Source organism: Haemaphysalis longicornis, unplaced genomic scaffold (genome assembly GCF_048455015.1).
Source record: "Haemaphysalis longicornis isolate Haplotype H1 unplaced genomic scaffold, Haemaphysalis longicornis Haplotype H1 scaffold_5, whole genome shotgun sequence".
NCBI lineage: Eukaryota > Metazoa > Arthropoda > Arachnida > Ixodida > Ixodidae > Haemaphysalis > Haemaphysalis longicornis.
The window spans coordinates 192,530,723-192,766,180 of record NW_027526385.1 but is presented as its reverse complement, the minus strand read 5'-3'; the positions used below and the strand labels follow the sequence as shown (position 1 = coordinate 192,766,180).

At 46.6% G+C, this 235,458-nt stretch overlaps 1 protein-coding gene across 1 annotated transcript; it reads left to right on the top strand.

Moving 5' to 3' along the window:
- The first annotated feature begins 63,545 nt into the window (after nt 1-63,545).
- Nucleotides 63,546-216,844, top strand: LOC144139576 (uncharacterized). Its single transcript, XM_077671886.1, has 17 exons — nt 63,546-63,654; nt 93,010-93,120; nt 94,390-94,547; nt 117,697-117,883; nt 139,225-139,382; nt 178,592-178,778; nt 182,028-182,156; nt 189,341-189,646; nt 193,415-193,750; nt 194,364-194,449; nt 199,720-199,794; nt 202,033-202,243; nt 203,315-203,608; nt 205,208-205,308; nt 208,318-208,528; nt 210,480-210,656; nt 216,490-216,844. Exons 1-17 carry the CDS (start codon nt 63,612-63,614, stop codon nt 216,606-216,608), a joined length of 2,889 nt encoding a protein of 962 aa, XP_077528012.1. The 5' UTR covers nt 63,546-63,611; the 3' UTR covers nt 216,609-216,844.
- Nucleotides 216,845-235,458: the final 18,614 nt, after the last annotated feature.

Here is a 235,458-nt window from a genome sequence, read left to right as displayed (position 1 = left end):
GAAAAACTCTAAAACTCCCTAATGCCTTGAAAACAAAACATTTGTCTTATTTTTCGACAATGCCTCCATAGGGTATTTTAGGTGTAAAATTTTCACAGAATGAGCGTGACGAAGAGAACGGCCGTTTTGAGATCGTCGGTTTTAACACAAAATCAATATATAAGAACAGTACCAAAAATAATAATATTAAGGCATCAGTGAGTGACCATGTTTCGTAACGGTTTAGTATTAAGGCAACGTAAGTACTACACAGCGGCAAGCGCAATAAAAATATCACGTCAATATGATATTTATCAAAGACCAGATCAATTACGGTGTTGAGACGGAGAAATTGAGATGAAGTTCTATTTTTTAATAATAATAATAATAATCTTTATTACAAGAAAAGTACACACTATACATTTCAGCCCACTTAAGCAATGACGCTTGTGAGCGGGCTGGGCAGCCAACTTTGTGCACGGGGCACATGCCTATGCCCTTTAAAAATATACAAAGGGAAATGAGAAGAGGGAATTTCCTCCGGTCGGACAACAATTCCAACAGGAAACACATTTTTGGAAAAAAAAATACCAGTATCAGCTTGCAAACATTATAGTAATGATAAACTGCAGAAGCCTGCGGAAGAAACAAGAATTTGAATCTTTTTTTTGACCTCTCGCCACAAGGCGTAATACTTCATAAATTATAGATGTCATCACGGATAGTACATACCCGTTTATTCCCATCCGGTGGCGTTACTTTTTGACGGCGTAAGTCACACGAAGGGTGTACAATTTTGGTGTTAGACGAAATCCCTGCGACGACCAAGTCTGCCATAAATTGTATACAAGCTCTTTGGTATAACATTATGATTCGCACGTTTGTAGTTTTCTTCATACCTACTGAAAGGTACAAAAAAAAATATTCGGTTCCGAGCGCTGACGCAATATAAGCAACATTGCCATCAGGATATTGATAAATTACACTCCCCTAGGAACACTACTTAAAGTAAATGAATTATCAGCATGCCATAGTGCATGTGCACGCGAATCGTTGGGCTCATAGGCGCTGTCGCGTTCAGCTTATTATATGGCCCCAATTAACAGAAGTTAACACGCCCACACGCGTTTACTCAGTGCTCCAGCAATAAAAAAAACCTCAGCTCTTGACGCTTCAGTATTCCATATTGCACAACGTCTTAAGAAACAGCCAACGTATTCACAAGAAACGACACCACATGCTCTTTATTGCTATGCACCCCGGCGTACCTTTGAAGAAAAATTGTCGGATTTAAGCGATTACAAACCGCGGTAACTCCGCTGAGTATGATTTTTTAAAGTAATCTTCTCGTATTCTTTCGGTTATATGTTTTACTTCTGTGTTGCTAACTGTTACGTTATACATGCCTTTCTCTGAATCCGTTCACTACGCTCTTTCAAAAAGTATTCTAAAAAAATAGTGTAGTGTAACAGGCTTTCAGAAAATTGTTCTCTAAGGTGGTAGTACACATGGGCACCCGTCTTTCGGTGAAAGGCAAGAACGGAGCGGTGGTTGGGTGCCGAGAGCCACCGCTGGAGGAGGGATTCTTCTGGGATGGAGTCCTCAGCGTCTAAGGTATCTTCGTCTCGCTGTGTACAATGCAGGACTAAGGCTGACTGAGTGGATGCCACCTCGTTGGGCACTTTTGTAACCAAAAACAGTAGCTGTTTACACTCTACTTGTGCTACTGCTCCCGTTTGGCCACAAGGTATCACGTTGTAGTTACCATGGTTACAATTCTCATTGCCCTTAATATTTCAGTATTAATGGATGACGGTGGGTAATGCCAAATTAGGCGTCCACGGCATTTTAAGGGCAAGTTTGTGCATAAATATTTATTGATGCATAAAAGGTTTAGTGAGTAGTACAATAAGATTTTACTGAAAAAAACGCCCTATAGGAAATTTATGCCGACGGGCCGGGAATGATTTATTCCTATTTCCTATTTTTGTTTTAGTATCTTGTGTTCCAAACTGCAGCATTCCCAAAGAGTTGGTTCCCATGTAGACTATTGTAGAAAGAAGAAAATACCTTTACTTAAGTAAAGAAACACATGTAACAAAATTTAGCCTCCTACCGGGCAACCTTCAACCTGTTCGCGGCCCAGCCCCCCCCCCCCCCCCCCCCATTTAACATTTGGGAATGTACTGCCTTAATATTAGTGATTGGTATCGCTTAGAAGGTCTGTCTATGGGGAGAGTTTGCACTGGATAATTCTACAAAGCAGCGCCAAGACGACGGACATTTGTCGGTCGTGTTGTCTGACCTTTTCTAAATCCGTCGTCTTTGACCTGTTTATTATCAGGGTATCCCTTAGGTCGCCTAAGTTCGAGGTTCAGCCTCTAAATGACTACTTGACGTTCTGCATCGTGCGCCGTGAGATCATGCCTGTGCAGGGAAGCGTTTAAAAAATGCTCTCCGTGCGCCAGCAACGCACCTCATAATATTAGAATACAATAATGTGTGTCACCTTGGTCGCAGGAGCGATAATCCTTCCAATTTTAAGCATGCTTAACGACACACGTGAAACCCCCATAAAAATGAATTTTTTCTTCGTGTTTAATTTGTAACTCCTGCATGTTGAATGTGTGGCCTTTCTATTGACTTTTCATTTGAGTTACCTCTAGGACATCAGCAGGCTGTGTACTTTTTATAGACTGCCGGACAAACAGCCATGATGTTTTACCTTTATATGCACTACGGTAAAAATGAGGTTTAAATTCATATACCAAGATTTTATCTCGGACGAGAAGTATAAAACTTTAAAACTGACTTGCTTTCTTCTCTTTCTGAGTTCGCAATGCTATTACCCATGTGTGTACTCAAGGCAAAATGAAGTCACAAGACTTTTGGCTATTTCCCCTGTGTTGCCTCTTCGACGTTGGGTGCAAGATGGAACTTGAATTTGATGTCTTAATTCTTTTTCTGTGTGTCGTAATGCTGTTGCTTATGTATGTAATGAAGGCAAAATGAAGTCAAAAGACCTACTTATGTCCTTTGTGTTGCCTCAAGGACATTGGGTGGAAGATATAACAATTTGTTGCCTTACATTCTTTTTCTGAAGTGCCTAAACTAAACAATCCTGCTGTGCTTCCTGAAGTAAACATAAAGTCGGGCATGTAAGCCTTAATTATACTCAAAAGGTTAAGTTTATTGGCTTCGCTAGAGATGGTAACAAACAATGCCGATGGTCGGTGGAAAATATGCAGCACTGTATACGTTATTTCGTGCTAGTGAGGTCTGATAAATTCGTAGAAATTATATTACGAACTGGTACGTTTGTATGAAAACAGTGGCGTAAGAAGGATACATATTGAACGAGGCTATTCGAAGTGCCTCCTTTCTCCCCTTACGAAAAAAAAATGGCAGGGAGAAGCGTGTAAAGACAAGAAAAAGTAAAAAAAACAAAAGCCCAATAGAAAACACAGCAATGAAAACAAAAAAAACCAAAAAAGTGGCTTCCGATTGTCCTAGTCTGTGTTTTCCTTCAGGGTTGTTGTAAAATGGCTTATCCTTGCAAATAAATGCTGAAGCCGTGGACTGTTTATTGGGGTAGAGCTTGCGGTAGAAAGATATTGCGACAGAAACAAAAGGGACACAGCCAGAGGAGAGCAACAAGAGCAACAACGGCGTCAAAATATAACCTAAGGCAAGAAAACTTCATTTAAAACACACAGTTCAAAAAAGGTACCGGCCTGGTTTCGAACCTCCGTCCTTTGGGTTAATAAGCGAGTACTTCACCTCCAAGCTACTGAAGCTTTTTTTTCTTTATTGCCTGGATTCTTCAATTCACAACACACCACAGATCAACAGCATGAATGATATGCAACAACAACGTGGTGAGGCGGCCCGACTTAGGGCTAGTGATGCCCCTTAAAATTCTTTTAATGACGTAAGCTGCTCAATCTTTGGCAGCCACACAGGCGAGACCTCATGAGATTTAATTACCCCCCCCATGACGACCTACAGTTTATCTGAAGTACTGCTTTGCGGAATGGGCATTACGTCGTTGTACAGTATTGCTGTCCGTGAGCGCCATATGCTGTGGAGGCCCAGCGCCATGACTAAGTCATAAGCATTCCACCCTCTGTGTCTACGGAGAGATACCGTATGCCTTGAGGGTTTAGCGGTAAGCCTTTGCAAAGTGTCTTTTGTAAAACATCCCGAAAATATACGCCATTCAAACAATGCAAAAAAAAACATGGTCTATCGTCTGCGGCGATTCGCAGCTAATGCAATCTGTCCCCAATGGCACAAAAGGCCCCCTTCCATAAACGTCCGGAGTAATAATGTTCCCGTGTGTAGCCTAAAGAAAAAAGACGTTCCTCCAGGCTGTACTTGCATTCTTTTAACCTATTTGAGCACATTCTGGCCAGGTCCTCCACAGTACACAGCTCTGTACAAGGGCACAGGGAAGACAACATTCACAATATCATTGTACTAGGGTTTTCCGCTTCACTGTGCTTAAATAATCTTTAAAGAAACGTGCACTCAAAAAGTTAACACTCCCAACTACTTCTTTCAAAAATCCAAAAATACCCCCCGACAGGTACTCGGTGGTGATGACATAGTCAGGATGTACCCGGCCCAGCCTTATTTGACATACTGTTCGAAGCAAAGGGTCTCTTCCATCCCTTAAAATAATAAACCTGTTGATCAGTTGGCGCACAAATAAATGCGCCAGCCCCAGTCCCCCAACTTTCACTCTCCTGAACAGGTTGGTGCGGCTGCAACTGTCACAGTCTGAGTCCCACACAAAAACCGCAAACACCCGATGAAGCTTTTGCACAATCGCATGAGAGCTATGCAGTATCTGCATTACATACCACAATTTACAAATAAAAAACAAGTTACACACCGTTGCCCTAGCAAATGTTGACAAAAAAGCCCCCTTCCACTTATCCGCCTTTGCGGGAACCTCCTGGGTTTGTTCACGCCAATACGGCTCCCTGTTCCTATAGAACTGCAAAGGGGCACCGAGGTACTTCACTGGGGTCGTTACCCAGCTGACGTTGGCAAAAGTGCCGGGGGTTGACTGCCATTCGCCGTGCCAAAACCCTATAGCTCTTTCCCCAATTAACCGAGCTCCCCCTAACTGCACTTAATAGCTTTGTTATGTTCACTACTCTCGTAATACTGAACTTGTCTTAGCAGGAAGGACGACGACGACGACGAAGATCCGATCGCTTGGTCTGCCTGAACCGTCTCAGAATTTTATCTCTCCGCACATGCTGCATCAAACCTACGGCCACGACTGCGTGTTCCGTCATAGTTAGAAGCACCTGGTCACCACCTGCACAAGTGTCAACACTCGGAGAGCCCGTGTTTCTTCACCATGAAGGTGGGTCACAGTGCTTGCCGGCGCTAGGCCTAACACTGCCTCTGCACCGGCTTTGCCCGCTCGCCGCCGATCCTCCGATGACAATGCCTACCCCAGATGATACCGAGCGCTGGAGAACGGTGTATCGATCTCGTCGACGCAGCGCAGAACTACAGACTGTTGTGTTCAGACCATCCAATCTATCTCTGAAAGCATGCAAACCAATCGCAATAAGCCAGGCCATCGCAGCGGCCGCCCACCTGACACCTAGCGAGCTTCAAGATACCCTTCTGCAACCACAACCGGACAAAAACATCATATCTGTCTCCACATTTAGAATGTCAGCGCTCACCAAGCTTCGTGGACTCCAATCCCTACGCATTCAAGACACCGACATTCCCCTCCGCCCGTACCTTGCTGCTCCCACAGACTCTTGCCGCGGAGTGATCCATGGCGTGCAAGCTAACACCCCGCCTGAAGAACTCGCAGCCAACCTCATCAGCACGGGCGCTTCCATCATCTCAGCACGCATGATGGGCCGCACTGAAACTGCCCTAATTACATTCGCGGGCTCCACCATCCCACGATACGTGATTTACCATCACACTGAATTCAGGTGCTACCCCCAAAAACCAAAAGCCCAGTTCTGCTCCCGCTGCCACAACATCGGCCACCGAGTGGACGTCTGTCCCTTGCCTCCATCAACCGTGCTGTGCCCAACCTGCTCCCGGGATATCACCGGCCTGGCAGCGGATCAGGAACACGACTGCGTTCCAAAGTGCCACCTCTGCCAGGGAGCTCACGCCAGCACTTCGCCCAAGTGTCCTACACGCATGGATGCCGACGCACAATCGGCACGTCGCGCCTACCAACGTCGCTTGGCTAACCGCCGCTCCCAGAGACCTGCCCTCGACATGACCAGCTCAGATCCTCAAGACCGGCGTCACCGATCTTCGTCCCGAAGACGACAACGCTCCCAATCCCGACATCGACAACGGCCCCAGTCTCAGCAGCGACACGCCTTCCGGTTCCACCGCCAAAACCGGTCTCCATCATCTCATCGCCGCGTCACCACATCCCAACATGTTCGACTTCGCCTGCCAAGCCATACTCAAGTACAACAGGGGGAGGTGAGCCAGCAGCCTTCCGTCGGGGCACTTACCGACCCTGCACATCCTCCTGCCACGCCAATAACGTCATCCCTCACCTATCGTAACGCTCTCGCCCCGCCTGGTCCTTCCACCTCTCCTACCCTACCGCTCCCACCCACCGCTCCCCAGACAATCCCTGAGCTTTATGCCCTCATGGTCAATCTTTTCTCGCATTTCGATCGCCGCCTCGCCACCATCGAGGAGGCCCTTGACCAACGGCCCCGTCGAAAACGCGCCCCACCCAGCAAGAACAGCCCCCCTCCACCATGCTCCCGAGACGTTAGCTTCACCTCGGACACCGAAGATCAATTATAATGCTGTCTCATCCACCAATTATATGGCAATGGAACTGTCGAGGTCTCCGTCGCAAACTCTCCTCTCTCAAAACTCTCCTTTCATCACAAACGCCTCAGCCGGACTTGATTCTTCTTCAAGAAGCTTTCTGCCTCCCCCAAATTCCTGGCTACGATACCTATCACACAGGTGTTGCTGACAATCCCACCACCCTCAATCTCATCACCCTTATTACAAAAAGCCTCATCTACACCCCCGTAGACCTCACTTCCTACACTACCCCACATTTCCATGCCCATGGCATCCTCATTAAACCAGATCCAAATTCGGCTCTTACCATCAAAATAATCAACGTCTATCATCGCCCAAACAAACCGCTACCCTCTCTTTCACCCTATTTTGCCCGCTCCCCTCACAAGGATCAGGTTACGCTGGTGTTGGGGGACTTCAATTGCCCACACCCCCTTTGGGGGTACACTAAGGCCAGCCCGACGGGCCGAACTTTGGCCACTGCAATCAGTCAGGGCCGTTTTTGTCTCCTGAACGATCCCGCCTTCCCAACCCGCCTCGGCAACTCAGTCGAACGCGACACCTCCCCAGACTTGTCGTTCTTCCAGGGCACAGGCAGCCCTTCGTGGTCACACCTACACGAAAGCCTCGGAAGCGACCATTCCATTATTGAAATCTGTTTACCGTTTATGCGGACCCAACCTCGTCCGGGATCACGCGTGGCTCTCACCGACTGGCATCGTTTCCGCCTGTCGGATCTCCCCACCATTGACCCATCTAATCCCGACGCTTGGCTTTGTGCTCTCATGCGCAATCATGATCGGCACACGAAATATGTTGCCCCGACAGCCGATGCCCCTTTTATAGACCCACATCTCGTGCACCTTTGGGACGCGCGCCGCTCACTCATTCGCCGCTGGCGCCGGAACAAAGCCAACCGTCGCCTGCACCGTCGAATTAACATCCTCACACAAGAAGCCCACACCTACGCGGATCAATTAGCTCGCTCGAACTGGTGGAATTTCTGTGACTCTCTCAATCCAGCAATGAACACCAAACGGGCTTGGTCCCTCCTCCGCTCGCTCATTCAACCTTCCTCACCGGTCCACCCTGTTCCCCGCATCCTCCTCTCGACAAAGCAACATCCTAACACACTAGCAGAGGACCTTCGCTTACTCATGTACCCTACTAGTACACACATTCCTGCTTCTGCGCTTCCACGCCGAGACTTCCCGCCGTCCCCCCTTGACCAGCCTTTTACAGTAACAGAACTGCACCGGGCGCTCAACACCCTTCGTCGCAACACGACGCCGGGGGAAGATCGAATAACTTATAAACTACTCCGCAACCTCCCCGACAGCGCACTTTCAGAACTCCTGTCTCTCTTTAACCACATCTGGCTCAGTGGCGAACTGCCGGCGTCTTGGAAACATTCCAAAATTATTTTGATCCCGAAACCAGGCAAACCACACACTCTTCCAAATCTTCGCCCTATCTCGCTTACGTCGTGTGTTGGTAAATTGCTTGAGCGTATGGCATTGACGCGCCTTGAATGGCACCTTTCTCACAACTCTGCCCTCCCTTTCACCCAAACTGGATTCCGCCACTACATATCCACTCAGGATACCCTCCTCCGTATTTCCCATGACGTCTACGGCTTTCGTAGCTCCTCTCAGCTCCGTGGCATCCTTGCTCTCGACATTCATAAGGCCTTCGATAATGTGCAGCACACTGCCATTCTCGCTAACTTAGCCAAAACTAACTGCGGATCTCGCATGTATACCTACATCCGTTCGTTCCTCTCTAACCGTACCGCTTCTTTCTCTATCCCGGGCTCTACCTCCCCCCCGTTCTATCTATCAGCTGGTACCCCCCAAGGCTCCATCCTGTCACCCACCCTTTTTAACATGCTTTAGCTTCGCTTCCTCCACTATTAGATGCCATCCCCCTTCTCTCCTACTCTATATACGCGGATGACATCACGCTCTGGTCAACCAAGGGCAGTCCCGGCCAACTGGAGGACACTCTTCAGCAAGCGTGTGACGTCATCCAAAGCTATGTCACGTCTGTCGGCCTCTCTATTTCGCCTTCAAAATCCGCTCTACTTGTAGTCAGTAACAAGCGTGGAGTAGCCCCGGACCGCTTTCTTCCTCAGGTACAAATTTTTGGCAGCCTTATACCGCATGTTGACACCCTTCGGATCCTCGGTCTCACCTTACATTATGCTGGAAGCTCTGTACCGACTCTGCGCACACTTCACAATCAGATCACTCAGCTATCCCATCTCCTCCGCCGGGTCGCCAACCGAAGAGCTGGACTGCACGAGCATCACCTGCTCCGCATCATCGATGCTTTTGTTATGTCCCGTATACTATATACAATTCCGTATTTGCAACCCTCGCCATCTCAGCTCTCGTCCCTCGAGGCCTCCCTCCGCACACTTTACCGTATCGCTGTGGGAGTACCCCCCTACGCCCCCAGCGCCACCCTTCTGGAACTAGGGATATATAATACTCTTGAAGAACGCATTGCGTGCCATCGCCAGGCCCAACTCGAACGCCTGCAGACTTCTGCCCAAGGTCGTGCTATTCTCAATACACTTAACTACCCCACTTCGCAACTACCCCCCATACCACCGGAGCACCCTCCTTGGGCGACTTTCACTAATTTACGGGTTGAGCCTTTGCCCCGCAACATGAATCCTGATCGACACCCTGCTCGTCGTGCACTGCGCGTTCAGGCCCTCTCCAGACGAATTAATTTTCTACTCTCCCATGGTTCCATCGTTTACTTTACTGACGCCAGCGACATCCCCTCAAACTCAACGGGCACGGCTTCATTTCTCCAACTCCCTTCTTTAGACACTGCCACGCTTTCCTTTCTTTCCCCACCGGGTTCGACCTCTCTCGAAGAATACGCCATTGCCCTTGCAATAGAGCACGCTACTCTCACTGTTCCTACCAGCACGCCAGTATATATCTTCTCCGACTGTCAGTCAGCCCTTCGCAATTTCGCTCACCATGAGACTCACCCACACACTACTGAATTCGTCACTCCGATACTTGCATCGAATCCTCGGCCCCGCTTCACACTGGTTTGGGTTCCTGGCCACGCTGGCATGTGCGGAAACGCCTTAGCAAACGCGCTCACCCGAGTACCTTTCCCGGGTCCGCCCATGTCCTGGCCAACCTTGTACCACCCGCCGACTGTTCGTATTCAACACCGCGCTTCCCGCCGTTACCACTTACACGCCCAACGCCTATCACGTACCCTGTACCCAGCCCCCAGTTCCCGTCTAACTCGTGAGGCTGCGTGCCTCATTCGGCAAGCTCAAACCTCTTCACTCCCCTCCCATCACATTCTTCACCGCATCTATCGGCGCCCTGGTCATCCTTCCTGTCCCTCCTGTTCTTCCTACCCATCCATCCCTCATTCTTATTGGGACTGCACCCCGCCATCACTTGACCCATCCCTCGCCTCCATCACCTCCTGGGAGCTCTGGTTGTCTCCCCCGCCGACAGTAAACATCCAGGCTGCCCAGGAAGCTCTTTACAAACACGTGCACCGGATCCGCACGGACATTCTGGAGTACTACGTGGATCCGGTGATTTGAACTTTGAAATTAGGACCTGGACTTAGGTCCTGCGGAAATAAAGTTTGTTCTCTCTCTCTCTCTCTTAGCAGAAAACAGCAATGTCGTCTGCATACGCCAGAAGCTTGATTTCTCACTCGTGAAGCCGGAACCCCCGTATATCCACATCTTTTAAAACACGCAAACATAACGTCCCAATGTAAATGCAGAACAATAGTGGACTGAGCGGGCAGCCCTGGCGCACAGAGCGTTGCACGTTAATGGGCACTCCCAATGTCTTGTTCACAATCAACCGCGTACTACAATTCCGGTACGCGAGCGCCACCGCCTCCTTGATAACAGAACCAACATTAATATGATCCAGAAAACTGACCAATAATTCATGTGACACGCAGTCAAATCCCTTTTTAAAGTCGTGCTGAAGCATAGCGACAGGCACTCGCGTGGCGTCGCTACACTCTAAACTTTTTTTCCACCCATATACTCCCTAGAGGTTCTTTTTCGCCTGTCCTCTAGTGATCCTCCTTGTAGGAGTTTTTTTACTACATGGAACAGGGAGGTTTTGTTTACCTCCTCAAAACAGGGTGTTTTTAGGTGATAGAAAAGAGGTAGTTAGGGAGTGTTAAGAAATGTTAGGGAGAATTTAAGGAGATCAAAATGGAGTATTCTTTACTTCCTCAAGGCGTTTTTAAGTGATGTTTATGGACGTTTTAGGCGGTTGAATAGGAGCTTATTATGGCTCCCTTGGGAAGTACTTATGTTATTTTAGGGGCGTTTTGAGGAGGTTCAAGGGAAGCATTTACTTCTTTTGCATGGAGTTTTACGTTTTGTAGGCCTCGCGAGGGGAGTTTTTAGGAGGTTCAAGGGAAGCATATATTTCTTTTGAATGGAGTTTTGCAAAGCTGGGGCGGTTTTGTAGGCCTTCCGAAAGGAGTTTTTTCAAGGCCACAAGGGAGAGTTTCTAGTTCCCTGCGGGAGTACTGATTTTACACGGTTTTGCTCGGTTTCAGGTTTATTTCAAACGAACTTTCGCATACAAGTTTACATGGTATATGGTGTACACAAGGAGGCTCCGAAATAAAAACTTAGGGCGACCTCCTATAAGAAAGCAAAAATGCTAAATTGCTAAAAACACGCCAGTTAGGAATGGAAGACAGCAATAGAATGCTAGTTGAACAAACCGTAGAATTAATATTACTACAAGAACTGGAAATACGCGAAAAACAAAGATAGGCGCAAACACAACCACATGGTAAGTGAAATCATTATATAATAATAGCGGATCAAGAACGCGTCAGTACTTATCAGAACTTATCAGAACGCATCAGCACTCAGTACACAAAGTGACAAAAATGGTTGCAGTGGTTTACAACAACAAAAAAATTTCAGTTGGTGAAATGAGCGATCTGTGTGCTAGTTGAACAAACTGTAGAAACAATATTACTACAAGAACTGGAAATACGCGAAAAACATATAGGCACAAACACAACGGCATGGCAAGTGACATCATTATATAATACTAGAGGATTGAGAACGCGTGAGTACTTATCAGTACGCATCAGTACTCAGTACACAAAGTGAAAAAAATGATTGCAGTGGTTTACAACAACAAAATTTTTTTTCAATTGGTGGTGAAATGTGCGAGAGCTGTGTAACGATTTGATATTGAAAGGTAACGAGCATTTTGTAGATGGTAAAGGCACAAGGGATAAATGATGTAGGAGACAGACAGCAATGAGATGGCTATGGATAAATGAGTAATATAAAGAACGAGAAATATGCTGCGGAAAATACCAGTGCGTTTTGATAAAGACACAAATGCGCCAAGAAAAGTGACCCAGTCTGAGGGGTTAATTGCAAGGATATAGAACAGAATGGGTGGTATCGCGACAGCTTCTTCAGAGTGAGAAGAAAAAGCCATGTAATTCGTGTTTTTCCGATAATTTTGAGTTGATTCATTTGACACCAGTTGCCAACATTATTTAGATAATTGTTTCAAGTTATATTAGTTGGTTAATATTATTGCTTCACTAAAAGATAGCTGTATTATCAGCATACAGAAGGGCCCATCAAATATCCCCTGTTCAGTAAAAAAAAAGAAGAAAACGTCAGAAACATAATACGAAATTCTTTAAACTACTATCCAATGATTACAGGATTGACAACAAATAAAATATTGGTGAGGGATATTGATGCGATAAAAGTTAATTAGTTCTAAATCCTTCACACGTGGTTTGGTGCTGGCAAGGTCCAAAAAGGCATGTTCCACAAACGTTAGAGCTCTGTGTGCCTTCTTGGGATATTGAATGTTGAAAACCCAGAACGATGCAAACAGACTACACAGTCCTCCCAGTAAAGATGATGCAGTCAAGACACTCTGGCCATCGATGCGGAGGCTAATTTCCCCTTTCGCGGAATGCAGGCAGGGAGTCAAAGGAACATCTACCTGAAAAAGCAAAAAAGAAAAAAAAATGCCCCACATGTAAAATTCAAAACAGACACTATGGTTAAACGAACTTAATAATTCGGCACAGTAATAAAATTGTTATGCCAGGTTCCCTGCGAATTTCAGTACTTAAATTAGGAATGCAAAGGCTTCATAAAACCAAGTGCCAGTACATTAACCATCGTGGCTTTTGCAGCAATAAAAAGATATTACTTCCGCACAATATACTCGAGCACAACTTTAAATGACAGTGAAGTTAAAATGCAAGTCTCTCTAGGTTGATAGATTAGCTCACGGGGAACACTATTATACCCCTCTTACACCTGGCATTTTTTTTTTAAATAAGGTTGAAACTAGCAAAAACACGTTTTCACCGGAAGGGCTTAAGTGGCCTGACGCGCACAACTTCTTTCTTGGCTGCCGCTGGATGGTGCTACTCGTCCATACTTGGGGTGGCAGTACCGCTTTCCAAGGGAGCATGCGAGCTACGCATGAGAAAATCGTTCGACGCCAAAACTTGCGAGGCCTCAAAAGGCCAATGTTCTTCAGTGAAGCGTAAATACTGATCACAGGTCCAATGGAGAAACATTTTGCTTAGTGGTCTCGAACGGCAAATGACAGGGGAGTTTGGGGAAGCATGAGCGATTTGACCGGAACTGACCAAACTGCTTGGTACGTGGTAATGTTGTATTCAGTTGCTTGTATACTGTTTGCGTCACGCTTGATGAGCAGTTGAACAGCGATTTCTCAGCACTTAAGGCATCTTGGCACTAAATCAATGCTGAAATGGCTATGCGGAGGTCCGACTTCCGTTTGAAATCAACTTGCTGGTTGTCTTCAATGACCCTTTAACAACAAGTTACCCTTATGCCTCATCACTGCAACCGATTGTTCCTCCGTGTGGTGCAAAGTGTGTTAGTGTGTAACGTGAAACGAACCGTTTCTGTGATTTGTAAGACTGATTCTGCTATTAATTACTGCAGTGACAACAAGCTATGAAAGAAAATCCCGCCATCTCCACGAAGTGAATGATGATGAGAGGGGCGAATCTAAAATGCTAATCAGCAGACAATGTGACGCATTAAGTGCAAGCTGCTTTCATAGTGTGTGCATTGACATTAGGATACGGCCCCCTGGCAGAATGATGCGCTGCGCGAGATTTTGCCGTACCTAAAAGGACAGGCAACTCATTTTTACGGAGTATAGGATCTGTAAAAGGGTTGCGAGTTGGTAATTATGCATTGCGAAAAATAAACTGCGCGCAAATTAACGAGGACAAGAACACATGAAGACGGCACAAGCGCACACTCGCAACTAGTTTATTATTGCACAATTCAAAGCTTTATATGCCCAAGCGCCCAATTGCCGCGCCCCCAATGCGTCACAGTTCTCGGCGCACTCAGCCGAAAATACTAAAAAACCGTAACAACAAAACCACAAAACGAACTTTGAGGCGCACGAAAGGCGAAAAATCAGCAAAGCTAACCGCGTCATACATGGATTAAGACCCCCCTCCCACCCCCAACACGCATTCCCAGAAGCACCGAAATAGCGCTCAATGTGCGTCTAAATATGCGACTTCTCGATTAAGCAGGGCGATAGAGGGATGACTGACACATTCGGAACCAGCTTTTCTGATGTGGCTGGCTTCTACAATTTCTCGCGTTTACTGGTTCTTATGTCGCAAAAGGATGGCTGTGCGCTCAAACACAGGGACACAATCAGGTCTGCATGCGCGGCAATAAGAAGATAAGTGGCTCAGGTCACGTTGAAAAATGCAAAAAAAAAAAATATACGGTACTTTTAGACGTCGTACGCTCGAGTTTGTGACAACGTACCCGTGTGCGGCTCTGTCCTGAAGTTCGGAGAAATGCAGGCGGGTTGTGTTATATTTCTCGTCTTGCATTACGCTTTCTTTTATATATTAGCGCCCTCTTTCACGACCTCTCTACCTTCCTTACCGCTTCCGTCTGACTGCGCTGATTTTCGCCAGCACGAAGTAACCGTTATGTTGCTTTGAAACGACGCCGCGCGCGACAAACGATTTTACCTCGAATGCCCTGTTACAAACCAGCCTACAAAAGAATGCGAACGCATACCCCAAAACCCACAAACAAGTAAAATAATACGAGTGTGCGCTTTTTTCTTTGCCCGTGCGCGTACGAGCGGTGAGCGGCACGGGTACCCGGGTACTTCGCTGTTAACCCTATCCAAACGTTTGACAAACGCATCGACTGATGAAAGACCACTTACCAGCGAGCTGTCCACACCTGTCGCCGTATCCAAATGCTGTTTGCGGCCGTTCCTCGTGTGACAGGGGCACATGAAAATCTTTCCACCAAATGGCACTACTAGTCCTTCACAAATAAGAAAAAACGACGGCCCAAGGCGAGGCTTGAAGCTCCGGCCGCGCCGAGTCACCGGCCGTGCTGCGTCGTTGTATACATCCGGGCAGCCAGTCGTGCCGCCAGGGCAAGTTGAGTCGCTGCAGTCGGGTGCGTTGGCGCGCTGGCACGGGAATTTAAATCGTCTATGTATGCGCAAGCAAGCGAAGCAGATGAACGTTGCAATTGTTTGCAACGGCGAGAACTGCCTCTTCGTTAGCAGCAGAGTTTGACACCACCTATCGCCAAAATAAACAGATTGAGACAACACGGCCGCGCTCTCTGCCTGTGATCGCGCTGGTTGAAGCATCTATACGGGTATACGTACGGTATTGGTTTTGTAGCTGCGTGCAACCGTTGCGTCCTGCTTACTCGTTCTAATTAGAATTAGGCCACGGTTGAAGTGCTGGTGCACGGAGACAACAGAAGACTAACATGGCGACCGCCCGCTTGAGATGATTACCTCAGATAGGGCGTTTATTGTGGACGTGGTAGTATACAAGGAACCGAACGCCATCTCACAAGTGGTGTTAAGTCGTTCTAAATCCTCCCTTTTGCTACCCGGATGGGCAAAGGTACTACCGTGGAGGTTCGTCCACTTGTTTAGATCACGCCTAGGGAGTACATTTTTTGCTATAGGTACTTTTCAGGGCACATTACTTGATTAAAACTCCATTTCCGGCTAGTTTGCGTTTACAGTGTACACTCAAGCACGCACCTAGCCTTATGCATGTTAGCGCATATGGACCGTCCTGTTATGCCGCATGTTTGATGAGGGCCTACAATTTCATGTATCACACCTTGAAGCCTATTTGCGAGAATTTTAATAGATACTTTATATTCGACATTGGTAAGCGAGATAGGGCTATATGCTGTGACTTTCTGAGGTTTTCCTATATCTTCTGTTTTTGGAATTAAAACTGAGCTGATCCACAGGACATTGGCAGAGTTCAAATCGTCAGCCTCGTTGAAAACCGCCCCTAAAAACGGCGCTATTTCACTTTTAAGGCCTTTTAAAATGCCGCACTTAAACCATCCTGGCCGGGAGACTTCCCTGGGTTTAGTCTGTCGATTGCACCTTCTACTTCGTTTTGATGTTACTGACTGCTCCAATGGTTCCTTCGTCTCATTGTCGAGCCTTGGCATGTTGTCTAGAAATTCTAAAGGTTTCCATGTTGACAGGCCGAAAAGAAAAGAGCGTTTGATAATACTCGAAAAAAGCACGTTCGATGTGCTTTTTATGTCCAGATGTTATGCCGTTCCGTTTTATTTCGGCAATATTATTTCGCCTACCATGAGCTTTTCGAGTCCCAAGGCCCTCTTAGTAGGCCGTTCATTGACTTTCGTTTGTTCAACTCTTGCACGCACGAGCGCTCCTTGATAGCGTTCCTCATCAATAACCTCCAGTTTTTGTTTAATTTGCCTAATGTCGCCTTTGAACCCACCTGGTGCTGAGCTTTCTTGCTCCGTCCGCTTGTTCAATGTTGCTCGTAACGTCGTTTCTTTCATGTTTTGCTCATACTTTATGCAACTGGCCCGCTCAATAGCTTTAATTTTAATTGCTTGCTTACCGAGCTCACATATTTCTGAAAACGTATTGTGGCTCCCTTTTTATATTTTGCTAATCTGGTCCTTCATTCCTTCGCTGAAATTTTCGTCATAAATAAATGCCGCGTTTAGCTTCGACAACCCCCATGTAAAAGTGTTACGCCGTTTTTTGACACTATTCTAGATGCTACAAGACAATGATCAGTAAAGGACAGTGGCAAAACCATGTAGTTTAGGCATTTTGGCACCATGCATAACGATAAGTATATTCTGTCCAGTGGGGCATGGCTTGTGCATTGAAAATGAGTGTATTGCACACTTCTTCCACCATCCATGCATTCCTCTGCATCCTCTAACCCGAATTCTGCGATCTGCCTACGCAACAACTCAGTGCTCGCATCCTTAAAACGCCTGCTGCTTACCTTGTCGCGTGCGTCTAATACGCAATTAAAGTCTCCTAGTAATACTATCTGCCTATCATTACAAATGTGCTGTCGTACATAGGCGAAAAAGTTGACCCGCTCGTCTTTTGAAGTCGTTGCGTAAATGCACACACTTCGCCACTGGTGGCCACCAAAGGAAAAGTCGCAAACCACCAGTCTTCCTGACACACACGACGTTACGGTTTGAATGATCAAACCCGGCACCTTTCGCACAATAAGCACGCACCCCGCCGAAGTACCGACTGCATGGCTAACACACGTGTAATACCTCGACGTGAAATGCCGCACCATGCTCTCAGTCTCTTCCTCCCCGTGAACTTTAGTTTCCTGAACTGTCATCAACGTCACGCTCCGTTAGCAATCTGTGCACTTGTCTTTGATTCCTTTTATCCCGACTAACCTATAAAGTTGAGTGTAGCTACGTTCAGTGTGGGATCCTCAGGCATTTTAAATCACATAGAGGACGAGAGCGTGGCGCTTACATTTTGCGTCTATCGCCCCGCTAGGCGCTCCCACCCGCCACTGCGCTGTCCCCTGCGTTAAGCGTCTTGGGTGGCGTTTCCGACTGGCGCCAGTCAGGGGGTATGTTAGGCCGGGTCCTCGGCGTCGACCGCCACGTCTGCGTTGCTTTCACAGGTGGCTCTCCGATGTTGGCGTCTCAAGCTGCGTTGTTTTTTCCTTCTTCTGAATCCACGTGTGATCGTTTGGCGGACCCCGTCGCAGTCACAGTTCAGTTGGTTTCCATTGCTTGTGTTGGTCTTTCCAACGATGCTCCCCCCGCCTCGTCTTCAGAGTGATTTTCGGCGCTTTTTCGAAGGTCTCTGTCGTGGTTACCGCGTCTGCTGGAGCGACCTCGTCCTTTTCCCCCTCCTGGCTGAGGCCTACTTCCTTTGGTGTGATAGGGGTAGCTTCCACGGCATCGCTAACACCAGCTCCTTGAGCTGCTCCCTCGGCTTCTGTTACGTCCATGAGCTGCTCGGACGCTCCTTCAGTGTCCGCGGGCACCGTAACCGACGCGTATGAAGGGACGCACTGCGCCTCGACATGCCCAAAACGACGGCTTTTGCCACACCGAGGCACTTTACACTCACGCCGCACATGGCCTTGGCCGTTGCAGCGAAGGCACTGTATGGGCCGGCCAGGTGCCACCACAAGGGCGAGCTCCCCAGCCACCCTTATCTGGTGCGGGAGCTCCTCCTACTTGCCGCCCTTTTTCAGTTTCGACAGCACTGACCAAGTCGTGGACACTTTGTCAGCGACGCCATGGACGCGCAAGCGTTCCCTATTCACCTCAGTCACTTTGCCATACGGCGCGAACACTGCTCGGATGTCTTCGTCGGCGACGCCGTGCAACAGCCAGTGCAGCTTGTGTGTGACCTGTTGGTCTTGCGGGTCGATTACAGAGGCACCCCCGGCTCTTGACGGGAAATTTGTTGACAGCCAACATCTTCTTCGTCGCCTCGGCAATGTTGAAAGTTATCGCCCACACATGGTTGATCTGGAAGGCCCCAAGGCGACAATTTCGGAGAGTAAACGAGTTGGTGTGAGAGCGTCCCTCAAATCCTCGACCTTGAACAGCCTAGCCTTCACGTCGCCGTGCAAAAACAACGTATTCAGAACGATGCGTCCGGTGGGCAGTTGTGGCAGTGTTACCTGATAATCTTCGCTGTCGCATCCGATAGGCCTGTTTCTGCGGTTCGACAGAGCAGCCATTACCGCTCCGATGGAGCTCATGATTCTTACGTCCGAACGCTTGCGTGACCGGAAGTAGAATGAAGCAACTGAAGCGGAATGCCAGCGACTTCTAAACGTAGGTGTAAATATTTGAGCTTGCCCAGCCTTGCTAAGCCTTTATTTCAGTGAATTATTTGCCTGCGTGAATTACTTGACGCACGGTGCTTCTGTGTGCGTGCGCGCGCGTGTGCGTGTGCGTGTGTGTGTGTGTGTGTGTGTGTGTGTGTGCGCATGCGTGTGTGCCTGTGTGTGTGTGTGTGCGCGCGCATGCGTGTGTGCCTGTGTGTGTGTGTGTGCGCGCGCATGCCTGTGTGCCTGTGTGAGTGTGTGTGCGCGTGCGTGTGTGTGTGTATGTCTGCGGGAAATAATTTTATTATCCGCCCGTTCTGTTTGTGGAAAGTAAACAGGTGTTTGCTTGGACGCTGAACAAAACACAATACAGTCAACCATGATGTGGATTACGATGATAATAACTTAGATTGTTATTCCATTTTTATTTGCTTTTGAGTAGCAACAACTTACGACAACAAAAGACGTTGCTTGCATAAAAAACATTTACTGCCATTATATATATGTTTGCTATTATCAACTTGAACAAAATACTCCAACGGCGTCGCATTGTTTGCTTCAGGGGTGTTCATGAAATAACTGCTATATAGCCAACTGTAGTAATAAGTCTGTCTAGGCTAGCATATATGCAGTCACTGTCATACTCACAGGTGCGGTTTGCCATAAAAACGTTGCTGGTTCGTTGTTCGTTGTGCGTGGTTCTGGTGGTTTGATTTCGATTTGCTGGTGTGACGTGAATTACTGCGAGCTCCTCCTGCCGTAATATTACCTGTTGGTGCTCTTGTGTCACCTGAAACGTCGTGAGTGCGGGAAAAGCGCCTTCGTCGCCGTACTGCGCTGCTGTAGTAAATGCACATCGAGGTCGCCATTTGACAAAACACCTGACAAGTTGTGCGTGCCTACATGAATCAAGCGTCTCTACTGCAAGTTCCACGCTGTCGCCGCAAAGTGGGAAAAATGGTCGTGTTCTCTCGTGATTGTTTATCGTGGTGCATGTTAAAATTTTCGTCCGCGTTGCCGCAGCGCCATTTTGTTAAACGTATTTAATATTTTCCTTGGTGGTCTGCTCGCCGCGCTTCTTTTATCGTAAAAACCCGCCGCGTCGGCGCGGTCACTTGAATGGGCTCCCAGGTGCGGCGGCTAGTATGCTGTGTGAGTGATCGACCCCCTTGCCATTGTCGGCAACGAAAATGTTGTCATGCTGATGGCCCAGCTGGCCCAGCGGCAGCCGCTTGGCTTGCGGGAATTTTACCGCTAAAGCTTGTTGCATGAAAAAAAGAAAACTGCGCTAGTGATTGCGAAACAAGGCGCCCACTCCCCGATTTTCTTTTGAGGAAGCAGTTGACCTACATTATATTTTTTACAGGACATAGGCAGCTTGGCATTGTTCTAACAGGTAGTTATCGTTTAGGGGCACAGAAATGCAAGGAGGTTGCATTACATTTGTAGTTATAAAACGTAAGAGTTGCATATACGTTAAATTTTCAACATTTAGGCATTACTAGCAACTTTATAAATAGTACACATTGTCATGCGAAGAAATCACATGACCACAGGAAACATTACTCCAAGACGAAAACACTTTAAACTCAGCAAGTAGATGCCAAAGAAGACGACGTAAGGCACGCGGCGCCAAGGTCATTGCCTGGGCTACGGCGATGAGCGCTCGAGATTAGAGCACGAGCTTGCGCCGGACGCAGGCCAATCGGAAGCGGCCAACGAGGGCGGCGGGCGGCAGAGGAGAGCCAGAGAAGAGCTCCGAAGTGTGGAGATTGACTGGGGCCTTGGCGGTCGGGCGACCGGACCCGTGCTGTGCCCCGAATGGTCCCCCACAAACGCATTCCCAAGACAAATCCGCGCACAAGTCGTCACGCCGGGCCTCAGTGAAAGAACGCGACGCCCCAAGGCAGCTGCGTCGGCCACTACGCCACTGGAGCTGGGAGCCCACTTGACTACCGCCGCCACGACATCACCTGGACGTTTCAAAACCGCAACAGCACTACTGGGACGTGAGGTAGGAGAACCCCGTTCACGCAGCGAACACATATTTTGGACATTTCATTCCGGTACTTAGTCCTCGCCCTTGACTTCCGGACTTTGACTATTCCCCGTTTGCTTGAACTCTTTACCGTGTTTCATACCGCTTTTTCACCGTTATTCAGTATTTATTAGTTCCCGCTGTTCTTTAGTTTATCTCTGTTCGCTGTGTGTATTTGTTTGGGTTTCGGGTTACATAAACAGAAAGTCTCGTTTCCACAGTTTATTATATTTTTATTATTTCCCCGAACCTGACAATAATTGGCGTCCGCGACAGGACGAGGCTAGTTCATTTGGTATTCCCCTAAAAAACCGAACCCGACATGGACACACGGGAGCTCATTGCCATGGGCGAACGCTTGGGCTTGAGGGGCGAAGAACTGAGGCAGTGGATCCAGGCAGAGCAGAAGCGCTTACGCGACGAAAGAGCGTTAGAGCGGGAGCACGAGCGGGTGAAATCAGAGCAGGAGCGGGCTCGTGCAGAAGTCAAAGAGCGCAATTTGCAGCTGCGGATTCGCTTGGTGGAACTCAATTCAGTGCGAGGAGAGGGGGCCCAAATAGATGGCGAGGGAGAAACCACTGGTCAGGCTCAGCCTGCCACCCCGCAAAGCTTCAGCGCACGCAAATTCCTGCCGCCTTTTGAGGATGCTAGAGATGATCTCGACGCATACCTTAAACGGTTTGAATGCGTAGCCCAAAGTCAAAGTTGGCCTAAGTCGAAATGGGTTATCGCCATCAGCACGTGTCTTACCGGAGAGGCACTGAAAGTCTACGGCCGCCTTTCCCCAGAAGAGTCGCTAGAATACGACCAGGTCAAGCTTGCATTACTGCAGCGCTTTCGATTCACCGCAGAAGGCTATAGGGAGCACTTCCGTCACTCGAAGCCGGAGAAGGACGAAACCGCTAAACAATACGCCGCTCGACTGAAAGGTTATTTTGAGCGGTGGGTAGAACTCTGTAGCATTGACAACACCTTCGACAATCTCGCTGATTTGGTAATCACTGAGCAACTTCTCTCTAACTGCCACATAAAACTCGCGATGTTCGTACGGGAGAGGGAGTGAAAAACACTCTCTGAGACCGCGACCGCTGCTGACCGTTTTATGGATGGCCAAAAGCAGAACCACTTGTTAATTTTTGATGATAATAACGGGGAACAACAACGAAACCTGGAGACAAGTGAACGTAACGTTGAACAGCAGGATAGTCCCGGCCCGGGTGGTGTAAGGAAAGGAAAATGGAGGGTGGCTAATGCCGTCTTAGACGTCGTGCAGGAATGGATAATATGCCTGTTTCGAAAGGCAGAGTCGAAGACAAGCCGGCCATCATTTTAAGAGACACGGGAACTAACACAGTAATCGTTCGCGAGTCTCTCGTTCCAAGAGCGGCACTTACCGGAACCTCCTGCATGTTACAGTTAGCAAATGGAAAATGTGTCACTGCACCAGAAGCGAAAGTGTTCATCGAGTCACCGTTTTTTACTGGAATGGCGTTGGTAAGCTGTTTGAAATCTCCACTGTACGATGTGGTCATTGGCAATGCTCGAGGGGCGCAAGATGTTGAGGGTCTAGCCCGGAGTCCAAACCGACTGAGCCCAGAAACAGGATCACCCGGTAACTGTACCACATCGAAACTTCGGAGAATACACGTAGCCCGAGAGCAGGTGAATACCGGTTACGATGACGATCCGGGCGGCTGTCAATCAAGCCAATGGTTCCCTGTGTATCCGAGCAGAGTATTTTACTCGAAATGCCGAAAGCCACCAAGTTCATTGTAACACGCTCAACAGCAGTGCTATGTTGTTTTCTTGGCTTGGCGCTCATTTGGTATACGTTCAGTTTCAGGAAGTTAGACTACAGTTGGTCAGTATGTGGGTTAAGTTGTGCTCGAGTGCCGTTGGTTAGTATGATAATGCTGTTAAACACTGGGAAGTTAGTTGGCGTGCTATATTATGAGTGTTCCGCCTACAGTTTCGTGAAGTTTTGTTGAACTGTGCGTTGTAGGAGTGCGGACACTTTTGTGAAGTGATATTGAACTGTGCGTGGGGTGTGAACATTTTCAATGAAAATTGCTTGAGTGGGGGGACGTGTCATGCGAAGAAATCACATGACCACAGGAAACATTACTCCAAGACGAAAACACTTTAAACTCAGCAAGAAAATGCCAAAGAAGACGACGTAAGGCACGCGGCGCCAAGGTCATTGCCTGGGCTACGGCGATGAGCGCTCGAGATTAGAGCACGAGCTTGCGCCGGACGCAGGCCAATCGGAAGCGGCCAACGAGGGCGGCGGGCGGCAGAGGAGAGCCAGAGAAGAACTCCGAAGTGTGGAGAGGGACTGGGGCCTTGGCGGTCGGGCGACCGGACCCGTGCTGTGCCCCGAAAGGTCCCCCACAAACGCATTCCCAAGACACCTCCGCGCACAAGTCGTCACGCCGGGCCTCAGTGAAAGAACGCGACACCCCAAAGCAGCTGCGTCGGCCACTACGCCACGGGAGCTGGGAGCGCGCTTGACTACCGCCTCCACGACATCACCTGGACGTTTAAAAACCGCAACACCACTACTGGGACGTGAGGTAGGAGAACCCCGTTCCCGCAGCGAACACATATTTTGGACATTTCATTCCGGTACTTAGTCCTCGCCCTTGACTTCCGGACTTTGACTATTCCCCGTTTGCTTGAACGTTTTACCGTGTTCCATACCGCTTTTTCACCGTTATTCAGTATTTATTAGTTCCCTCTGTTCTTTAGTTTATCTCTGTTCGCTGTGTGTATTTGTTTGAGTTTCGGGTTACATAAACAGAAAGACTCGTTTCCACAGTTTATTATATTTTTGTTATTGTCCCGAACCTGACAACATGCACAAGTTCTTTAGGAAGTGAACATTTGACCAGATGCTTGATTAGACATCGCAGCTTGAAAACAAGCTGTTCCAGCCTGCATTGCTGGTGCAGTCACAGGGCAGCTTTCACTGTTCAAATGCAAGAAATTTTTCCACCTTCCTAAGCTTATCCAGCATCGTCACGATCAGACAGAAATGCTTGTGTGGTGTGACGTTATTTAACTGGCTTGCATAAACTGTGTTGACCATAACGTGTAGAGATGGGTTCAACGTGTTGATTCTTACAAATATGTGTGTGATGGGGGTACAATCACAATGCGGAAAAGATTAAACATGGTGTGCGCTTTCCACCGTGCTCCTTCGCCATCCCATATTTTCGTTTCTTCAGCATTCCAACTTGCCAACCCCTTGGTGGTATTCGCACGCTGAGACGTTTACCATGTTTCTCTGACAGAATTTTAATGAAGCCATGAAGACAAAATACAAGTTTGTGTTATTCGAAAGATTTCGTGTCTTATGGTGCCCCCAGCACTTGCTCGAATGCAAACGATGATTTATTCACTGAGAAGTTAATTATTTAAAATTCAAGTTTTGATTTTCCTGCTAAAGCTTGCATTTTCGTGGTCTGCAATAACACCACAGAAACCGACCGCTCTGCAGCCGATTGGGAAGCCTTCTTTACCGTTAGTGAACCTACATGGTGCCACCATACCGTGACAAGCCGCTTGCTGCTTTTGGTTTGTTTTTGACCGTATTTAAAACTGGCTTGTTTTTGTTCAGGCAGAAAATAATCGTTTCCTGATACATAGTGCTTGCTCTACAAATATGGTAACGTAAGATACTGTTGCTTGGGTCAATCGGCCAGTGTTGTTCGAGACAATCCCAAACCCCGCAGTCCTGTGCAGCTAAACCAAGCATAGTGCGCGCTGTACCAACAGCAGTACGCATCGGTACTTTTATGTTTACGTGGGTTTTACTAACCTCTACTGTTTGTCCCACCGTTCTTACTGCTATAAAAAATGTGCCCTAAATTTAAGCGCAAATAGCTCGTTCGGCAAGCTTATAGGCTCTGCCTAATTCGCGTTTGCTTTTGCCGCCCTTCGCCAACTGCAGAGCTGGCTGGTATGACATAGGTTCTGTTGGGAGAAATGACCGAGTGGGTCGCATGGCCATTCAATTTGTTCCCCATGTGTTGCTTATTTGAGTGGAAATTAAATTAAAAATGGTGTTAGTATGATTTGAGCAACGCAAATATTTGAATGAACCAAACTTGTGTTTTCTCTTTATGGCTCCTTTCAAAGCCTTAACGTTTCGCACCCTCTGGACCAGAGAATATGCTTGCACAGTTGAAATCTGAGGCAATAGATTTCTACTACCTAGGGATATTTAATAGGTTTAGTTTAACATTATTTCAGTGTAAGGTAGCTTCTGTTCTTTTAAAGTATGGCTGAAAGCCTTGTAAGGATTGTGATGCAAGTACTTATTTTTTAGCCTGAAAGAACTGAAGGTGCCTTTCTTGCACCTACAAAAACGAAATTCTGTCATGTCCTGTCAGAACAAGTATTTCACGGCGGTATACCGCATTTCGGCAGCTTGTTTACTACTTGAAATTCCATTTTTTACACGGCCAGGTGTTTTACATGGGGGGGTACGTTGTTATCTATTAGAAGAATTGGCTGCCTCCTGTTTTGATCGGGAACCGGCCCACTCGTCGCAGCCAACTCGTCCTAGGAAAACTGGTCATAGGCAAACTGGTCAAAGAGGGCATCTCGTTCTAGGTGATCCCGTACTAGGAAAAGTGGTAGCATTGACCTTCTCGTGCTAGGAAAAGTCGTCTTGCGGTTCCATTTTTGGCCGATGACGAGGAAATGGGGAGAGCAAGTAAGTTAGTGGCTTCTAATCTTATATATACTACCAGGTTAACATCTTCAGAGTTCGGGAGGTCCTCTCTTTGTGTTAGTTTTTCTATTTTTTAACACATGTTCCCCTGTCCCCTTCTTATTTCCCTTCTTGCTGCCAAAAAAAAAATCACAGTATTTTACTGGGTGAGGGGTTTCTTTTCAGGTGCATTTTTTTCTTCTCCTTCCAAAAAATATTCGTCACTTTTTCTGTGAGGGGGGGTCGACTTTTTCTTTCTTTTGCGTTTTCTTTTCTTTCTTTTGTTTTTTTCATTTTGCGTTATCTCTTGAAGCTTTTTGCCTGCTTGTGTATATATCTATAAAAAGGGCAAAATGTTGGCCTCTTGTTTGCTTGCAGGTGGTGGTTGAAATTGGCTTTTCGGTTTCAGCACAACTTCCGGTTTCTTTTTTTGCTTTTTGTCTCCTTCTAAAAAATATTCTTCACACTAATTTCTGTGAGTGCGTGTGTGTGTGGGGGGGTCAACTTTTACGTCCAGTCTTGACTTTCGCTCACATATATAGGTGATAGGAAGACTAACAAAACGAAAGTTACACAGCTTGACAATCATCGTTTGTCAGCAGGCATGAAAACAAAAGATCAAAATACTAAAAAGCGAAAACACAGAACTAAATCGCAATCCCAATACAGCGCCGTCACTTAATTACCAAAAATTTAAAAATAATGTATTAGAAAAAACAGAACGGGCAAACTAAATCTAATATAAAAGGCTCACGCAATTAGCTGCAGAAAGAAAAAAAAATAAGATACGCTGTCTGGCTGGCACGTTCCTCGAAGGCGCCAAAGGAAAGGGTGGTGAATTGGAGGAGTGTAAGAATGTTTACGCATAAGATGAGAATTATACAAGATTTTGTACCCTTTCATTTGAACATGATAGACGAAAAGCGTAAATTGTGACGAGTTGGCCGAGTGTCCAGTTGCCCTAGGTTACGAGTTTCCCTAGTGCGAGATGGCCTATGACGACTTGCCCTATGTGATGAATTCACCTATGGCGAGTTGGCTGCGACGAGTTCACTTTTGACGAGTTCTCCTAGATCCGGCTGGACCACGAAACAACCTGAACCCCCTTTGCCAGTCTAAGAATCCCCCTCTCAAAACAACCGCGCTATTTGCACTCGTGTTCACAATCCCTCCTCTCAAATACACACGTGAGCATTTGCCCTCGTCCGTGTAACCTCGACTGCGCCCTCTCCGCAGCGAAAACGAGGGGGGGTTCGGCTTTTGTTGTACCCAAGAGCAACAAAGGGGCAGTGCCATCCCTGCGCGGGACTATCAATGGCCTCCCTCTTCCACCTCCCCCCCTCCCGACACAACAGCAACAAACGGGTATTACTGGGCGTGCGCGGGGACGTACAATGCGTGCACGTGCTTTCAAAAAGGTCTGTTCTTCCTCCCCGACAATATCACAGGCTTGTTTGGAGAAAAAACTTGGGGCAACAGTGTTTGAAAATTCAGTTTATCCTGACAAGGCAGTTTAGGTAAAACTTTTCATCAGATTTTCTGCATTTTTGGGGGCAAATGAATGTTTGTAAAGCTGCTTTCCTTGTAAAGGTAGAGTGCCTTTTATTTTCAGCAAATATCATTAAGAATGCATTATACCGTAGTCAACTCCGCCCAAATGCCTAAACTGATTTGCTTGCCGTAAAAACTCATGGTCCCTATATGAAACTTATGGTCCCGGATCTTATGGCCCTGGAACAAATGGTCCCGGGCACCTCATCGGGCAAAATGATTCCACAAAACCTTACGTTGGCTCTTTGTTTAAATTTGTTGCATCTTGCTGAAGTGGTGTATCGCCTTCTGTAAGAAAAACTCGCTTCTGTAAGAAAAAGTAAGCCATCACTTCATTTTAGTATGCATTTTTGCGCAAATGCAAATGCATGGCGTAACACAGTTTGCCTATTTCTTGTTATTTTTTTATTTGTGTTTCCGCCGTTATTTTCCGGGTTTTCATTTTATTCTTTGTTGTAGGTGTTTGAAAATACATTTTTATTTCCTTAGTTGTTTGTAATATTTTTTACTTTTGTATATTCTTTCGTATTATTTATTTATTTATTATTTATTTTGTATTTATAGAAATTCCGCACTACAATTTTTTTCTATTTATACTATCATAACTATTAATCCGTTACATCCGCTAATTATATATTTTCGCTAGTTCTTCCCACCCCTATCCGAGGTTTTCCTTGTCACCGCAACTACACGAACAGCAACTAAGTACAGGCACGGCCACACTCCACGCTTCTTTCTCACTCAGGAAGGCAGTTTTTGAGTCCGGCCGTGTTCTAGGAAGGCGCACCTGTCGCGAGGAACCGCCGCGAGTAAGAGGTTGGGGTCAGGCAGAGTTGCAAGACATCTGCACGCCTGATAACGACTAAATCACGCACCATCGGCTGGGCAGCTGGTCCAACGTGGCTATCACGACATTCAGCACCATGACAAATTTCTTCTAAAGAGGGCAATGAGGGCCAGCTCAAGCAAAGGAAATATTCTACCGAAGCGAACCACCTACACTCCCCCCCGCCCGCTCCTTCCTAGCAAGTCCGCCGGCGTGGTGCATCAACTTTCATCGATCGTTGGCGTTTCATTGAAGCATGACAAGTGACTGTCTTTGGTTCTCGCAATTTCTGGGAAGTAAAGCCATCATAAAGACGAGCGAAAACATGTTTTCTTAGTTGCGCAAATAAAGTGCATATATTTGTACTCAAATGCAATTCCGAACAATAAAGTTTGTTGTTGATGGTGGGTGACCAGTTTCGATGAGCTCACCTGCTGACCTTAGCAAATGTTACGCTCCCGCAACACGCCGGCAAAATTAACAAATCATGTTAGCAGCAGTCTTCTAAACCTTGCAGCACGCAACGATGCGTATTAATAGCTACATTGCATATTTTTAGAGAAAAACAAAAGTATTTAAGCTTCAAGCTGCCAAATTATCACGGTCGAAAATATTTATTAGCGCCGCTTCGCTTGATACGAACTGCAGATATCCAAGCCTTACAGGTGAAGAGAGCCGTAATTTTGAGGTGATGAACGCCGTAACGCAGCTTAGCTAACGAAATATACCATTCATCGTGTAAAATTCTTTTTTGAAATAGCGATAAATCGGCGAGCGTACAGCTCTATGTTGTCTGATATTTAGCTGTACCGGCCCACTCACATTTTCGATACTTCACATAACCTAGATAATACTGCCACTATTAATAGGCTCCCCGCACAGGCCCAAGTGGTATTCGCTTCACAAGCTTTAATAAACACAAGAACAAAGCAAAGGAAGCACAGGTAAACATACACGTACGACGACAAATTTGTATGCAGCATTTAACTCAAGCAAATTCAGCCTTAGCAAATATACTATACTGGGTGATCAAAGTTAAGTCGACAGGTTTCTTTTAAATTAGGCGTTTAATTTTACGTGAATACCACCTCTACATTGAGGTTATGCGTTCAGGGGGACACAGAATGAGGTGCTAAATTTTAATGTCGGTGGCTTAATTAACTTAAATTGAATAATTACTTTTTTGTGGCTGCAGTAAGCAGGCATGTTTGTATTGAGAAGTTCCATGTAGTTTCATTTGGCGGAATTCTTCTAGAGCATCCGTACTCCGAGATATCGAACGGCGAAGTTTAATGACCGTTCGCATAATTACGCATGCCAGACAGTGACGACCGGCGCAAAGCTCCTCCGCTTTGTTCTGTTTCGGTTGCGGTTCTGAGTACTGCAGTGTGCGATAACGCCAGCCAAGACTGAAAGGGTGCCAGTTTTCATTTTATCCTGTGCCTCCTCCTCATTGTCGAACTAAACACCGTACACAGCAGGCGCGTCACAAAAGGGAGGAGCTTTGCGCTGCTCTTCGCTGTCTTGCATGCGTAATCATGCGAACGGCAATTAAACTTCACGGTTCGACATCTCAGAGTACGAATGCGCTAAAAGAATTCTTTCAAATGGAACTTCGTGGAAACACGATTGCCTCTAAATTATCAATACAAAGATGTCTGCTTACTGCGGCCGCTAAAGAGTTAATTAACAATATAAAGTAATTAAGCCACGGACATCTATATTTACCACCTCACTGTGTGTCCCCCTTGGTGCATAACCTCAATGTAGCGGTGGTCTTCACGCATATCTAAGCATCTAATTTTAAAAATAAATGTCGACTTAACTTTGATCACCCTGTATACGGACAGATGCAAAATACATTGTGCACAAATACAGACATATAACTATAAATACACTGACCCCCTCTCTCCTTCTCTCATAGAGGCGCTCATGCATAGGTGCAATAGTGGTAGGACCATTTTTCCTACTTTGAAGTTTGGACCATTTGTTCCTCGACTATTTGTTCCCGGACCATGAGTTCTGGGACATTTGTTCCGGGGCCATTTGTTCCGGGACCATTTTTTCCGCGACCGGCCTATGGTGCGAGAAAATCAACACGGCCGCTGTTTGAGCCAGCGCGCGTGCCCTTGTCATACCCGTGAATTCAAGAGTTGAAAAAAAAACAAATTGAGCGAACGCATGCCTCAAACGACCTCGTAATTCGCGGGTCGAGTGGGAGAGGGCAGCAATCGTTGGGTGACAGAGACTAGAGCAGTGCGGGGGCCGGAATTTCTAGGCCCGGCCCGACCCCGCCTGATAGAGACACGGCCAGGGCCAGGCCCGAGACCGACAAAACATTAAGATAAAATCCCGAGCCCGGCCCGAGCCCGACAGCATTTATTAAAAGAAACCCGAGCCCGCGCACTGTCTTTTGAGCTCAGCCCGAGTCCGTCAGACTCCAAACATGAGCCCTCAAATTTTGGTGTTTTTAGCATAAAATAGGCTTAGAAGTGGTATATTGAATTTACACTTCTTCAATACTTAGACCTATATCTGTACAATATAAATATCTTGACTTAAAAAATGTATCTTTACGGAAAATATTGGTAAAACAGGCGCTGCATTTGCGACAGTCTCCGAACGTAAAGCACAATGAGAATCGCTTAAATGATGCCGATAAAAGTGGATATTTTTATTTATGCATTTCTTGGACAGATATGCCACGTTTCGTTATTTCATTCAATTCGTTTCCCAAAGAATTTTTTTCCGCCAGCACAGTCTGCCGAGAGCTAGTTTAACTAGTACTTCTCTCAATTTAATTTGACAAGGTTCGTTGTCGGTTTGCACCAGGTGTCTATCACACCTAAGTTCCTCCCATGCTCACAACGTTTTCTACTCAAAAAGTCGCTTGATGGGTAAAAAGGTATTTGTATAAAAAGCTTTAAGAAAGACACAAGGGTACGTTAGCTAATCTTTGGTGTTATGGTCTGCACAAAGTGCAATGCCCAGGTCACATTTCTTCTTTTTTTAGTTTGAAAAACAGAGGAAAGAGACGACCATGTACTCTACTACCAGAGTGCTCTCGTTTTCTGACGCGTTCTCTCCCACTATGCTGATGAAGCCCACACGTTTGCTTTTGTTGGCTTGAAGGCTTTCTGAGTGCAATACGTCATTTTGTAATATTTTTAGCATCGCCACGGTGACAGACTGACAGCACTTCGCTTTTTTTTGTTTTCATTTCACCCAAATGACCAATGAACCAAATTTTTTGTTGTCAACATTCTCAATTTGCGGCCCACGACTGCCGGTATTCAGGGTTTGCCCGGGCCGGCTCGGCCCAAAAAGTGTTTTTGTTCAAGCCCAAGCCTCGCCCGGGCCCGAGACAATGCGCGCTGCCCTGCCCGAGCACGGCCCGTGGGCCGGGCTGGGCACGTTTTTTTGAATCGTCCCGGGCCCGAGCTGTCCCGGGCCCGAACACGGCCCGTGGGCCGAGCTAGAGAACTACCCGGGCCGCAATTTGTAGGCCCGGCCCGAACCTGCCCGATAGAGACACGGCCCTGGCCCGGAAAACTTCTAAAATGTGGGCCCGACCCAGACCCGAGCCCGGCAGAATTTGATAAATTAAGCCCGAGCCCGCCAGCCTTGCTGAATGCCCTCCCTAGTCCGACAGGCTATAAACATGAACTCGAAGAAGTTTGCTGTTAACTTAAAAAGCGCAAGCACAAAGCGAATACGACTAATGTGGATTTAAATTCCCATTACACTTGTACCGAACTTTGTACAACTTCAATATCCTCACTTAGAAACTGTTCTTTTAGTAGTCATGAACTCCAATTGCCACTTCGTTTGCGAGTCTTCGAAATAAAGAGACACCGAAGATATTTTAAATGATTCAGAGCAAGTGGATAATTTTTTGCAATATTGAAATTCCTCAGCAGATTCTGCAGCTTTCGCTGTTCCTTTACTTGCTGAAATTTGAGCTGACGATGCGTCCGGTTTCACCACTTCATTTTAGTATTTTCCTCTAGTTACGTTGGCAGTAATATTTTATTGGCACTTCTGTTCTGTTTTGCCTCTTTTCATGGGTTTGAAGAAATTCTTCCCGGAAGAAATCATGGTCTCTCGTTCAAAAATTGGTCCTTCAAACTCTGCACATAGTCCAAAGTCCAGGTCACCTTTGTTCTGTTTGTGTTTGTTTGAAAAGAAAAGAGAAAAGACAATCGTGTTGTACTGTGTGGCTAGAGTGCCATCGTTTTCTGGCCCACTCTCTCCATCTATGCTGATGGGCCCCAGATATTTTTTTATTGATGTAAAGGCTTTCTAAGCGGAATCGTCTTTTATCATGTCTTTTAACAGCGCCGTAATGAATTTACGCTTTGCTTCTTTTTGCTCTCACTTAACCTGAAACATCAACAAAAATATTTTTGTTGTCAAGAATTTATAATTTGCCGCACAGGATTGCCGGGCCTGAGGGATGGCCAGGGCGGCTCGGGCTGGCACGGCCCGAAATTTTAGTTCAAGACCGAGCCCGGCCCGGGCCCGAGAAAATGAGTGCTACCCGGTCCGAGCCTGCCCCGCCAGTGCACTACGTCGGACTACCGAGCTACGCCACCGCACCCAACTGTTTCAGGGCTGTGCCCTTGCAGCTTGCTGTTTTGTCGTGTGCTGTTTTTTCGCCGTGCTATTTTGTCGTGTGCGCTTTTGTCGCTGGGCTATTTTGTCGCTGTGGTTTTCTGTCGTGTGCGCTTTTGACGCTGTGCCCTTGTGACGCTGTGCTGTTCTGTCACGTGCTGTTTTGTCGCGTGCTCTTTTGACGCCGTGCTGTTATGGCGGTGCTCTTCTGTCGCGTGCCCTTTCGTCGCGTGCTGTTCTGTCGGTATACCCTAAACGCGCATGACTCCACCTTCAAAATGAGTAAAATGTACCGCTCCTGTGCCATCCAAGGCATACCCCACATCCTCTAAACCGAACTCTGCTGCGATTTAGCTCAGTGCAATTATGCTACCATCACGAAACGGAGTACAACTGGATTTATCTCGAGCAGAGCACACACAATTAAAATCCCCTAGAAATACAATAACCCGCTCTGTACCAAACCACGGCCTTAAGTCTTCAAAGAAGACTTTCCTTTCATCCGCTTTAGTCGGCGCATGCACACATATAATTTGCCACTCTCGCGACGATAAAAAAATCACATACAAAAAACCGGCCAGACACACTGGACGTTACACTTTGGATAACAACTCCGCAACTCTGACGTAATAAAACTGCGCATCCTGCCGATAAGCCCACCGCGTGGCTTACACAGACGTGACATCGTGAACTGAACACATTCACCATTCTTTCTGTGCTCTGCTCGCTCTCCATTTTCGTTCCTTGTAAGGCTACCACGTCTAAATCTTTCTCGTTGATAAGCCTGTAAAATTGGTTCTGACACTTGCGCTCAGACAATCCGCGTACATTCAAGGTGGCACAACGCAAATTATGAGGTGAACTGAACGCTAATGAAAGATGAAAGGACGCCCTAAGCTATATAACCACTAATCCCCGAACACAACACACCCTCCTGCCTCGATAATGTAGGGCACACCAACCCAGTAGAAGGGCATGCACAGAACCTTGAACCTTTTCGGAGTACCAGTCCAGCCCTAGGTTGGCTTTCCAGGGGGCGTAGGCCGGTAGGGGGGAACGCTTGGTTTGGACTTGTAGCCCACACGTCGCTCCAAAACGGTCTTTGCTGGCGGCTCGCCGCTGCTTGACTCATCGGCGCCCTGGCCGGTGACGTTGTCCTCACGCTGACGCTTTGCGGCGGCAACGCTGGCACCGTCACCACCGAGTTCAATCCCTTCGTCGTCCACTGCGGGAGCCGGCGGTGTCTCCTGGCGCACCACCTTGGTGCCACTACCCTTGCTCAACGAGGCGTTAGGGGGGGGGGGCGTCTTCAGCTCACCAGGCTGCACCTTTTCACGAGTGCTCCGACCAGCCTTGGCCTCAACCCTTCCCGCCGGGTCCTGCTCCGTCGCCGCCTCACCGGTGGTTCCGGCTGCAGTCTCCTGCGCTTCCGCCTCATCCATGAGCTTTTCGCGAAGGTCTGCCTCCCTCGTCGGCTCGGTGATGCTGGCATACGTCTCGACGCACGCACTTGCCTCATGCCCGTAGCGATGGCAGGAGTAACAGCGCGGCATTTTGCAGTCGCGCAGGATATAGCCCTTGGTGTTACAGCGCAAACACTGGGGGGCTCTACCGACGACAACGACGACAGCCTTATCCCCCCGACTTGGAGTGCACGCGGCAAGTCGTCCATGGTCACTCCCGCTTTCAACTTGAGAGCCACCGACCGCAGAGTTGAGCCCTTATCCCGTATGCCGTCGACACGCCAATGCTCCTTGCGCACTTCGACGACACGCCCGTAGGTAGCGAGCGCAGCGCAAACATCTTCGTCCGGCACATTGTAGAGACGCCAGTGAACCTTCAGCCGAACTTCCTGGTTTGAAGGGTCTGTCACAATGCACCGTCGGTCCTTCACCTTTACGTCACTCTGGGCTAACATTTGTTTGACTCCTTCCGCTGACTTGAGAGTAACGGCCCAAACGTGACTCATTTGTTACGTCCCCAATGCCACCACGTCGGCGGCAAAGCGAGGCGCGTCAAAGTATCTTGAAAATCCTCGACACGATACGGGGGTGCACGCATGTCGGCATGCAGAAACACAGTATTCAAAACACACTGACCGGTGGGCAACTTGGCAACAGCCAAATGTAAACGTCTAAGCCCGGTGTATATGTTCATACTTGTGAACTTCGTTGAACCAGAACAAGACATTACGCAATTATAAGACAGGAAATTGGTACACAAGGAATATTTTTAGTGTTCCTTTATTAAAAAAACTATGGACGCTTGATTTTGCGTTAGCAAATTATATTCTACATCTACTGCAGAAAACCGCTGCCCCCTGGCGGCATATGAAAAATCACGCGGCAACAGCAACGACAGGTTCAACTAGCTAGGTTCCATGTTCTGCTTGGAACGCACTTGGAACATGGTCACGCGATTCTATAATTGCGGGCCGACACCTTCCCATCGGGGACAAGGGTGTCCCCCCCCCCCCCCCCCCCCCGCCTTCCACCCCGCAGTGAGTAGTGAAAGTGATGCTTACTAGAATGCCACCAGGATCGACGGGTGGCTACGTCCGGCCGTAGTGGAGATATTACGTCCGTTGCCGGCGATCAATAAAGTCTCCTTTACTTCACTTCACTGGATTCCACGTGCCAAAATAACTGCAGAATGTTCTGAGTAGCAAACATTGGAATACTCCAAATGGAAGTAGATCATGTAGCGTTCCCAAGTACAAGAACGTTCAACCAACTTCACTGGACGTTGAGCGTGGTTTTTCCCGCACTATTGTCGACTGAAAGAGGGTACAACTTTAGACAGCAAATCATTGAGATTCGTGTGGCTTTTCATGGCTTTCAATCTTGTCTTTTGGTGTTGAATCACCGTGAATTTCATGTAAAACTTTAAAATAATAGCTCTTCTGCTGCTTATTTTACCCAAGAAAACAAAATTACTTTCCCGCAGCACATTATGTGTCCGCGGTTTCACTGCAAGTCAGAGATTGGTGCTAAAATATGCTCCTGAAGCAAAAAGGAATTGAGCCTATATATGCGCAAACGGGAGTATGTGGTGCCTATATATACCTACATCGCACATCTCAGTGGCTATTTTGGCGCCTACAACATGAATTTTTCATTTCTAAAGTTCCGGTCTCTAGAGATAAGCAATAATGTCGCCACCCTGCGGATTACGTAATAAAATGTTGCAATATCAAGCTGCCGATAGTTTAATAGTGGACAAGTATGTAAGCAGTGTAGAAAATGAAAAGGTACACGATTGCGCCCCTACCTTTTTCGAACACGGTTTTGTAAAGGATTCTTCTTACTATTACCACATCTTTGACCGGAGTGGAGAGTTTAATGAACGATTTGTATTGAAGTCACTGTGGAATACGCTTCATCAACAAGGGGTCTTCTCGGAATTCCCAAAACAAGGCCTGTGGGGGTTATTTTGTTTAAATAGAGGGGGAAACCAGCCAGGGGCGCTATTCCAGAAGGCAGGAGATAGCTCACTCCCGAATTTCCAGCTGCTCGAGTTCAAAAAGTATTGATAATGGAGCATCTGATAAACCTCCAGTGACAATGGCGCAATCGCGCGGAGCAGGCTTAGCATTATCAGCGCACTCAGTTTAGGCCGCTCACGTTGAAAAAGCACGGCTTGTGCGAACATTCACGTGCAGCGCCGTCTAGAATGAAGTTGCAATATGCACCCAGTTGTGTAAAGAAGATAGCCCAGCTAATTACATTTAAACTCTTGGCTAGCCTGAGCCATCTTTCAAAGCTCCGACCTCTAAAAGTGACGTGGCGCGGCTCCTACTTTCTCGGTGTTCTGTCTTTCCACTGAATTATGTTTGCTACGTGGTTTGAGGCTAGCTCCAGTGCATCTCAGCACAATAATAAACTAAGTAATCGAAGGAGTTCACTTTAGCGAAAGGAACGGGCCCTTCTCCCGACTGTGTCAAACGTGACCGGCCTTGTTTAAGTGTGGGCAGCGGGTGTAGTATCAGATGTGGTTCCATTTTAGCCCGTCATGAGCGTGTTTTAACATGAACGAGTGCGTTGTAGACATTAAATTCGTGTCATCTGCCGTCGATTGTACTTTTAGGACGTATGAACACGACTGTCGTTGGAAAATAGTGTCGTCTTGGCCGCCCCCATCGTTAGGACAAAACACACCCGCGACTGTCGCAGCACTTGACAGACGGTAGCCTGGGGACTTCATCCGTTCTTGCTGCTAAGCTTTGTTATTGCAGCATCAAATGCAAGTGACTTCTTAGCTGCGACATTACCCCAGCGGTGAAGTGGACGCCATGGATCGGTGGGGCTTAGGTCGCTACGCCGCTACCATTGATGGGCAGCGTGAGTTTCATTGGGAAGAGAAATCGGAGGAAACTCGGAATTGACACGGCGCGGACGAGTTAAACGTTTTGCGCTGGTTGCGGCAGTGCTGCGGCGTGGTTTATTGTTCACAGTCAGCGCAGCAGGCAGATCCCGGCAGATGTTGTTCTTTAGTGCAGGAGGAATTTCGAGCTCGTTTTTGTTTCTCAAAAGTGCTAGGCACTGGCTGTGCAGTCATCTGGCACTTGACCCCCTTTGCGACGACTCTGAGGCAGCTTTCGCTCCATGACTGCCGAGAAGCGAATGTTTTTCTGCTGCGGTTTTGCGCGACTGCACCGTTTATGGAAGCATCGGTAGTGACCGCGCCAGCGACCCGGTATTTTATCAACAAGATTATTGGATAAATGATTTTTGCCTTTGTTTTAGGTGGTGGTGGCTCGCCGGACATGGCTTCCACGGGTAATACCATGCGTTTATCCGTCGGCAGCCGGAGCGTATGCTTGAATCAGGCACCTCGATGAAAATGCTTCCATGGAGTGGCCGTGGTTCAGTTATTGTCTGCTAGCACAACTTTCGAACGTGCCGTTGCATGACCGTTCGTTTTATTTATCGTCAGCGAGCAGACAATTCAGCTTGAGGCGTTGCGTGTGACACCGTTTTAACGTAAACGTTCCTCGCAGGATAGTACAGGCCTGTAGCACGGCACAGAGGCTGCTGTGAGCGCAGCACTTCTGCTACTAAAGTCTGCAGAGCACTCGAGGGCATCGATAAAGCAGAGGCGATTTCTTGAGCAGTTATCATCCACTGCCTGCAGCATGCCGTGCCAACGATCTACGGGGTTGGCCCTAACACGCGGTGTAAAGGAAGCGGCCGTGATGAATGCATCGGGTCCTCCCTGACATTTGCATTATCTGCAATGTGAATGGCCGGCTGCAATAGCAGCGACTGACGTATTTTCGTCAGTGCCACTTGAGCTGTTTGTACTTCTCGGCCTTGTGTTTATGACATAACCATGGATGCCTTCATGGTGTGGGCGCCCGTGCTTGACTAGTGATAATTCCGGGTGTTGATGTCTGAGACAGAGCGCCGACACCTACGTAATATGAATGCTACTAACCGAGCTCGTGATATGCACGGCATCTTTCCTTCAAGAAACGAACCCAGAACCACCAGGATATAGAAAGCGGCGCTGCTGCTTGCGAGGCAAACATAAGCGCAACGTGCCTATATAACCAACGACGCGATTTATTAGACAGTTTTAGCTGACCGTTTCCGACTGTGCGCGCGGCTCCGATAGCAAGCGCTACGCCATTGCGCACGCGTGTCGCGCTAGGGGGCTAGCGGCGATACGAGAGTTGGACGGCGCACCGCCAGCCGGGGATTCTTAGTGGACCATCGTGGCATCTCAGGCTATGTTCAGACAACGCCGCCTGTATAAACATTGCCTAACGCGTGAGCAAAAAATGGCCAAACAGCCACTCTCCTGTTGCTCTCTCCTACCCTTCCCCGCTCCGTAGCCTTCCAGCGTGCTTTCGTGTCCGCCAGCCAGCGCCGCTTCTCGGAAACTATGCAAAATAGTGGAGCCACATCATGAAGCCATAGAAGCCATAGAACCCATATCATGATCTATGGATATAAACGAACGACCTGTCACGCAGTCAGGTTGGCTGAGGCATGAAATGACATCGTTTTTGTAAGTATTAGGACAGTTGCGGCATTAGTCTGAACCCAGCCTCACGCTGTCACGTGAACGGGTGGTGGGGTGGTCTTTACCAGCTTTGAGCAATGGACACCGGGAAGCCGTTGATGTGTTTAACAACATACATTTATTGCACACACAAAAACCCTCAGGCAAATCACTCAATATTTAAACTACACACAAACGATAAACACTCAAACCTCTACAATCCCAAAATACAACTCACATACAAACCCTGAACTCAACAGCTCAATATACAATTCATATCAAACCCCAAAAGTATCTACAATAAAGTCCTACACTCAGTACCCTCTAAATACACTCATGCATTTCTAGTTAATTTCTCTCGAACCACAACTCCCTAGTTGTGTCCTTGACAACTGCGTCCCTACTGGACTGGCCTACCCCGGTCGTCGGCGCTGACGTGTCGCACCCTTCCGTGGCCGGGACTCGGTGGTAGCCGTCGTCTCGCTTCGTCGGTGCCGGCGTTCGATGCGCGCGGTCACTCGTTGGACGGCGTGGGCTCCGCGCGTCCCGACTTCTTTCCTCTGTGGCTACCCCTCTGGTAGCCGCTCTCGCTGGAGGTCCTTGATGCCGGCGTTCGACGCGCGTGGTCATCCCTTCGACGGCGTGCTTCCTCGGTGGCTACCCCCTGGTAGCCGCTGCCGCTGGAGGCCTCAGGCAGGTTTGGCACGAACGTCGCCTTTCGGGGCCGTCGAGACGAACGTCGACGGAGCGTGGACGCTGGCCGCTGGTGCCCGACCGATGCCGCTGGGGCAACGAAGGCACAGGTTCGTGGTGCACCTAGGATGACGGGGCCGATGCGAAGTCGGCCCGCTCCCGCCCAGGCTCGGATGGCGTGGTCGATGGCCTGGCCGCGTCCCCCTGGCTCGTTCGTTGAAGCGCACGTGCTTCGGCCGCCTCCTGGTTGTCTTCGGATTCTTGCCTCCTCCTTTTATTTGTGCGCCCCGCTTTTATACCCTCTGGGCTCTCCCGTGGCGCACTCCCATTGGCTTCTTGCTTCCTCCCTGTCCTTATATGGCCATCTCGCCACTTGTCACCTCCGTGGCCTTCCCCGATTGGCCGACCAGTGTGCTGCCACCTTTTCCCAGGATTCCTTGGTGCGTCGGTGCTGGCGCTTATTGATTGGCGCGCTCCTGGCGCGCACTTCAAAATTCTCGTTCCTTTGTTCTTTTCTTCCATTTTTCGGGGGGTTTCATGCATCCCCTCTCAGGGGGTGCCCTGACACATGACAATTACCCCCCGCTTTAAGAGTTTTTTCTCAAAAAACTGCTTCCTCTTGACCACCGATGTCCTCTTCTTCCACAACCCTTGGTCACTTCTCCTGAGTCCACTGTTCACCACCACAGCTGACTTCTTTCGACGCACTTTTCATTTCACACTTCACCACTTTTTTCACCTTTGTAGTTCACTTGTGTCCCGAACACACACACTTGGTTTACACAACATTCCCGTTTTATCAACAATACATCCCTTTCTTAAATCACACTCTACTCAAACACTCCCCTCAAACACATCACCAAAAAAATTTTTTTTCACAATTATCCTATTTACATGTACATTTCATGCACCTACACCAACCTACTCATACAATCTGCGCCCACGTTTTCCCTGCCTTTAATATACTCTATATGGAAAGAATACTCTTGCAGGGCCAAACTCCATCTCATGACTCTATCATTGGTTAGTTTGGCTTTCTTCAGGTATTCTAGCGGTGGGTGATCCGTCTGGACAATAAAATTGTTGCCATATAGATACATGTGAAATTTCTTTACTCCCCATACCAGCGCCAAACATTCTTTTTCAACCGTAGAGTAGTTTTTCTCCGCATTGTTCAACTTTTTGCTAGCAAAAGCCACAGTGTGTAACACCCCCTCTTTCTCTTGCATGAGCACCACCCCTAACGCTTTCTCTGAGGCATCCGTCCTCAGCGTAAATTCCTCCCGTATATTGGGTGCCGGTAACACTGGTGGGCATGCCAATCGTGCTTTAAGCGTCTCGAATGCGAGTTCATGCTCCTGCGTTCATTTTACTAGATTACTGGTACCCTTTTTGGTAAGATCTATCAAGGGGCTTGCTATATCTGCATAATTCGGTATATACTCCCTATAGAAGCCAGTGAGTCCCAGGAAAGACTGCACCTCTTTCTTTGTCTTGGGTTGTCGCACCGCTTGGATTCTATCTATTATATCTTCCTTGGTTGCTATTTTACCCATGCCTAACTTGTGCCCAAGGAACGTGACTGTTTCAAACCCTAGTTCACATTACGTGGGCTTCACTGTAAGATTTGCTTCTTGTAGTCTCTCGAAGAGTCTCTCCAACGCTTCCATATGCTCTTCCCAGGTATCTGTCGTCAATGTAGTGCTCGACATGGGGTAGCCCATGCAGCACCTGCCGCATCAACTTCGTGAACGTTGCCGCAGCGGTTTTTAACCCAAAAGGCATATATCTAAACTGGAAAAGGCCAGAAGAGCAGGAAAACGCTGTTTTCTCCTTTGACTCTTCACTCAAGGGAATCTGCCAGTAACCTTTTGTTAGGTCCAACTTTGAGTAATACCTCTTTCTAGCTACTTTAGCAAAAACCACATTCACGCTTGGTATCGGTTCTGCATCCGACACCAACACGTCATTCAACCTTCTAAAATCAACACACACTCTGGTGGAACCGTCCGCCTTTTTTACCGCCACCAAGGGCGCATTTTATGATGACTTTGACCGCTCAATCACGCCCTGCTCTAACATTGCATCCACCTCTTTTTCGATAGACTCTTGGACAGCCAATGGTAGCGGATATCGTTTCACATGTATGGGCGTTTGCGAAGTCAACTCTAGTTTGCATTCTATGACATCTGTCCTCCCCGGCAAATCGGAAAACACCGCCTCATATTTTCTAAGCAGACCCCGCAGCTCTTCCACTTCCCTTCTGTGCAACACCTGGCTAATAACCACACTCTCCACTCCCACGCTTCTCTTAATAGAGTAGGTCGGCACATTAATGTCCTCTGCTTCTTCAGCCACTACCATGCACGCTACTTCTGGGGGTCGGGTTACTTCTCTTTCCTCATACTTCTTGAGCATGTTCACCTGAAATACCCTTCCCCGCCCGTTGATTAATACTTCGTAGTCAACCTCATTCTTTTTAAGCGTAACAACAAATATTCCTTTCCATTGCATGAGGAGCTTGTTGCGATCACATGGCAGGAGTATCAACACCTTGTCTCCAACCTTTAACTTGCGCTCTACAGCCTTACGGTCATAGGCATTCTTATATTTCTCCTCTGCCTTATCCAAGCTTTCGTGCCCTAATCGGCAAGTTTCTTCAAGCCTCTCCCTTAGCTGTAGGATGTAGGTATACGTAGTTTTCACTTCCTCGTCCAGTGCCGAACTTGACCATAATTCCTTAAGAATTGTCAACGGCCCTCGGACCGTCCTTCCATACAACAATTCAAAAGGAGAGAACGCCAAACTAGCTTGGGGCACCTCCCGATACGCGAACAGTAGGGCCGGTAAGTATCTGTCCCAGTCTTTCGGTCTCTCGTGGCACATTTTCCGTATCATGTTTTTTATCGTGCCATTAAATCGTTCTACCAAGCCATTTGCCTTTGGATGGTATGGTGTAGTAAGGAGCTGCTTGATGGACACCAACCGGTTGAGCTCTTTCATCAGTTCTGACGTGAAGTTTGCTCCTCGATCACTTAATATTTCCTTGGGTACCCCATATCGAGAAAACATCTCCAATAGAGCCTCAGCCACATGAACTGTATCAATGGACTTTAAAACGACTGCATCAGGATATCTGGTGGCCATATCGACTAGCGTCAGCACGTACCGGTTGCCTTCCCCTGATGCCGGCTTTATCGGTCCAACTATGTCAATTGCTACTCGTTGAAACGGTAGGTCGATGGTAGGCATGTTAGCTAGCGGAACACGCCCTACCCGTCCTTTGGGAAAAGTTCTTTGGCATATGTCACAAGACCGCACGTACCTCTTGACATTACTCTGAACCCCCGGCCAAAAGAACTCTCCTGTTATTTTAGCCATAGTTCGCTGCACTCCATGGTGCCCTGCCATTATGCTGTCGTGTCCGAGGCTAAGCACAGAATCTCGTAGATTCTTAGGTACTACGACTTGCCTCACTTCCCTGCCCGAACTGAAAACACATCTGCGAAACAAGACTCCTTCCACCAGCTGAAACTCATGCACTGTGCGGCTTCGGTTTCGTCTGACTTCCTCTCCTATTTTTTGGAAGCATTGTTTTAGAGACGGATCCTTTTTCTGCTGGTCCGCTAATTCAACTGGTGTAACTGCTAACACCTGCGATACTGGCGTCTTGAGAGCTATCACCCTTTTGTCCACTTTACATTTGGCTCTTGTTTGTACTACGGATATCATTCCCATCTTTTCCTCACCTTCATCCACGGGATGCCCGTCATTCTGCCTCATTCGTTCCCATTCTCCCTTCCTCGCTTGGATCTTCCAACTGTGATCCGGGTCATCTACATTCCTTACCCCTGCGATATTTCCCAGTATAAGATCATACAATGGATCTTCCATACATTTGGCTCTCACCTTTCCCGAGTAATAAGGGGTAGAGACTTCAATCACCGCCTCAGGAAGCCATTTCTCTGTACGGTCCACCAGGATGATAACGGAGTTTTTCCCCGTAAGTTCCTCATCTCTAACCAAGCTTCTCCGGACAAGTACCATATCCGAACCGCTATCTCGTAGCACCGACACCTCTTGTCCCCTTATTTGTCCACGTACCACCGGCATTCTGGGCCCCATATCCCCGGCCAACCGTTCCCTAACCTCTGCCCGCTCTACCTGAACCTCTTTTTCCTGCTTAGGAACCATTGGGAGACCGGCTCGTGGGCATACCATGCACGCCACTTTGTCTTGGGTACTCACCCAGCAGTCCTCTGTGCGGTGTCCTTTCTTATTGCACGTTTGACATACAGTCGGCGGGGCGCCCCTACGGGATCCCACCCTGCACTCCGCGGCCTTATGCCCTACCCGACCACACAGAAAACATTTCTGGGGTGCCCAGGACACTACCCCACGAGTTTTTTGTCTCTGATCATCTAACTTGACTGGTTCTTGCTTCAGTTTGGCTAAGTTCTTTAGGCCCTGAGCCTCCATGAACCTGTCCGCAAGCTCCACGGTTTCCGCCAGCCCTCTCTGTTTTCTTTCTTTCAGGAACACCGTCAGCTCCGGGCTGCAGCGCTCGTAGAATTGCTCAGCAATCATAAGCTCTCTAAGTCCCTCGAACGATTTGGCCGTTCTAGCCAGCTCTATCCATCGGTCAAAATAGTTCGAGACGCGCGCGAGAAAGTGCTTGGCTGTCTCAGCGTCTTCCGGTTTGGAAGCACCAAACTTTTCGCGGAAGCCCTCCGTGGTAAGGCGGAAACTCTGCAGCAACGCTACTTTCACCTTATCATAGTCCATTGACTCCTCCGCGGGCATCCTACCAAACACACTCAATGCTTCGCCAACCAAGCACATGCTCAGGGCTGCGGCCCACTACTCCGTTTCCACCCCTGCCCTAAGGCGATTCTTTCAAAGCGGTGCAAATAAGCGTCCAAATCGTCACGCTTTTCATCAAACGGGGCAATCAGTTTCCTGGGGCATATGCTCCCTGAACGCGGCGTCGCCTCCCCTGTCAAGGTAGTATCCAGTTCTACTCGAGAACTCTGTTCACTTGTCTCTGCCAAGCGCAACTTCATTTCCAGCACCTCCTTCTCCTTATCGAGCCCCACGTTTTCCTCACGCTTCAATTCGTTCTCCTTATCCAGCCTCTAGTTTGCTTCACGCGAATATTTGTCCAACAGAGCCATCGCCTCTTCCTTACTCAAGTCTAATGAGCTGCACAACGACACCAACTTTCCCAGATCCATTCTCGCAGCTGGTAAGACACGTGACAGGGCCCGATTGAAATATCCTTGGTGAGGATAAGTCTATCCTGGCAGGCTCGCCATTTATTTGTCACGTGACCAGATGGTGGGGTGGTCTTTACCAGCTTGGAGCAATAGACACCGGGAAGCCGCTGATGTGTTTAACAACATACATTTAATGCACACACAAAACCCCTCAGGCAAAGTACTCAATATTTAAACTACACACAAACGATAAACACTCAAACCTCTACAATCCCAAAATACAACTCACATACAAACCCCTAACTCAACAGCTCAATATACAATTCATATCAAACCCCAAAACTATCTACAATAAAGTCCTACACTCAGTACCCTCTAAATAAACTCATGCAGTTCTAGTTAATTTCTCTCGAACCACAACTCCCTAGTTGTGTCCTTGACAACTGCGTCCCCACTGGACTGGCCTACCCCGGTCGTCGGCGCTGACGTGTCGCACCCTTGCGTGGCCGGGACTCGGTGGTAGCCGTCCTCTCGCTTCGTCGGGGCCGGCGTTCGATGCGCGCGGTCACTCGTTGGACGGCGTGGGCTCCGCGCGTCCCCACTTCTTTCCTCTGTGGCTACCCCCTGGTAGCCGCTCTCGCTTGAGGTCCTTGATGCCGGCGTTCGACGCGCGGTCATCCCTTCGGCGGCGTGCTTCCTCGGTGGCTACCCCCTGGTAGCCGCTGCCGCTGGAGGTCTCAGGTAGGCTTGGCACGAACGTCGCCTTTCGGGGCCGTCGAGACGAACGTCGACGGAGCGTGGACGCTGGCCGCTGGTGCCCGACCGATGCCGCTGGGGCCACGAAGACACCGGTTCGTGGTGCACCTAGGATGACGGGGCCGATGCGAAGTCGGCCCGCTCCCGCCCAGGCTCGGAAGGCGTGGTCGATGGCCTGGCCGCGTCCCCCTGGCTCGTTCGTTGAAGCGCACGTGCTTCGGCCGCCTCCTGGTTGTCTTCGGATTCTTGCCTCCCCCTTCTATTTGTGCGCCCCGCTTTTATACCCTCTGGGCTCTCCCGTGGCGCACTCCCATTGGCTTCTTGCTTCCTCCCTGTCCTTATATTGCCATCTCGCCACTTGTCACCTGCGTGGCCTTCCCCGATTGGCCGACCAGTGTGCTGCCACCTTTTCCCAGGATTCCTTGGTGTGTCGGCGCTGGCGCTTGCTGATTGGCGCGCTCCTGGCGCGCACTTCAAAATTCTCGTTCCTTTGTTCTTTTCTTCCATTTTTCGGGGGGTTTCATGCATACCCTCTCGGGGGGTGCCCTGACACATGACACACGCTGCCGAGCAGAATTTTACGATGAATGCCCCCTGTGAGGCGAGCGCGCAACGGCGAACTCTGTTTCTTCAGTTGAAACATGAGCGACAAACGCGCGAAAGCGCTTCCGAATAGGAGAATGGGCCACACATCTCAGCGACGTTTAGAACGAAAAGTAGAAATATACTACTTCTCGCAGTAAAAAGTTGCAATGAGAAAATAGACACGGCACTTTGCTTTGAGTGCTGCAAATACAAGTTGTTATATTTCTTTTGGGTGGCGTTTCGGTTTGCATGCGCACAGGGAACGAGTAGTGACGCGAATGATTCGCCGCTAAGGAAGATGCGGTTATGGCTGAGCTAAAAGTGCTTGTGCTGCTGACGATCCGGTCGCGATGAGCGGGCCGCTGGCAGCGGAGCGGACCACCGAGAGTAAAAGCATGACGCCAGACGGAGGTTGATGTAATATATGAGAGGGATGGGATTGGCATTTATAAAAACAGCAACTGTAGAGAGCTTTGCCGAAAAAGAGCTGTGAAGAGCAAAGCGATATAAAGGTAAAAAATGTGAAAATCTGTTGTTGTTGCTATTCCTTTCTTCGTATGGACATGGCCACTTGGGTGAATTGCCCGCAATTGAGAGATTTGATGACCTAATAGGCTCGGTTTCTTGACATTCAGAAAACTGTGATTTTGGAAAGTAAACTTTGTATAATAGTGCGTTCCGCGTGAGACGTGAGCGTGATGGCACATGAGGAGGACAGGTGCACACGAGCCACGCAGAACACCGATTCCAGGGAGGCTGTGGCGTGGGCCACCCTTCTTGCTGACGAGTTGGCTACGAAATAAACGAGAGGAAACTGACGCAGAGCAGAAAACGAGCCGGTCGAAGTAACGGCCAACATGATGCCGAGAGAGAGAGAGATAAAAACCTTTATTGACGCCACTGGCCTAAGGGGCCGCCACCACGGCTTGTGCTCGGGTGACAAGTGGGCGCTGGGAGTCTTCGTCCGAGCGGCCCAGGGCCTCCGTCCAGTGGTCAGGGGAAGTTATGGTGGGGTGGGGGTCAGAGGGGCAGGCCCACATGTGGTGTTGCACTGTAGATTTAGCGCCACAATGTGGGCAGAAGGGAGAGGGGTAGGCGGATCGATAAATGTGATGAAGGAAGGCTTGGTTGGGGAGAGGCAAATAAATGAAAGCGAGGGAACATACGTAAGGGCAATATATTAGTTGTTAATAAGTACCGCAAGAAGGATGTATATGTTTTAATATGTATCACCAAGCTTTTCGCTGACAAACCTCTAAGGCGACTTAAACACCCTTAGAAAATTTTGTATCGAAAAGTGGGCGGAGAGTTTCGACAACCCCGAGAAACAATTACTTTGCATGTGGCAAGTTTAAATCACCCGCTTGGTTTTTTGCCAGTCGGCCTTGGTAACATAATTGCATTGTCTGACACCGACGGGAGGAAGGGGCTGAAACTGCTTCTTATGACACCAAATTTTAAACAACAAGCTCATATGAGTGCCTAAAATAGAAAATAAATGAACTCTGATGTGAAATACACATAAAAAAATAAAAGCGCGATAAAGTAAAGTAGTTGCATTTGCTCATCCCAGTAGCCCCCAGTGGAGCAGTGGAGCGAGAGAACGCACTGAAAAATCCGCCACCCACTAGTCGTGCCACTCAAATGATCTGCAAATAGCATGAATACCATGTTTAAAATGCTTGCACTCCGTCTGAAAATGTTATCGTCACGTTACGTGGGCCTCCCTAAAGCTCGTGTCTCCCGAGTTCCGCTTAATCTCGGGCCTCCTGGAATAGCACCCAGAAAAAACTGAGTAGGAAGTGCTTTTCTTTAAAACAGCGTTTTAAAGCTTTAAGAAAGAATGGTGGTAAAGTACGCAGAATTTAGTGCTAGTGGCGGGCTGAACCGGGTGCAATGCGATTAATACCGGCGTTGGTGCTGCTAGGGAAGCAACACTTGCTCTCTGTCAATTGGGCGACAGCTGCTGCATTCAATCTCGCCAGAACGCTTCAGGTGAGCGATCAAGGTCTTAGCCTTTTGGACATGCTACAAGTCAGGTCACTTTTCCAAACCACGCAATTCATTGGCTAGCCAATACTAGTTTGTCGTAGAGTAAGGTAAGGGAAGCACTAGGCGCAGCGTGTAGGAAGAATTTCTGTTGAGTGGTTTGCGTTATTTGCCTTCATACATGTTGCCTTGTGTATTTTTGCGGGGCCGACACTTACTGAGGGTTTGTTTGCCACAAAATATGGCAGACGGCCTCTTAAAAAATATTGATCGCAATCCACTCCGTTCCCAATGGAAAAAAATCTGCTCCAACTACATCGGGAGGACAGCATAATTGTACGGTCAATAGCTCACTATTTATTGTACTTGGGTAATTTCTGTTTGGCGTATATTTGTGTGGTTATTGTAAGAAATAACTCGCCGTTTAGTAATGCGTCAGTAGCCAAACGGCTATAACAAAACTTAAAACATCATGCCCCGGCGCCGTTCCTGTATAAAATTGTCAATTAAAATCCAGAAACTAGTTATACTATGACGTGTAGATAACAGTATAGGAAGCGTTGTTATCATTGCGGGAAGCTCAGCCGTTCGTTTGTGTGAAGGGGTGGGCCACGTTAGGTTTCTTTCAAAGGTTTTGAGGCAGGGTGTGGGGCGTAGGTACACGCACGGTATTGTATTAGGAAGCCAAACGAACGGACCCGTCCGCGGACCCGTTGTCGCCTTCGTCGGCAAACCCAAATGAAGGGTCGCACCCGCACTGGACGCAGAGCGGGATGCTGAGCCTGTTGTGCTGCGTCCGGAACTCGTCGTTTTGCCCTGCACTGGCGTGTTCCCTGCCGGGACCGTTTACCGCGACAGACGTCCCACCGCACACCTTCCTCCAGATCCACACACCCGACTTCTTTCTCGCTTACGTACACCCTGGCACACATCCCGTTGGGGATTGCCCAGGGGTCTTGCTGCTTGGGGGTGGCAATTCTTCGCCTTTCGGCCACTCCTCACACTATTGTTCGTTCGTCATTAGGATCCTTGTTTTCTCACGGCGGTCGACAGGAACAATATAAGTAGAAAAAGCATGGACACTATTGTTTGCTCCCGCATCGTAGTCGACCGCCAGTACGAAACCACTTAATGAACGACCACTCGTATTGTTCGTGGTTATCACGTCCTTATCTGCCCACCGCTTCGGACAGGGACAAAGGAAGTACAAACAATAGAGGTGGTCTCATTCTTCATTCTAATCTCGGTGTCGTGGCTGCTCTTGTAGACAGACAAAAGCAGAAAACGTAATTGTCTTGGGATACTCAAATGTCAAGGACTTATTTCGAGTGGTCGAATTATGTGTTCTTTTCACACCCGTTTGTTTGTGCTCGGAGCTTTATTCGTTGAAACCGATAAACCACCCATTAAAACAATTTGTGCGGTTACTGTAAGAACCGTGACAGTCACGACGTCCCCTTCAACATGGGCATTAGTGCATTTGAATCCCAGTATTGCGTTGAGGTTACGAATTCCTGTCAAGGCATTTCGAGATAAACCCGAGTAAAATTTAAAAAAATGGTTGTGAAACTTTATTGCATTTTATGCGAATATAACTACGCCTCCCCTAACATGACAGCACTTACCCATACACATTAGGTGAGACCCGATAGACTTACATCACTTTAACCTACGCACAATGAGCAATGAGGGCCGTTTTTGTTTCTCCGTACTTTTCTTTCAGTCAAACGTTTGCGTCGCTTTTTCTGATAGCTGTTTTCTTGTGTCTGTGTTTCTTCACAAAAGCGTTCCCAAATGTGTATATGATTATATTTTAACGTATTTGATGGCACAATAAATAGGTCAATTTTCTGTTAATTTTGCTTTGAACAAAATGCACCGAACATATATCTTTCAAGCTATTTCTGGGGTAAAAAAATCTGTATATAGCGAAGTACATTAGCTGTACGGTTGATTGATTGTAGGGTTGAGCGCCCCGACGCAACGCAGGGGATGAGGCACGCCGTAGTGAAGGGCTCCGGAATAATTTGGACACCATGGGATCTTCAACGTGCGCCGAAATCTCGTAGGAAGGTAAGGTAAGCATAGGTAAGCACGACCGTGGCCTCCACGATTTGCTGCCGGCGGCGCGCCGTTGCTCCGGAACTTCCAATTGCCCGGAGACAGCGTAATTCCGAAGAGGCTGTTTCGCCGTTTTCCGCCGCACCGCGGCGCGCGTAGCCTAAGGTCGTTTTCCCTGGCGTGGACGGGAGCAGAGGACGAAAACTCGGCCTTCGCAGCCTGTGTGTGACGTTTAATAAAAAGTTACCGCACACCAATGCAAATGAAAGAAGTAGTTACTGGTGCCATTAGGGTAGTTACTGGTGCTTTGAATTTTTCACGTAGACTATGCCCGGTGTGATGCATAAGTGAATTCATTGCACAGCAGTATTCTTTTTTGCAGTCATGCATGGTTCCAAAACACAACACGTTTTCCGGTTTTATTTCTGAAAATCTCGTACATGTTGTTTGGAACGCACGGAACGCATTTTCCGTGCGTTCCGAGCAAGAACCAAATTATGGGAACTCAACCGACCGAAATCCAACCATTACTAAACACGCCAATCCCCGCTATGACGTCTCCTTTTTTCTCCTTTAAATGCGCGGTCTTTGACAGATAAAGCCGATGACATGGCAACACTAGTTGAAACGTTTGGCGTACTTTTACCGCGATACTATTAACGGAGACGTCGTATACTTCAGCTTCTGAAGTGTATACTGTCCAAATGGCTATCGGTATTTCTTCCGCAATAGCAGGGTATAGGTGCTGGTGCCGTTTATTGGCATGCATGCTTGCATAGATAAACGTACAGAGAGACTTCCAGTCTACCATAAATGGACGTGGTTTAAGTAATGTAATAAAAATCTTTACCTGAGTTACGACTGGTATAGTTCTCCACTTGATGTGTTTATTCACTAATATCCCCAACTACTTACTTAAAGCCGGTGTTGCGCATAGAGATAGTAGTGATCAGTTGAACTGCTCACCAGAAAAAATAATGCCCCTAATATGTCATGACAACGAATTAGCAAATCTAGAAATTCAGAAACAGTCTTTCGAAAAAATACATATGTAGAGTCGATAGCAATATGAAAGGCATCGCGGAATATCATGACTTTTTCACTCACTGCAAACAATTTGGTAGCGTGATTGCAGTAGGTACTTGAAACCCCTAAGCATATTAAATAAAACGCAAAAACAGGATTGATTCGTACCCGTGGAAGCCTAACAGATTATTTGACTATCGTGTCGCCTGCCTATAAACAATACACGCGAGCTTACCGGTATTACACTGTTTTCGCGCACGCACGCACGCACGCACGCACACACGCACACACACACGCACGCACGCGCACACGCGCACGCACGCACGCACGCAACGGATGCCCAGAGAGTTCGAAACAACTTAATAGGCAGAAAAAGCATATTTTCGCGCAGCGGTATCGCGCGAAAATGATGTAACAGCGAAAAAAGAATTCCGCACGCTGGCATTCACTCTGCCCGAGATGAGAGAACCCCTCTCGGCATTCGCCTTTCAAGCAAACCCACTAAAGCATGCGTGCAAAGGCAATCGTGGGTGTTAAACAACGCACTTTAAACAACTTTGTACTTGTAGGATCGAGTCAAAATGCATAGACCATATATTCAAGTTTTGTATCCCGAAGACGCGACAACGAAGGCTGATTTACAACTCATAGCGCAGGCAGCGTCGGCCAGACGAGCGTCGCTTCAACCTTAGGCTAACGGCGCCGCCTCGCGACGTTTGTCGGAGTTAGCAAAATTACACCGCTCCCCTTGCTTCCGCGCCGAATGGGACGGCCGGAGCAACGGCGCTCCGCCGGCAGCAAATCGCGGAGGCCACGGCACGACCATCGTCAACTCGACTTAGCACACATACGGAATATGGCTGAGGCAAGTGCAGGGTGCCATCATTGTGACCGAAATCAAAATAAATCCAAATTTAACTATGAACATCAGGAGTGCGATCATTACGCGAGTGCTATCATAATGCGAGTAAATACGGTATAAAGCAGGTCGATATAAGTCGTTGATCCACGACCAATTACCGCACTGATAGTGAAAGAAATGCTGAACGAGTGGCTATAAAAACTACTCTTACCTATAAAGATAACTCTGACGGCTCGGTTCAGAACAGAGCAAAGGCATATTTCCTGGTGGGTAGAAGGCGGAGCGATGTGCTTTCAACAATTAGGTAAGTCCTGGTTCGTAGCATCCGACGGAGTTGTGTTTATCAGCAGGAACGCAATGTCTGTAAGAACAAGGCACTTAGCTTGACGAACGTGGCCTCGAGGCACGCGTGCACGAGCTCTGTTTACTGAATTAGCTACTAAAATACAAGCAAGCACAAGTCTCTCAGGAACCACTTTTTCAACCACTTTTTCCTTTTCAAATTGTAATTTATCTCCGCGGTGTGCACATATCGTTGGAGAAAAAGAAACCCGGAATAATGGGGCGAACGAAGCACTCAGAAAATGCCCGGGGGGTGTTCTGACACTAAAAACACCTCATATAGCTATGTCCCTGATATGGTGACTACAAAAGCAGGAGACCAACTCGTCCATGTTACTTTCGCTGCGTTAGTGCAAAAGTTTCAAATTAGCAGCTAATAACCAAAGCCGGAATATGGCTCCTGCCACGGCGATGCGGCTGCTAGGCGGACATTGGCTGTGACGCTTTGCTTAGCTTGTACTTTAACCAAGCCTGGCCGTACTCTTAACTGAGCCTTCTGGCGTGCTTTAAATGTGAAAGTCTAGCAATTACGAAAAGTTTTTAGACTGCTGCATTGTGTCTCCACCTCTTAGTTGTTGTTGTTGGTAAACTTTATTGACACACAAAAAACAAAGAAAAAGACCCCCAAAGTCCGGGGTTCTGAAAGGAGCAAAATTATCTATACAGACGGGAGAACCTGACGAACGTGAGCCACCAAAGCTCGCCACCAGGCCACTCGGTCTGTTCCCTCCGGTGGCGCGAGCCAGTCTTGGGGAGAAGAGGGAGGAGGTGTAAGGGATTTAAGATGAATTGCGAGTGATGGTTGCGAAGCAGAACAGTCCCAAAGAACATGCGGCGTATTGGGGTCGGTCGCGTCGGTCGTGTCTGTACGACCGAGATGAGGTTTGTGGTACTAATGTTCATCTGATTATGAAGCAATTGGAACAGGAACTTTAAACGCGCTAATTTCGCCCTATTTTGCATGGTCAGCAACTCAGCTTTTTTTAATAACTCGGAAGGTGACTCTGCTATTTTGTATTTGTTGAATATAAACCTGACCGCTTTCCGTTGTATTGCTTCGACTTTGTTAATATGCACTCTTTCGGAAGGGAACCAGACGATGTTTGCGTACTCTAAGATTGTTCTGACGAATGTGTTGTACGCAAGCAGCTTTGTCTCAGGTGGCGCGAGATGCAGGCAGCGCCTGAGAAAAAATAGCCGTTTCAGAGCGGATGATGTAATGTTGTTGATATGGGATCGCCACCTAAGATCATGCGTTATGGTGAGCCCTAAGTATTTATACTCTGTCACCCTGGTAAGGGGCGTGTCGTTTATCGTGTACGAAAATTCATAAATACATTTTTTCCTCGTTACGATCAAGAAAGCGGATTTGAGTACGTTTATTTTCATCTGCCAATCATCACACCACCTGGAAATGGATTTTAACGTTTCATTTAGAATTATGTGATCATCAGGTGAATTAATCTCTCGGTAAATAATGCAGTCATCTGCGAAGAGCCTGATTTTGGTTCTGGATTGGGCAGGTAGGTCGTTTATGTAAATGAGGAAGAGAATTGGAGCCAGGACACTACCCTGTGGAACGCCAGACGTGACCGGGACAATTTCGGACGCTTCTTTTTGGACTACAACAAACTGCTGCCGATCCGTCAAGTAGTCAATGAGCCAGTTAACAATGACCCCATCGCCTAACGTGGATTCAAGTTTCTTAATTAGTTTATTATGTGGTACACGATCAAACGCTTTGGATAGGTCCAAAAAAATTAAATCTATTTGCTTCTGACCGTCAATGCTTAGTGATAAATCATGGGTGAGCTCTAACAGTTGAGTGGTCGTCGAGAGACCCTTCCGAAAACCATGTTGGCAAGGGGACAAGAAGTGCTCACGTTCAAGATGTGTTATTATGTGTTTAAGGATTACGTGTTCAAGAATCTTAGACACTGTACAAGTTAAAGAAATAGGCCTGAAATTAGACACATCTGTTTTGTTTCCCGATTTATGTACCGGAATTATTTTGGCAAGCTTCCATTCTTTCGGCAGTCTACCCACAGTTAATGACTTATTAAAAAGAACGCATAGATATTTTGATACCCATTCAGAGTATCTTTTAAGAAAAATATTTGGTACGTTATCAGGTCCGGTGGATTTCTTTGTATCTAAGGCTAATAAAAGGTTTAATACTCCGGCTTCGGTTACCGTGAGAGGTCCCATAGTACCGTGATTAAACGGTCCTATGGGTGGTAAGTTACCATCATCGACTGTAAACACAGACTGGAAGTAGGTATTAAGTAAGTTTGCTGTTTTTACGTTGTCTTCAGGTGATGTGGGTTGATCATTACGTTTCTTGGGGTTTAAGTAATTCCAAAATTTTGTAGGAGCGCTCTTCATAAAACTAGGCAGGGTCTTAGTGAAGTAATTAGACTTTGCATGCTTTATTTTAGATTTAAGAGTGGTAATTGCCGTGGCAAGTAGGTTTACGCTTGATTGTTGAGAATTTGCTTTTCGTGCCTTTCTAAGCCGTTTTACTTTTCGTTTGGCGTGGATGATATCTCGCGTAATCCATGGGTTTCCTTTATTAGGCCTCTTGCGTTTGGTTGGCACGTAATTATTAATACAAAAGAAGATTATATCTTTAAACTTGTGCCATAGTCTGTCTATGTCTGCTGAATTTTCTGTCGCAAGCTTTTCGAAGTCGTCGTATTCGTAAATCAAATGGTCGAGTATGCTTACATCGTCAGCATTCATAAAATCGTGAAACGTTGTCGGTGGTGGCAAGGAAACCAGTCGGCCTTCTTCCAGTATAGAGCAATACGTCAGCTGGTGGTCTGATATGCCTTCAAATATATATATTTTACTGTTTTCAGGTGAGTAGTGATCGCTTATAAATATTAGGTCCAGAACATTAGACGTTGTTCCTTGCGTGCGCGTGGGTTCCTTGATTAGTTGGTGCAGGTTAAAATCTAGCATGATATCGCAGACGATATCGGAGTTCGGAGAATGAAACGTCATGGCTTGCCAATCGATATCAGGGACGTTAAAACCGCCAAGCAAGATCAGTCTGGTGCCTTTTAGGTGTGTAGCTATATAGTGATACAAGGAGCGTAGAACTTCAGGATCGCTCGAGGGACTACGATAAACGCACCCAACAGCGACACTCTGACAGCCAATTTTTAGTTTGCAAAAGATTGCTTCCACGTTTTCCACATCTGGGAGAACAGTGAAAGGAATAGTGTTTTTTATTAATATGGCCACGCCCCCGCCACGAGTGGGTCTATCTTTTCTTGCGACAGAGTAAGTGGGCGTTGATATCTCGTCATCCGTGATATCAGCTGTTAGCCATGTCTCTGTTATGGCTACAAAGTCAGGTTTGAGGCCCAACAGTAATGATTCCATGTGTTCTGATTTATTAAGGATGCTGCGGGCATTTACGTTAATGAAGCTTATTTCGGAAGCTGGTTCGCTCGTCGGGGTCGTAATGTTAGCGGCAGGGGGGTAGCACTGGGGTCGTCTTCTCGCTTGTTTTTTGATTGCGCCGCATTGTTCGGTACAGCTTTTAAAGGGATGACTTTGTTGCTCACATCATCCCAATAAAAGGCCTCATCGTTTATCCAAAGTTTGTCATAAGCCAGCGCCACTTTATCTTCAGCTTCTTTTTTTTGGTTTTCCGTAATTCCAGAGCTTCTTTCTTATATCCCGAACTCTGGCTGAGAAATCTTCGCTAATCGAGGCCGAACCGATGACAGCGACTGCATACGACCGATTTGGGTTCGTAGAGCGTGACTCGAGAAATACGGCCGTAATAAATCACAGATCTAGGTGGGCGTCGCCCCTCAAACGTCAACAGGCATGCTCCACTGCTGCCCATTGGGCGTGCGTCAAGTATTCTCTGACGGTTGCACGACAACGCCGCCTTAAGTTCAGCCTTGCTTTCTTTGCAGTCGATGTTATAGATCACTCCACGGCACATATCTCTTCCGGGAGCCTGGTAGACTTGCACAGCAACCTGTTTACCCCGAATTTCGAAGTTCGTCAGTTTGAGTAGGGCATCGGCTTGTTTTTTGTCATGGACCAGCACCGTGATTGTGTTCGACGCAGGATGAACTCTGTACGTCATAGGTTTTGTAACATTCTCTGCGGGTGCTGCGGAGATGAGTGCGAAGTGGAGGTCCTTAGTTGGTAAAGTGCCGAGATTCTCGTGGGCGCGCGGGCGTATGACTAGGACATACGTTTCCACGGGAGGTTCAGAATAAGGATTTAGTTGCTTACGTTTACGCCGTTATTGAACCTGGTAGGCTCCTCCGGTGTCAACACCGTCACCGTCGCACACGTTAAAATCGGTTGCAGGCCGGTCCGCCTGTGATGCAGTGGTGAGCACGGAGTTCTTGAGATGTGCACCGGTGACTTCCATTGTTGGGTCAGGCACTGTAACATCATGGCCGCATTCCTCGGCGCGCTCTTTCGCCACGTATGTTTCCATGCCGTCTTCGTCACTTGAGATGGCCGATTCATTTTCTTGAGCCGAATGCGTCAGGAGGCCGCGGCGCGTTCTTTTTCCCGTTGTACTGCTGTCTGAGGCGCTCGAAGAGCCCCTCCTGTCGTGGCAGTTGCGGCGAGCGCTGCGGCTCCTCCCATAGCGTTGCTTGTCTTTCCTCGAGTAGTAGTAGTGAAGTCCTTTTTTGGGATGGGACGGCCGGTTGCCCAGAGGGGGGAAATGGGAATAGCAGGGAGGGAGGTCTTTCCTCGAGCGTTCGCGCCGATGCTGGTGTGGCCCTTCGCGGCAAGCCTCAGAGCTCGCGCCAGGAGTTGCTTCGAGATCGGCACGTGCTTGCCGTTCTTGTTGCTGTGGTAACCGCGGCGGCATTTCTGCTTGAATCGGCGTCGCCTGTTGTTGTCTGTAGTCATCAGATGGCGGTGGTGTCGGCGCAACTTGGCCGGCGGTCGTCCCCGGCGGTTCCATGGTGTAGGCTTAGCGAAGCCGTCGCCGGCGGCGAAAGGGTGGCCGTAAAACGGCCTTGAAACACGGTACCGTGTCGAGTGTCACCTCGATGGGCTCCTGGTGCGATGGCGAAAAGGATGACCCGTAGCACTCGAAGCACAGACGTGAAGAGAGCTGTTGACTGGCGATGAAATGCAGAGCGTCGGGACATACGTCCATTCACACTGGGCACAGCAGCGCCCTCCTCTTAGCCTTTGTTTATTTTCGGACGCGATGTACTCCTACAGCCCGACGGCCTGCATTTCATTCAGCAACTTATCAGTCTAAGCAATCCTGCACGCGCGCCCTTATAGGCACGTGCAACCATGTGCACCTGTCACGGCGCACGTATAAGGTAGTTTGATGCTTTCTTTTGTTGGGGTGTTGCGTAACAATCTCGTTTACCTCACCTGTCTGTTTCTCTTGGTACCCTGGGTCGAACACAAGGCGAGCCCAATTCATTTTATGTTTACAACGGTCGCCATTTTGGTACTGCTTGTGTTCACGCAAACGAGTACAACCACAACGGCAACTACTAGGTTTGCTTTTCTGGTTTGATGGTTCAGCATAAAAATAACATGTTATACCGCTCGGCAATGCATGCAAACAGGAAGAAACAAAAAAACTGGAGAGATAAGTGGCTCCTGTACTTCAACTACGTCAATGCAAGTACACCACAGATGATGCAGTGCGCGAATAAAATCAGTCTAATGATTAAAAACTGAACCCTAATCAATCAATTATTCAATCAATCAATCAATCAATCAATCTACAAATCAATCAACCAATCAATCAATCAATCCGTCAGTCAGTCAATCAATCAATCAGTCAATCAGGCAATCTATCAATCAATCAACCAATCAATATTTATTTGACATTCATAGGTACAAATTCCAGGAGCAACGACAAAAAGCCATTCAGATAGGGTTGACGGGTTATGTGCTGCCTAATTTGAGAGTACCTCTCAGAAAGTAAAAACAATTTTGTGAGCTACAAAATGAAACTCAAGGTACACGATAAAGAATGTACAAAACGTTTAACAGCAGCATCCAACATGATTATGTTTTCGCACGTAACAATGCAATATAGTAATCACAGTCACGCAGGGAAAGTACGTTTTGTATTTCAAGCAACCTAAATAAATGAGGCAGTCTAAACAGTCCGTAAATGCACATTTAACTCACTTTTATAGGGATATACAAACACTGACAACAAAGAAGTTCAGTCATACGATAGCCTGTTTACTAATGATGGCAATGAGTATTGGAGCGATTGTTTTCCGTAGTTCGGTCGCAGGACAGGAATTTGCCTTTTTTTCAGAATGGCATTTTGGGTAGCTAGGGCAATTCAGAGTTAACTTTGATAGCAGAGCAATGAATTTGTTCTTTTGTTTCGTTCCCATCTGATCTCGCTTAAGTAACGTGTCGTTGTTTGGTGCGGTATGTGCGTCACACGGAACATTTGAATTCGCACACACGGCTTTGATCTGTAATCGTTGAAGCCTTGTAATGTATTAAATTATTCTTGGTGTGTCCCCAAACTAAGAAGCCGTAGCTAATGTGCGAAAGAAATATAAAGACTTGTAGATGGGTAGTTTAATGGTGGTGGGCAAGTCGAATCTTAAACTGAAATGAATTCCTACAACCCCCGCATCCCTGCTTGTAACTAAGCCACTATGTTTTGTCCAATTAAGGTTCTCTTCAAATATAATTCCCCGGCATTTTACATAAACCACGATGTCTATTTTCGATGTACTAAAAAGACCGTAACTGTCCATACTGCAGTTATGATGTTTGGCCCTAAACATAACTTTATTTGTCTTTTGGCTGTGGATAATTAAGGAATTAAGCATGCTCCAATCGTTAAGGGTGGCAAGAACATTGTTGGCATAGGTAGTAGTTCTGTAGCTTTAAGAGAAATAAAAACAAAGTAATGTCGTCAGCGTAAACTTTGTGGAGCTGTCAACATTTACTATATCATTTAAATATATTATAAATAATTACGGCGCCAGAATGTTGGCTTGCGCTACACCCGACCCGATTAGTTTTATTTCGAACCAGCCTAATCGATAACAACCTTCTGGCCGCAAAATTAAAGTAAACTTCTTAATATATTTAAGTATACGCCTCTATAAATCCATAGTGTTCCAGCTTTTTTAACAGTGTTAAGTGGTTTATGCAGTCGAACACCTTCGAAAAATCAGTAAAAGTACCAATGTTAAGCATTTCTCTTCTATTGAATGAAAACTTTTTCCTTTTTGCTTAGCAGTGCCGATTCGCTTGATAAACCGTTGCGAAAACCAAACTTTGAAGGTGTTATTATGCTGCTCTTTTTCCAGAACAAGGTAATTTTTTTCTTTATTACTCTCGCTCTAATCCTTTTGGTAAAATTGGGAGAAATTATATTTGTCTATAATTGAATAACTTGTTTTTGTCTCCCGCCTTGAAGGGACCAGCCACTTGTGCTATTTGCATGCTTGCGGGAAAGATACCATGTGAAAAGGCAAGGTTGTAAACGGGCTCTGCGGGGCTGATGATATGTATAGTGTACTTTGCAGGGCCAAACTTTATGTCGCCAGCGTCCCGTGCTTTACTATTTTGAAAAGAAAGATAGGTACGGGTGATTTCGTCACAGTCTGTTGGTGATAAAAACGCGTTGTTACTGTTTGGCGGTGGCATATATTTCCCATGTTGCGCATTGTATGCGCTTTCATCAAGGGAGACAAAAAAGATATTTAAAGCGTTAGCCAGTGCGGTCCCAGAGTGTGGCGTTTCATTAAGTTCAAGTTCTTTGATTTCAGCTTGCTCCCGTTCCCGCCCGAGAACACTGTTGATTCTTTTCCACAAAATATCGCTTCGTTCAATAATTTCCGCACTAAATAAGTAACATTACTTATATACCTGCACTTAGCCTGTCTCAAGCCAGCATTAGTTTTGTTGCGAAATATTTTAAATGCGCGCAGGTCGCCTGGGTCTCTAGTTCGTAGGAATCGCCAGTAGATATTGTCTCTTTCTTTAATTAGGTTTAATGAGTGACCGGTTAACCATGGTTTACGACTTTTTTTGGGGAACAATATTTTGGTATGGAAATTCTTATTGTATATTCCAAGGAAAATTCGCATGAAGACGACATACGGCGCGTCAGGCTCGGTTTTATTGTAAACTTCTTCCAAGTTTACCAGCCACCGCTCGTTGAGGAAAAGTTGTAATGTTATCGGGTTTTTATCTTGATAGCTAATACTGCGGGTTTGTTTAGGCGTTAATATTGGATAAGTGATCACTCACTTCAGCTCCTATAACGCCGGTCTGAAACATTTCTGCGTCCGTATTGGTAAAGCAAACATCAATTAAAGTAACGGATGTTTCAGTTATACGAGTTGGGGAAGTAACAGCGTTAATGCTGGCATTTGCATCCAGCCAAGGTAGCACTGTGATGACGTTTCGTTAAGCATGTTTACGTCACCACCCAACACAAGTTTGAAGGGATTATCGTGTGCCCATCCCAGAAAGTTATTCAAGAAAGCTGGGAATTTAAAAATACTACCGAAAGGTGGACAATATAACAGAGAGCAGACGTATTGTGTGAAAACAACGGTTAATATTTCAAAGGTATCTATATTTTGGAAGAATTCTTCAACTACGTCACGTTTTACATTGTTAAGGAAAGCTGGGAATTTAAAAATACTACCGCAAGGTGGACAATATAACACACAGGAGACGTATTGTGTGAAAACAACGGTTAATATTTCAAAGTTATCTATATTTTGGATGAATTCTTCAACTACGTCACGTTTTAAATTGTTTGTAGCCATCAGCAGAAGCCCGCGTCCTTTTCAAGTGGTGCGGTTGAGGTAATCAGTTGTGTAACCAGGTTGTTTCTACGTACGAAACAAAAGAGACGAGTCAATGACCTTCAGTTTGACAATAAAGCTTTCACGTTCCTTACTGACAAATGCTTAGACATCCTCAGATGTTTTATTCGTGCTGTAGTGCGTGTTTATTCAACTGTAAGCAAATTGCTAAGACCAGTGTGTATGGCAAACATGTATGCCAGAATTTTAGCTTACAAAGTAGGACTCCAACTGAAAGCTGGCCTATGTATTTTAAGTGTTCATGTTACTCAAAACAATGCTTGCCATATTGCTAATGATTTTTCGCGCACAATACTAAACATAAAAATAAAGCGCGTATCACTACCATACCAGAATGATGCCTGTCTAAAAAAGGCCAAGACGCCAAAGCGGGTAGTCATTAGAGTTTGTTAAACGCCACCACCTGTAAGATCGTTCGACCTGGGGCCGAATTCTACTTGGTGCCGGACGGCATCAGGGAGGGCGCCGTAAAATATCCGGCGGGACTGATTTCCATCCGGGTCTACGTGACGTCACAGAAATATATCCAAAATGTATTCGCGTGACGCAGGCTGGGCGGCATTTTCGCTGTGCGCCAATCGCGAGAGACCCCGCGGGAAATCAACCCCTCCGGATATCTTCCGGCGCCCTTCCGGATGCCTTCCGGCACCCAGAAAAATTCGGCCTGTTGTCTTCTACCATTACGCTTTCATCTGTAATACCTGCACTGATAAAGGTAGAATTTCTATGTAACTTTAAAGGCAGTAACTTGGCAAAATCATCCTGGAATAAAAGCAACAATAGTTTTAGAAGCCACTCTGCGACGCGAATGCTGTGACACCCTTGGTGCTATGTGCGGACACTGCTTGCCAGCCAATACCTCGCTTTAAAATATAATTAAAACTCTACAGATAAAGTAGGAGACACGTACGTGTTGAGAAACCCTTTGTTTTGAGTACATACTTGAAAAATAGGCGACTCTACCTGACCCGCATTATACTAACCAATCCAATAGATACACGTTTAGTAATCAATCAACGTTTTACGGTATAATACAAAAGCATATTACAGGCGCTTTTCTCGTCATTTAAGCACCAGATGCGCTGTTCAAGCAAAAATTATTGCCTTACATTTTATGAAGAAGGATTAACTGCGAAGCTCGACGCCGTGGAGGGAGCGAACGAAACATTTTGCGATTGGGCATACGTCCTAGCCATCTTCCTAGCTGAATAAAACTTGGAACGACTCGATCTTTACTGTAGCGAACAAAGATTGGTCTGTATATTTCCCTCCCTTGTCGTAGGCGACTTTCTGTCTGTGTAACACACAACCAAATACGCTCGACCAGTGAAGACACCATACAGGTCGCATTCTGCTTATTTGACAATCACGTGCAAACCTGCACCCGTACAATGGACATGTCTACAGCGAGGGCATGAAACCTATAGCTTCGCGTGCACGCCCCGCTTCCGCTTCAAAACAAGAAAAGTAAGCAAAACTTCATGCTCTGCTTCTTGAGAAATACGCAAGATTAGTGGCGCGAACGTAAAACCACGTGTTAGGAAACTGTGTGTAGAAGGGCAATCGCTTTTGGCTGCCAGCTCCGAGCTGCTAATGAAGAATTTACCCGGCATCCTCGCTATCTATTTGCGGATAACTACGGCGCCATGGACAGAGAATTTGCCACCTTTCTTACATCACTTGTGGCAATTATTTTGTCTGAATCTGTACGAATTTACTGCCGCAAATGCTTGTCGGAATGGTACTGCCTCATTTCATGCGATGAATCTCCAGGGAATACAAATATCCCCGGTACGTTTGACACGATATGCACAGGGTCTCTGAAAATTTGTGCAGATAGCCGTTTATCATACTGTCAGAATGTTTGGACGAACAAGTGGTGAGTGCGGAATTGGTGCGGTTGATTGTGGCTGAGTGGTGCAATCTCGTTTCCGTCATGTGTCAAAGATACGGGCAATCGCTCCACCGGCAGTGTGTAATCTTCGAGGGAGGAATCAGTTTCTTGTATTGTGAAAGGGCGATAGCTAAAAACAATGGCCTCCTCGCTCCCAATCCACTGTCTTTGAACAAGTCTACCATATTTTCTGAAACTATACGGATAAGTACGCATTCATGAGAAATCGCAATACTTGGGCGAAGATGTGAAACGTCGACAGGAGATTGCAACACTTACTGACTGCACACAAATGCTTCCTGGTAATTATCTATTGCGTCGACATGCTCATTCAGATCACCTTGGAGTGGCCTTACACTGAAGGTTACGCCTTTTGTCACGATACGTTTCAACAGTCCCAGCATGAGTGCCAATAAGATTAGAAGCATTGTTCAGCATATCAGCGGCACTGGCGACACGAAAAAAAGTGTAATAGGTACAACTAATGGGAACTCTTTATATAGGGGCCTTCTCTCGAAACATACAGCCTTTCTTTGAGCAACGAACACCTGCAACTGAACTGGGTTCGCCTGACATTTGCGTCAATGAAGTCACTGTGGGTTCTCACTACTCTTCTGTTTTTAACAGGTACTGTTTCCTAAAGCTTCACTCTAAATATATAGCCCGTTTACTTTAAGACAAAACTGTCATAATTTCCTGGAATTTTATTTTTTAAAACACATAAAACTTCATTTTTGCTGTGACAAAAAAAGAAAGCGTACATAGGCATTCTTTTTTTTGCGCCAGTAAAGTTTGACTGTCCCTTTTTACCGATTGATATATAGGCCTTATGCAACGTATTCATTATAACGAATTTTTCAAGATACCTCATCGACTATGTGCAAACTACATTTGTGAGCTTCATATTAACCTCTGTGCGCGGCCGGGAGAGTTTTTTGAACGACGTTATTTTCACAGACGTTTTATCGAAGCGGTTTTATCAAAATTGATGTCCCAGCCTTTGTATTAAAAAATCTTTGCAGTAAGTTTTTACTTCTTACGTGCTATGTCATTACAAAGGTTGTCTCTTAAGCGGATCGTTATTATTTTTCAAAGTATGTATTATTTGCAACAGTTTTTTATACCTCCGTGCTTTTTAATTTGGGATGAGCAGCTTGTCTCCAGAAATTTTTCTTCTGGTCATTCTGCGCAAACACGTATCGTTTTTCTCTCAACCTCCTTTTGACGCAAAGCTGATTACGGCATTTTAGTGCGTACGCTAGAATGCCGCGACATGCATCGTCCTTTTTTGGCTACTCTTGTGTCAATTTCCTAGGCTTATTATTTTGCCGCGTAGGTTATACATACGTAAGAACTCCTTGGCGCTTGTTAGTCTAACGATAAAAATTAAACTATTAATCTAGCAGATGTGTCCTGCAATTTCTGCATTCCAGATTCTTAACGAGCACAGAGTTCAGTAAATAGAGGGTGACCAAGCTTTGTTCAATGATTCTTACCGCCTCGCTTAGATATAAACAGAAACGGTCAGTTTCAAAGTTATACGTAATTATGCATGTTGGTTTGTTTCCACCTTTTTTTCTCCTTGCCCTTCAACATGTCAACAGTTTGGAGCAAAAAATGATTTAACTTTTTCAACAAGGGGGGGGGGGGGCAATGCCAACCTGCTTTTGCAGCGACGTCTCTCTTCGTGGTTCGGTGGCTGCTCGCACGCCTGCACCCTACATTCCCTTCCAGAGAGAGTTTAAAAGGGTAATTTCAAGGTTGAATATAGTTATAGCCATCTCCAGTTCTTGTGACCTTCTTTCCTTCAGATTGCTCTTGGTTACTTCTTACGCTACTTTTTAACACGTTTTTGTGCTGGAGGAGGGAAATAAGGTGGTTCCAGATGCAACGCACGAAAATGCCGGCTGGATAAAAAGTTCTTCCAAGGGGCTAGCTTTGGTCACGCAGTATAATGCTATTCCGGGAGGAGCGTACGAATGCTACAATACACACTCACTTCTTGTGGCTTCGCCACTTATATTTAGCCCTCAGTTTCACCATCGGGAATTCTTTTTTCATTCATATAGCACTCCCCTTTTTAATGTTATTGGCCCGATCTATTTTTCAAAAATGCAAGCAATGCTTGGTTAAGGGGTTCGTATTGGGTTTAATGCGTCGAACCTGCACAGGTTAAGAACCTTTACAGGCCTTAGTGGAGGGCTCCGGCTTAGTTTTGACCACCTGGGAAACTTTAACGTTGGCCAAAATTTTGAACATACGTGCCTTTTTGTTTTTCACATCCATAAAAAAAGCTGCCACCGTGGCGGGTAATCTATCCCGCTTTCTTTTGCTCAACAGCTCAAGCAATGCGACCACATAGCGAGAGTAGAAAGAGTGCGCTAATTGGATTATTAAAAACATTGAGAATACCACAATTATAACCACGAGATTATGTAGGAGGCGCAAGGTATATATTTTCAAAAACAACCTAGTGCACTAATACTCTCCCAGAAAATATTTTGACGCGACTAGGGTTGTAATATAAGTTTAAACTTTCTTATACAAAATTGGAAACTTGCATGCTTGAGAGCTATCTATGAAAGCACAAGAAATAAAGAAAATACGTCAAAGAAACCAAAAGTAGTCTTAACAACAAAAATTGGTTACATACGCACTAACATCTATCGGCAGATTCTAGCATGCAATGCACGGTAGAGACAATATCCCATGCACCGAAGGCTGATTAGGTTAGCCCAATGGCCAGGTAGAACAAAATAAACCGTGAACAAGACTATAAACGCCGCAAAACTAGGCTTTCAACAAAGCGTACGCCGGGGGTGGATAAAAAGGCGTTTAATTAAACTATATTCAATAAACGCCCATCGCTTCGAGTGAAACGGCGTTTTATAAACTATCTCGAAACCAATCTGTGCATTTGTAACCATCCACTTTTATTTAAAAAATTTATTGACTCATATGAACTGTTTCTTTATTCTCCCTCTTAGTGATATTTCTTTATGCATTTATTAGTATGGATTAGTCAGACATTAAAAAATTACCGCCAGGTTTCGGAACGCCGTTGATATAGAGCACACATTGAATAGTGAGATCAGACTACAGTTTCATTTTTCATTAAAGCTGGGAACCATGTATTTTATCCTGACGAACACGAAAGGTAAAGTCTGACCTATTTTTGCAGCGTTTTAGAGCATCTATAGCTGCTGTTTAAATGTATCTGTCAAGGGCGAGTTCCATATTTTACAATATTGTTACGTGGCGGCAGATGACACGGACCATGTAGCGATGAAGCGATGTATTTACATAATGGTTAAAGAACTATTTACATAATGCCAGAACGGAGCCCGGCCTGGCAGCGCGACGCACACAGCTCTTCTTTGTCGTCACCATTATTGGAGGTGGGCCATGGCGCTACGGGGATTGTCCGCCACGTCCCGTGACATCACCCCGCCGGTCGAAGACGACCGTCCCGGTCGACGCTGACGCCAATTGGCGAATGAGTGCGGATGAGTGTGCGATGAGAAATGCAGACGAATCGCTTGCCGCCACGAATGACGATGATGGTGTTGATTGATGCCTGGCCCAGCAACAGCAATGGCTTCAGCCGCGACGAAGCGCCAAAGGTCCTAAGGCCACGTCGGACGGAAGGGCGGGGGAATCCATCTTCGGCTTGTATGGGCACGGCTCATCTCGGCTTGTCGTCACTTGGGTGTTTCGGGCTGGGTTCACGAGGCGGGGGACATCGTCGTGTGGTGGTCTCTGCTGGGCTGGGGCTGCCCGGCGCGGCTTCGATATCCCTGGCGGCAACGTCCATACCGATGCGATGCGATGCTGGGACCAGGATGGGGATGACGAACCCGCACGCTCCACCAAATGTTACGTGGCGGCAGATGACACGGACCATGTAGCGATGAAGCGATGTATTTACATAATGGTTAAAGAACTATTTACATAATGCCAGAACGGAGCCCGGCCTGGTGGTGGTGGTGGTGGCCCATAAAGTGGCACATACCCACTCAGGGGGATTGGCCAAGAAGAGTGTATTTTTTAAACTAAAAAACCGGATAGGCAAAAAGGTGCAGTCGAAGAAAGAATTTAGAATATAGGTTGAAGACAGAAATAGAAGAAGAAAGAGGAGCGAGAGAGCCTGATCAAAATCATTTTAACAAGGCAGACGAGCTGTCTCTGAAATGAAGGAATGAATGGCTTGACAGCCCGGCCTGGCAGCGCTACGCACACAGCTCTTCTTCGTCGTCACCATTATTGGAGGTGGGCCATGGCGCCACGGGGATTGTCCGCCACGTCCCGTGACAATATATTCGTACGTTTCTTAATGGGTGCGTAAATGTCACCACTTGCTATGTATATATCCGCTCAGAAAGAAATTAGGATTAACTGAGTAAGAAGTATTGAATTTTGCCCGACGAATTTGCACAGCTTTGAAATCGTTCGCTTCATTTGTCGCTCAATGCGTTCGCTCAAGCGCGAATGGTGATCAGCGCGAAAATGTCACGCTATGTGGTGATCATCCGCGCGCATTGCCGGCAAAAGTTCAACATCCCCCCCCCCCCCCCGCCAGTACGCTTTCACACTACTATGCTATTATATAAGGAAACTTTAACTGTCACTCCACCACCGTTATATAGCAGTTGGAATGCGCTCTCTGCGTCAAATACTACGTAGGCAAGACTGAAAAACCCTTCTGTTTTAAGTTAAATAATAACCGTTAACATAAAAATGTCTGCCCCTTTAAGCCTCCATCAAGACATGTGAACAGTTCTGCTCCTTCTTTTGTAAAGCTTAAAGGCCAACTGAACTCATATTTTGGACAACGTAAAAATAATGTCACCTAATAGTACACATAAAAAGGGTGCGAAATGCAAAATACTGCGTTTCAAACGTCAACGCGAGCGACGCAAACGGTTCGCGAAATTGGCGTTTTCGGAACCGAAACTGAATAGAAAAGGCGGCCATTACCGGCGGCCGGACGTGACATGCGTGAGGGAACGGAAGCGGCCGCGCTAGCACCGGCGGCCGCACAGAGCCGCCTTCAAATGCGCGTGGTAGCGTCGCGTTTCGCACTTTTATTTCCACAGAAGAGCTTCCAGCAACGTTTGCCTATGATAATGGAGTTATGCCCAATTCCGGCATCGCGTTGCTATCATTAGAGATGAAGTAGACCGTCCGACAGTAATTTTTTTCCATCAGAATAACTGCCGGAGTGGCGATTCTTGGCATTGAGAGTTAAAAAGCGTACCCTGATTTACAACGCTACTTGCTCCTACGATATCGAAAAGTAGCTTTCGTTACCCAGCGCCTCGGAACTCACATCGCTCAGTTTGAAGGGAACAAACTGCAAGCGGGTGGAGATCACTCACTTTTTCTACAATACATTAGGTACAAACAGCTTCGTGAATATCGGCCCAGTATTTTCACCTTGCTGCACATCGAGAATCGAATTAAAAAAGTGGTCTGAAACTATAAGCCGGCTTCCAGAGCTAAATGATGCAATAAAACACGAAAAAGTTTCCTATATGTAACGCTGTTTTCTACTTTCACCAGAGGCATGTGATGTTGAAAACACTTTACTTTCAAGTAACTAAATCTACCGCTTTACCGCTAGTAAAGACTTCAATTGAGAATTGAACAAAAAATCTAGTTTATTGTTTAGGAGAGGAGCAGTTTTGTTAGCTTTCGCCCTTCGCGAAGACGACGGCCGATATTTTTGCGGATGTATTTGTTACAACGAGAAAGGCTGATTTTGGTTTACTTGGCGAGTGAGGCAAAAGACGCACAAATATTTATACCTGCGTGTGCAGCACCTCTAGTTAGGTCGTGACACTTTTGGAAAGGTCTAAATGATGGAGGTGACGTTGGGCCATCCCAAATATGGCCAATACTGGACGCGGAAGTACAAGTGGTCAAGAATTTATAAAATATCTTTCTGTGGCAGGTGCAATAGAAGTGACAAATGTAGGGTAAGTGCTCGTTTCGCGCTATTTTTTTCCTTGAGTAAACATATTTTCAAGTAAAAAAAGTTTTGCTAACACCGAAACGTTCGCAAGCGCGTGAATAGTTTGTAGGCTTCTAATCTCTTTTTTGCATTGAAAAAAAATGGCAGATATTGCTACCTATGCGGTTAGGTTTAAACATGTGATGATGATGGCGGTACACCGCGCTGGTGTAGCAGAGAGATTCCGGCCGAACGCATCTCTGCAGCCGGTGCAGCGCCATGCAAGTCGCCGGAGAAGCGCGAGCTTCACGGGACAGGTTCCCCAACCTCCGTCACAGGCCGCTCGGAACTGGTTTCTGCGAGTCTCCGCCAGGTGCATACGTCGTCTGCTCGGGGGTGTATTGAACGAAGGTACCTGGCGTGCTCTGTGATAGCGAAGCTAAGGATTTCGCCATGCTGATTTTAAGAGCATAGACTACTCATTTGGATCAAATTTGGACAAACAAAAATTTGAGTTCAGTTGGCCTTTAATGCCACAATTCTCGAATCTGGTTTTAACACCCACCACGACCGTAAAATCCGAGTCTTATCATAATGCTTAAGTGGGCGTCATTTGCCATCAATAAAAGTTCTGGGAGACTGACGTCTTTTTCCTCAAGGTAAACCTTCGGCCCTCCCATTCTTCTCCACCTCTCTCCCACTGATTGATTTACTGAAATTCTCAATCAATCAGGATACGGTTATGCCCGTTTATTTCATTCCCTTCATCATCATATCTGATCATTTCGCGACAGCCAGGTGCTAGTTTTACTCTGCGTGCTAGCTCTTTGTCCCTAAACACAGCGGCTTCACCAGCCAGATATGACCAGTCAGTCTAGGCATTATGTTTACAGCAGTAGCCTTGTTAGCTTTGTAGTTTTCAACTTGAAACCCATATAAGCTGGTGAGCTTGTGTGATTGCTTCCCCTACTACTTCCTTTCTTCTCCTCCTTTTTTCTAAAATTCAGTGCTAACCGCCTACGTCTTTCCTGAGGACGCCTTGTGCCGACCAGATGTATACCCCCATGTGCGCGTTCTGTGCTAGCTCCACCTATCTTTAGTTGTCGTCTTTCTCTTCTTCATCTGCATTTGCCTGCGACGCTTGACAGTAGCGCTAACTAACTTTTTGAGTTGAATATTATTTTTTTTCGTGCCGCCTTCAATATATACTTATACGCTCATTCCCTCTGAAAATCCCACTGTGACTGCCTTTGTGAAGTCGAGACAGTGACGGAATCCCGTCTGGCCGGGAGAATACATTTCAAACACATGAGACGCCGACCAGTCAAAAAGTCGTTCTTGACGTTTCGGCTTCCAGCACAAAAGCCTTGCTGACACACAAAAAAAAAACTTCAAGCAACGTCAAGAACGATTTTTTGACTGGTCGGCGTCTCGTGTGTTTGAAATGACTGCCTTTGTGTGAACCTAACTTTCCTCCCGCCACCGGAACCCAAATATAGTAGGCTCTCATGCTTGAAAATCACGTGATTCTGAACCCGTGGGAACTGAAGTGTACGGCCAGATGTACGCCTTACGCATGGAAAGACCGCTTTTATAAGTGCAGAGCACTATAGGGACTCGCGTTGTCGTGGTAGCACGCTCGCTGGATCTAAGCGGAGCCACACACCGGTCCGTCGCCTCGGCGTTACCCAGAGGGTTCGATGGCCAAACGGTTTATGTAGTCATAAGCGTTCGAAAATCGTCAGCCGATGGCGCCTGTCGTACATGTCCCCGTTTTTTAACGCGAAGTAAACTGTAGGTACATTCGAGGCAAACTAAATGTACTTAATCGGTGGCACCCGTGTTCATTTAGTTAGGAATGCTCGTTGGGTAGGTTTTACGATTAGTGGGCGAGAAAGAGTGGGACCGCAACGCCGGCACAGGCTGGAGGAAAAGCAAGTGTAAAAAGAACAAGACAAAAAACGCTCATTCCATTCCATACGCTCATTCCAGTGTCCGCTGCCTGCTAAACTGGGTGTGTCAAACTTAGACGACGTTACAATATCTCTTGTGTTTCTTGCTCGTCAGTACACGACGCAAGGAGACTCAGGGAAAACACTTAGCTACCTTTCGCGTTGAAGTAAAATGTTTTGGTGCTTTCAGAGTATGTAGTTTACGCTGGAAGACGATGCAGAATATGTTAGAATAAGGTTGGAGTCGTATTCAAAGACTCGCCTTTTGAGTTAGTTATCAGGTGGCGGCGGTCCTGTTTTTCAGACTTCCTAATCGCATCATTGATGATAGGCGGGGGGCGTTGTGGTCGTATTAGGTCATTAGTTCTGACAGCTAGAGGCAAAATCAGCTGTGTCAGAGCATATCCTTCAAAAGCGCCGAGACAGACTCCATGGTATGCCGAAATTACAGTGTTTACATGGTTGCTTTTAAATTCAAGTATTGATGTCGGTCCGTTGGTTTTCTTTACACTGAGGTCGCCAGATTACTGTCGGATAGTCTCACTGAAACGTCGAGAAAGTAATGGCGGATTCGGAATATGAATAGGCAAATAAATGTTCTCGTGGGCGTTGTTGAAAGCGGTGAAAAATTTTAGAAGTTCCTCTTCCCCGTGGCACCAAATGGGAAACATGTCGTCAATGAATATTCGATAAAAAAGAGGGTGAACCTTTGCGCTGCCTAGAAGTTCAGACTACGAAATGCGAATAAAATTACTGGCATGGTTGGGTGCTAATTTTGCTCCCATAGAGGTACTGTTAATTTGCACGCAGTGCTTATCGTAGAACTCAAAGTTGTTTAGCTACACGACAACCTTTAAAATCCCAACCAAACTTTCGCAATCAATTGTATTGTTTTGGAAGGCATTATCTTACCCTTGCATGACAGATCTGGTGCCGTCCGAGAGTTAAATATTTGTATTAAGCGAGGTGACGCCGAGAGTGACTAGCAGGCTATCTTCCCGTATAAGTAGATCCGAAATCGTAGCCATAAATTGGTTTGTATCTTTTACATACAAGGGTAGTACAAGCGAAATTTCCTTGATTAAGCTGTCGATTACACAACAGATCGTTTCCGTTCCAGTTCCTGTAGTGGAGCTGGCGGGTTTGCTTGGATACCCTGCTTTATTTATTTTACGTAAGATATAAAATCGTCCAGTAAGTGGCCCTAGAACTTCAAGTGAAGCTGCAGTTTTTTCCTTAACTTTTGTCGTTGACGAGCGCCATCAGTGTCTGGCTTGCATGTTTCTTAAAATGGGGTGTCTGATCGGCGTGGCTTGCTGTTTTTTTGCATCACTGATATAGTCCTGCATATTCATAATGACAATTGCACAACCTTTGTCGGTGGGTTGGTTTGTTATGTCGGGAGCACCCGCTTAAATCTTTTAATGCCTTTCTGTTTCGGCCACAGAAAGAGAAAGTCACGTTGCACAGCCTTGATGTAGATGTCTAAGCATTTGTCCCTTTGTGGGTGAGAGGGGAGAGGCCGGAGAAGAGCCAATTGAGTAGAAATGTCAGCCTAGTGTCCATAATAATGTCCTGTAAATAGCCATAGTATTAATCGCTTAGCCTAAGCGTCTGGAAAAAAAAATTCCCCCGCATTTCCCCGAGGGGGAGAATGTGAAAGTGCGAATGCACGGTTGTCGGCCCGCTTGCGGCGCTTGCGCTCGGCCCCCGCAGCCCACCCCCTCGCCGCCTTCTCTTCCATCTCTTCCATCGGGTTTGTAGTATCACGTGTACACCACGCAGTTATCAAGCCGCTATAACGCCGCTGAGTCGCCAACGCACGCCGCTGACGACGTAGTTTGAATGCGTTAAAGATATAAGGCGCGTCTAACACTGATATCACCGTCGCGTCTGTGGCTTGGTCGGTAGCGCGTCGCGCTGCGGCCCGCAAAGTCCTCGGATCGAAACCTCGCGCCGGATGCTGTTTTTTTCTTTAAACAGCACTGCGGACGCCAACGCCGCCTACGCCGCCGCCGCCGCCGCCGCCGGCGGTGGATGGTTTGGGGTCGCTTATAAAGAGCATTCGCTCTTAAAAGTTGTGTAGATACTTACAGAGTTTGAATGCGTCTTGACTGCTGATTGCAGGGCGAAAATTCAAGCTTCTTGATGGCACACGTTTTCCGTCGTCAGTCAGTGGGGTGTTGGAAAGATTTACTACATTGCACTCTTGGAGCTGCGAATCGCTGAGGTGAATAGCTGTATATATATATATATAGCTATATATATATATATATATATATATATATATATATATATATATATATATATATATATATATATATATATATATATATATATATATATATATATTTCTTCATCTCTTTCTATGACCCACCACCACCTCCCGTTTGCTTTCCGTGGTTTTCTTGACTGCCAATCCTTATTTTCTGTCTTATTTTCACGGAGCCCCGCATTTCCCATTTTCTGATTCGCTAATATATATATATATATATATATATATAAGACAGAAATAAGGGTTGGCAGTCAAGAAAACCTCGGAAAGCAAAGGGGAGGATGTGGTAGCTCATGGAAACAGATAAACAACTTCGAAAAAAGAAAGTGGAGAAAAAATGCCCGCCAGGTGGAATCCGTACCCAGGACCTCCAGAATACCGGTCTGGTGCGATAACCACTACACTACCGGCGGGGCGATTTTCCCCTCAACTTTCTGGGGTGTTTATGTTATAGTATTTTGGTTTCCTGTGCTTGGGGGTGGTAGCTAGCGCAACTCTGACGACTCGGGGTGAAGGGGACCTTCTTTTTAACCCCCGGGCCGTGACTCGAGTGTCTACATGTCAAGAGTGGTCAACCAGCATTGAAACCTCTTAAGCTTCCTATGGCACCAAGATTGCCAGAACAGAGGCCCTCGCTATGCATGTAGCGAATAAGAATGGGAAATGAGGGGCTCGTTGAAAATAAGACAAAAATAAGTGTTGTTAGTCAAGAAAACCCCGGAAAGCAAGGGGGAGGATGTGGTAGGTCATTGAAACAGATAAAGAATTTGGAAAGAAAGAAAGAAAGTGATGAAAAAATTTACGCCGGGTGGGATCCAAACCCACGACATCCAGAAGACCGGTCGGGTGCGATGACCACTACGCTATCGGCGGGGCTGCTTCTCCGCCACTTTCTCCGGTATTTATGTTAAGGTATTTTTTGTTTGCTGCACTTTGGCGTGGTAGCCAGCGCCACTCGGACTACTCGGGGTGAAGAGGACCTTCTTTTTATCCCCCGGACCGTGACTCGAGTGTCTACGACATGTCGAGAGTGGTGGACCAGCGTTGAACCTTCTTAAGCTACCTTTGGCAACAAGAATGCCAGAACACAGGCCCTCGCTATGCATGTATCGAATCAGAAATGGGAAATGAGGGGCTCGGTGATGTAAGATGGAATAATGGTTGGCAGTGAAGAAACCATAGAAACAGACGAAGAATTTTTTGAGTCAGAAAGTGACCTGGTGCAATGACCATTACACCCCACCGGTAGCATAGTGGTCATCGCACCAAACCGGTATTCTGGAGGTCGTGGGTTCGGATTCCACCCGGCTGGTATTTTTTCATCACTTTCGGAAAGTGATTCCCCTTTGCATTCCGAGGTTTTCTTGACTGTCAACCTTTATTCCATCTTAATTCACCGAGCCCCTCATTTCCCATTTCTGATTCGGTCCAAAAGTTTCCACAAGGTAATTGACGGGCAAAGTTGGCTCAATGACTCTGTACGTGCCATGGTACTTATTGGTCAGTTTCGTGAAGAGAGCGGGCGTTGAGCAGGGCATCCAAGGCCACACAAGGGAGCGGGATCTAAACTGCGATCTCTGGCTTATTCGTCGTGATGATGCTTCTGGCGCGTCTTATCGGTCGATTTAAACTAACGGGCCAGTCGACGGCATTCCTCGGCGCGACGAGCAATGTCCGAAATCGGCATAAATTCGGTTGCATCGGGCTTGTAGGGGAGTATTGTGTCGATTGGCAGGACGGCTCTCGCCCATACAGCAAGAAAAACGGTGAGATTCCCGTGGTCGTCTGCGTTGCTGTATTTCAAGCAATTGTTACAAACCGGAGTTGGAGGTCCAACTTCGATTCATTGGCAGGCACGTACATGGATAGCATGTCCACAAGGGTGGGATTGAAGACTTCCGTGATCGCGTTTGTTTGTGGGTAGTTTGATGTGGTAGTCCGATGAAGGACGCGGCACTGAGAGAGCAGAGCTTCAATAACTTCAGACAAAAAAAAAAAAACCCCGCCCTCTGTCGCTTAGAAGCTCCTGAGGTGCCCTTTGTCGAAAAACAAAGCCGCGAAGCACAAAGGAGGCTATGTCGGCAGCCGTGGCGGCCTGAAGAGCATCGGTTTCGGCGTGCGGAGTAAGGTGATCCACGGCAACAATATTCCATCGGTTTCCGGGAGAAGTACAAGGAAGTGGAACATACAGGTCGATGCCCACACGTTCGAAAGCCTTTGCTGGGCAAGTTAGTGGCTACAAAGGCCCGGCAAGGTGGGGAAGCGGCGATTTTCGGCGTTGGAATTCAGGGCAAGAGCGCATGCACTTGCGTACGACGACATACATGCGCGCCAGTAGTATCGTAGACGAGGGTGCCCATAGATCTCTAGTATATACGTATGACCGCAGGTTCGATCAGCCTGAAAGGAGGTGCATATGTCGCTGCGGTAATGACGGGGTATGACTAGTAGCCACTGTAGGCCGTCGGAGCAGTAGTTGGAGTGGTAGAGTATCTCGTCACAGAGTGCAAAGAGAAACCTGCCGGCGTAGTGTCCGAGATCCCGGGCAGGCGATGCAGCGGAGAGCACCCCAATAAGAGAATCTATCCACGGGTCCTTGCGTTGCTCAGCTGACTTGTTGCTGGCTGCAAGAGGCGACAAACGTGACTATCACGTGACTAGGTCGGAAATTTCAACAGGCACTGGTGAGCGTGAAAGGGCATCAGCGTCAGAGTGCTTGCGGCCTGAAGGGTAAATGACCGGGATGTCGCATTCTTGCAGTCGGAGAACCTACCGCCCAAGACGACCTGATGGATCCTTGAGGGAGGAGAGCCAACAGAATGCATGATGATCGGTGACGACATCGAATGGGCGACCATATTAGTACGGCTGGAACTTTCCCTGTTCCCAAATTATTGCCAAGCACTCCTTCTCTGTTAGAGTAGTTCGACCCGGGTTTCATCAGCGTGCGGCTCGCGTATGCTGCGAAGTACTCATCAAAACCGGACTTTACTTGCGCCAGCACAGCACTGAGACCAATCTTACTAGCATCAGTGAGGACCTTGGTTGGGGCGGACGGGTAGAAGTTCCGCAGTATCGGAGGGGAAGTAAGAAGACGCCGTAGCGTCAGAAATGCTTCGTCGCAGCAGAGGGACCAGGCAGATATGTCACTGGCACTGCCCCGGGGCTGAGTACCCAGTCGCCTCGGATCCGCCGATGATGTCGCAGACGCCTGACCGCTCTACTACGTTCACCAACCGCCGCTTCCCTTCTCCACGTCGTCGCTCGCGGTAGCCTATGCGGCGCGGAGGGGAAAACTAACAGCCGAAGTTCCCGAGGCAAGACCTGCGTCGCCCTCGAAAGCTTTAAGTCCTCACATCACGGCCGAAACTATCACTTATGTGTTTGTTGAACGTATCCCTACTATGCCCTAATCCATACTCCAGCTTTTGTTTCTGTGGTTCAAGTTGAAGTATGCTGTTCAATACAAAAAGTTCTGAAGCTACTTTTCGGGCTATCCTTGCGCACCGCCACTGCACAAGAGAATAAGCCCATAGCATCCTGCACGGTCCATATCATTATTCAGAATATTCTGTACACTGTTCAACTTGTCGGATTGGTGTCTTGCTCTCTTGATGGAATCTTGGGTTGGGCTGTTCTGCCGTGCTATCATGCCATCATAGGGTGTGCACCTGCCGAAGTCGAATTTTTGCATCTCTTGGAAGATTCTTTCGCTGTTCCCAGTGGCATGGTTGTCATCGCCGAAGACACGGTCGTCCAACCCCGTTATTTCGCTCTCGTTCCTCTTTGGTGACCATTTATTCTTGAGGCCACAGTGCTTTTTACGCCATCCGACATTTTCTTCCGCCGCAGATGTGTTCCGCTACACCTCGCCCTTTCGGCAATTCGCAATGGCGCTTCGGCATCTACTATTCTGTGCCGCGTTAACTGTTCTTGTTACAATATATATGTATATATATATATATATATATATATATATATATATATATATATATATGTATATATATATATATATATATATATGTATATATATATATATATATATATATATATATATATATATATATATATATATATATATATATATATATATATATATATATATATATATATATATATATATATATATATATATATATATATATACAGAAAGATAGGTCAGCAGTCTACAACGCCAAAGGAGGCATAGGGGTGTGGTTAGGCTCTTTTCTTTTTCTCTACGCTTAATGAACTAAACATTTTTTTTTTAATATACAAAAGAAAGAAAGAAAGAAAAACACGCCCTGGGCGCGTGTTTTTCTTTCTTTCTTCTGTATATTAAAAAAAAATGTTTAGTTCATTAAGCGTAGTGAAAAAGAAAAGAGCCTAACCACACCCCTATGCCTCCTTTGGCGTTGTAGACTGCTGACATATCTTTCTGTATTTCCTCAACGAGCCCCTCATTTCCTTACTATATATATATATATATATATATATATATATATATATATATTTATATATATAATTAAGAGAAAACGTTCCTGGCTATGAGGTTAGCTGTACAATAGAGAAGTCAAACTAAAAAACATAACATTTACTTTATGTTTTGGTCGCGGACCGGTCTTTTACAAACACAAGAAAACCTTGGACCGGAAACCGGTCTTTGAAAAACACCGGTCCCGGTCGCAACGCCAGAATGAATGTTGTTATGTTTATATATATATATATATATATATATATATATATATATATATATATATATATATATATATATACCGTAGAGCGACTAGACGAACGGGTAACAGTATCGGAAGGGAAGTAAGATGCCGTAGCGTCAGAAATGCTTCGTCGCCAGGAGGGTGACCGCGCAGATATGTCGCTGGCACTTCCGAGGAGCTGTGTTAAAGGCGAAATTATGCTGGCGAATTTGCGTACGAAGCGTCTAAAATAGGAGGAAAGACCGATAAAGCTCAGAAGCGCCTTCATAGTGGACGGCTTCGCTAATTCGGCTACGGCTCTCAGCTTCATATCATCTGGGAGAGTCCCGTCCGTAGAAACGACGTGGCCCATGATCGTCAGTTTGCGCGAAGCAAAAAGACACTTTTTCAGATTCAGCTGCAGCCCAGCACTTGCAAGGCAGGTCAAAACTTGTGAAGGCGGGCGAGTAGCGTTTTGAAGTCCGAAGAAAAAAAAACAACGACGTCATCCAGATAGCAAAGACACGTCTTCCACTTTAGTCCGCTGGGAAGATTGCAGGGAGATTCTTGCTGCCGTGCGAGGAGGGAACAGCAGAGTGGATAGGACCACAGAAATAACACTGCACGGTACTTGCGGCTCATACAGGGAACAACGCGAATATATTTGCAATTAGAGGAAAAATGTCGAAAACCCAACTAGAAAAATATTTACAGCAACGCCCCGCTGGGTAGCAAGAATTACAATGCCATCTGTTCACGCTCTTAACGCGCAGCTCTCGATGCATACACTTACATAAACCAGTTCATAGTCCACAGAATGCCGCAGAAAGAAAAGAAAACGTTCTCACGGGTGTTTGGGGTGTAGTGACTGTCGAATGTTTACGGAACGACGCAAGAACAGGCTTTGGTGATGTATAAGCGTACCAGACAGGCAGGAGAGTTGCGTTGCTTCCCTCAAAGTGACTGCACTTGAACTCATGATGGTTCTTCGTTGGGCGGTCCGGACCCGCACGCAGTGGCGCGCCCAGGCGCCATTGAGGTGCTTGCAGTGTGATGTGACTGGGCCTCGCCCTGCAACAGCGGGCCTTCCACTTGTGACGCTGCCTGATGGTTCCACGGAGGGCTTAATCCGCACGCGATGGTGAGTCCAGGTATCCTCCCTGCCCAGGGCCGCGGGGTCCGCACTGGTCGTAGGCATCGCCCGGTGACGACGGGTTTTCCATATACGCCAGCGAGACGCACCCCGGCTTCAGCGACCGTTTCCACCTCCTCATCTTCCTCCAGTTTCGTTACCCACTTGGCAAATCTCCCAGCCACCATCGTCTTCTTCCGCCTTCTGGCTTAAGGCCAATCACCACATCCGCTCAAAATACTGTCCATCGTACGTTCGAATGTGGCAGGAGCGTTGAAAAGGCCAAACGGCAATACATTAAATTCATAAAGACCGTCAGGGGTAACAAAAGCAGTTTTCTCTCGATCAGCTTCCGCCATAGGGACCTGTCAGTACCCGGTTTGAAGGTATAGAGACGAGAAGTATTGTCCTCCCTGCAAACAGTCGAGGGAGTCGTCGATCCGGGGGAGGGGATACACGTCCTTGTTGGTTATGGTGTTCAGACGGCGGTAGTCGGTGCAAAACTGAATGCACCCATCCTTATTTTCCACAAGAAACACGGGTGACGCTTTGTGACTCTTGGAGGGACGATTATAGACGACCCGCCTGCTCCAACCCTTATTTCTGTGTTGTTTCTACGAGCCCGTCATTTCCTATTCTGATTCCCTCCATGCATAGCGAGGGCCTCTGTTCTGGCAGTCTTGGTGCCATAGGGAGCTTAAGAGGGTTTAACGCTGGTTGACCACTCTCGACATGTCGTAGACACTCAAGTCATTGCGCGGGGAATAAAAAGAAGGTTCCCTTCACCCAGAGAAGTCAGAGTGGCGCTGGCTACCACCCCCAAGCACAGGAAAAAAATACATTTACATAAATACCCCAGAAAGAGGGGGGGGGGGAATCGCCCCGCCGGTAGCGTAGTGGTTATCGCACCATACCGGTATTCTGGAGGTCGTAGGTTCGGATCCCACCTGGCGGGCATTTTTTCTCCGCTTTCTTTCCTTCTTTCCAAATTCTTTATCAGTTTCAATGACCTACCACAACCTCATCTTTGCTTTCCGAGGTTTTCTTGGGTGCCAACCCTTATTTCTGTGTTATTTCTACGAGCGCCTCATTTCCTATTCTGATTCGCTACATGCATAGCGAGGGCCTCTGTTCTGGCAGTCTTGGTGCCATAGGGATCTTAAGAGGTTTTAACGCTGGTTGACCACTCTCGACATGTCGTAGACACTCGAGTCACGGCGCGGGGATTAAAAGAAGGTCCCCTTCACCCCGAGAAGTCAGAGTGGCGCTGGCTAGCACCCCCAAGCACAGGAAAAAAATTACATTGACATAAATACCCCAGAAAGCGGGGGGGGGGGGAATCGGCCCGCCGGTAGCGTAGTGGTTATCGCACCAGACCACTATTCTGAAGGTCTTGGGTTCGGATCCCACCTGGCGGGCATTTTTTCTGCGCTTTCTTTCCTTCTTTCCAAATTCTCTATCTGTTTCAATGACCTACCACAACCTCCCCGTTGCTTTCCGAGTTTTTGAGGTTTTCTTGGCTGCAAACCCTTATATATATATATATATATATATATATGTATATATATATATATATATATATATGTAGCGAATCAGAATAGGAAATGAGGGACTCGTAGAAATAACACAGAAATAAGGATTGGCAGTCAAGAACACCTCGGAAAGCAAAGGGGAGGTTGTGGTAGTTTCCAAATTCTTGATCTGTTTCAATGGCCTACCACAACCTCCCCTTTGCTTTCCGAGGTGTTCTTGACTGCCAATCCTTATTTCTGTATATATATATATATATATATATATATATATATATATATATATATATATATATATATATATATATATATATATATTATATATATATATATATATATATATATATATTAAATTAGAGTCACCACGAAAAAAATAACAATATTTAATACGACGTTTCGGCTGGGAACCGGCCTTTTTCACTTGAAAAAGGCTGGTTCCAAGCCGAAACGTCGTATTAAATATTGTGATGTTTTCGTGGTGACTCTAATTTAATAAATTATTCAGCTGCCAAGCCCAAGCCCTGCACTGTTGTATGTAAATTTATATATATATATTTATATATATATATATATATATATATATATATATATATATATATATATATATATATATATATATATATATGTATGTATATATGGGCCTCTGAGGGCCACTATCAGGCAGCCTGCATGCCCGCCCCACCCCCTTCCCCGCCCCACCGGCTTAATGCAATGGCATCCGTCCTGTCTGTAAGGCTTTTTCAAGTGATCGGCCTGTCTGGCATTGTTGCGGAATCCACGGGCACGTTTTTCGTTTCTGTCGACGACGACAGCAGGATAAAAAGCAAGGACATGCACCTTTTGAAAGTGAAATCCGCTTTGCCTAGCCCTCCGTGAAAGCAGTACGTCTCCTCACAGCGACGGTATTCGCCACCAGCGGCCCCAGTTGATGAGCCACACAACGGGCGTTCGTTACGACGCCGCCGATCACCATTTCCATATCGACGCTCTGCCTCGCTGATATGACCCGCGTCCAACCCTGCTGACTACCGATCTGAATACTAGTGCCTTCAGTTTTTGGAGGGGAAACTGCGCTGAAGGTTGCGAAAGTTGAAAGTTGAAGGTTGTGATGTTATGCCCTCGTTGACACTGGAGCGAGCATATCTGTCATTAGCGAAACTTTGTGTTGACGGCTCCGAAAAGTAAGAAGCCCGTACACTGGCCCATCATTGTGTGTGTGATGGACTCGTTTCGCCTTGTGGGTGTACGACGCGTAAGAACGGTACTCGAGACGGTAAGAGAAAAGAAAGTATATTAACAGCGCCACAAGAAAACGAGTCAGCGGAAAAGCGGTACAATCGCGAAGCCCAACAGCAACAAGACATTAGTCCGACACCCCTAACCAGCGTTCAACAGAGGGGGAAAAACGTTCTCACAGACGCCTCGACGGTCGATGTTCAGCGAAGTCGATGGCGGGTCACAACCAGTCCGAGTCACGGTCGAGCACTGGCCGTCTGTCGCCAGCTCTGCCCGAGCGAGACGGAAGAAGATGCACCACGTCCTACGTGGCGGGTGCAGCGCTGGTTCCGCCCTGGGCCGTGATCCCGAGCCTCGGCCAGTCACACGATCGCGCCCCGGGCGTCTGCGGGTCCCACACGGGTCGGCGGGCCCCGACTCACACGCCTCGTACTACTCGAACGGGATTACAGGAACTGCGGGTCCGCCCCCTGTCCTTGCCCGCTCGTCAGCTCCGAGTCTCCGCTGCTACCGGAACCGCGTTCCACCTCCAGCCCTCTTCTTTCTCCTTCACGTCTTTGTGCGCCAGCGCGTGGTCCCCTTTTTCCAGCAATGATGGCCAATCCTCACAATCACCCCCCACTTCAAGAGGTTGTTGCGCTCAAACAACCTGCTCAGGCTTTTCGGAGGTTGTCCGTGGGCCTTGATGCGGAGCGTTCAATGTCTTTGACAGCGCGCACACACACAAGCGCGAGGATAGTTCAAATTAAGGGGTATAAAAAAAACACACACACCCGTTGATAAAGCGAAGGCAGAGATAAATTTTAAACAACCACACATCACTAGCCAAAACAAGTGAAAAATTTATTGCAGCGGTGGGGAAAAAAACAAGGAAAGGTAAATGAATACAGTTAGGGTGCGGACAGTCGACTCATATAATCGGCTCCAATGTTCTCCCTACCCTTGATGTATTCCACCACAAAATGGTATTCCATAAGAGCCAGGCTCCACCGTAACACACGAGTGTTGATGTGCTTTGCCGAGTTTATATAAGCTAGGGGCTGGTGGTCACTTTGCAGTATGAAAGGTTTCCCAAATAAATAGACGTGAAACTTTTTGACGGCCCATATGAGGGCAAGTCCTTCTCTTTCTATCGTGGAGTAGGCAGCCTCACGAGGTAGGAGACGTCGGCTGGCATACGCAACAGGATGCGCAATTCCGTCATGCTTCTGCAGGAGTACGGCGCCAATGCTGGTCGAGGAAGCGTCGGTCCGAAGGATGAATGGTTCGGAAAAATCAGGAGCTTTGAGAATGGGCTCCTTGGAAAGCATTTGCTTCAGGGTGTTGAATGCCGCTTCCTCGGCGTCACTCCAAGCGATTTGACTCGGTGCTCTCTTTTTTGTAAGCTCCGTCAATGGATGACACCCTTCGGCATATCGAGGTACAAAATCTCTGTAGTACCCAGTCAGGCCTAGAAAAGAGCGCACCTGTTTCTTCGTCTTGGGGCGTTGGGCAGCCTGAATTTTTTCGAGCGTCTCTACCTGGGGCCGTAGGAGACCATGACCAACCATGTGACCCAGGAACTTGACCGAAGAGTACCCGATCTCGCTTTTTTTCGGTCGAATGGTCAGGCCGGCTTGTCCGACACGTCGCAAGAATGCCTGAAGAATGTCTAGATGCTCCAGCCACGTTTCTGTCGCGATGAGCACGTCATCAAAGTAATGGTAGACGTTTGGGAGGCCGTCGACTAGTTTTCGCATTAGCCGTGTGAATACTGCAGGTGCTGTCTTAATGCCGAATGGCATAAATCGAAATTGGTACAGGCCAGAGGCGCAAGAAAACGCTGTCATTGGTTTTGACTCCTCGTCCATAGGCACCTGCCAATAACCTTTCGTAAAATCAAATTTAGAAAAGTATCTGCATTTGCCTAGTTTTGCGAACATCATGTCAACTCTTGGGATGGGCTCATTGTCATTGACGAGGATCGAATTGAGCTGACGGAAGTCGACACAAAGCCTTCTGGTGCCATCCCTTTTTTTCACCGCCAAGATGGGGGACTGATAAGGGGACTCCGAAGGCTCGTGACACCTAGCTGTAGCATCTGCTGCACCTCTTTGTTCACCGGTTTCTGAATGGCGAAAGGGATTCGGTACTGGCGCACCTGGATCGGTGTGTCCGACATGAGACGCAACTTGCACTGGACCAGATCGGTCCTGCCTGGGACATCAGAGAAAATCATTTTGTGCGTCTCTAGGAGGCCAGTAACTTGTTCTCCTTGTTCTTTGCTTAAGTCCGGAGAAACCGCAACGTCGTGAAACGTTTCTTGCTGGTCTACAGGCAGACACGGCGGTTCTTCCGCGTCCTCAGCCTCGAGTACGACAGAAGCCTGTTGGCGTGTTTGTGCAGCTGCAATCCGGGGTTCATACTTCTTCAACATGTTTATGTGAAACAAGCTGGTTCGCGTTCCCAAGTCGATGACGCAGTCGACATCATTTTTTCTTTCAAGCACAGTGAAGGGCCCCTTCTATGTCAGGATGAGCTTGTTCGTGTCGGACGGGAGAAGAAGCAATACTTGGTCTCCAGGGCTGAGTTGGCGCCTTTTCGCCCTTCTGTCGTAGTAGCGTTTCTGCACTACCTTGGCTTTGCTAAGCTGTTCGTGGGCAATGCGACAGGTGTCTTCCAGGCGTCGTCTCAGATCGACAACGTAACCGTACGATGTCTTTGTGTCCTGATCCATCCCTTCTCCTGTCCATAACTCCTTCAAGATGGCCATAGGACCCCGGACGTAGCGGCCGTAGATCAAGTCAAAGGGTTAGAAACCCAGGCTGGCTTGAGGCACTTCGCGGTAAGCGAAGAGTAGCGGCGCCAGGTACCTATCCCAGTTTTTAGGGCTCTCCTGGCACATGCGCCGAACCATTTGCTTCAGCGTGCCGTTGAACCGCTCGACAAGCCCGTTGGCCATGGGATGATATGGTGTCGTGGGCAACTGTGCAAACGAGAGGAGCCTGCTCAGCTCCTTCATCAGGCCTGATGTAAATGACTTTCCTCGGTCGATAACAATTTCTCGTGGAAAACCAACGCGGAAAAACATTTCCAGTGTGGTACTAATCAATTTCTGCTAGAGCCGTCTGGATTCGGAACAATGCGCGTTTTGATACAGGTACTTGACACCACATACAGCGCCCGGTCTTATCTTGCTGCTCCCGCGAAGTCATTCCAAGGTGGGATTTTCTTTCATCGGCATCTAGTGTCATCTCCTGCCAGAACCCGGCGATTGAGATCACCCCTACTGAGCATACCGACATCCTCCCCGACTTTCCACAGTGTGGCCTGGTGGCGTGTGCAGATTTTGTTCTTAGGTCTTGCGGTTAGACAAGGATTTCCCTTTGTGGTAGCCATTTCTGCGATGGAGACAAGCTCCTAATTCCCAGCGCTCGCTTTCTACCAAGAGGAATCGTTGTCGGAACTTGTCTTGTACATTTATCGCATGGGTTTGCGTTGCTGGTTGACACGAACACTACACCTGAAACGATCATCCCACGTCAAGGAACCACTATTGCTACCTCTGCAGACTCTGAAGCTGTCTCTGTCCTTCCGCATTGCTCTCTTTCCTCCGCTTCCAAATCCCGCACCAAGTCTCGCCACCGTCAACTTGCCACCGGTGTCAACTCTGACCTCTCCCCACCGCAAACCGACTGTTTACTGAATCTTCTGCACAGGCACAAAGCTTTATTTGACTCTCAATGCCCAACACTTGGCCAGACATATGTGGCAACATATCGCATTGAAGCAAACGGATACCGTATTATTCTCCGCCGCCCACACCGGGTATCCTCATCTGAGCGGAAGATCATCAGCGACAACGTTGGCGTCATGCTACCGCGTAAAATTATACGTCCATCTAAGTGTACTTGGTCACCCTCTGTGTTCTTTGTAGGGAAAAAAGACGGGTCTGTTCGATATTGTATCCAATACCGCGCACTCAATAAAATCACTCGGAAGGATTTATATCCAATGCCTTGTATTGATGATACCTTTGACTGTCAGCAAGGAGTGGAATATTGCTCCATCCTCGGTATCCGCTCTGGCTATTTGCAGACCCTAATGCACGAGGACGATATAGAAAAGAGAGCCTTCAACACCCCTGATGGACTCTACGAGTTCAACGAAATGCCTTTTGGACTTTGTAACGCTCGTATCACTTTTGAGCGTATGATAGACACTGTACTCACAGGCGTTAAATGGAAAACTTGTAAATGTTACCTGGACATTATTGTTATTTTTAATTCAAGCTTTTCTGAGCGCTTAAGGCGGCTCGGTGAGGTCCTCACTGCCTCGCCAATGCGGGCTTTCAGGTGAATACTAAGCAATGCCATTTCCCTACCCAAAGCACCAAAGATTTAGACCACATCGTGATCAACGAAGGTATCTGTCCTGACTCAGACAAGGTGGCTGCTTACGTCTAGTTCCCGCGCCCTCAGCAACTAAAGTCCCTGCGTAGCTTTCTTTGTCAGGCGTCTTACTTGTCCGTTTTGTACGCACTTTCACAAGAGTTGTTTTACCCCTCAACAAACTCCTTCCCTCCGAAACTTCCTTTGAGTGGTCGGACGACTGCGAAGAGGCTTTTCAGAAGCTGAAGGCCGCGCTAATACCTTTGCATGAATCGAGGCCTGTCATTCTTCATACTGACGCTAGTGGCCATGGGATCGGTGTGGTGCTCTTGCAGTCTGATTAACAGCGTCGTGAGCGGGTTATTTGGTACGACAGTCACTCCGTCAGTTTCTGGAGAACTATGATATCACCCAGCAGGAGTGTCTCGCCATGGTTTGGCCCGTCCAGAAGTTTCGACCCTCTCTCTACAGCAGGTACTTCACTGTTGTGACGAATGTGCATACCATATGCTGGTTGCAGACGCAGAAGAATTTAGCAGGATGCCTCGGACGCTGGATACTTCTGCTTCAGGAATATGACTCCACTGTAATATACCAAACCTGGAAGAAGCGCCCCGATGCCGATGCGTTTTCACATTGCCCACTGAAGTCGTCTGACACTAGTGCAACATCAGTGCCACCAGACGAGGTGCTCCCTCCCGCACATTTTAACTGCACGTCGTTTGACCGGTCACACCTCCCAGAACTTCAAAGACAATACCAGTAATGCCGTACTATAATCGACCGGCTTACCGGCTCAACGCACCCTCCTAACAGTCCGTGCGGTCGTCAACTTCACAGCTTCCGACTTTTAATTGATGTGCTGCATCGTATCAACCATCACGTATCTGGCTACGAATGGGTTCCCGCTTCGCCGCGCGCCATCCTGTCGCATATTTTGGAAACTCTTCACGACGATGCCACAGCGGGTCACCTAGGATTCAACAAAACATATGATCCCGTCCGCGGTCGCTTCTTTTCGTCTGACATACGTCCCTTCATGCACTTTGTGTCAGCAGCGCAAAGGGTTAACATCACCGCCTGCCGGACTGTAGGAGCCACTGCTTTGTCCTCATATCCCATTAGAATCCATTGGCATAGACCTTTACGGACGTTGGCCCTGCACCGCTACTGGCTATCGCTGGATTGAGACCGGCGTTGACCATTTGACACGTTATGCGGAGGCTGCACACATTCGCTGTGCATGTGCTTCAGAGATCGCAGATTTCTTCTTGTGTTCGAAACTACTGCGTCCCGGTGCCCCTTGTGTCCTCCTAAGCGATCAGGGTAGGGCATTTTTATTGATAATTTTTCAAGAAGTTATGGGTATGTCGAACACTATTTATAAAACTACATCCGCCCTATCATCCCCACATGAACGGGCTGACTGAACGATTTCATTGGACTCTCTCTGATATGATTTCAATGCATATACAGTCTAAGAAGTCCGCTGTTTGACTTAGCAGTCTAAGGCTAAGCCTACCGATGGGACGCAATTCTCCCGTTCGTTACATTTGCATATAACACTGCAGTCCAAAGAAAGACCGGCTATTCTCCATTTTTCCTCGTCTACGGCCGCGAACGTTGGCTGCGAGGGTAAGGTAGAGGAAGCATTTCAGGAAGTGCTAGATCGCACTTAGGCTTTCCTCGCTGTGACGGGGCTTCGCCTCTCCTCGAGCAAGTCGGAGCTCCTATTTTACAGACCTAGTAGGAGAGGGGTTAATCCCAAGGGCTGGGTCCCACTGCTAGAGGTGAACCTTGCACTCCGAACGAGCGAGGCACACCCCATTCCCAGAGATGAGGGAATCCGGGTTCTCGGTATGCTCATCGAGTCGAACGATTGTAACAGGCACCCCATCGCCAAAATCACCGTAAGACTGACAGTATGATATGGTTAATTACTCTGGTCTCAAACAGTTGAGGAGGTATCAAGGAGGGCAATCTCTTGAAGCTCTCCCATGCATTCTTGATGAGCCACGTGACGTACGTGGCGGCCATGCACTGCTGGCAGAATCACGATAACGCTAAGCTCAATTTACGAATTCGTAAAAGCATCAAGCACGTGCTGGGTATCCTGATGATGGCCAGCACAGAGAGGCTCATGCAGCTCGGGGTGCACAACACTTTAGAGGGAACAATCGAAGCGCAGCACACGGCTCAGACTGCCAGGTTGTCGTCGTCGCCCGCTGGCAGGGCGATTATGGCGGTTTTGGGCTGTAATCCATCACTAGAGGAGGAGCGCAAGGTTGGCTTTACTAAGGAGCAGGGAGCTGCTATAACTATCTTCCGGTTTCCCCGCAACGTACACCCGCAGCACAATGCAGGCTGGCGAAGGGCTAGAGGCGAGGCCCTACTAAAACAAGTTCGTGACGACCGGCACTCCGCGTGCTTTGTGGACGCCACGCAGTACGGCCGATCGGCAAACTTCTCGGCAGTTATGGTGGATTGTAGTGGCACAGTTCTCACTTCTGCGTCTTTCAGGAACACCACCCCGGCTAGAGCCGAGCAGGCCGCGGTGGCTCTTGCTTTACTTGACGACAGCCGGCATCGAATTTACACCGACTTCCGCGCTACCGTTGCGGCCTTTGCAACAGGTTCCGTTCTGGCCTAGGTAGCTCGCATCCTAGGACCTAAAGTCATTTCCTCACACACCATCACCTGGTTTCCCGCTCACCTAGGGTCGCACTTGTCCTGTTTAACCTCAACAAGGTTGCCCACAACCGCACGCGCGAGATAACCCACCGTTCCTGGTCGGACGGAGACGATTCCTCGGGATTGGTTGGGATGTCTTCAGAGACACTTCATTCACGTTCAACGAGATTATTCAGCACTATAAGCTGTGCAGGCGAACGTTTCCTCTCCGGGACGAGAAATTTTCGAGGCCGCAGGCAGCCACTATCAGAATGTTTCAGACCAGGCCTTATCCTAGTCTACCCGATCTCAGCTTCTACACGGACGCTTTTCAACCGAACTGCCCGGATTGTGGCTAACGTTGCAATTTAGATCATATGCTCTGGCGGTGTCCCTCACTTCGGGGCCCTCAACGCATAACCGAGGAAAAGTGGCGCTCCGACTTGGAGAGCCCCGATCTACTACACCAGTTGAGGGCAGTCCTGAGGGCCCACGATTAGGCGGAGAGGCTCGGCCTCCCCGTCCCGACGTGGGAGCGGCCCGCAGCGCTGCCGCCCTGAATGGCGGCGCTGATCCTCAGGACCTTCAATAAAGTTCATTGTATGTCTGTCTGTCTACGGCCACGACCCACCATTCATGCTCAGCGCTTCCTTTTTATCGGCTCCTGTATCCGCTTCAAGCCCGCTCTCAGAGGAGTTCGTCTCCCTCCTCAAGCACTGCCATTTAGTTGCCCGTCTGAATACAGAAACCAACCAACATGATCGAAAGGATCGCTGCGACGCCAATAAGCGGGCTGTTTTCTTTACCCTGGCGACGAAGTGCTACTTTAAACTCCCAAGAGGCCAGGCCAGGATTATGCGAGAAATGTTTGCACCTCTGCACGGGTCCCTATACAGCGCTTGAAGAAACCTCTTTTGTAAAATATGCTGTCGCCCCTACTTGCCCCCTATAGGACCGCCGCTACCGTGGCACGGAAGTCGTGCACGTCTAACGCCTCAAACCCTTTGTGCGCCGCGCTTGCCCAACACTTGCGGCCGGGCGGCCGCCTCGTCTGGAGGGGGAAATTGGTGTGAGCAGTTAGTCGTGCACTACCCCTTTGGGACATTGACTGCTATTACAGTTAAGCAGTGGTCACTATCCTCTACCTCCTCTTCCTCTGATATTCATCATCATCATCTATTAAAGAAACGAGGTGAGACCACGGGGCGTGGGTGAATCATTAATGGTGGATGGAACCGTGCAGTGATTGTGATATTAGGAGGCAGCGGCCAAGCTACCTCTTCTTCCTCTAATATTTTTAGCATCCTCCCGGCCACGCAATAAATGCAGGAAGATGGTTAACATAAGGCGAAGTGTTCACTTGTCAGCAGTCATCCATTGCTTCTGCCCTTTGAGTGGACGACACCAAAGCATTTTATTCGAAGGTCGCGTGAGCGGTTCATTATGATCCCGATCGATGTCATGCCCATATTAGCCGCATCAGAGTATTCTATACTTATACTTCCAACGATGCTTTGAACGTCGGTGGAACCACCGCATTGATGAATCCGACCAGGATAAGTGGCTCGTCTGGACCGTCTTCCGCCATGGATAACGACTTTGTAGTGCCCCTCTAAACTTCGTGGGGTAGTGGCATCCGCTGGTGGTCCTTGGTCAGCGGTCACAGTTCAGTCTCATCGCAGCCGTGCACTTACGTCATTGTTGATGGCGGTACGTACACTCCGCTCTTCAATTGTGTCGATCTTGCCATCCTGGCCATGGCACCATTTTATTAAAAAACCAAGGCGAGGACCGCGGGATGTGGGTGAATCTTGAATGGTGGATGAAATAGTGCAGTGATGGTGATAGTACGAAGCAGCTGCCAAGCTACCTCTTCTTCCTCTAATAGTTTAAATGCACAGCATTTCTTTAACTCACGATGTCACCCGGCGTTGTCGGCGTGCCTCGGCGTCCGCAACAGCCGTTCCAGGTGCGCCCTCTCCCCCACTCCTCCTCTCCCGCATCACGCTACCCTCCTCGCTCTACACAACAGGTCCGCACCCCTCCCCCTACACTATATAAAAAAATAATACTTACAGGCGCCTGGTTTCGATCCCAAGACCCTGCGGGCGGAACGCAAGATACATGGTGCTCTACCCACTGCGCCACAAAGCCGACACAGAATGGAAGGCTACGAACGCGCCTTCTATCCTTGACTCGTTCAAACTACGTCAAGAAGCTGCTGATACAACGCATTCACTACCTGCGGGCAGAACGCGAGGTACATGGTGCTCTTCCAACTGCGCCACAAAACCGACACAGAATGAAAGGCTACGAACGCGCCTTATATCCTTGACTTATTCAAACTATGTCAAGAAGCTGCTGATACAACGCATTCACTACCACCAACTCCCCAAACACTAAACGTTAACGCAATACACCCACCCCCTATGCGACGCATTTATTTGAGTCCCCCTCGCGGGGAGATGGGCCCTTTCTTTTTATCATCATCTTTCATCTTTTCGGCTCGTGGTCCTTCTCCTCAACTTCGGCTGAGTGTGTGTTGATACGCTTAATGAACGTTCTGCAGCACCTGTCTTCCAAGGTACTTACAATATATATATATATATGTGTGTGTGTGTGTGTGTGTGTGTGTGTGTGTGTGTGTGTGTGTGTGTGTGTGTGTGTGTGTGTTTGCGTGTGTGTGCGCGCGTGCTTGCGTGCGGGTGTGTGTGTGTGTGTTTGTGCGTGCGGGCGGGCGCGTAGCGATTGAGAATGGGAAATGAGGGGCTCCCTGAAAAAAGGCAGAAATAAGGCTTGGCAGTCAAGGAAGCCACGGAAACTAACGGGGAAATATGGTACGGTATTATATTCTTTGTGCAACAGCTATATTTTTGAAAGTCAGAAAGAAAGTGGAGAAAAAAATGCCCGGCGGGTGCTATCGAATCCACGACCTCCAGAATTCGCGTCTGGTGCGATGACCGCTACACTACCGGAGGGGCTGTGCCCCCCTCCACTCCTTTCAGTATTTATATCAAGGTAATTATTTCCTGTGTGTGGGGCTGCTAGCCAGCGATTCGTCGGAGTGGCGCTGGCTACCACGTATAAGCAGTCGCCGCGGGACAAAGACGACCTCTATCTTACTCTTCACATTTTTCTTCGCTTAATCCTTTGAGCTTAACGGCGACGATTACCAGCTAGTCAGTGTTACGTCAATACGTCAATGGGAACTATATTATGGCCTAAATACGCCAATATCTTTATTGGGGAGACCGGCGAGCTCATTTCTGGCCGTTACGCAACAGGACGACGCGTACTAAGCAGTTTGGTCGCAGAAGATTGGCCATGATAGGCGAGTTTGTCACGGAGAAAAGTCCATCACAGTAGCGCGGAAATATAGTTGGCGGTGTCTCTGTGAAGGGTATGAGCGGTGGTGAGGCATCAAGCACTATTCCTTTCATATAAGATCTAAGGAAGTTTGTGCATACAACTGATATACACCCTCCCTAAATAAATATTTACATCGAACAATTGCAATATTTCACTAATGAATGTCAACGAAATGGCCAGTAATTGCATGCAATCACGCTCCACATAAAAGGCTTTTGATTGTTCAGCACCGTGTGCTCACAGTGGCGAGTGCATTGCGTTTCTGAGCCTAGTAAACTTGCACGCTTGAACTTACCTGTAAGTGTTATAAATTTGTGTAATAACAATAATAAAATTGACATTGTACCATGTCATCGGCATCTCCAGTATACACTTAGTTATGTGCACATAATTAGGGATGTCCACATGGTGGTGTGATATGTAAAAAACTCACTGATATTTACGGCCAGTTATTCAGATGGTAAATTGCCGTATTGTTTTCCCAAAGCAATAATTGTGGTCTCTTACTTTACAACTTTGAAACAACTTGCAATGTCAGTGAGTGAGTGGGTGAGTGTGAGAGGGAAAGAGGTTCCCAGCCTGCACCGCTCATGTATCGAAGGGAAAGAAAAGGAAGCGGAGGGGGTAGAAATATGGGTTGAGACAGTCATAGAAAGAGTGGTGTGGGCAGAAAAAGGATGGCGTAATGGGGAAGAGAAGATAGATCGACGAGCAATGTTTGGAAAAATATTAGTCATACGTTTACTTTATTGGTATTATTAAACATTGGAGAATTCATTACGTTTATTTTTCTTGTTTCCCCGCACCTTATCTGTTTTAGTTGTTGCGCGAGACCACGAAGGAAAGCAAGAAATACCTAATTTGGACGAAGACAAAACTTCTCGCACGGAGGCCGCCAATGGGCTACACCCACTCGCCAGAGTAAAGCGAGGCAAGTTGTCACTATTTATGTAATTTCACTTTTGGTAAGTTGTCAGCCTGATATTGGAAGAATGTCTTGGTTGAGCTCAATGAGATATCGTAGCCACTTTCACTCTATGAAAGTTGGTTGCGGGAAGGCAAGCACACGATATAGAGCTTACAAAGAATTATGGTAAACTCTGCCGTGGATAAGTGCGGGTAAACCACAGTTCATAAGCGAAATCCCGGTTCTTGCTGCGAAAGCGAGCAGTGAATGCGGACAAATCTGTACCACAGAGCAAAAATATTGCTCGCGCATGGGGCGCCGTTATCATTTATTCGCAGTGCATTTCGATGGAACCAACGTCAACTTCTATCCATTTCCTCCTATCCCTTCTTCTTATCTCCAAAATTGGATTCAGCGAGCTGTAAATCGATTCCATTTGCCCAACCCTTGGAGGCTAATGCTTCACATATCTGACCCTGAGGGTCAGAATGACGATACATAGAAACCAGCAGTTTTCTGGATGGTAACTGCAGTTATAAGCATCACCTAAAATACAATGTCGCGCAATCTAAACATGGTCGCTGTTTACAATACACTTACCTTGGCCAATGAAGTTTTCACGGCCAATCCATAAACGTGGGAGGGCACATTGCAAAGAAAACTAACCGTATTTCTATGAAAAAAAGAGAAACATTTTCTAATAAAGCAAAACTGAAGGATACCGCTTGATGGCGCTATTGCGGTGCTGATTCACAGTTTTTGTTAATGGTTAAAATAATCTCGGCCTCATGAATATTACTGATACAATGGTACGGTTTATTTTTCCCGTTTGGAAGATTTCCGTCTTCACTCGAGATCTCTAGCTGCGAACTAAATTCCACTGAAGCACACAACTAATAGAGGTGTATTTTGACGTGTTCCACTTCAGTCAGGGCTGACGTTTGCTTCACTGAGTACGCTTACGTGGACGTCGTAACTGAAACACATTTCACTGTAGGGCATAATACGTGCAATCCTGTAGCACTGTGCAATTGTATTTTTATTATTTGTACAAAACTTGCTTTGTAAATAAAGTATTTTTGTCAATGATATTTTGATATAATAAGCAACCACAGGTGCGCCCCAAACATTTTAAGTCGCTCAGCGCTTCTATCTCGTACTCGTCGACGTCGAGTACCGTTGCGCATTCTTCCGAGATGTGACATTGTAGTTGGGTTTCCGGAAAGGTTTTTATTATGTTAGCATCGTTTCTGTATTCCAATGCAGTTTTTGTATATTTTGTTCTTTTTGCAGCCGCTTGTGGAGGTAATCTGGACTCATCAACTGGGCTGATAACAAGTCCATCGTATCCAGAGCCCTACAGTGCCAATACCTTCTGCCGATGGAATATATCTGTTGCACCAACAGAGCAAATTGAACTGTCCTTCCAGAGCCTCGACATCGAAGAATGTGTACGTACAGATAGTAACTATAATTGTTTCCCTCCTGTGAATGGCTTCCAGAGGTTTTTACCTCACCCTAAGAACATGCCCGATTGCCGTCTCATAAATTTAATTTATGGAACAGGCCCGATTGCCATTCCATAAATACATTTATGGGATCATCTTAGTCTTGGAATTACAAATAGCGCGCTAAAACAGTTGAGAAAGCGAAATGCTTTAAAAATATTTCTTGATCTTTGGCCTTTCTAGACATCACTGTTGGCCCACGTGTGCGTACAGAACCAAAATGTTATTTACCTAAATACTGCAAACTCGTGCTGCTTTTCGCAAATGGGTAGTACATCTGCTACTGCAATAAAAACACCGTAAAGCTGTGGTCATTGTTGACGGCTGCTTGTTGTCATCATCGATCACCTGGTTGACCTTCCCCCAGTTATATGGTACTTTCGCGGACACTCGGCGACGTTTCGGAAGTACCGTTTCATTTCATTTCATTTATTGGTACCCTCAGGAGCGGGAGTTATTACAGAGCGCAATGGTAATTCACGTATAAAATTGCAAAACTGCTGCATTTGATATGCTGTTATTACAGTGATGCGGATCGAACTCACACAGTCTTAGCTAATTGCGTTTAAATCCATTCATGTTCTTGAGTGGTTTCGGTTGATGTGAGAGAGTTATTCCATTCAATGTATCTGCGTGGTAGACATGACGTACAGCAACCATTTGTTCTGCATAGTGGCACTCCGACCTTATGAGATCATCATCGTCGTCGTCGTCGATGAGCCTGGCTTGATTTACACTCGGCGAAGAACGCATTAAAATCGCGGAAAATTCCTGATATCCCCGAAAAAAATTGCACCATCTTCCCGTACGGGAACCCTGAGTAGTATGCGAAGCCAGCATGGGGTCGATTCAAGTGCCCATTAGTTTTCAGTTCGTCGTTTCTGTGAGGTTGAGGTACGTAGCAACCGTTATATTTACCGTTTGGTTTCCATGGTAACTACCACACTTTCACTTACCGGAACTACGAAATGGGAAATTGCGTTGACCCTTGGCTGTTTCCCATACTACTCAGGGTTCCCCTACGGGAGGATGGTGTAATTTTATTGGAGGGGGGGTGTTAGAGTGGAAAGGCATTCAATAGAGAGAGAGAGATGTTGTACGTGGTATGAGTTTGTCTTTATTTAAGCATTATCATCATCATGTATTTATTTAGGCATTATCATCATCGTGTTCAACGTAGGTGACGTCGAGCTGTGGTTTGCGTTCCGCTTTGATTATGACCGCCTGATGGTCTGTGAAATGTAAAGTAAAGGGCTGTTGTAGTGTATGATCCCTAAAGTTGCTGAAGATAAGGTCGATGCACGTTCCCCGGATGGTTGTGGGCTGCTTGTAATCACGGCCGTCCGAGACTCGCCGACGCACGCCGCTGCCGACGACGATGAAACGTAGAAGGAGCGTGAAGCGTGCTCGTCTCGTGCCGAACCAGGAAGACACCGGCACACTGTCATTTCAGGAGCCCTTAAAGGGAGAGAGAGAGAAAGCTCTTTTTATTAGAGAAGAAAGCCGAGAGTATTGCCCGAATTGTAACATCGACACGCTAGTCGGCGGGGAAATGGGTAGGGGAGAGTATAAAAGGCCTTATAGATAACAGGGCAGAAGAAAGGGGAGAGAAGAAGTAAAAAAAGCGGGCATCATGTAGTTTGTGGAAAGAGTTCGACGAACGTCATGTTCTCAGTAGTTTAAATCAGTTCAGTGACGCCGATCTCGCCCAGGTATTCAAACAATGCCATTAGTGCTTTGCGTTCTGCTGAAGGGTTGTGCCAGGGGCTAAGGAGCACTTTTAGGCAGATTGGTCCTGGTCGTAGGTGTTCGACCTTCTGCCCCAAACGGCACCTTGCGAGCATGTGAGCGGGGCGCTCTAACAGTACGTGTTCCACTGTTTCTGGTGATCCGCTGTTATCACAGCAGGAATTCCTCCCCTTCTTCCTCTCCTCCTTGTTGGGTAGCAACTGAGCGCGTTGAACGTTATGACCTCTTCAGCCAATCTTTGGTTGGCCAATCCCTAGGGGGATCCTGCCACAATCATCATCAATGTGCCTTGTACAGTTTGCCGTGTAGGGCCGGGACAGGGCCCGAGCAAGAGGATCTTCGCCCCTAAAAAGAAGAAGTCAACAACAGACCAACACTATAGAAGACATAGGAGCATGGACAGAAGAATTATGCAACGACATTATGCACCACAGTAAGAAAATGAAATGTCTGATCAAACACCGGCGGTAGACAATCACTTGCTTCGTCTCTGGGAAGCCCGGCGCAGCTTACTGGGGAGATGGAGGAAGCAAAGATATAACAGGAAGATCCGCTTAAGAATAGCCAAACTCAACAAGGAAGCGGCCCAGTACGCGGCGGACCTCAGCCGCAATAATTGGTTTAACATGTGTGACAGCTTCAACGGAAGACTCGCCACTTCCAAGACATCAGATTCTCCGATACCTTATAGACACCACAAAGCGCAGGGGAGGAACTAACAAGACCATGCGGATTTTCATACACCGATACGCAGGCTCTGAAAAAAACCTCATGTGCACCCTGCAGAACAAATATTTTTCGGCCGCCCCTAAAAATCCTGCAACGACATGCACTAGATCTCCGAACTCCACTCTTGATCAGCCAATCACAACGGCTGAGGTCCGAGGATCCGGCGGAACGCATCACCGGGTATGGACAAAATGACAAACAATGCCCTCGCAAACTTAAACGACGCTTTCATCGCTGTTCTATCCTACCACATGAATTATTGCTGGACGGGCAGCATCCTCCCTACTGCATGGAAGAAGGCAGAGGTCAGATTTCTACGAAAACCGGGAAAGATGCCGTGCGTCGACAACCTCTGCCCGATCTCCCTCACCAACTGGGTCGGGAGGATTACGGAGCACGTTGTTCCAGACAGGCTGCAAATATATGCAGAAAGAACTGCACAAATGCCGCATACAATGTTCGGGTTTCGTCCGCGCCTTTCACCACAAGACATCTTACTGCAACTGAAAACCGACATCTTCGAATCGGCCAGTAAGACCTGGACCAAGGCTATCCTCACGTTAGACCTCAAGGGGGCTTTCGACAAAGTGGCGCCGGCCGCCATCCTAACGAACCCCAGTCGCCGCGGCTGCGGCGAAAAAATGTTCGCGACTTCCTTACAGATCGGCAAGCTGTCATCAAGGTTGGCGACCTGCGATCCGACCCCTTGACCAGCGGAAGTAGGGGTATCCCGCAAGGCGCTGTCTTCTCTGACTTACGTTTAAATAGAGCCCTGATAAACCTTCCAAAAATTGAACGAAATCCCGGACATTAGGCCCGGCATTTACGCCGACGATATCACTATCTGGGTAAGCAGAGGGTTGACAGGAACCATAGAGGAGCGCCTTCAACAGGCTGCAGATGTGGTGAATGCCTACTCCAAATGGTGTGGTCTCATCGGCGCGCCAGAGAAATTGGAGCTTGTTATGGTGCAAAAACGCCGTCGAGATACATCCACAGACATCTATATTACGTTGGATAGGACTAAGATCCACCCGACCCCAACCATCAAAATACTCGGCATGATATATCAGGCAGATTGCAAAACACCCAGCTAATAAAAAAATGGTCTCGTCAACCACCCAAATCATCAGGGCGCTTCGCCGCATTGCCAGCCGAAATCATGGCATGCAGGAATAGGACAGGCTGCTCCTGGTCCACCCTCCTGGCAACAGAACTCCGGAAGATTGACACCATCATACGCAAGGGCTACAAGCAAGCCCTGGCCCTTCCGACCAGCACTTCTACCGCTCCCCTGATGGCGCTGGAAGTATATAGCCCCCTAGAGAAACTATGGAGACGCACCCGAACGCCCAAAAAACGCGACTAAGTACTACGCCCACAGGACGCCAAGTACTTGTGAACGTGGGGTTTGTGTCTCCAACGGAAACAGATACTACGGTAGATAGACCATGGGATATAAGATAAAAGCTAAACGTTCAACCACTGCCAAGAAACATGAGCCTCCATCGTAGCGAAGGCAGAAAAACGGCCAGAGCGCTAGCCCTTGAAATTTTGCACTGTGACTCGAGTACGACAGTCTTCAGGAACTCGGCTGACTACACGCGCACAAACACCAAAACAGCGGTCATCACCACCCCCGGTGCTGTTATTACAAGTGTCACCCTTCGCAAGTCCACCATCCTCGAAGCAGAAAGAAGTGAAGCTCACACTAGCCATAACGCAGACCAAAGCCCCGACCATCATTACGGCCTCACAAGCGGCGTGTCTAACGTACACAGTTGGAAGAGTTTTCAAGGTAGCCCCACGAATTATAAACCAAAACCGCCCTAGAGAACTGCCAAGATAATCAGGACACCTGCTCACTCATCTCTTCGCGGCAATAAAGCGGCGCACGCTTTCACCCTAAACTTGCTCGCCGGGCACCGCAAGAGGATGATGAGAGGACCAGTGACTCACTCCTGACATACGACATCACCCAACACTACGTGCTCACACGACCCACCTTCCCGCCACCGGCGGAACAGCTAACAAAAGAACAAAAAGTAACCCTTCGACGGCTTCAAACTAACGCATTTCCGCTCCCCACGCGGCTGCACACCATCCACACCACATTATACTACCCCTTATGCAAACACTGCTTCAGCACAGCTACGCTCTAACATATGGTTTCGGCATGCCCTTCAAACCCAGACATTGATGCAATCCCTAATGCAACTCACGAGCGGTGGGAGAGTGAACTGCGAGCTCAGACCTGAGTAAGCAGCTTTGGCTCGCCAAAAGGGCGAAGATGGCAGGCCGCCAAACGGAGTCCTGGACTGCGGACCCCGCCGACGATCCCGCTCGACTTCATTGCTAATAAAGTTTTGCTCCTCCTCCTCTTCCGACGTTGTTACGATTATCTGTACGAGTTAAAATATATTCAGTGGACATATACGTCCACTATGTAAATGAGATGGCGATATATTTTTCGAAAAAGACACAGTCGAATATTTTAAGAGCGAGATACTTATGGGTTGATTTTATTGCTGTTATGCTGGCGCTGTGGTAATTGCAAAAAAAAAAATAAAGCGGAGAGATTGAGTTTGTCTATATCAGGTGAGGGTATTAAATAGGCATGTTTAGTACCCCAAAAAGAGGCGGATTATTCTAATATAGTGGGGATCAGGGTTTTGTAGAGTGTGAGTTTTAAGTAACCAGAAGCTTTAGAAAAGTTGCAACGTAGGTATCTAAACATTCAGTCTGCTGTAGCGATTGTATATTCAGTGCAGATTGCCCAATGGGAAAGCTAAATATATCCAAGCCTAGATATTTATAGCAAGAAATGCTATCCAATCCGTAATTATTCAGATATAAGGTTGGGTGGATTTGTGATTATACACACTCTCATAACTGTTCACTTGTTGACGTAGAATTGCAATAACCATTTTAATACCAAGTTGATGCAGTAGTAAGGTCACTTTGAAGAGCCGTTACATCGGAAACTTAGTTAAGTTCACGGAAGATTGCATAGTCCCCGTCAAATAAGTGCACATGAGATGAAAGGCAGGCAGGGAAGTTATTAACATCAATGAGAAAACGAAGGCGACCAAGCACTGACTCCTGCGCTTGCACGGATGGAACGCTGGTTTTGTCGGCTATTTCCACTGCTGGCGGCGACATTGCTGAGAGAAATTGTTAAGAAAGAATTCTACCCAAATGAATAATTGCTTGTCAAGATGTAGCGGGTGTAACTTGTGCATAATAAGCTGTGCGAAACTTAGTCGAACGCTTTGAAAATATAAAAAAATGTGCACTCGGCCTTGAAACAGCGACTTACGTGTGAAACATACCACATGGGTCTCGCAGGAGTAAGTTTTTCGGGAGCAATGTGGTGCTTTCTTCAAGTGACATAGATTCAAGGAAGTCCGCAAGTTGGGAAAATAACATGTGTTCTAAAATAGTGCACGTTATACCGGTGAGTGACTTAGCTCGGCTGTTAAGCGGAGAATGACGGTTACCATCTTTGTGAGATGAAATCACCTTCCCGCTCTGCCACTCAGCGGGCAAGTAACCTTGGTCGAGTGAATAGTCAAGGGCATTAATAGTGAAGGGCATTAAGGACAGATAACCACGCTTATGCTTTAAGACATTTGGGGTATTTTGATCACAACAAGACAGGAAGAGAAATTTGAGAAACTAATTATTGCTTTAACACCACTTGAATAAATAAATATTGGAGACTTAAAGGGATGGTGAAAGTCTTCGAAGTTAGCAACATCATTTACATCAACAAAAAGTGAGGTAAAAAAACATCCTTTAAAATGTCCACACATAAGTCACAAGAATTTGGTTTTCACCAGCATCATCTAGAGTGAACTCATCGTCGGGTTTAGGGACTATTTTTCGCCAAACTGTCAATTGTAAGTATGGACGCTTATATTTTGTGTGTGTAATCACTTTTCGCCCGTTTTAATGCTGCTACCTAATTTTTAGCCGCGAGTCAATAGGCAATCGAGCGAACCTCATTCCCAGATTTTTGGCAGACCCGAATAACTGGTTTCTGGTTTGATAGGCGCTTTCGGTGTGCGTAAAACCACGGGGATTCTTGGGTCGTTGTTATTGCGCGAAGCGAATATTATTTGTTTGGCAAGTTGGCAAAGGCAGCCGAGGACACCTCCCAATTTTCTTCCACAATAGGTTCGTGAAAATTGTCCAAAACGTTACCAAGAAATGAAGATAGTGCGCTGTTATTGTCTTCAAAGTTTCCTTTTGAATTGTTTTTCAACCATTTGTATGTTTTTTGCCTTCGTGGCTCGCGGAATATTTAGCTGCAATGATAACAAAAAATTATTACTTAAACCAGGTGAGTGTAACATCCCAGACAAGTCCTAGCCTCGAAGTCACTCCGAGATCTAGAGTGTTCGAAGCCAGTTCAATTGGTCGTATTGACTCCCTAAAAAGTGGGGAGAGGGGGGAAGATAGTGCATCAAATCAGGAACCGTTGGCACAGAGTCCAGTAAGGCTGCGTAGCCGGTGGTTGTGAAGTCCATGATATGTGCGGCGTGTTAAAGTCGTTAAGCAAAACCACAGGTAAATAAAGGTTTCTTCATGAGACTGATCGATTACGTCGTGTAGTTTATTTACGAAGTTTCAGGATTTATTTAGTTGCCGGTAACAAACGCCGACAATTATTAAAAAAACATTCGACTTGTGTCCATATAATCTTTAACTGCTATAATAAGAATTCGCTGGTGAGGAAAATGTTTAATTATGGCCCAAAGAAGCCGCCACGGTCGCTGTGTGGCTAAGGCGTTGTGCTGCTGCGTTTAAAAACATGGGTTCGATTCCCAGCTGTGGCGGCCGCTTTTCTGATAGAGTCAAAAAGCAAAAAACGCACGCATGTTCGAGATATCGGCTCACATTGAAGGTCTGCATGTGGTCAAAATTAATCTGGAGCCCTCCACTACGACGCGGCTCCTCACCTGTGCAGCGTCAGCGCGTTAAAGTCTATATTCAATAAACTTTGGCCCGAAAGACGCCACCACCGTTACGAGCAGCACTGTCTCCTCGGAAATAAAAAATATGATCCGCGGCCAAAACAGGTTTGTGGTCTTACTTTTGAGTGCGTTGCCACGTTTCGGTCGTAACAAGAATGTCAGCGTTTCAAGTCTTTATAGGAGAAGGGATTTGGTCTCGTTTGTTGATAACGCTTCGAATGTTAGTAATCAGAACTGTGACGTAGATTGCGGATGACCACTTCCCCCGGCGCCTGCATGTAGCTGCATGTGACGTTACCGTGGCCTGATTGTTAACAGTGGTCTGATGTGGCGCATGCTCCTTGACACTATCTGTCGCAGAGTCGTAACCGAATTGATTTTCTTGATCGTAAGATTGTTGCAGCCCAGTTTATAAGCAGGGGCGTTCGTTTAGTTTTTGTCAATTTCTCTTGTCATTTGCGAGCATGTCACGTAGCTGGGAAAAATCTTCGCTTATTGTGATGTCCTTTCCATTTAGGATTTTGCAGACTGCTACTACTGTGTATTTCAGCTTGCAACTTGAAAACGTTACAATGTTAGGGTGGTACTTATTTGGGTGGTAGGCTCCCAATCGATGTGATGTCAATAGCATTTTGCGGATGGGGTCACCCCTGCCCCACAGCCTCTACTATGATGGGCTCAGATTGCTTCCAAATATCTTCTGTCTGGAACGCAATAAAAAATAAGTTTCCACGCCACCGCCTATTTATTATCCCGTCAATGCGCGATTACAGACTCTCCCACTGTATGGTTAGAAATTTCACGGATTCCTGCACGCTGGACATGATTTTCCAGTGTAAACCAAGGGCTTTGGTTTTTTTTCGTCTATCTCGTCAAGTCGTTTCTGGATGTAGCCAATTTTGGCCCGGATGTATTCTTGGCCTGCCTTATTTCTTTTTATATATGCGGCTAATTTAGTGTGGCATCCGTTCAATTGGAAATTACGAGACTGAAGTTCTTTAGTAGATAAAAAAGGTCGCTCTTTTGCTCTGGCAATTCTTCTGGTAATGCGGCTATTCCTAGTACGGTTGTGGAGCAAGTTATTGGCCTGGGTGTAACTCTACAGTAGCCTAGCAGAAAAAAAAAACTCCATCGGGAAACATTCGTGAGCAGTTTCACAGATCAGTTGTGTGCACAGGAACAGGAGCAGACAGCGAATACTGCCCTTTTACCGAGAAAAGGACGGTACCCACCTCGGAATCGCAAAATAACTGCATGTTAGCCTTGTTGCAGCAGCTGCTCCCGTATCCGCTGAATGCGTTCTCCAGATGATGGCTGTATATGTGGACGCAGAGGTCCCATGAGGCCGGAAAAAAGGGTGACGAGGGCGTACAGGAAAATGCGGACTGCACGCTGGGCATCTCGATGAAAACAGGGTTCGAAGCTTCATGCTTCATGACACGAAGCTTCATGACACTTACGCCATTACAAAGCTTGCCTTAACGCTGTGAATGCTATCTCACGCGGACGTGGCAAAAAACATTTCCCTTGCGCATAGTGTGCTTGGAAGACACAGGGGTAATTGTCATGACCACAACAACTTACGCCCTCGGAAGAAACAGGCGGGCCACAAGAACAGAAAGAAATCTTTTTTTGCTGCTCGGCATGACTGACAGACAGCAGGATGATTCTCACAGAGGCCACTATTTGTCAGCAAAAATTATAAAAAGACCCGACAGGAAGCCCCGCGCTGCGGAAGTACGTCGGCTATAAGCAACTACACTCCCCTACGCGACTACCCTGTTTTTTTTTTCGTCAGAAGGGGAAAGTTAAGAAAGCTTAACTTTCCCCAAGACAAAGACGAGCCTGCAGTCAGTGGTTTAAGGAGACGGTGAGGAACGATAGCTGCAAACGGACAAGTTTTCTGTCTAAATTAGCATTGTACAGTTCTATTTTTAAACAAAGGCACTGCAAGTGCAACAATCTTAACATCGTAATGAACAATGCGCAAGCGTGTGCGTCCTTTTTAGTACCCTTTTTACGGTGCCTGTCTTACAGGAGCAAATTCGTCCTTCGCGAGTGTTGACGACTGCATTATTGTGCTCAAGAAGTTTAAGCCTACTAACACGCTTTTATAATACCGCGAAAAGACGACGACCGTGCCAATGAAATCGAAATTCCAATGTGTGCCCTAGCAGTAGAATTCACGACAATGGTCGTCAGATAACCCCCGGCTTTTCAATGCAGTCGACCCCAAACGGAGTATTCCCTTTTCTAGCTCTCACCATGTTCCCAATCGACTTTTGATTAGTCCGCCCAGTGGCTTCTAAACGTATTTGTTCAAGCCAATAGAGAGAAATAAAAGTTCTCCAGTTGCCCTTGCGTTGTTGTCGAAGTTCCCAACGGACGTTTTCTCGGATTCTTTGGTGGGAGGCCTTCGGTGCTTCGACTGTTAGCAACCTTGCTTTGCCAGGATGCCCCCTCGAGTTTCTTTGTTGCAGGGTTTAAGACCGTCGGGTACGTAGGGCGACGGCTGAGTTAAGCCTAATTATTAAGCGCAAAAGTGCTAGGTTAATTAAAAAAGGAGCGATCCCTAAGGTCGATGATCGAAGCGATGATCCGAGAAGATGATCGCTGACACGATGACTCGGTGGCTCGTTGGCCGGCGGCATATAGCCGACGACGGTCTACTACAAGCGAACTTAAAGTGCACAATATGCACACTTTATTTACACTACGTATGTACAACTTTCAAGGCTCATGATGGCATACAATAGGTCGGGCAAGGCCCGCATCAAACATGACCCGCCGCTCTCCTGCCTTCTCTCCATCCCCTGAAAACATCCAACTTTTCGGTTTTACCCCTAACACCCCGCCTATAGCAAAGAGAAACCCGGAGGTATTCTGCGAAGCACAAATATAACACATGAAAATCGGCCAACTAAAATCAAGCATAGCGCCGGACATCGGTTGTCGGGCGGCTTCTAATAAAGTATTGTCCTTCCTATGGCGCCTATCATTGTACCCAACGCCACCTAAATTCCTTTCCTTTGTTAACACGTGGAGTGCCTAACAAAGCATGGTCGCCTACCCATCGACGCATCCTAGCCGCCCAGTCACCAGGTTTAGACGTGCGACAAACAGAATCTTCGCCCAGTAACTTTCAGCAGTGCAACTGTCGCATACAGAACGTCTGGTGCCCTGAATGCGATGTTTACCCAAGGTTTGACCCCTTGACTTACCTTCAGCTCCCGTACGCTTCGGGCTTTCTCATGGAGGTAGTGGCGGTCGCTAAAATGTCGACGGTCCCCCTCAGTAGATTTTCGAAACAAACGCAAGGAAATCCTCCTTCGAAAGCTAACATCGCTTTCAGCTGTTATGGGGTGACCGACGCGTTTGAATGCGTCGCCTCCTGGCCCGCTCGTCGGGTGAACACAAAAGCGCGATTAATAACAAAGATGCCTCCGCGGTTTACCCTCACGCTCCTCATGCCCAAGTCAGCTCAGCAGGCGTGAAAACAAACACCACACAGGTAAACAAGCTTAACCCCAGCGAAAGATATCTACTTGCTACGTGGTTTTAATTAATAAGTGAGGTACCCCAACTTAACAGTGCTGAATAACACAAAAGAAGATCGCTATTGGCGGATTGGCGCAGTGGCTCGTAGATTAGTGAGAGGGGGGAAAATAGCGGCAGCCTTTCTAAGGTTGAAGACCAATGGTTGTGGGCGAGACCCAAGGCGCTCCCATTTACGATTGTGGCACTGAATGAGCATCTGGCGTTGTTCACTACAGTGCTAGCAGAGAAGGCGTTGGTCGGAAATACTCCCGACGTAGACGTTGTGGACTTTTCGATAAAATTTCTGTTTTGGACAGAAAGACCTACGTCAGAACTTGGTGACAAAACTCATTCTGTATAAAAAAGGAGTACTCATTGGAGCAACAGCAACCTTCGTGCGACCGAGGGGTCCCACAATTCGGCGGAGCAGGTCAGATTTGTATGACGCTGCATGGACCGTGAAAGGCTTGGCGAAAGATTGGGGCCATGGCGGAAAGGGCGAGGCAAGATATTCCTCTCGTTACGCCGTTGAACTAGGCATACGCAGCCTTAGACGGGATGAGAACGAACTTCGAGAGCTCTTATTTTCAGACCATGGGGACAAAATCACGCAGGCGGTTATCATCTGTGCCGGATGGGGCACTGATGGTGTGGTAAGAAGGTGGGGTTGTATTTCCAAGCATATTTTTCACTTTTATGAAGAATCTAGCGACCTTGCAGATGAAGTGTATTCGTAACAAATCTGCTCCAGCTGCATATGCAAATAGGCACACGTATGTGTATTAGGTCCAAAGCATTTTTGAATGTCATTTTCGAGTTGAGTCTTTGGCGTCGGATGTTATCTAATCGAGCATATGCCAGGACGTTTCTTATAAACGGTGCTAAATTCACCGCCTTATCTGGCACACACTACATCATCCATTGCTTTATACATTCACGAGTCACATATCTCTGCCGCGAGCAGTTATATGCGTCTGATTTGGCGATATGCATTCACCGTTGTTGCTGGTTCGTCACGAAAGAAGTTCGGTGACTGTTTTTATGGACTTCTATCCGCTAGCAACAGGGAATGGCATTCCGCATGCTTGGCGGGCTCCGCCGCCAGCTGACTTACAGGAACGGGACCCCGCTTTCCTGGCGAAGCTCTCTGAGAGGACGGTCACGGCAGCTTGCGCTCCCGTCCGGGACCTGAAACGGCTGCTTTTGTGAGGACAGCGCTGCAGAAAACTCGGGTTTTTCAGTGGCAACATCGGACACGAAACCGCGAAGGCGCGTATGAATAGGCAAAGATATCACACACCTCTACGGTGTTTAGAACACCGGCGAAAAAGGGCGCCCGAAGCGTAAGCCTAAATTTATGCGTCATTCGGAAAGTCAGGCTTGTCTAGGCTGTTCGAGAAGTCAACATATTTTTATCATTATCATTTATTTACCCTTAAAGGCACCTCTCTTGTATTACATAAGGCGGGAGAATCAAAGTAGAAACGGCTATAAAAATGCAAGTCATTATCATTTAAACAATTACCAAAACATAACATTGGCATCGAACTACAAAAGGAACAGAGAACATGTGAAACAAATATATTAAGCGTCAAGTCGATATCCAAAACATAAAGGCGGCAGCAACCAAACAACGAAAAAAGCAATAAGTAGCCTAGGGTGGCTTATAATAAATCCCCAATTTTAAGGGAAACCTGTTCACCTAAATACGCATCCGTCAGTCTGTTCCACTCTTCAATGGCCGTACGCAGGAAAGCTTTGCTAAAGCTTTAGTAATGCTGAACAGACGCTCAATTCTTATGGAAATAAATCACCAACAAGGTTGGCGGAAGGGCGGAAGTAAAAGTTAGCCACTTGGGTAAGGAAACTAGAGCTATATTTTGTAGAAGAGACAAACACGTGCAATTTTGCGTCGAGATGACAGAACAAAAAGCTCGAGGAAGAACTTTACCTGACCTATACTAGCCCTTTTCTCCTAATTTCAGGAGACGAACCTTGTGGCACGATTTTAAACGCTGTTAGGAATGAGCCAGGGCTCGCAATGGCAGACAGACGAATACAGGTACATACACGGAGGACTATATTTAAAAAGGCGGGAGATGACAGGCGTAAAACGAGAAGATGACAATAAACAAAGGGATAAAAGGTGTTGTTTGCGTAGAAAGACGCATTTTGTCAATCCAAGGGGTCATTGAAAGGTCCACTGAAAACAGTTCAGAAGCCGGAGAATGGCTCGCGGAATGTCCCTATAACCATACGCTCTACCCTTTCATTCAGATGCGCGTCTAGTGGACCGGACAGTGGACAAACCGCGCAGAATCTTGAAGCAGGCGTAAGCCTTGAACACAGTCATGCGAGACCAGGGATAGCAGCACCCAAAAATAGATATAGAGCCCCAGCCGTCGGAGCACCAGCGCCTCGATGACGGTGCCGAAATACGTTGTTGAGCCTTGGCGGCGGGTAGTGACGGTTTTGTTTCAACGTTGCCGGTGGACCACGTGTCACACGTGGTAGTTTCCACGACCCCGTAGCCTATACCGACGCTTGGCTCCTGCCGTCCTTGTTGGTTGGTTGGTTGGAACCAGAACAAGAAAGGCGCGTACCCACTCTGGGGGATTGGCCAAGTGTGATTGTGCTTTCATTATCAAATATTATGAATTAATTTTAAAAAAGAATAATAAAGGTGAAAAATAGGGGTAGAGTGACGCTAACAATTCCGCACTTCGCTGATTGCTTCATGTGGTGCACCCCCCCTTCGTCATTTCTGTGGCTCGCTTGCGCGACCAATCTCTCGCGTGGCCATTCGTCACATCACCGCCACCTTGAGAACGTTGTTAGAGGAACAGCTGTTTTACCTCGCACTTGTTATTATTGGGAAATAGTGACGCGTCACATAGCACTCCAGCACACACTGCGGTCGGTTAAACTAAGCTCCGTTGAACAACGTTTTGTCGCTATTGGGTTACAGCCCCATGCGCACTACAAGAAACCGCTGCACGCATGTTCGATTTTCAAGGCTCTTCTACAATCGGATACTGGGATTGGTGCATGGAGTATGCCAGCGGAAACAGTGTTATCCAGGCGCGGAACTTCGGCTATTTTATTGTGCATCCTAACATCACATCCTTGGGCATAGGGAAGTTCATTTGGCGTGTCTCTTGGGATACTGGTCTGCTAGAAGCATGCCGGGTAGACGTAGCGTTGAGCAGAAATGCGGCGGCAACTTTCGCTTCAGGCGTTTCCCGGTTGCAAAAAGTGCATGATAGCAAAAAATGCTTCACATCTCTACGAAAATCAGGCTGGTAGATGTTCTATAAAATTCAATAAGTCGTCTTCCGGATGCCCACATGATGAGGCATGATGCTCCCATGTGCGGCTCGAAGGACTGAGTTCCTCATGGTCTTTGGCTTTACTATCTGCTTGAACTTATTTCCCGTTGGAATGCGACATACATGTAAATAGCACAAGTACAGGCTCGCACAGGCACAGGCTCATAAATGCCACTTTGTCTCGGCTTTCCGATCCCCTTCAACAGTACACATCATGGTGACTGGGTCTTCCAGACGAAGAGAAAGTGGTGTTTGTAAATTAGGAATATATTATGAAGGGTCTAAATTGCACATGCGTGGTTCTTTTTAGTGCGAACAAAAGTTTCAAATGCTGCCAAAATCAAACCCCCGTGTGTACGTGACTTCGGCGCTAGTTGAAGATACCCAGGTGGTCAAAATTATTCCGGAGCTCTCCACTACGGAGCGCATCATCGCCTGCATTGCGTCAGCGCGTTAAACCCTATAATCAATCAATCAAGTTTTAAAGGCCCTTTTCCAAGGACTGCAAGTGATAACCATGATGACCTTCTGAGACAGAAAAAAAGCTTTTGGGCAATCTGCAGCTAGTTCTGTAAATTGCTCGGCACGGTTTAGACTGCTTGTAAATAAAACACCAAGGTGTCGGTATCTGCTTGCGCTATCTTCAGTGATTCTAACGGGTGAGGATAGATGCCGTTAGCGTGGTTTCCAGATTCTGGGAGGAACATGCACTTGGAAATATTCGGCCTGATCATCCTTTGGGTGCACGAGCAAATATTTGTCTATAAATCTTCCTGTATATTAGTTGATCTTTGGTTGTTTTATACAATGGTAGATGACGCAACTATCCGCGAAAAGACGAAGCGTTGAGGGAATGACCGAAGGAAGGTCATTCCTGCAGTATCAAAAGAGAAGCTGACCCAGAACGAACCCCTGAGCGACATAAGAGATTACTGAAGTTGTATCGGAATGGGCACAATCGGAAACGTCGTATTTATCCCGGCGAGTTAAGAAGCACTTAATCCATGTTAAGGTGACCGGATCGAGGAAGAGCAAGAAACCTTGGTGATAAGTTGTTTGTGAGTCTAAATAACCAGTCAAGGCTGAGATAAAGATCAGTCGTGATATCACAAAGTTTTGTTTCACATAAACCCCCTGAACAAAAAATATGGTGCCTATGAAAAAACGAGTGATTATAGAGGTGGCGTGCGAATGCTGAATTTATTATATGTTCCCGAAGATTGGAAGCGACGCCTGATAGTGATATGGGCCGATAAGTATAAGGGTCAGATTAACTGCCTGACTTAACCAAAACAACCTTCACATGTTTCCAGGGCTCTGGCATTTACACTCAGAGAAAGACTTGATAAAAGTTCTCAGCAAAAATTGACTTGATACGCCATTGGTAGCCCACACGACTTTGGTAGAGATGTTGTCAGGTCCCGGGGTGCTGGATATTTTAATGTATTTATCAAACTGGGGATGTCTTTGGAGCTAGTGTCAATAGTCGGCATCGGCAAAAAATTTGGTTTGGTCTTGATAATACTGGAATAATTTGAAGTGAGCCGTAAGTAAAATCTGCAGTAAAGCGAGTATTCATATCCTATGCCGGCCGCGGGAGAGGAACGTGTTAACCATCGGAGTTTGTTAAGCATATTCTGTGCGAGCTATGTTTTTGGTTGAGAAGCTTCTAAAAGTTCTTGGGATCTGCATGGTAAATGTTAAGCAAGTCATCCAAGAAGCAATCCTTTTTGGAGCGCCTCAACTGGTGAATGTAATGAGGAAGGCATGCGAAACATGTGTTCGGATTGCAAGTTGACGCCAGAATTTGAGCAGCTCGGTAAAGCCGTTTTTCAAGGCGAAGCACCTTAGGGGCTCGGAGTTTCGGCGTCTGATGTAGTCAAGGTAAATCAAGTCGTCAAATTATGGTCATAAGAGAAGTCTGTAATGAATAAAACGTGTTCAAAAATAAATTAACATGATGTAAAAAACTGGAACGCTTCCTGTCCGCTTCAGCCAATGTCAAGCACAAGCAGAAGCTGTTTGTAGACGGGTTATAATTTTTGTAACACTAAAATACACACCGTTTTTCGACGGTAGGCCTGATCGGGTAGGGCGGTTGCTGGAAGCAATAAAAGGCATCCTTACCTGGTGCCGGGGCCTCGTTGATCATCGAGGATGAGCCCCACGAACGAGACGTGGGCAATGCACTGCACTCGCGTTGACCCCTGCCAATACCTCAAACTGGGCAGGTGGCCCATGAATATTTCTTAATTCGGTTCAGCGCAAGAGAGGGCTCCACCGCCACAGCAAGAACGGCATTGCTTCTCCTACCGGCGCTTCTATGGCGCCGCCCAATCACTGCGCCCCGTGAGGCAAGAGAGAGTCTTAAAATTTTTGAATACACTTATACAGGGCATGCTTCACCCCTTCCCAGGTTTCACGTCAGTGGAGATGGCCGGTTTAAAAGCAAAGCTTTGTGCTTTTACCAGCCAACTGTTCTTTTTTTATGACATTCGGGACAACAAACTCCCACGGCGGTGGAGGCGGCAGCGGAGGGGAGAGGACGGAGGTTTTCACTTACGAAGCCCAGCATAGATGGCGCGGCGAATTTACTCAGCGTTTCCGCGCCGAAGTGCTTGCTCACCAGCGGTGGCGGCGGCGGCGGTGGCAGCGGCGGTACAGCTTTATCGTCTGCCTTAGGGACGGTTGTTTTGGGCCTGTTTTTGTGCAGCTTTGCGTCCATTGCGTGCTGACATTGCCGGGCTTGGTTAACTTGTTCGGGAGCACCTCCAGGGTAACCGCACCCGACGGAATTGATTGGTCGTACTGCCAACATACGTTAAGGATTGGTTTGCATTCCGGGGATCGAAAAAAATTGAAAAACCACGTGCAGGCATCTGGCCGCTAGAGAAACGCTACCTTTGGCGCAATGCTTGCGGCGAATTGGGCTCCGTTTTCTAAATTGTTGAATACCAATTTGGTTGTGTTTAAACAGGTATTGCGAAAAAGGCGAAAGCAGCAAGTGGTTCTTATAAATAGTGATTATAAAGGTTCCCTCAGCTTTGTCGGAATTCTCAATCTTACTAAACTAGTTTAAATCGGTATAAATTGTAATCAGTGCGCTCACATACCGAATGGTTTCGGTGTCGGCGCTTGTGTCGCGCGGTGGTGTGCCCCCAGGTTCCGCTGTCTCACCCTTTGAAAGAAATCTCCTCTCCGTTTTCTTTCTCTCGACTCACGGCCGGGCTTCAGAGGCGGCGTCCGCCACTCAAGCCCGGCCGTGGCCGATGCTGCTGCTGCGATCGGGACGACGTCCCCGCGAATTCCAGGTAATGGTTGGCAGAATCTCTGGTTTCACGCTTTGTAGAGCCACGTGTGTGAATTTAAGCGACGTTGCGTGGGAAATTGTTCGGAGTTTCATTTAGAGCTTTGCTTTCCAACCACCTTCACAGAGTGGATTGGAGCCATTTGTTTATTTTGGAATAGTTTGCCTAGGTGTTTAAAGTACTAGGGCCTCTGAGCGCCTCCTTGAACGCGAATACGGGGGACGTGGTTATCAATGTTAGTATATATATATTTCACTTGAACCACAACCAGTTTTAGTCCACTTTTCGAGTTGGGGAAGGCAAGGTGAGGAGCCAACAAGTTAAATTATTTTGGAGTTAATCATCAAAAAGTGGGCATTTTCAAAGTCTCGTAATAATATTTTGGAAGGCCTCACGAAGGTACGGTAAATGTCAGTGAGAACGATACGACATTATGGCACCTCTGTGCGGGAAAGCTGACTTAGAACAAAATTGCATTGGTCGAGGTTGCAAACAAGAACAAGTTAAAAGAGTTTGTGGCACTAGTTGGTATTCTTACTCTTTTGGTGGATTAAAAAAGAGACATAGTTAAAAAAACCTTCAGATTGTCCTAAAGTAGCACATATGTCATCCCAGTCAATGTTAGTGAACTTGGAGCGCACGCAAATCAACAAATGTGCGCAAGAAAGGCTGGATGTCAAATTAGAAAGAACCAATAGAAGGTGAGCCATGAAGAAATGGTCGATGTTTGGTGCGTGGTAAAAGGCTATGAAAATATTTTTGCTCGTTGGAAGGATTACTTCAAAACAAAGAACTTTAAACTTTGTACTCACTGCAATAGCATGGGAGGATAGGCTGTCTTTTACCAAATCTAGAAAACCACTGCCTCTGCACCTCTTCTTACCCTGTCTGTTATTGTTGAAGTGGCTGTCATTGCGATGTAATTTATTATGATGATTTTCAGGGGTTAGCCATGACTCAGTCAAGATTGTGACATCAGTGCTGTGGTCCTCGAGGAGTGTTCCTCCAGCTTCGTTTTTCGGCATGTAACTACCGATATTCCTGAGCAGGAGTGACGTGGTTCGGTAATCGCAGGAGTTATTCTAGTGGGTATGGACTGGATATGACTGGAGGGTAGAACACTGGAAGCACACAATGGAGGCTATGCCTACAGCTGAAGATGATTGCTTGAGTCGGCGTCGTAAACAAAATATATTTTGCAATGACAAGCTTATCGAAAGAGAATTTGCTCATTTCTTTCCCGCGTATAGACGAAAAGAGTTCCCTTCCTAAATTCACACGCGCTGAATAATCCCCGCGTACCAAAAAATAACAAGTCTTTTGGTTTCGGGTGTGCGGAAAGTCTCCTTACCTCAAGTTTAAATCTAGACAGAGAAACTATGATCTGGCGATTTTTATTGGCTTGAAAGCGCCCTTACATGTGGGCTCTTTCGACATCTGCGGAAGTAATTTGCACCACGTTTTCTGGAGCGGAACCACATTATGCGTCCTTCTGATTCGCCAAAGTATCGTTACTGACATCGGAAATTTGCAAGTATATATTTATAACAATTAAGAAAATGTTGACCATGGCAACGTTCAGCGAGTACAGTATATATAAATGTTTAATGGAAACCAAAATAGCAACTGCTGTAATTCCTATTAATTGACGTTTGGTTTGCGCACCTAGAGCGCAGGACCAGCGGCGCGAATGCTTATCTCTCGAGGCTGCTAGGATTGTCAGTTAGCTAAAAGTGTTTCTGCAGCTAAGACTTCGGGCCATGCGGAGCTGGCCGCTTGGAGCGGATCGGGTTGTCGAAATGGGTCAGCAAGAGCTCTATGCCTTGCATCTATAGGGAAGAGTTTCGCTCTCCGCAAATTGCGATTTGCGTTCGCTTTGGCAAAAAAGTTTTGTCTTTTTAAGTTGACGTTACACATTCCGACTTTCGGCGCGCTAATGGATGTCATACAGCCCCGGATCATAGTCTTATTCGCTATTTTTTTGGCAGTTCCTGTATGATTACTCTGTATTTTGTCGGAGTTTCTTGGATATATGCGTAGAGTGCGTTGTTATTTTGATTGTTTGCTTTATTATGTATTTCACAGCCAATAAATGCTGTTTTACTTTGCCGTGACATTTCAACCAACTATGTATTGTGTTGCCCACACCCCTCTACAATGACTTGGCCTTTGAGGGCATCTGAAATAAATACGTATATATATATATATATATATATATATATATATATATATATATATATATATATATATATATATATATATATATATATATATATATATATATATATATATATATATATATATATATATAGTACAGATGCTTGCGCTATTCAACAGTTCATAGATACTAACTCTTTGGTTCTTAAAGAGGTAATGCAAACTGCAAACTATGGCCCATGCAGCCCAACTGAGGGTACGAATGGCGTGTTTATGGTTGATTTTGCAGGGGCCCTGAAGAGAGAGAGAGAGAGAGAGAGAGAGAGAGAGAGAGAGAGAGAGAGAGAGAGAGAGAGAGAGAGAGAGAGAGAGAGAGCACTTAAGCAGGTGAAAGCAGAGAGGTTTGCCGGCATGTTCACGCCTACATGCTACTCTGCGGGGATCGGGAGAAGGGAGTAAAGGCCCTAAAAGGCGCCCTGAAACACAGTCGGTGCTCCGTTTATCTCCGAAATATTGGTCTATACTTAGGTGTAGTTTAGTAAAGGCTTTGAGGAACGTGGACTCGAAGCTTGCAAGTCAATTTTCCACTGAAAGTTAATTATTTATCCAGACATTCTAGATTTGCTTGTTTAAAAATTTTAAAAGCGAGGGTTACACCTTGTTTGTTGGCATGTATATCCTGCGTACGCGGAGCAGCCTGTTCAGCTGAATAGAGCATACAGAGAAACGAGACTGAGGAACACAAATATCTTTAACCCCTTCGCCCATGGTGTCTTTTTTAAAGCACATTACAAGAAATTACCCTAGCATACTGAGAACAAAACGAAAACAGGCAGTTTTCTGGGAAATCACTCTTAAACGATGCCTCTTTGTGGTAGATATCACGATTATTCTTTTTTTCTAGAGCTGAGGCCTAGAAAAAAAAGGGCGCTGCAGTGAAGACCAGGCCAACAGCAGGTGACCCAATGACAGAAGCTCTACTTTGATGAAGTGGCTGTAAATCTAAACATACATGAAGTACCAGCCTAATAGTTTAATGCGCACCCCCAGCTTTCTAAATTGCGAAAAAACAAGACACGCTATTTTGTTTGCAAAACTTCACTTTCTTATTTGATGACGTAATTCGATGTGACGCCTTTAAATGGCTAATTACTTGCATCACAAGCTCGCTTTTTTTATTTTAGGCTAGAGCGTCTGACAGGTTTAGAAAACACACACAACGGTTTTGTTCAAAATACAACATCCAGGGCGGAAAGAATCAACATCTTTGACAACTTTATCACTAGCTGCGCTGCTAGCTCGAAGCTCTCACAAAAGATGTTACAGCGAAATGGGCCAACACACTGTAGACGTTTACCAGTACTTGTGTACAATTTGGATATTGCGTCAACAAACTTCAAGTTTCTTGAGCAGTATTTACATTAGCACAAGACAGTGTATCAGCAGCACCTTTCGAAATAGGAATTTATATTCGTGAATCAGCCCTGAGTTCATGCTGAAATATTTGTGTTTGCAATTGCGACTACCTGCTTTTAGAAGACAAATTTCATCTAGAAGATCAGAATTCATCAAAGACTGTAGCTGAGGGACGGCTTCGTATTGTTAAGGTTTAGTGGAAAAATCCGAGTTGGAGTATGTTTCTGCGAAGAAAAGTTTAACATCTAACTGAAATGCAGCCACACGGCTACACTGAAAAGCTATACAGATTTCTCAGTCTCAGGACTTCACAGATAAATACATAGTCATGCTGGTCCAGGATTCAAACTCGGGAGAACCACCTATCTAGGCCAGTCACTCTAACAACTCCGCTAACGAGGAAGCTAGCCGTTTCTAGTTTGAGAGTTCGCTCATCAACAACTCGACGTGAGGGACGGACGAGAATCAACCAGATTAGAGGAAATCGCCATGGTAGAGTAAGTTTCCACCGATAAAAATAGTGCCACTGCCGGAATTACACGGTAACCCAATTTCCAACCCTGGACAAGGACAAATGCTTCTTTTTCTGCTAAGTTTCCGTGACTGAGAAAGCTGTCTAGCGTTCTCTTCTATCCGCACGGCTGCATTTCTGGTGGATGTCAACTATTTCTTCGAAAGAACTTATTCCACCTTTGCGATTTTCCTTAAAGTTGGTCGATTAACACCTGTCCCTCAGTTCCAGCTGTTGATCAGGTCGTTCTCGTGGTACAAACGGATAGCCTCCCGTGTAGCTCAGTTGGTAGAGTGACAGCCCGAGATAGGCAGTGGTCCTTCACTCTTAATAAAAATTATGAGTGGCTCAGCTCGGCTATACCAGGATATAGGTAGCGTGAGCTAGGGTTCAGCTGGTTATTCTTAGGTTTGCTGGTTGTCCAGGAGTAGCTTGATTATCACGCTTATTGCTGATTCAATGACACGCACACTGGCTACGCATTACGTGACACATGTATATTTATCCAGCGGCTCCGTCGCAGCGTCACCAATCACCCTGAGGTAAGCTGGTTACACGCGCGCACGCCGGTGTTGCTGCGACGCGCGAGCCATTAGTTCCACACTCGGCCACCCTTCGCAAGATCATCAAGTGGACCGCGAAGCAACGTGCGGGACGGAAGTCGGCGAAGACGCTTGGCGCGTGGGGTGTGTGAGAGACGCCGGGCAGTAAGCAATGTTTTGTGCGCTGTGTGACATCACTGCTCCTCGCGCATGCGCAGAACGGGTCTCCAGGAGCTACGTGAAACTGCTCAACCTCGGCGAGTGTTGCTGACGCTACTAAAAAGGTCACAAAAAAGTAGTAACAGCCATAATAAGTATCTGCTTTAGAACTTCATTACCCCGCGGTACGGCACGTAGGCTCTGCCACTAGCAACTCCATCGTTCGAAAATTAATTGCGTGTAGGAAGTCGTATACACTAGATTAAGGTTGTGCTAATGACTAGGTTATTCATGGCCAGTTAGTGAATGCATGTAGTTCAGAAGGATGTCATCGCTAAGATTTTACTAGTGAAACTAGTTGTCCTTACTTCCTGCTTCAAACAGTAACCATGACTAGTGCTGCATTTAATACCTCGAGTAACTAACTACCTTGTGTATACTGGGACAATTAAGTTTTTAGTGTTGCGTTAGTGAATGTCAGAAGCTTTTTTTAAGAGTGTCAGAATCCTCAAACAGGATACTTTTTTTTTCAACAGGGAAGTTTCTCACGACGCTGTATATTTTCCTGCAGCCGTACGCCTGTGTTTCAGGCGGATGTAAATTTTTTCTTCAGAAAAATTTTGTCTTTTGCGTCGGGAGAGTTTAACGTTGTAACACTCGTTTTTTTTTGTTCCAGACAAACTGCACTTGTGATTACGTGAAGACATACTCTAGATGCAACGACAAGCTGATATGGGGTGGCACTCCTTATTGTGGTACAAAGCTGCCACGGAACATCACTTCCTATGAAAACCACCGAGTGATCGATTTTAAAACAGACCACTCCGTACAGAAGCGTGGTTTCTCAGTCAAGTACACAAAGAGTGAGTATAACTATTTTTGTGTTCTTGCTTTCAGACGCCCATGTTGTTGAACCGCCGTATAAACGGGCAAAAGATGAAAGCATGAGCTAGCTTTATATCCAGCCCACGGCGATGGTGATTGCCGGCCGGGGCAAAACAAAACGTTCAAATGTAATTACACCCAACGGGAAGTATCTGCGGGGGCATTCTGCCTCCTCATTGAAGGCGTAAACACGGCTGAGTAGTAGCCCCATTATCTAACATTCTGGGTTCCGCTAAACTCGCTGAAATCGTATAACTGGACATTAAATAGCTAGAGGACCAAATACATTAGTAGAAAGAGGAGCGCCTGCGCGCGCTTCTGCCTCTTCGGTCACACGTTGCGGTTCCGTGCGAACACCGGATCGGCCGCACACCGCGCCCCCCGCATGTATCCCACCTGTTACGGCCCAACCTATGGCAGCGTACTTTCCGCGTTTGCAAGTGTCGACGTTGTCGCGCGTAGACGTGCGTCAGCGCTCGTCGCCAAAAATGAATGGCGATGCGAGCTGACGCGCGAACAACGCCGATGTCTATGCTCGCCAAATGTCGGCCTCGACGCATCGTTAGAAAGCATCGGAAAGGGGGTGGCAGCCTCCGGTTTTCCTGTCCGTCTAGTGGTTTGGAGCCATTCCTTTGTGCAGAAAACAATCAAATTCTTTTAATCCTGCGGTAACAGGCTGCTTGAGATAAATTGCAATCTATTTCTGTTCTAAAGCGCTGCTTCATTCCTGGATTGTTGGGCTTTCATCGAGGAGATTGTGGATTTGGGATAGCTTTTCATGAATTAAGGCCTAACCACATTGACGCGGAATCAAGCGTCGGCGAAAGTGGCGTCGTTCGGCGGCGCCGTGCCGATACGCAGTAGAGGGCGAGTAACCGCATGAGACCCTCGATGTCACCTGTCAGCCGCTGCATCGACGTTCGTTGGTAGACACGTTTGTATGAACTCTGCCACGATTTCAAAGTTATTTTTGACTTTTTCTCACCAGCTGTTTTCCATTGCTTAAATGCAGTATTCAAGACCCTACATTTGCCATAAAACTTACACTTAGCCTGATAGTTATTTCTACGAATATTTGCGTGCCAATTTTGAAATTCTGCAAAATGTACTTCAATTTGTTACCGTCAAATCTGAACATTATAAGGAAGCTTGATGAACAAAAATGCACTTCGAACAATTTATTTCCTCTGCAACCTGATACCGTGCGTTGATGTTATGTACGGACTGCTTCATAAGTGTTAGCAAAACAAATTCCAGCGCTGCCTTGCTACTGAGTTTAGAGTCGAACGAGACTTGTAGATTAAAAGTCAAGGTACTCTGGCACCCTTTGTTTACCCTTTAAAAAAAGCCGATCACACCATCACCGCAAACAAAAAGCTGAGGTTTCACCAATATTAGAACGACACCCTTTCAAAACGGAAGCCCAACTCTCAATTTCTCGACTACGCAAGGAAACGTGGCGGGTGCCACCAATTCGGTGTACTAAGCTGGGCTGCCAACAAATATTGTTGGGCGTGTTTTGTTTTGGTCGTATTTAAAAAATCTAGGCAGTAATAACGCTTCTTTCTTAAGTACCGATCTCGGAGGCGGGTCCAATTATACTAGTATTACAAGCGATGTAATGAACGCTCTCTTATTTGGGACAAGTAAAGCTGTCGCACAACCCTGGTCTCCCCTGCGCAAGGTACAGTAGCAGCGAATGGAATGGAAGATGTCGCTATATATCTGTAGTTGATGACGCTTGCTTCATAGCGCCTTCATACTTATAATACAGGTGATGTAGCCAGGGATACTTTATTTTACTCATAAAATGCTACCGGAAATCCCCGATCTCCCCGATGTAAGGCAAACAAGCACGAATGAAGGAGCGCTTTAGAACAGAAATAGATTGCAATTTGTCTGAAGGCAGCCGATTACCGCCGTCTAAAAAGATATTGATTGTTTCCTGCTGAAACGAATCACCCCAAGGCACAAGACGGACAGGAAAGCTACACGCTGCCGCCCGCTTTCCGATGCTTTCTAGCGCTGCGGAAGTCAGCGCCGATATGTGGCGAAAATAGAGATCGGCGTTGCTTACGCGTAAGCTCAAATCGCCATGCATATTCGGAGACGCGCACTGACGTGCTTCGACGCGGAATGCCGTCGACGCGTGAGGACGCGGAAAGTACTCTGCATGTGGTTGGTCCTCTCAATAAGAGATCTTTGGCTACATCGCTTTTATTATTAGCATGAAGGGGGTTGTCTGCAAGATCAGTGAGTGAGGAACAAGCGTTATCAACTCCAGAATTCTAGCGGCACCTTCCATTCTGTTCGCGGCTACCGTGGCTAGAGTGACTAGATCCATGGCGTGCGCAGGGGAGACCGGTGATGTGCGATACATTTGCTTGACCGAAATAAGGAAGGTTTGGTTACATCATTTTTAGTACTAGCATAATTGGCCCCGCCTGCTAGATTGGTGGGTAAGAAACAAGCGTTGTAACTGCCCAAATTTCATAAATACGGTGAAAACAAAACACATCCAGCAAAATTTGTTGGCAGCCTAGCTAAGTACACAGAATTCGTGTCCTCAACCATGTCTCGTGACGTGGTAGAGAGGTTGAGAGTTGGGCTTCCGTTTTGAAAGTCCATGGTTCTAATCTTGGCAAAACCTCAGGTTTTTTTGTTTGCGGCAAAGGTTTGACCAGCTTTTTTCACGGGGTAAACAAAGGGTACCAGATTAGATGGCTTTTTAATCTGCAAGTGACGTTCTACTCTAACCTTAGCAGTAAGGCAGCGCTGAAAGTTGTTTTTCTTACGCTAACAAAGCACTCTGTTCATAACATCAATGTAGGGCATCAGGTCACAAGGAAATAAATTGTTCGAAGGGCGTTTTTGTTTTTCAAGCGACAAAATAACTTAAGAAAATGGCACCAGCCATGCGAGTGGAAGTTGAAAGCGAGGAAATTATGCCGAAAGAAATGTCTAGAACGTTCGGATGGCAAGTTGTGGCAAGTTGCCCGTGAAAAAAGGACCCAAAGAAAGGAGTGCAAGGTGATCCTAACGTCGCCTAACGTTGTACAGGCAGCGGTAGTCGCCCGGCCTCGTCACCCAAAGCGAGGCGCGTTCAAGGGCAAGCTATTAAAGGCGGCAAGAATGCCGTTTCTACCGAGACAAGACACCCTGATAGCCATGCGTCCCAGAGGAGGGCTGAACGCCGGAGAAATTTTAAGAGATGAAGTCAGCCTCGACATACTTGCAACTGCGGGAGTTAGCACCAAAGAAGTTATTCATGACGTCATCTGCCCAAATAAGCAGCAAAATATCATCGTTGTCAGTACTCCAAGCAGGCAGAATGAAACCGCTACTCGGCCATAAGAATCATCAACACCAAAGGAGCAGCACACGAAAGTAGCGCCTATGAAACGTGCCCCCATGGCACCGTCAAGGTCTGCATCAGAGGACTCCCGCTAACAGACACAAATCAAGAGACAAACGAATTCATCTTCCAAGGCTACATCCCCACTGCCCTACAAGCCAACCCTAGCGGCAAGGCAACGACGGTGATTATAGCCTTTGACGGAGACAAAGTTCCATTACATCAGGTACGGCAACCTGCTGGTATAGTGCGCGCTGTACCACAAGCAAATAAAACTGCGCTATCGGTGCGGCCGCCTCGGCAACAGGATGGACGTATGTCCCAATCCTGAAGATCGAATATGCCGAGGGTGCGGACTGAAGAACCCCGAAAACAACCACACATGCGAAAACCCGAAATGCAGCCTGTGCGGAGGGAACAACCTCACCGCAGACAAAGAATGAAAGGCAAGCTTTCAGACCCCCTACGCCATATGCAAAAGACGCTGGGAAAGGCAACACCCAAGTGAAGAATAAAACCAACCAACAACTAAAGCGATAACAACTAGCATCATCACTTCAATCACCCAACAGGACCTCCGCAACAGAAGGCGACAACAGGAGGAACGGGAGAGCGGCCGAGCCGATCGAAAAAAAGAACGGGCAGAAGCAAGAGCGCCATCAGATCGCCATCCACAGCTGGAATCCGCAAGAAAGAGTCCCGCTTGAAGTCCAAGCCCAAGCCCAAGTCCAAGCCCAAGCCCAACCACGCCACAGAGGCTAGTCGTGCCACCAATGACGCAAGCAATGATGCATAATGCCAACAAAGAGACTACATCAGTAGCTATGGAAGAAGGGACAGTGGAAACCGCAGTTCCTCCGCCACTCGAGACGGTGATAGCTCTGCTCACGAAATTCTCCAACCAAGTAAACGACTTAACAAAAATGGAAAACGTTGAAACATAATGTGAGCAATGAACAATGAGAATTATGACGCTAAAGGTGAAATTCAAACACAAGGCAATGACTACCAAGAGAACAGCGAAAGTAACAATAAGAAACAAGCGACGACGAGTAAGCTCGGCACACAAATACGCCATCCAAGAAACCACAAAATGAAGAAGAGTAAACAAAAAAAGAAAGAAACAGCAATAATCCTGCCGAGGAACTACAGGGCATTAAAAAGTAAGATAAAAGAACTACATCTATATATAGACAAATTACAACAGAAACCAGACATCATAGCACTGCCAGAAACGAATGGCAAAACTAACTTCTCGGGATACGTCACATACACGGACCCCGGAGAAAGAAGCAAAGCAACCATGGTACGTAGCAACGTGGCGGTCACACAACACATGACCACCAAACGGGGCTGCGAACATACGCTCAAAGAAATCCACAGCAGAAGAGTGGCAGGAGACAGGAATATCTTCATACTAAAGCCCTGCTGGCGACCATCAAACACGACATAAACTTCGAGGGCACCATGATAGACTGCATCAAGGAAGCAAAAACAAGACCAGTTATAATGGTCGGAGACTTTAATGCAGCCAGCACAATATGGGGCGACAAATGTGCGTGCAAAAGAGGAAAACAACTGCTCAAAGCAATACAAAACCATGCGTTCGAAATCCTCAACGAACCAGGGATACCAACCAAAACAGGCACCAGAACAGCTAGAGATACCACCCCGGACCTTACGCTAATACGAGGAAGCCTACACGCCACCTGGTGCAATACGGAGGAAAACCTCAGATCAGACCACGACATAATGCGCATCACCCTGGGAGCGACAGAAATCAAGGCAAGATTTGGCCACGCCAACATTAGCGACTGGGATCAACTGCTTAAAGAAACAGAAAGAGATAAAGAGGAAGAACAAAGCGAGGCAAGCTAAGACTGCAAGGCGTATAATGAATGGGCCAAAGACAGCGGGAAAATATCAATAAGTTCACGCAAACGATAGCCACAACCTACCAAACACCCTTCATAGACAGCCGACTTAGCCACATGTCGGCGGCCAGGCACAGTCTCACAAGAAGGTGTTAGCGACAAAGGCATAATCGCAAGCCCCGAAAACGTATAAACGAGCTCAACAGAAAAGCGGCCGAATATGCGGTTGAACTATGCCGGGAAAACTGGTTTAAGCAATGCGATGGCCTCCAGGATACTCTATAGACAAAAAAGACATGGAAACTACTAAGACACCTAATCGACCCACTCAAAAGCAAGAACGCCAACGCAAGAGACATTGCAGAAACTATAAACAGATGTGAAGGAAACGTAACGCGACTCATCCATGACCTCACGGATGAATACCTCAAGACAAGAAGACACAACGCGACCCAACGTAAGTATGAGAGAGCTGCCAACGCAGAAATGGACGCAGAATTCATTGACCGGGAGTTAATCGCTGTCATCGAGGAAAGAAATCAAGGAAGCGTGCCGGGAGCAGACAAAATCACGAACAAAGTGCTCAGAAACGTCAACGACAAAGATGGAAAGAAACTATTGATGCTAGCCAACTAGGCACGGAAGAAAGGTAAGCTACCACAAGAATGGAAGGACGCAGGCTTCTACGGCATTCCCAAGCCAGGGAAACCACAAGTGGACAACCTGCAGCCCATCTCCCTTACGTCATGCGTAGGGAAGGTGGTGGAGCGCATGCTATACAATAGACTCCAAAGACGACTAGATAGCACAAAACAAATGCCCTCGACCATGTACGGCTTCCGAAGATATCTGAGCACCCCCGATGTACTGCTTCAGTTACATTATTTATTCATCAAAAAGGAAAAAAACCTGCACCACGAGCCATCTTGCCACTCTATCTACAAGGGGCGTTCGACAACGTCACACTCCAAAGCATCCTCCGTAACCTAATACAGACGGGCTGCGGAGAAAGAATGTTCAGATATATACCTGACTTTCTGAGCAATGGAAACGCAGCGATCAAAATAGGCGACCAAGAAAAGTCACCACCCATACCCTGGGAGACAGAGGAACCCCACAAGGGTCGGTACTCTCGCCGCACCTCTTTAACCTGGAACTTTTCCTACTTCCTAGCCTGCTCCAAAAAATAGAGGGAATAGATCAGGCCCTTTATGCAGACGACTTCACAATCTGGACGTCCCAAGCAGGATAGGAGGGGTGGATGGAGGAAACCGTACTGAGGGCGGTAGAGGCGGTGAACGAATACGCAAAAACCTGCGGCCTCAGGTGGTCTCCACCGAAATTAAAATTTCTGATCATCAATTTAAAGGGGCCCTGAAAGGCATTTTGAGCACACTAAATGAACTAGCGCAACCGTTAGATTGGGTCGTCAACGTCCTCTGTGCCAAGTATTACTGTTTTACGCACAGCGGAAAGCTCATACTTTTGTCGCAAAGTTTGTCGTTTTTTTCTCACCCTTCCCTTCGTGTTTTTGGACGCCGCCATCTTCACATGTCTACATCATCGATTCCCAGATGTTCGTCATGAGCTAGACATCCTGCTATTGGGCGGCTTTTCACGCACTTCCGGCAAAGAGATGAGTCGTCTGCTCAGCGTCGGCTCACCGGCTGATCTGCCAGCGGAGTGCCGGAGTGCTTGGACATCTTACGACAAACGAAACAAGTGTAAAACAAACGCTTAACCGTTGGTATTGAATGCAACATGGCCATAACACGACATGGATATTCTGTTACCTGAGTACGTTCCATAAAGAAAGCGTTGAAGCCCCGTGGCACTTCTTTCGTGCAATTGCAGAGAACGCCCTCAGCCGAAGGCCCGGGTTTGACACATACATTTTATTGAACTTCAAAACAATCCAGAGATGCGTTTCTAACGAACACAACGTCACAACATGCGTTGAAAGTCTGAACCACGATTGACAGAGGATGGGTTGCCTCCTGCCCGTCGCAAATTCGGTACTCATCTCGCGCGCGGTTTGCGGGGACGAACAGCAAGTCACTTAACTCTGGCGCACAAGCCTATGGCTTTTAGCCACGCACACTGCACATACCCCATGCGAGGTTGAGTCGTACGTCGCTCGAGAAAGATAATCCAGACCATGGGAAGCACTATCCACCCGCAGAAGCACAACGTCGCATTTCATCGCAAAACAAAGGCGTCCACAACACACACACCATCGCTTCCTGTAATGCCAAACGCATCTCGCACTTCCCAATGGGAGTGAGTGGTACGCCTGCAGTGCCCACATGTCGCGAAGTGGGGCCCCAAGCTGAACCGGGATCACGCAACCGTAACTGACATCTGGAGCGGTTTGTGCCTTGTTGCCAAGGCAACCGATGTTTGAGATTGTCAAAGAAATGGCGCTCGCTCCAGCGCTAGAAAGCTGAGAGCCGCGACGGAGCATGTTTTGCCAACGTTGCCGCTCTCCACCACGCGTCGCCCCAAGCTGAACTGGTCACATGATTGAAGCGTTTTGTGCACGGGTTCTGTATCGGTCTAATATGACTTTTTCACATGCCGCCGGCAGGAATTACCACCACCGCAAAATAAGGCCCGGCACCAGCGGGGCCACATCTGATACGGCGCTTTTTGGATAAACAGTGCACGGTGCATCAAGGGAACGAGCGCACGACCCTCCCCGTGCGGCTGCGAGTTCGCCGCCGATAAAAAGTCATGTGTCGCCAGCAACGTACACCGCGAAAGGGCAAAGCCAGGTCGACGCATACATGCGGCCAGGTTTTTCGTTCGCTTTTCCAGCCTTGAGCGGAGTGCGAAATTCATGGTGTCAACAAAGCTTGCCCGTAGCAGACGACAGTCTGAGCAGCACAATAGCGGAAGTACGTCACCGCTGCGGAGAGCAGCATCATGGGAGGCAAGGCTCGCGCGCCGTCAACAGTCGAAAGGAGGAGGAAACGCGGAGCGACGATAATTCGCCGTTTTCGATTTACAATTTCTCAGCTAATACTCATCGCTTTAACATAATTCTTGCGGCAGGAGATTGCAAATACATTGCTTTATTTTTGTACATGTACATCCATGCATCGGCGGAAGGTATTTCAGGACCCCTTTAAGACACAAGAACGGCGAAAAAGACAGCATAGGTCTCAACCTAGATGGCGCCCACATTGACCCAACCAGCCAAGCCCGCATCCAGGGAGTCGTCTTTCAAAACAACGGAAAGTACGAGGCATCTCTCAATACGCTCAAGCAATCGACATATCAAATCATCAATATGATCAAGAGGGTAGCCAACAAAACAAGAGGCTTCAAGGAGGAAGGTACCTTGACACTGGTACAAGCGTTCATCATGTCACACATAGTGTGCAAGGCACCTCACCTCAAACTTCTTAAGAAAGAGAAGGATCAGCTCAACGCAATCATATGAAGAGCCAGCAAAATAGCGCTGGGGATACCAATGGACACATCAACGGAAAGGCTCCTTGGCATGTCAAAACACAACACGGTACAAGAAATAATCGAAGGTCACCTGTCAAACCAGAGTCCGGCTCAGTCAGACACTGATAGGTCGACGAGTTCTCGCCAAGGTATGCTGGCAATAAGTAGATAGTAAAGAGAAAGACCGCCTACCCAATGAATGGGCCAGCAGAATAGAAAGGCACCCTCCTACAATGTTTATAGAACCAGGTTGCCCTGCTCCATGAGCGTACCAAGCGGAACGTGGAACTACAGTAGCTAGAATAGAAAAGTGTGATTAGCGGCATGCAGCGCCTATGAGGCGCTTTGAAGCCGCCGATAGGGATCCACGAGGGGGCGCGCGCGATCGTTTACACGTAGAGTTCCTGTATATAGCTCCCGCAGGGAGCTAAGAGTTGCGCGACCCTTTTCCACGCGCCGCCGTGATTGCGACACTCCGGTTATCCACGCCGCGCAGAGAAGCTCCCACTACGGCTGCGCCGCAGCCGCCGACGCGGGCGGCACCACGCCCCGCCCTAGGAACAGCAGCAGCAGAAGCGTGAGGCGCCGCCGACCGAAGCGCCCCCACCGCGCGTCGGCCGCCGTCGGAAGCGTGGCGGCGAGGCTCCTTCACGCGCGACGGGCGGCTTTCCCGCAGCAATCCGGATAACAAAGATGGCGGTCGGTCGCGCAACTCTTAGCTCCCTGCGGGAGCTATATACAGGAACTCTATTTACACGTCGCCTGGTGAGGCGCGTGCGGATCGTCTGCAATGCGATTGCTGCTTTGACCAGAGGGAAGCACCGCTTGCTTCCTGTGCCGTAGCAAGATTAAAAGTGCATTAGTGCCGCAAAAGCAGAACCACAGTTTTGTGCCGGGCCGCTCTACGGTTTACAAGTCCTGCAAAAAGAAACTGTAGTTTGACGTTCCGAAGGTCACGCGTCTGTATTGGCGCAGTGGTGACGAGCAATACCACGTACTGAGAAGCCGCTCAAGAAAAACACCGCTGTGTGCGAGCTACACTCCGGCGAAAGGTACATCTCCCGGCACATTGAACATACCACGAACGGAGAATTGTCTCAATCTACAGGGACAGGCCTCGGTTTCCCCGGAAGCTGTGCCCACGCAATTTCCCAATCTTTCGAAGTACCAGCCGAAACAACTTCCCCGAGCAGGAGGTGTCAAGCGAGAAGCGCACCCGCGGCCACACCCAACAATAAAAACGCTAAGGATGGTGACTGCCCTGTGAGTGCAGAGTTTGAAGAACCCCCATGCTTTTTTTCTGTCAGGAACGTGACCCTACTTCGGCAACATGAGGGAAACCACACGCTGAGTGTTTCGCCATTCACAGTGGCTTACAGAGTGTGTCGCACTGCGCAGGATAAAGCCAAAGCCCGTACACGTACCCTTGCAGACACTGGAAGCATTTACGAAACATCTGACATACTGAAGAATCCTGCCACTCTCCCCGTCCATGACTATCAAATTCGTTTTGGTCCTCTAGCTGCGCTTTTACACGAAGGCATTCAAAAAGGAGAAGGCATGCCTTTTCGGGAAAGGAAGAAGCATTTAAAGCTCAATATCCTCACGTAACAGCAGAATCGAACGTCGAAAACGCTTTTCCGAAGACAATTCGAGAAACAATGCTTGCATTTCTTCACACACACACACACACACACACACACACACACACACACACACACACACACACACACACACACACACACACACACACACACACACACACACACACACACACACACACACACACACACACACACACACACACACAAACAAATAGCAGCAAAAGGCAAGGCCCGATGAGCAAAGAAAGTTTATGGCTTCGAGCCTTTGCAATTATGAACGGATCATGAGAAATTAACCAAAACTTAGTAGTTTTTGTTGTTTGTGACGAGCACGTCGAAAATAAAATGCGTGTTTACCAGTAACCAGTCCACAATTCTCTGATTTGCTTCATAAGTGTCCGAGCCAGCCGGCTATATTCGGCTGTCAAAGTGCTCCCAGTCGGGTGCAAACTTCGATTATAGTACTTTAAAATACGACATTCATTGCATCTCAGTTTGCGCGACCACGTAGAATAGATATGACAGAAAATATATTCGTACTCCATATTACGCCGCCGTCGCAGCGAACGTGTAATCGTGCTTCAGCGCTACCTGGATTTTCCTCCTACAGCGTCACGCGGGAGAGGGCCCGGTCATCACACTTTCCTATTCTAGCCACTGTAGTGGAACCTCTCTAGTGAAACCTTTCTTTGCCGTTTGATTATTTTGAATGTCGCCAGGTAGCGCGGGCAACAGGAGGCGACGGTTTCTGCAGGTAATATTTTATTTTATTCACTTTAGCCAAAACCATGCATCTGTAGATTGTTTAATAAGGGACACTGCAAATATCACTCATGTATTGATTTGCGGCCGTATATTTGCGTAATGTCTTGTTCTTCTTCAACAATGTTGACAAGTATGAACATTAGCACCGGACAAAGATGTTCAGATTTGGCAGTTAGTATATAAGACTACTGCGCAGTGTCTGTTTCCCGTTGGCCGGGTGGCTGAATTGAGTCAGTCAGACAGACAGACAGACCGAAATTTGTGTGTTTAAGTAGCCCAAGAAAGACTATCGTCTATGAAAGACGGCAGGGTTCATACAAACTCCCCCAGCAACGCACGTCATCGCAGTGGCTGACGAGTGCCTTCGCCGGTCTCATGCGCTTACTCCCCCTCTCCTGCGTATCTGCGCGGTGCCGCAGAAGGAACTCACTCTCGTGCGACGCGTGATTTCGCCGCAATGTGGTTAAGGCTTTGAGATGATTAGTATCATATCGAGCGTCTCCCGTGTGGGCAATTAGCTTCACATGGCCGCGGCCAATGGCAGGGTGGGGCGCGTGAACGTCAGAGATGAAGTGGCAGGCGGGCAATTTGAGGGTCAGGTGTGACGCATCGATTCGCGTGCCTCTTCGCTCGATGACACGCCGTATACACACCGACAACCTGTTCCTGGTATTCAAAACGGCTTGGGGGAAGATGGGGGGGGGGGGGGGGGCGTCGCCTGGCCGGTCAGAGGATTGGAGGCTGGTTTGCTAGGACGCATATGTGTCTACCGCTGTACTCTGGACGCTCAAACACGCCGGGAGCGTAAACGATCAGATACAGCGCGCGGTGCTGTATATGTCAAATCCACTCAAAATATTAGGGGAACAAGGCCGAAATCACGAAGTGGCCAGCAGATGGCATGTCCAGTGCTCGCGGCTTTGTGTGTCTTCTTCAAGCCATAGCTGTTAAACGCAGAGCAATTGGCAGGACACACACCCTCTTTCGTGAGAAAGAAGTATCCAAAGAATTGAAGCGCTTGGACAACAGGGATAAGCGAGTACGCACACACAATGCGCTAAACCAACAGGCCCAAACCAGCACTCTCGAGAAGTATGTAGCTCTAAAAAATTAAGCAAGAACCAATCGGTTAAAAGTGAGTGGGTGTTCTACTGCAGGTTGCATTTCTTACATAATCGCTTGCAGTCAAGAACGCTCAATCGCACTTATGAAAGCCGAATGATCCTTTCTAACAGGCAAACTGGTTGAATGGTGGCTGGAATATAAAGGCTCGACAATTAGTTCGTTTTTAGAAATCTGATATACACACGTGTGAATCAATTGTTCAATCTATTCTCAATAAAAAGGTAGCCGTGTGAAGTGAAACACAATTCCCCTTCTTAGCTGGGTTACGTGCTTTGTTTACGATTGCACCCTTGAGAACACATCGATAGGGCAAGATAAGGAATGTGCGCTGTGACATGTATCGCGGCGCTCTCTCGCATAGAACAATCTTGAATAGTGCGCACAAACGTCAGCATCATCAACAGCCTACTCAAGTACGCTGCAGGACGAAGGCCTCTCCTATTGACTTCCAATCACTCCTGTCTTGCGCGGCTCGAGTCCACTGTTGGCCACCGAACTTCCCTATTTGATGCATTCGTAGTAGTATTGGCCTTACCCTTCTTCTAGACACATCTCGTGGTATATAGTCTGTTATCATATTCGGCCACCGGTTGTCGGTTCGTCCCACTACATAGGCAGCCCAAGCCCGTTTCTTTTTCTTTGCTTGAACAAAGATATCTACTCGACTTTGTTCCCAGACCCAGAAAGCTCGTTTGCTGTCCCTGAGTGTTACTCCTAATATTGCGTGTTTCATGCCCCGTTGAGCCGATCTAAGTTTGTTGTCAAGTTGTTTAGTAAGGCGCCAAGTTTCAGGTCAGTATGTCGTCCCCGGCAGAATTCCGTGGTTGTATATATTGCTTTTGAGTGATAGAGGCAGCTTGCTCTTCATTTTTGGGGAGTAATTGCCCAGAGCGCCCAAGCCCATGCCTATACTGCGCCCGATTTCTCTCTCGTGGTTGGGTTCAGCACTAACCATTTGTCTAAGGTAGTTATAATCTTTTACTCATAGCGTTTCGTTTCCTAAGGTGAAGAGGGCGCTTTCGGCATGCTCATTCCTGATTACTTTAGGTTTATTCATTGTTATGATTAGCCGCACGGCTGTGCTTTCTGATTGCAGTCCCTCAAGCATTTTTTTTAATTGTTCTGCAGTCTCACTCAGGAAAACTGCGGTACGCAAACATAATTACTCAGGTATTTTTTGGTTATCCTTAATCCTGTGTTTTCCCAGTCAAGCTTTCTGAATACCACATTCCGACATGCTGTGAATAGGTTTGGCGTGACGGTACCTCCCTGTCTTACTAGGCTTGAGATCAGGAATTTATCACTTTGTGAAGTGTTATCCTGGTCGTCCATCCCTTATATTGTCACCAAGGATTTGTACGTAATTCTCTTCCATTTCCCGGCCTTTTAATGCTTTTTAGCATGGCTTTGGTCAGTACTGAGACAACGATTCCTCATAGTCTATAAATGTCTTCGAAAAATTCTGCGGATTTTCCTATCACTTGGTGGACAACATGCATGTGGTCTATGTTTGATTAGCCTTTCTTAAACCAAACCTGCTGCCTGTGTTCTTGGGAACCCAGGCTGTCACCTATGCGGCTAACGAACTTTGAGAGAAATGTTGTGAACTGAGAGTAAGCTGATTGGTCTGTAATTATCAAGGTCTTTGGTAACCCCCTAATATAAATCAAAATATTGTTGGTGTTTTTCAGGCTGTGTTACCTTTTTGAGTCCTTAAGCATTCTGAATATCGTGGAGAAAGGTATTCTAGTACATAATCTCGTCCACTCTACGAACGATCCACGGTTATGCCGTCGTCACCTGCAGCTTTTGCTCTTTTCATGCCCTTGCGAGCCTTCGTAATTCCTGATTAGTCACTAGAGACGTATATCGCCAGTTAAGCTTCCACTCCGCAGTTTCCCCTGGTGTGAAGTCACTGGCATACAATATGGTGAGAATCGTTCTGCTTTCAATCGTTCTGGAACTGAAACCATCGGTCCGGACTGTATACCCGCTTGGCAGAGCAAAAAAAACCACCTGTTTTTGTTGCATAGGCGTCGAAGTGCGGCTTTGAACCGTGGCGTAGGGGGTTAGGACGGAACGTAGTGGTCGAAAAATATTCACGTCTGGCTTTCAAAATAGACCAGTTTTCGTGTACTGACTGCTGCTCAAAGTTAGCCAAGGTGTCACCGTTTCCTTAATAGGGTGCGCTATTAGAAGATGTGGGGAGTCGACTCAAGCGAGCAAACAACCCCACCGAATCTACAGGGCACAGGTGACGAAGAGGGCGGCCGTCTGATGTGCGGCTTTCGCCGACCAGAGCGGCAAGAATGAGTCAGAGCCTTGAAAGAAAATAGCACAAAGACTTATATTTAGACAGGCATAGCAGTGCACAAGCACGAGGTAATATAACGTTAATGAGAGACAATTTAGGTCAAATACAAATGCAAGAAACAGTTCAAAATTAGGGAAATTGATACAATCAGGAGCGTTAACAAATAGATATTACGAAGTAGAGCAGTTCACCAAAAAGAAGACAAACAGTTCGATGCATATGAGAGACAGAGTCCCCCAATATTCACCGACTGGACCGGACGATGCACCGCTGTCGGAGGCGATTCGGCTACCTTGGAAGCATGGCTTCGTTGTAGGCCAGGCCGTCCGAGACGATCACGGTGATTCGATGCCCGAGAGTACGTTGGAGTCCTCCAGGATGCGGGTCGCCGATGGCGTGATGCACAAACTGGCAGGTGCCGTTGTCACAACACGACGTCCACACATAGCTAGTTTGCTTAGCCGCGGCTCCTCTTTCAAATGCAGAGCATTTCTTTAACTCACAATGTCACCCGTTCTAGTTGTCTATAGTCGTCCGCACCCCTCCCCCTACAATATATATAAAAAATAATACTTACCGGCGCCTGGTTTTGATCCCATGACCCTGCGGGCGGAACGCAAGGTACATGGCGCTCTACCCACTGCGCCACAAAGCCGACACAGAATGGAGGGCTACGAACGTGCCTTATATCCTTGGCTCATTCAAACTACGTCAAGAAGCTGCTGATACAACGCATTCACTACCTGTGGGCGGAACGCGAGGTACATGGTGCTCTTCCCACTGCGCCACAATAATCATACCCACCTGCTAATAAATGATGTCATACCCACCTGCTAATAAATGATGTTACGTGACCACGCAATTACGTATCCTCATTTAATTACAATACAACAACCAACAGCAACAAGTGCAACAACATTAACGTTACGCAAACTACTTAACGTCGTGCGCCCCCGGAAATGCTATGCATTTGATCATGCCCCTCGCGAGTGGGATGTTTAGTTTCCTGCAGCAGCAAGAACCAGGCGGCTTCCTGCGCAGTTTGTGGCGCATACCCACTTGGGGGATTGGCCAGGATCGTTTCACTTACTACATGCCGGTTACGGCAGGGTTTGACTCGAATTTTTATAACCTCGCCGGTGCGAAGAGAGAGGGCACAACACATGACGCGTCCGCGGCCGTCGGTGAATAACTTCCCTCTTTCTTCCTTCTAGAATCATCGGCGCGCTTTAGCACTGGCAAGGCCACGCGTTCCTCCTCGAGAGTGCTCGAAGCTTCGGTGTAAGCTGAGCGATGGAGCTTTTACTTTGTTATTTTCTTGCTGGTGAGCCGGCGGGTGTCACGCCTCTTCGTTTCAGAACGTTCCAGCATTGTCTCGGGGTGAATGAAACCGAACTCAACGAATCGAATGACTGCAAGAAGAATTAGGCGCTTTACATTAAATTGAAAAAATTATACGGTATTTTAGATGTCGTACGATGGAGATTGTGACACGTGGATTCAAAGAAAAATTGCTCTATTTTGCTGTCTCCTCTAGAGCAATTCCGGATAGTTTTCTCTCTTTTGTTAAAATTAACGCATGCCTTCAGATTAAAGTGCAACATTGAGGGATCACTCATTTCTTTGAAGTAACTAAGGGAAGCAACGAAGCGTGGGCATTTGTTGAGATCAAGTTTAGGGTGTTGAAACAAGTAGGGGTAGTTCGGAACGGTTTGTGAACGAGTTGGATTGATTGAAGTCAAACCGTACGTTTATAAAGTCAACACACTCGTACGAATTATGAGCAATGGTTGCAAGGTCGTGTTGCCTCTTTATGTGTCGTTGATTGAAGTATCCCAAGAGAAATAACGGCACATTCGGATATCCAATAATGACACTGTTTAAAACACCACGTAGTTCGATAGAAAACAAAGGGGAAATGGCAGGTGACCTATAATATCCGCATAGAATGAAATCTTGGCTGGGGAGACGCATTTATACACAGATAAGTTAAAAAACGGGAGAGACACTAACCGCATGAGATTTCAGAGCACTGCTGATGACAATACGCCTGCACCAGAACGGACGTCTCGATTGGAACGATAGATGTCGGAGGCTTTTCCGCATTCAAATACCTCGCTGTTTACGATGTTTGTGCACAGACGTGGCTGTTTTAGCTGAAAGCCAAGTCACTGTACAAACATTACATGTGCGGAACGCGAATCAAAAGTACAAGATATCTGCACCTTCTTATTCATTACGCTTCGCGTATTTTTGAATAATACGGCCAAGTGCCCAACATGCGACACTGCAGAAAATGGCTATGTATAGGGACTGACACGGGGCGTAGCACGGATGCGTTACCACTCGACGTACGTGTCTCCCGGTTATGGGTAACTTCACCAACCTCGTCGGTTTCGGCACAGTGGAAGTACGTTTTTTTTGTACATTACAAGTTAGTTGGAACGTGGTGAAAAACGCTGACCGCTCGCATTGTGAAATTTATTTAGTTTTTTTTGCGACTGTCGAATGGTTCCGCAAAAGTACTCCCCCACTGATACGCCTGTGCTTTCGAGTCTGGCTTTATTTTAGAAGAAAAAAACTTGACGATGACGGGTTGCATTTTGGTGGCTGATAAAGCGTCCAAACTGTGTGCTCTCGACATAGTACCAGAGATGTCGGAACTTTGCATTTCAAGACTAGGTTACAAATGTAGGCTCCAGATTGAACCCAAGTCTCCGATTCTTTGTCAGTTAGTTGCATAAAAGATACGGTTGTCTCTTCTAGGCCGGTCATCAAGTTCATTCATTCTTGACTTCAATTCCGCATTTTCACTTTGTACTTCGCCCGAAAAAAGATTCCTAAATCAGCGGCGGGTGGTCCGCCTTTAAGAGACGCGACAGCAGATTCAGAAGACAGACAAAGAACTTTATTCAAGTCCTGAAGAACTGCCTTGGACCGCCCCTATCAAGGGGAGTCCGTGACAGTCGCGGGCCGCTCCCACGCAGCGACCGGAATGCCGTGACCCTCCGCTCTTCTGCAGGCCCACTGGACAGCCCGTAGCTGAACTGAAAGGTCGCTGCTCCTCAGGGCTTCCTCCAAGTCCCCTTTTTTGGTGAACTCTGCATCGCGTAACGCAGGACATTGCCAGAGCATATGTGCTAGTGAGCAGTGCGCCTCCCCGCAGTCCGGACAATGCGGTTCTATGTTTGGCGAGAAGTGGCTAAACCTTCCCCTCGAAGGGAAATATCCCGTTTGGAGCATCCTGAATGCCGACGATTGCGGTCGATTGAGGTGAGGGTGAGGAAGCGGAAAAGTCCTCCGAGAAAGTTGATAATGAGTCGTCACCTCGTGGAAGGTGAGAAGCGAGTCTCTGTACCTCACGGCGACCCTGCATACGAATTCGCCGGGACCGCCGCGGTGAGCGAAACTTCGCGCATGGTCATGGGCGAACTCATTAGCGTTGGGAACATCGGGATGTACGTTGGCCCCCATTTGGGCCGGGAACCGATTTATGGTGTGAAATCCAGCAGCACCCTCGCTGCCGAGGATGGCCGCTGCCTCTCGCGAGATCGAGCCCGATGCGAAAGCCCTAGGTGCGGACCGCGAATCTGTAAAGATATCTGGACGCGATGGGTCTTTCATTGCTACAGCAATGGCGATTTGCTCAGCCACCGTTGCCGATACATTTTTAACTGAGGCAGCACATAGGAGTTTGCCACTATGGTCGACCGAGACCACTGCGAAGCAGTCGGAGTGATCGTACTGGGCTTCATCGACAAAGGTCGCGAGTTCCGGAGACTCTGCAACCGAGGTCAGTAAAAAGCGGGCCCGAGCTAAGCGGCGCCCTACATTGTATTGCGGATGGACATTTCTTGGAAGCGGCCGTACTGTAAACGTACTTCAGATTGAGGGCGATAAGGCCACTTGACGCTCGTTAGACTCGTTAAGACCGCAGCCAATTGATTCCACTATGCGCCTACCAGCCCGCGAGGACGATAGACGCACGACCGGAGCCGTCTTCTGGGCCTATGTCACCTCCGAGAGGGAATTATGCATGCCCAATTGCATGAGCTTCTCGGTGTTTGTGTGGACGGGCAAGCCTAGAACTCGCTTTATGTTTTTGCGCATTAGCGCATCGATTTTGGCCTCGTCCGTTTTGGACCAGTGCACAGCCGAAGTGACGAAATTAATGCCGCTCATAAGAAACGCATGGTAGAGCCGAAGGAAATTGCTCTCGCTCCACCCTTCCCTGCGGTTAGATACTCTGAGTATGAGCTTAAGCATGTTCTCCGTCTTGAAGGTGATGCGGGCTATTGTCTTTGAGTTCCGCCCCTTTGACTCCAGTAGAAGTCCGAGGATCCTGATGGAGTCTACCCTGGGGATTCTCTGCCCATCCCGTGTGTATATAGCTATGGGAATCAGCTCTAAAGGAGTGAGGTTCCTCATCCCGTGTCGAGTGGGTCTGTCGAGTAATAACTCGGACTTGGCCGGTGACAGGCTCATTCCCGAATCGACTAGAAACTTTTGCGTTATGTCTAATGCCTGCTGAAGCGCCTGCTCTACCTCAGCGTTGGACCCTCCCATGCACCACACGGTGATATCGTCCGCGTAGAGAGCATAGTTGGTCCCGCGCACCGTGGCCAGTCGCTCCGAAAGGCCCTTCATGGCAATATGGAAGACAAGTGGAGAAATGACAGCACCCTGTGGGGTGCCTCTCGCTCCCAAAGTAAATTCCTCAGATTTAATTGGACCGATTAGGGTGGTAGCTTTGCGATCCCTGAGAAAGGAGCTAACATATGCGTGGAAACGTTTTCCCAGGCCTATATCCGAGATCGCCTCAAGCACAAATTTGCGCGAGATATTATCAGACGATTCAAGGGCGTCCATCCTAGTTTAGAAGTGGTAAAACGTTTGTCTGAATATTTTGTGATTCTTTTTAAGGTCAGCGAAGAGCTGCAAAGCATCAGAGGGATGGGACTCAAATTTGTCGGAGAGATCGGCGATAGCCTCTAGGACTTCCTTATTAGGCCCCGGATTCTACTCTAAGTCACCGCAAAGCAGCAGCTGTTTTGATACAAGAACGCATTCACAAAACATCTCGCAAAGAACACTTGGGCACAGAAAGAGCAGCAGGCAGACGTTGCTAGAATGCTTACGGTACAGTGAGGCAATTTCACTAACCCGCTGGACAAAAAGCAGTGGCTTGGTCAGTGACGAATAGACACCTGCCGCTTTGCCGTGCCAACTAAAAGGCTCGTGTGATGCCCTTCGTTTAAGTAGGCGGTGGCTGGTGTTGACCAAGTCTATAACGCTTGCTGGTTTAGAAAAGGCTTGAATTTGGTTGCCAGATCCGGTTGGTGACGAAGGCTAGGCTCGTCGATTATCGGTGCCGGAGGTACCAGCTGAAGTGGCAGGACTAGAACTGTCGATGCGTCATGCTATGGTAGAAGCCATGCGCCAAGCAGGAAACACTGCGCACCAAAAAGCAGCGGTTCCGTCAGTGAACAACACCTGCCTGCCGCTCGTTCGTGCCACTAAGGGCTAGCATGCAAGGAACGTTTTCTATTCTTCTGGCATGAAGGTTTTGTATTCGTATTTTGTCCCCGCCTATTTTTACGTTATTGCCTTCCTCAACCTTTGTTATGCAGCTGATGTATTACTTATGTCAAGACGTCATGTGGTTATTGTGCCAAACAAATGCGAAATCCCGTCCCGTGGAGCACTATCACCGATAATTGCTATTTTTGTTCCCGCCTGTTTTTTGCTGTCAAATATTATATCAAGAATGCCCCAACTGCTTTCAGCGAACTTTTTAAATATATAACAGCGCTTACACGGAACGGCAAATATTTCTTACCTTACATGGGTAACATACTTACGGTGTATTTCTGGCCGGAATTAGGAAGAAAACCCTGGCTAAGCTTTTATCATCCAATAATGTCATTTTCCAAACTACTCTTGTGTGTGTATTTTGGAACTCTACATCTGTGCTCTGATGTCCAAGACATTCTTCAAAGTATTTCGAAGAATCCTCCCTCTGGATTAGTGTGTGTTCTCTCTAAATTTTGCAAGGTTTCAGTTTAGTCATTGCTGTCAGAAACAAGCAAGCCAGGGGAAGAATATTTCGGTCATGTCACTTTAAGGTTTTAGTCAAAGCGAAGCCTCATTTCTGGATTACTTACTGATCCAGGGTATTCTAAACCATGAAAGATTTAATGTGATTTTTTTATATTGGGAACACATTTTGATGTAGTAAATGTTTTCTTGTGGTGTTTTATTTTATTAGCGTTTATTAGTACCCATCTTAGGCCCTAGCACTAGTTTTAGCCGTGGTAAAATCATTGATACCCCCTGGCGTATTTTTGTTGTATTGGTGGATTATATTGAGAAACTCTCCCCTTTGTACTTACTCTATATTGAATACAAATAATATCAAAAGAATCCTAAAGCCTGCTCAGAAGACCATCAAATGTGCGAGATAACTGTGTTTCAAAAGAGAGTAAATGAACATCATAAATTTTAAGACCAACTCGCAAAAGTTCTTCAATTTTAAGAAAATCATGTGAATGTAGTGACTTGGGAACCCAGTGTTCAGAGCAGGGCGGAAGCCAAGTGGATCGCCAGAGTAACGCGTTACTTACCAAATATATTCCGCGCAGGAGAAAAAAAGTGTTTGACAGAAGTCATGAAATAGTTGCGGGTTAATACTGTGCACAGCCAATGCAGAATTTGCGCATATATTTTATGAGAGTCACCGTTGTCTGCAGCAAAATAAAGCTGGAAAATTATGTGGACAACTGTGCTTTGTGCCGGAGGTTTGATTATTTTGTGTTTTATTTCGCAGAACCTTGTGGAAGCGTATTCTCGAGCACATATGGATCCATCGAAAGCCCACGCCACCCGTATAATTACCCACGCAATAAGAGGTGCACCTATGAGGTCATTGCCTCTCCTCAACACTGCATAATTCTCAACTTCAGAGATTTTGATCTCAAGTATACGGTATGTTTCTGGTATCTCATATTCCGGTGCTTTAAGAACATCAGCATTGTCAATTTTCTATGAATGTTCCTATTGCCTGCAGTAACCGAAACGCGCAGCCGTACAGCAAAGAAATATTACTAGGGCATTTGGTGTAATCCTTCTCACCTGATTCTGCTTTGCTGCTATGTTACTCCACTTAAAACCGCAGAATATAGAAACACTGTGCTAAATTTCTAGCCCTAAGTAAAAAAAGTAAAAAGAAAGATCATGACCACAATGTAACTTTTGTTCTCTCAAAAGGTGCGAAGCCAGTGCAATTATTCTACAAAGTATTGCGTAATAAAGGACAGGTTCCTTTAAAATTCACTCATTTTAATTATTCCAGAAAAATTAACTGTACACGAAAGACTTGGTCGGCCTATATGGAGGATTCCTTCCGTATGCTCAGCCTATAGTTACTCATTGCTTCTCCTGCATACTAGCCATATAAATATTTGGCCGATTCTGTAATCTTTTAATTTCCAGAAAACATATTCCACAAGGCGTTACTCACTACTACGTTATGAAAAGTTCGGACTCTGTACATGACATGCTTTATTTACTGCTGCGCATTCGGGATTTCAAGGACTTTTTAAGTAGCTTCTTAAGGCATTGCAACCCTATATATTTCAAAACACGTTGCCGGGGACATCTGCGTTCACGTCTTTCAGCGGCCCGTGAGAAGGAAACAGTGTCAGTGTTCCAAAGTGTTTGTTCTCTAATGTCTAATCCGGAAACAATATTTTTATTTTTGTGAAAAGAGAGATACAGAGCGACTTACGGGCGGCTTTTAGTTGTCGCGGTTGCGGTCTTTGAGCGAGAAGAAAACAGTGTCGGTGTTCCAAAGTGTTTATTCTCTAATGTCTCGGACGGAAATCTTTTTTTTTGTGAAGAAAAAGATAGAGAGAGAGAGCGAGTGAAGATCTTTATTACGGAAGGGAAAAGCTGGCGTATATGAAAAGGGGTAGAGGTGGCAGGGAGCACACGTTTATGGCGCTTGAGGCAGCAGCACCATTCTTGCGCCCTCAACAGTTCGCGGTGATGATTTGGTAACGAGCTGGTCAAAGCTGCCGCCCATGTCTCGGCGCAAGTGGAATATGTAATGTTTGTGTTGTTCTCTGCTGATCGTAGTCTTGGAGATGGCTATATTGCGTGGACGAGGGTGAATGTTTTCCCGATTTTAGCCGATATTTAAGGAAGTATGTATTGTTTGCAACCAAATAAACCCCGCACAAAGACATGTACACATTTCTGTTGGTTATCCTGGTAGGAGTAGGATGAGGAGACGTTCTTGGCATTTTTCTGGGGCTACAATTGTCCAAGTCACAAGCAGCACGGTATGTGCGCTCGCGTGCCTCTTGATCGGTGCCTCGTTCTCTTCCATACTCTTGTGTCCGGGTGTCCGGGTGTCCAGGTGACGTTAACATCTTACTGATTCCAGAAGGGAGTATCTTACCCAAATGTTCAGGTAGTCTGATTGTAAAAAAGTCTGATGCCATTTGAGAGAGTCTAATGATGTTTAAAATTTTATTCGATACTTCTGCTATTCCGATTGCAAGAGCATGTTTACAACTTCTGCTTCTTTGTTCCTGTACACACAAAGGTCATTCAGTCACAAGGATTGCTTAGTAGTAAACTAAAACTACAATTATTCCCCCACACCTTTGTACATCCAGCAGTAAGTGTATACGCTGGTCTCGTGATATCGGTGCTTTCATCAAATGAACGTAATCCTGCCATATCACCAGTTCTTGTGCAGGTTTAGATCCATGTTTTTGATAGAGGAGAGTTTTTATGCGCAGATACCACATCAGTTGCGCGTCTACCATGACGTGCAGTCTTTTCTCTTCGGAGGGGTGCCGGTCTTCCATACAATGGCCCGTCCCGATTTTGTTCTGTCCGCCACTCTGGTGCTATAAGAGTGGTTTCCCTGATCACTTCAAAAGTCTTCCGAAGACACAGTTTGAGGGTCTATTCGTTATCATCATTATGAACATCTTATTCAGGTAAACTGGAACACGAGAGAGAGAGAGAGAGAAATGACCTGTATTGATTCGTCCTGCGAGAAAGGTGCGGGTCAGGCCACGCAGGGCTTCGCCGCACCTCGTCAACTACCTGCGCTAGGTAGCGGGCGGAGCCCGAGGCGTCGTGCCCGGCCGGCCGCGCAGGTTACTCGGATCGCCCACGCCGTCGCCGTCCGCTCGACCCCCGCGGGGGCCGGGAGGCGAGGGGCGCTGGCTTTCCTTTCGCCGTTGCAGCGCCAGAGCTTCCTCGAGCCGCTGGACGGCCCTGACCTGGTTGCCGTGCTCCGGGGAGCCGATCAACTCGCGAATGTCCGGCGGGAGGCGGTCGCCTCCGTCGCGCGCGCACTGTTCGTCGCAGCCCCACATGATGTGGGCCAGGTCCGCGGGCACTCGCGCACACACACAGCACTCGGTCCGCTCGTAGAGTTCCGGGTACACGTGGCGCGCCAGCGCCGGCGTGAGCACGGTCTCGGTCTGTAACTGCCGCAAGAGCACCGCCTCCTCCCGGGACAGGCCGGGGTGTGGAGGCGGAAAAGTCCCTCTTTCGCGTCTGTACCACCGGAGCACTTCGCCGTAGGCGACGAGGGGCTCCCCTGCGTCTTCGTCGTGGTCGTCGTCTGCTTCCTCCCCGGAGTCTTCCGGGGTTCGGTCGAGGCGGGGGGGCGCAGTCCGGCACGTGGCGAGGACTCGGGCCGCGGCGTCCGCCTCTTCGTTGCGGTTGTGGTGGCCGTTGGGCAGCTCCCGGCCCGCGTGGGCCGGGAACCACCGGATGCTCGTGCTGTTGGCGGCCCCCTCCCGGATCCGAGAGAGGAGCCGCGCGGTGCTCCTGCACACCGTGCCCCTCGCGAAGTTGGAGATCGCCGACTTGGAGTCGCTGAGGACGGTCCGCGTGCCGGGCAGGGTAGGGCTAAGGCGATCGCCGCCTCCTCGGCCTGCCGTACGGTCGCGGCCCGCACGCTCCCGGCGTTGAGCAGGTCTCCCGAGGTGGCCTTCAGGACCACCGCCACGAAGGTGTCAGCCCGCTCGCGGTGCTTGGCCGCGTCCACGAACACCGCTCCCTCGTCCTCGTTGTACGTTCTGGCGAGCGCGCGCGCCCGCGCCGACCGGCGTTCGACGTTTCGCTCCGGGTCCACGTTCCTCGGGAGTGGAGGCACTACGATACGGCGTGCTATGTCGTCTCGCAGCGGGACCAGCTCGTCTCCGCCGCGGGACCGAGGGGCGGGCGGAGGCCCACCCGTTGCAGGATTTTGCGCCCGGACGTGGTGCTGCCGAGGCGCTCCAGCTGCGATACACGCTGCGCTTCGCTGATCTCCGCCAGGGTGTTGTGGACCCCCAGGGACAGGAGGGCGGCGTTGCTCGTGCCGTTCAGGAGGCCCAGGGCCGCCCGGTAGGACTTGCGGATGGCAGCGTCGATGCGCTCCCGTTCTTGCGCCTTCCACTGGTGAAAGGCGCCCACGTAGGCCACGGGGCTCACCACGAAGGCCTGCAGCAGTCGGAGGAGGCTGGCCTCGCGCACCCCCCTCGAACGCGTGGAGATCCGCTTCACGAGGCGCGTGGCTATCCCCATCTTCGTGATCATCTTCTCGATCGTGGTGCCGTTGCCGCGGTCCGCGTCCACGTGCATGCCCAGGACTCGAACGCTGGGGACCGTCGGGATGGCCGTGCCGTCTGCCGCTCGTACGACGATGTTGCGCTCCGCCTCCGCGGCGGCGCGCTTTCGATACCGGCCCGGTGGGGGCAGGATCAGCAGCTGCGATTTTTGCGGCGAGCACCGCAGACCCGTGCCCGCCAGGCCGGCCTCGATGGTGCGTACCGCCTCCTGCAGCGTCGACTCGATGTGGCCGTCACTGCCTCCCGTGACCCACAGGGTGATGTCGTCGGCGTAGATCGAGTACCGGACGTCCGGGAGCTCGTCCAGGCGCCGGGCCACGCCGATCGTCACCAGGTTGAACAGGAGCGGCGAGATGACCGAGCCCTGCGGAGTGCCGGTGCTTCCGAGCTCGCGCTCCTCCAGTTGCGTGCCCCCGACCTCCAGCCGCGCCGTGCGCCGGGACAGGAAGGCTCGGATGTAGTCGTAGGACCTGCGCCCCAGGCCGAGGCGCGACACCTGGGCCAGGATCGCAGAGTGCCGCACCTTATCGAAGGCGCTCTGCAAGTCCAGGCTCAGGATCGCTCGGTTGTCCGCCGTGGGCCCCTCCGGGAGCGCCAGCACCTCGTGTTGCAGCAGCAGCATGGCATCCTGCGTGCCGAGCCTCGCGCGGAAGCCCAGCATCACGTCGGGATACAGCTCGTTGTCCTCCAGGAACCGCTGCCACCGGGCGTTCAAGATGTGCTCCAGCACCTTGCCCACGCACGACGTGAGCGAGATGGGGCGCAGGTTCTCGATGCCCGGCGGCTTGTTCGGTTTGGGAAGCAGGATGGTCTTGGCCTTCTTCCACTGCTTGGGAAGGCTGCCCGATCTCCAGCACTCGTTGAAGTACTTGGTCAGCGTCACCACCGCCGCGTCATTCAGGTTGCGCAGCGCCTTGTTGGTCGCGCGATCCGGGCCCGCGGCCGAGCGGCAGTTCAGGGAGCGGGTCGCCTGGCGGACCTCCCACTCCTCGATGTCCCGGTCGAGGGCGGCGTTCGGCGGCCCGGCGTAGTCGGCATGCGATTCGTGAGGGGTGGCCGGGAGGTACTGCTCGTTCAGACGCTTGTGCACCTCATCTTCCCCCAGCTTCTTGGTCGCGGTGTACAGGATCTGCGCCAAGCGGTGACGGTGATACTCCTTGCTCTTGCTCTCGTCCATAAGGTGCCGCAGCAGCTTCCAGGTGCCGCCCCGGTGGAGCTGCCCGTCTGCCTCGCCGCAAAGCTCGTACCACTGCTGCGCGCACAGCTGGCGGCTGTATTTCTCGATCTCCCGGCCGAGCACCGCCACGCGCTTGCGCAGCGCGCGATTGTGACGTTGGCGCTTCCAGCGCAGCTGCAGCGACCGCCGCGCCTCGAGCAGGTGCGCGAGGCGGGGATCCATGCGCGGCGTGTCCTCCGTCGTCTCGATCGTCGCCGTCGCCCCCTCGGCTGCGGCCACGAGACCCTCCGTCCACTCCTCGATGTTCTCGATCTCGCCCAGCTCCGCTTTCCGGAACCGGTGCCAGTCGGTCAGGCAGTGCTGGACACGGCCGGCGCCGCCGCCGTCCCCGTCGTCGCCGGAGCGGAGCGGCACCGTCACCTCGACGATGTAGTGGTCGCTTCCCAGGTTGTGGCCCGTGTTCCTCCACCGCGCCGTCCTGCCGCCCGGCAGGAGCGCGAAGGAAAGGTCCGGGTTGGTGTCCCGGGCCGTCGACGTGCCGATGCGCGTCGGGTGCGACAGGTCCGTGAGCAGCACGTAACCGGCCTCGGCGGCATCTTCCAGCAGGCTTCTGCCCTTGGCCGACGTCGCCGTGTACCCGAGCTCCCGGTGCTGGGCGTTGAAGTCGCCGCACACGACGACCGCCGCGTCCCTCTGCCCGGAGACCGCGTTGCGAGCCTTGTGCAGCAGCGCCCGGAACTTTTGCTGGCGGTGCTGCCGGTTGCTGTATACGTTCACGACGAGGACGGCGGTGCCCGTCGCCCGCTTCTTCCGTCTGCCCGTGACTATTGCCAGTTCGGTCACACAGTGCTCGATGGAACTGCCGCGGCCGCCCAGGAAATTCTCGTGTTTGACGAAGGCGATGCCCTTGCGGACGAACGTGCACACTCCTTGCGCCGCGCCCTTCCCGCAGGCGCGGGCGCTCGGCGGGCTGGCGTGCGCTCTGTAACCCGGCAGGGACGTCGCGTTCGCGTCTTCGGCGTGCGTTTCTTGCACCATGATCACGTCGGGGAGGTCCGGCGCGGTCAGGGAGCGCAGGTGCTGTTGCAGGACTGCCTTCCGGCACCGGAAGCCGTTGGCGTTCCAGTGCCAGATCTTCAGGGTCGTGCGGTCGCGGCTCGTCATGGCGAATGTTGTCGAGAGGCTCCGTTGTCGAAGTGTTCTTGTATGGCGTTCATCTCGAGCGTCTTCATGTTTTCGGGACTGAATTGTTGCTGCAGCTGCTGCTGTAGCTGGGTCATCTGGCCGACGGCCTGGTTGACTTGCTGCATCATTTGGTAGAGGGCTCGGTCGATCCTGTTGGTGAGCCGCTTCTCCATGTTCTCCAGATCCTTGCCCCAGCGGTTCATCTGGTTCTCCAGCCGACGGCAGCGGTTACTCAGACCCGCGTAGCCCGGTGTCTTCGCGGCGCCGGTCGCCTTCGCCGACGCCGACGAGACGACTGACTCCGCGTCGTCCTCGTCCGCATCGATCTTTTCTTCGGATTCTTCGCGCTCTTCGCACTCCTGCACCCGTCTCTTGAGAGGGGTCGGGGAGGTCTGGCTTGCCGCCGGAGACGGCTGCTGCGGTTCCTGTCGCTGCCCGGGGGTGGGTTCCCGTGCCGCCTGTTGTCGCTGGGGTTGCGGCCGCGGAGCCTGCGCCTGCGCGGGGCGCGCCGCCGTGGTCGAAGTAGGCTTCGGGGCCTCGGAGGCGGGAGCGGCCTTCGCCTTCTCCCACCCCTTCTTCGGCAGTCCCCATAGCTCTTCTAGCTGCTTGGAGAGCCGCTCGATCGTGATGCGCTGTTCGTGGATCGTCGCACGCATTTCCTTCACCATCTGGCGTAGCTCCGCGTTCTCCGATCCGTTAGGCTTCGCGGCCGGCCGCCTCATGCTGTTGTGGCGCGAACCGGAGCGGCTCGCTCGCCTTCCCCTGGACGCCGATCTCTCGCGCCGCGCGGACTTGGACCGCCGCCGCGACCTTAGCCGCGACGACGCAGTTGCGCCGCCGACGGCGACCGTCGCCCATGTGGGGCCACGTGACAGGTCTCTGCGCCTATCTCCGCGCGCCACGCCGGACGCGCTCCTGTCGCGGCTCTTCTCCCGGCTGCCGCCGCGCGCCGCGCGCTGGTCGAGCTCCGGGAAATCGTCTCTTCTAGAAATCCTGACCTTCAGCGCCGGCGGCGGCGGTGCCGACTTCGCTTGCTCCTCGTCGAGCTTGCGTTGCCACTGTCGCTTCTTGACTTGAAACGGGGTCTTGAACTTATTCTTGCAGCTCTTGGTGCCCGTGGCGTGCGGGCCGCCGCAGAGCTTGCAGTTGGGCTTGCAGCGTTGCTCGTGGCCTGGCCCCGGGTTCCGCTGGCCGCAGGCGAAACAGACCCGGGCGGTGGGGGTGGGACACACGTCCTTTCGATGGCCGACTTGTCCGCACGTCTTGCACACCTCTCTGTGTTGCCGGTAGAGGTAGCACCTCGTAATCATTCCGCCGTACCTGACATAGGACGGTACCTTCCCGCCGTCGAAGAGAATGACGACGGCCGTGGACTTGCTGAGGCGGTGGGCGTCCATCGCCGTGGGGTTGTGTCTGTTGACCACGAAGCGGTGGATATCTTCCGCCGTGTCTTCGAGCCCGACGCCGCGGATGACGCCCCGGGACGAGTCCTCCGGCGCCGCCCGGTACGCGTAGGCCTCGTATGTCGCGCCTCTGATCGCGATTTCCTGGATCAGCTCGTACTGCAAGGTGCGCTCCTCGCTGGGCGTGCTAATCACCAAAATGTTCTGGGCCGCGTTGGGCGACACGGAGTCCTCCTCCATGGCCGCCGCGTCCACGCCTGCCGCCGCGAAAACGGCTCTCCGCAGGTCGGTCAGTAGCACCTTGCCTACCACGAGGCCGCCACGTGGTCGAACAACCACCCTGTTCTCGTCACGGGAAGCGAAATTGGGCATCCTGGCTGTCTTCGTCATGACCGCGTTGACTTTGTTAGCGAACTGCGCCCGAGTGGGCTGCCGGGGCGTGCGGGGTTGTGAAGCGGAGTCGGGGCTCGGCTTACCGGTGGGCGAAGGGGCCTGCTGCGGATGGGTCCCTTGCTTGCCCGCTTGGTTCTTGCGTCGGCGCAGGGGGACAACTTGAATCCACCCGGCGCGGTCCCTGTTGCCCGGGGCGGCGTCTTCGTCGGCGCGCGGACCCGCGTCGGCGTTGTCGTCGGTGCCGGGAACCGTAATGGCCGTCCTCCCCGAGCTGCGATCCAGGCTGGGCCGTCGTCGGCGAGGAGAGTCGGCAGGTGTCGTATCCATTTCCGTGGAATTTTCGTAGGCGTCTTCTGCGACGTGGTGGCCCGCGGCCCCTGTCGGGGCGGGGCCCGAGGCGTCGCTCGTGGCGGCGGCCGTCGACGTGTCCGGCGCCATGCTCGGAGTCGTCGTATCCCTCGTTAGGCTTAGCCCGGCGGCCTCGCCTCACTCGAGAAAAACACTCGTAAATCGGCCAGAGATGGGCGAAAATGCCCAAATCTGGTATCGACGTGCTCCGGACGTTAAAAGGAACGCGTACGTACAGGTTTGGGACAGCTGAGGCGGGATGGTCCTCCGAAAAGTAGTATAATGGAACACGAAGGCCTCTCGCATTGATCTCCGGCGCTCTCGTTCTGCGGTAATCGAGTTCATTTTTTACCTCCAAATGTTTTATTTCCTCTCTCATTTGACGTAATAGCCTTCCCCGTCTCATAGACCCGTCTTTGGCAGTCCATTCGGTTACCGTGGTGGTTCTCCCCTCGTCAGTTCGTCTTACGGTCAAAATTACGAGGGTGAAGACTGCGTTATATGCTGTCCTGATGCTAATGCTTCTTTGATTTTCTTCTATGTGGGCAAAGCAGTGGTACAGTAGGCTCTACAATATCCGGCTCCTGATCCCTGCCTAGATGAGTCTTACTGCTTCTTCTTATTTGTTTCCTGTCTTCTCTTTGTTATTCTTTTTATAATGCGGGCAATTCGTTAAAGATGCTCTTTTTGGCGATTTGGAGTTCGGCTCTCCCCCTTGACTATCAAGTCCGCCGATCATTCTCACGTGACTGTTCTGTAGAAAACGTCTGTACTTGTTTTAGAGTTGTTTTTGAATTGACCGCTTCGCGCCTTTCGTCCTTTCCCAAACGTAGCCTGCACCACAGAGAAAACCAGGAGAATATTCAAAAGTACCTTGAAACTTTATGCGAATAGACGCTAAATACTCTTTTTTGCGCTTTGGAATTCGGCTCTCCCCCTTGACTATCAAGTCCGCCGATCATGCTCACGTGACTGTTCTGTAGAAAACATCTGTACCTGTTTTAAATTGACCTGCAGCTGTTTTTGAATTGACCACTTGGCGCACTTCGTCCTTTCCCAAACGTAGCTTGCACCACAGAGAAAACCAGGAGAATATTGAAAAGTACCTTGAAACTTTATGCGAATAGACGCTAGATGCTGCGTTGTCCTTGTACATTTCTACTCATAAGGAATGCCTTCCTTGATGTTTGAGAGATTCGCATTAATTCTTTGCCCCCCACCCCGTTTAGTTAGGTGACCCATTGTTGATGCCGGCATCATTTCCGGTGGAGAACACGCCGGGTTGGCTCAGTAGGTTAGCCGTTGCGCTGCTGAGCCCAAAAACGCGGGTTGGATTCTTGGGTGCGGCAGAATTAGAAGCGAAGATGTTCAAAAAATCTTTGTGTCCGGAGTTCAAAATACCAAGTGTCCAGCACGCGCACATATGCGCGGGTCTCACGGTGACCTCCCGGAAATTAACAAACCAAGACAATGCCTTGTGTGCGTTTGTGCACGGCTCAGGACGACCGCCCAGCGTCCCCTACGCACGTTCGCGCAGCCAAGAATAACCACTTTAGGGATTGGTCAAGACTGCGGCGACCACCCGGCAGGTAAACAATCGAGGAAATACCGAGCGGTCGTTTCTGTGTGCCTTGCGTTAACCGCCCAGCGTACCCGGAACATGTTTTTAAAGCCAAGTATGCACACTTTGGTAGACTGGCCACGATTGGACAAAAGATTCAGCGTTCACAGTAATCGTGGCCCTACTTTCTCGGAACGAGAACGGCTCCATCGTTCGCATAATTGTGCCAACACTTGCTCCGAACGAGAAAGCCCCATCATTGCGTACGCCCATCCAATGTGATGCCCAATAATTAAGGAAGCTCACACTTATAGCAACCATGATGGAGTAAAGGTCGTTGCGGGAGCGAAAAAGCTAACTGGCTGCAATCCTGGACTTAAGCCTTCGCAAAGGTTGTGAAGGTTGCGTACAGTTTCGCTACCTTCAAGTCTTCCGCGTTAGTCTAAGTTTCCTTCATTTTTTCTCGTGGAAACATAAAACTGAAAAGCCCTTGTGTAGAAATTTCACCGCACTTTAAAGATCGAAATTATTTCGGAGCCCTCCACTACGGCGCGCATCGTAGCTTCGGCTCAGGAATTACCAAAACAATAGATTTATTATCTTCCAGCCTAAAGTAGCTTCCGTATAATGGCGTGTATGCCAGCGCAGCTGACGATCATGTCTGACGTGTATGCTACCAAAGACTGGCGTTCGACTAATCACAGTGTGGAGGCACTGCAGCTGTTGAAAATGAGTGTCTTTTCTTTCGTCTCTGGCGTAGTATTATGGTCCTTTCCACACTTCAGTTGACACAGCGCCTCATTCCAGGTTCAGGCCAGCCTTCCAATCTTGCTGCCTTACTCGTAGCTTCCGCGTGGCAGCAAAGACGTATTTCCGCGCTCGCCTAATGAGCACGGCTGATGGCGGACGGCTAGCAGCAACGGATAAATCGAACAATGAGCCTAATAAGGCTCATTCGCGTTAAAACGAAATTTGCGTGTTGTACCCCAACTAAAAAATAAATGCAGTATTTGTACGTTCTTACCTTTTCCTAAAATTATACACACCTCAACTGTATTTACTAATGCAAGATTGTGCTGTTTATTTTCTCTATCCAAGACCGCACATTTGTTGTAACGCTTTACGGAGTGTACGCATTTTCTGTAGGCTTCCTTTTTTATGCTTTCGTTTGCTCAATAAATAAAAGCATAAAGCCAAAGGGTGTAGGCCAAGGAACGCCATCAACCACAGCACGGCTCGCGCGTCGGTGACATTCAGCGAGAGGAGAGAGAGAGAGATCAAAGTTTATTCTCAAGTCAGAGCCCCGGAGTTTTGAGTCCTTGGAGGAAGGGGGTGTCCCACGGTTCTCCGACGGTGGCGGGTTTGGAGGAGGTGCACAAAGAGTTTCAATGTGGGCAGCCAAGATTGACCACAGAGCTGCCTGTAGGTTTTCGGGGGGAGCGGCCCAGCTAGACCACGAGTAGGGAATATCAGGGGGGAAGAGGTTGGTGGAAAGAAATGTGGAAGACGATGTCGCCCGTGCACAGCGCCAATATGTATGCTCCTTTTCCGGATAGCTAACGCATACCTCACAGTGCGGACGGCCTGGTGACTTCTCTATGTAGTGGAGGAAGAGATCACAGGGGAGAGAAAATGTGTGCGCCTGTCTAATATATGTAGCGTGTCTCCGTGACATGAATTTAAATGTGGAGGGAAGTACCGTTCTTGTTTTGCAGAGGTTGCAGAGATGTTCGCGGCGCCTTTTGTGATGAATTGGTCTATCCTCTTTTGGGTTGTATTCCTCAGGCCACGGCTAAGGGCTGCACAGGAAATGAGCGTCGCGGGCGAGAGCGTGAGCCCCTTCATCACCCTTAATTGGTGACCAGGAATCCATTCGAGGAAAACGAGTAGGTGGGGATGAGCGAGCATATTTCTTGTCAGGCTAGTGTGGACAGGGGATGGAATGTCATTCGAAGCGAAGCTTCGTAGAGCGCCCTGGGTGTCCATGTGGACTGTAATGTGGCCGGTCCGATGCTGATGAAGTATAATGGCTTCTGCGATAGCTTGTGTCTCTGGAGCTGTGGGCGAGGGGACGCTGACGTGAAGCCGTATGTGAGCTGTGCAGGGGCCAGCCGATGCCGTAGTCGTTGTATTGTCCACAGAACGGGCGTCCATGTAGTAGGTCTCATGGATTGGACCAGGCAGATGTTGAGCGCGAGATGATCGACGTTGGTGATCTGTGGCTTGACTCATGTGTTTTGGTATGGGTAGCACAGTGATCCTTGGTATGCTTTCCCGGGGTGGCGGCGGGGGAGTGATGAGTGGTAGATGGTCGGTGGGATACCCGAGGGCGCTAAAAATTTCCGCCCTTGCATTGAAGTTGTTAGTCGGTGGTGCTGATCTTCATGGTAAACTGAGGCTTTTTCTTCAAGTGTGTTGTGGAGGGCAGCGTCATTCATTAGTGCCGTGGTAGCGTAGAGAGGCACTCCCATATCTATGCGGATGCATTTTATGATGGCTGTTTCTATTTTGTTGACTTTTGTCTCAGTAAGGCGCTGAAAGGGGTATGCATACATGACGCGTGAGAACACGAGGACTTCCACTACTTTGCGTAATTCGTATTCCTGGAGGAGTTGATGGTGTCGCGTCCCGCGGCGGGGCATTTGGTGAGTCTGGGTAATTTGAGAAATGATGAATTTGATCCATTCTGTACTTTTAGCGTCTTGTGGTATGATGAAGCCCAGGATCTTGATGTGGCTACGGCGAGGGATGGGTAAGTTGTTTACCGTCAGAGTAATCAGGTTGCGATATATTGGTTGTTTTTCTTGGTTGTGCTGTCCAATACAACTACATATTCTGATTTCTCTTTTCAGCAGGTGCGTCCGACGTCGTGGGCGGGCCCGCTGATGATATCGAGGCGCTGTTTTAAAGTGTATTCCTGCTCGACGGGGCTACCCTTTTTACACCAGAGCGTGATGTCATCAGCGTATATGGCGTGTTGAAGATTTGCAATAGCGTTCAGGTTGTCGGGAAGATTCTTCTTCACCAGAATGAAGAGCGTTGGTGATAATATGGTCCTTGTGGTGTGCCTCTTTGAAGTGGGTAAGGACGCGATGGTTTCCAATCGGGTCCCAAAATGCAGATGGTTCGTTCAGTCAGAAAGCTCTAACGTAATTGAAAATACGGATACCCGGTCTAGTTTGCTTGAGGATGAGGAGTATCGCGTCATGCAGCACATTGTCAAACGCTTTTTGATATGTACTCCTACGATAGTGCGTAATTGCGTTGCACTGGGCTGTGCGTATACGTCCTCATGAATGCGCTTGGCCATATCCTGTGTGCTCACATGCTTTTGAAATTCCACCATTGTGGCTGCAGGTGGCCGTTGTTTTCCAGGCGCCATTCCAGTCTAGCGAGCACCACCTTCTGCATTAGTTTTCCAACACACGATGTCAATAAAATAAGGCGAAGGTTGGTGGTTGTGTTGGGTGGTTTTCCTGATTTGAGGATGAGGATTACATGAGCTTTTTTCCATTCGGGGGATAGGTTTCCTGATCTCTAAGGCCGATTGATATTTTCAAGAATTTATGCAAGTTTCTTGTCAGGCAGGTTGCGGATGATTCGTATGTAATTTTGTCGGGTCCCGGGGTCGTGTTTCGGGTGAGTTGATGCAGTGCCATCTTTACTTCTCCAGGTGGAAATTCCGAGTTGACTCCTTCATCCTCATCTTCTGGGGCTGATTCTATGTAAATTATGTCGATGCGTGTGGTACTGGTAGAGTGTGTCACTGATCTGTTCTGTGATATTATGTGGTGTGCCTTCCATCCCCATGTGAAGCCGGTGAACGGTGTATTTTGGTTTTTGTTGTCCCAGTAGTCTTCCAAACAGTTGCCAGACCCTTGCCATTTCATACTTGCCGTTGAGCCCTTCCCATACTTGTAGCCAATTCTGTGTGGCTAACCTGTCGGCATACTCTTGGGCTTCGTGATAGAGGCGCTAAAGGCGTTTTTTGAGCACGTCGTTATGCTTGTCACGTTTCCGGCGTTTGACAATAGCATGGCGCTTTCTCGAGAGGGTAAGGAGGTGCAGGTGAATGCAGGGATTAGATTCGGTGCGGGGTATTCTTTTGGTGTGTTTACGTACAACTGTCAAGAAGACGTCGCTTCATTCAGCAAGGCGAATGCCGCTTGTGTAAATTTCCTGCAGGAGTATACGGACATTCGGCCAATTCGTTATACTTATTGTGGGCCTGTTTGATCGGTTTCTTTTTGATGACCGAGTGAGGGGGACACTTATTTGGATAATGTTGTGGTCGGTCCCGAGAGTTTCTGCGGTGTTGTCCCAGGAGGCGATTAGTGGACATCGAATCCCGGTAAGATCGGGATTAGTGTCAGCCTCCTGATTGGAGCCGAGCCTCGTGGGAAGTGTGGTGTCATTCATAAGGGTGAATTCGTGGAGGCTGGTAAATTCGTCCAATTTACGCTCTAAAAGGGATGTTCGAGTGTAGGCCCAGGTGGGGTGGGGAGAGTTGAAATCTCCAAGCAATTGGAGCGTGTCGGAGCCACGAGTTGCATTATACATTGTATGGAATGTGGGCAGCGTGATGGTCGTTTGTTTGGGCGGCCAATGCCAGTTTACAATAGTGATGTTACGGCCGTCAACCATCATAGCAGTAGCTCCGTGCTCTTTTTCAGAGGTATTAAGATGCGTCGTATCCAGCTGGATGGTGGGGAGCCTCTTGTCTGCATAGTTAATTGTCATGCTTGGCGGTGTGGATAGGGGTTGCGTCCCTTTCCTACTCGGGATAATGCTTGGATGAACATTTCGATCATACCCCGGGATGAAAAAGTCTTAGTTTTTTGTAAGATAATAATAATCGGTTTGTTGTTGGTGATGAGCATGTGTTGAATTAAGGCATTGCATTTTCGGCGGAGACCTCTACAGTTCCATTGCCATATTGTGAGTGATTGAGGGGTTGGAGTTTAATGGTAGCGTATCCGAGACATGTACTGCGTTCCTTGGCTCTGGAGTGGCAGGGGTATGGCGCTTGCGGGGAAGGAGATCCTCTTCTACGACTTGGAGGCGCGCTGTTAACTGTTGTAGCATGTTCTCGAGAGGGGCGCCCGCTTGTTCAATAAGACAGGCAAGTATTTGCGGCAACAGCCCCGGGAGCGACTGTTAAATGACCTCGTGCACCTTCTGTGCTATTGCTTAGGGGGATGGTGGTTGCAAACTTTGTATTTTGTTTGTGTATATTGGGTGTAACATGGTTAGCTGAGAATGGGGGGGTTAAAAAACGGAGAGGAGTGGAGGGAATAGCTGCGTCGCTCACCTGTGGCGGAATTTGGTTGTCTTGTAGCGGATTTTGATGGGGATGGGAAGGTGACGTCGCTTGGACAGCGGAGCGAGCCTGTTGGGACGCCTCGATGTGAACCTCGTTCTGCGCATGCCTCTTCGTTTGTGGAAGAAGCTTGCTCGATGTGCCCGGACGGCGGTGAAGGCTAAGGCTGCGGTGTTTTGAATCATCCCGGCCCTTGCTCTGTTCGTGTGACCGGGAGAGAAGGTGAAAGCAGTTGCTTGTACGGAGCGTTGGCCACGCGCGTGCGTCGTCACGTTGCGGTGGGCGTTCTTGTCTACTTCGCTGTGTGGCATGGAAACGGGAGCGAAGAGCTTTCGTAGCATCGATGCGTGCTTGACACTTGGCGGATGAGGAATGGTGCTCTCCATTGCAGTTTACGCAGTGAGCGTCGCATTCACGGGGGGTCGTTTCGGGGCCTACGTTTCGGGGGAAACTGCTTGCCGCAGTTCGCACATCGTACGTACTCATATTTGTTTGGGCAAACATCGGCGCGATGTCCTATTGCGTGGCAGTGTTGACACTGTTGCTCTGTGGTTGTTGCAGGAAGATGAGGCAAACGCCGAAAAAATGTAGTATGTCAGGGCACGTTAGGACCGCCAACTGTGATTAATATGGTATTAGCCTTCCCTAGTCTCCGGGCGCATAATATATTGCGGCCTGAAATGTGAAGCTCTGCACGCACTGTTTCGTCTGGGATGTCCGTGAAGATACTATGAATTACCCCACGAGCATTGGAGGGGCCGTTTGCTACGTAACATCGAACTCCATTGCACTTGCCGTTGATGAGGACTTATTCCATTGAAATTATCTTTCGTACAGCAGTGGGGCGGTATGTGTCGATGGCAGGAAGGGTCTGTGAAGCTCGAAGCTTGATGAAGGTATCGTTCCTTTCTAGTTTTGTCAGGCCCGCAGTTTGGAGTATGGAATGGCATAGATGAGCGACGTTGAGTGCAGTGTAATGCGGGTTTATTGCCTTGAAAGCGGGGAGTAGGAGAGGCACTTAGAAGTGGCAAGCGGATAAGTGTTCCAGCCGGCAGTATATCTCGAGCACTTCACGAGCTTCACGCCGATGACGATGCCGCTGCGGTGGCTCACCGTGCTGCCTCGTCGTCATCTGCACAATTCAAGTGGTCAATCTCCTTGAGTGGCGTACGCCAATCACAATGACAATGCTGGTGGTTGTTGTGGTCGCGTAGCTTATCAGTTGCTCGGTAGTGCTCGCATGGGGGCTGCGCGCCACTCGCTCGTCTTTCGCACTACAATTACCCCCCACCGGGAAGGGAGCCACCCTGGCGACCTAAGGGCACGTCACGACGGAAGGGTCGTAGTCCGGCTGGAGGCGATGCACGTGTACCGTTTCGCGGCCGCGGCAGCGCAGATCAGACGATGGTGTGAGCGGCTCTACAACGTAATTAACGGCGGAGGTTCGTTCGAGTACGTGGTACGGCCCATGGAACTTGGAAAAGAGCTTGCTAGAAAGTCCAGGGATTAGTGGCTGGTACCCAAAGCCATAAGAGAACGCCAGGAGAAAAAACCACTTGTGGGTTGTCACCGTCACGCCGATGTTTTTGGTGGAATTGGTCCTCGGAAGTAGAATTGCGAGCAAGCTGACGGCACTCCTCAGCGTGGCTGCAGAGCTGAGAAACAGGCGTGTATTCGGATGCGGCGGGTCGGTAGGGTAGAATGGTGTCGAGAGGGCAGGATGCTTCACGGCCATAGAGGAGGAAGTACGGCGAGAACCCTGTAGTAGTCTGCGTCGCAGTGTTGTACGCGTAAGTCACAAAGGAGAGAATCGCGTCCCAATCGGAGTGGTCCGAAGACACGCACTTAGCCAGCATGTCGCCGAGGGTGCGGTTAAATCTCTCCGTCAATCCATTAGTCTGGAGATGGTAGGCTGTAGTGCTGCGGTGGGTGATGTTGCATTCTTTCAGGAGAGCCTCGACCACTTCTGACAAAAAGTCACGGCCCCGGTCACTTAGAACTTCCCGTGGTGCTCCATGACGCAGGATCAAATGGTGCAAAATGAAGGTACCAACTTCGCGCGCTGTGGCAGCCGGTAGGGCAGTGGTCTCAGCGTATCGCGTAATGTGATCCACGGCGACGATAACCCACCGATTGCCGGCAGCAGTCAGGGGCAGAGGGCCGTATAAGTCTATCCCGACTCGGTCGAAAGGGCGCGCGGGGCAGGGCAAAGGCTGTAACGGGGCGGTTTGTGACTGCGGCGGAGACTTGCGACGTTGGCATTCTCGGCATGATTTGATGAACTTCGTTACAAAGGAATACATTCCTCGCCAGACGTAGCGCAGCCGCAACCGCTGGTACGTCTTAAATAATCCTGCATGGGCGAATTGCGCATTCGTGTGGACGTTAGCACAGATTGTAGAGCGCAGGTGGCGAGGGATCACCAACAACCACTTGCGGCCTTCGGGGAGGAAATTCCTGCGATACACAAGCCCGTCACGAATGGAAAAATGCACGGCCTGACGTCGCAGTTCCCCCGAGGGACTACGTTCCGTAGGGTTCGAAATCAGGTCAAAAATGGAAGATATCCAAGGGTCCTTGCGTTGCTGCCCTGCCATGTCCTCAAGTGGTTCAGATGCCTGTGTGCAATCAATGGCCGTAATTTCGGACGAATCAGTGGATAAAGGTGAGCGAGATAAAGCATCTGCGTCGCTGTGCTTGCGTCCAGACCGATATATCACTCGGATGTCATATTCCTGAAGGCGAAAGCACCAGCGTGCAAGGGGACCAGCGTGCAATGGGACCGGAGGGATCCTTCAGCGGCGATAGCCAACAAAGGGCATGGTGATCTGTGACTACATCAAACGTTCCACCGTAGAGGTAAGGCCGGAACTTTGAAATAGCCCACACGATGGCCAAACACTCTTTCTCTGTAACAGAGTAATTACATTCCGCCTTTGTAAGAGTGCGGCTCGCGTATGCGACGACGTACTCGTCGAATCCCGCCTTCCTTTGGGCAAGCACTGCTCCCAGACCTAAGCCGCTGGCATCGGTATGAATCTCGGTGGGCGCGGAAAGATCAAAATGACGCAAAATGGGAGGTGACGTAAGTAAGCGGCGTAGGGTTACAAAGGCTTTATCACAAGCAGGTGACCAGGTAGACAGGTCATGACTTTCGCTGAGTAACTTCGTTCGAGGCGCAATGACGCACGCAAAGTTGGGCACGAAGCGTAGGAAGTAGGAGCAGAGTCCGACAAAACTGCGCAGGGCTTTCACGGTAGTCGGTTTCGGGAAGGCGGCAACAGCTCAAAGTTTAGCAGGGTCGAGAAGAATGCCGTGCTTTGAAACAACATGACCTAAAATTGTCAGTTTACGGGCAGCAAAATGACAATTTTTAACATTCAGCTGTAGCCCAGCGTCGGTAAGGCACTGCAGAACTTGTTCCAGGAGACTGAGGTGGGTGTCAAAATCGGGCGCAAATACCACGATGTCATCCAAGTAGCATAAGCAAGTTTTCCACTTGAGGCCACGCAGAATGTCGTCCATCATGCGCTCAAAAGTGGCAGGCGCAATACATAACCCGAACGGCATCACGTTCAATTCGTATAACTCGTTGGGGGTCACAAAAGTGGCCTTGGGGCGGTCGTCATCTGCCATCGGCACCTGCCAGTAACCCGAGCGGAGGTCTAAGGAAGAGAAGAACTCGGCGCCTTGCAGATAATATTATGAGTCGTCGATGCGTGGCAACGGGTAAACGTCTTTCCGTGTGATCTTGTTCAGTCGTCGATAATCGACACAAAAACGAACAGACCCATCTTTCTTGCCAACAAGAACGACCGGTGAAGCCCACGGGCTGTTAGAAGGTCTAATGACACCACGCTGAAGCACTTCATCAACGTGCGTTTCGATCACGGGTCGCTCTTTGGCTGAAACGCGGTATGGTCGCAGCCTCAAAGGTGGATTAGAGCCGGTGTCAATGCGATGTGTGACGGTCTGCGTGCGGCCAAAGGAAGTGTGCTTGCAGTGGAAGGTAGATCGGAAACGGTGAAGAAGGGTAAGCCGGTGGTTGTGCTGGACAGGGTCGAGGTTGTCGTCTACGGAGTGAACGAAGGCGGCCGAATCAGATGCACGGGGAAGAGGCGGGCTTAGCGAGCTGAGCGACAGAACGTGGGATGCATCCGGGAAATCGTTTATGAGGCGAGCGTCAATAGTTTCGACGCGTCCAAGGGACTCGCCACGATGCACGGTTAAGGGTGAAGAGGCGGTATTGCAGATGGAGATCATGCTAGCGGCATTTTCGATTTCAAGAATGGCGTAGGGGAGAGGGGCGCCCTGGCGACGCATAAACAGATTAGAGGGGGTAAACACAACAGTTGCGTCTAACACCATATCACAGATTACCGGCACGATAACTGCAGAGGCTGGAGGGATTGTGGAGTCTTCTGTGGCGCACAGCTTGAATGTAGTGGTTACATTGTGCACTGCAGTACCACACAGCGGAAATAGGAAGATCTCGGCAGGGGCACAGTCAATAACAGCGTGGTGACGCGACAGGAAGTCCCACCCCAAGATAATGTCGTGGGAGCACGAGGAAAGAACGACGAATTCGATTACATACATCGCGTTTTGCAAAAAGACACGACTTGTGCAAACGGCTGAAGGCTCGACGTGATGCACCGTAGCTGTGCGGAGACGGAAACCGGATATTGAGGTCGTCACTTTTCGTAATTTGCGGCAAAGTTTGTCGGCTATAACAGAGATGGCTGCTCCCGTGTCTACAAGGGCGTATGTGGTGATTCCATCGAAAACTACTTCAATCACGTTCGTAACAGACAGGCCAGGGCTTTGGTATTTCGAGGGCGCCGCAGTTCTTGCCTCCGGAACTGCGGCGATCAGTTTTCCTCCTGGGCATTCGAACGACGGCGCAGCGGTGCAATGGAACGGCGACGAGGGGAGGACGACCGACGGGTATCGGGTGCTTCGCGACGAGGCGAGAGATATGGCGGCTCAGCAGCGGCATTGCTGGATGAACGTGGAGGAGTATACACGCTAGCAGCAGAGACTGGTCTTCAGTAAGCGTCCCCGGACGGCGTAAATCGACGCCGGCACTAGCGCACTACGTGACCAGGAACTCCACAGAAATAAGAAATCGGCCGGTTATCGGGCGGGCGCCATGGGTTGCTCTTAAGCGGTGCCGAGGAAGCTGGAGGAAGGTAAGGCGGCGGCTGCGGGCGGCGTAAAGGCACGTAAGCGGTGGGCGGAGCCTGCCGTGCCGCCACTTCAGCTTATAGAGGCGCCGCTACAGGCAACGTCTGGGGGCAGCTGGCGTTGTCGGTAAGACTTCAGCGACTTCTTCCCTGATAATTCGACGGAGTGGCGACGACAAGCAAGGATCTGGTACCGGCGACGATGGCAGGGATGCACAAGGCAGGAGAGAGATCCGCCGCGCCACCTCTCCACGAACAAGCTCCTTGATGCGGTTCAGTAGCGACGGGTATTCGTCGAGTGCCAGCCCACAGAGCGGCTCCTCATGCTCCACAGGGCGGCGACGAGTGAGGCTACGCTGCCTGCGCAACTCGTCATAACTCTGCAACAACAAGCTGATGACGTCTCGGACGCTCTGAGGGTTTTTCAACAGAAGCATCTGGAACGCGTCCTCATCTATTCCCTTGAGTATGTGTTTGATGGTGTCCTGCTCAGGCATGGAAGGATCCACGTGCATGCAAAGGTCGACCACACCCTCGATGTAGCTGGTAAAGTTCTCGCCGGCCTGTTGAGCTCGCTCTCTCAAACACTGCTCCGCGCGAAGCTTGCGAACCGCAGGCCGGTCAAATACTGCCGAAAAGTTCGTTTTGAATGCGGTCTACGTTGCGAGATCCTCTGGGTGGTTAAGATACCATTTTTAGGCACGTCTCCTAAAAGAGAAACCAACGTTATTTAGCTTCATGGCATCGTCCCACTTATTGTGTGCGCTTACCCTCTCATAAACCGAAAGCCAATCTTTGACGTCCTTGTCGTCTGCGCCAGTGAACATCGCCGGCTCACGCTCACAGATCACCCCGGAGCAGATGACAGCCGATGGCGAAGGCGATGTCGTGTTTCGGGCGTCACTAGTCATGGTGGACCCAACGGTAGAAAGCAGGGTGCGACTCCGGAGCTCCAGGCTGGCGGGTACACGGGGTGAAGCTACCGAGCAGGGCGAGGATGTAATCCGCACACTCCACCAAAACGTAATGCGGGTTTATTGCCTTGAAAGCGGGAGTAGGAGAGGCACTTAGAAGTGGCAAGCGGATAAGTGTTCCAGCCGGCAGTATATCTCGAGCACTTCACGAGCTTTACGACGATGACAATGCCGCTGCGGTGGCTCACCGTGCTGCCTCGTCGTCATCTGCACAATTCAAGTGGTCAATCTCCTTGAGTGGCGTACGCCAATCCCAATGACAATGCTGACGGTTGTTGTGGCCGCGTACCTTATCAGTTGCTCGGTAGTGCTCGCATGGTGGCTGCGCGCCACTCGCTCGTCTTTCGCACTACAGCAGATATATTGGTGGTATCCACAAAATTCACAGCCACGGTGGCGGACGTAGCTTGTCGAGGAGCCGTAGTATCGAACATCCAAGGATGGAGGTTGGTGCCAGCCTCCATGTCGTTCGAAGCGACGTTCTGGTTGGTAGAATACATGGGGATGGTAGAGTCCATGGAGGCGGAGAGCGGGCGGCAACAAGCGCTCCGCTGTGCTATGGCTGGAAGTTAGGCTTAGGCCGGAGCTTTTCTCGAGGGGGGCTGCAGTTATCGGTTTTTTGAAACCTACGGGCGACTGGGCCGGGATTTCCAAATCCCGAAGTGCAGAGCTCAGTCACTTGCCTCGGTGATGAGTTCGGCAGGGCTCTGTTGTGAAGAAACGGGGCGTTCAGCAGTTTGAAGCGGGAGCGGGAAGGAAACGCGATTGCTGGCATCGAGATCTTCGTCTTCCTCCAGGAGGAGACTCGACTGCGTTCGGAAATGAGCCTGCCCGCAGCAGTCGCTCCCTAGCTCCGGTGTTGTGCTGCAGAACGCAAGGACGCGGGTTCGATTCCCGGCCGCGACGGCCGCGTTTCTGATAGAGGCGAAAAGCAGGAACGCTCGTGTGTCCGAGATTTCTGCCCCGGTAAAGAATTCCAAGTGATCCAAACGAATGCGCAGCCCCCCACTACGGCGCGCCTTATCGGCTGGGTAGCGTCGGCGCGTTAAACCCTACAGTAAATCAATTTCAAACAAACCTAGTTTGCTTGATGGTCTTATCCTCTCCTTTAAACCCTCTGTTGCATGCACTATATGAAGAATTGCTGAGTTCAGATGCTTGAATTCTAAAACTCGAGTATCTGTTTCGGCTTTTATATCTTCAGATTTTTAAAAATAGCGTTCGCTCCCCGATATATATTTTTAAATTTTTTTATTCTAAATTTTGTTCAAACCTACGTTGTCCACGATAAGATGGCTAAAGGCAACAAGCAGCCTGGCTAGTGCCGTGACACCCAAAAAACATTGCACAGGTACAGTAAGCAGTGAAAGCCCCAGTTTGCTCCCAAGGAAAAGAGAAGCAGATTAATTGAAGATTACAAAATGATCTAGCAATGTATTATACAATAAATAACGTGACAATAAAAGCAATGACAGATACCAGATGTGTGAAACAATGTTTTCGAGATTATTATAACAATTCAACTAATATCTTCTATATAATCAAAACATTTAAGTTTACCGACATACACGCGCGTATTTATTATACACAGGAAAACAAATTTACAACAGCCGATTCAGTGAACCAGGTTTTCGTAACGGGAAAGATGCTGCGGGTTCTAATTTTATAATTGGGCAATTATAACACGTGCCTTTTACTGTTATTTCTGCATCTGTAAATAGAACAGCAACTTTCGATCAAATCAAATAAACCAGGCAATGAGTTTGGAACATCAAGTATCAAGTAGGCTAGTGTGTTCGTAGTTTGGTTTAAGTGCTGCTGTGATGCATCCGCTGTAAGTATAAGCATACTGATTGTTTACAGAATTAGTGATTCAAACTTTGTGGCTTCACTGAAAAAAAAAACCATCTTTTGTATCTCCATGACAAGTTTAAGCTAAAGCAGCTGACCAACTATATGCAGGTTTTGTTTGTAAAAAAACGTTGCCGTGTGACCCATTTGCTGGAGGTTCGCAATGGAGCGTACACCATCTATTTGTAAAACCACTAATCTTTCTAAATTTCATTTGTTGCTCTAGTGCAGCTTACGCTTTCGTTAAAGAAAATGGCGGGAACATAACCGTACACACTTGCTCAATGGCACTATTCTCGAATTTAATGTTCAAACAATTGTGTGGTTTGCTTCTGCTCTCGAAAACCACATATCTGGTTTTGCCTACGTTTAACTGGAGCTCATATAAATTCAGCCATAATAATTGTAACAGCCATTTACTAGCTCGACTCTTCATGAGTACCGCAATTATTACCTGAAAGAAAAATATGCTGGTATCACCAGAATATAGGACTGTCTCCGGTCTTCCGTGTATAAAACCAAGATCTTTTATAGACAGAATAAAAACAACGATTGAAGACTGAACCATCTGCTGCACTGTATGTTACCTGTTGTAACCGGGGCTTGTGGTCGTCCTGCAAACAATATTGTAGTCTATCAGTCAGGTAGCAAGGTGTCAAGAGTACTGTCAAACCCTGTATTCGAAAGTAGGGAAGCTTGCTAAACAATATATTGTGTTTAATCGAATCGAATGTCTCCCTAAAATCATGAAAAATGCATAGCATGTACTGCCTTGAGTCAATTATTGAGCATATCTTGTCTCTTAATCACAATTGTCCCATTTCAGGCGACCTTTTTTTCTCTAAATCAAACTTGCTCTTTAGAAGTAATTGTTGCTGGTTTATAATCCTATTAGGTCTTCTTTTAGGGAGTATTTCAGAACTTTAAAAATAGAGAAAGTACAGATATTTGTGTGAAATTACTTATGTTAGCAAGAGAACCACCCCTATGTAAAACTAGCTCTTGAAAGTTTGAGTTTGTTTGGAACATTTTCTGTAGTAAATGCAATATAACAGATAAGCTGTGAAAGAACACTTGAAAGATCAGCGACAGCTATAATTGATACAGCTTTTCTGTCACCTCTGGACCCACAATTTTAGTTCAAATATTTGAGAAACGATAATATTTCATGTTCACTGCACGGGGCAGGAAAGGTGAAAACGACTGGCTTTAAAAACGCATTTTTCTCGTTCTTTTTATGGTTTATGGAATGGCGCGGATGCAGCACAAGTAGCAAATTGTGAATTTACATTATCAGTTTTTGACGCATCGCTGTATTCAGTCTAAACACCGTATTAAGTACCTTGAAAAATGAGTGAACTGAGGATTTTATCATTACACTCTCCTATAGGAGAATGTATTGAGCCGCAATTCTTTTTTTTCGATATGGCAGCAAACGTGTTGGCACACCAATTTATTATTGCTTTCTTAAGTTGCGAGTTTATTTATTTCTCAGTTTATTGTACTGGCGTAATAAAGCGAAGACTGCAACCTGAGTAAACTTGCGATAAAACCCATAGCGAGCTTTGATTTTTAGTGTAGCTCTCCAGTAACCGACGGATTTGTCGTTTCTTTGTACCTTATTTCAAGTCTCTATGTAAAGGCAATGTTATATCACTGCTTCATTTTACACAAAAATATATGGTACGAATGATTCAGGTTAGCTTCGCTACAAACGTCATCCCGGTTACACTTTCTAATAAAACACGAAAAGCCCGAATAGGATCCTCGCTATAAATTCCGCAAGCAGCTACAGTATCTTTACCATTTCTGGTTACCTTCCTAGATCGAGGAAAAAAACAAAATATTGGTAGATGATCTCCTAAATCAAAGGTACTGATTCCTGAAAAACGCGTACGTTTCTCGATGCTTTTAACACATAAGTCAATTTGGTGGCACTTTGTAGAGTAATTTTTGGAGATGAGCAATATCATTTGAACCCGACAACGATTCAACCTAATCCAAAAGTTGACACTGTGTATTAGGCGTTACAACATCTATATTGAAGTCGCCGATCAGGACAATTGGTAGATTCATAAGGACGCGTACTAGAGAATGTGCTAACACAATCAACAAATTCCTTAACGTCGCAAGACCCAAGGCTATATATTGAAGCGATCAGTTCTCCGGCACATTTATTAGTGTTGGAACCAAACTGCACGCTAAGACAGAATTCAGACAACCAATCGTAAGAAATACCAGCCTTAACATGACATAAAAATCAACCACCTTTACGATTCATTCTGTACAGCCCTTTCCACTTATATACTTAAAGTTTAACAGCATCATGTTCATTTACGGGGCACTTACGCACATATTTTGCATCTTGTCTTTGTTGATGTGATAAGTAGCTAATGACCTATTTATGACGTGTAGAAATCTCATTTGCTTCAACGCGCGACGGTTGTTTAATTAAAGACGTTTTAATGTTGCCTGTCGCAGTTTCGGTCTCAGCGGGTGGCGCGAAAGGCTGGATTTGGTATAAACAAAGCTGCCCACGTGACTGTCGGGCGGATATCACAAAGCATACTTGCCGTAGCACTGTCGATTCCGCGTCGGCGGCAGTTTTAGCTAATGCCCCTATGTACTGATCTTGTCAGTCGCCTAATTAAAATGTGGTTGTGGGCGTGATGCAGGCGCCGCGAGTGCAAATCGCTGCAGTGGCTAGAGGACGACTAACGGGGCTAGAGGCAGTGGGTGGGGAGACGCGCGCTGGGAGCAGCCGGCCAGTCTGCCTATATGTCTGACTCCAGTTGTGTTAGGCTTGACACTGCGATGAATCTTCGATTGCTATTCTCGTAAGTGGTGCAGATGACGATTTTTAATGCAATTCGCCATCGCATCATGAACTCCTTTCTCGAATATGATGCCTTGTTCGGGACTTCCCATTTCGTGCAGCGGTAACAAGCTAGCGCCCGTGCTACCTGTGCTAGCGTGCGCCACTACGCGGCCATGGCCGCCTCCTGCGGAGCGACCATGCGGCTCGCTCAGTGCGCTTTTCGTGCCCACGGAGCGTTTTCGCGTCCAGTGTAATAAAAAGCACTGTAGAACTTAGGTTGCGGCCAGCTGCCCGTTGACCCAAAGAAATCCCGGCGCCTCCGTCGCCAACGATCGTATCATTCGTTGCTCGAGAGCAAAAGTTGTGACCTCCGATCGGACCGGCGAGCCGGCGCGAAACGCCGGCAGTGCGCAAGCGCCCAACACAAACCAGTGTCGTGCTTGGTGTTGTTTATTTACTGTACATCCAGGGAATGTCGATTGCGCTTGGTCATCCGCTGGGTTCTCGGTTGCGTTTCGCACACTTTAAAATTGATTTTAAATGTGTTCTAGGCTGCATTTGCCGCCGATATTTTGCAGATGATGTATGTATGTTCACATCAATCTATCTCCGAAGTTATCTCGACTTCCGAATTTTGGGTCAGTACCCCTTAAAAACCAGGTCTCCGTGAAAGCCAGGAGATCAACTGAGTTAGCCAATCTAAAGACTTTCGAAACAAAACACTTCGTTCATTAAACGCCTCACTTTAACGTGTAGTAGTTATGCTGGCAATAAATTCACATGTACAGTAGCGATACATGACGTACAGTCAAGATACGCTTGTTCACGGGTGTGTAACATTTAAGCAAAACATTAAAAGTAAACCTAGGACTAAGGGAATATTGTCCAAATCCGTCTCACATTCAATTAGAACTACGCGTGCGCGGGTTGCCTTTGCGCGAACAACTTCCCGTCCGTATGCCATGCAAATTGATAGCGCTTTTCTTGGGCCTCTATATACATCATCAACAGAAGAGCTTTATACTGTGATACTGTGGCGTAAGGATGTCGAGGAAGCGTACTGGTGTGCTTGTTGCCCTTAGTTCTGCCTCCTTTGACATTTATTCATTCCCTGCTCGAAATGAGACAAAACGAACCAGCACACCGCTCAGTATCCGGTTTTGGAGGCCGCCTCTGTAGGCCTTCGACGTCAGCCGGGGTCAGTTCAGTGAGATCCATGTCAGTTCTAATTCTGTTCATTTTTGCTGCAACGCAGTAGATGTTTAACCACCCTCGTCGTCCCCCCCCCCCCGCTTTTTCATTCCTGTGTCACCGATTTACTCGGCTCCGCTCCCGGGCTCCTCCTCACCACCGCTGACGCCTATTTCACAGCCATTTTCCTCCTCGCCTCCCATCGATGCCCCTCCGGCAAGTTGCGCATTCGGCAGCTAACGGTGGTTGCGGTTATCCGATGACTGCGAAAAAAAAAAACGGGAGCACGGATGGGCGTAAAAAAGGCACTGACGATTACTACGCTCCCTAATATGAAATTTGTGTGCATAGCGATCGGCAGTCTTCTTGGTCACGGCGCATTTATGCTCCGTCTCAGGAAGCGTTCGCGTGATCAGACAACGCACGGCAGCGTGAGCTACTCTGCTGCTACCTCGCAGTGCGCCGCCGCCACCGGCCAGAATGTTGCAAATAGAGTTTGAACGTCCCGCGCAAATATCATGTGATTTGGGTTAGCCCCTTTAAAGACAGCAGGGATAATGTTGTTGCATATCTTGTTTGAACCTCCAGCGCAAACGTCTCGTGGTTTTGGATTAGTGGAGAATTAGCGGAGAACAGCGTCTGGGGAAAGTGCCAGGTGAGGGCGCTACTTGGTGGCGGCACCTGAAACATGTGTGAGGGAATGGCAGTGAGAGAGGTGTCGTCATAGCCGCACGTGTCATACTCCACTTCACCCTTCGCTTGACGCTCCTCTCCATTTTCTTTGTTTCGTCACTGCTGCATTCGCTCACGCGGATATGCGGACATAAACATACGCCGTTCCCGCGAAGCCAAGGTAACGGCTGCCAAACGCAGCTGTCCCCTAAAACGACCGAAACACGCAGCCGCCGTTTCCATTCTAATTCATTTCGACAAGTAGCTGCGAATCCATCCCTTTAGAAGAAAAACTTCCCCTGTTGGAATGCCGGCTTGAGCCCATATTTCTTTTTCAGCTCGGAAGGCCTACCGAGCGACATTTTCGCCATTGTCATTCACGCCTAAGTATGCGCCATCACTGGTTACCGGTTTATGCGTGCATGGTATGCGGGTAGACAAAGGTTGTCGTGCACGAACAGCTAGGTGCACAGCTAGATTTAGATGTCGAAATTACATGCCTCAATGCGGTAAGTCGGCAGTCCTCCTTAATCTAATGCTTTGTGTGTAAGTTGGTGTGTTAAACCGACACATTACACACACAGTAAGATGCATACAAGGGGTAAGGTAAACGGACAGCCGCATGTTTGTGCGCAAGAATAAAGCTCAAGGGCTTTGAGGTTTTAAATCGTTCTGGGACGGATGCATGCCGTACGTTTGGAAGAAGATGAGCAAGAATAGTAGCGTTGCCCGAACACAAGCGCGAATGAATCCAAAAACAACGGAAAGCTGCTGGAACCGCCGTTACCGCCTCAAATTCAGCTCGTGGAGAAGCGGCGATCCCTCCCGCATGAATAGCAAATTTCCCGCTTGGAGCGGCGGCGTGAGCCAATTTCACTTCTTGAGATGGCTTTCACGGGATATTTTTTGCGGCGTCTGTCATTTCTTAGCACGCGCACATGACCGGTTGCTGGTTTAAGCGCGCGCAGGTTAGTAGTGGAGAATAGTGGGAGGGAAAAGAATAGGCGTGCAAGCGCAGCTATAGGTTTCATGCCCGTACTGTAGGATGGCATGTATGTTGGGCTGGTGTGAAATTTAAATGCGGAGGTTAAACGGCCCAATGGGACCTGTCCAGAGTCCTATATTCAGACTACCGACGCAACACCCGTATCGTGATCTATGGCCGTAAAAAATTCCATGTCACGCAGTTGGGTTGGCTGAGACGTGAAATGACGTCATTCTTTAAAGTTATTACCAGTGGCGGCAACTGTGGAAACCAGCAATTACACAAACAGTAAGATGCCTACCACGCGGATGCGACACAGGCAGTTCGATGTTTATCTTGAAGGACAAAAAGCTTGGATCCGTCAGAGGTTCATTCGTCTAATTGGCTAGGAAATATGCTCCATCCCTAATTATGATAAACGTATTTTGTTTCATGCACTCCGTGGTCTGCGTCCAACTTTCAAGGTCATCCTTCTTCACAGATTGGAAGGGCACTAATTTTTTCTTGTAGATTCTAGTTTTAAGTTCAACGTAGTTCATGATTTTCTATATTCTGCTGTCGGCTGTGCTCCTGAAGTGTATTCAACTGTAGCCTCAACTCATGAACCTCTTTGACTAGCGTTGCGCGATTCGATTCATTCACTCCTTGCTTTTAAGCCAGTAATACCAGATGACAGCTGTTTGAGGTCAACAAGAACCTAGTCATACTGGTCTGACAAATGCTCAACCGAGTTTTCTGCCTTGTCAACTGGCTGTAGCACTACCAATAAAGACTCCACCATGCTTTACATTTCGGTGAATTGTACCAGCTTGTCCTTATTTTCCGCAGAATTTTTTAAAGTCCGCTCCTTCCTTGGCTTTCGCTTTATGGTACTGAGCCTGCGAGCTGCCATGACACCGCATGTTCGGCACACACAAGTTTTTCTGGCCTCGTCATCACTTGATTTAAAGTCTGATCTGTTTATGCCTGAACCTGTACCAGTGTTATAGCCAAAACTGCATTCGCAGCATGAAAAATATATCACATTATCTGGAAGCGGTTCGTTGCAAGCAAGGCACGTGTTGGACTAAGAGGTTTCTAAAAAGGGTACACGAATTACAGAGCCGTGGGCGTAGGAAACACTTCTAGTCAGACAACATATTCCTAAGAAAAAAACGCAAACAGCAGTGATCTCAAACAGTGGGCACTACAAGTGCGTAGCGCTGTAAATATGACACTATCTTGCAATGTGGAAAGCCCGAGTTTTGCGACCACCCCCGCTGTACGAATGTGACATTTGCTGGATGGCTCCCGTCCTTTAAAGGCGCCATGGTGATTCATTCCAGGCGCAGAATGCAGCGCAGTTTTAGGGGCAATCTTGCGTAAAAACAGTGGCCACCGCTTCCGCAGATTGCAGGAACACGCTTCGCCTGCAATGTTGGAATACAGGAGTTATTGACCAGCAGACGCTGTCGCTGCCACCATCATTCTATGAATGTGAATTACTAACTTTTCTCTATAGGTTTTCGAATCTGTTATAGACGTTGTGTTAAAAAATGACATTATTTGGGGACTGTGTCGTTAATTACAGGAGACATACGAACGCAAAACGTGAACGATGATTTAGAAGGCACAGAGGACACGTGCAGCGCACGAACTCTGTGCCTTGTAAAATATAATTCACGCTTCGTGCTTTTTTGTGTTTTGTTCAAACACGCTTATACAAAAGCTATTGTTTGTACCCGGGCAAATTTTGTCAGAATGTTGCTGAAAGCGTCGTAGAATTTTGCGCGGTCGGCAGTATCGTCAAAAAAGCTTCTCGCTGATGACACTTCTCAGATTTGCCCAAACCCACAAAACATCACCTGAGTGGTCATCGATGTCGGAAGCTTAAGTGTCCAACATTCCCTAACTGCTGGTTTGTTGATGATGATGGTTGGTGTTTTATGGCGCAAGGCCAACGAGGGCAAAGAGCGCCAAAACGGTGGTTAGGTATGAAGGATGTAACCGTAAACGCTAAAACCGTTCAACAAAAACCAAAGTGAATTCAGTAAAAGACAATGAGGATGGCTGGTGTAAAAGGCCAGGTTGTGATGGTGCGTGGCATGAGATCGGGTTTAAAAGCAACTATGCGTGATAGGAAACCAGGTGTAAAAACTTGATGTCTCTAAGAAACTTAAACGTGCGTTGTACAGGAACCATGGGGTCATCCGCTAAAAACAATGCTGGGTGTAGTGGAATGTGTTGTCTGTAGAGGTCGGCGAAGTGTCTCTGTCGTGTTGTGTGGAGTGCTTTGCATTGAAGTAGCACATGGATGACGGATAGGCCGTCTCCACACCTGCTACACAAGGGTCTTGGAGATCCTGTGAGCAGGTATGAGTGTGTTGCATGCGTGTGGCCTATCCGTAATCGAGCCAGGGTAACTTCATTGTGCCTGTTATGTGTGTCAGTGGTGTATGCTCCCAAGAGTGTCTTTATAACGTGTAGCTTGGTGTCTGCCTGTTCATTCCAGTGTGCTTGCCATGTATTGCGAAGGTGTTGTCTGATGTGTGACTTAAGGTCAGTGTACGGTATTGTTGTTATGTCCACCGTGTTTGCAAGCGCAGCAGCAGCGGCCATTTGATCTGCTGTCTCGTTTCCGGCGATCCCCGAGTGACCTGGCACCCAGCATACAGTTACTTCAAGACTTAATGCATAAGCGGACATAATGGTTTTGTAAACTAGATGAATAACATGGTTTTTACAGTACTGCTTAGATGACAATGCACGTACTACACTCAAGGAATCTGTGAAGATGATGGACTTGGGAATTTTATGATGAACTATTTGCTTTAAAACCAGAAATATCCCATAGGCTTCAGCCGTAAAAATGCTGCTTTTCGAGTTTAAAGTGTTAGATACCCTAAAATCAGGTCCGTGCGCAGCACACGACACGATACGGGCTGTTTTTGACCCGTCACTAAAGAATTCTGCACACTTGTATTTATCTTGAAGGAACAAGAAGTGCTGAAGAATTGCAGCTGTGGGTACTCGTTTTTTATCAATCGCTACAAAGGACAAATCGCACGACACGGGGCGCAGCTGCCATGGTGGTAAAAAGTCGGAAAGGGTTGATTTGTAGGTGTCTGAAAAGGTGACCGATAATTCTGACACTTCCTGTCTCACCCTATGTGAGAACGGAGCAGAGATAGATGGACGATTAAGAAGAAGTTGGGACATGGGTGCATCACAAATAAATGGTTTGAGAGGATGGTGGGTTATTGACGAAATTTTAAAAGCGTACAGAAGATCTATGTATGTTCGCTGATGATCTAGGGACCATTTGTCGCACTCGACGTATAGGCTTTGTACGGGGCTTGTACGGAAAGCGCCCGACGCGAGGCGAAGCCCCAAGTGAAGCACTGGGTCTAGCATTTTCAGCGCTGTTTTTGTTGCCGCCCCATAAACCACGCTCCCATAGTCCAAGCGGGACCCCACCAAGCTTGTGAAGACAAGTAAGAGGAGTTGCTTGTCCGCGCCATAAGAGTGGTGTGAAAGGACCTTAAGTATGTTTATTGCTTTGAGGCATTTATGTTTTAGTTGTCTGATGTGAGAGATGAACGTGAGTTTCTCGTCAAACACCACACCCAAAAACTTGTGTTCTCTTTTTACTGGAATCGAGTCACCAAAGAGTTTTATGTCGGGAGCGGGCAGGAGGCCCCGCCTTTTTGAGAATACAACACAGGTACTTTTAGAAGAATTAAGTTTAAATCCATTTTCATCTGCCCAGCGGGAAAGTTTGTTTACCCCAAGTTGGACCTGACGTTCACAAATGGATATGTTACATGATTTGAAAGATATTTGAACGTCATCTACATACATCAAGCAGGATATGGTTGGCGGCAGTGCCTTTCGGAGAGAGTTCATCTTAACTATAAACAAGGTGCAGCTCAATACGCCACCTTGAGGCACGCCATTCTCCTGCACGTGAACGTTTGAGAGTGCCGTACCGACTCTGACACGAAATGTTCGTTCAGACAGGTAACTGGAAAGAGTGTTCAGCATGTTACCTGTTACACCATAGGATTTTAGGTCTGCAAGAATGCCATAACGCCATGCCGTATCATAAGCTTTCTCGATATCAAAAAATACGGTCATGCAGTACTGTTTATGTATAAAGGCATCCTTAATGTAAGATTCCAGTGCAACTAATTGATCGTTTGTGGATCGCCCTGCCCGGAAGCCTGCCTGGCAGCTCTCGAGAAGACCATTGTACTCAAGAAAGTACATGAGCCTCCGGTTAATCATCTTCTCGAAGAGCTTGCACAGGCAGCTTGTCAGGGCAATAGGTCTATAGCTTGCGGGAGAAGAAGGGTCCTTCCCTTCCTTCAGAAAAGCCACAACGATGGCCTCCCTCCAAAGCCTTGGAAGGTGCCCCGACAGCCATATTTGGTTGTATAGGTGCAGGAGTGTCTCAAGGGTGTCTGCGTGTAGGTGTTGAATCATAGTGTATGTAATGTTGTCTGCACCTGGAGCAGAAGGTTTACAAGTGGCAAGAGCAATCTTCATCTCATGGAGTGTAAATTCACAGTTGTATCCAGACTTTGACTTGTTCTTGTCGCGTATAGGCTTCTTTTCGGCAGATGTTTTGTGTTGCATAAAAGTGTTTGTATAGTGCGCAGAACTAGACACGTGTTTGAAGTGTTGTGCAAGTGTGTTAGCCTGATCTTCCAGAGTGTCCTCTGTCGTGCTAACCAGGGGCAGGCTATGTGTGTGTTGTCCTTTTAGTTTACGTATTCGGGTCCATACCTTGTGGGTGTCCGTGTATGAATTTATGGATGTGAGAAAGGCGCGCCAGCTCTCCCTTTTTGCTTCACGGCGCACACGCTTACCTAATGCCTTCGCTCTTTTGAAAGAAATAAGGTTACAACTTGTGGGGTGTCTACGGAGGATGCCCCACGCCTTGTTCTGGGCCTCCCGCGCACGCTTGCAGTCGTCATTCCACCAGGGCCTTCTCGGGTTGCGCGGGGCCCCAGAGGCCTGGGGTATTGACTTTTTGGCGGCGGCGAGAATGTGCTCCGTGACGAGCTGTGTTGCCTTCTCTACAGGTAAGTGTGTTATGTCTGTGTAGTGTAGTTGAAATGTCTCTGTGAATGTGTTCCAGTTTGCTCTTGCTTCTATAAACTTGCAGTGGGAAGGGGAACTGCTAGGGCCTCTATCTATGTATGTCAGTGAGGTAGGGAAGTGATCACTACCATATGGGTTAGTGCCAACATCCCACTCAAGTGATGGAAAGAGTACTGCAGAGCCAATGGCCAAGTCGAGGTGTGAATAAGTGTTATGTGCTATATTATGGTATGTAGGCTTGTTTTTGTTAAATAGGCATGCTCCTGAAGATATTAGAAATTTTTCGATTAGGCGACCTCGGGCATCTGTGCGGTGAGAGCCCCAAAGAGTGTTGTGTGCATTGAGGTCACCTATAAGAATGAAAGGTTCTGGTAGCTGATCTACAAGACCCTCAAAATCGGAGCTTGAAAGCTGGAAATCAGGGGGGATGTAGATGGAGCACACTGTTATTAGCCTATTGAAAATTATGGTTCTAATGGCAATAGCCTCAAGGACAGTCTGTAATTGGATAGGGTGGCATGCCAATGATTTTCGGGCAATGATGGCCACACCACCTGAAGATGTACCACCACCAGCCCTGTCCTTCCTAAATACCATGTAACTATGCAAGACATTTGTGTGTTTGGAGTTTAAATGTGTTTCTTGGAGACACATCACACTTGGCTGATTGGAATGCAATATTTCGTAGACATCATCAAGATTGTTAAGGAGGCCTCTACAGTTCCACTGGATGATATTTTCTGTTCCCATTATGTACCTTTAAGAGCTACTGGAATGTGTGTGTGGGTTCATGTTTTGTCTATCGGGGCTTGTATTCTTGGAGCGGGTTTCTTTGGCTTTTCTGTTGGTTTGGACGCCGCAGCCCGTTCCTTGCGGAGCGATGCAGACAGGAACGGTCCGACGTCCATTTCCTCATCAGATGTTCGGGGGGTGTCCGGCGGACCGGGCCCCCTGGACTTGGCACCCTTACGGGTGCCATTGGTTCCAGCCGCAAGCGCCGGCGGGGCAGGCGGCGGGGCTAGGATGGGCGCTTCTGTGGGCCCTACCGTGTCCATCTCCTCCGTGCCCTCAGGTGTCCCTAGGGCCTGTGGAGAGGACACAGTGAGAGCGGCAGAGCTCCCAGCGGCGATCGCACTCGCCACATTCGCTGGAGTCGCCACACTGGGCGATTCCTGACTACTCTGGACTACCGAAGGCAGTCCGGCAAGAGACGGGGCCCCCGCAGCCTCTACAGGTGTTGTAGAGGCAGCAGGTGGCTGCTCAGCTGGGGGTTGGGACAGCAACACGTCAGCAAGAAGGCTGCACTGTGTTGCCGTGCTGACCAAACGCCGCCCCAACCCCCGGCGGGCGGCGTCTGCGTACGATGTGGCCGAAAGCAGCTTGTGCTTTTGGCGCGCTTCTGGATAGGTTATGTTTTCATTTACTTTTATGTGAATTATTTCCTTTTCGGCCTTGAATTGTGTACACGCACGCGAATAAGCAGCGTGCGGTCCGCTGCAATTCGGCACTTCTGAGTGGTGCTTTCACAAGCTTCTGAGGAGTGACCTGTCTCAGCACAGTTGGCACATGTCAACTTCCGTCTGCATGATTGGGTTCCATGGCCGTATCGTTGGCACTTAAAGCAGCGCCTCGGATTTGGGACATACGGTCGTACGTTGCAGCTAAGAAAATCCACTTTGACCTCTTCTGGAGGCGTTGTGCGATCAAACGTTAGGATTAGATGCTTTGTCGGAATTTCTTGGTTTGCTCTCCGAATTACGATTCGTTTCCCTGCAGTTACATGTTGAGGTTGGAGCGCCTCAAGAAGATCTGCTTCCGTCTCAGACTCTAGTTCTTTCTCTGATATGACTCCTTGCGAGGAGTTGAGGGTCCGGTGTGGTGTCAGAGTGACAGTCAAGTGGGCCAACGTCGTCTGTTTCAGTAGGTTCTCACTCTGATTTTTCCTTTTTACTTCGACCAGTACATCACCTGAGGCGAGTTTCTTAGCATCATAGTCTGAACCAACAACAGACTCAATGCACTTTGCCAACAGAATGACAGACTTCTTTGCAACAGGAGTTGTTTCTGCAGAGTGAATGACAAGAAATTTGTGGAAATGTTCTGGTTTACCTTTAGCTAGTACTTCGGTGCGGCCCCTTTTAGGGGGCCGATCATTGGATTGAAGGGATAAAGAAAAAGCCATGCGATATTGAAAAAAGCAGGGGACGGGGGTACTTTCTTCTCAAACCTTACCCTGATAGCCTGAGCGGTCCCGGAGCTCCCTGCCTGGTAAACTGACAGGGAGCCCATCCGCCGGAGCTTGACCTCGGCTCCGACGGCCACCGTTTGTGGTTTCTGCCCTTCACCTTACAACTCGTAGCCACGGTAGATTACAGCAAGAGTATGGGGGCTCGGGGTCCGCGGTGTCGCCAACACCGTCACCAAGATTACTCAAGGTGCCCCGTGCGGGGACTGCTGGTTTGTTGTACAAACTCGAGCTGGCTGGTAGGTATACTTTGTACGTAGAGGGTGCCCTTAGATGGCGGGGTTGAGGATATTGCCTTCTACGGCTGGCAGCACGGTACCGAGCAGCTTATTCCAGGGACTTCTTTAGCACCAAGAGATTACGTCGTAGGTTAAACTTGAGGGGCTTTTGTTTTATACACGAGCCAAGTTAACATTACTGAACAATAATTCCTGAGGCCTTAAAGTGCTCATATTGATAAAAGGAGAAGATGCCGTTTAACGTTTATTTACGCTACCTAAATGAAGAGGGCAGGCCACCGGTAGCATTCAGCACAGCGGACACCACACCAAGTTTCGTCTTCTTACTAACAAAATTTCGACTTCTTACTAACACCTCTTAAATAATTAACGACCAATTTCTTTGGCAGCCTATTCTTGCAAACTCTTAGAGTACGTAATATACAAACACATAATGGAATTTCTCGAGGAAAACAACATTTTGAGTAAAACCCAACATGGTTTCCGGCAGGGGTTTAGTACCCTGACTCAGTTGAGTGACTTTGTCCATATTTCAGCTGCCCTCGATGCGGGAAGACAGGTCGATGTGCTTTTCATTGACTTTGCTAAAGCCTTCAATTCTGTGCCCCATACTAAATTGTTGTTTAAACTTAACGCTAATCTACAAAACCCGCTTCTTGCCACCTTGATCGCCAGCTTTCTTTCAGATCGTTGTCAATATGTGTCCTATAAGTCCGAAAATTCCAGCACTGTCACAGTGACTTCGGTAGTAGCACTGAATTCAGTCTTGGGACCATTACTCTTCTTACTATTTATTAATGAGTTACCATCTGACTTTGACCGCCAAATTCGCCTCTATGCTGATGATTCTGTTTTGTACCACACGATATTTTCACCTGCGGGCCACTGCCACTTGCAGGAGACTTTCGCAAGGTTTTGCAGGTGGTGCGATAGCTGGGACATGAAAATTAACTTCCGCAAGACGGTTCTACTGTCCTTCACTAACAGTCCTCACTTGTCCCGTTTTCATTACATCCTCAACGATAAAACCCCGGAAAGGGTCACAGAATACAAGTACCTACGAATTCTATTCACCCAGAACCTCTCTTGGTCACTACACATTTATTACACCTGCAAAAAAGCATTAAAAAGTTAGGTTACCTCCGCCTTGCACTAAAAAAGATTCCTAAGGACACTCAAGTGACGTTATATAAGACCCTCATACGACCGCTTCTCGAATATGCCTCTCCAGTTTGGAGCCCTTACAAGAAAACTGAAATTAATCAAACTGAGGGGGTTCAGAAGAAAGCTGTACGATTTATTTGCCACCGCTACGACCGTTATTTTTCTCCGTCCTCAGCACTGTCTTCTTTGAATTTGACACCACTCTCGGATCGCAGGCGCATTGAGGCTCTGAAATTTCTGCACTGCATCATAAATGGCTCCCGTCGCCTTTCACAGGATTCACTTTCAACTTTTTCAGAACCACGCACCACTAGAAGCCAGTCCAAGTTAAACCTGACCCCCTACTTCGCCCGCACCAACACTTTCAAATACAGCTTTTTTCCACGTTTTGTAGAGCAATGAAACTTACTTGCTGACTCCACCCGCTCTCTTTCTTTGCCTGCATTTCTATCTGCTGTTTCTTAATATGCACCAATATGTCCATGCTGTCACTGTGTTCATTATAGTGTGCATTTGGAGTGCTTGTTACTTTTTTTTGTGTGTGGTTCTGGTGAACGATTTCAGGGTACGTTGTACGGGTAATGTATGCTTTGCATTCCCCACTCCTGCGATAGCCCCATGGGGCTGCAGTATGTATAAATAAAAAAAATAAAAAAAATAAGCTTCCAAGCTTCCTCCTTTTCTGTGAGGAGCACCTTTCTCTGTGACCTTTTTAGGCACCCTGGGGTAATATCTAGGTATGTAACCAGTCCCACGGTGTGTACATAAAGCCTACTGGTTTTGTCAGGGGTGGAGTCGGACAGAGCAACTTTTAAAAAAATCTAATCGGGCGTCGCGAGCTCGCAGCTTCCCAAATGCTGTACATGCCAATTTTGCTCTCGAAGCCTGAATATCTGAAGGAATGGTGCAGGCAAACATTTATTGAGGCCTGATAAATGCCGCATGCTCAAAATAGTCATGCACTCAAGCTGAACGTCAGCAAAAAAGAGAGAGCCAGCTCTGTACCAAAATATACTCGTAGATCCTTAAAATTTGGATGCCGGCCTCTAAGTCTCCTCAGTCGCCCTTCAGGAACGCTGCCGTGAAAAGCGGAGGCGTTATCGGTTCCTGCTGGCGGGGCAGCACAAAGCTGTCCGGCGGTGATAACTCTTTATAAAATAGCTGGGGACCAGAAGGAAGAAATCAAACACCTCTCCGTCTAGCGACGACGACGGCTGAATGCAAAGCATTCTTGTAAGGGATTCCATGGCGATCGTCTGAGCTTAGACTTTCACTCGGCGACGGTTGTAAGTTTGACTCCTTGAGCATTGACTTTGACTCGCACGCTGTTTGGAGATTTCATCGCAGCGCCTTTAACACTGACGCTTCGCAATTTCATTTCGCATGAAAAACACCTTCGCGTTCAACTATGGTCGTTGTAAGACAGAGAAGGGTTAATTTCTCGGTCTTATTTGCCCGTGAATGCACAAATTTTGAATTCAAACTGCTTCGACCTCTTCGCAATAGCCAAATTGCATAGACGTTGGTTTTAACCCACGAGGAAACTAAGTTCGATTCACCTACAGGAGCGTTTCTTTTACTTCACTCACGATCATCAACTTCGTTCGAAAAGTTTGCATTTCCTGCAGTGCATTTTTGACGTGACCTACCCCATTAATGAGACATGAAATGCTTGGCTTTATGAAACTGCATGGACACAATGTGTGAGGATTTTTTTTCCAAATGTCCCCTTTATTTGTCCTCCTTATTTTCACAGGATGACTGCTCTGGAGACAGCCTTCAGATATACAGCACCATGCACAATGGCACAGTCAAGAATTACGGAAAAAGTTGTGGTAGGAGAACCCCAACCAGCATCACGTGCGAAGGACCGAGAGTGCGGATGGTGTTTAAAACGGATAGCCATGGAGAACAAACAGGTTTCTACGCCAAGTATCGCCAAGGTAATCAATTTTTGTCTTTTAACGCTGGCGTTTACCACTATTTTTATGCGCTATCTAGAGCTTGACAAGTACAAAAGTGTTTCAGGGATGGCGGAGGTATTTTTTTATGAGAAGAACGGTCACTTTCAAGGTGTTTAAGGAGGGTGTATGTAATTAGAGAGAAGTAACACTTGTTCTTGATACTGTGAAATACCAAAGCTAAAAGGATTTCAAATTATGCAATCAAAATAGATTTCAATGGCACCGTAAAAAGCGCTATTTCTACTGGCGGTATTATTCGTTACACATTTTCTGCTCAGAATAAGCATGTGAAGCTTTATCAGCTGCTTTACGGAGAAAATTCAGTAAATTGGCGTTTTGGCGGTAGCCAGAGTATTTCGTGTGATGAAATATACCCGCGAAGGGGAATAGCCATACATTCTACGCCAAAAAGAAGCTTCCAAGACCAACCGGGCGTGGCTGAGGAGGAGGAAGAGGAGGTGTGAACGAGGCACGGGCAGAGAGCGAGCGTGACCGAGCCAGGGGACCAGGTGGATGGAACGGGGCACGGCGCTGTGAGAACCCGCGTAAGATGTCCGGTCTACGTGCCACAGCGAGTCAAGGCCGTCGCCAGTCTCCGCCACGGTGACAGGCATCGCCGCCAAGGCCCTGGGAATCGTCAACAGCACGGACTACCGTCTACCGGGCTCCGGCGTACCGAACGGTGCGTGACCGGGCATGACGCGGGATCAAGCCTTCAACTGACCCGGCTGAGATTCCTTCCGGTGTCGCAACCTGTGGAGTCAACCACGACGACGCAAGCACCGCTGCGAGGGCGACGTCAGCACCCGCATCCTTATACGACCGACCATGAGCGGGTTCTGTTCTCGGGACATTTGTGCGGGGACGGTAGCGGACCTTGTAGCAGTGGGCAGTGGCGCGGGCCATCTGTGTTGCAGCCCTTAGCTGAGTGTTTCGTCTAACGTTTTGTGTATAACATTTCTTTGTTGCTTCAAAACCTCTGTCCTGTGACGTCTGTAAACAATGTCTTCTTCTCGTTCGCACCAAGAACATTCCGTTCATTTCGCGTGATCCGGACCATTCATTACATTACGAGTGTAGTGTCACCTGGATACACGAGAATGCTGCCAATTGCAGCGCAAGGGTTGGCCTAGTACGAGCCGCGCTAACGTCGTAGCGGGCGACATAACGCCATGACTCATGTGAGTTGAAGAATAGAATGCAGCCACAAAGAAGACGGATTCTCCAAAGCTGAGGCTTAAGCTGTCGCGGGTCTGCCTACTGACGATTTTCCTCTCAGAAGACACAGAAGCAACCGTAAGGAAAGGGACGGAAACCGGATGTATCAGTAAAGTTGATTCATTGTGGTTCTTAACATATTAAAGCAACAGAGCATCCAGGCGCACAGTTGTGGAGGGCTCAGGACCATTTTGATCACCAGGGAATCTTTAACGTACACCGAAATCTCGGCACCCGGACCTTTTTACTTTTCGCGTCCACCAGAAAAGCAGCCATGGGGCCGGTATCAAACCCGAGTCCTTTATCTGAGAAGCACAGTGCCTTAACCACGGAGCCACAGCGGTGGGTGGTGGTATTGAAGTATCTAAATAGTTCCGTCCAAGGTAGCTAGATATTTTTGCCATTAAAGGACGTAAACAGTCGTAATGCCCAGATAATGTTTTTCACCTACTGTGGAAAAAACGACCTAAAGCCATCAGGGATGATGGGCTTAAGCTTAAATATGATACAACGTGTTCAGACTTCGTGTATATGTACCGATATTTCCAGCGAACAATGTAATTCACACAAACAGCTGTCAGACTGTTTTTCTGCATTTTTCTGCAGTGACTGCATTTTCTCACCGGAGGAACTTCAACCAGGTACAAATCTTACAATGAATTAAAAAGAAAGACTACAGCCCGGCACTATTTGGTTTAGGCAGCCGAAAATTTCATTAGGAAAATTTTGCGTTTTGATGAGGACAAACATTGAGCCTATTTAAAGTTAAAGCGTTGGTTGAGAAGAATGTTGAAAGATAACACTAGCCAAGAATATTTCTTTAAAGCCTGTTTTTATGCGAATTGACACAGCACATCTTTCCCCCCATGGTGTCAGAAGGACAGTACAATGCCAATTCAAAATAGCCCAAGAAAATCCACGTGGAGGCTGCAACTGTGTACCTTCCTGATAGAAATTATATCTGGATCCCTTTTTTCGGGAGTTCTAAGGGTGCAGTCACGCAACCAGATCAGACCTTTTATCAATTTAATTCTTTAATTAACCAACTCTTAACCAACGTTGCTAGAAATGTTTCAATGTAAGGTTTCCAGATCCTATTATAGAATACATATTAAGCTTTTTGATTACAAACAAAGCAAATATTTCAATGTGCATTAATTTACTGCTATCTACACTCCTGCTTTGGCATGAAAAAAGCAGCTGGCATGATTGACCAAAAAAGCAAAAATGTATTCCAGAAATCATCTTTTTTTGAGGGAACTGAGATGATACTAACGTAGAACTACAATTGCCTTCACGCATTCATAAAGTGTCGATATTAATTTATGTTTTGTACTCCTAGTTGTTTAGCTCGTAATTTCTTCCATAACCAGCCTGTATTTGCGTTGTATAGGGAAGAAACTGTGGTAGAAAAACCATTAATTCGCCAAATGAGAATTGTCGTTTTACGCTGGCCTATTCAATGAGAAGTTTTAATGAGTGGATGACGTGAAGAAGGCCTGGTAAAATAGTTTTTCCAACTTACCTCTTGCTCCTAAGCATTTTCTGTGACCATTCACATTACCTTTTTATGTTATTTCTGGGGATTCATGGCGCTTACATCGGTTCAGAAATGAAAAGGAAATGTAAACAAATATGTGGCAATCTAATGACCTACAGAAGGGGATCAATTAGGCTTAATTGGCAGCGCAAGAAAAGACGGCATAAATAACATTTGGTAAAAAAAACTCAAATGCAAATTGAATCTTTACTTTCCCCTTCATTAGTGGCAAAGCAGACGAGTTGCAGAAAAACCCACCATAGACAAACTTTAGTGTGAATTCGAACAAATCGTAAGCACGAATCATTAATAAACGCTTCAACGTTTATAAAATACCTCACATGAGTGGCCTAACAATTGAATGAAATAATTCTGAATTTGAGCGTTAATTCATGAGCTGCAAAGTTAATCATGATTTAGGCAGCTTTGCAAAGCCATTCCAGTTTTTTCTCTGATCTCTGTTTCTGCAGTATATGCCGAGTGCTCTGTTAACAATGGTGGATGCCGACACATCTGCAATTCGGACGATAAGGGAAAGCATACGTGCACCTGCCGCGCAGGATTTCTGCTTCATCCCGATGACCACGATTGCAAAGAAGGTGAGCTAAACTAAACAGGGTGTTTCAAACAAAATCATCTCTTGGGGTATGTGATCGGGAATTCCTTAACATGCTTGGCTCTCACTCGAGCTGGTAAGTATTCGGACTGATTCACTGGTTGCTTGTGGACTGCATGTTACACATCATGGTGACTGGCAAGTCACACATCTCACAGCTTGTGTGTACATGCGATTCGCCGGACAATACTGTCCGGTAACCCATTAGTACGCATTAACAAGGGCACTTCAGCGGCCACATAGCTGCCCGGTAAGTTGCCACCAATTGATTAGAGTATCTATGTTGGCATCAAAGAATGAATACAGAATGAATTGGTATGTAAAAACAAGTTGAGAGAGAAAACGCCGAATGCTGCAAGATGCAAGACGGGAAAAAAAGGAAGGGGAAGATTAAAACTAATACAGTAAAGAGTTTGTTCCCCCAAGAATAATGCAGCAGCTCAGCATACATGCCAAAGACAAGACCTTCGCTTTGCAGTGAGGTTATTTCCTGTGCCGCAGAACAAATGTATTGATTTGCCAGTCATTTTAGAGCCGTTATTTTTTGTGAGTTAAGACCCACCTTCGGCCTCCTAGAGCAAGAACTACGTAGTTTAAGAATGCGTATTATCCAAGGAGAGATGAAGTAAAATGAATGATAAACGGCATTTTTATTGATTGATTAGTCAGTGTAGCAGTTTTATGTTTCAAAAAAGAGGCACCAAGGTAAGTTTACCGGACTTAAAAGCATTGGGCGGCGCTGCACAGGCGAGGCTATTTTTCGGGACAAATTCTTCTTGTTAAAAACACTCCAGATGTGGAGATATTTGGGAAAGTGCAGGATCGCATCAATACTGCCGCTACTGTAATACGGATTTTTTTTATCTCAGATTATTGTGTTATAACAACGGTGCGCTCTTTTTTGAATACAGATATTGAAGTTCTATCTCGCGATTTGGATTGGGTTGGGCACGCTGTTGGTGAGGTGTACGCTGTGGTGTTCACGCGTTCTGATATGTTTACAAACGTACTCAGGGACAGGTGTGGTATAGTCGCCGCAGCGTGGACTTGCTTTATTCATTTGGTTCTCTGTTAAATTTTTGAGTTAAATTTGGCGTGCAATAGCTACCAGCAGTTTACAGTGCCCAGCGATCTATCGACTTGATCAGGAAGAAGTCATGTAAACTCCAAACCCTCAGCTTTTTTGTTTTTCAAACTCGATCTCTTAATCAGTTTGACATTGGTTGCATACCACTACATCTGCTACAATATAATATGGTGCACTCATTGCTGCAACTATTTCTTTTATGCGAGGCAAAGTGGGTAGCACTACATCTGTTCGGAAACGATATTTGTTTCACCACTAAGCACTTGTGTCCTATTGTTTCGACACTAAGAGGGCTTTAGGGGGTTGGCATGAACAATTTAAGTCTGGAATAGGGGTGGTCATGAGATGGCATTTTGTTGTTCTAATTTAGTGATCGAAATGTGTCACCATAGTGGATGCGAGTGTAGGCCCAGAAAAAACGTTTTGCATTGCCTGCAATTCGCAAGAGTCATTTAAAGCATGAGCAATTTCATGGAATTGTACCCAACCGGAAGGTAAAGTTTAGTTTAAAACAAGTCTTCTCCTCTAACAATGGAATACAGCAGATTCTCGTTAATTCAGCCCCCTTAATTCGGATATTCGGATAATTCGCCATTCACGCACAGTCCCTCCGAAAATGTACGTAGTCCGATTGCAACAAACATACGCTAATTCGACGCAAGATTGCACGCGCACCTGTTAATTCGGGCTGGAGGCAAGTCAAGGATGGCGCAACGGAAACGAGATTTCGGTACCCGAATCGTAACCGTCTCAACTACCCTCACACGATTTTAGTGCTACAGCGACCAACGACCAGTCAGCGGCGTGCTATCTTTCTAAGTGCATCTTGCACACTACGCTAGAATTGATGAGGGCGTTGTCGTCGCCGGCCAGTTGGTCGATGACGATGAGCGATCGTACGCTTCATGCTCCACACTGCTCTCGTCATCGATGATCGATGAAGAGAACAGCGTGGCGGATGAAGCGTGCGACGAAGGAGCCTCGTGCGATGTTCCACGCCATGTGCGTCGTGCCGGGAAAGAAGCCGCGGACGCTGTCTTCGTTCTAGGGCAGCTTTTCTACGATGTTTCAGGCAATACGCTTCGGCTAGAGTGATTGTCGCATGCCCGCAAACGCATCCTTTTCGTTCAGCTGTCAACACAGAAAAAAAAAAAAACAAGCAAGAATCACGGACGTCTTCTCAAAGTAAAAGAATTCGAATTTTTCGTTTCGGTTATCCATTCGGTAATACGACATTTTTTTCACATCCTTGGGATCCCAATTAACGAGGTTTTGCTTGCTGGCAGTCCACAAGAAATGCCGTGGACGAACAACCATTCCCAGTCATGGTCACCGGACGCTGAGCGACAGATTTATTTGAGTGGCGACACACGGCAGGATTGTGCTAAAACGTACTAAATTATGGTAATGTAAAAGACAGAAGGGCTTGTACGGTTGGGGTTAATTCACTTTTATATGAACAGGGGACATGCACCAATATATTTTCTGCGATTCGCAACGACATAGAGAAAAAAACATACCGTAGGTACTCACGTAATGATCGCACTTTTTTTCAAAGCAATTGCTGTAAATTTAGGGGTGCGTTCATTATACGGGGTATATTTTTGCAAAACATTTTTGAACACACAAAACGCAAGGAAGATGTGGGAAAAATGTTTACGATAGTTTTCATGAACATGATAAAGTTATAAATAAAAACGTAGCAAAAAATCCGCCCACCGCCGATAGCCGCTTCGCAAAGTGTCGCGAAATGCCGTGTTTTCAATAATTACTGAACGTACCGGTACAAGTTTGCTGCGAGGTGATAACAGCTCGACAAATAAGTGGCTGCCACTGTTACAGCGCGGGTCATCGGCCGACTCCGTAACCTGAGCGCGTTTTTTTCTTTGTGTTGTGAGTATATTACCTACATTTAGTGAGAGTTTCTTGCTTATCAATATTCAACGCATGCGTGCCGATATTGATAGTATCGGCAAGTCGGCCGAAATATCGTATCCATGTCCTCTTCGAAAAGGAAGTAAACAGAGGTACGCACGACCATCATCAGCTAGTCTTTGCGCATATACGACATATTGCTGCGGCTAGTTCAAGGTGCCTTAGTGGCGCGGGAAATAAAATAATCGAACTTGAACGACTTACTCGAGGTGGCTATCCTTACGAGAGTGCGATCATTATGCAAGTAAATACGGTATTTGTCTACCTATGAGTTGTTGTAGCAGTGATATTATTAGTAATGGAAGGTGTGGCGGATAAACTTGGATTTGTGATTTACTTAGAAAAATATCGCGAAACATTGTTTACGTAATCTTTTTTTCATTTTGCGCTAATACAGGCTGGCAAGACGTTATAGCCACCCGAATATAGGTGTGCAAAACAGTGCGCGCACACACAGCAAATATCAAAAGAAACAGCGGGCGCTTCTAGCTATTACAAAACCCAACACACACACACACACACACACACACACACGCACGCACGCACGCACACACGCACACACGCACGCGCACACGCAGACACACGCACGCACGCACACACACACACACACACACACCACACACACACACACACACACACACACACACACACACACACGCGCGCACACGCACACGCACACACACACAAGGCAATATAACCGACACGTGATTGCAGGGTGTACGTCACTCAAAGCCCCCATCCCACAAATCCCATCCCCAACCAACACCCCCCTACCTCCTTCTCCAAATGAGCGATGGGAGATTCTACGGTCCATCCCCGCCGCAATGACCCACGCGGCCCTAGTGGCCCGGGGCCTGGAGGTGCTGGCCGGTTATGGGCCCTGTGAATAAGGGACCACCCCGTAGCAGGCCGTCTCAACGGGGACTTCAATGGCTCAAAAAAAGTTGCATCTATCTATCTATATAACCGTTGGTCAATAAAGGTAACAGAGTGGATCCTATAGAAGGCAAGCGTGGAAGGGGGCGACAGAAAGTTAAATGGGCAGATGATATCAAGAAGTTTGCGGGGATACATTGGTCGCAATTACCACAGGACCGAGGTAATTGAGATTGATGGGAGAGGCCTTTGGCCTGCAGTGGGCGTAGATAGGCTGGTAATCATGATGATGATCAGGTACAACATGTAGACATACAGCTTTGGTCTTGTTGAAGATCTGTAATAGCAAAGACAAATGGAGCCTGCGTAGTGGTACTATGCCAATACAATTGCAGCAGTTGCTTCTGTCATGGTGGGTCACGTGTAGAAGTGAGAAATTGCTACAAGATATATTTAAGAAGCTTATGCACAGTTTGTGTGAGACTCGGGGGACTTTTGGGGCGACGCTGGGGACACTTCTGGTGCGGTGCGGGATTGTGCGCGATGGTGTTCGCGGTTGCGTAACGCGACTGTACACTGCGTACACCACCGTTTTTTGGCCTACTGCATTCGATAGAATGAAGGCAAATGTTTCTGTTTTTGAGGCAAATTTTCTCCCTTTTGAAAATCCACAACTTTGTTCTAGACACCGGTACCGGTGACATATGATGGCTCCACAGTAAGCCGAACACCTAGGTCTGATCGGGAAGTTTGCTAGCCAAGGAATCATAGGATGCCCAATTGGGCCAGGTGGACTACACCAAAGTAGAAGTCGCACGTGTTTTGCATTATTTGGTAAAGGATATACGAACTGTGAAATCATAAAATAACGTTTTTTTCTGAAATCCTTTCATTGACCAAAAAAGACGGACATTTTTGTCACCAAATTGGCCTGTTCTCCTCAAGTTAGGAATCATCATCTGACCAATGCCGTGTTTCATTGAAACGCGGACTAGATAAACATGTGTATCAGTTCATGCCAAAGCAATGACGTCAATATCTCCAGTAACATCTCTCTTTTTTCTAACCGTAAAAGCTTTACAGGATATAGGCAAATGCCATTGTGGTAACGTAACATCACAATCAACCCCAGGGCCATTACTAACTGGTCACCCACAGAGGTCAATATTTACCCGCTAACTGGCCGTGAATTGTGGCTGTGCTGGACAAACGGTGGCGAGACGGTGCCATCCAAAATAGGGCAGTGCTTTAATCTGACATCTTATCACGTTGAGGTACCTGTCATGCTCCGCTAAGCGAAAGACACATTTATTTATCCCTACGTCTCATCGCTTAACGAACCTGAGGAACGACATGTAGTGACTTCTAGCTCCCTTTAAATAAAGAATGATCGATACGACTAACGGAACCATATTCGTGTAATTAAGCTAAGGATCGTTGCGTGACTGCAACAACTCTGTGTAGTTAAACCCAGATTCGCATGTAAGCGACTTAGCCTGCGCCCTTAAACTGGTATCCTTGATTATAAAAATGTGTTATCTTACCACGCTGTACACCTTGTGAAACTCGTACGAAGCCAGATTCATGGCCACATATTGGTGAAAAAATGGGGCAGCCAATAATTTTGAAAACGTCAAATGACTTCTAGAGCCGTAATGCGGTGCCACGGAGACCCAAAGTGTTGAACATGTGCTGCCATGCGGACAATAGTTGCTATGTACGGATAGCTTCTAGGCTTGTGGAAATCCTCTGTACCATGAAGGCCTCTTTTCGCTGCAGTGGGGAAAATGACAATCTTCAATGCCCAACTTCTATTGTGAGTGGAGAGGTTTACATGTTCTAACCAAATTGCAAATTTGTCTTCCCACTGTCTCGGTTTGGCTAGCAAAAGAGTCATTGAATATTTGCCGTGTTTGGGCGGAACACGTCGCACCTTGTTATACGCTTGTGCAAAGGCTGTGTTGCTAAAATATTTTTTTATCTCTTTAGAGAAGAAATCACTTGCCGTATCACTTCATAATTATTTCGGGACAAGTAGAGTGCGGTATTGCTACAAAAACTCGACGGTTGCAAACTGCACGTGTTACTTTTGTTTTATATTTACAACCAATTGCTTGTATTCTGGCTAGTTTTTCAGCCTGCAGCACAATGCCGAATATTCTGCATGTCTCCATCTGTCATTCACGCGCAATTTCTGAAGCAGGGTGATCTTTTTTTTTTCCTGGTGCCGCATTGGTTGGTTGGGCACCCCACCAAAAAGGTGTGCCTGATTTTTTTACTAAACGTTGTGTTTTTCTTCCACATAAAGGTTTCATCTTCCTACGAACACCAAGTTCGGAGCCTTGCCTGATAACTGGGATAGATTTTCTGTTATTTGGAGTGTCCAAAAATGAGGTGCTGGTCGAGAAAGCGTTTATTACCATGAAATTTTACCGCATCATACCGGCCAAAACGTTACAGGAAATTGCCGTAGGATTCCTACATTGTAATAAACCAATATTAAAATTTTTCAATGAACGCGATAAAGCTCGGCATCAGTCTACCTTTTCTGCACAATTAAAAGGCGTTTCGCTTAGAGCCATAGCAATCATTTTTTTAATACGATCAGCGGGCGGTGATACTCTGAAAACGTTTATGTACCTGCAGGTTGAAAGAAAAGAATGGCCTTGGAATCCCACTCCAGGAAAAAGAGACGCACTGCGACGGGGGAAGGGGGGGGAGCGGGGCTGTCGGATTTGGGACGTAAGAAACGACAATCCGGTGCGCGTGCGGGCAAAGGGTGATGGAAAGTGAGAAGGACGACCTTTAGAGCGTGTTGTATCGGTGGATGGTCAAGCACTGAGAAGTGCCTCCGAAGTTGAAGAAAATATTCAAGAGTCACGGAAGGTCAAAATGAGCTTGTGCTTCAGATTCTTACTAAATTCTAAACACCACCAGATTTTTTTCTAAAGTACGGGGGATTGAAAACAGACATTGCAGCTACCCATGTTATTGCACAGTCCTCGTATTACAAGAGTGAATTTAAATATAAAAATTATATGAATGATAAAGGGATCATGCGTGCAAGAAAACGGAATGATCTATCAAAAACACCGAACCAGACGCAAGGCCAAAACATATTTACGGTGGCTAAACTTTAGCAAAAATGTTCATAGAATTTGGAAACGCTTAATCACGCTCATTACGGGTCGGTAGGTAATATAAATTTACTATGTAGTTTTTCTGTAATTTCCCTTCTGTAATCTTTTTCTGTAATCTTTTTTCCCCAGAAAACTCTGATGGAAGGATAGTACATCTGACCAGTCTGCCAAACCACAACGGGTCACTGGTATTTTCTTGGAAATGGCGGGATGGCGTAATTCCCAAGAAACTCTCCGGATTCTACTTCAAGGCAACCTCTGCTGGACATACCTTTGAAGACAACCTACAATCTACACTGAACTACTTCACGGCTGACCAGCTCCATGTTTACACAGAGTACGAAGTCAGGCTATGGCCATTCTACGGGCAAAAAGGTGCTTCTTCTGAGAAGCTTGGGAAGCCAGTCGCACTTAGCGTACGGACGCCTCCTTCAGGTAAGAATATCACACCCCGATTGATACGTTGTCCTCACATAGCAAAGGTGTATTTCCCTACCTGACATGGTCTCTGTGCTAAAAATAAAAAATACCTCCCCCTATATAGCATTTATCCACGTCCGCAATTACAGCTCTGGTTGTTGGAAAGGATACATTTCTTGGCCAGAAAATACCTCTCGTCAGCTGGCATCGCTAGTGTCATCACGCTCCAACTAAAATGTTTGAAATAGTTTTGCAACCAATTGCAATAAATTGCGAAATAATCACTCAAAATATATGGCTTGACCGCACCAGCACTTCCACAACTGCTGCTAGTCGCATTACTTCAATCTTAACTATTGCCTCTATTCAATCATCTTTCATTTGCACCTGCCCACCAACCGCTGGTGGCTGTAACTGTAGGCATAAAAAAGGGCCAAAAATTGAAACATTAGAAAGTACATCAGCATAAGTTCTAATGTTCCAGAAAAATATATCTTAGAAAGATCCACTTTAAGTGCAGAGAAAATATTGTTGGAGTCTTCCATGTTTCGCTTCACAAGAGATAAGTTCTTCACAGCTGCTGCGAAACTAGGTTAGGCTCTACGCACCTGCCTCAAACAGGCAATCACCGCTGTATACGCCTCGAGCGCGGCCTGTAGGGGCGCCACTGAAATCCCCCTAGCGGCCCGTTTCGAAAGCAGGCGCGGGAGTCCCCGGCCCGCTCCCCCCTGTCGCCGTTGCTTTTGGGGCTCGTTCAAGACAGCGATTTACCGTTTGTCCGCGTTCGAAATACCGAATAACGTGGAGCAGGCACTCTGCTTGCAAGCCTGGTGTGTTCACGAGAGTATAAACGTTTATGACGCGATCTTAGAAAGATCTATATGAGCGCCGGGCGTGTGTCACAGGCCGGCGTCCCAAAGCCAGCATTTGCATGGAGCTGATTGCAATTCCGCTGCCCTGAAATTTAGTGGAAGTGTCACCGTAAGCAGTGTTTCCTCCGATGGTCATGTTGCGGCCATACACACTTTGATGTAAATCGACTTTGTGCACTACAAAATCCAGCGGAGCACTCATACCTGACAGCACGCAAGTTACGCCTGCCAATATCGCATATCAGATATTGGTCAGTACCCTGAACAAGCCAATGCGGAATAAATTTCGCAAACATTGTACCAAAGAACTGCGATGGATAATGCAAAATTACACTCCGGAGTCAGCACACCACAACAAATTTAATGCTGGGTCGTCTTGTCCCGAGGTGAGCGCTCGCTAAGATTCATCTGTTACATTTATCCTCCACGAGAAGCGCGAAGACGGGCTTATAGAGTAATCCGCGTCCGCAAACTCTTCTTCGAAACATCGTCGTATGACACAGGCAGGCTGCAGAATCTAGCATAAACCGAAATCAGAGATCCTTATCAGACACGACACTCTTCCAACGAGCCCGTGTGTGCGAGATTTCGGCGCACGTTAAGGATCTCCAGGTGGTCAAAATTCGGAGCCCTCCACTACGGCGTGCCTCATCGTCTCCGTTGCGTCGGCGCGTTAAACCCTGCAATAAATCAATCAACTCTTTCAACGACACCTCGTATTTCTTGTGAACTGCTTACCCTGTATTCTTCAAGAAATGCGTCCGCCGAATGATCAGCCGTTCGTTGAAGGCGAAAAACAAATGAAAAGTGAACACGCAGCTTGTGTGTGTGATTAATAAAACGTTCATTTGTTGATTTCGCTCCGCATTTGTAAACAACGACGGTTGAGCGTCCTCCTCCTCACCCCCCCCCCCCCATGTCTAGCGAAATATCAGTAGTTGGTCTGGTGAATACTACCTTGCTCAAACACACGTCTTTAGCATTTCAGAAGCTGCACTCGGTTTTTTTTATTCCCATACGACTATTCTATTTATTCCTGAATTGCAGACCATTCATTTTCCCGTGGTTTCATTAACATATACCTTGGTTCTTACCATAAGGCATGAGTGGGCACATATCTGACAATGCACAGCCTTTGAGTGTTCTTAACATTTTCGCGTGGTTTATATTCCCATAAAAGGCACAAGTTTTTGTACGCTATTGGGTTATCACATCCCCGAAACATATTTTTCTACGACGTACATATTCGAAGCAAAGCCGCATTTGTTGTCTGCGCTGCAAAACGAACTAACCTCTTACAGTGCCAATATCAGGTCTAAACGAGGTGACAATAAATAGAATTCACGTGTGCTGACGTGTTCGAAGGTGACAGCGGTGATATGCTGCTGCCGTCGCCGACGCCCGCAAAAGCGGCCAAGAAGCGCGCAGAACCGCCTCCCCGGGTAGCTCTTGCTGGCGTTCGAGCGCTCTACCAAGACGCAGCTGTTTTTTTTAAGCGCCCTAAACGTGCAGTTAGCTTACAGACGACACCTTAACAAGTTGTTTAGTGCGCGGAAAGGCAAAGAGAAGCGAAAGAGAACCAAAACACTGCATGACCACCTATGAGCCACGCAGCGCTAATCCCGCAAACGCCGCGGAGAAGCGGCGGCAGGCGGCGCAGCGATCGCGAATCTCGAGGCGTATACCCTCACAAACAATAAATTCAGTCAATGGAAAGGGTATTCGTAGAAGATGGGACAATTACAAAGAAGACTGCACATTTTCCACAACTTCCAAAGTTTTTACTACGAAGTGCACAGATGCAGCAATCAGTATAAACAAATACCCGAAAGTACACCATAGCTTGCAGTAATTTTCGTATCGAGTCACTGTAACGTAAAAAATTAGGTTCACTGCGAAACATAAATCGCCACGTCATAAAAGAGTCAATTATCACCACGGTGCAAGCATGCAGCCGAATATTAAAAATACAAACGTTTTTTAGCTATTCCCTGTGTATTTCTGGGTAACGTACTATATTTGAATTCCTATGGTCTATTAATAAACGGTGCCGAGTGAACGTCAATACAACGGACGACAGAGAGGTTTACACAGCACACACGCGGAAGAATGGAGCGTTCACGCACTAGTTGTGTACGTTTTCTTCATACTTCGTTCGAGCATGGGCTGTTCACACTTCAGGGTTCATTAGCTTTGCGTTTATCTGGTGTTTTATATAATAGTATTGCTGTGAGCAGTAGCTGATACGTGAAGTGTACTGAAATATTTTTTATATGGTGCGAATATTTACCTTATGCCCCCACGATACATGCGGTCGCGTATCTAGCCTAAGTATAATAGATTCCACAGTACATTCTGCGTAGTTGCGTAAAATTGCGTAGTTGAAAATGTTTGATTTTCCGCGACAGGTGTGTTAACCGGGCGCTGCATCTACAAACGCATACAGTCGCACAAATTCGAAAAACATTTTCTTGATGATTTTCGCTGCAAACGGTAAAGGTAAATGAGGGTAAAGTATTGCCAAATGTTTATTTAGTGACAAATATTTTTAAAACTAGAACTAACTGAAGTTTTTAGTCCAATACATTTTGTCAAAAACAATCCAGCTCGAATATACTGAAAAACAGACGCCCCACACAGGCATTTTACTTTTTTTACAAGAGTGACTTAAACTGTTTTAAGTACAATATATGGTTAAGTACAATACAAAAATGCTTTTGTTTTATTTGTAACCATTACGCTCGGTGATCTGAAACAGATGATTCCATAATTTTTGTTTATGTTCAATAAAGCTAATTAGTCCGATTTAATTATAACTGGATATTCACCGATCGCTACAGGTTATTGCCTTTCTCGCACGACCCATTGTACAGCGCAACCGATACCCATAATTCCACCGACTACTTCGCAGCTCCTGCCGCCCCGACGGCCGTTACACCTCGGCCTCAAAACAACAAGCAAAGAAATGGCGAGGTGTCCCTATACATCAATGGACCCCGGGCGTGGAACTCGAAGAAAGTTGGCTTCCGCGTGCGCTGGAAGCCCTCTGATGTGGATGAATGGATGGAACGCACCGTTACGTTTACGGAGTACGAGGTGAAAGCTAACCGAAACTTCGCCAACATCCAGTTATCGGTGAAACCTGGACGGACGTACACCGTTAGCGTCAGGGCATGCGGTCTTGGAGACCTACAGGAAGCTCTCGTAGGTCCTGAAACTACGGCCACATTTGCAACCAATCCTTTGGGTAAGACGTAAATAAAAAACGCCGTAATACATCTTTTTTTCTAAGAGTCGTAGAGTACAAGAGGAGAAAAGCTAGTCCTGGTATGTTAGAAAGCGCGGAAGTCATGGCGAATCTCACCAAGAGGTACTCTAAAGCTTACTTAACGCAGGTATGAAAATACTGGTTTTGATGAGCATGAAAAGTCTTAACAAGAGCTGAATTGTAGAAGTTACTGAGCACGAAGACCTTGACGGGCCTCGAAAACGTCCTTGTAAGGGTTTTCACTACTGCACAATGGTAGCTCTCATGCACGAGGTTCAGCAATGGAATGACTCATGTGGGGACATCAGATCCGCAAACCAATACTTTTGTGTCACATGTTCCAAATTGCGGCTGTAATAAATCTGCCTGTTCTAAATTTAGCCCGTTTATCAAAATTGTGGACAAATTTTCTTACGTACTTTGTCTGAATATTGTATATAATATTTGAGTGAAAAACCTATTACTTTTCCTAAACCTGACAACGATTGCTGTGAATTACGCCCGGGCGCTGTAAAAGCTCCAAATTCAATTATTCTTACGGATAATTTTTGTGTGATTTGTTTATTTTACTCAATTACCTTTTTTTTTACAGACCCTGTGGACGTGCGGGCCGAAATTATCGACCCCACGAGTGCTCTGCTGGCATGGAAGTCTGCTAGTCCAGCAACAAGATACGAGGTATGTAGTCAAATATGTAATCGGTGATGCCTTTAAGTAGGCAAAAGCGCTTGCACGAATTGGACCCTGGAAAATAAATTGTGGGGCGTCAAACTGCAATTCAGCTCATTTTTGTAAGAACAATTACGAAACTTCGGTGCTGATGAAGAATGTAGGTTGTCATATCGAACAGTATTCTTCGGTTTTGATTGTTTTTCGATTAAGTGAAAGGGTTCTAAAGCACTCCGTTGCGACTTCCTTCAAACCCTGTCATTATCATTAAAAATATTCTAGAAATTTTAAAACGTCCGAGTACGCTAAGGTTAAATACATTGGCACGCTTTATGAACAGTGCTGGTTCAAGTGAACTTTTTCTGTATGCACCTCATCTAAAAGGTAATCTTTCCGCAAGGACACAACCTCTAATGTTAGAAACCCGTACCTTGCAGGGATTACCCCGCTGCCTTAACAGTTTTCATTGTCCTTTGGCGTTATTCGGTATATTACGGCTCCTAACTTAGGGGGTTACGGGTTTTTCAGGACAGTGCTAGGTGACGAGCGAATACGGAAGTTCCCTCTTAGAGTGAAGAATGCATCTACTCTATGATTTAGATGTTTTATGGGGAGAGTGGTATATACAAACCTGTTTATTTCTCTGAAGCGAGAATGAGTATTGAATAGCGTTTTGTAATATATACACATTTTAAGGGGCCTTGTCAAAATACACTCCAACAATGTGAGGTACACTGTAAAAAATGACCAATTTTACGGAGAAAGCTGCTGGTCAAATGTTGCCGGACACATTTCCGTAATTTAGACAACGAAAAGAATTTTATCAACGGACATTCCATAGTAAGGAAAGACCGTAACAAAACAAACACTCCGTTTCAAAAAGCACGTCTTTCCGTAATTGATAGAACCTTCTGAAAAAAAAAATACTTCGAAGAGGAATCGAACCCGCGACGTTGATCGAATAGGCACGAAACTCGAGGTCACTGCACCACCTCATGAACGCTGCACTTGTGCCGAACAACCTGTATACTACATGGATGCCCATCCTGCGTGTGCCGTACATCGGTGTTTCCTAGCTCGCTTACAAAATTCCTGACTGATAAACTGCAATACCTTAAATAGCGCTTGCGCAGTAAGGTTCCGTGAAGCCCCCACAATAATTGATCGTCATCAACCCCGCTGTTTCGAAAAAGCGCTCGCAAAAATGTGTGTGACTGGCTGCGACTGTGATTTCGCGCTGAATAAATAGTGCTTGCTCTGGTTTGGTTTTAAGCATTAGTCTAAATACCTCGGTCGATATTCATTCCGTAAAAACTAAATTACCTTCCGCAACTCTGCTACTGCATGTAAATGACCTTATATTTTCTACAAGTGTGCCTGTCACACACGCAAGTGCAGTTTGCAGGTCCGGGGCAGCGACGTCGCCGTAGCGTCCTAAACACAAGCAACAGCGCTCGTGTTGAGCGGTATGGGCCTCATGGTCCTCACTAGGTTTAAATCACTTTAGACACTAACGAAACCGAGCCGCATTCATTACGCCACAAATGTTGTCGGGGCGCAGATTTCGCTTATCGATCGATTCCCGACAATCGACACGACAATATATTTCTTGCAGTTATTAATACACAGATCTGTTTCTGTTCTGCATCATACAGAGGAACCGCCCGTATTTTTCAAAGCAGAAAAAGATACCGTTTGACGTGTAACGGAGAGAGCATCCGTATACTGAGGGACGAAGCGCACTTCCGTTAAATTACGGGTGTTTTCTTTGTTCTGCATCAAACGGAACACGCCTCTGCTTTATTACGGCCATCTGGTCTGTTATGTGTCCGTAAAATTACGGATTGTTTTTACAGTGTAGACGCTGTGGCTGAAATAAATGAAACAAGAATCGCCGCATGAATGAACATTCTCCTGTAGTAAGTGTATTTGGGATTGGCTCACTTTTTGGCCCTCAGAAGGGCCAAGGAAGTTTTAATTGAATTTTTCGTACATTCATCAACAATCTAAAAGCGACCGCTCTCTTGGACACACGACGTTCTGCGTAACTAAATATAATTCATGTCTGAAAGGGTCTCATAATTCTGAAAAGACGCCTGCTGGGGAGAAAACCTCCGTACACCTGAGCGGAAACTTTATTCCGAGAAGAAAAAAAAATATGACGGCAAATACATTTCCAAATTTTAATCATACTCAGCATCAGCCTCTGTGAGTTGGCTGCTCAGTAATTATCCCGGTATTTTCGTCGTTGAATGACTTTATTTCATGGATAATTGAAAGTAAATATTGTTTGAGCAGATTAGCACAATGGGAGCATGATTCAAACCAAGGTTTCACGTAATCGGTGACACAGGAGAAAAAACCTTTTCCGACATTCTTATGCATTCTGTACAAGATGTGGGTGTTACATTAAAATGTGTTTTATAAGGTTTCACCGCTAAGCCAATTTCGCAGAAAATAAGATCCATCAATAGGAGCAGTGTAATGCCTAATCATATCAAAACTTTTTTGCAGCACATCTCACCGTGGTTAACTGTAAATGCATTATTACCGAAGAATCTTTTTCGCAATGGCGTTGCAACACTTAGCTGGAGTGGAGCGCTACGACTACAATTGTTTTTAAATGCATAGCATTTTAGTAACTCACAATGTCACGCGGCGTTGGCGTGCGCTGTCGTAGTCCGCAAGCGCGCCTTGTCGTAGTCCGCGTCCGCAGCCAGGAAGTTTACCTAGTGGGTTATCTCTAACTTTATTTCGTCTAAACATTTTGTCTAAGAGTTACTACTAGCGATGGCTGTTGGCTTGTAAACCTAAATCTTGACCCAGCAATATCTCTCCCATGAGGTGAGGCAATGATGAAACGCTATTTTGATACAGAAAACCTCTTCTTTACAAAGTAGTTGAGCGGCCATATCAGCCTACATAAGTACATGGCATCCGAGTTGCTACGAGTAACACCCTCTGAGTTACATAGCCATAACGTAGTAACATAGCATAGTACAAAACAAGACTAGAAGGCATGCTACAACCTTTGCATGTACCCCACTTTACACGGCCAGGAGGATTGCTTCTCGCGCGACATGGCTAATTTCTGCCGACAAGATTGTTCTACACACCAGTGTCGGGTTTTTTGTAAGAGCTACACCCGTTTCGACTTGCCGTCTGGTGATGTTTATTGATTGATTGATTGATTGATTGATTGATTGATTGATTGATTGATTGATTGATTGATTGATTGATTGATTGATTGATTGATTGTACCATCAAGGCCTGGGCAGGGAGTTACCGAGAGGAGGGGGTGTGATGACTGCATATAAGGTACAGGAGAAAGAAATGCAACAGCAGAAATAATGATTACACGACTGAAAAGTCAATACGCGCGTAGAAGAATACAGAGCACCATGCTGCCAAAACAAACTACAACAACAAAAAAAGAAGGGTAGGACACTGGTTTCAAAGGCATGAAAAAAGACTCGCACATGCGCAGAAATGTATTATGCAAAGGCGATATTCATAGATTAACAAAAAAATACGGGCGTGCGTAATACAATGATAAGCATATTCAGGCGTAGAGACATATTATAGCGGCAAAACAGTTCAAAAAAACACACTAAACAGCCAGGGCAACAGTAAAAAGCCAAAATGGCATGGTAAATGTACACAAAGGTGGTTGAAGCAGTTTACACAGAGAAGTAGGCGGATTTATTATCAGATATGGACACTAGTTGTTCGGGAAGGTGGTTCCACTCTCTTATCGTGCGAAAAAAAATATGTGTGATGAAAGGTGTTGGTGTCGCATGCGAATGGTCTGATCTTGTGGCGATGATCAAGGCATCGGGAAATGTAGGAAGGACTTGACAGGAAGGCATTGCGTAAAGCGGGATGATATTAAATTTTATGAAGCAAACATAAGCGCATCAGTTGGAGCTTCGGATCACCATTTCCACCGGATCAGATGTTCATCGGATCGCCATTTCCCTTCGTCCAAGCTTTCGTTTGAAGCCCTCCTTGAAACTTTCTTCGCACGTGAAACTTGGAGCTCTCAGCTCGCAAGTGTTCACAAATTGTTTTTCCAACAGACAATTAGGGAGGAGCCTTTCTGCCATTGGATTCGCGGGAACGGCAGTTTGGTGTTCATTTTCATTCTCGTGTGTTCTTTTTATGTTTCCTGTTTATACTAGCGCGCTGGTGGCATGTCGCACACATTTCTTCCGCTGCTTCCTCTCTTAGTTTTACCGCGGAGGACATTGAAAAAGCGATAAAGGAGGGACGACCCTCATGGTAAAATTAAGTCTGCCCCAGATTAGCCAAGTTATGTAACAATTTTTATTGCATATCGATTTTATAGCCCAATATTTACAGCGTGATCAAAGATGAGTCGACAGAATTTTTTTTAAAATTAGGTGCTTAGATATACGTGAAGACCACCTGCACAGTGAAGTTATGTGCTTTGGGGACGCACAATGAGGTAACTATTGATGTCGGTGGCTTGATTATTTCAATAATTAACAATAACAATTGAACTAACAATCAACTATTTAATAATTACCTTTTTATTGGTTTCAGTAAGCAGACAAGTTTGTATAGAAAAGTAGACGCAATCGTGTTCATACATAGTTCCATTTTGCATAATTCTTCTAGCGCAACCGAGATATCGAACTGCGAATTTTAATGGCCGTTCACATGATTACGCATGCAAGGCAGCAAGAACTAGAGCAAAGCTCCTTCCTTTTGTGACGTGCCTGCTGTGTACAGTGTTTAGTTTGATAACAGGGTGCAGGCATAGGCAAAAGTGATAACTGGCACCCTTTCAGTCTTGTCTGACCTCATCCCAATTTGCTGTTCTCGGAACCACTATCAAAACACAGAACAAAAGGGAGAAGCTTTGCGCCGGTCCTCACTGTCTTGCATGCGTAATCATGCGAACAGTAAATAACTTCCCAGTTCGATATCTTGGAGTACGGATGCGCCAGACCAATTCTGCCAAATGAAACTGCGTAAAAAGACGATTGCGTCTACTAAATTTCACTACAAGCATGGCTGCTTGCTCTAGCCACAGCAAAATATGATTCAATTCCATTTATTAAGCCACCGACATCAATATTTTTCACCTATGTCTGTATCACACTGGGCGCCTAACTTCAAGGTACAGGCGGTCTTCACGTATATATAAGCGCCTGATTAAAAAACACTTGTGGCCCTAATTTTGACCACCGTGTACATTGTATACTATAACACTTAGGCAGCCCAGGTCTCTCAAGAAATAACAAAAATTCCAGATCACAGTGAACATGGAAAACTCCAGCCAGATTAGCAATGCCCGCGGAATGATCGCCACGCCTATACTTCATTCGGTAAGTTTTTGCTGGTATATTCTGACGTAAACTATTTGTTTCAGATATCTAGCATGTCTACGTCTATATAGCCGAACAACTGACGCGTCAGCGAAGGCATACTAGGAAACTTTAAACATTGTACTTTTATCATATTATCTATTTTTCCTCAGAAAGAATCTTTTTTAGCTGGTTAGTGCAGGGTAGCAACATCTTTAACTGAACTGTCAATTACTGTTAAAATTACCGGTAACAATGAATAAAAATCACTCCTCAAATTTTCGTATATCACTGTTCCACATTTAAAGTACAATTTGCAGCAGGTTTTACGTTACACTTCATTTTTCTTCTTAGTGATTGTAAGTCTAAGGTAAGCCGGCGAGAACATGTACAGGTAACTTTTTGTGAAGGCGCCTAAACTTCGGGATAAAGTGGCGGCAATCGTGTCAGAAGAATTTGTAGAAACTAAAGGGATAATAGAAAACCAGGATTATCAGACATAAAGAGACAAAATCTTAAACCTACATAAGACACGTATAACATCAAGACGATTCGGGGACCACGGGTTCCTGAGAAATGCTACTCCAACCAAATATTTTACTGCGTGTAAATTTCATCTGAACAAGAAGGAAAACGGAAATTCAGCCGCATACTTCTTTGCATACTGAGGTCATCGCGGGAGATATATCTTGTGCGAACCGAGGTTTTTTTGGATATTAAGAACTTCTCCACAAAGCGAGGAAATGTGGCAACAGAGACAACCACTTCCTAATGCAAGGTTGGCCGGAGAATGATAAAGTACTCAAAGGCCCAGCCTTAACGTATGCGAGTAGCGGCACCCAACTGTTTTGTGGTTCAGAAGATACTTAAGGGCGATTTTTACGTGTCGGACATTGCGTGTGTCAACTTAAGACACCTCCAAGCTCATATTACTCGGTAAAGAGGACGCGTGTAATGGCTACGACGTACACGGGAAGACTATAAAAAATTACGTCCCGTTTAAACTGCAGCTGGCTCGTTTCTGGTACAAAATGTTTACACAGTTGCAAATTAGGAGTCCAGCTGTCAGGACGACAGGTGTAGCTTATCAAAGGTAATAACCACTAGGCACCGTGAATGATTGCAAGTACCTAACCACTATAGCGTAAACGATCAACCTTTTGGACCGACACAACAAACTGTGATACGGCACTTGTTGCGGTAAAGTGAAGGAAACAATGACGTGGCCACCAAAGTCGTATTGAGTGTAAATCTAACGATGGCTTCCGTGTGACGACTCATAGCTCAATTGTGATCGTAGGAATACAGTTGGGTGTTCTCAGGCCGGTGCCGCCGCATCTGTAGGAAGGGCGTCAACGTTTGCTTCACAGAGCAATAAACAAAAGTGCCACAGTATTCGTAGCATACCTTTCATGAATGTGGTCTCAAGAAACGGACTTTGCGTCGCTGGAATTACACAACGAGAATGACAAATTCGCTTTAGAACGGAAAGATGCAGTTTACGAGGGCTTTCGCAGTAAAAGAACCCTTGATGCTGAACAAAAACAACGTCACCGTTTTTTTTAAATTTGCAGAAATATAACCTGATTGGTTTTTCTATATACCAAAGTGCAATTTATTGGGTGTAGGCTTTACTCATAAAGTAAAACAGTGGTTATTTCATGCCCAGTGGAAATGGTTTGGCGGAGCGTTGCCGCGGGATGCGAGCTTTGCAAAGCGATACTAAAAACTCTGCCTTTTAGACACACATGAGATCTTCGCCGTCAATATAATTTTTTAAAATCTCCCAAAACTACTTTTATTACAAGAATAGGTATGGCGGTTTATATCAACAATAGGTGTTAACTCAACCAGAGAAGCTTAGAAATTAAGAAGTAAAAAAAGATGTTTATTTGAACAAGTGCAAACCACTTTAAAAATACCAAAACTTTAAATTCCTACGATTCCTTCGGTAAAAGTACTTTCGTTGACATCCTCAATTTTTAGTTGCAACAAATTAATGCTGTTCATCTCATTTGGCATATCTTGCATTCATATATGTTCATATTTTATTTTCGGCTTTGTTGGCACACCTATCATAAAATAACCATACATGTTTTTAAAGGCGAGTTTGATATCTGTGCGAAAACGTATTTTTTATAACCTATTGTGTAATGTGTTTTCTGCAAGCCAGTTCAGGTATATATAGACATAAAAGCAGCACGCCCAAAAATGACATGTGATGCTGAATAACGAAACCGTTATTTTCCTCCCGATCAGCAAGTCTCCTCGACGCCTGCGCTATGGACCAGAAGCAATAACATGGGCAATGCCACAATTTGGTTGAATGGCAACAATCTCACATCTTCAAACTACTACGTTCCTTTGTTCGGCCTCATGCCATATAGGAACTACAAAATGCACATCCGGTCATGCGCGGACAATGCTTGCAGTGAACAGAGATCCATCGAATTCAGAACATCGCCATCAAGTAAGAATAATGTCTGTGCATATTTCGATAAAATGTTTTCGCGATTTTTAACTTTTTCTCTAGTACCTAGGCGTTAAGCTGCCTGAATGGCATGACGCACTTAAGATGTTATTCATCACCTATGCCATCTTCTCAGTATTTTAGTCTTTATGCGAAAAAAGCAAAAGCTATTGCTTCTTGTGTGTTAAAAATAAAAACAATTACTAATGTTTCTCTGCATTTAGCAGAGCTGCGCTTAAATATATACCATTGGAACACCCTAAGTATAAAGAAACACATTTTGTTCTTGCGTTTATTGCTAACGCCTGCAAGGTTCACCAGGCAGCATCATGAAAATAAACGTTTGTTTCACTGGTAAGCTGGTGACCCAAAGTTTATTGTTACAAAAGTTTAAACTTTCACTAGAAGTTCAACCAATCCTAACCCTCATATTACTCACTCATGAGCTCGCTCTCTAAGTCCTCGTTACAAAATATTTCCTTTCTTAAGGCGCCTGTGGAGCCGAAGCATGTTGATCAGTAGTTGTCACTATTTGTGTGCGGCCAAATATGACTGCAGTTGATCTTGGAGCAGCATTTGTGAGTGATATTTAACGACACTGCCCCAAGAGCTTGTGAAACCGATACTTTGAAATGCATTGTAAATGAATCACCTTTCCTTGCTAAGCTACGCCTGCCTCAAGCAAGTGATGGCTGACGTCGAAGCTAAATTTTCCCCCATATCTCGTACTTTGTCAGTAATTTTATTGACAAACTGTATAAATCAGAGCACAGAACTTCTCGGAGAACACAACAAATTACACACAATAATTTCGGGCAAGGGTGTCTTACAAATGGCGCCGTTACAATCTTCAAAAATAACTTATATTTTCACACTGACATCTATGCAAGCTGGTAGAACAGAACGATTACCGATGTCTTTGCACCGCTGTAAAATATTGCTAAAAAACAAACAATATGTTTTAATTTCGCAAAAGAAACCCTTGACTCTTCCTTTGCAACTGCTTAAGCATGTAAGTTACCGTCAATATATAGGTTGCCACGTTATTTGCTCCCGTTTTTATTAATGCAGGTATCCCAAATGCCACGATCACCAAAATATTGTCTAATGACACAAGCTCAATCCACCTGGAATGGACTTTTCCCCGTCCGGAAGAATTGGTTGATCTGGGGCTTCAGTTTGAAGTGCGGGTATCAAACAACGGTGTTTTTCGAATTATTACGACGGAGAAATTAACCCTCACATTGAACAATCTCAGTTCCGGCACAGACTATGTTGTTGAAGTGCGGCCTTCCCTGAAGATTGTGCCGGGGAGAAGAAAATACGGCAGCGCAGCCACGGCAGTTGTGAGCACCTGGCCGCTTGGTAAGCAAAACGTTGGTACATCACAATACCATATATGTTTTTGTTTCCAATGTAGTTTTTATATTACCGGAGTTCAAAGGCCGGGCTATTATTTATTTTTACATAAACAACAGGGTGTCTTATTAAGCTGAACTCAGGCCCGAGCAAGTCCAGGTGAAGCTGTAGAATTTTTGAATGTGCGTTGCCACTAGTATAAAGACAATAAATTTAAGGTAGCTTGTGCGAGAACATATACTTGAAGTTCTTCAGGTCACATGTCATAGTATGCCCGCGCAACCCATTCATTCCAACAGTGATAGTGCACACAAACAAGCATACAGCCCTTATTCAAACCACAGCTGCTTGAAATGGCAGCCATTTGCAGATACTTGTCTGTGTCCTGCTGAAACTCCAGCAGAGAAAAAAATAACTACTATACCAGAATTTTAAGCGATTATTTTGAGATGTAGACACACTGTACTGTCAACAGAAATTCCGCTTCAAAAGAGGCCCTTCCATCGAGAGGATCTGAAGGAAGGCTGAAAAGATTGGACATGGTTAGAAAACCACCAAACTCGTAGTTCTTTATGAAAGAATCTGTCATTCAACGTTTTTGTTTTATTACCCACGAAGATGCATACTACGAACATTTATCATTATATTCTTCACTTTACTTGGAAACTTCATCAAAAATATAGCATCCTTTTTGGTTTCAAATGAAAATTTTCTTTCACTACTGTAAAAATTATGCTTCCATCCGTCACACGACGACAATTGTTGAACGCGAAGCTTTGTCGGGACCGATTATTTGGTTGTCATCAAAGTTTTCTGCACCGCTTCGAACATATCAAAACAAAAAAATGGAGCAGTAGGTCGCCTGCTTCATAATGCGAGAAACCAAAGTTCCATGCCGTCAACGAAAGCGCTTTTCCTGAACTTCGGCGTTTTCTCGTTACGAACGCCATCAGCTAGAACACAAGAGCGTTGCATTATTAATTTTAGGAACAAACAATTCGCTGAAAACTGTGGTTAAATAGATACTTTTAGAACTCGTTTAGAATTTGCAGATATGCCCAGCCGTAACGATTCATTCGGGAGTGTCTTTACGACTTAGATATTAGACACCCGTAGCTGAATGGTTTTTAAAAATACTGAACATTTGCAAGAAATTGTTTTGTTTTCTAGTAATAAGAATAATACAACATTTTTGTGGTTTAAAGAGATGCGCTCTCCAAACATTTAAAGTACCCACAAATACCCCGACTTCTGCTTTGAAGACTGTATTAGCATGGACCGTGATACTATAGAGACAAACCGTATGCAACATTAGCAAAACCTATAACCTCATTGGCTTATAGAAGAGTCACAGATCATTGATAACGGGCTCTGGATACTCAAATATTATAGTTGCCGGCCTAGGAAGCAAACACGTAAGTGACTGGAGAGATGAATGAAGGGGTTGGAATAAGCAGCAAGCAGACACCACTTTTCACGTGAGTCCGAAGGGCATATTTTCTTCTAGAGGCGTGTAAGTAGATTGACAGACTACCACAGCTATATATTTGAGTGTGTTTCGAAATATATAGTTACACTTTACTGTTTGCTATTTCATTTCACCAGTTCCTCTGCCACCAACTTTATCGATCAGCGGCTTCGAAAATGCGGCGGATGTTGTGGCTGTTTCCTGGATTTTCGTCAACAGTACCGTCGGGCATGTGGAGGTAAACTGAATTTTATACATACATTCAGATTCCGAGCAAATTATAATCACTGCAATGGGAGCTTACCGGTAGCGACAAGAAACTCAGTGTAGGAATTGGAGAGCGTTAAACAGCTACCACTGTTACGCCGATTGTCACTGGTACACTGAGGACATTTTATACAGAAAATAAATAACAAGTTTGCATAGGTTTTCAAATCTACACTTGGTTGTGCACGTTTGAGAGTGTTTTAATATCTGGAGAAAGATTGTGCAGAATATAAAATACACCCTAGGTGAGAGTTATATCCAGAGTGTACAACAATGAAGGAAGCTTAGCTGTGTTTTAAAACAACCTATATTTTGCAGATTTGCCTTCTCTGACATCATCAGAAACACTTTCTAAAAGATAAATTTCGGATTATCTCTCTTACCACGAAATAAAAGTGACTATACTATGGGAACATCATCATAATCATCAGCCCTGCTGTGCTCATTGCAGGCTAGAGGCATCTCACCAAGATCTCCGGCCACACCTATTGAGTGGTAGCTGAGCCAACCATTTGCCTTCAAATTTCGCATATTTACCTCTCCATCGAGTCTTTAACCGGTCGACTTCAATAGAGTTTACCGTCTAAGGGCAGCCACTCGTTTACACGAATTGTCTACCTGTTGTCCGGCATGCGCTTGACGTATACCGCCCCATTTTAGTTTCTTAATTTGAGGTACAATGTTTTCAACACTCTCCTCTTTTCTAATCCATGATTTCCTTTCCTTATCCCTTCTCAGCTTATTGTCATTAGCACCTTGTTTCATTCAAAATGCCATCAATCTTCCCGCCCACGCGAACTCATTTGTTATTGTTCCAATATTGTTTTTTATGAAGTAAAATCGAGTAGACCTAAATGATATACCAAGATTTTATTGCATCATCAGCAAAATTGGCAGAGTTAGAAACTCTCCCGCCGGCAATCCGGCTCGAAAGTTCAGGAAGAAAAAATAAAAACGCACGACTGCTGTATCACTGCCTTCGCCCATTCTACTGTTTGCACAGAATTCTGGGGTCTGAAAAATACCATTTCCTTCTCCCGATGCCACCGAAAAGCATTGGCCTAGGGCTGAACCCTGGGTATCCTACAAATAAAAAACTGATTCTGCATTCTAGAAAAGCCACCAAAATGTTCACAAAGAATGTTCGGACTACCCGGATGGGATCAAATTGTATTTTTTCTTGCGCTCGCTTCCCATTCAGCGTCAATATTTCGTGCAGTGATTTGCGTCCACGATTTATTTGTGCCATCTGCCATGATTCGTTCACTGGGGTAAACGAACGCCTTCAAATTGCAGGAATGGGCGCCTGACGGACGCGCGCAAAACATTGCGAACCACAAGTTTTTTTTAAGTGAGTCTGTGCTGCGCGAATAAAACTTTTCATTGCTTTCAATCAGTACCATCTGTTCCGCGAAAGACATCCCATATTTCAGTAACAACATACTATTTGTGGTAAACGCAAGGTTCTTTCCGTTCCTGTATACCATATGGCGACCGTGACAGGTGGCGATCGCGGATGTTTGCAATGGATATTTTCGTCGATTTCGGTATGTGTTGTTGCGGGACTGATAAAAACCGGAAAGGAAATTGTAGGTACCCTTGCAGACAAAATAAAATAGCAGGTGTTCGCTGCCGGGCGTAGATGGCGGAGAGGCGTAGGGTAGAGTGTTAGACTGAAACAAAGGACAATAGTACAGCGGTGATGGAGGCGTTGTGCTGTTTAGGAGGGCGGGTCACCGACGAAAAACTTCGTTTCTGAGGTAAGGTTGTGGGGTTGAATATTTAGAAGAGAACTAGGAAGGTAGAGTTGGGTGTGTCATCATCCGGTACCAGACCAGAGCGCCAAATCTGGATGCGCTGTGGGTAAAATGAAATGAGCTTTAAAAAGGCGGCCATTTTTTCCCCTCTAGCTCTTCTCACCGTGTTTAAATGGTAGGTCAATAATTTTGGACAGCTCTGCTCGCAATGAATTATACTGAAATTCCTCAATTTTATCGTTAAAACCAACAGGTATTGGGAGACAGGAAACAAGTGCTTTTAACAAGCTTCTTAACTTCAACAAAATTGGGGGGGGGGGGATTGCGTTTACACGCAAATGCCAAATTGTGAGTCACCTAAACCTATTTCCACTGGCCTGATGGTCCTCGCCAAACAGATTCTTATGCTTTAAACATAGTTTCTTTAATCACTACAACCTTAAAGCATGTGTGTGAGAAGGCATAGGGGGCTACTACAAAGTGTGCTCCATTCTGAGTTCAGTGATGTGGTGTGATGGTTGTCTTTCGGTGCAAATACTTACGCTCTTCAAGGAAGTTACAAAGTCATATTATTATTTTGTTGAAATTTTGCCGTATACAATATTTTTGTCTTAAGGCATATACATTATTGCCCTACTGAGTGAACTCAAGCTCACAAAGTCAGGCCTATTTTTAGTAAGCACGAGAGAAGAATCGGTAACAATGCCTTGTCTCAACTTTTCAACAGCCTCAAAGGGCTTGGCACGGAGGCTTCCATTTTGAAACAAATTACAGAGTTCAGTTTTTCGGCTTTGCTTCACGCTATTATTGTGAAAGGCAAAAGATGGCTGCTTATAAAGATTGCCCGGAAAACTTTCATAAAACCACGAATGACAAGATGTGTCCAGCTTGCCTGGTTTTAAAGTTATCATCGCAATAACAAAACCAGTACTAATGAAAAACTACCTGATATTCACTGGACAAATCAAAATCCTTCTGAGAAAAATGCGCTAATAGTGGTCCACCGAAATTGGCGTTGAGGACTTTTCACAGTTTTGTGATTGCAGAAAGAGATTGCAGCGTTATTTAACTATACTTCTATTACGTTACATCCAAGATATTATTTTATCTCTTGCTCTACAACATATCTACGGAAGATTGTTGCACAAAAATATATTTGAATCTTGACAGGGAAACCTTTAGGCAATATGTTTAACACTGAAAAAAATCTTTTACCCTGCCAGGTGGCTACGAACAGCAGCGACTTCACAAAATGCGAAACCTCGGCGTCCTGTGATTTAGTTGTGTTATCTGGTTGGAACACATCTTCGAAAGCAGGGTTCATCAAGCTCTCGAATCTAAGTCCCCATGAAACCCACATCGTGGACGTCCGAGGCTGCAACAACCATGGATGTGGTTCCCCAACCAGAGTTTGTGTCACTACTGGCCTCACAGGTGATATTTTGTTGCTTACTTTAATATTTATTACGCTAAAAATGGCGGTATACAAGAATAGTCTGGGTTATTTTGCCTTAGAAAAATATTTCAGGTATGTTGAAAAATCATGGAAGTTACAAATTTTAAAGCCGCATTACTCTAGCGAAATTGCCACGGGACCGGTAAACACAAAAATCTTTTCACAATTTTTCTGAGTAATTTTTTGGCGAACCTACATTTTCAAAATCAGAAAGAAATAGGAGAAGAATTCGTAGTTCTGGATCTCTGTCTTTTGAGGGGCGTGGTTGAAGTTACTATTCATGATGGGGTTTTGCAGCATTCTTCTACACTAGTGCGTAAAATGGCATTCAAAGCAGAAAAAGTATACAGCAAAAATGATTCAATGTACCGTCACGTGATGCGTGCACGGCATTTTACAACAATAATGTGTTGTAAGGAGTACTTCATGAGAGATACATAATTGTGTCCACGTGGTGGCTGACGCTACGCCGTTTATGTCACCTTGCCTCTTGTTCGCCCTTCCCTTATATCAGCAATCGGGCTCGCATAAGCGTATATGCTCCTGGCACATGACGCACGTAAATACCAGGACATGGATCGAATCAAGGAGGTAAAAGAAATACCAGCATTTCCGTCACCCTTATCATAAGCCTGTTTCTGCCAACTGCAGGATGAACGCCTATCCCAAATATCTCTATCAACGCCTCTCGAGTGCTAGCTGAGTCAGTGCTTGCCCCTCAAATTTTCGGAGCGCATCTCTACCTTGAGTTCATTGGGCGACTCCTACTACGTTTGCGGTGTACTGGCACCCACTCTGCTAAACTGATGGTCCACCTGTTGTCCCTAATATGCATGGGATAACCCGCGCACACCCATTTTTTGGCTTAATTTGAACTATAATATCCTCCACCTTAGTGCGTTCCGTCATCCAGGCGGCTCTTTTCTTATCACTCCGTTGACCCCTAGCATTCTCAGGTTCATGGGCTGTTGGGCCGTTATATGTTTCTTTTCAAGTCCTTCGTGGAGACCCAATTTTTCTGCCCCGTAAGTCTATACTGAATAGAGCATTGACTTATTACAAGCTTTTGAATGACACAAGAAGCTTACTAGTCATGTTTCCTGAATTCTTACAAAACGTATCCCAACCCATGCTTCTTCTGCGGGTAATTTCCCTTTCATGGTTTTGATCAGCAGCTATTACTTGCCGGATATTTACGCATTCTCCTAGTGTTTCCACGGATTAATTACCTAACTAAAGTGATGTGTCTTTGCATGCTAATTGGGCATTGTCTTGTAAAATTTCGTGTTGATTTTTAAACCTGCAGTCATCCTTTCCCAGCCCGATTGGAAAATCATGCACAGTAGATTCAGGCTCCTTTAAATGAACCGGACCACGTCGTTTGGAAACCTTAGGTGGCTGACATAATCCGCCTTGATTCGTATCCCGGATTTCCTCTACTTTATCTTTCGGAACACACCCCACAGACAGGCTGCCAATATTTGTGTCGATATTGTGTCCCTTCGCCGGACAACCTTTTATAAGTGAAATTAACAAGTTATGTGATGGAGCTGTATAGTTGCCGGGCAATCATCGTTGTATCTTTGCAGAGCGCCCTGAAAGCCTCCTTGACACCGTGATCACGTAACACCTTGATTACTGGTAAAGTGGGAACTGAGTCAAATGCTTTTTTATAATTGATTAATGCCATACAGAGCGGTCCATTACACTCGGAACACTTTTTGATTATTTGGTTGGTAGCGCGAAGATGGTGTAAAGTTGAGAAACCTTCACTGAAACCGGCCTGTCTTCGTGGTTCCAACGTATTAGGCTGGCACAGAAAATAAATTGTATGTAGTCCAAAATTGCTTTTTTTCTTTTGTTAACTTATCGTCAAGGCACAAGCTACTGAAGCAAACATATTGTATTTTGTTTTTTCTGTTCCTCCAGAACCAAGTGAACCCCTGGACCTTCACTTGGAAACCGAGGGTAATATGAGAGCCCTCCTGAGCTGGAAACCGCCAGGCCAGCCCGGCGGACCCGTAGCGGGTTACTTGGTTTCTTGGGAGTGCGGCAATAGTGCTACCATAGCCGCCACTACTTCTGAATGCTTCTTTATAATTTACGGTGAGTATTCTTCTGCACGTACCAAAATAAATAAATCCACAAGAAATATTAAAAGCACCAAGGGTTCGCAAGCCACAAATAAATTATTCGGCGGTATTACGGTGTAAAAACGTAACACCTCGTAATTTTATCAGTTGTAATACCAAGTAATCTAAACTGGGGCGAAGATGTGCTAAAAGAAGTTTTAATAAAAGGTTTCAATGAGTGACTAAAATAATATATTCGAGCATCGTTCGTTCCTGTTTACAGGACAACCCACCAGTGCGTGCACGAGACTATTCTGTGCTTAAGCTGGTTTGAAGCAAAAGCCCTGTACAGTAGTCACATATCTGCGATCCCAAGTTTTGGCAGGTAACAAAATTGGAGGAGATATTGGGTATACGTAAGCGGACGAGCTACTATAGTGCTTTGTGTTACACAGCTTTAGGTTAACAATGGTGGAGTGAAACAATTCTGGAGAAATTCATAAAATTGTCCTATAACGCTCAGTATTCTTACACTGCTTGTTTTCCGTGTCACTTCTTTCAAGCCAATTTTTATGGGTTTTCTGAAATCCTGTCTGACCAATTATCTCCAATATGTTATAATATTTTATTGATATATTATAATAATATATTACGACATAATTATACTAAAAAAAGAATCTTACATTATCTTATAACAACTAGATTTGCAACGTTTCCGTCAAGCGTTCTTGCTGAATTGCAGGGCGTTACACGATTCGCCCTTTTCCGTACTTTTTTTTATACTTTTCATCTTTTTCTGTTTTTCGAAATTTCGTTTCAGCGTTATCTCTATTTACGCTATTGTAACGATTCCATTCGGAACCTTGGCGAAATCTGCCATATTGTGGAAGGGCAGGGCGTTAAACGATTCGCCATTGTTCGTAATTTTTAAATTTTTCAATATTGTTGAAATTTTATTCAGCATGTAGGCTATTATAACGATTACAGGTGACGCTTTCGCGAAATCTGCATTATTGTGCAAATGCCATGCGTTACACAGTTGGCCGTTTTGCGTAGTTTTATAGTTTCCTAATTTTATTTTTTCTAAATTTTGCTCGAACAATGATCTTCATTTACACTACTATTATGACTACCTTTAGAACTGTCTCGAAATAAGTATTATGCCGTAATTTTCTGATTTTGTTTTTATATTTTTTTTTCAAACATTTTTTTCCAACAGTTATCTCATTTATGCTAATATAACGATTACAGGCGAAATGTCCGCAAAATCTGCATTATTTTGGAACTGCAGGGCGTTAAACTGTTTTCTATTTTTGTATTTTTGTTATTTTTGTGCGACCAATTATCTCCTCAGGTGCTATTGCAATGATTACAAATGGAACTTGCGCAAAATCTGCATGTCTGGAACGTCGTGGTGTTACACGGTTCCATATGTTTTTGTTATTGTCTTGTAGTTTTACCAATTGTTTTGATTTTTCAAACTTTTGTTCGACTAGCCTTCTACATTTACGCTAATTTAACGATCACAGTTGGAACTTTCGCGCAATCTGCAATATTGTGAACATGGCATGCCTTCTACTCTGTCCCATTTTCCGTATGTTTTATAATTTTTCCTCTTTTTTTTCAATACTTCATTCAACAAACCCTTACAAAAATGCTTCGTTACTATCTGTACACATTCGTTTGACAATCTACCAACTTTATTGCTATCCTACCGACTGTTCCATTCCATTGACAGTTGTCTGTAAAAGTCTAATGTACATTGACACTAGTCTATTGACTGTTGTATATAGAAAGTTTACTTAACTTACGTTGACAGTTGTCTATTGAAGACCTTCTGTAGAATGGCCACTAAAAGTGTTTTAGGACGCTTTGTCGCAAGTTGAAATTAGGCCAAACATCTCATCCCTTCATCCTGGAGTTCTATTTAAAATAATTTATATTGCCTTTTTCTAAATACCCGGACAGGTACACACTATTTGTGCAGAAACTATTTACTCTACTTTTACAAATTTATGCTATTTTGTTTCAGTCAGGTTTAAACACACACGCACGCACGCACGCACGCACGCACACGCGCACGAACACACACATACATACATACACACACGCGCGCGCAAGCACGCACGCACGCACACACACACTCACGCACGCACGCGCACGCACGCACGCACAGACACACACGCACACATACACACACACACGTATTTTTCTCTCTACCTCTCTCTCTGCATGTATCTTCAAAGTTGTGCACTCCAAGAAAAAAAGTAGTAAAAGGGAGCAACTTTCCCTGTTCGTACCGCGAGCCGCGCAGTTTCTCCCTCGGAACAACCAGTTCGTGCCTCAGGCACACGGGTTGGTCGTTGACGACCCGCTACCTTTCACTCTTCACGGTGATAAACATGGCTAATCAGCGGTTCTGAACAAGCGCCTGCCAGCGGCATCAAACACTCGCCACCGCTCATCACTGTGAGTTTATTTGCGCAAGCTAAGTGCTACATGGTTGAAAGAAACGAATTATGTGCGTGAATATTTTTCGACAGTCTGCTGGACGCTCCTCTAACAACGGCGATAATCGAAAATCGCCACCTATGGTAACGTAATTCGGTCGGCGCAGATGCTTTGGCCTCTCTCGACGAACAGCCACCTGCGCCCCTCCCTCCTTGCGTACATCCGGGAGAAGCGCATGAATCACCGGAGGCAGCCAACACGTGGCACCGATTCTTGCAACCCATTCAAGATTTCTGCTTGGTTTGGTTACAGCTTGCAACTATAAAATAAACAAGAAGATATGTGCAATCGTTGACGTCCCAGTGTTGCCCGGTATTGTATTCTGTAAATAAAAACGCACAGTTTTAAACATCCAATGAGGGGCACGCCTCACCGCGGTATCGGCATCCCGCGGATGGCGGCTATATATAAATTAAGTGCACGGCTGGTGAATGTGTGGTGACCATGGCGAGCTTGTGTGCATTGGTGTTTTTTCGGTGGTAGTACGTTTCTAAGGTGGGGTTGTGTTTTATTTTATATTTCAGGAAGTCGTGCGTGTTACTGTATGCCTTCGAAAAAGCTGAACGTTTTTCTCTTGAACAACCCGATTAACCTAACCTGTTGCTGTTTCCTTGTTTTCATTTTTGGGGCCACCATACGACCTTTTAAAGAGGAATCAGGACTACCTTCAATTAGGTTGTATTAACAGCAAGGTCTACGAATGGTCGGCTTTTCCCACTGCATTGCATTTTGAAGGTCCTGTCAAAAACGCTTCGGTTAGCAACAGTGATTGAGTATAAATTCGACACGAAACCTTCAGTAGAAAGTCTACAGAAACGTTTCAATTCAAACACGATGGCCAATGGTTGACAAAACATTGGTTGGCTGTTGCTAGGAAGTCTATAGACCGTAAGTAGACAGTCTACTCCATGTTGGTAGCTTTTGTGGACTTTTGTCAACAAATATTGAATTCAATGTTGGTAACAAATTTTATGAGAGAATTATCTCATTTTATGCAATTTTAACGATTAAAGGTGGATCTTTCGCGAAATCTGCATTATTGTGGAAATGCATGGCGTCACAAGGTTACCCGTTTTCCGTAATTTTTTATGTTTACCTTAGATTTTTGGTTTTCAAAACTTCCTCTGTCCAATTATCTCCATTTACGCTATAATAAAGATTACAACCGCAACTTCCGCGAAATCTCCATGATTGGGAAAATGCAGTGCGTTTCACGGTTTACCATTTGCAGTATTTTTTCAATTTATTGGTTTCATTTTTTTACGAAGTTTCTTTGGACCGATTATCTTCAGTTACGTCATTTTAGCGATTACATGTGAACCTTCCGCGATATCGAATTTTTGTGGAAATGCAGGGCGTTACTCGGTCCTCGCTCTGGGGGTACCTGGTAAAGAATGCTCCGCATTAAGATGACATCTCTTTACAGTCTCATGTGAGCTTTTGGGGATGCCTTTTTCTTCTACAAGTAGCATCAAACTATGGAGCTATAATTAACATGCATATTGCTTTATGTAGAAACAGTTCAAATAAAAAAGCACATTATATTCAAAATTTAAACAGTCTTCTTCGCATAAAACAATAGCAGGTATGGGGTAATGGCACGCGATAATTGGTGCTCCTGTAGATATAAGTTGCCGTCGCGGATTTTAATTTACTATGCATGTAATCATAGAATACGAATGTATTCCATCCTGGGATACCCTACCTAGAATACGCCTGCACAATTTTAAACCCCTTTAAAATGTCTTACGTTAACATGCATCAATCAGTTCAACAGAAAGCATTTTGTTTCATTTCCCGCCATTTTGTTTGGAGCTTTTCACCATCATCTCCCCTTGCCACTATAGAAGTACAACCCTTGTCCGAATGCCATGATGGGGAATGTATTAAACTTTTGCACATTCTTAAGAATGCTCCACGCCCTTTACTATACACCAACTATTGGTCTCCTGACAAAGTGAAACATACTAGAAATGGCTACAAAAGCAACCTTGCACCTTTTCAACCACAAAACTAATTTCGGTACAGTTTCTGCTCCGCAGCAATTGAAAACATAAACTATTACCCAGTGAAATTCTGTCGTCTTCAGGAAACATTTTCTGCAACTGAAATCGGTTGCGTTGCCGGAGTTCTTGTGTAATTTCATTCAGTCTTTCTTGTATTGGCTCTCACCTTATGTGTCCGAACATCGTGAAACGTATGCCAGTTGTAATCATTTGTCAATTCTGTGCGTTGATCCGTGCACAATAGTGTTACTGCACTCTATGTACATACCCACTACTGCGATAGCCCAAATGGCTACAGACTGTAAATTAAATAAATGATGTAAATAAGTAAATAAATAAATTATTACATATTTGCTTTTTTCGAGTTTAAGTAAACGGCAGATAGGTTTCTTCGGTTGATGTATGCTGAACAGCTGCTTCAAAAAGTTTACATAAAACGCATAAAACATGAAAGACTGTAAATAGGGACATTTACTGCTAATAATGATTACACTGCTTTTAAGGCATATAAATTTTGGGTAAAATTATGTTCAGATTATATTTCTGTCAACTGTTCAAAATCTAGTGACAACACTTAATGGCTGGCTTGCAGCTTGGTGAGACTTTCGCAACTTAAGGATGAAGTGTGTGTACTTCCAGTAAATTTTTCGTATAATTGTTTACTTGCGTAAAGCTCTACGAAAAATTTACACAAGCTGATATCATAAACGGGGGAATTTTGTGTTCTAAGAAACGAAGTGAATGCTTTTACAGTGATTAATAATAACATACGGCACAAAATTTCTGTAGTAAATATTTACGTGTTTAGTATTACCGGTGGATAAATCGCAGATCAGAAAATGGACGATACCGAGCACAACGTGATCATATGAGGTGTTTTTGTCACGATCTCAATTGCCACGACATTTGTCTGTCAGCAGGATTTGTTTCCTTATAGGAATTGGAAAATAAGAATTCATCTTCAAATAAAGCGCAGAGTTACTACGATATGAAAGGTCTACCTCAGGCCGCAGTGTGATTGAAGCAGAATATTTCGAAGAAGCTGCAATTTGTATAGCTATAAACAATAAACTAGAGGGCCTTAACCAGCACTTTATGAATAATAAATTAACACACCCAAACTGGGCGAATGAACTTTTTGGAGAAAAAAAATCTTGGCTGCAGCTGGTCGCTTAATTAGTTCTATTCTACAAGTTCAACATTACATCCCGAACTTGTTGCAGATAATAATTTCAGGTGTGGGCCCGTTTGATTGAAAGTGAAGTTGCAGCGGTAACTGACACTACTTTTCTTTTTTTACATTTGAAGAGCTCAGTGTCCACAGTCACCACCGTCTTGTTTTTGTAACAGGCCTGCCGACGCATCCTCAGGAGTGCTCCTTCTCGGTCTCTGCTTACCATGAAGGAAACAATGGTGCCGAGCTTCGTGGGAAGCCAGCAATGCTGGCCACGCAGTGGCCACGAGGGTGAATGGGATTGTAGGCTATTTTTCATGCCCTGGCCGATGTTGAAACATGGCTCCGAGAACAATTGTCGCCCTGTCCTAGAACGCACAAGGCTGCAGCATACATAAATGTATGTTCGAAATTACACTACAAAAAATAACCACGCCTATATGTCAAAACACTTCCAGCCACCCATAACGGACATGTGGCTTATGCTGGCTGGACAATGCTCTAAAGTGTCAATAAACATTATTAATTGTATTATTAAGATGTTATATAATTATTACCTGCACACACACGAATATAAACTACATGTCACGGCATTTATTCATTCTTCCTATTAGGTTGGCAGTATAAAACTTCAGATATGTTTTAATTTGGGTATAAAGGCGTCCTAGCCAACTATGTATGTAGACGTAGCATTGTATTCAAATCCTTGCAAGTACAACAATAAATATTCAAATTAACCTTCCTATTGAAAAAAAACGACAATGCTTAACTAGCCACTCCCACATATCCACTTAAAAACTGGAGAGTTTTTGCAAAAATGTGCGAGGTATATATTTGGAAGCGTGTTCTACATACCGTGAAAATTAAGTGGAAGAGCACCACATATTTTTGCAATTACCTTTTGTGAATCAGCGTTTCAAATATTAATATATAGATCACTGTTCCAAATGAACAAGTAGTTTAGGGTACTGGAACGTTGAACCACATAAAATAAATATGGATTTATCCGCTTAGCCGTTCCAGGTACCTTCAGACCGTCTGTTTATATAAAACGGTGTTCCTATAGACGTTGAGAAGCTGTCTATGGGACTCTACTTTTCCGATATTTCTGCTTTCATGTATGTATAGACTAAGGTCATATGGCGGGGTTGCGGATACATTGGCATCGGATGGAAACCACAAGCACCATTTTAACAAAGCCTTGGTATATGACCCGCCGAGATACTAACGCTTGGAAAGCAGAAACTGCCGCAGCATTGTGGTAGACGACAGTTCCCGAAAGTTGCATATGAGACTACAGTTCCATGCAAAAGTTATTCTGAGGTACTTACAGTGGCACACAGTCTTTGACTTCATCCGCAGAATCCTGGTCTGGGTTTTAGCTGCATGTAAAAGAAACAAGATACTTGCGTTAAAGACACACGAAACAAACCATTCAGACTCGTACACGGCTTTTCAAAATACTATATAGCTTTATTGGGTGGTGGTATGAGTACATTTGAGATATGGATAGCTGTCTGTTTTAAATTGCATAGAAAATGAACAACAAACACGTAATAAATACCATAATGATTATCTAGGCTGTAAAGGGCATTTTAAAATATTCACCTTTACTCAAAAATATGGGTAATAAAGACGGCTTTAGGGGCAACTGCGTCACAAACAAATATATTTTTGCATCTACCACGGCACTGACACAGACAGACAGACAGACAGACAGACAGACTAACCGAACTCAAATCTCGAGCTAATCTTGTCCTAGCGTCACGGCGCAACATTCACCGACTATGCCTGTTTCATCGTTGTTATCACGCCATACACCTTCACCAGGCTTTCATTCCTGCTCAACGCCTTTCGTTTCGACTAAGCTATTCCAAAGCTGTTTATACCGCTGGTACGCATTATGCCGCCCATCATTCTTAAATTTTTTCTTCAAACATATAGGGACTGCAATGATCAACTTTCTGACGCCGTGCACCGCTCCTGCATCACTCATTTCAAAGAAGCCTTCGCACAAATCATCGTTCATTGACTTCTTTACCCCCTCATGTAACGCCTTCAGTGGGGCCATTTCGATATAATAAATAAATAAATAAATAAATAAATAAATAAATAAATAAATAAATAAATAAATAAATAAAGAAATAAATAAATCAATAAATAAATAGGTAAAAAATGAAATAAAAACTTAATAAATAAATAAATAAATACAACAGTGAGCATCAATTATGCTGCCTTATCAGATAATATAAGGGAACCTAAATGCGGAAGTACGCATTCTTGCCACAGCATGTTTACGCATAACTGTTTGGTTAAATGCAGTTTGCTATTAGATTGTCAGAATATGCCTAAAAACAAGCCATTTACGGTTGTATAATCACAAACCTACAAGAGTGCAGTGCAAGAGTTTAGGAAAAGAATGCTCAAGCCAATATTTACGAGAAAACATTTCGAAACGAGACGTCTCACGTTGCATTACACCCGAATTAAAACAGATATATTAAAAGAGTACCGTTTCCTGACACCAGACATAACATCAAGCTAATTGTACCGAAAACAGACTTTACGAGCGCCCTTAAAAGGCCTATGGCTTAAGGCACTTTACTTGGCCCGGCAATGTGTAGTTGTTCAAAATATTTCATCCGATTGCCAGCGTGAATCCTATAAATTTTTACAAACCAGGTAGCTGGGGCTTGTTACACATATTAAAATTTAACAAAGAAACTAATTATATACACGTCACCAATGCCAGAGGGAACAAGTCAGACATAGAATTAGAATTTCCGCTTTTTTTGTGAACCTCATTAATGCGAGGTCACATTAAGAACCAAACAAGCCAGCATCAAAACGTACAAGTGACCATTTTTGCAAAGCAAACTTCAAAGCATTTTTTCCAGTCTCAACATTTTACGTGAGGTAAAATTCACAGTGTGTGCAATAAAAACCCTGCTATCTTGCTTTCAGTGTAATTGTGACCAAAGCCCTGCTTCTGCCAAGCAAGAAATGCAACTTTGTTCAAAGTAGAAAGCTTGTTCAAGCCAAATACGCACATTTTCAATTCTTATTTATTTATTTATTTATTTATTCAAATACCTACATCGCCTTTACAGGCATTAGTGTAGGGGGGAGGGGGAATAAGAAAAAATGGACACAAAGTACAAATGCAATTGTCGCATAAACAAACAAACAAACAGGTGGCGTTTCCTTAAATAATGAGTATACATCAAAGCGGTGAATTGGCGTTGGAAAAGGAGCACTTCAAGAAAGGAAGATGTACAGAAAGGATGTACAGACAACAAGCACTTCGTAACACAGATAACCCGTAAGCCCGGCAAACAAGGCGGCGGGATATTACTGACGCATATAATCCTGCAAACGCTTTCCAAAACAAGATGGGGGAGAGCAGACAATTTCCTCCGGTAGAGCATTCCAGTCATGTATTGTTTTGGGAAAGAAACTGTACTTAAATGTGTTAATCCTGGAGTTAAGCTCGCGAATCTTTAAACAGTGATCGGTGCGAGGGGATACGTATGTTGGTTGTTTTAAATAAGTTTCTTTCTTAATGCCAGTTCTGGAGTTGAATATATTATAGAACAACGAGAGTCTCAGGTATTTGCGTCTTTCAGCGAGTAGAGGCCATCCAAGTCTTCTGCAAATGTCAGCTGATCTTTTAGAAAAATCGTAATCGCCTGTTACGAAGCGAGCGGCGCGAGCCTGTATTCTTTCTAGTGCATCAACGTTCGTCTTTGTGTAGGGGTCCCAGACACTGCAACCATATTCCAAAATGGGGCGCACATTCGTCAGATACAGAGTCTCCCTGACCTTAGTCGGAGCTTGCCTGAAATTGCGTCTTAAAAAATTTAGCACACGGCTCGCTTTTACTATCATATAATTGACGTGATGGTTCCAGGACAGGTTAGAAGAGAAAAAGATTCCGAGGTATTTAAACTCTGTGGCTACCGGTAAACATGCCCCGCCCATGCAGTAGTCAACAAGTAGAGGGTGCTTTTTGTTGGTGAACCTTACCAGATTACACTTTGTTAGATTGAGCGTCATCCCCCACGACTGGCACCAAGAAAAAACAGAGTTAAGATCGCGTTGCAAAAGGTCCGCATCTGCTACGCTGGTTATATCACGATAGATGCAGCAGTCATCAGCGTACAATCTAGTGCAACTGGAAGTGCAGTTCAGGAGATCATTAATAAATATTAAAAAAAGAAGTGGGCCTAAAACTGAGCCCTGCGGGACACCGGATAACACAGAAATACTTGAAGAACTCAGGCCTTCAAGCACCACACACTGTTTTCTCTCGAAAAGATAAGCATCCAGCCACTTCAGCAGTTCAGTAGGTATGTTAAGAACAGATAGCTTGCGCAGTAACAAGGGATGCGGAACAGAATCAAAAGCCTTGCGAAAATCTAAAAATATACAATCAACCTGAGTGCCTGCGTTAATGGAAGTTGCAATATCGTGCCCAAATTCAATAAGCTGCGTGTCGCACGAGAAGCCCGCCCTAAAACCGTGTTGCATTGGGGAGAAGAAGTTATTGTTTTGTAGATGAGTCATTAGGTTTGTGTAAATGATGTGTTCTAGTATTTTAGAGCAAACGCTTGTCAGCGAGATAGGCCTGTAGTTAGAAAAATTGGTTTTGTCACCACTTTTAAATATCGGATTTACATTGGCATTCTTCCAGTCAGCCGGTAAAACACCCAGCCGAAGTGATGCTTGGAACAAAAGGGTCAAAAAAGGGGCTATGGACGCAGCGCAGTGCTTTAGGATAAAGTTTGATATCCCGTCTGGGCCGGAAGCTGAGTGCACATCCAATTTTTCCAAGAGAGACACGATGCCGGCTTCGGATATTACTATTTCTTGCATAGGCGCAAGCGGGTTCAAAATTTGCGGCATAGTATTGGGGTAAGTTTGCCGATTAAACACTGATTGGAAGTACACGTTAAAGCTTTCGGCTTTGCCCCTTGTATTTCCTGTGTAGTCTATGCCGTCCATGACGTCAGGAATACTAGCCTTAGAATTATTTTTGTTCTTGACATATTTCCACATCAATTTAGGGTTGGTTTTCAGTTTTTCGCCCAGGGAGTTTAGGTAAGTTTCATGCGCTTTGGTCATTTCTTTCGTCACTGCTTTGGTCATCTTTTTTATTTTGGACCGTAGCTCAGGCTGCGGCAATTTACAATACTTTCGAAACAGCCGATTTTTTCTGTTTATCAAAGACCGAAGTTCCTTATTGAGCCAAGGCTTATCAGAGCGGCGCTTAGCTGAGATAATGCGTGAAGGAATGAAAGTTTGTGTTAGGGACAAGATCTTTGTTTTAAAAAGATTCCATTGTTCGTTCATGCCAAGAGATAAGCTATGCTGCTGGAATTCAGGCAAAAATGCATCTAGCGCACGCGAGAGCGGGCTGTAGTTGCCTTTATCATAGGAGAACACTTTTCTTGGTTCTGTAGGCCGGTGGCTCTTGACCGTGCAGGTTACGTTAGCGATAACAATATCATGATCGCTAATACCGGGAATTGTGAGTACAGACGATACAAGGGAAGGGTCATTGCAAAAGAATAAATCGAGCAAAGTCGCGCTGCTAGCACTGATTCGAGTGGGTGTTTCTACAAGTTGGGATAATGAATGAGCATTGATCATTTCGTAGAAGGCTGAGTACAAGAGAGATGTATTCCGCAGTATCGGCTTGCTGGACTGCCATTCAACGTCAGGCAAGTTAAAATCTCCACCAAGAACTACATAACTTGTTTGCAAGCTTAACAACATGTTACTCAGCTGGAACAGAGGCTCAGGAGTTCGTAACCCAGGCGGTCTGTAGAAGGAACCAACGGCCACGGAAACACCATTTTTCAGTAGAACCTTGCACCAGACAGCTTCGCAAGACTCTGTCTCGAAGTGCATAGGTTGGCTTACTATGCTATCATGAACAAGGATGAATACGCCACCACCACGGGAATTGCGATCCTTCCTGTACACGGAATAATAGGAAGGGAACATTTCGCCGTCATTTATGGTGCCGTCCAGCCAGGATTCCGTACCAATAACTATATGCGGCTTCGAAATTTCTATTAGCGAGTTGAATTCGGCCGTTTTATTCTTTAGGCTGCGGCAGTTAACTAAAATGCATACAAGGTCATGGCTACCTGAAGACCCTCTACCCAAAGAATGAATTGTCTGTCGTGGCTACGAACTACATGGGACCACAGCATCCGTTACGTTGTTATAAACAAAAGTTTCTTTACCCATTTTTAGTTTATTAAACCGTAGTCTGTATTCCCCACCCTGTTCTCGTGCAAAGTGAAGCAGCTTCTGCCTTTCCTGCCTAACCTTAGCCGAAAAGTCTTCACCTATCGCATAATCAGTTCCTTTTAGTTTAGCGGCCTCCGCAAGCACTTTTTGTTTGCCCTTGAAGGAGAGAAACTTCACAATTAGGGGCCTCTGTTTTGTAGGGGTGAAACGGCCAAGTCGGTGGGCCCTTTCTATAGAGGCAGGATCAACTGAAACTTTTAGTTGTTCTGAGCAGAACGCAATAACAGTGGCCTCTGCATCGGGCCAAGTTTCGTTTGCGTCATCTCGAAGGCCATAAAAAATCAAGTTGTTCCGTCTTAACCTGTTTTCTTGATCATCTTGGCAGTTGTCGAGCCTTGCGCACGCAGAAGAAAGGGCAGCAGTTTCAGAAACAAGCCGCGCCACATCGTCCTTCATCGGTAATACCGACGAAACGTCCTTTTCAACAGCCTTGACCTTCTCAGTTAGGTCGGATAACTTGTTATCAAGTACTTGTTGTTCCTGCCGAATAGAACGAATTTCCTCAAGTATTTCCAACTGTTTTGATTGCATTGAAGGGATCGTCATGACCACGTTGAACATTTGGCTTAGTTGATCCTCTGTCAGGGGTCCCGGGTTTTGTTCTATGTCACCGGACAGCAGCAATTGTTTTCGCAAAGCAGTGACACAAGACAGACAATTCGCGACGAGCTCAAGAACACTCCAAACGACAATAGCCAGGCGAGAGTTGGGATCTGGCCCCGACTTTTTGAAAGGTCTGCCGCTTACAGAAAGGTAAGTATAACCAACCTGAACAAAAAGCAGGAATGAGCGACTGGCGTCCATGTCGGAGCCAGATCCCAAAGTGAGGGGCGGGAGCAACAGCTTATGTAGATGTATGCCGTCTTGCCGCGTCCCGGGTTGCCAGCCATGGTGAAGATAATCGGAGTGTCTCGGCAGCGGCGACTCTGGTTGCGTTGGGTAGCAGTTGCAGATCCCACGATAAACAGAACAGGCGTCATCCAGGGCTGAATTTTCTTGAAGAAGCGGGCATGTTGTCGGTCCGGATTCACCGAAATTTGCCTGCGCAACCTGCGCAATCTGAACAAAAAGCAGGAATGAGCGACTGGCGTCCATGTCGGAGCCAGATCCCAAAGTGAGGGGCGGGAGCAACAGCTTATGTAGATGTATGCCGTCTTGCCGCGTCCCGGGTTGCCAGCCATGGTGAAGATAATCGGAGTGTCTCGGCAGCGGCGACTCTGGTTGCGTTGGGTAGCAGTTGCAGATCCCACGATAAACAGAACAGGCGTCATCCAGGGCTGAATTTTCTTGAAGAAGCGGGCATGTTGTCGGTCCGGATTCACCGAAATTTGCCTGCGCAACCTGCGCAATCTGAACAAAAAGCAGGAATGAGCGACTGGCGTCCATGTCGGAGCCAGATCCCCCTAGGGCATCGGTGTCAGCTCACACACCGTACTAAAATTGGTCAATGAAGCCCACAGCCGTATCCGTAAATACACTCTCACTTTCGCACCCATCAGCAGCAGCACTGCCATGAAAAAAAGTCTATCGAGCTGCACTTGAATATAAAGGACGCTACAATGCGGTGACAATAACTACATTAACAGTGTAGATTCAATAGAAGCCTGTGCTTTGTGGCAATTATGAGAAATTGGGAACAAGGACACAATTATAGTGTTCAGTTGACATGCAACCTGCATGTGCCAGTAATCTAAACGTCTACGTCACACCTGACACTTCATGCGTATCAAGAGAGACTAACTTCTACCAATAATTGAAAATCCCAACTATAGCTGACCACTTCAAGTATTTAAACAGAGACTCCAACATAAATGAAACCTGGCCACTGTCAAATTGCTGATGCTTTCCATGAAAGCCCTGCAAAGGTCTCAAGAACTCTCCAAAGGCACATAAGTATATGATTAAGATGACAAGTGTGGTGATCAGGGTGACCACAATCTGAACTGACAGCGCAGGCGGCGAATCCACGATCTGTTTCTTGCGGTCAATGTTACTAGGTCATTCTGTTCTCCAGAATAAGCGGGCCTTAAGAAGTCTTACTGCCCACGTCAGGTACATTTAAGTAAAGAACAAGAAAATTATCTTACACGGTCGCTTTAAAGGAGTGAGTTGTTTATGCCCTTTCACAACAGAGTAATTTATTTAAATATCAGTGATTTTCTGGTTTATATTCTGGAAATGCTGCTACAGGTGCAAGCGTGCACAAAAAATATCGGCACAGACTATAAATAACATTGCGGTGATTCTGGCAAGTGTCCCACTTTTTTGCCTCGGTATTCTGTATATAAGGTTCTTTATCCTTGAGATGTTTTGTTTATTATTCAAATAACATAATCAACGTTGCACAATATTTAAACACTCAACTTTTATGGCACAAGCGTGTTGAAGAAATTGCTTGCAAGATTTAAAAAAAAATCCAATGCTCCGTAAACTACGTCCTGACTTACCTCTTAAAAGTATGACTATACTGTACCACAGTTTACTGCATTCTCGCATTACATACGCAGTCAGTGTCTACCAATTAACATATCGCCTCGCCACTCTTGTGCCTCTTGTATTCGCCCAAAACACAGCTCTCCGTGCAATACTATTCACGCATAGAAAAGAATCCATTAAACTTGCATATCAAATGCTCAATATAATGCCCATGCACCTGTATTAGATATTATGCCCTGTTGCTTCTGCATAGGAAAATTCACAATATCAAGAACTGTCCTTCGATTAGAATTACTCACCGCACCACTACATATTCCCTTCGAACCACATGCTCACCCGCATTAGCAATACCCGTGATAAAAATTAACTATGAATTGTTTTCCTTTTCGTATATGGCTCCACACTTATGGAAAAAACTCCCACACAGCGTCACCTCAACACCATCGTTCTATTTGTATAAAAAACAGCTAAAAGCAGAAGTGTTTACGTTATTTGACTGACGTAAAGACTTTTAGTTGTGTTTATATACCCAGAGTTTTGTTTTTGCAACAGCTTTTAGCTTTCTTTTCAAATTAGGATCATTCTTCCTTTTTGTCTTTCTTCTTTTCCCGCAAACTCTTCTATTTATTTTCTTTTTTCCATTTGCCAATGACTGTTCTCCTGTTTTATGATTGTAAATTTTTCGTGTTGTTATATACCTGATTTCATGGCAAGCCATTGTAGCGGTTGTCCAAACCAGGAGAATGTATTTTGTTTAAAAATGCTCAATCAGACGGTGATTACCTCATTCGTGGTAGGGACCCCTTTTACAACCAATTCTCGGGTTCTGGGTTCCAACCTGTATATTTCTATTCAGATGTATTTATGTACAGTACACTAAAAATTTGATTGATTGATTGATTGATTGATTGATTGATTGATTGATTGATTGATTGATTGATTGATTGATTGATTGATTGATTGATTGATTGATTGATTTGGGCATTATATTTTTCGCACCTCCTAAGTGCAAAAAAATGTCCTCAGCACTGTACAATGTGCTCTCTAGAATGCTGTAGCGAGGCTTGCTGAGTATAACCCACAGCTAAGCGATGCTTCTACCGCAAAGAAATAAATGGCCAGTCAAAAAAATTGCAAATATCGCACTGCGGCAGAAAATTTGTTTTACGGAGGTATTTTCACCCAAAATATTCGCCTCTCGATATGTGTGATCTTCATGGTGGCATAGTGGTACGAGCAAAAACGTAATCTGACTAATAGTGAGTTAGGCTCTTCCATAAGTTTCGTATAAACCACAACTATAGCAAATTTTAGTGCAGTCGTCACTTTCTGTGTTCTAAACGATCCCCTTCAAAAAAGAATTAACCCTTAATTAGCCACCAATCGAAATCCAATGGAGCATTACTCATGCTACACGTGTATTTGGGAGTATTATTGGTACTAAAGGAGTATTAACAGCGGGAAATTTAAATCTTCAGTTGCCACTGTATAATTGCAGCAGCAACCACTTTGGGCGTTTCCGCGGTGCCGTCATGTCCGCGGTGCCATCTAAATATTTGCAAAACCTAAATACAAAACAGTTGTCTTTTTTACGACTGTTGCAGCACCCGAAATATCCTGAATGTGAACACAATGCCCAATATTGCCGTTCACGACCGCTTCTAAACAGTAGATTTTATTACAATGAACACTCCTACAAATTGAGTCCCGGAAAAACAAAATGCCAGCTTACACAACCAAAATAAGATCGTCGTGTTTCTACTAGGCCCGTCTGATTCCAGCAAAGTTTGCCAACGTGTTACAAAAAGTTCCTACTGTCGCCTTGAACCACATTTTAAGCTATCATTCAAAAGATGTTTTAAACCATTATTTATAAAGCAACTACCAAAAATGCACCATGAGTACCCAATGATTATGCACTCCCAAGAAGGGTTCAAATACAATTATATGGCCATACGCATTCCTTCTTTTGTTGTTTTAAATCTGTGTTTGCCCTATTTCCTAAACGATAAACACTACAAAAATATCAGGGAATAAATTTGTACTTTCTAATACGTAGGAAACACGACAAATAATTGAACAATTCCTCATTCTTTGTACTAAACTGGAATGTTTTTTACAACACAATCCCTGGTAATGTTTCTTGCTAAATAATTTGAAGTATAAAAATACTTGAACAGAATTAGGCTCACCTGACCTCGGTCCATGTGACCTGGTGAATATCTGCACAATAGCAACGACTCAAAAAGTTCTTTTTGGTGGATTATGAGCTTCACAGTGCATTCATATTCCGCCATACTCTCCACGACGACCCCTGAGCTTGCCAAAGATGTTTTCAGCCATCGTGAATGCCTCAGCATGACTTCACAGGTTCATGTAAGGAAGGAAATCTTCTGTTTTTATTTCTCTTTTGCACAGGACAAAAACACTTGTCACAAGCTATCAGTGGAGAGCCAAATGTCTCCACTGTCAGCCACCGACTGTTTTTGGACCGGTCAGTGAGAATGGATAAAGAGGGTAGCAATCTGTTTTTGGAGTACAATTTCCTAGTTCAAGGAAGAGCCTAAATGGAATAATGTTTGGTGCACAGCGTAATGCAACAACTTTAATCTTGAGCGTTTTGAAAATTATTCCGACTCTCGAGCTGCCACTGACACTGACCGCATAAAATTGCAGGAATTGGTTATTTTTAAACGCAGTTATTGATGTTAGAACTTTTATTTGTGAGCACGTGAGCTTTATGGACAATTATTCTGAAGTCTCAGGTTATCGCTGACGTTGATAGCATAGAAGCGGCACTAAAACTTTTTGCGTGTTTCCGCTTGTCTTCCGCTCCACAAAACCAATGTTTCGTTACTACGCTACTGCTAAGATAACCAGTGTCCGTTCGATCCCTCCACACATTAAGAAACAAACTAGAGCCGACTAGTGTGAATCAACATTACCCGGAATAGCGTGACCTACCTCTCACGCCCTTCTCGGTGAATACTACGTTTAGTGAGGGCCAAGGGCAAAGTTAACGATTCTCGCTTTGGTTAGCACAGTAAATTTAAGCTACTCAGCAGAAGGTGTTGCACCTGCTACTCCCTTTTTTCTGACATCCAGAAACCTCAACTTGTAATTCTAGCATGCATCAAGACAGTGGGGTTGGAAGCGCAATGTCAAACGCCATGAACAATAATGAAATATGCTTGCATTCTAACCTAACGTCATCAACCTGATGTCCCTGAGCTGGGCCACCGCTTTACTCGACTCACGCTGCGTTTCAATAAAGATACCTAATTCCTCAACGTGGGCCTTCGCTCCCTAATGGCCTATAGCGGGTGGGCTGGTCCAGTTATACGTGAAATACATATTTCACAGCAGGCGTTCTTTGTTTCTGGCCACACAATAAAAACAAAAGAACCTGTGCGCAAATAACATCTCTGTAATTTTTTCTACGTAATAATGCCGAAACGTTGTTTATAACTTTGCAATAATCTGATGACTTATAAAGGCTTCTGTCGAGGCGTTGGTCAAGTAGTGAACAGCAACGACTCAAACTTCAACAAAAAGTTTAACGGGGCATGCCTGAATAGTCCGACTTGGGTTTTGCTTTCACAATCTTAGGAAGTTTTAAGCAATCGCCCTAATTCGTATGACATTGTGTGCAATAGTAGTATGTCTTGTCTACTTCTATTCCCCGTTGTCTTTAGGCGAGCAGCAAAAAGAGTAAAGTTAGAATCGCTCAAATGCTTTAGTGGTGAGGGGATGGGCTGCAAACGTCTTGCTGGTTCGGTCGGTAGAACGTTCTGCTGTTAGCCGTCAGAAAGTCTCCAGACATAGTGGTTAAGGTCTGGTATAGGTTGGGCTGTGTATTTTAAACAAATCTACAAAGAGATGGACAAATATTAGCACAGCTTTTCACCGTCCAAGGTTACCCGAAAAATCTTGGTTATAGAGGTTATAGCGACAGAATGAGGTTATAGCGACAGAAAGCTTCACGTGGAATGTTCTATACCTTGCGGATAACGGTGGCCATTCTCACTGATCCAGGATAACAGCCAGCTAGGTATCGTTCTGGAGGAAACACCAACACCAGTCTGCCGAATTTCAAGACATGTAGAATACAGAATAAAGCGCTATATTTTTTTCCACTGTTGTGGTAAGATACTGTAATAGTATAAGTAAACAAAGTGCTTCAGGTGCCTGTGGCGTTTATAACATATGCACTCATTTTAAAGTTGATGCTTCTCAAAACATCCTGCAGAAGCCGGCTAAAGACCGTTTTTGGAAACTATCACACTTGTTAGAACACAAACAGTCCTGGAGAACCTTGCGCTTTCGGTATGCCCTCTAATCAGTGCTTTATTGCTGCAGGATACTAAATATTTCTCAGCCATTATCCAGTGCTCAACATATAGAGGCATTTTCGATGTCGAGAGCCACGAATCACAAGGGGCACGCCTCACGAGCTACACAAGCATGTGTACATCTATGCGTATTGATAGTTTTCAGCTTAAAATACACGTAAACGGAGATTTGGGGATTAAGTTGGGCAAACAGGCTTCCTATGGCTGGGTGAGAGCAAAGTTCAGCGTTCCTGTGTACGCAGAAAATTCGTCCAGCGCGATCCCTTGTGCAAGCAAGATAATCATCTGGGTAGTAAGGTGCACGGCGCGATAGCTTTACTTGAACGCCCAGGATCGTTTTAGAACAGAGCTTGTGCATTTTAGAACAGAGCCTGTGCCTGTGCCTGTGCCTGTGCAAGAGAGATAGACTGGAAGGAGTGGTTTTTAATCAGCTCGACTCTAGAGAGACAGCGGCCCTCTCAGCTTCGGTGACTTAAGATGGGGGAGAGAGAAGTTCAGGCTGCAGGTGTTTTTCTGATTAAGTGAGAAGGCGACAGGGTCAGTATTGCAGTTTTTTTTTATTTAATGTCTCCGCCGGACTGAATGTTTTTGTTTTTTCAACAGAAAAAGAGGAAGTCGAGATTTTTGCTGCGGACGAATCGTTACAGGTTTAGAAAAAGAGGGTAAACAAAGGATAGTCAGCTCAAGTGTGGAACCTGAAATCCGCAGCCACAGATGGAGTACCTCTTTTCCTTGCCCTCATCACCGCACGCCGATCTTCCTGTAACGAGCTGCTCCCAGCTGCCTCCCATACCTCTAGAGAAGAGAAATATCTTCGGTTTGCAATATTCCCCGGAGCATACCTTTGAACTTGGCTAGATTTCGCGGAGAGTGGGAAAGCTTTTTTTTATAATAAAAAGGAAACTTTATTTATGTTCCATATACACAGATACAGATACATAAACACAGATATAGAAAAAGGAACCGCAGAAAAAAGGTGTCATACACAGCTTGACGAGGCCGCAGCCCCCTTCTGCTCAACAGCAGCATCATGACAAAAGAAAACAAACAGTGATAAAAAGTAAGAATCAAAGATAACAATGAGGCACTTCTTTTTGTTGCACGTAATACGCGTTGTTTTCAGCAGGTATAAAAAGAACAGTTAAAAAACGCAAATAAGAGACATAGGAAGTTTAGCCCATTTTAGTACACATGATACGTAATTGACGCTTCGAACATTTATAGATATCAAAATCGGGGCATTCAAATACATTTAAAAGACAAGACAGGGTATACTGTATGAGCCCTTTCCCAGTTTTTAAACGGGCTGTAGGGACCGCCCAAGCTTCCTTATTCCTGAAAGGGTAATTTATTTGTTTCTGTCGTAACCTGGCCAAATTACGCATTTTGTTTATGTTTGTGTTTGTTTCTATTTTGAATCGGCTACTCGAACGATATTTGTACAAGTTGAAGATTTTGAAAACGCCACTTTTAAGAAAGAGGTCCCTGGTTGGCTCCCTCTAACCATTGTTATAAACGTGATGGAGAAATATTTTTGCAGTAAATAAACCTTTTGTAAACAGTAATACTTTGCGGTACCCCAAACGCGTTGGCAATTATTTAAATTAGAATAAAAAAGAGAATTGTAGAGAAGCAATTTCACAGATTTGGAGAGAATGTACCTTAAACGACCAATAACACCAGTGATTTGAGGCAACTTAGTAATAACATGGTAGACATGATTATCCCACAACATGGTTGCGGAAAACACGACACCTAAGCATTTGAAGCTATCCACAAACTGTAAATTTCGCGAATTTAGTTTAATGCCTGAATGAGAGGGAACCGGTTTGTTTTTAGGACGAACCTTAATGGCTTTTCTTTTTATTTCGTTTATGCGCATGTAGGTTGCATTAAACCATTTGTGCAGTGCCTCCATCGTGAGATTGCATGTACAGATAAGTTCATCAATATTATCTCCAGAAAAAAACATACTAGGGTCGTCTGCATAAATAACAAATGTAGCTGTGTCACTCATATTCAGAATGTCATTCAAAGAAAGAATAAACAGCAGAAGCTCCAGTATACTGGCCTGCTGGACACCAGAGACGAAAGGGCTAACACTCGAATATGTGTCATTTATGTGGACAACCAGCGTTCTGTTAGACAGATCTGACGCTATCAACAAACCAGTAGTGTCCCTAATACCGTAACATGTTAGTTTCTTTATTAGTAGTTCAGGGGTCACTAAATCAAAGGCTGTGGACAAATCTACAAAAATTCGTATGACCAGAGCCTTATTTTTAAATTGTGTCAGGACATATTCTTTTTGATGCAGTAGCGCCAGTTCTGTTGATTTGTTTTTGCACAAACCAAATTGATTTTTGTTAAGAATGTTGTGTTGATCAATGATTTTAGACAATATACAGTGAAAGAGTTTTTCAAACACTTTAGAAAAAGCAGAGAGAATAGACACAGGTCTGTAATTTCCCCGGTCATTGCGATCCCCGCTTTTGTAAAGAACAGTTACTTTTGATACCCGCATTTGTTCTGGAAATATAGCTGCAGTTATTCAAATAATAAATATTTGTGCGAGAACTGGCGCAAATATATCCACCGCATATTTAACGGGCTTCACTTGGATGTCGTTAATGTCCCGGCATCGGCTGTTGTTCAAATTTGAAATGACTAATATGACTTCGTCTGCCCTAACTGGTTCAAGAAATATTGCTTTATCATTGTGCACGCTTACATACTTGCATGCATGCTGCGATGAACCACTAGCTGCTATGGTCGTGAAATGTTTATTGAAGGCATTAGCTAGTTCAATTCGACAGAGTTCTATCCTTTTAATGTTTAGGTTGCAAAGTTGGTTTTGGTGCTTCTCAGCCTTTAACAGAGAGTTTAGGTGTGCCCAGAATAAGTCATTCCCGACATTCTTGTCTTCAAGAAATGCCGAGTAATATTCTTTCCGAGCTAAACTCAGTTTTTGTGTTAGCTTATATCTGAACTGCTTAAAGGACTTAAAATCATCACTTCAACGTGCATTTAGAAATGTTCTGTACAATTTGTACTTAGGTTTAATTTGTAGCCTCAAATCTGGCCTAATCCATGGTTTTCGGATTCGGCGAGATATTTTACGGGTTTTAAAGGGAAGTGAGTTTTTTATATTTGGGTAAATATACCAAGACAAACATTATAGGCGTCGTTACCATTATTGATTGTAATGATACTGGCGCAATCTTGCTAAATTACAGCCATTCGAAAGGCCTCAAGGGTACCGCCTGTTATGCATCGATAAGTAAAAGCTTCTTGTTTTTGTTACCGTTTCTAGAGGCATGTCCATACATAGGAAGACAGGAAGATGATCACTAATAGCACAGGATAAGGCGCCAGCTTCAATTTTTGTCGGTAAGACATTTGTGATAAATAAATCTTAAATAGATTGGCTATCAGCGGTGACCCTGGTGGGCACATTAATTACATTACCGAAACCACTGGATAGTAAGACGGTGGTAAATTGTTTGGAAAATCTATTGTTCCCGCTCATATCGATATTAAGGTCTCCTGTACTAAGAAAAAGTAACTATTCTCCACCAGAAATGACAGAAATTAATCGCAGAACTCCAAAAACGCAGTTATAGCTCCATTCGGAGGTCGGTAGCACACATAGTAGCGGATCTACCCACCAAGAGTGACAGTATTTCATATTAGGGTGTAAGTGCACTGTAAGAATGCAATATTTGACCGTTTTTACTGGTCTCAAGAAGTAATGCAACTCCTCCACACCGACCAGAAGATCGGTTCAAAAAGTACGTTTTATAGCTATTCATCCCAGAGACATCATGCGTGCCCGAGCTTCAGGTATAGGTAAGCATTATGACCGAAAATGTAACATTGAATTCACTGAAAAACTCTTTCAAAGACTGCATTGTATTTCTTACCAAGCGCGAGCTTCGGTGTATTGCCTTTCCCGACGCAGTTGGAAAATACGAAGCGATACGGTTTAAATTGGTTGGAAGGTAAAAGTGAGATTCAGCCATTTTATTGCTTTCCTCGCGCTACAAGCAAGAAGCATGTTATATACAGGCGGTCGAGGTCGGTTTTTGTTTTGATACGAATGATGAGCGTACCATCAATCTTGCGAACAAGAATCCTTCCATGAGTGTGCCACGCAAAACGGTACCCCTTCTCTTTGGCACGTTCCTTTGCTGCTCGACGCATCTCTCTGTTTTGATGCATAAGGTTTTCCTGAATGAACATGCGTGGTTCGCTGCTGCTCGACGCATCTCTCTGTTTTGATGCATAAGGTTTTCCTGAATGAACATGCGTGGTTCGCTCCCCATTAGTTTGCTATTTTGCTTAAGCCAAGCGTCCCTCACAGCCTGTTTCGTAAAACGGACGATTATGCCCGGAACCTTATCTGGCTTTGTTGGAAGCCTGTGAACAGTTTGCACATCTGCTTCTGCTCGGGGCGGAACTTCCAGTTCTTCCGCTACGTTATTCAACAAGGAGAGCAGGTCCTCACCAGCCACAGAAGGAATACCATGAATTTCCAAGTTAAACTGTCTGTTTCGGAACTCAAGCTCATTAATTTGTTGTTGCAAGTGTGTCTGGAAAACTGGGTTTATGTCTTCATTTGCCTCAAGCTCCGCTACTATTTTATTATTCCTTTGATTTTACTTTCGTGACGGCTAACTTGTTTTTTCAAATTCATCAAACCTGTCAGACATGTGGTGGAACGATTGCTCCATCTTCTCAACCTTTTGCGCTAGGATAGGCAGGCTGTCTAGCTTCTCGATGATGGACGCAAGAGCCATTTTGATGTGAATCGCTGCCCTCGCTGTTGCTAGCACGGGGTCTGACATTGCGACACTTAGGGCATTGCCAAGTTTTTCTTGCAGCTTTACTCTTTCCTTTGAAAGATTTTTCTGTCACAGCAGCGCATTTTCCGAAATGATACGTGCCGGAACACTCAGCACAGTTTACATTCGGCTCATCCTCATGAAAGATGGCCCTACACGACGAACAACTGTCAGACATTGGTACAATTTGTCTACCACACACACTGCTAATTAAATAAAAATCTGTCAATTGCAGCAACAGCAGCAGCAGCGGCAGCAATAGCAGCAGAAACGTGAATTAAGAACGCATTTTTCAGTAGGTACTAACCTGCAACGAGGGTAGTCGTCTGGTTAGAGCTGCGAACAGGCCGCTGCCGCTGCTGCCAAGTGACCGCCGCCAGGAAGCTCGTCGTTTATGTTGGGCCGATGCTGCAGGCCACACCGGCGTAGAAGGGTCTGCGGTTCCTTCCGCAGAAACGTCCGCCGATTTCCCATTCGGGAATGATGGCTTCTAAACGTTGTTAACACGGCGATCTTAGTCGAGCGCAGCTTGGTTCATGGGGAGGCACCGGGTTATCTTGGACGCGGCAACTGCAACGAGTGTAGTCATCTGGTTAGAGCTGCGAACCGGCCGCTGCCACTGCTGCCAAGTGAGTGCCGCCAGGAAGATCGTCGTTTATGTTGGGCCGATGCTTCAGGTCGCGCCGGTGCAGAAGCGTCCACCGAATCCTTCCGCAGAAACGTCCGCCATTTCCAATTCGGGAACGATGGCTTTTAAACGTTGTCAGAAGCCATCCTTCTCAGAAGCTATCCCACTTCTATGTAACGACTGACATTCCAATTAAACAACTTCGCCCACGTAGATATGAGTACTTTGTTTACCTTCCAGCCTTAATGATTTCTCAGCATTGAGAACCCCTTGTTGCGCGGGAAAGAGCCATGTGCCTACGCGTAGTGTGACGAAACATTTTACAGTTTTGGGGGGAAGGGAATGTGTGTCACACGTACTGTATGGCAATTTGATGCCACAGAAAAATTGCCGGAACATGGCATGGGAGTCGCCGCTGCTTTATATGTTTGCCTTAAGATCTCGCTTATTTCTTTCAAGTTTGTGACATCCTTTTTATTTGTACAAAACGGTTTTTTACTGAACCAAAGCTACTGTTTTTATGGCCCCTTTAAGAGTATAAAATTGTTGTGATGTAAGGTGGTT

What these genes read in the sequence shown, in the direction of transcription:
- LOC144139576 (XM_077671886.1), top strand. Translation starts at nt 63,612, where the DNA reads ATGAAGTCACTGTGGGTTCTCACTACTCTTCTGTTTTTAACAG. An exon ending in TGTCACTACTGGCCTCACAG is followed by an intron (nt 208,529 to 210,479) that starts GTGATATTTTGT and finishes CTGTTCCTCCAG; the next exon opens with AACCAAGTGAACCCCTGGAC. An exon ending in ATGCTTCTTTATAATTTACG is followed by an intron (nt 210,657 to 216,489) that starts GTGAGTATTCTT and finishes TTTTTGTAACAG; the next exon opens with GCCTGCCGACGCATCCTCAG.